Source organism: Hesperophylax consimilis, chromosome 7, assembly GCF_061612785.1.
Source record: "Hesperophylax consimilis isolate HC1 chromosome 7, BYU_Hcon_1.0, whole genome shotgun sequence".
Classification (NCBI taxonomy): domain Eukaryota; kingdom Metazoa; phylum Arthropoda; class Insecta; order Trichoptera; family Limnephilidae; genus Hesperophylax; species Hesperophylax consimilis.
This window is the reverse complement of record NC_142842.1, coordinates 9,320,297-9,578,566: the sequence shown is the minus strand read 5'-3', so window position 1 is coordinate 9,578,566 and position 258,270 is coordinate 9,320,297. Positions and strand designations below refer to the sequence as shown.

The following is a 258,270-nucleotide window of genomic DNA, read 5'->3' as shown; positions in this document are numbered from 1 at the left end:
AGGTACCGTCTAAAATTATCTCCATAAATCCATTAAGCTCCATAACTCAATATTTCCACTATCCAGAATAAGTTTTTTTTTTCTGCAAATGGCCGAGACACAAAACTTTTTTGCATTAATGATTCAATTATACAACCATACAATTCACTATTATCATTTAGAACACGTTGGCGAAGTATCTATTTCATTTTTATTTATTTAAATTATGATTAAAAAGTAAATCGCAGGTTAATAATATTCAATAAGAATTCGACTTCAGTATTCAAGCTCAAAGTAAACTGTCAAAGCAGCGCGCGCATACAATCCAATGGATTAGTAATAGAGTATACGATTCTGTGCATTATAAATATGAGCATTAAAGACGGTTTTTGTACGTTGGATGCTGTCATTAATATCGTATAAAGTTGACGAAGATATTGGCTTGCGGATCTCAGTGCGCATGCGCGGAAAGAACATACGTTCTAGCATTCTTGGATACGGTTTACAGATCATTTCCACACCACATTTGTTTTACGCGTTTCACAGTATTTGAGAATGTATGTGTATTTAGACTCGCCTGCGCTGTTTGTATCGTGTCGTTCGATGTGCGTACTACACAGGATGATAACATGCATGATGTCTTATAATAATAATATTTTTATGATTTTTTACAGTGTTGTTTTTGTAAAAAAAATCACATTATGGTTGCTGTAGAAATATTAACACATTTAAAGTGCAGTATTGCTGTTTACGGCTAGAAGTCCAAATCTTTTTACTCTAAAATGCAAGGGATGCGGAGTATCCACAGCATGTATGGACGGACCACGCCTGCTGCACGGCCTCCTTCTTACAAAACTTAAATTTGGATATGAGGTTTGATTTTTGAATGAAAGAAGCCGCGCTACCGTTCCCCTTAAATTCAAAACAAATCTGAGTTCATTGAGCCAGAGTTGCAATCACTCATTGAGTGACAGACCCATAGCCGGAATTAGTATGTTAAACGGTCAGTGGCCGAGTTGACAAATGTCTTATTACATTTGTCCTCTATCATAAGATATCATTATAATGACGGTAGTAGGAGATTTTCAAATATTTTCAGATTATTTGTAACCAGAAAATGTTCTTAAAAAAAAAAATAATAATATTATAACAGGTACTCTTCAGTAGATTATAGAAGTGAATAAGTTCCGTTGATTCCGAGTTCAACCAGGACTCGATTCCTCGGACTAGTTTCATTCGTTCTGCTGAATTTGCCGAATCCGGTGGAATGAAACTCATTATGTGTGTTTCGCCAGACTCACCGATCTCCTGGAATGAAACTCATGTGCGTTTCACCGGACTCGTCAAACCCAACAGGGTTCGGGAACGATAGGAGTCGTAAGAGTCAACAAATTTACTTAAGACGTGGAATCGAAATCAGTTCATCAATCGGTGTCGTGTCAAGTAATGATTGTAAATTATCAAACTCTCAAATAGTGACTTATTCTTGACCTAAAAACAAATTCTGTCCTTTATAATTCGTATGTTGTTATAATATGGGAGTTAAAAACAATAATAAACCAATATGTTTCAATTTTAAGATCCAATTCAGATATTACTGGTCAATGGTTGAATGTATGTTCAGAACCAGTGCGAGTGGACCCAGAATCGTTCCATTATATTTTAAGAACTCGGAGTGAGTCAAAACACTTTCGGAATCAGATTCATTGAAATTGTTCCGGCCGTAACAACTCACCTCTAGTAGAGTAGCCTACAGAATCACATGAGCATTGTTGACTGTCACACGACCTGATGGTTGGCATCGTAGAGTAAAATATTGACAACAATTCTTACTAGTCTGTACAAGAATATGGTCGGTAGTGTGAAGAACTGTTAAAGAACAAAATAAACAAAGATTTACAAATAAGTTATTTTTATTCAATATCAAATACAAAATGACTAGGTTTACATAACGCAATGCACCCATACAGATAAAATCATAAAGCACATATTGCAAATGATACAGAAAGCGCTAAGAACTTTTTAGATAAATTATTAGTACATACAATGTATGGGACTTTTAGAACAATACTGGAGATTATTTAAATCTATTAAGTTTGGCTAGAAACTCGGTCTTCTGTCTTCATTGATTAAGTTACGGTTGAAATTCGCTGGTTGTGGAAGCATTAATCATTTTTGCTTACATAATTATAAACCGTGACTTACAAATAGCATCACTTTGATAATTTTGTAAATGAAAATGATGTTTTCAATCAGTATGATCGATTTCTGAGAACTTTGGCAACTTGGATAGATGATAATTCACATACAAAAAGACAAATTATTATTATTTATTGGTAGTAAGGCGGCCTCCGTTGTCGATGGGTAAGACTATCGACTAACAATCGGGGAGACGCGGGTTCAAATACCGGCTTTCGCAAAAGTAAATAATATAATAATAGTATTATTTGCGGCAGATATATATACAAGTAGTGTATATACATATATATATATTTATATATATCAGTATCATTCTGGTGAAAGGCCACCATTCAGAATTATTGAAACAGTGCGTGAAATGGCTTTAGCAGTGTATGGTGACCAGATCTGAATAGCCAGGTACTTTCTCTTCCCATTTCCATCCCCATCCTGCTACCTTCAGCCTCACAATATACCATAATTGGGGATGTCATAGTCCCACTGGCTTCAGATAGTTGGGACTTTGGCGCTCTTAAAATTTATAGACTTTTGGTTTTTTGGACAGAGTTGACACACAGAGTTATATTTCAAGGATTTGTGGTTATGTGAGTTTCTGCACACTTTTATGCCGATTATGATTACATATTTGTATGTACGTACACCATCTTAAAAATACGCACAGTAGAAAAATTAGGTGAATAGATACATTTATTGAAAACCAAATTCAGTTATTACCCTGAGAGATACTTAAAATAAAATAAATTGAATAAGTATAATTAGATTAACTGTCAACTAAATAAAATTATATTAACATTGTATAATATTTTTCAATTCACTAAAGAAAATCATTCTAAGGACATGACAGATGTGTGCTAACATGACTCTTTAAGAAAGCAATCTAATATGATTTTGTTCATAATCCGTAAAATCTTTCTAATCAATGTTTCTCATTTTTACACACGAGTTTGTACTCTAGCTGGAAATAATCCACTAATAATTCTTTACCTGAAAATTGCATACAGAATCAAATCATTTAAAAAAAATCTTTCCTCTGTATATCAGGGACCCATTCAGGAAAAGATTATGGAAAATGAAGTGCGCTAATAAGTACAACCCGTTTTAAGAACCTAGGCATTGATAAATTTAATTTAGGTAGAATCTAAAAAAACATGCTTGTGAAATACATCAAATGAGAATTAAGGTCTATTCACATCTACTGGCACCGTTTGCGGCAGACACGGCACATATGAAAGTAAAATGATGCCGCATCAACAGCTGATTATGACACTGTGGGCGAAGTCCTTTCAATTCCTTCGAAATTCAAATTAAAACTAATTGAATTCGCCCACACATTCTCATAATTTTACTCACTTCTGTGCCGTGCCTGCCACTCACAGTGCCGGTAAATGTAAATAGACTTTTAGGCTTGAATAACACAATTTGTTTATTGCAGCCTCGCCATAGATCCTAAATGGCACACAATTACTTCACAATGTCACAATACACCAGAACCCTCAACTATGGAATGAAATCTATTTTATATAATATCAGTATATGTCATATAAATAAATGCTTGTTTCTACACTAAGCCTAAGCGGCTTGTGCCGTGAAAATGAAAGGTCCGTTATAGATGCTGATGTGCAGTTCAGGGTTTTAACCCTTACCAATGAAGACAGGCAGAGGTACATCTGTTCAACCACCAGAACAGTCAATGCTTTATGACTTTGAAGTAAACATTGATCAGAGGTTTCTGTTATCACGCTAGTTTTTTTGGGAAACTCCTTTATAAGAGGGCTTGTCATGGCATGTGATCTTTCTTCCTGCTTATTATTTCAACATCTACCTCCTGTTTTATTAGATAATCACCCGTTATCTAAGGAGTCAGGGAAAACCTAAAATATTAAAGTTGTTACGTTTCAAATGAACACTATTGAAAATAAGTGAACCAAACACAAATATTAAATCTCAACTACTCCTTACCTTTTGATTGCATTTCGAAAATCCAAATCGGTGGGATGGATCGGATACAGATATTTATTTTGTATTTCTTATTCTTTTTTCTTGTGATCACCATCTGGAATTTTTAAACACTTATCAGTTTCCTTTTACGTTTATTAAATAATATAATTCAGCAGTGGCGGTTGGTTTCTTTTAGCATTGAAACCACTGCTTGTCTACTGGCAGTGATAAAACACATTCTTTTAGGCTTAATACATATTAGAATCGTAAACCATTAGAAATATCATAGATTAGTTATGAACTTTGGAGGTTTTAGTATTATTAAATTAAGCTTTGTTAAAACTTGCACCTGCAGCTACACCTCTCTGCAATCTTCCTCGAATCAATTCTCTATGACTGGAATTCACAGAAGCAAACAAGCAAGCAAGACATTGGTGCTTCTGAAGCACTTATATGGCCAGCGGAGAATGAAAAGAAGAAATCAGTGGAAGCCACAACCGAATACGTAAGATTCCTGCTGCTGTGGAATTGGCCGTTTTCAAAAGTATCTTGCCTAGCTCGGAGGCTCACTAACCGCCCCTGTAATATAGAATGCGTTTGAATTTAAACTGACCGTCAGTTTCTTCTTCTTCCGCATCTAAGATATCCGTGCAGCAAACTGAGTAGAAGATCAGAGAAAGAAATCCTAGAGGAAGTCCGAATATGAGTGTAGTTAGAACTGGATTTCCTAGCCACATGTATTCCAGGGAGGTCTTCGCCTGGAAATACATCCTGTAAAAGCGGACCATGATGTTGTCACCGCCGTAAACCTGAAAATTAACAAAACAAAATAAGAAAAGCACGTCTAAAGGTCTTCGCCATTCTGAAAGGTTTATATGTACATATTATCGTAATATCACGGAGAACCCTAATTTAAGATAAATGGCTTTAGCCTTCCTCTCCCATCTTTTTTCCTTCCCCACTCTCTTCAGCCTTACAACATACTTCAATTATGAATGCCATAGTCCCACTGACTCCAGTTGCTCCAGGAGCAGTTGGGACCAGAGGCGTTCCCTGCCTTAGTGCATTTGTGCAATGCACTGCCGCACATTCATGGTAACATTAGATAAGTAAGAACAGTAATACAAAATGTACAATAGTACAGTAATAACGAGAGAATATGTGCGCCAAACATATACAAACTTACGCTCGATATATGAACTTATGCTCCGCTCATGAAGGATTCCTGCCATATCATTTAAACCTTAGCAACTCTACTAGATTACTATGCATATCTATCACTATGGGCACTCTCTCGAGTGTCTGAAACCGTGAAATGAGAGAGACAGACTACTCTCATAACGGTAATTCATTTGTATTTAGAGATTACATTAGAGCAGTGATTACAATTTTCGGAGAGGATGTATCTTGGAGTGACAGATATTGCTCACTGAAAAACCATTTTTTCAGTGAGCAACATCCGTATGCAGCTCATTTAAATTACCTATATTACATGTTACCATTTTTTCAGTGAAATGGACTGATATCAAATTCAGTCACGGGCCTCCTCTGGTTGGGACTCCTGTACTAAGTATTCACATAAAAAATATCATGTTGGTTCTAAAATATCTATTCAATTTTTAAATTTCCCTTTTCAAGGGAGTGATAAAATAGAAACAAAAAAACATGCATATGTACTTAATTTTGAATTTGAACCAAACTGAATAATTATTTTTTATTAATTTATGAGTACTTTAGTAAGTAAGCATGAAAACTTCTCATGTCAAACTATGAGGTTTTTACATTAAAAAAGGTACAATTACCGGTGCAGTCTGGTTGTATATAGTTTCCAAGAAAGAGTGCAAAGCCTCCGGAGTGAGCTGGCTAGGATCGTCCTCGGGGATGTGGTGATGCTTGGTGGTGGAGTTGATGACTATGAGGTGCGGCACGGACACCACCGACATCACTATGGAGTTAGCCAGCTCGGGGGAGCCCACCCAACCAAACTGAAAGTGCTTGTGGAGAGTGTCGCGCTTTTGTCTGAAACGTTATGATTTCATCAATACTAAATGTTAACAATTGATATATCGTGGGGTTACTGCCAAAAGATATCGTCTCCCACCCGGCATGCCGCTTGAAGTCCCGAAAGCCCTTCTGGGCGGAAGGAGAGAGGCTCCTCCGATTACCTCTCACCCCAGAAGATAGGTGGAAACTTGAGTGGCAAACAGCCAACGTGGGAAATGCCTATTTCATACAGGACCCCACCGAGAGACAGCCTGGGTTCTCATTGCCTCGCAAAACCTGGTCCGCCATCAATAGCCGCTGTGCTCACATGAAGCACAGATGGGGCCTTAAAGAGTCAGCGATGTGTGAATGTGGTACGATGCAGACTACCGAACATGTTGTCAACGAATGCCCGCTCCATTCATTCCCCGGCGGGATTGATGAGGTTCACATGGCGACGCCTGAGGTCCTAGAATGGCTCGCAGACCTAGATGTCCCCCTCTGATCCCCCCACCATATGAAAGAAGAAGAAGACTGCCAAGTTGGTAACTACATTTTTTGGTTTTTTTATTTAGCAATGATTTTAATGTTTATGTATTATAATCTATGTCCGGAATGAATTTGGGTCCCCTTTTACGTCATTAAGTAGGTTTAAAAGTAGTAGCTTTTTTTATAAAACTTTGTAACTTTATTTTTTTATAATTAACACACTTCGGCGGGGAAAGGTAGTTTTACCCGTTCGGTCGATTGATGCTTAACGCCGGGAAGGGTAACACTACCTATTGCGCCGGCCTCATTTCAATGGCAGAAAAGACGGAATTATTCAATGTTTTTATATTAATATTATACATCAATCTCTTTGTAAAGGTCCCAACTATATAATTAACGAATCGTAATGCAAGTCTTCATTTTATATTTATATTCATGCCTTTCGTTTACATCGGTGTTTCAACTAAAGGATAGTATATTATTTGTTATTGTAATAATTCAATTCCTGGAATGAGGGTTTTTATGACCGTGAAACCCGATTCGAATCTCTATCCCTGTTCCGCCCCACTCAACTCTTACGTGCAAGCGAGCGAGAGATGTCGGGCGTATTTAAAGAAAGCAGGTATGGGCAAATACCGATAGGCGGACTGTAATAAACATATTACGAGGTTAATTGAGTTGCATTTCAAATAATATTCGATTTTTATTTAGTACTTTATTTTCGTCCGAAGACAGCGTAGAGCCAGCGCAAAAAATACCCGCCAGAAAAGTGTTCATAGACAAGAAAAATATAAAATATAAACAACGTTATCTTCAAAAAAACATACCAATAACTAGTGGACCCACAATGCTTCACTATTGCTAAGGTCTTTCTCAGGCGTCTCCAACTTCTTCCACCATACAATGTTACTGTCAAAAAACTACATTACATCGGCTTTAATTCGACTTCGTATCTCATTACGGTACAGAGATATTTATCGTTAAGTATTCGTCTACCATTCAAACCACTCTCTAAACAATCCCGGCACTAATAAGAACAAACTTTGAAATTTTCATTGATATCAGTTGACTACTTTTTGAGTTCTGCGAGCGCAAACATAAGCAAGCTGAATTTTTATATAGTAAGAAGATTTGAGGGTTTAAAGTCAAATAACCTTATCGATTATATGTACTAATTATTATTATTATTGGTAAGTTTTTTTTGTAGATAACTTTGTTTGACATTAAGGGGGTATTTCACTATGTCGGGCTAAATATCTGACTAGCTATCCGTTGGCTGGCTTTAAAGATCAGAATAACTTCGTTATTCAACGGCGACCGTTTCTCCATTGTTTCGAGCTTCCGGATAGATAACACTCGAAATAGTCTGGCAACATTTCTCACGGTGACACTGTTATTGAACGCGAAACCGATATGGGGTGTCCTCAAGGCTCCGCACTAGGTCCTAAATTTTGGAACATAACCTTCGATGACTCCTCTAGGTTACCCTTACCTGAAGGATGTATCATGATCGACTATGCGGATGATAAAATGTATCTTGTCTCTGGGGACAGTAGAAGAGAAGTCGAACGTAAGGCTGGTGAAGGTTTGGACACCCTCCTTAAATGGGGGGAGAGGAATAAAATGACCTTCGCTCCCCAGAAGACTATGGGCCTCCTGATGAAGGGTTCTTTCAATAAGACAAGAAACCCTACCATCCGTATGGGAGACACTAATATCAAATTTGTGGATAACGTTAAATATTTAGGTGTCACTCTAGATCGATCGTCCTCCTTTCTGGCTCATGTCAAAGATGTATCCTGCAGGGCTCAGTCGCTGTTTCTGAAGCTTCGAAGAATCTCCACGGCAGAGTGGGGACTTCGCAGACCGGCTTTGCACGCTCTCTACAAGGGGGTATATGTTGCGCAAGTCGCATATGCCGCCTCTGTTTGGGAGCATCGCCTGGATAACTGCTTAATACTTCTTGCTCTCACTGGGGGTCAGCGCACTCCCCTGCTGGCACTATCTGGGGCATATCGAACCGTTGCTTCGGACGCTTTGCCAATTTTGGCTGGTATATTACCAATCGATCTAGAAATTAGGGAGGTGTTAGCGAAGCAGCGATTAATCCGTGGATCCCCGGCCAACCACCTTGGTGTCGTCCTGACACCGGGTGGACCAGGAACTCTCCCAGGACTGCTCCGAACGATGAGGGACCTGTCGCTCAAAGAGTGGCAGGTCCGTTGGGATAGGTCGAGCAAGGGAAGATGGACCTTCTCCTTCTTCCCTTCAGTTAAACTCAGAATGGAAGGGGCCTTCCTCAAACTGGACCATCACGTTACGCAGCTCCTTTCAGGACATGGGGAATTCAGGGGAAGGCTTCACAGCTTTGCCCTGTCCACCCACCCCAATTGCGCTTGTGGCAATAATTACCAGTCGGCCGAGCACATTCTGTGGCACTGTGAGATTTTGAAGGATGCCAGAGACGAAATGATAGAAGGTCTGAATGTCCCCATTAGACCGGTGTGGAACACCGATCTTGTTTCTAACAGTGTGAATTTCGAATGTTTGAGGAAGTTTACTAGGATCTGGGTTGAGAGATGGCCTGTGCTTAGAGTCGTTGACTAGTGTAATAATTGGGAACTCCCGGTGTACTGCTCCTGCGCCATGACTTATTCTTTTGCAACTCTTTCATTATTGTATATGCTATTCTGTTTTTCTTATTTTATTATTCTTATCTTATTTCTTTTTCTTACTGTACCAGCTGTTGCAGATGATTTCCATTCGTTTATATTTTGTTTTTTTAATTAACTTGTCTTGTACTTTTTAATTCTTATTTTCTGTTTTCTCTTCATATGTTTCTTTTTCCCTGTCAAGGTTAACACACTGTTTTTCTTTTTACAGACACTGTAAGCACTCTTATATATTTGTGTTTACTAATTATCTCTCTTACTTTACTTTGTTATCTTATTCAATACTTACTGTCCTCTTTACAGACCATGCAGATCTTATTTTTACACTTTTACTTTTGTTTTTACTTATTTACCGTTGCCCTTATGTGGCACTTTTTGGATTGATTATTGTTTTTCATTTTTCCTCTTATTTTCTCTTCTTTTTACATGTATTTTTTCCGGTTTTCTTTTCTTTTTTTTTTAGTAACAGCAACGAGTTTACAGGCGAGAACTGAACTCCGTTGTCTGTTTTGTCTTGTTTATTTTCCCCATTAGGGGTTGGATAACGGGCCTCGTCCCCGCATGCACGACTGGAGCTTCTTATTATTCTTTCTTACCGGGGGACTCCGCCAGTCACCTGCGCCACCCCTGATGAGCGTTGGTGGTCAGAGGGGTGACTGTGCGGGCTGGGGTAACCTCCACCCTGCCTCCGACCTCCTGACGCTTCTTTCCCCTAGGTTCTTTAGGGTTTTATCCCTCTTTTTCCAATACTTACCTTCAGGGCACCACCGGGTGGTCGGCTAAGGGGTGTGGAAGTCCTGACCTGCACCAGTCGCCCCAACCACCACCAATTTCTCAACAGGACTGCCAGTCGTGGTTCGGCGAAACTCCCCCGTCACTCTATTGTTTACTTTACTTTTATGTGTTTACAGGTACTGGAGTGTGGGTCCCCTCCACCAACTATCTGCCTGACTCTTGAACTTGATTGTTTTGTTGTTTATTTTTCTGTGTTGTCCTTAGTTTAGTACTTGTAAGCGCTTGCATACCGTTTCATAACACCGTATGCGGGGACTTTGAAGGCCTAGCTTCATTTATATAAATTGTAGAGCCGTTTATTCAAAAAAATTAGATTCATGCGAGAGCTCCGAAGGGGTGACCATAAGTCACCTATACCGGGGTGGGACAGGGTGGGTGTACCTTCAAAGTCTGGCAACATCGCAAAATGTTTGCAGTTACTCCATCTACTGCCACGGCTGTCATGCGTCACAGTCCGCACACCGCGAAGTGTGCATTTTTTGGTTATGTTATGTTGATTATCAGGTCATTTTAGATAGATTTGTGTCGAATTAATACATTGTTTCTTATTTTGAACACAATCAAATAATTCAGGATGGATCATACAAGCATTCAAATTCATTCAACAAAATTCGACTCACTTCTCAGCTGTCAAACTCGGAATGTTTTGACGCCATCTTTGATTCGAGGAATAGCGCCTAACGTGAGGTTCCAGCACTGATTAGTCAAATCGAACTTTAACCCGAGCGTTAGCGTTATTCAGATATAGTGAAAACGAAAAAATGACTAATCAATTAGTGCTTAGTCAGAACATAATCAGAGATAGTGAAATACCCCCTACGTTCGGTTGACAACAAATATGGTAGAATTTTCAGAAGTGTATGTATGAGACGATATATGAATGGAAATGAAGCAAGGTGTGTATGCCGAGACAGAGTTGTATGGTGGTATATCTTCTCTGTATCAGCCAGAGTTGAGTCAATAACAGAACTCACACAAATGCATTGCTTGCATACAACATGTTTCAAAGATGTTATTTGACTTCAGAAAAGAAAATCTCAGTAAAATATTACATTCAAATTTGATGATTGTATACACTTGTTGTCCCTTTCTTTGATTGGCTGAAAATATGGTAAGAATGCAATATGTGAATGCGTGAAAGAAAGATTGGAGTAGCCAATTGAAAATATTTGTGAAAGAGGCCAAATCCCACCCAGAATGGTTGGTAAGGTCTTCTCCCATCTGAGAATAGAGAATATTAAAAAATATATCTACCTTATAACTGACTCTACCATGTTTTTGAATTCAGTTTCTTCAGTTGAAATCTCATTGAGTTTGTTTTCTTCGACAACAGCCAATACAAGGAATTTTTCCAAAGCCAGCAATTCGTTTATGTTGGCCCTAGATATTTTGGGGAAAGTTCCAAACCTTTCTGCATCAATCCATTTGTGCATGGTGGTATTGAGAAGCGTTTGGTCTTCTAAGATTCTTTGGTCCTCTGAAATGGAAATAATAAAAGAATTTTAACTATGCATATGAAACATATCAATCAATCTGTAACGGACGTACTGCTCCGGGCTCGGCCGCAGTCACCCACGTTAAAATTATAAAATAAAATCCTAAATTAAGAAATATGTAAATGTATAAAATTAAACTGTTATGAATCTCTATGTATGAAATTATGTAAAAATGAAAATGTAATATAAAAACAATAAATGAAACGTCGGAGCTTGGCTAGGGGACACGGGCAGAGAAGTATACTGGGAGAGCTGGTGGATATCATAATAGCATTTAATTCGGGCACGGTTATGAGAATCGTGCTTATACGAGAGGGAACGTTCGGCCACGGCCTGAAGCGAAGGGCCGTGCGCCGTCATGGCGTGCGAGGTGATTTGCCGTCAGAACGTTCCACAGGCGCGATTCTGAGGATCGTGCCTGAACAAAGAAAGGCCGTGGTCGCGTTCGACCACGGGCCCGAAATTACCGGCCGAGAGGCGGTAACCAGACCGGCGGCGCCGCGATCGCGTCACAAACACGGCCCTCGATTTCAGGAATCAAAGAGAAAGCGGGCCCGTGCGAGTGTCGCGCGGCCGCCGGCGGCCTATAAAACGGGCAACAGTCCCTTGGAAAGGCAGATAGCCAGCAACCTCCACCAGCTCTACAACTCTCTCTGCTCTGCCTTCTACCTCGCTCCGACTTCTGCCTCTACTCGCCTTCTCTTCTTCTGCCCCTCGCCTCACCCCGGACCTCTCTGCCTCTACGACCAGACCCGGACTCTACGACAAGGACGAGAACCAGCATCGGACCAGCTAACACGGCTATAGAGACGCCCCGCTCTACCCCCCGACGCCACTGAAGGACGACGCCTTCCGCCTCCACGGATTGGGATCACCGGCCCCATTTATAGTCTTGTGTGTCACACACTTCTGTCTGATACACAATCAGAGACAATAGATGGCACACATAATGCTGCTTATACATTTGCGAACCGTAACGTGAGCTGAACTAATTATGGGAAAGGAATGAAGCAACCGCAAGCCATTGTTTTGCGCTATTCGCTGCTGCTTTTTTCCTTTCCCATAATTCGAGGCTCGCCACGCATTTCGATTCGCAAATGTATACGCAACTTAACAGCGTCCACAGCAAGGCTTTACCACAGTAGTTGTTCAAAATTCAATTGAACTTGGCACAATATATACACATCAGAGTTTTTTTTTAAGATTAACTCCTCTTGTCCTGTCGGGTCTTGAAGAGATCCATGTTGTAGGAGGGAGGAAATACAGAGGCAGGCAAATTGTTTCACAGCCGGCGCTGTTGAATTCAAGAATGAGTCATAGAAATGACTTATTCTCATGTAACAAATGTAAAAATGTTTGGTGCGTATTTTCCTGACTGCATCGGTGTCGAGGGGATCTAGGTCCTAGAAGCATTTTCCATTGAAATGCCGGTAGAACAAGGACAGCATTCTCACCTGACGCCTCTGCTCTAAAGATTGCAATCATTTCGATTCTGTTAAGATAGGGAAATCTATCAAACGGACTGCTCTTTTCTGCACATAGTTAACCCTTTCAGTCCCAGTGTTAATTCAAATTAACATGAACTTTGTGAATTTTTTTAACGTCAAGGTAGCGATTTAGAAAAGCCATTTTTTCTTTTTCTTATAGCTTGTAGTCTTTTCTGTGGCGTCTATTTTTTCTGCTCGGTCGAAATTCTTATTCCCTCTAAAACAACGATAAATATTTTGACATCTGCTGATTGTGAGTTTCATCGAATTTCTGCCGTCATTGATTACTTAATTTAAGGTGAGATATCAATATTTTATACTCGAATTACAAATATTTTTAAGATGTGTTCTATAATAATAACATCAGTTCAATTCACTGATCACAGTCATTTGCCAGAATATTGTAAATGAATTTCAATGTTCATTCAAATTAACACTGGTAGTGACGGACATGTTTTCGACTAGTACGGTGAATTTTTAAAGATTTATTATCCTGGATTATTTCTTTATTTCTGAATCAATTTTAGTTAAAATGTTATTGTACCTTAGAGATTATTACTTTTGTGTTATGTTTATTTTACGTTATTATTTAAAAAATACCCTCTGACGCCCAATGTTAAACCAAATTAACATAAAAAATTTCTAAAAAAAAAAAAAAAATTAAATACCAAAAATTTTCAAATAATTTTCTGAGGTATTATCAAGCATTACATATTTTATATATGTGGAAACAATAATGTGGGTGTGAAAGGGTTAAGAGTTTTTGTCAAATATTTTGGGGCTCTAGACCAGAGATACTGCCGAACAGTGCGATTTGCACAGGGTCAGTAGTCATGTATTATTAACGTATCTGCAGGCCCTGTACAGTACGCCCAGCTTCTGAGATGCTAACTTAACTCTGTCTTCAATGAAGCCCTGATGCTTGAGCCGGTCACTTTCGATCCCTTTTAGACGTAATCAGACATGACTGGGTCTTTGAAACATTGAAGTTAAAATCCGATCGAATATCTATTTAACATATTTATTACAATCAAACCTGGGAAGTAATATGGAGAACTATCTTTGTATACAAAAACGACCGGGAGATTATCCAAGGGCACATGTTTACTGGCCACCTCTTCTGAAGTTGCGTAGAATGAGGCCAGAGGTTGGTATTTCTCAGCGATGTAAAAGAACATATCCTGAAAAATTAAAACAACAGTCTTGAGTTATACAACACAAATTATTCTAAGACAATCACTAACAACAAGAATGAAGCCATATTATGAGAGATATACATATACCATATAATAAGTTACGCATAATGAGCGGAGGTTACATAATATGACTTGAAAGTTGAAGGTTGTTTTGAGTTCAAATTGATACTTTTGTAACGGCCTAGATTTGCACAAATTACAGATAAGTTTAATGATTTAAAATTTTTAACAAGCTTGTCCAGGCATACCGCTGACAGTTCCCTTGCAACCAGACCAGCGGCAGAACTATAAACCATGGATTGTGTAGATTTTTAAAGGGAGAATAAAAAAATATGCAAGGAAAAATGAACCAAATCTCAGAACAGTAATCGTTTCAGTAATCCACAGCTCGATTATCCAACAACTACTATAATCTGCCGTTATTTCTAGATTGCTCTCGCTGACCATTTTACCACTGTTAAAAATTATTATTGTTGTTTTAGGACAATTCAGTTTGGCCTTTGTGCATTCTAGCAACTGTGGCAAGTGTTTCAATTCCTTTCGTTCTGTCACGTTTTTTGTTTGAATAAGTTTACAAAATGGAGTCTTTTTGTAAGCATAAAAATTATATCTCAAATTTTAAACCAAAAAAATAGAAATTTTATAAAAGATTTTTGTAACATATTTTGTATGCATGCACTATAATCTGCCGCTTTCGCTAATTGGAAACTTGCTTTGTTTTTGGGGTGGCAGATAGCGAGAGAGTTTGCATTAAACTGTATAGTGCAAGTGTAGTAATTTTCTTTAACCCTTAGAAGATGGCTAATATTTTGTAAATATAATATGGAAAATAATATTTGAAATAATTGACAGGCATCTACAATGTCAACATTTTACTTGGGAATTTTCATGGACAATATTGAATAATAATAATAATAATAATTGGATGACTTGTATAGCGCCGTTTTTGTGCAAAATCACCTCAAGGGCGCTGTACAAACTTATAATACATTTCTACAGTGATCTATGTTATTACTTAACTATTTATGGAGAAAATATACAGTACAATACTTACCTGGTAGGTCACTTGAGATTAATACTTAATTAACATTATCTAATTGTTTATTGGCAAAATTTAGATACAGGATATAGGACTTAATTGAAAAATTGAATATAACTGGACTTTCTCTTAGGAATGGTATATTTAATTTAAGGGTACGACAGCTTAAAAAGGTAAGTTTTTAGTTTAGACGTTAATGCGTTAAAAACTTCTAAAACCTAGCTCTATAAACTACACATTGCAGTGCACCTGAAGGTAATCATGATTTCACTGAACTGCTATTGTAGTTGGTCGTATCCTAAGGGACTATGAGTGGCAGTTAATAGTTGGGGGATTAAAATAATGGGTAACTTACCCATAAAGGTCCTGACTGTTGACCAACATATGTGAAGAAAATTGGGTTTTTTTCTTTGATGATATCGACAGTATCAGGTTTAGTTACTACAGAGACGGGAGGACCGGCCATACGCAGGGCGTAGTTAACCAACTCTTCCTTTGTTTGTTCCCCAGCAAACTCATGTTTTAATGATCCTTTCAAACTAAAAAGAAAAAAATATCAATGGTAACTAGATACATGATAGAATGCGTAAAGAAGTTACTGCAACTGAAAATATGTTTAATACTTAAAAAGAAAATATGTATGTCTGCCACAATAATTAATATTAACTTTAATATGGATGTATCAGCACTGGAAAGAATAAATTACTACCAAAGTGCCATACTGATCAAAGGCACATTAGCCATTTATCAATTCAATTGTCTTGTCTGTACTTAAATTATTTTAATATTTAGAAATATATTGCCAAATGTCGATCTGTGTGTATTTGTCTTTGTAGGTTATCAGCACACAATAGTGTGAGCTAAATCAAGATTAATACATAATAATCTTAAAACAAACAAGATGTGAAACAAATATGAGATTTATACTACCGACATAAGCAAAAAGCTTATGGTGGGAATTTGCAAAAGTCACATTCTGATACACAAAACCTTTCACTTATTATAATATAAAGTACTTCAGACTTCTGCAAATTACTAGCTGCCTTTTTGCTTATGACGACATAGTAGTTCTTTTACTAAGAGTAACTTCTTGTCAAAAGGGAGCAAGTCGGTTACTGGCTGTGTGTATTGGACTCGATTCGTCTGAGTGCTAATAGAGTGTAAACATATATTAATGTGGTAGGAATCAAGTACTGACCATATCATCTTTGTAACTAAAATAACTTTAGCCATCGCTTAAAAGTAAATACACTGTACTCTAAATATCAACGATAAAAATAAATAGATAATTACAACGCATCAAAAGCAAACCTTCCATTAACTCTTATGAGCCTGGTGAAATTTCTTAAATATCTGAAAACCAAATTTAATACTGAAAAATACATTTGAAATAATAGACACGCTTCTGCAAAATTAGACTTTTTACTTTCAATTTTCAAGGACAGTAATGAAATGCATTAAAAACTGCTAAAACCCCGCACACTGCAGTGCACTTCAAGGTAATCATAATTTCACCAAACTGCAAATAAAGTCAGCCAGACAGTAGGTGTTTAACATTTTCGCACAATCATCGACAACCATTCAATGTAGACTGCTGATAGTGTTACACATTTTAATGTATAACACTATCAGCGCACTTTAATGTTGAGTGTATGGCAGGCCTCTTTCGATTTTTAGTTAACAAAATTGTTTACATATTGTAATGTTTACTTACAACATGATAGTTGGAAAGGCTCGAATCTTGTAATGGGTTGCAACGGTAGTAAATCTGGTGCAGTCCAGCCGGGCGACTTTAACACTTGAGGTGTGCAATGCCTGTGCCACATGAGACCAGACGGGCACCAGGCGGTGGCAGTAGGCGCACCATGGAGCATAGAACATCACCAGCCAGTGTCCGTCATTGTGGATCTCCAAAAAACGGTCACTCAACTCCAAAACTCTAGATGCATCATTGCAAGACACATAGGCCACTGGAAATATTGATAAATGATAGTCGATTTATTTATATGTATGTTTCGTACATCTATCACACCAACATGAACTAGTAATTTAACATTCGAAATAATTAATTGAAATGGATACCTATGGAAATTATGTGAAATATATAAAAAGCCTTCATGTTGTGGTTTCAATTTCACCACATAAACGGAAAGCTTTATGTCAAATACAATTCAACTAATATCATGAATATGTATGACAGAAAAACTGACATAGATTGACGTTTCGCGGTTCCGCGTACGGCTGCGACTGTGATGGGATGCCCAAAATTTTTATTTCCCTAAATTTCACTGCGAAATTTTCCTACAATTTCCCTAAATTTCAATTTTCTAAATTTTCAATTTCAAGAATAATTTGCAACAAAATTTTCTAAATAGAATTCCGAAGTATGATTCCCCACAATAATTTTCAAAATCCTTGGGGGGGGGCTAGAGAATATCAGGAAAGTAATTCCCCACAATATTTGAAAATCCATACAATAAAATACTCGCTTTCTCTCTTTGACATTCAAAATTCCCCAGATCTAGGGACTTCTCCCAAGACATACTGGCTACAGCCTGCATACGCCATACAGTGATAATATTTTTTTAGATTATTTTTGTCTATGATCTTAGTGTTGCCACATAACCAAAATATTAAAAACGATAAACTGTGGTTTTAAACGTCAAATGATAGAGACGGTCGATTTATGAAATGACCAGTTACTGGATAAGTTGAAAGCATGAAACCTGAAACATTAACAAAAAAGCCCTAGACAGAGCATTAGTGCGATTTTGTATGAGCGGCATTGAAGCCAAATCTAGGGCGAGGGAAAATTGCCTGGCAGCCATCTTGTATGACAAACTTTTGTAATGATTTGTATGCACAGTGGGGTATAATGAACTATTTTAATTTTATTTTTGTATCGTTAATGCTATTTTGTGCACCACTTTGCGTACAAATTTAGAAAATTGTAGGTTCATGGTTGAAAGAGAAGTGCTTAGCTATTGCCCATTAGTTGGCTGATACAACGTTTTGATTCAGGATGGCGGTCTTAGAATAACTTGCAAAATACTCTATATAAGAATTTAGACTGACGTCAAAAGATTTTTAATTTCATCAATCACCTACTGAAGATGTGGTGCGACACTTTTCTTTATATAGCCAAACAAATTAAGGCAATTTATAGCAAATTACAAATTACAAATTATTCATAGCAAATTAGCTATTAGTACCTTGAATAATATTTGCCCAAACTCTAACATCGGCCTTTTTTCGGACTCACCGACCACATATTTATAAAGAGTATCATGGCAATGATATAAACTGTTCAATGGTCATTCATATAGTTTGACTTATATACTACCACTTCTGACACCTACAAACAAACTCACACATACACACACTCTTTACACTACATCCGGTAATTACTCAACTCAAAACGAATGTTTACAAATTCGTAAAATAATTCATAAATAACCAAATAACCACTTATTTGTGAAAGTGTTAATTTGTTCTTCGATTTTTTTAATGTAAAATATTCAGAATCTAATGTAGATAGTGACTTTCCTCTCGTTAAAAAGAAAAACAAGCCACGCCGCCCGCAACACCATCCGTCTGCCCGCCTGACCGCCCCCCGCAGAAACTCTTCCTTAATCCTGTGACAGACCACGCTATATTTTCGTTGCTTGGCCTATTTTCAGCATTTCGCTCGCCATACATTCACATTGGTAGTGTATGGTAATCGATATGCTGAAATAGGCTAAACCATGATGCATATAGCGTGATGTGTCGCCTACCTTATACAGGGTATAAAAGGACGGAACTATCTTACTAGTGATTCCTGACATTATTATGAGTAAAAAAATAGAATGAAATTTTGGCCCCCGGTTTTTATGTTTTTTTTTCAATTAAAAACATTTTTAAATCAGTAGGTATTGAACAGTTAGGGTCGGGGTGAGGGATTGAGCTGTTAATCAGCTGAGTGACCACAAACGACAGATAAAAAAACTTTTTTTGTTTGTTTTAAAAAAAAATTGTCACGGGAAATCAAACTTTCATTATTTTTTTAAACTCTAAATGATATAGGAAATCACTGGTTAAAGTAAGTCAATACGTTCTTTAACACTCAGCATTATAGTTTTTCGAAAAATAATTGATACAGTAGTAGACAGGGACGTTCATCTTGTTTTGAAGGTCAATTGTGAAAAATTACATCAGTATCTGAATAAAACTGTAGATTTCTAAACAAATCAAATCCACGCCGACCACCCGGTGTCCATCCGGTGTCCGCCTGTAACTTACAGACATCTTTAAATAAATATAAGATAGATTTGAGTGCAAACTCAAGCACGTGATTAGAACCATCTTATTGGACACGTGGAAGGTGTAGAAGTTCAACCACATGGCTTACGACTATTATTCTAGTCTGTCAGTACTAGTAAGTACAAACAAAGCCCAACACGGAGTAGGTACATATTAACACTTACTAGTTTGCATATTTCCACCCCTCCCTGTATCGGCGCAGTGTCTTTACTGTGTCCATTAGGGTGGCGTAAAATAACCTTATTACTTTTTACTTTGTACGGCAAAAGGTTATATAAATAGTTATATATAGAGTTAAATTAGAAAACTACGAAATTGTAATGAAATTTTAAAAACTGCAAGTGGCAAACACCGTCTCAGTTTGTATTACGGTGAAAAATTTGATTTAAATAGTGTTGAAATACTTTCAAAAACAGCGAATTTATCTGAAATCAAGCGCAATGTGAACATATTTTCCGCGCAATCTCCATTCTTACAGTGCTCATATGATAGGAACATTGCAAAACGTCATAAACTTTAGGGATTAAAAAGTTAGGTAGGTGTTTTCACTCCACCCTAATGTCCGTGTATCGTCGTGTGTGTCCTGGAGGGACGTTACCGAGGCAACCAGCCAACGTCGACCCCCCATCATAATATTGTTAACCCACAACTAACGGCAGACAACACAGACAATATAGAATACATTATTAGCATTCCGTAGTCAATAGTGAGCAGTCGGCAGTCAGCAGTCAGCTCTCGCTTAGATAAGCACGAAACTCTCCTAGATCCTCTTTCCTCGGTTATTTTCAAACTTTTCCGAAGACAAGTTAAAAGCAAATAAAGTGATTTGTTAAATATCATCGAATTATTTAAGTACCTACCGTCGTGCCTATTTAAACTTTTGCGAAGCATTTAGTATAAAACATTATTGCCAGTAATAAAAAATAGAAAAGGAACTCTCTTTTGATTTAGGTACTTCAAAATTTATCATTTTATGTTTATTTTACCTTCCTATATCTTTATTCGGATGTTGTACTAATGATGTTTTAGTGTTATTTAATAATAATTGTTATTATGAAACTAGGGCGACTTTAATGATGGTAATTAAAAATGGGGCAGTGTCTATGTTCTAATAGTGTCGAGCCAGAAGATACTAATGAGAAACAAAAGGTATGCGTTTTGTTATTAGATTAATTTAACATTGTCTACTGTGAAGAAACCAACATATCTGAAATTATTAGGGACCTACCTACATGTATTTATTTTTAGTACGTAATTAGAATTTATCTGGATAAGTACCTAAATTACTGTTGAATCGAAGTGTGTCAAGTTATAATCAATTAATAATTAAAATCGGAAACCAATAATTCCTATCGTAAAAATACAGTTTGCAATGACTGTAAAAATGTCAAATCATATTTATTACACAATAATATTATACATAATACCGTATTACTCATATAATACAAGGTAATAAATACAAGAGAAATAAACAAAATGAGTGTTTGACGCGCGAATGATCTAGTGGAAAAACAAGTCGGAGATGACCCAGGAAGACATGATTATGAATAAAGCAAGATAGAGTTTTTTAGGCAAACTATCATCTTCTCTACCTACTCCACGCTGTCTAGCTCGTTCGATTGATACAGGTTTTATCGATAATGTTGGTAACTTATCATCGATCCCGATCAACAGTTCAAACTGACTAAATGTAATTTTTTCGAAGCTCATTAACGATGAGATGTTATCGACATTATCGACTGTGCTAGAGCTGATTTTTATAATAATTTACCCATAGAAGTTTTTGAGATATTACTTTATAATTCCTTTTCAGTATGTTTCGAGAAACGGCAACAATTGCACCGACACTAACGAAGTCCTGGAAGCGAAGGATCGGTCCTGTACCGATATCATAGCCCTGGTGATCTTAATCGTCTTCATTGTTGGACTGGTAAGTTTTTGTTTTTACATCAAATCCCCACAGGAGGTCCTGAGGAAAATTATTTCCCTCGGGGCCCACGTCATCTCTGGGGATGTTGTGTAGAGGGTCTTTTTGGAGAGAGTAAGGAGTGACCACTGGTCTTCAAGAGACCTATGTTTTAGGAGAGAGGAAAAACAGAGGCCAGCAATTCGTTCCACAGTTGAGCTGATGAACTCAAGAACGATTCGTAGAAGCAACCCATTCTCATGTGACAAATGTCCACCGCGTTTGGCGTGTTTCCCGATTATGAACGGTTACCGAAAGGATCGATGTCGCTAGTTCGTCGGAGCATCTTCCATTGTAATACCAGTAGAACAAGGACAACATACCTACCTGACGCCTGTGCTCTAAACATTGCAATCCGCTTGTTAATATAAGGGAATCTATCAAATGGACAAATGTGTTTTCAGGTATGTTGGGGCTCCAGACCAGAGGTGGCTGCCAAATTCAACAGTAGGGCGCACTTGCGATTTGTACAGGGTCAATAGTTGTGTACTATTAACAAATTAAACACAAATGATTGTTAAAAGTCCCATTAACAAATCATTTGTGTCATGTTTTGCATCAATATTAATTTTTTTAAACTGTTTTTGTGTTAGTTTAACCACGTGAAATTAAACGATTCCGTGCAGAAACGGGCGATCCGTTTGATAGATTTCCATTACAATCGTCAAATGCGAATGTTGTCCTTGTTCTGCCGATATTTCAATAGATGATGCTAGCATCATTGATCCCTTTGGCATCAGTGCATAGTCGGTAAACATACCAAACATACAAATTGTATGTACACAGTTGATATTTGTCACATTTCTACAACTGATACATGAGTTATCTGTGGAACAATTGACCGCCATCTGGGGTCTCTTCAAGATCGATATACACCTCTTTCTCTCTTCAAAAAGACCCTCCACACAGCATCTCAAAGATGACGTAGGCCCTAAAAGAAATTATTTTCCGCCCTGTGGAATTAGTGTAAAAAAATAATAAGAATAACACTAAATAAGTACCGTGTTATCTAAGTTTGATGAAGAAAGATGGAATTATGCAAAACGGAAAGCAATGAAAAACATATTTTATTTCAAAAACAATTACGTATTTGATAAATTCCACAAAATAACAAAAAATTTTGAAAATGATATGAACGTAAATAATGTTCTGTACATAATAATAATATTGTTTGTGTTGAACGTGAATCATGGTTTCATGTTACGAATTTTGCCTAGGCGTAGGAGCCCTCAAATAAATCATTTTTATTATATTATATACAGATTTCTAGTTAGGAAGTTGGTTAATTTAATTGCAACTGTTAATAAAGTTAATGATGTAAAAAACCAAAATTGTTAATAAAACGAACGTACTTATATTCAAATACTCTTTTTTTCTTCTTTAAATTTTAATCTGTGAATTAATGTTTTCTGCTATTATAGTTGTGGATTATAATAAATTATAAACGAATTATTTTTTTATAAAAAATCGTAGTCTATATTTTTACAAATATACGTTTGAATACAGTGAAATAATAATGACCTGTTATCGCATGACTTTTGCTCAGTACAAACAAACTGCAAAATTCTCGAAAAAAAAACTATGTTCATGTTTACGAATAATATTTAAAATGTGCCATTTTCGATTTAATGCCAAAACGACACGTTTGTTTTTATTCGTGAAAGCGGGTAGCTTTGGTCTTAATAGACATTTATTTAGACGTTTTTATGACGTTGTGGCCAGTAGGAACCGTTTCCGAATGAAGGTTTAGATCGTTTTCTAAATCAATAATTATGAATGAAAATGACGTGTTTTTGTGCGATAATTATAATCACCAAAATAAACTTTAAATCTTGGACAAATTTAACTGTATTCGTGGTTTGTGAAAATATCCCATTGTTAGATAAGAAACAAAAAACATCTTCAACGTAGGATATTTTAATCCTTAGACCTATAGTAACACTACATGTGACAACTTATGGACCTTGGGGCTACCGTAAAATGCATTTAAATACAACCTTCACATATTTATTACCAAATAACTTCCCTTGGCTAGTATAAATATGTTGATGTTTCCGTTTTGACGCTTTGTCGGTTTGCTACAAGGTACGCTGTTTGTAATTTAAAAATTTCAAGAGTAGACATTGTCATGACGAATGTAGAATGTAGGTGATAAATATACACAAACTAGGTGGCAATATAGGGGTGGCCATGAACGGAACAACGGTTAATGTCACACGTTGCATGTGTTTTTATCAATTTGTTTCCGGCTAATCCCAGCCTCAAGGTAGGGTTATACTTATTAGTAAAGTCTCTCAATATTATAAGTATAAAACGTAAAAACTGTGTCTGACTTTATCTGTGCGAGAAAAGTGAGCTCTGTCGTCACAATTTTTTTTACTTTCGAAAATACATAACTATCTTCAACAGCATTTTCATGATGAACTTAAAATACTTTATACTAAACACATACATACTTAGGTAGGGACGTCGCCAGTTTCCAAACTAGGGGGGCAGATTAATTTTTTATAGAGTTTACAGGGAAGAAACAAAGAAGTAGCCAGAAAACTAGAAATATTTATATACAAGCTGACTTGTACCCGGCGTTGCTCCGGGTTATGAAAAGGGCCGTTTTAAGCCGTGAACATAATCTTTTACATTTGGAAAGGACAAATAAAAATTAAATGTACATTTTTTTAAATTTTAATGTAACCTAGAAAGAATAGCGAAAACCGCACATTAGTTGTAATTTCCCAATAATCTCAAAGCCTATGGAACTATGACACCCCCAATTAGAGTAAGTGACAAGAGCGAAATGAGTAGAAAATTAGTCGGAACATGCGCAAAGACACAGAGAAGCACCACAGGCGATTTTTTTTCAAGAGTAACCCCTCTGTTTAATTATGTGGTGATTGGTGAAGGGAGTGGATTATGAATGATTATAAACATAAACGCGTGGAAAAAGCGCCGTAGGTGAAATTTTTCGATGGTATTCCCAATTGGGGTAGATAAGTAAGTGGTGAAGATGAAGGGAGTGAAATATTAATTATTACATTCACAAATACACAGGAAAAAGCTGCAGACGAAAAAATTTCTAGGTCAAAGCGCGAACCAAAAAATAAAAGCTTTCGATTTTTATTTTTCGGAGAGTCTGTATCCCAACAATATTTAGACGAAATTTCTTTAGTATTTTCTTAAACTGAAATATTTTAGTATTTCTTAAAACAGAAACCTTTAAAATTTATCAGCTTAACCAGCTAGTAGCCGAGTGGACAAATGCGTCGGATTCCCACCCAGTCGTCGCAACTACAAATCACTGCAGTCCTCCATCAATGCACAAGTAATTTTTCATTTAAACTAAAATCGAGTCCTGAAATTTTTATTTATTATTTTCTGAGTCCTGTATCCTTAATGCTAACATTTTCACAGCATTCCCAAAGATGACATATTATGCGTTAAGGAACTTATTTACCATCCTGTGTGGAGTTAATATTTAAAAAAAATATCTGTATCCGGCACTAAAATTGTCACATTTATTTTAAAAAAAAAAATTTTAATGATTTTAATTTTAGCGCCAATAACATACGTCTTTTTTGCTTTAATTTTTGTTATCGTTTACCAACTTCGTTAATATTGAATATTATTTTTTCTGCATTTTCAAATATTTTTTTTTATTACTAGAAGTCCATACGAAGTAACATTTAGAAATAAAATAAAAACGTTTAAAAAAGATCTCGACTTTCAAATGCAATATTTTTTAATGGCGAGATTTGCGTAAGTAAATATTATTATGACATTGGTACAAATACTTTATTTAATAATAATAATAATATATTCCGCATAAAAGTATAAAATAAAACATGCGGAAACTTTGACTAGCCAACTAGGAATGGATCCTGTTTTAGGCCAGTCAAATTGACAAATTTTGTTCATATCATAATTTCATATAACATAGTTTAATTATAGAACATATTATTTTATAGAAGTAAAAAAGTGTTAAGATTGAATTCCTGTTAGAAGCTTTAGTTAAATATACAATTTATAGCCCAGTCAATGAAGGTTTTGTGTCGGAACTAATTCCCCGGAAGCTGAATTTTTCACAGATGTTAGAAGACCTTTAGACATGTATTTTTACAAAAGTCCCCGACTTTCCCCCTTGTGCTTCCTTCCCCACCCCCCCTTGAATATATTTTTCAAAGCCTTTCGGAATACGCTAATATCTCCTTAATGGTTTTATAAAATCAGATTATTTTTTTTTTTACTTTCTTATTAGTTATTCTAAAAAATTGTATTCCTTCATTTTTGCAAGAAAAGCTATACAATCTCTACAATTTATTAGTAAAGGAAAAATATCAGTTTTTAAAATAGTATTTCAGAATATATTTGCACATAACTTTTTCTGAGCCTGTTAACGAAAAAAAATAAATCAACAAAACTTGTAGACAATATTTCTAGCTATAAAATGATGTATATAATGATGGGTTTGAATTTATAATAAGGCACCTAGGTTGTTAATAAGGAGCACGGCGCGCGGCGGCTCGAACGCGCAGCGGTTCGCGGCGCAGCGAGAAATTACAAAAACCTTAGGAAAGTAATGATTAATTCATGTGTTTGCTTTTTTTATAACAAATTCATCTAACGTTGAAGAGTTTTATTGTTATTTACCAGTTTTAGTTCGGAGGGGAGGGGGGGAATATAAATATTTTCCCCTGCCCAATGAAGCGCTTTCATTATCCACCAACCGCCGTGCCCCGGTCTGGCTAAACAGTCATATTATGTTGTATGATTGTTTGTAACTTATTATTTAAATAAGCCAAAAATACCTACAACAGCGTAGGACTACCCTTTCACAACATTAAAATATTGCAGACCTTATGTTATGGCGAAGTTCTGAAAAATCTTTTGTGGAAATTCTCACTTGTTTTATTATGTGCACCTATCAACAATAAAATACCGAAACAACAAATCACTTAAAATAGTGCATAGATCTAAAATGGTTTACTTTCAAACAAGCTTCTTAAAATATACCTCAAAAAATATTATAATGAAAAAACGGTTTGTAAATTATATTATATACTTATGAATATTATCTGTGAAAAAATTAGGCAAATATTTAAATAATTTTCTAGTCAAGAGAGTCTTCCATTTATTCGTCATACTGGGGTGTGTTCAGACATGATAATCCGTTACGGTTATAGCACATGGCAGAGCAGGTAAATCCAGATTTTCTGCAGCCACAATAATTTCCACATCCAGACTTGCAGTAACAGTACACCATAGAAACAAGGTCATCAGTAGCAAATGATTTCAAAAATTTCTTCTTTCCACCATTTTCATTTAAATTTTCATACCTCCATCCCCAGTTTATAGGGTTTAGTTTGTTTCCTAACCAAAACTGTACTTGCAAATAAACTCTCAACAAATGTTGATAACACGATTCTGAAGTCGGTGGTAGTTTTGCCAAGTCAAATTTAGTTTTAAAAGCTGATTTTGTCGTTAGTCTGGTAAACTTATAGTATCGAGCTTCGTTTCAATTAGAGTAGCTACCAAGACCATACATGGCGAGAGCGAATTTTTCTCCATTTTGCCACAAGTTCTCTTCAGTTGTATCTTTTTCCAGAAATGCCTCAGCTGCGTGTTTTGCTTCGGGATTTTTTTTCATCATGTCAACAACTTTTATCTTTCCTAACCCATATAAAGATAGGGTCGTATCACAGCCCGTAATGGCATGGGTAAATAGCATGTGTTTTTGAATATTTTTACGTAACATTATAGGTTTCTCTATGATGTAGAAAGTTCTTGAAGGGGGCTTTCCACCAACATCTTTACAGAAAAAGATAGATTTTCCTTCAGGAGCAAGACTTACAAGTAATACCAAAAGATCACTATCCGTGCCAACAACAATCACTTTTGAGAAGATGTTGAGTTGTTCGATGCCGGTTAGTACAATGTCAATATCGGCATCACCTGCGGCCGTGACTGTTTACAAACCAGATTCACTAAATTCATGACACAGTACTTCAATCATTATTTTTGTTGTTTTTCTTATTAGATAAGAAAGCTTCCTTCTTAGTGAAACAACGTGTAGTGCAGTTTAATTCAATATCGCACGATGAGTTGTTAGCCGACCTTCATCTTTGCTCTTCATATTTTACAGTTGGTTCTTCAGGGTATCCATCGAAAACGACAATAGAATGTTTGCCAAATTTAGTATGGACGAAACGTGAGTATGATTTAATGATGTCTAGTTTAAGTAGTTTAAGTTTGCCAAACAACAGAGTGTAGGAGGTATCCCCCATCGATGACTATTGCAGCATTTTCCAAATCAACTTCGTCATGAATACTTTCGATAAATACTTTCGCCATACATGATTTTGTTCCTTTACGAAGGGAGACTTCATCAAAAATAGAAGGGGTCTTGAAGCCAATTCATTTCCTAAGTAGGTCTAAAGCTTGCTAGGACTATAACTAATGCACAGTATTCTGTTAAATAGCTGCTGGGGGTTTACTGCAGCTTGTCTCGTCCTAACAGTTGCGGATTTGAATCTTGCTGGGTAGTCACCATGTCTTTCCTTTTCAGTCATATATCTCCAAAATTACATCCTTTCATTTTTTGCATAGCTGCCAGGCCCACCTCATAGCGTTATCACGATTGACACTATTATCCGAAATAAACTCTGAAGATAAAGACACCAGCTCCCCCAAGAGCTTGGTGAACGGGCTGTGCTGTCTTAGCCATGATATATATTTTCCTATATCTAGCTAATCCCTTTTCTTCCGTGATTAGCGCAGCTCAACATGCTGTTCAGTAAAATTACATTCTATACCGATGAATTCTTCAATGCTCTGTTGCACTTTCACGCAGTAAGTGGTTCCAAGTTTCCACTTTGACAAAGCGCTGTCAGTGATTCCGCGTCCAAGTGTCAAACCTCCTACTGACTTCATTGGTCGCATGAGACACTGCTCGATGATCATGTCCGTCCACGTACCGGACCAATATCTGTCGCTTCTTCTTATTGTAAAGTACCCATTTTCAGTGAATAGTTTATATTCTTCTTTAGTTATTCTTGATTCGAGTTACATACTTTGAACGTACATATGTGCTGATTTTGCGTATGGTAAATGTCCTGCCGGGTGGAAAAATGGAAGCATATCAACAATAGTATTTAGGTGCATTTTCCGATTCTCGGACTCCTCTGCAAATATAAATCTAAGCATGAGGTCGATGCAATGTAGAAGGTAAAGCCACAACTTGGCAGTCCTACTTGATGATTCCTTAATCCTGTCTTCACTTGCTTCAGTATATGAAATCGTCTCTTTTAGATTGTCATCATTATTAACCTCCTCCATATTTTTTTTTCCACGTAACATCTTGATACATATTTTCTATTTGTCTTAATTTCCCATCAATATCTCGGTATTCTTCTCTGATTACGTGAACAAGAGACGCTGCTGTTAAAGTGTAGGCTCTGTTTGCCCGAGAATATTCATGTCCCTGGAGCATCTGGGTTACTGTTGAGGACGCGTAAACTGATTCCCATAAATTTCCCACATACCTTTATTTAAATAATAAGTTACAAACAATCATACAACATAATATGACTGTTTAGCCAGACCGGGGCACGGCGGTTGGTGGATAATGAAAGCGCTTCATTGGGCAGGGGAAAATATTTATATTCCCCCCCTCCCCTCCGAACTAAAACTGGTAAATAACAATAAAACTCTTCAACGTTAGATGAATTTGTTATAAAAAAAGCAAACACATGAATTAATCATTACTTTCCTAAGGTTTTTGTAATTTCTCGCTGCGCCGCGAACCGCTGCGCGTTCGAGCCGCCGCGCGCCGTGCTCCTTATTAACAACCTAGGTGCCTTATTATAAATTCAAACCCATCATTATATACATCATTTTATAGCTAGAAATATTGTCTACAAGTTTTGTTGATTTATTTTTTTTCGTTAACAGGCTCAGAAAAAAGTTATGTGCAAATATATTCTGAAATACTATTTTAAAAACTGATATTTTTCCTTTACTAATAAATTGTAGAGATTGTATAGCTTTTCTTGCAAAAATGAAGGAATACAATTTTTTAGAATAACTTATAAGAAAGTAAACAAAAAATAAATAATCTGATTTTATAAAACCATTAAGGAGATATTAGCGTATTCCGAAAGGCTTTGAAAAATATATTCAAGGGGGGGTGGGGAAGGAATCACAAGGGGGAAAGTCGGGGACTTTTGTAAAAATACATTTCTAAAGGTCTTCTAACATCTGTGAAAAATTCAGCTTCCGGGGAATTAGTTCCGACATTGGGTCTTTTTTTCCCTTCATTGACTGGGCTATTAGTACTTACAAGGATAAGCGAAAAGAAAAAATTAATATCTTAAAATACAAAAATTAGTATCGAATGCTTATGTTTAACAATAGATGTATGTTTGGTTACTTAAATCGCTTGCAAAAATCGAAAAACAAAACATTATTCAAGCGTGATTACAAAAAAGTAAACTTAGAGTGAATGACGTGTCCCCCAGCTTTAGGAGCTGGCTTATTTATATCAGCTTTTCGCAAATTGTTTTTAATTGCATTTAATTCGTAAAGCGAGTCAAAACAAATGGTTGTTTAATTTAGTTGCATTGAATTCATAAAGCGTGAGGATATTGTGTATTTATGAATTTTCGTATCTGTCTAAAATATCTATATGAGTGTGTATTACTCACTCCTATAATTATTAATGACGACACTATAATATTATTAACTGGGTGATGCATGAATAAATTCAACAAAATAATCGATTGGGTACCTATCCATCGTCCGTCAGTTATGTTAAGTATCGCGGGAATAGCCCACAACCAACCTCCAACTTCAGACCCTCCACTAACAATATGGACATAGCAGTGCCAGTGGCGTGCTTTTTTTATGTTTATAAAATAAGTTATAAACCACTTCTCAATCGTTAAGGCGATGCACTACGTCGTGTAATATTTTAAATTGAGCCGCTATCAATAACAACCCTTTTGGAGATGGCGATAAGGTTTAAATTCCCGCTTAACACCATCCGCCTGTTTTGATTTATGCAAGAAAAAAACATGGCCAAAAAGTGCCTTTTATTTTATTTTGTGGATGTTCAGGCATAAATATTTAATTTTTTTTCGATCATTTTATAAATAACTTAATTTTCCACATTATACAATAAAATCATAACCGAAAATGGGTTCGTAAGTAGGAGATTTTGAACTTTAAAGCAGTTTTCATAGGCCTTTACATTATTTTTTTCGGGGTTTATAAAAAGACTTATCTAAAAAATACTCCATTATTTCAAAGGCCAAGATGTATTCTACTCGCAGTATTTAATTAGCATCTGAAACATTTCTAGGCGACCAAATTTTCAAACCAAAAACACATGATTTTGCATTACTACGTATGGCATCGCCTTAATCTTATAAATCATGAGCTCAAGAAAACCGCAATGTTAGTTCGAACCACGGTGACACTATTAACCATTTTTCAAAAGGTTTGCCTCCCTTATTTGAATGAGAATTGGACAGCTTGGTAGGAGGATTGCTTCGTTCTCCTTTCTAAAATGCATTGGTCTAAAAGTGGGTTTAGTTCACATATTTTTGGTTGTCCATCTCTAAGTAATAATCCTATTCTCTCCTCTCCTTTCTCTCCTTTCAATATTTCGTCCGAACTCAACTTAAATTTTCTATGTTATTCTATGAAATTTACAATGTTGTTGCAATAAGGAATTCCGCTATTTTTTTTCCCTTTTTATGAATTTTCTTCTTAACCTTCTAAGTTTATTTATTTATTTTATACGCTATACCTTCTAAATTAAATATTTATTTATTTTTTTAACAAATTAATTTCGTAAATTTGTCGATTTTGTAGCTAAAATAATTTTCAATTTTCGTATTTTTAAAGCCTGCCAAAACACATGAATTCCAAAAAACAAGAATTCTTTTGAACTATTTGTATCAGCGCGTATTGAATATGCAGCGCAATTTGGCATAAAATTTTCCGCATTCTTAAGACGAGACAATACCCTAAAATAAGTCGGAATCTTAACGGAAGTCGTGCACAAAAATAGGAGAAGCGCGTCTCTGGTGTATTGGAAAAATCTGGGCTGAATTTGTCCTGGCAAATTTCTAAAAAAAAGTGGGAATCTTAACGACATAAGTGATGAAGTCGTGTAAAAGCAACATTCGGCGCGCGGCCCAGCGCAATCGACAGACCTACGGTCGAATTTGTCCTAGCAGGCCTATAAAATCGATCTTTCCGTTGGGTTTCTTTTAATTATTTCTGACGAGCTTTCTGATGAATGTATTACTAAAATTTTACATGTTTCTAGAGGAATCTCTCGAAAAGTTACTTTTCATCGTCTAGAAAAATTAAATTTGATGCTTACCGCTAATTTTATAGTTAATAATGTTTTATAAAATTTTCAAACAGTTTTACATAAAATATATTTTAACAGTAAGGTAGTGTTTTAATCTTAAATATAAAAAAATACAGTGTGTGGCAAGCCTACGCACGACGGAAGTGAAACTTTTAGTATTCTTCTCTCTCTCTTTTAATTTTTTGTATTAAAAAACGGGACAAGCTTCACAAAAATTTACTCAATAATCCAGACATTCAAGCAAAAATATTTTATAAAAAGTACAGAAATATATGTAATAATATCATTAAAACCACAAAAGAAAACTACTACAGAGAAAAACTGTCCAGAGTCGGTAATAATAACAAACAAATTTGGAATATCGTCAAAGAAATATCTAACACTGATCACCCAGTACAACCAATCAATAAATTAAACATCAACGGCCAAGACACCTCCCTAAATGACCATCCAGACACTGTGACCAATCACATAAATGAATACTTTTGCAATATCGGTAAAAATCTAGCATCAAAGATTTTAAATAAGACATCAACCGATGAAAATGCCCTTGCCGACATTATCAATCAATGTGCCAGTGAAACAGATAATATACTCACCTTAAACCCGACCAACTACGATGAAATTTCTCAAACTATTAGACAATTAAAGCCCTCTCATTCGTGCAATCATGACAAAATTTCCTCAACTATACTAAAAACAGTTGAACCTTTTATAATCCATCCATTAGTACATATCATTAACCTCAGTCTCACTAAAGGTGAATTCCCAAACAAACTCAAACTTGCCCTAGTTCAACCAATTTTTAAATCCGGAAATCCTACTGACATAACAAACTACAGACCAATTTCTATATTATCATCACTATCAAAAATTATTGAAAAAATAGTAAAAAAAAGACTTATCGACCATCTTACAAAATATAACATACTCTCCTCAAACCAGTATGGCTTTAGAGAAGGACTAAATAAAGATTCAGCTATTTTAGAACTAACATCACATATAACACAAGCCTTAGACAAAGGTGATAAATGTCTGGCAATATTTCTGGATTTAGCTAAGGCATTTGATACAGTATCTCATCCAATCCTTCTAGCCAAGCTCAAAAAAATCGGAATAAAGAATAAGGCATTTGATTGGTTCAAATCGTACCTCACAGACAGAAAGCATGTGTTAAGCTACCATCGCATAAACCATCCCATTCAACTAGCATTAACTTTGGTGTGCCACAGGGCAGTGTACTCGGTCCCACACTTTTTCTCATTTATATCAATGACTTATGTAAACTATCTATTATTGATGGCAATATAATCACTTTCGCCGATGACACTGCCCTAGTACTAAAAAGTAAGACATGGGAAGAAACATTTCATAGAGCGGATCTAACATTGCAAATTATTAAACAGTGGTTGGATGATAATCTACTCACCCTAAACATAACTAAAACGAAATATATAACGTTTAGTCTTAATATTCCGAGTCAGCCTTCAATCAATCGTACACTAAAAATACATTCTTGTAGAGATAACTCTAGTTGTCTGTGCAATCCACTAGAACGAGTAGATTCCATTAAATATTTGGGTGTAATAATTGACAATAAACTACGATGGGAAGATCACGTAATAAATGTTACAAACCGTACACGGAAACTGGCATATATCTTCAGGTCATTACGAAATATTCTAAATAAAAATACACTAAAAACGGTATACTTTTCTTTATGCCAATCAATTATATCTTACGGTATAGTAGTCTGGGGAGGATGCTCTAACACGATATTAGATCCATTAATTAAAGCTCAAAAATTGATAATGCGGACTATTTACAAAGTACACTATATTCACCCCACGAAGGACTTATTTAACGACTTCAAAGTACTCAACATAAAATCCTTATACGTCAAAAACATATCCTCCGACTATAAATTCAAACATACGAAAAAAAATATTTTTGAATCGACCCATAATACAAGATATTCCAACAAATCCAATTATACTATTCTCCCAATAAAAACCTCAATGGCACAAAGACAATTTAACTTTCTTGCTCCAAAAATATTCAATAATTTAACGTTAGAAATAAAATCAATAGCCAAATACGACAGTTTCAGGAAAGCGCTCGGGGATTTTTTGATGTGTGATTGTTATAGTGTTAGTAGCCTATTCCAAGTACTCAGATAGAGGTGTATATATTGTTTATATTCGTGAGGATGCGTCATATGGGTGTATGTATACTTGTGTTGTTATATGTATATAGGTATGTCTGCTGCTATATACACATGTGTGCTTGCATGCACACATATTAAAAATTATATATATAATTATGTACATTTTTACAATCTAATGCTAATTTACTTCTTTCTCCTTTCTAATTTCTATCTTCTACTTTTTATTACAATTTTTCTAAAATTTTAGCTTCATCTATAGTTACTAATTTCATATGTTTATACTAGATTTCATATTTCATACAAAGTAATTACACTCAATTGGTCACCATGAAACAGGCAGCCGCCTAGTATGGTGATTCATTATATCTACTTTATGTAAATTTCAAAACAATGTAAGTATTAAATAAATAAAAAAATAAAAAAATTTCATTCTCTCTTTTTTTCTGTCTATTGACATATTTATAAGTAGCATGTGATAAAAAAAATTAAAAGTTATAAAAATATGGGATTCGAACCCGGGTCCTGCATAACGAATGTCGAACGCTCTGCCTCTAGACCGCGAGGAGAGGTATCTCGCGCGACGAGCACCGCGTATTAAACGTGTACTCCTCAATTGACTTGTCCCGCGTAAATTTTAGTTTTCAAACACGGAAAATGAATAATATCACATAACGTCTCGTTAACGCTTTATATAGGGTCGAATCGAAGATATATCGGCAGTGTGAAGTTATATCTGTCGTTTTTTAAAATATTTCTGTATATTTGTCCGTTTTGGAAAAGATCTATCGTGTTTTAACAGTCTCATACCCGTATCGAGTCTGAATTTGAAAAACATTTATAAATTTTGAAAAACTCACTTACGGCTGTGTTTTTTACTAAAAAAAACTTGTCACGCACGTCTGCGAGGGTAATTAGTCGCGTTATCGGCCTTGATTAGTAATTTTAATGATTCAAAATAAAAATAATTAATCAAAATACCGAGCGACTCTACCGGCTCGATTTGTAAGCTATATTTCGACCAAAATATCATATAGTAAAAATATCTAAAAGTCGCAGCACGAGAGCATTTTATCACTTTTCCTCGTATTAAAAAAATCACAAAAAGAAAAAAAAATAGTTAAAGCGGGGATCGAACCTCGGTTCTACACGACGACAGTCGGGCGCTCTGCCACTAGACCGCGAAGCTTTGTAGAGTGACCTAAAGTAGGTATATAATATTAGCTAGGTTCCTATAGCGAAATGATCACGGTTTTTCGTGACGGTCATGAGTCGGTTTTACTCCGGTCCTCGAAATTCACTTCAATAACTTACAACCGTAAGGATCGCTCTAAAAATATATATGTATTATCGTTATGAATTCGTCGGAATTAATTAAAATGTGAACCTCGAGAAAACCCACATTAGTCTTACGTCGCCTTTACACGCGGCCGGCCGACCCGCGAGATAGCGGTGTAAGTTATGTCAGTACCCACCGACCAATTATAGAGCGTTTAAGTCTGTTATGGTTTAATCGTTTTTAAATTACTATTTATTAATCCTGCGTTTAATTATATTTAATAAAACTTATATATTCAGAATCAGCATTTGTTGATCTGTATAAATTTAATACGTTTTTTAAGCCATAATACTTTCCACTCAAGTTCTTTATTTAATAATATAATATTTAAATTCGCTTTTCCTTTCTCCACCATGAAAAAAAAACACAGATTTTTTTTTCAATTGTAAATAAGAATGATAATGTGCAGGTGTATGGATTCATAAATTGATCGGAATTGTTTTATGCTAGGTTTTTTGCCTTTGTCGACTGCGCGCCACTGGCTCATAAGTAAATGAAATTGACATTGACGAAAAGAACGTATAAAATATTTAAGCGAAACGATTTTTGTAAAGGGCGTAGATACCTAGCTGCCATCTGGATAGTCGTGCTGTTTTACAAGCTATTGAACTACTTTAAAGTACCTATCTTTCTTTATTCGTTCATACCGTGCAATAGTCCCACCGCCCCAACTGCCAACTGAAGGAAGTAGGGAAGGTGAGGAGATGGGGATACCTGTTATTCAGATCAATTCTATGATTTGATACCGCACAAGAACTCCAATTTACCAGAGCCAGTGGGACATCCAGGCGTTCCCTAAAGATACCTTTTCCAATGATCAAGCTGCTTAGAAAATTCCCGTTTAGGAAATTTCTGCTGGTTATGATACATTCACATAAAATTACTTTCTGAAATCATTGTAAGATCTAATGCAACATATTTTAGAGTTGTTTTTATTTTTTAGCGTTTTCTTATGCTTGTGTTTAACCCTTTCAATACCAGTGTTCCTCCTAATATCAGCTAAAAATACTGTAAATATAATGACAAATCCAGTTGTACTGGGATTAATTATTATGTTTATGTTATCTTTATATTTATGCATGTAAATCAATATATTTTTAAAAATTAAACACTAGTTTGTGCGATAGGTTTTTTTCCTGACTGATAAAAATAACCTATTGAGACCTAAAGATAATAAAAATCAAATTAGAAAAAATCTAAATTAGTTAACCAAAAAAAATTTATCCACTGAAAATTTTCAAATAATTATATAAGGTATTATCGAGCTTAAAATATGTTCTATATGTAGAAATAAAATTGCGGTGCTGAAAGGGTTAACTGTGACAAGCAATGATTTTTTATTATATATTTATTTTGTTGGTATTAAATAAATATTTTTCCAAATATCAAAAGAATAATGTATAGCTATGTTGAAACTAGTTGACGTGTACCCGGCGTTACTCGGGGTCATGAATGGTTTGGAGAAAAGTGTTGAGATTTTGAATGGTTCCATGATAACTCAACACAGTGACAATTCAACACACTTTTAAAAAGTGATATAAAGTCATTAGAAACGAAAAAAAATTTAACCTAACCTACTTAACCCAGTTAATAAAGTTTTTGTTACATCACTTTCCATGACTTCATATAACTTGATTTATCCGGTCATTATTTTACACCTGAAAACTGGGTGCATTTTTAAGATGGAAATAATATTATCGTAAAGAATTGAAAATGGTTATTTTTTTAAGTATTTGTTTCACTTGAACTGCCAAATCTTCCTCTGTCATACCTTCTCCTTATACGCCTTATTTCTTCGTTCATTACGTACGCCTAAAATTTTCATAAAAAAATAATTTGATTCATGTCTCATGTTACTCATGTGTTCCCGAGTTTTTCTACCGTTCACTTTATGTAGTAGGTATCATGAAATCCACGTTGTTACTATTAAAACACTACATTATATCAACTTTAATTCGACTTCGTGTCTCATTTCAGTGCAGAGATAATGCGTTAAGTCTTCCTCGGGCGTTCCTGACTTTTTCTACCATCCAAACCACTCTGAACACTCCTGACACTAAGAAGAAAAAACTTTGAAATTTTCAGCAAAATCGGTCTGGTAGTTTTTGAGTACATAAGGCAACATTTGTCAAAGAAACATTAATTTATATATGAGTTGGCATCGTGTCGAGACCTACCCAGGCGGAGTGTGTTCAATTCCTCGGCTGGCTAAGTATAACACAAGCAATATTTTCCGCTAACTGTGGTGGTAGTAGGAGATTTTCAAATATTGTCAGGTTATTTGTAACCCGGGAATGTTTGTCTTTCTTTAAAAAAATATATTTACAGATCGATTAAGCATAAAATGTAATTATGTTTATATACAAAGGTGTTCCAAACAGTTTTTTGTGACTATCTCCAGATTTGCGATAAAATCCAGAGTGAGTTTGCAACTCCATGACTTATATCGTAACAATGGAAGTTCTTCAAAAAGCGCTTCTTCAAAAAAACATGAATCATAAATGAAACGGTTAGATAGGTGTGTGGATATTGAGAATAGATCATAATGTAAATACATTTTTTATATAATGTAGCCCTATGAAAGAAAACGATTTATCATAACTCAACTTAGCTTAAATATTACGTATAAATAGGGGCAAGAGCTTTAACTTACTTTTCCTTTATTTCCGTATTCCATTATATTAATTTATAGTTCATTTCTGTAAACACATAAAACCATTCGATAAAATGCTGATTTACCATTAGTTGGCGTGCCAATATAGATAGCAAATAGCAATATCTATTATCTAATGATTTTTTTCGTAGAATAATATATGATGACATGTTGTGGATGACATTATTAACCCTATTATTTTTTTTTTATGATAAACTAACGTTTATAAGACAAGGTTTTTATGCATAGCATAAAGGATAACAAATAATTATAAGCAATAATTAGTTATCCGAAATACAAATACAAATTGAAAACGTCAAAAAATATTTCACCAATAAATGAAGATATAATATGTCTCGACGCCATCTAGTGAGAAATTCAGCACTAACAAAGCCTTTCCTACAAAAATAAAGTTGGTTGTTTACATGTGAAAAAATATAATAAGCAGTAATTGTTGATTGAGGTACTACTAAATATTGATTCATTTGGCGGGTTGGAAATACCGACAAAGCTCAGTGGATACAGAGCACCTGACCGGACATCAGGAGGCACGGGTTCAATTCCCGTTGGCGGCATTTATTTTTACTCGGGAGATGTTTTCAATTTGTATTTGTATTTCGGATGACTAATTATTGCTTATAATTATTTATTATTAACCCTGTTTATACTTTACCAACTACACTTCTTAACAGTCAGTACTTATCGAAGCCAGCGGGACTATGGTATCTCAATAATTGGGGCACGTGTGAGGCTGAATGAAGCAGGAGGGGAAGGAGATGGGAGGAGGAAGTTAGAGAAGCACCTGACTAAAAAGACCTGGTTACCAAACACAGCTCATGCCATTTAAAGCACACCTTCTACAATTCTGAACGGTGGTCTTCTACTAGGGCGACACTGATAGTAAGCTATCTACCACTCTCAGTTTCATCGATTTTTCAAAAACAATGAAAATTATTTTGTCATTTTACTGGCATTTAAAAACTGCAAATCTGGTGGTTGAATCCACGTTGCGGTCTGAAAATAGTTGTACTCACCTAGAAATTTAATTTCCTTTTGAGTTGCTTCTCAAAGAAAACTTTGTTTGCCCATCAAACTTCTCCTTTACAACTATGAAAGGTATTTAAATTTGATATAATATCTAAGTAGGTACTATGAATCTATTTAGGTAACTACCTACCCATATTTTCCAAGTAATCGTGAATGTGCAATAATGTGCATGTTCCGGTTTAAAAGTTTTTCATGCCCACCAACACTATGCATTGAAATTCCATTAACATGGCGAAATGGCTTCGATTAAAGTTTTATGAATAAGACTATATTTATTTTTTTATCGATACATTAGAATAATTTTTTTATAAAATATGATTTGGTGATGTGAGCCTTACTGGGTGCTTTACTCGTGCTGAGGCCCCCATTTTACAATTTAATGTGATAAATTATGAAGGTAAATAAAATGTTCTGTATTGAAGTTAATATGTTCATTAAACGAATTTAAATTAAATATTGTCAATTTAAATTAAATAAAGTAACGAATAATAATAATAATAGGTTATATTATATTGTATTAATTATGTTATATAATGCTATATTATATTATATTATTATTATCATAGACATATGAATATTAGGTAGACCTGCCCTAAGTGATTAAAAGCGTATTATCCCCACTCCCCATACCGGTTCCATTGAGCCGGCTGGGCTCGCGTACGGCCTCAAGTGATATTTGAAAACGTGACGTCATCATTCTTGTGCGAACTATGGTCGAGGCATCATCGGTTCATTTTACGAAATAACACGGCAAAATGTTTACTTGTACTATGAAAACTGGTAAAAATAGATGCGAAAAAAGAGAATAAACCCAACTGTCGTATTACATTCCATATATAAGCATTATTTTATTTTATTTTAAGCATATTCACATCGTATAATATGAATCAGTTGTTACTATCACATCGAGAAACGTCTGGACGCGAAACACAAAGCTGGTTGGTTGCTGGGAAGTAAATTATGAACATTTATAAAAGTGTCTTAACTAAATACTCTGAAACTAACTACGACTCTGAATAGAGAAGCTGCCTTACTTTGCCGAATTTGGACTTCGCAAATTTGTTCATAACGTGGCGAGTAATTTGCGCTCCCATGTAAAAATGTCTATTCATTCAAAGCAGATTTTACTTTTAAGAAGTAAATGGTGATATTATAATGCGAGATGCCTATTTACTGTCAGATTGATTTATTGACGAATCACAGTCATCTTCACTCCCTTCGTTCTTCAACAGTTGATTTTACCCCTCGCCTTTATCTTCTCGTCTATTAATTCCTATGTCTGTGATTATTATATTATACGACGAGAATGCCAACATTTTTATAAATCCCAACCAGGAATTATTAGATTCCTGGTCAAATAAAATTTTACACGCAAAACATTTCAATTACCTCAACCAAACGTATGTTGACAAATTTTCGTCAAACAAATGGTTGAGTATTGGAGAGTTGAGCGCAGAAATAGAAGGATTTATGCTTGCCATTCAGGATAGAGTCATTAATATTAAAAAATATAGGAAGCATATAATCAAAGATACGAATCAAATTGATGATTTGTGTAGAAAATGTTTGGCTTTTCCGGAAACTATAGAACATATTATATCGGGATGTTCTATATTAGCACCGTCCGAGTATACATTTAGGCATAATCAAGTTTTAAAAATAATTCACCAAGGTTTGGTAACTAAACATAACTTGATTGACTGCCGTAATATAATACCATATTATGAATACGAACCAAATTCATTTTTAGAAAACGAATTAAAAAAAATATAATATGATAAAACTATACTAACAAACCGAACGATTAGTCATAATAGACCCGATATAGTTTTACATGACAAAATTAAAAAAATAACTTATATCATTGATGTCGCTATTCTAAATTCCTGTAATATTCAAAAATCTGTTAATGAAAAAATAAGAAAATACACAGATTTAGGAAATGAAATAAAAAAAATTTGGCATTCTCAGACTATAAAAATATTACCATTCGTTATTTCGGCTACTTGCTTTATACCTAGCTCTCTCATTCAAAATTTAGGCGTATTAGATCTATCAAAAAATTTATATATAAAGATGCAAAAGTCGGTCATTTTGAATACATGTAGGATAACGAAAGATTTTTTAAATATTTATGTTGAGGGATCAGTAGGATTTATAGACCCTGTTAGAAGTTCTACCGAGCCGAACCCTCTGATATGAAAATATCTGGAGTCGGTGAATTATTTTCCCATTTGATCTCTGGAAAGTTGACGTGTTGTTCTTGTATTGTTTTATATTTATTTTGCTTATATAATGCACTTGCATAATGTTGATTGACTAGATGATCATTTGTGGAAAAGTGTGTGTAAGGGTTTAGTTTTTCCTATGGAGAAGATTTAACCCGGACATAAAATCGGAAGTTTTTATGTGGGTACATTTTTTATTCTTTTTATGATAAATTTTGTAGTTGGGCCTTTTTGTTCTTAAATCCATTTCTTAATTTTGTTTGTGTAATGTTTTTTTGTTTCCCTAATTTTTTGTTTCAAGTATAGTATTTGTAGTATCTTTGTCCAACGCTTCTGTTTATCGACGGAGTTTTTATGTTTCGAATGTACGCTCGTCTAACTGGTCTATTATTGTACTATACCATTCTACTGCTTCCGTCCAATTTACGTTTTTAAAATACAGGCACTTATAAATTACCGCTGTCATTTATATTATCTTATAAAGGAAGGTTATTCCTAAATAGGGGTAGTTATTTTGAATATCATTAGGGTCAGTTGTTTCACAAAATTTGAACAATTCATCGAATTTCATAGTTAAATTTCAGGTTTTGTATAGGTTCTATTCAACTTGTTATTACCTATATCATTATTTGCCAGTTGTAACAGAACTTGAATAGAACATTCACTGAACTTAAATTGTAACTTTTAAATTTGATGAATTGTTAAAATTCTGTGAAACATCCCGTCCTTGTGTTCAATTTTAGGATTCTGGTATTGTGCAGATATATTCTATTATTATTATTATTATATTATATTTTGAATTTGAAGAATTTATGTAACTTTTGCATCTTTTAAAAATCAGCCTTACCATAAAAAAAACACTTCATATTCGTTAAACGGTGTTTTTCTTACACATTATATAAGACTGTAAAGATTTAGATTCAAGTCGTACTAATAAAAAATATCTTTAACAGGGCTAAAATTTCTGAAATTCTGGTCTTGAAAAAGTAAACTTATTTCGGACACATTATTCTTCAATTGACTGTGAATTTCATAAGAATTCTATGAAAGTGTAATCAACGTTTATATTGCGCTAACAATGAATTCAAAATCTCATTTTTTGTTATTGTTAGTAACATTTTTTGTATAAACGAGATTAAAAGTCAGGTGACAGTTTTACTACAGGTTCCCTAAACAAAAGGAATGTGTTTTCAAAATTTGGTATTGTCTCAATTTTTCGACGTTTGGAGTAAAAATATGGTTGTTTTTTTTTCTTAAAGTTTCAAATAAAAATATTCCCATTTATAAATATAAAAGTATATTTAAAATACAAAAATCTAAAAGGTAATTTTATCCAGTTTCTTAAAATGCTATTTGTTTTTACAACATCTTTTAAAATATGGCACATTTAATTCAATTAAATTTTTTGGAAATATTACAACCCTCTTTGACTGTTTAAACAATGTGTATATCTTTCAATGAACTCTTTTATGTCAGTTTCTACATTAGTATTGTTTTCACATACACGGTCGCTTAACGATTGAATAAAATTTTCACCACGTGTTTTAGTAAGACCGTTTGTTGATTGTTGGTTTCAGTAAAAAGTGTTTTTTTTTAAATATGTTTTTTTAAATGGCCTTATTCAATTTTTTTAAATAATTCCAAGATGTGAAACATCTTTTGGCGCGCCTAGGGGGCGGTAATACCGACTCTTGCATAGCAATCGTGGCAAGACGGGACGACGCTCTTGCGTGTAACTATGCTTCATTTGGTCAGCCTTCTGATACGTCAGCTCTTTCCGACCGGCCGCCAAAACTCTGCGCGATACATTTGTTTATATTCCCACTATAATTGGCAATGGATCTATTATGAATATTTATTTGTGTATATTTTAATAACAATAAAATGATTGTTTTTTTAACCAAAATATTTAAAAAAAACTTGTTTACTTTCATTTTCACTTCCTTCAATAAAAATCAATGTCGATGTTTCACATCTGCCAAGCGTTCCGTGAGAGCTACATGTATTTTTTAATATGATCAAAAGTTGAAGATTAAGGTAATATGAAAATGTCGCTGATTGTCAATAATCATCGAATGAAGAAACTGCATTCGCATTGTAAATAGATACATAAAATTGCATCTCCCAAATTGTTAATTATTTTCCGCCCTGAATGAGGTCAGGTCAGGTGTGATTCAGAGCCCCGAAGTACGTCCTACGATGTATCGACTGTACTTACGTGTGCACACGTGCGTGTCAATACCGTCATGAATGTAATGTCGTGTGTCATGTTTTGCCCTCAGGTAGGACTGATAGGGTACTGCATCTACTATGGCGACATCTACCGGATAGTGAACGGGTATGACGATTGCGCCAATGTGTGCGGTCGGGCTAATGTGGAGAAAATCGACCCCAGGAGTAGTTGTAAGCGGGAAGACATGACAACAAAAAAGTAAGTTAGTAATTAATAGTACTTCTCATTTCATAAGATCATATTTTAAATACGCTCCCCGACCTGGGACCTGGAGAGAAGTCCCCTGTCTTAGGTGAGCTCATTTTTAAATGGCCCATACGTCGCGTGAAGTCGGGTTTCAGATGTTTCGGTCACAGTAGTTCACGGTGACGATTGTAATGGAGTAACTTTTAATTATGCAAAATCATTTACAAAGCCTATACTATTTCAGTAACAGAGTAGCTTTGGATTGTGTGAAATCATTTACAAAGCCTATACCATTCCACTCATGGCGACGACTGTACTATACAGTTTTTGTTTGTGAAAAATCATTTACAAAGCCTAAAACATTCCAGTCACGGTGACCTCTGTAATAGTGTAGCTTTTGTTTGTGCGAATTCATTCACAAAACCTATACGATTTCATTTCAGTGTCATGGTGACGACTGTAATAGAGTGGCTTTTGTTCATGCAAATTAATTTACAAAGCCTATACCATATCATGACGACCCATTAAACTATTTTATGCAATTATTATATAATTTACAAATGCCAATGGTGAATTTCATGAAGTTGTTTATTATTTATTAGGTTAAATAGTATAAATAATTTCATGACCTTGCAGTACCTACCTATCTAACAGAAAATTGATTAATTTTCTAATATGAAATGTATATTGACATGACTAATGGAATAAACTAATGAACTAAATGAATAATACAATATCTGTTACATTAATGTATTTTGATTATAGATTGCTTGTAATAAATGCAGCTGGACAAGCTACCATAGAACCGAACACCCTCCACAGGGCCTGCGTGGAGTCCTGTAACAGTGTTGGATTGTAAGTGAGAATTGATAATATCGACGGTTGCATGCATGTACATCCGATATACCTACAACGTCACAGTAAACCTAACAAATGCATTAGAATATTATTTATGACCCAATAACACCGTTAGCTACTATAAACGGTGTCCGGAAACTCGTAGTACAACCGGAAAATTGCACGGAACTGCACAAAATGACTACTGCTAATTTAGTAAGAATTTCTTCAAATTATTGGTAATTCCGGTCAAAAACGGGTTGCAGACATTACAAATAAATGGACAGATTTCCTGATAAACTTTTAGTAAATTACAATTTATTATTATTAGTTTCTTAGAACAGGCACTGCCTAGTTAGAAATAAATATTAACAAGGCCATAATGTATTCACGCCTGTATTGCAGCGTATCCTTGACGTACGTTGTACTCTATTACGTGTCTTGTGCAAACATCCAATATCCTATCGTATTGACCTAATATGTTACTCATTAGTTTTTCTGTATCAAATGTTCAGTAATATTAAAAATAAATGTCATGTTTCACGATGAACGCATGACATGAAAAGAAAATCTGAGTATTTTTGCATTACGACGAAAATTCTTTGTATTGTCATGACATGACGTCAAGGTAAATCGATAAAACATCCTTAAATCGATGTTTTATTATTAAGGCCTGTTAATTTATCGTAAGGGCAAAAACCGATTTTTCTCCGTATGGTAATCTGAACATTTCGATTATTTTTTTTGGAAACTAAAGTGTTAAGTGATATTAAACCCCCTGGCTAAGTGCTGTTTTTTTAACGAGAAATTCCAACTTCGTACCCGATTTACTCGAAAACGAAAGCTCAAATCAAAAAAGTTTTATCACGAAATCGACACAAATTGATATATATAATTTTTTTTATTGAATAAATAGTTAATACATATCAACAAACAAGTCCTGCTAAACCAATTGAATTGGCTTGTCAACAGGTGCTTAAAGTTTTGTTACATATACATTTTTATAAGTTATAATTTACATCTTATAACTACAGAATCAACAATTTTTTCATATAATTTTTCATACATATTAAAGTAAATATTTTTTTCCGATAGCCAATTTTTCACCATGTATTTAACCTTATTCATAGACTTACATTGCTTTATAGTGTCAGGTAATAAATTAAATATCTTCGGTATGTTGTATTCAAACGTTCTCTGTCCGTATTTATTATTAAATTTCGGAACTATTAACCCGTCATTGCGCGTGAATCTAGTACTGTATTTATGTTCTAATTTTTCTTTAAATAAATACTGAATTATGATTTTTTGCCATAGAAAAGCCTATAAATAAATACGAAGTAGATTCACCGGTTTCCCTCTTGTACTACCAGTTTCGGGACACCATGTATTTCAAGCGAGTCTAGCAGTTCACAATGGAGTGTTGATACAAATTCCGATGTATGATAATAAGTGTGATATGGATCTGGTAGAGGAAGAATCAAAATAGAAATGAGATCCCTGAGGCAGACGTATGTATTTTAAATATCATCTTCATCATCATCAAATATCATCTTCAATCATCTTTTATACTGCTCCATTAAAAATAGTGAAATATTTGCTAAAAAACAGATTTATGCGACATAAAACGCTATTAACAGTGACAGTGCAAAGCTGTAGTAAGCTGAAGTAAGGAATGTGTACAAAATCCATGCAAGTGGCCTATTAAATGCTCTTACGATAATCAACCGAAAGTGTGTAAAAAAAGTGAATTCGAACATACAAATTTGAAAATAAGTGCAGTTTTGTGCGGGCTATAACGGTGTTCTTTTATCCTCTCGGTATTCCATCGGAAAATATTACAAGTGCAATATTTACAAGTGATATTCTAGCGAATAACAATAATATTGTTAAAACCGGGTAGTTTAAGTAGCTGCATGACGATTGGTTGAAAGTGAGCTCACTTTGTTTACCTTTTACCAGTGCTAGCCGATTTGCGGAAAACAGGCGTATCTCTGCCAATTCCCATTATACAAATAAAGTGCTAGTCCGATTGCAGACAAATAGGCGTTATCTATTCCAAAAGCGAAAAACACATATTAAAGTAATTTTAAATAAATTCTTAAAAATCCCAAGTGCTGACACTATTATTATAATAATTTATTATTTGACGGTATAACAACAGTGGAATTTGGACTAGAGGCGAACGCGTTAGCGCCGAGTTTCGAAGAACGACAGTTCGAACCCCATTTATTCCAAATAAATAATTACCGTTTTATATCTATTTTTTTTTCCATAAATATTAGTAAATATAAAAATAAATATACAAGTGAAAAAAAAAAACAGGACATTACAATAAATACAATACAACTCTTAGTGACATGTAAACATTAAAATAAACTTTAAATGGCAGATCCCCCGTGTACCCCCCCAGGGGCTAAAGATCCATTTAAAAAATCGGGAACCACGCCGAGGTCACCGATAATCCGGAGCATTAGCAGTCCAGAACTAGTTAAGTCCCCAAGACAAACCCGAGCCGAAAGCAGAAAAGTTATGGACAAACGACAAAAGAAGGAAATTAAGACTAATAAACAAGCGTCAATCCCCACTAACACCAACTCTGCTCTTTCTACCACCACCGCAACAACATTCTCCTCTACTACAAGATCCTCACCAATAACACACGAGTCCAGTCCAGCGCTTCCATCTATCAACGAAGACAAAATTCCTCCTCTCAAAACCAAACCGATTCTGCCTTCTGTTAAAATCCCCCAATATATTTCTCTCCAGAAAACGAAACTGCCCTAAAAAGTCAGATGCACAGAAGATCCTAACAGCAATTCCAGGGCTGACCAATGGTAACTTGGTTGCTCATGAGGGCAAACGTCTTAGACCTAATGTTATCTTGAAGGGGATCGAAAAAGAAACACAAGATTCCGAAATATTAGACATGATTGTGCAACAAAATGATACTATCTACGAAGCCACTGGAAATGATAAGGAAGCTATTAAAATTCTAAGATTCACAAACAACAGGAAAAATGATAGGCTACGAAACGTTATTCTGATCGTCAAAAAAGAAGTACACTCAGCTATGTTAAAACAAGAAAGAATAAATATAGGTTTCCAACGAGTCCGAGTCGAAGACAGCTGCCCAATCATGCAGTGCTATAAATGCATGGGATACGGTCACTCCGCCGCGAGATGTACTGAATCAAAAGATCGTTGTCTACACTGTGCTGGTGAACACAAATCATCTGAATGCTCAAAAAAGGAACAAAAAGAAGAATTCCGTTGCTGGAACTGCTTTAAAATGGCCAAAGGCAAAATTGAGGCACCAAAACACAGATCAAACGATAGGGACTGCCCCTACCGTGCCATAATGATGTCACGCACAATGGAGAGAGTTTGACTATGGCTAACTCAACTGTAACTACAGCATCCGGGACCCAGGGCAGTATAAATGAATACAAATATGAGAAAATTGAAGACTATAAGCCAATAAAAAATAGCCTTCGAATAATGTATCTTAACGCGAGAAGTATCAGAAATAAAATTGACGAGATTGAAGAAACTTTAAAGAGCATCAAACCCACTGTACACGTACTTGCAATATCCGAAACCTGGTTGGAAGATGGTGAGGAGTGCTTCTTCAACATCGACGGCTACCAAAGTACATTCGCGTCTCGCACCAATGAAAGAGGAGGAGGGGTGATTCTCTACACACACCATTCACTAAATGCTACAACTATCGAAAAACATTGTAGTGAAAATTCTTTCTTAGGAATTAATATCCGTAATAGAAATTTTAAACCGTTAAATATTTATGTTATATACAGAAAGCCTACCTCAAACATTAACGAATTCTTAATGTATCTTGAATCTATTTTAAATAACTGTAGAAATGATACCCTTATCTTTGGTGACTTCAACATTGACATTCTTCAAAAAAATAATACATCTCTTAAGTACATCAACACGCTAGACTCATACAACTGTTTCATATGTAACACATCCTATCCTACACGAGTAACAGATACCTCTACTTCTCTAATAGACCATATCATCTCAAACAGACAAAATATTTCCTCAACTACTGCAAATATAGATGCCTACCTAAGTGATCATAACATTTTGATATTAGATTACCAAAACAGCTTGAAACATCACACTAATAATAGAATACACTCTTTTTCAAACAACACCAAAACCGATAAAAACATGTTAAAAACATATTTAGAATCCCACAACTTTCCACACGAAACCACCAGTAATGCCAATGAAAACTATAATAATTTTAATGAATACATCAAAACAGCAATAAAATCATCCCAACATAAATCTGAGTTACGCATAGGAGACCAACGGAGGGGTAATACTCCATGGTTTGATGCAAAATTAAATGCACTTATCAAACAGCGCAACAATGCGTTTAAACTCTGGAAAAAAAATCAGCAAAGTGATATATTCACAGCACTGAGAAATAAAACAAGAAATCAAGTTACCAACTATAGAAGATATGCTAAAACCAAATACTACACGACTATATTTAAAGAAAACCTGCGTAATCCGCGACAGACATGGAAAATAATAAATGCAATTCTAACAAATAGCTCGACACCCCAGAAAGATGAAATTGAATGTCTTCTCATTAAGAATGAAGAAATAACATGCCCAACACAGATAGCTTCAACTTTTAACAACTTCTTTATATCAGTTGGGGAAAACTTAGCAGCCACAATTGCATCATATCCAGATGATTCTATCACTATAAACACGGATCAAAAAGCAATCCAGTCCTTATACATGGCCAAAACAAATAAAACAGAAGTTCTCAGTATCATCTCTCAACTAAAGTCTAATGCATCTCCAGGTTTAGATGGAATTACACCAGTGTACCTGAACTTTTGTAAAGATATATTAGCTGACCACCTTGTTTTTCTTATTAATCAATCCCTGGATAGTGGAATCTTCCCAGATCAACTAAAGATAGCAAAAATAATTCCGATTTACAAAGATGATTGCAAAAAAAATCCTTCTAATTATCGTCCTATATCCATCCTATCTGTCGTCTCTAAAGTTTTTGAAAAGGTTATTAAGCTTAGGCTCACTAAATATCTCTTATCAAACAATTTACTCGCATCCCAACAGTATGGATTCAGAAACCAATCTAACACAAAATGTGCTGCCTTCGATTTTGTATACGCCCTCCAAAAGCATATAGACCAGGGTAAGCATGCTGCAGGCTTATTTATAGATTTAAAAAAGGCATTCGATACGGTTGACCATGGGATACTACTAAAGAAGCTAGAACACCTAGGCATAGTAGGCACTCCCCTGAAGTTACTGTGTAGCTACCTCTCTAATCGACACTGTCAGACCTTTGTTGGAAAAGGGACAAGCAACATGGGAACGATAAAATGTGGCGTGCCTCAGGGCTCCGTACTTGGACCATTGCTATTTTTAATATACATTAATGATATTGCTAAATGGGGACTTAAGGGTACAATACAACTCTATGCAGATGACACAGTGATTCTTTATCACAATAATGATTTAAACGAACTTGAAAAGGAAATGGAAAGGGATATAGCTTGCCTGGCAAACTGGCTGCGATTAAACAAACTTAGCCTAAACATAAAAAAAACACATTACATACTGTTTGCAAATAAAAAAAATGTAAGTCTTAATATAAGTCTTGATAATAACCGCCTTGAAAGGGTTGATGTTACAAAATATCTTGGCCTTTTCATTGATTCACAACTCACATGGAATCACCAATTTAAACATGTTCTATCCAAAATTACTCCTATAACTGGTGTTTTATATAGACTTCGCGGGTTACTTCCTCCCTCTCTATTAAAATCGATTTACCATGCTATGATTCACTCACATCTAATATATCTCGCCGGAATCTGGGGATTTGCTACAAAAAAAATGATTTCAGAAATCCAAGTCGTCCAAAATAGAGCCCTGCGAAATATTTTCAGTCTACCTTGGGACACACATGTCAAAGACATCTACAGAAACACCCAAATACTTCCTTTTAATACCATTCCCACTTTTGAAATAACGAAAACTATATTACAAGTAATTCAACACTCGGCACATTCCAACACTACACTCTATTACAATTGCGACGTACACCAACACAACACAAGAAATCACAACAAACTTCATATACCAAAAATCAAATCAACAAAATATGGACTAAGATCCCTAGAATACATAGCTCACACAAAATATAATCAACTACCCAACGAGATCAAATGTGCAAGTCAATGTAAAAAGATCCAAACTAACATGCTCAAACTTCAACTTATTAATGACTATCTGAAATAATAATGTTGTGTATGTCCCATCATATGTCCATTTAATACATACAACTATATGTTTCATGTAATGCGTATCATTCCCGCAATGAGTTTATTAACTCCTGGGAGTACGATGCTTTATATAATATACTATATTCTGTATTGTATACTTTTAATAAATAAAAAAAAAAAAATAAAAATAAAAAAAAAAACCATTTTTTACCGTTTTTGTCTGTTGTGGTTCAGAAAAAAATGCTTTGTTGGTGAAAGCGCTGTGCACAGGATTATGAAAGGGATGCTTAAATAGTTTGAATGAGTGGAGCGAATGAACGAAGACAGGGGTGCCAGAAGAATAAATGATACGAAATTGAATGGTGGAAGAAAATCAAGACGCCCGAGAAAGACATGGCACGACCAAGTGAATCAAAAATCTACATGAGGCGTGTCATTTCCAGAGATGTGCAAAATGGGTACCCAAAACCATTTGAAATGCAAAATGGAAATGGGTCAAAACTTTTCCATTTGAAAATGCAAAATGCAAAATGGTTTTTAGAAAAGCATTTCAAATGCAAAATGCAAAATACCTATTTTCAAAATGCATTGAAAATGCAAAATGGTTTCTCAGGTCAAACAATTAAAATAATTATAGAATTTTTTCATTTAATAATGGACATCAATGTAGAACAAACATATTACATGATGGTAAATCCAAAAACACCACGACTACAGATTATGAAACCACAAAAAATTTGCGCGGGTCTAATGTTGCCAACGTAAAAACATAGAAACTGCTATCTAACATTTAATATTACAGCTTCATGGCCCCATGTTCAGTATTTGAATCAGTATTTAATTTGGTTGTTTAATAGTATTATATATATAATAGTATTTAATTTGGTGTTTAATTTGGTAGGCGGGAATGGGTACCGCCGCCCTGGGAACCATTTATTGGATGACCAACACCTCTGCCACAGGTCACCCCAAGTGGTTCGCTACGTTTGGTGACTTAGCAGGGGTGCCCGGGTTCATGGGTTAAGGTTTGCCCAGGTCTTGGTGGCGGGTGCGTCGGCCCACCTTCTGCGTGGCGGGCCGGTTGGGAGATGCTGGTTGAGGGAGACCCTTTACAACCGGTTACCGCTGTCCGGGCCGCTCGATAGTACAGGGGCCCGACCCTCAGGCTCACGACTAAGGGTGGGCTGCCCCATCAGCGAGTGAAAAAACCCCGCCACTGCTGTTGTGCCGGTTCGTGACCGGAGGGGACCCAGCAGCAGCGTTTGGGGCGCATTGGATGCCCTCTCCAGCCGGACTCTCCCAGCCTATCGCCTAGCACCGCAGTGGGTGGGCTGGAACCAAACGCTCATCACTCCTGGACAGCCTGAACCCCATATTCCTACCCACCCCTCATACCTTTCCATTCCAGACCTTCCTTTCACTTCATACCCTTAAAAACAAAAAAAAAAACAAAAAAAAAATAAAAATAAAAATAAATAAATAAATAAATTAAAATCATGAATATACATAAAAACAAACTTAACATCTTTACAGCGGCGAGTAGCAGGCGTCCCCGGTGCGGGCCAAAACTGTTGGTAAATTTTGCCAACATTCGCGGCCTGCACACAAATTTAAATTCCGTCCATCACCATCTTTTGTCCCAACGTCCCAACCTTCTTTTCCTATCCGGAACTCAGATAGCCGAGCCGCCAGACTCCTCTTATCTGGACTGCCCGGGCTTTACCCTCGCAAGCAAATTCCGACTGAAAGGAGGAGTCTGCCTCTATAGTCGAGCTGACGTCAACTGTGTGCGACTATTGAGTCTGGAAAACTCCAGATTCGACGTAATGTGGGTGCGCGTCAATCTTGCCAGTACGGCAAGATTCTACGCATGTCTATACCGCTCACCGAACCATAGCGAATCAGACACTTCCGAGCTCTTCAAACATTTGAGCGATACTATTGATGATCTCTTGCCCCGCTACCCTTCGGCCGAGTTTGATGTTCTGGGGGACTTCAACGTTCATAACGAACCATGGTTGAAGTTCTCAGGCCCAACGGACTCGGCTGGCCGACAGGCGGAATCCTTTGCCATTTGCTACGGATTAGAGCAATTGGTTCAGGAGCCTACAAGGGTTCCTGATGTCCAGACTCACCGCTCCAATCTGTTAGACCTATTCTTAACTACTGTGCCACACGGTTATAAGATTGACGTCACAGCGCCTCTGGGATCATCTGACCACTGCCTAGTGACGACATCAATCCCCGTTAGCCTCAGACCAACCAATGAGAGGCTGAGGAGAAAAGTGTGGCACTATAGGTCAGCAGATTGGTTCGGTATGCGGGCCCATTTCAATGCTTTTCCGTGGTCAGCTGTTTGTTTTCGGACTTCGGACCCTTCAAGATGTGCCCAGGAGATTGGTGAAGTCATCAATTCGGCGATGGATGGCTTCATACAATCGACTACTAAAGAAACTGGTGTGGGCTCAAAGCCGTGGTTCAGTCGACAATGCTCCGAAGCAGTTCGACGAAAAAACGCGGCTTACCGAGCCTACAACACATCTCGAACGCCCGAAAGCAGATCAGCATACAACAAATCGGCAAAGGAATGCAAGAGAATCATCAATAGGTCAAAATTCGAACACGACCTGCAGATCAGCAAAAAGCTGGCTGCCTGCCCGCATGGCAGCAGAGCATTCTGGTCGCTTGCGGGCTCAATAGGTCGAAAAATTTTTGCAAACCCAGTTTGCCACCTCTTACCAGACCTGACGGCTCACTAGCAAACACCGCCACCGAAAAGGCAAACCTTTTAGGGAAAATGTTTGCGGAAAACTCGACCCTCGACGACGGGGGTGCTGTTCCGCCGTCGGTTCCTCACTGCGGCTTCTATATGAAAAAGCTGAGGATCCGGCATCGGGATGTACTCCACGTCATACGGGGGCTCGATGTTAACAAAGCTAGTGGACCTGATGGAATACCTGCCCTGGTATTGCAGAGGTGTGCTGCGGAAATAGTTCCAGTTTTGACAAAGCTCTTCAAAATGTCCCTGAAGTGTGGCACTGTGCCCTCTGGTTGGAAAAAAGCGGTAATTCACCCTATTCCCAAGAAAGGTGACCGCTCCAACCCGGCCAACTACCGCCCCATAGCGATCACATCAGTTCTGTCCAAAGTGATGGAACGTGTGATCAACGACAAACTGCTCACATACCTCGAGAAGAACAAAATTATCAACGACCGTCAATACGGATTCCGGCGGAACCGCTCGTGCGGTGATCTTCTCGCGTATGTGACGCATGTTTGGGGGCGGTGCCTGGAACGTCACGGTGAGACCCAAACGGTCGCACTAGACATATCCAAGGCCTTTGACCGGGTCTGGCACCGAGGACTTGTCAACAAATTGCATTCTTACGGACTTCCCGCATCCCTGTGTACGTGGATTGCTGACTTTTTAAGGGATAGGTCGATTCAGGCGGTTGCTGACGGTTTCACCTCTTCCTCGCACTCCATAAATGCTGGCGTCCCACAGGGATCGGTTCTGTCTCCAACTTTGTTTTTGTTGCACATCAATGACCTTTTGACATGTGCACCGATTCATTGTTACGCGGATGACAGTACAGTTCATGATAGCTTTTTGTTTGACAAGCCCCCAAAGGGCACACAAACTCCAACGGCTCGGAGGGCTTTGAAGCAGAGAATGGACGGTTATCTCGAGAGTATTTCCTCCTGGGGTAAAAATAATCTCGTCGAATTTAATGTTTCAAAGACCCAATCCTGTCTGATTACGTCTAAAAGGGATCCAAATGATAATCTAGTCTCCTTCAACGGAAGCAATCTTCCGAACAGGCCTTCCATTGATATGCTTGGTGTAACTATAAGTCACCAGCTCAGGTACGGGGGCTCCATCGAAGCTAGAGTAAAGTTGGCCTCTCAGAAGCTGGGCGTACTGTACAGGGCCCGCAGATACTTTAATAGTACACAACTGCTCACCCTGTACAAATCGCAAGTGCGCCCTACTGTCGAATTTGGCAGCCATCTCTGGTCTGAAGCCCCAAAATACCTGAAAAAAACCCTTGACTCTGTGCAGAAACGGGCGGTCCGTTTGATAGATTCCCCAATCTTAACAAACGGACTGCAATCTTTAGAGCACAGGCGTCAGGTAGGTATGCTGTCCTTGTTCTATCGGTATTACAATGGAAGATGCTCTGAAGAACTAGCGTCATTGATCCCTTCGGCACCGGTGCGTAGTCGGGATACACGCCAAACGCGCGCCCAACATTTGTACACAGTTGACACTTGTCACATGAGAACGGGTCGCTTCTACGATTCGTTCTTAAGTTCAACAGCTCGGCTGTGGAACGAACTGCCGGCCTCTGTGTTTCCTCCCTCCTACAACATGGGACTCTTCAAGACCCATGTTCACTCCTTCCTCTCCACAAAAAGACCCTCCACACAGCATCCCCAAAGATGACATAGGCCCTGAGGGAAATTATTTTCTTCAGGGCCTCCTGTGTGGAGTAAATATTAAAAAAAAAAAAAAAAAAAGTATTTTTTGTAATGATATCACTCAATTACCAGGGCTCCTACCAGGGAGCAACTTGACAAATGTAAATTATCTCTCATAGTGAGGTTGAGGACCGACTGAGATTTGGGGCTTATGAAAAAAATATGAGTGGAGATAGTAGGAAGAATGTTGCAAAAAAGCATTTAAAATGGAAAATGCATTGAGAAAAGCATTTAAAATGCAAAATGCAAAATGGTTTTTAGAAAAGCATTTAAAATGCAAAATGGAAAATACCCATTTTGCATTTTGCATTTCCATTTGAAATGGATTTATTTGAAATAAAGCACATCTCTGGTCATTTCAAGAGTCTGAATAAAAGAACATGTATGAATGTGAAATAATATGCCTTAACTTTTATGACATTATGTAAAAAAAAATGTTACCTTTCAGCCGAGAATTTTTCAACCGATGCATTCCAGAGAAGAGTGAGAAAATTGTCAATACGTTTTTTTCTAAAACTGGATTATCCAACTTTTTCGAAGAAGTCACTGAAGATTTAAACCTTTGCTGGAGAGAAATAGTTTACTTGTGTCTTATTGCTTTCGGTAAGTAACATATATTACATATATTACATAAAATGATTGTGTTTAAATATTTATTATAACAACGCATGTTACAATATTTAAAACACACAAGTATGCACAACTTACTGAGTGTATTTAGGCCTTCCCATCAATAAGTATTTCTTAAATTATTATAAGCAATAATTAGTCGCCTGAATTATCCATACAAATTGAAAATATCTCCCGAGTAAAAATAAATGCCGCCTGATGTCAGGTCAAGTGCTCTGGACCACTGATATACGTCGACTTATTTCCAACACGCCAAATAATTCAATAATTCAATCAAAAATTACTGCTCGTTATATTTTTTCACCTGTAAACAACCAACATTATTTTGTAGGAAAGGCTTTGTTAATGCTAAATTTTCCCACTAGATGGCGTCGAGACATATTATATCTACATTTGTTGGTGAAATATTTTGACTTGTCCAATATTATTATTTTTATTTTTTTTATTTTTTTTTATTATTTATTGAGTTAGTTTATACATTTCAATATAAACTAATATAAACAAGATCATATTTCATTTTGTAATTTTACATGTTTTTACATAAAATATAACATTTCTTTTTTGATAAACTAATGTTTATAAAACAAGGTTTCTTATGCATAGCACAAAGGCTTAAAATTGTTTATAATAATTTCGTATCCTTTGAAACCTTGTCTTATAAACAGTTTCAGTTATTATTAGTTTATCATTGAAAAATAAAGAATTTATTAACTTACTTGCAAGTTAGGAGTTGCTCATAACGTTGTGCGAGCGTCGTGCTGGCGCAAACAGAATTTATTAACTTACTTGCAAGTTAGGAGTTGCTCATAACGTTGTGCGAGCGTCGTGCTGGCGCAAACAGAATTTATTAACTTACTTGCAAGTTAGGAGTTGCTCATAACGTTGTGCGAGCGTCGTGCTGGCGCAAACAGAATTTATTAACTTACTTGCAAGTTAGGAGTTGCTCATAACGTTGTGCGAGCGTCGTGCTGGCGCAAACAGAATTTATTAACTTACTTGCAAGTTAGGAGTTGCTCATAACGTTGTGCGAGCGTCGTGCTGGCGCAAACAGAATTTATTAACTTACTTGCAAGTTAGGAGTTGCTCATAACGTTGTGCGAGCGTCGTGCTGGCGCAAACAGAATTTATTAACTTACTTGCAAGTTAGGAGTTGCTCATAACGTTGTACGAGCGTCGTGCTGGCGCAAACAATATTTGTACACCGTACAGTCCAACACAGGTTGTCCTATTTATGAAACAACGAATTGTTTCAATAAAATCAATTACACGCCGCAGCTATTAAACTTAGGTTTCAAGTATTATACGTCTATCTATAAAAATATACATTAAATGGTTATGTTACAAAGTATCTACTTAATCATTTTCGCCATAACTTAACATAGATTATAGATATTACTTTATATTAACATATATATTTTTTTTTAATATTGAAGACAATATTAGTGATTTCTAAACGAAAATCTGAAACAGAAAATCAGAAAAAATCGTTTAGAAATCACTAATATTGTCTTCAATATTTAAATATTACAATTTGAGGTTTTACTCAATAAAGTTATTCCGAAAAATAAATATTCATTCTAGACTTGCAGAAAAGTCAACAGATGTCGCACATTAAAAATAAAAAAATAAGATAGGTTTATCTAAAAAGACGCTGTCTGGATTGCATTAGTTCGGGTTGAATTTTGCGATCATACATAAAGATAGTTGCCAATGAAAATGTGCGGTGAAAAAATGAAGACAATGTTAGTAGTTCTTATTCGAAGTATGATACAGTTAAAAGTGACCGAGGGGAATAGGGTCCCATTAGCTCAGTCGGTAGAGCACTGTCCCGGAAAGACAAGGGTCCTGGGTTCGAGTCCCAGATGTGACCGTTTCCTTTTCTGATTTTTCTGTTTCAGATTTTCGTTTAGAAATCACTAATATTGTCTTCAATATTTAAATATTACAATTTGAGGTTTTACTCAATAAAGTTATTCCGAAAAATATATATTTTTTTTAAATTAATTACTTCAGCAATGAAACAGTTTTTCTGAAATTTTTAATTTGGCAGTTTCCAATAATGTTTCGACGGCCTAGTGTTAAAATGTTGTATCTCCATGTTTGCTCTAAAATGTTTAAAGCTCACTTTAAGGATATTATGCCGAGTTGCGCTACCTTATTCTTTTGCCAACGTTTCGGATAGTATTATAGTGTCCATCTTCAGGGTAGATATGTAATATGATGATGAACACTAATATAATTCTGTCCGAAACGTTGGCTAAAGAAGGAGGCAGAGTATGTCCCAAAAATAAATCACTGGCCGTGAAAATCTCAAATCGTATCGAAATAGAGCTTATATTTTTTGGTTAAAATATTGCAAATCCTAAACCATCTGTCCCAAATATATACAAATATAAATTATCAAATCATTAAAGAAGAAGATAATACTAATAAATCTAGGAGAAACGTGAAACAGAACAAGACGCAGAAAATAAAAAGGTCGCAACTGGGAACCGAAGCCAGGACCTCTTACATACCGTTTTCTTCCTATTAAAATATATTTTTAATCTTCCCAGCAATGTTTTTATGCGCACAGATATTGTATATCTTTGACAATATAATTTATGCTAAGCGAAGTCCATGCGAAAATATTGTATTTACTTCAGAAACAGATACTATAATACGGAAGTAAAAACTTATTTTTATATTACAACAGAATCGTTAGATACAATATTTTAACTCTAATCTATCGATTTAGAAACTCGTCAAATGATAGCAGTGCATACACCCTTAAATTGCTGACAAGCACTTACTCCAATTTTCAATAGGTCTTCAGAATGTCATGTTTAATTAATCACTCCAAAGAGGGAAAAACCCCGACCTAAATTTATCGTTTTTTCTTTTGTTAAATTATTGACCTGCCACGTTCCTACCAAAAACCACCACTTATCATAGTAGAAAAAAAATCGATTATCCGACCAGGAAAAAAAGAACCATGTCAATAAATTATCCATTTCCACTAACCACTTAAATTAATAACGCTGCTAATGATATCTTGTAATTTATTTTCAGTTTTTTCCATCGGTATTCTGATTTTGTTCCGTTTCGTGGTGGGATTTGTAATATGGCTGGTTCTAATAGGAGTTGCTCTAACTACTCTCATTGGAACTATCTTCCTGTGGTAAGTTGACACTTTTTTTAATAATTCTTCAAACACGACGAACTTACCTAATTATAAAACCATCAGTTATTTTTTTACACTAACTACCGTGTAAACAAGCAATGGTCTAGATATGTCGACCAATGTTATTGCCGCAAGATACAAAAAATATATTGATTTCTTGTTTTTTTTTCTTATACATCTGCATATTTTAATTTCGATTTTGTTTTCGAGAATGAATTACTGCAAATATTGGAAGTGGAAATTAACCCACTTCCCGACATCAAAAGGAACTTAAACTCGGCAAAAAGACTCGTTGTCAATGACAATGCACTCTATCTACTTTTGGTGGCAATCACGCATACACACGCGGGTATATACGCATTTCTCTGAAATTAGATGACATTACAGCAGTTAATATATGAAATAAATGTCGGTCCTACCCATTCAGGATTTGGCTCAGTTATTAACATGGTTGACTCCTGTCCCTGTCCTGGGGAGGAAGGTTCAATCCTCAGTAAATCTAAAAAAAGTATTTTTTGTTACAAATTATTGTAAGCAACAATTATTAGCCTGAAACGCCCATACAAATTGAAAAAAACTCTTGAGATAAAATAAATGCCGCCGCATGGAATCGAACCCGCAACCCTCCGCAAGCTGTCGATTAGAGCAGCCGACTGGCATCTGTGCTATTAATAAAAACCTTGTCTTATAAATATTAGTTTATCATTAAAAATTATTATTTGAGTTGCGCGTAGAGCATGCTAACTGACATTTTTGTAAAAATCCTTTTTTTCTGTAAACAGTATTTTTTAATGTCTTCTTTCGCTGGAGATCACTCTCGTAGTGATAGCACTGTTTTAACGGATGATTTGAGATATGTAATCTATGGTATCCGATATACTGGTTCAAGTAAATAATGGTAAGTGATGCAACATGGCGGATGACCAACACATACCATGTTGTCATCACAATTAATGTATGAAGTGATTGCAAACATTGTTAATTCTCTGGATTATTTTAACATTGATGACAGTGTTGCAGATCTCACGTTGTATGCCGAAAACAATAACCCAAACTCATCTGGTAGTGAAGATATGACCACGATAAGATTTTGATGCATTTCTAACCTGTTTCATGTAAAGTGTTTTCATTTAACATGTTTTACACGCCACAACTTTAATTAATTATTAAAATGCGTTTAACGGTATATACATGCACATGCCATTGTTTACCTGAAAATGTTGTTATTTCATAGCACATCGTGTTATCAATCGATTACATCTTCTGTGATTCTCGAGGATCCAGATCGTGGATGAAAAATTATACCATTTTTGAATTAACATTAACTTCACTTACCGTCTATTTTACACCGGTAATATTTTCCTTTTTTCGCTTATTAAATGTTGAACATATAAATATGTTATATACCATAAATTAGTTCGTGTGTTCATGCAAAGGATGGTAACCAAATTTTTTTTCTCGTTTCTCAAGTTTAATTACTATTTTGTTTCAAATCATATTACTGCAATGAACATAACTTAGTATTGTCATTTAATAAAAGTTTAAAATAAATAAAACGACTCTTAATTTTTTACAAATTATTTTATTTCTATGCATACACACAGTTTTGTCAGTTAAAATGGTCTACACCCGAGCAGCTCATTTAATATTTTTTATTCCAAGGAGGTACAGGCAAATCATTTTAAAGATCATTTTGAATGTATTTGTATTTAAACGTTTTTCAAACTAGTTTAGAATACCCGTTTGCAGTCCCCTCTAACCCAGCAAATGTCCCAAGATACCGGGTGCATAACGACGTTTTTTTATACGTTTAGCAATCACTTAAATGTAGACTCGCGATTCAATACCACAACCTCTTCATCTTCATTCAGCATCATTCTTCAGCTTCCTATTACTAATAAATTTCATCCTAACGAAAAAACCATCAGTTTCGAAACATGATGATTATTATTGGCAAATTTTTTTTATCCATCCAGTACTGAAGCTACAAGGGTCTCTGTAAAATGATAACGTAGATAAAAAATTACATGAATTCACAATATTTAAGTTTTATAGTGTATGTACCTATGTCTATAGAGTTAATAAATCACTTTTGAAAATTATTAAAAAGCCAATAAATCTAAACACTCTGGACAAGTTCTGACGTCATATGTACCATCCGGAAATCAGATTTGACAACTGATTTGAGTACATGTGACGCCATACACCCCCATGAGCTAAACACCAAAATCGGGCCAATTTGGTAGGTTTCCAAAAAAAATATTCAACTATGAAAGCATACTTACAAAGTGCTAGTTTTTAAGTTGGACTATCACTACAATAATCTTCAAGGAAAATATGAGATTGATAAAAATATACCCCCGAACTCTTTTAATTTTTTTTTCTGTTTCATTTTATTTTCAGCAAATAATCATTTTAAACCTATTATTTCAACAGGGTAACGTGGGTAGGTGAAAGAAACGCTCTGAAGGAAATCGCAGAAAAATCCCAGGACGAAATCAGCAAGAGGAAGGTCCACAGTTATTTAGCCTACGCCATTATAGCCACAGTAGTGACGGCGGTGGTCCTCCTCGTTCTGTTTGTGATGAGGAAGCGGATCGCTCTGGTTATTCAATTGTTCAAGGAAGCTGGAAAAGCCATTGCCAGTATGCCTGTGCTACTCTTTGAGCCCATTGTGGTAAGTGGTAATGTTACTAGACTACTCAAATTTTTATGGGGTTCCATGACAAAACAGAACAAAAAAATTGAAAAGGGTGAAATAAACCAAAAATATAATCTAATCTAACCTATTCTTGACTAGTTGTTCTGTGAACAATAGTCAAGATTGGGTTATATTAGAAAAACATAATCTAATCTAACCTAATCTTGACTAGTAGTTCTGTAAACTGTGGTCAAGATTAGGTTAGATTAGAAAAACATAATCTAATCTAACCTAATCTTGACTAGTAGTTCTGTGAACAATAGTCAAGATTAGGTTATATTAGAAAAACATAATCTAATCTAACCTAATCTTGACTAGTAGTTCTGTAAACTGTGGTCAAGATTAGGTTAGATTAGAAAAACATAATCTAATCTAACCTAATCTTGACTAGTAGTTCTGTGAACAATAGTCAAGATTAGTTTATATTAGAAAAACATAATCTAATCTAACCTAATCTTGACTAGTAGTTCTGTAAACTGTGGTCAAGATTAGGTTAGATTAGAAAAATATAATCTAATCTAACGTAATTTTGACCAGTAGTTCTGTGAACTGTTCACTCCCAAAAAAGTATGTTTCTAATTTTCTCTTATTTAATAAATCAAAACCAAAATTTCCTCCGAAATTGTAAGTTGGTTCTCAAACTACCTAATATAAAAAAAATATATATATTTTATGTACGGTAGGTGGCCGAGTTGACATCGCGTTTGGGTCCCACCCAGGCGTAGTGTGTTCAATTCCTCGGCTGGCTAAGTCCCCCATCACAACACAAGCAACATTTTCAGCTTACTGTGGTGGTAGTAGGAGATTTTCAAATATTGTCAGGTTATTCGTAACCCGGGAATGTTTGTCTTTCTTTTTAAAAAAAAAATTCTTTCAAACAAGGAATTATACATTGCCCAAAGAAACTTTACTATCTCAATGACAATTCTTTTATGAAACTTTCTTCTGGCAGGTATACATACCCATAATAGAGGAGAGGAGTATTTATCGTTCCAGTAAAAGTACCGGGTATTTTCATTCGGTACTTTGTACTTGTGACAAATCTCCAAAATACTAACAAGTATTTTATACTGGGACTGAGTATTTATTACTTTCTGTACCCAGTCCCCAGATAGGTATAAAATACTTGTGAATATTTTGTAACTGGTATTTTTAACAAGTATTTTTTGTTTTTTTACTATTTGTTTTTGGGGTGTTATGCCGTGTTGCGCTAACTCCTTCTTTAGCCTACGTTTCGGACAGCATTGCCAGTATAATAACACATCTGCCCTGATGATGGACACTGCAATGCTGTCCGAAACGTTGGCTAAAGAAGGAGTTAGCGCAACACGGCATAACACCCCAAAAACAAATAGCAAAAATACTTTTGGCCGTGAAAATCTTAAATCACAAGTATTTTTTGTACCTGTACTCACTGCACCCAGTAACGAAAAATACTCACAGGACCCACCTATAACCCATAATATTTAAAAATTCGAATGAAAATGTCCAAATAAACACAACGATTTCACTTTTAAAAAAATAATTTTTATGAATTTGTTTTAAATTTAAACTCGTGATTTGATTCGAAGAAGTTCTTTTTATGTTTTTTATATAATTCTTCAGATACCTGAAGCCGGGTTTCTGGTGTCAATATGACCAAAACACTGAACTAAATGTTTGTGCAAACATGAAACATTGGGGCATGGCCACAATTTTTTTGTTTCTGTGGCCGACGGAAAACAAAAAAACGGCCCCGACACAATGTTTTTGTTTTTGTCCGATGTTTTGAAAACATTTGGTCGCTGGAGATCCCACCCCAAATTAGTTTTTGATCCATCCAGTCAGTAGGTAACACACTTCACAAGCTAGGGTATCTTTAAAATGATTTACTTGTACATCCCCTGAAATTTTGCTGTAATAGTGCGAATCAGTGTAATGTTTTATAAAAGTTTCTTAAGATTTTTGGAAAAACCTTCAGATATAATATATTATTATCTTTTCATAATGTAAGACGTTTGCTGCCCTGGCCCTGACGGTTGGTTTGTGGATTTATCTAAGCCTCTGGGTGGAAAGTGCGGGAATGCTAACACTGGAAACAAACCAGAGTTTTCACTACAGGAAAGATACCACAATGAAAGTAAGAATAATAACATCACTTTTGTATGCTCTTAAAGACAATCTCCATACATTTTCCGAGCTGAAAAGTAATTACATTTCCTCTACAGAAAAAATCTTAATATGCTCCGAAACTTATAAAAAACAGTGTTTCTTTAAATGCTACTTATGACATTTGTCGAGAGATTTTTGCTCTAATTTAAACAAGTCATGCTCTATGAAATATTTTCGCTTCCGCTTATTAATTATGATTGTTTAAAAAATCTTAGCACGCTCCCTTTAAGATTTGTATTTACTCATCTCCCTTTCAAATCAGCTGACTACGGAGCCTTAATTATTTGTATCACTTCCAAAGTTATAGATACTCTCAGTATCGCCCCGGTGAAATACCACCTTTCAAAATATAAATAGCTGTGTTTGGTGACCAGATCTATATAGCCAGGTACTTCCAAATATCCTTTACATCATTTCCTTGCCTTCCCCACCCTTCAGCCTAACTACATGCCCCAAATGGGAATGTTATAGTCCCACTGGCTGCACATAGTTGGGACTCACATAGGAAAAATAAAAATAAAACGCACATTAAAGAAATAGGCTTAGAACTGGGAACTAGTCGGTGACCGTGATACCAATTTCACTGTGAAAACTCCTTTCAATGTATTAATTTTCATCAATGTTTCCATTTTCAATGAGAAACTTTTCCCGCTCCTTACAATATTTATATTGTAAGCCAAGATTCAAACCCTAACTAAACCATTTATGAGGAAACATTAATGGATACATTTGAGGTATTTATGGTGTCGACGAAATATTGACTTTTAGGGAAAATCTTGACCTTGTCTGTAATGTATTGTAATTCAATTTTTTTATGTAAAGCTACATATTATATTTAATAATTATTGTTGGCAGGTTTGTAGGTGGTATAATCTGTTTGCATTATTTTGGATAACTCAATTCATAATAGGATGTCAGCACATGCTGATAGCCGGGGCTGTCGCTTCCTGGTTTTTCACAAGGTAATAAATAAAACTTAGATATATTACAAATTTTGTGACATTTATTGCCATTTTTCAGTACAATGCCTTTCATTGTTTGTAGTTACATTTTAATATGGGTATCTATTTATTGATTTTCAGAAATAAGAAAAACATGTGTTCACCTATAGTCCGAAGTTCTTGGAATCTAGTGAGATTCCACCTTGGCACTGTAGCTCTTGGCTCATTATTAATTGCCATCGTCCAAATGATGAGAGCAGTCCTGACTATCATCCAGAAACAACTGAAGGGATCATCAAACAGATTGGCGGAATGCATATTTAAATGCTGCCAGTGCTGTCTCTACTGTTTTGAAAAGTTCCTTCAGTACCTGTCAAGAAATGCTTACATTGAAACAGGTGACAAAACTCAAACAGTTATAAATTGACGCACTTAACTTTGCTTGAAAAAACCCTCAACTCTCTGCAGAAATGGGTAGTCTGTTTGATAGATTCCCCTGTCTTAACAAACGGATTGAAATCTTTAGAGCACAGGCGTCCTGTGGGAATTCTGTCCTTGTTCTACAAGTTGATTACATTTCAATGTAAGATTTTCTGAGGAACTTGCGTTATTGATCCCTTCGGCATCAGTGCATAGTCGGGAAATACGCCAAACATACACCCACCATTTATTGTAAATAGTTGAAATTTGTTGAGAGTGGGTCGTTTCTACGACTCGTTCTTCATCAGTTCAACATCTCGGCTGTGGGGCAATTTGCAGGCTTCTGTGTTTCCTCTCTCCTATAGCATGGGTCTCTTCAAGACACGAAATTCTCTCCTTTCTCTCCTCAAAAATTCAACATGCAGAAAAATACAATAAAAATGTTTTAAAAAGTTATGGTTTAGCAATCTTTTCTAAGCCAAATAAAAAATGATTAATTTTCACTCAAGTGACCCATACATACTTTACTGTTTAGGGGAGCAAAAATAATGTGCATATGAACCAATGTATCACAAAAAACCAGAGCTTATAAACAGGCGTGAGAAGCTAACAAGCTTTATATTGTGTCACACTAGTTTTGGCATTGCATATTTTATTTACCGGCCCACTAAAATAATGATCTAAATTAAAAGCCCTTAAAGCCTGGCCCTCTGATAATTTATGTTGTTGACACACCCCAGGGCTTACACTGGGAGTGGCAATTATTGTGAATATAAGTAAGTACCTTTAAAGTAGAAAATACTAGTGGGTGTGTTTTACTTACATAATTAACTAGCAGGGCTATACTTAGGGTAGGGCTAACTTCCTACCCCTTGAGAATAGTAGATATTTATTCATCAACATAGCAATTAATACCATTTATGTATTATTCCTGTCAGGGCATATGATTGTTTGTCGTTTCTAGGTAAAAAAAGGTGATTAAGGGTCACTTGGGGTAAATACCTCCAAATTTTATTATTTTTCACATAACAATTGAGGTTAATGCAATAAAAACTTAAAGCTAATAAACTGTTTTTTGCTGCCATCACCTTTTTGGTATCTCCAATCCCTTCTTTATCTGCTGTTTAAATATTAATATTAATGTAGGTTTTACAAAGAAGGAGCTACACGCAAAATTTTGAACATCAGTTACTATTGCATATTACACATTTCAAAAAGCCTTCAACGCGTTTTACTAAAAACTACAATTTTCATCAAAAGTAAAGTTATTATTGCATTCAGCACTTCAACTGATAATAGTAACTCATAAATGGAGCGAATAATTGTGTTGATTGACGCTATAAAGTCCACGTTATGTATGAAAGATGGAACTTTTTACATTGTTTTTCTTATTGAAGCAACATCTCCGTATGTGTTTTTGTCCCAACAGACCAAATTGGATTTTTAATTTGCAGCAATATTTGGGTACAGTTTCTGTAGAGCTGGCCAAAAGGCATTTGGTCTCTTAGCCAACAACGCTCTCAGAGTGGCGGCCATCAACTCTGTTGGAGACTTCATTCTTTTTCTGGGAAAGGCGCTAGTTGTCATGATTACTGTTCTCATTGGAATTGAGCTTATTCAGGTAAAACTATGCAATATTTAATTAGAAAGCACTTTCATGTGAGGTCACATGTTGCGTGACAAAAACACAGTGTCTTCCTTGAGAGTCACAAGGAAGATACTGTGTTTTTAGTTACTGCAGCAGCATAGTGGTTTAACCCTCACCTGAGTTATTGATCTACACCTATGTATTTGTGACATATGAGTGTGTATTATATGAGAAAAAAATTATTACTCCCCATTTCCGTAAGGAAAAACAGATGGCGCCATAAATACATAACCGTCAAAAACTTATTTGACATTATAAAAATATAAGGCACATTATTTTCACGCTAATCAAACTAAAAATGTAGCACCACTTATGAAAAGGATAGTCATTCAAAGAATACATGTGAACAAATGAAATAGCTACATGAACGGCCCGTCAAAGTACGTCCACTGGACTCAGTTCAGTAGAACTGCGCGCGTTGTTACATCAACTGTTTACCGTCTTTAAAATGGGTTCTCTATGTGATGTGGATTCACCAGCTTCCTGTTTTTTGATAGTGAAAAAAATGGGATATTTTCAATCTAATTATTTCCATCCTGGGAATTTGGGGTTAGACCAGTCTTGCGCTAGTGGCCTCGTATAACAATATAGCTTTTAATCGGTGGCATAAAAAAGTATTATACTAGATGAATTTTTTGGTAATGTTTGTGAATAATTTATTACAGAAAAAAGAAGGTGTGCAACACGTGTGGGTGCCCCTGGCTATAGCGGGAGTGGTGGCTTATCTCACTTCACACTGTTTCATGACTGTTTATGAGGTGAGTGCCGCAATCATTAAGGTTTATGTATGTAATGCATGCAACAATTAACTGCTTTTCACTAACGATGGTTGACAGCAGTGAACATCCCTTTACAGAAACATCATATTGAAACCATTTTTTTTTGTGAATATGGCACAAGAGACCCAACTGCTCCTGACTGTGGGAATATGACATAACCAATTGGGGTATTTTGTGAGGCTGAAGGGAATGTAGAAGGGAAATAGGAAAGTTGGGAAGCACCTGGCAATTCAGAACTGATCTTCAAACATGGCTAAAGCCATTTCCAGCAATGTTTCTAATCTGAATGGTGGTATTCAGGGTGTACCACATATATGGTCATAAAGGTTTTTGGTGACCAGATCTGTGTAGCCAGGTGCTTCCCAACCCTCCTCTTCCCCTCCGCACTCCCTTCAGCCTCCCAATCTATCGATGATCACGCCTTTGGGGAGAATGACCACACTCTTAAACCACCTTTCTTCTGAGGTAGATATTTTTGAAGTGAAACTTCTTTAGGCGCGTAATGGATTTTCGGGGACGGAGTAAAACCGAGTCAGGATCGACACGAAAATGCGGGTACCCCCACCACCGCTCACCGTTCACTGTCCCTCTCTCACCATATGCGCTTGTTGAGGTGGGGGAGCCGCTCACGAACGTTCTCTCTCTTCTCTTCTTTCCTCTCTCTCAGACACCAGCGAACTGCGCCACGCCAAGCATCAGCTGCTTGGTTAGTATACTGCGTCGTGAGTGTAATACGAGTGAAATACGTAATTGATTGTGGTTCATACGGTTTGGTACAGAATTTCAGTGTTAAAAATGAGTAGTGACGAGATAGAGGTGATGAACACATCATTGTCATTGTAATTTCTTTGTAATTTTTAATTGTAATATTGTTATTTATGTAATATTGTATACTTGTGAATAAATTGAAAATTTTTGGAACTATACATTAATCGAACGTCATTCATCTATAAGAAAATATTAGAAAAAGCAAATCCATGCTTCGTCGTTGAATTATTTAACCTCTAATTTTCAAACTAACCTAAGAGAGAAAATAGAGATGATGAAATGAAAATAGAGAGAGAGGAATACTAGAAGTTTCACTTCTGTCTTGCGTAGGCTTGACACACCCACTTTTCAGTTAAACTTCAGTACAATAAATATTTTTTTAACCCTATGGTGTGACTCAACGATTCTCAATAAACAAATAATTAGTGGTGCTATAGTCCCACTGACTTCAGATAGTAGTTCTCAGTACTGAAAACGATAAACACCTACTAAAAGCAATGAAAGAGAAGTTCAGTGTAAAAATAACACAATGATGAAACTATCTTCTTAATTAATTATAAATTTTAATTTTTGTTCATTACATATATTATTTAATATTCAAATTTTCTTGAATCTTATTTATAAACATTAAATATTCTTCATCCTGATGCTGAACACTCTTTTAAACACAAGCACCAGCTTCTATAGAAGAGAAACATTAAAAAACAAACAAAAGCAGTGAAAACTAGTTTTATGGATTATCTTAATTAACATACATTATTGTACTCTGTAAATTGATTAATTATTTAGTAAAGAAAAAAAAAGATTGAAGATACCAGAAAGGCGACAGCAGACAACGACTTGTGTTCATATATGTTGTTATTGCAAAAACAAACTTTGTAATACACCACTTTTATTGAATTAAAACACGACAACCGACCAAGTTTCGCTTACCTCAAGCTTCGTCAGGGCTTATATATATATTACAAATTGTGTTTTCATTTAATATATAATGTCACACCCCTAAGTCTTTGCTTCCTTCGAAAAAAATTATAATAATTAATTGTTTACTTGTCGGTCTGCAGATGGCCATAGACACAATATTCCTTTGTTTCTGTGAGGACTGTGAGAGGAACGACGGCATCTCCCGGCCGTACTACATGAGCAGAGGCCTGATGGAGTTTGTCCAGAACAGCAAGAAGGCCCTGGAGGTATTACAAGACTCTGACCCTAAAGAAGCCTGGACTGCACCAAAAACCATTTCGAAAGGTGTTGATGTTGATAGATAAATATTTTTAGTCATTTCCGAGTTTAAACATTGTTTTATTTTTATTTTAACTGATGATAGTGGCTGTGGTAGACTAAATCATTATTCTTCATGTACCTGAGAAAACATATTGAAACTAAAAATGTAACTAATAATTATTGTTTTCCACAGAAGGTCAGGTGCTATTTTAATATATTATCTAGCGTGTTTATTTACTAAAGTTTTCAATAAGTACTACTTCTTCACATTCTGAAACATATTATTGTGAATCGTCTCTTTAAAGTGGAATACTGCACAAGAGTCCCAACTCCTCTCAAATAAGAGTATGGCATCCCCAATCGGAGTATGTTATGAGGCTGAAGGAAGTGGGGAAATTAAGGAAACAGGGAAGAGAAAGGCTGGGAAGCATCTGGCTATTCAGATCTGGTCACTAAACAGGGCTAAAGCCGTTTCAAACAACATTTCGATTCACCTTTGACAAGGGCAATACTGAGATTATCAACCACTCTATACAGGGTGTTAAGGGGCGTACTTGAGTTACTTTAACCAGTGGCGGCCGGTGGTCAAAATATGTGGGGGTTCACCGGATTACAACATTAAGTCATAAAATAAATTAAATAAAGGTACATACCTATTTATAAAGAAGTTCTATTCTCTGTTCATTTTGTTTAGCAAAGACCTCTATCAATGCTTAACACTGATAGTACGTTCAGTCTGTCCTGGCTCAACGTGTTAAAATTTTTATTCTTTTTAACGTTGAGAAACATCTTTAGCTTTCAACTGAGGTCATTCCAAAGGTCATGAATGGTGCACAAAAGTTTTAGTAATTTCACAGTCTCGGGAAAGTCTTCTAATAAACAAGTACTATAAAAAAGTTGCAAAATTGATAAAGCGCCGTTAGCTTTTGAAAAATCGTCGCGGGCGTAAATTGCACAGAGTTTACCTTTTAGGTACTGAACTTTATTTAGGAAGTCATACGTTTTAAGCGTCACATTGAAATCATGTTCTGGGAAATTTGACCTGTATCGATTTTTATTAAATAGCTCATTATGGTGTTTACCTTAGGCACGGTAGCCTGAATCCAATTGCATTCTGATGTCAACTTTTCCTAAAACCTTTAAGCTCAAAACTTTTTGTAAATGTAAATGATAAGAATTATGTTTTTTGATTTTTTCAGAAAGGTGAGTTACATCAGTAACACCGCTGATTGTCCAAACTGAATCAACATCGTAAATTAAACACGTAAAACAAAATAAACTATTCAATTGATCACATGCACAGAGCTACAAGCTTTGTTATACATTGTTTTGTTAAATGATCGAGTAAACTTCTTCGATCCAGATTTGCACTCTTGTTTTATTATCAGTTCAGGTTTTAGGTGGACCGGCATTTTTTATTATCACTTTGTTTTCAAAACTCGACCTATTATTCTTAATGTATTCCACATTCAAACTCATTCTTAATTTATACGTTGAACAAACACAAAAGTAATCATAAATTAGTATAACATGCAATTGATATGCCTTATTAATAATTGATATACAAGATCGATATAACCTGCAATTAAACTTCAAAACTTTCTCAGAGTAAGAAAAGTTTTAAATTCAAGAGACAATGCCTGGCAACGGCGAGTACTGACTGAACTGATAATAAGTAATCTGACCATCACTCATCTCTTAATGACAAGTTTTATCCTGTATGCTTGTATCGAAGAAGCGTAACATTCGCTGAAAAATAGCAGATGGTAAATTGAAACAACGATATCGACAATAATATCAAACATACGCGTTTTAGTTTAACTTTCTACTGAATAAACCGTTCCTTCTGATGTGGTGGTAAAACTCCGAACGCCGTTCTTGATATGGTATTATTTGCAAAGAATAGTAGGTAATGGTATGGACCCACGCTTTCGACTGTTCCACAGAATATGCGACAAAGCAGTTAAATTTTGGATCGCAATCGAAAACGAACTGCTACGAACATAGGCACAAGTCAAAGTCGGTCTGCAAGTTAAGCGCGCTTAATAAGTAGGTACCTTTTGAATGAGATATTATAACCGAGCCGAGTTTCGTATTGTGATTAGCCATGTCGGAAATCTTGTTGGTTGTTCGGCGCTCGGGAGCACATATTAGCTGGCCGCCACTGACTTTAACCAGTGATTCCTGATATTATTTGGAGTAAAAAAGGTTCATAGAATTTTGGCCTCGGGTGACTATTTCAATTTTTGTTATTCAAAAGCAAAAAAAAAAAAAAAAAATACCGGTCACTCAGCCGAGTGAATTCCCAACCTCTCACCCTGACCCTAGTTGTCCAATACCAACTGATTTTTTAATGTTTTTAGATGAACAAAAAAACACTGATATCCGAGACCAAAATATAATTAACATTTTTTACTCCAAATAATGCCAGGAATACTGGTTAAAGTAAGTCAACTACGTCCCTTAACACCCTGTATAGTATAGTGTCTCATAAAAAATTATTAACTTTGGCAATTGGTGAGTATATTTTTATGAAAACACGGGATCATGTGTATATAAAAAGTGAAAAGGCGAACACAATATGCTCCATACATTTTCTGTATTTGAGTTAAGATTATAAATTCAACAATACACCAAACATAATAAGCATATTATGTATGTTACAGTTTGTGAGATAATATCTGCAAGACCAGCTCGCTGCTTATTCATACACATTTACCTATTTACAAATATTGTGTTTTAATTTAATACTATTAAAGTAATTACACCGAGAGAAAACACTCAAATATTAATATACATTCATGTTACACATTTATCAAACTAAGAATATAAATAATAACATCGGGTGGTATTCACTGTTACCAAATTACATGTTACCTAATGGTAATGTGGTAATGAGTGGAGTGGTCACGGATCTACGAGATTATTGCACTGCAACATCTACACCTAGAGAACTTAGCTTTACCACACATACAAAGGAGTGAAAACCATCTTAAAAATTTCTGAACGACATCAAAACATTATATTGTACAAAAATCATTTAAAAGAAACAGTGTAAAACATCTAATCTTATATTAATAAATGTATAAATTACACAAACAGTGGTCCAAGTAACATAATTTATAGTTATCTCACTTTAGGGCTCAATGGCTGCCCAAGTCAACGTTCACTTCTGTGTAAATTAGTTAAGCCCTCGATTTGGGGAAGGAACCATCCATTTATTTATTGCTCATAGTTCAATTTATATGAAATGTCGCTAAAAAAACAACTTCCCCTTAGAGAAAAAGTAACAAGAATGCTCTCAATTTATTAAATACCTACATAATATTGTGTTAAATAAATAATTACTCCTACACTCTTAAAAATACATTGGACAGTTTTTAGTTTAAGATTAACTCTGAACATGTGAATATGTGTTATATTTAATATGTCTATCTTTATGTAGTTCTTTGTTATATTGTTGTTATTCAAGATGTCTTTTATTCCAATGGAAAAGCTAGAAAAATATTTATTGTAGATCAAATTTTAAATAAATATGCAGCATGAAAAGTTACGTAACAAGTATTTTCTATTATCTAAGCCGATTAGTTTTTTAATCTGCTTTAAGTAAATCAAAAACGTAACATTTTAAACCAGTTTTTTTTTACCAAATAAATACATTATTTTATTAAAACTTCCATAAAAAAGGTACAAAAACAATCAATGACGATTCTTTGTTGCTATCATTACAGATTAAATTGTGTCTCACAAATCCACTATTATATTATGAAATGAATGTTTAAAACAGCCAACCTCTTTCTTTCATTTCATGGATTCTCATAATCTAACTTATTATTGTTTCTATAGGTACTTTCCATTAGTACTTATATATACCATTCAGCGATGGTAGCTATGATTTAAGTGTAGGTATACTTATTGTATAAAAGAATTCATAATCTGCTCTTTCATAGACGGCGCTAATTTAATTATCTAACAAAAACACACTTTTTGCAAGTTATGCTTTAAAATATTAAGATGAATTATTTGTTTGCACCCGTAAATACGCAATTTGAATAAATAGTTTCGTCGGTGTACAAACTCAATTCCTTCAAGGCATACAAATACAATATTGGATTGAATCACAGAAACATTATTGTATTTGTGTGCCTTTCTTGAAAGAATTGAGTTTGTATATGGACAAAACTATTTATTCATAAAACTATTGCGTATGTATTGGCGCAAACAAATAATTTGTCTTTATATTTTAAAGCATAACTTGCAAAAGTGTTTGTTTCTTAAAATAATTAAATTAGCGCCATCTGTGAAAGAGCAGATTATGAATTTTTTTAAGTTCCTCAAGTGCAATGAACGTTGTGTGATTTCTTGTGATATCTGGTGATGTTGATGTTGACAAAAGAAAATTTAAAACATCAAGTATATAAGTTTTGTAAAGTGATTTGAGCCTTAGAACAGTACTAAAATGAGCAGTGTAGTAAGCAAGTAGAAGTTTGAAAAACGATTTTGGAATATTCAAATGCAATAATAAATTTTCAGCATTACATGATAATTTCATGATAGCACCAAATAATACATTTAAGATATATTTATAGCCGGTATAAAAATAAATAGGTACTTGGTCTGAAGCAAGGAGTTAAAAATAAGAACTTATTCCATTTCACCTTTCAGTATAACACTATGTATATTATAAAATAGCACTTAAACATCACAAACTTTATAATGACAGAATCTGTTTACCATTGAAATGGAACTGCGAAACCGAGTTGCAAATAAGGGAGGACACATTATTTGAAAACAAATAGAAAATCTCCAGTTAGAAGGTATTACAAACTCCGCATGTTGTAGTTCACAACATTGTTGTAACAGTTAGATACCCAAAATATAAATGAAAAAGGTTTGAATATTAAAAACTAGAACTGATTAGGAGGTGTAAATAAAAATGTCTCACTCAGAATTAGAAAGCGGCAGATATCTTAATAAATCCCCATACATCATGCATGCAAACTAGAAGTGAGTCATTCCACATATTTTACGAACTTAAGTCCGATTCCGAGTTCAGCCGAATGGACTCGTTCCTTTCGGTCCTATAATTCCGCCGGACTCATCCGGTGGAATCAAACTCATTGTGTAGTTCGATTCATTCTGCTGGACTCGCCGAACCCTGTGGAACGCTACTGAGTTTGGTAACGATAGAAGTTATAGGAGTTACAAGAGCAAACTAACTTATCAGATTTACTTACGATTTGACAGGGGAGTGGGCAAAATGATTCAGAATCAGATTCGTTGGATTCGTTCCGTCCGGAACGACACACTTCTAAGACTATTATAAAAATGTCTGTGTTAGAATATGTAGGTAACTTTCATCATTATGTATGTATATAAATTATGAATAAACATTAGTAGGAATCCCAATTTTCGAGCGAATCAAAAAATTTATACCAAATATACAAGAAATTTCTAATTTCAAAATTTATTCTATTGTACAATGCGGCATGTTCTGCAAAATTGAGGATTTTTCGTGATAACAAGAAAGGAAATTTACAGGACTAATCTAGGCAGAATATTTATTTTTAATATACAGGAACGTTACAAGTAACAAGGCTGTCACCAATTATATAATAGCACAATCAGTTACCATATAGAAATACAACTGAATCAGGTGATGCATGAGCAAGAAAGTTACAAAACGTGAGCGACACTTTATTTACCATTTGAAAGCCTTAAGAACAAGTCTTTTACAAAGCTGCGGATTAGGCAGCCTATTTATTTTGAATACACAGGAGCATAGCAAAAGGCTGTCTCATAATTAGCAAGAGTATTTGAATAATAAAGAATAGCAGATCATGAAAAAACTTTGGTAGAACTTTGTTATGAAATATGTTCTAATACATAATTTTTATAAGTCAATATGTGAAAGATTTTTCTACTGATTTCTTCTGCAAATTTTTAGGATTTAAAAAATAATTAATTTAAACATCATGAGATAATATAACGCACACTCTTTCATTATAAATATTATTACGTACTTAAATGCTTTATTCTACTGATGACATTTTGTCTGTAATGTACCATAAACCGCATACAAAGATTGAACTCTCATTTATGTAATTATGCAAATTGTTTTATTGAATACATAGATAAATAATAAACAAGGTTGTTTTATTAAATTAATACTGAATTTTGTACTCCGAAACTGCGTTGAGACTTTCTTTAATAATATGATGAAAGTCGCAATAATTTCAGATTTATAGTCAAATATAAGTGTGTTGTGCTTGTTTCTCACCTTCGGCAGTGATCAGCTCTTTGTACTTCAAACACTTTACAAAGTCACTAAAAAAATACTATTCGTAATACTAGATTTGTCAGAGGAGCCCGCACAGTAAAACGTCCACATACCAACATTATACAAGCTTTTAGCCAATCGAGCGATAGCTACCCAAATTTAGGTGGGTGATGTTTAAATACATCTATTTGAATTTCACTTTTGTTTTCAGGAACTAATTGAATGCGGAAATTAACCCACTTCTCGGCAACCGATCGAGCTGAAACTCAGCAGATAGACTCATTGTCGATGACAATGCACTCTATCAACTTTAGGTGGCATTCACGTACACAAACGCGGACATATATACGCATTTCTCCAAAATCGGAAATAAATGTCAGTCTTACCCGACCGGAATTTGGCGAGATTGTTAGCGTGGTTAACTCTAAAGCCTTGGAAGGAAGGTACAATCCTCAGTCAAACCAAAAAAAACAGGTAGAAATTAGTAAATATCTCAAAGCCAAATATAATATTGAAAATTATAATTGAAATAATCGACACATTTCTATGGGACCTAACTTTTTACTTTGGAATTTTCATTGACAGTAACGAAATAATTCAAAACATGTAAAACTTAGCTCTACATACTGCAGTGTACCTGAAGGTAGTCATAATTTCACTGGACTGCAAATATATGGATAGGGGTTAAAAGTTCACAGCAGTTTAAGGGGAGGAAGGTTTAATCCACAGTCAAACAAAAACGAACAACAACAAAAATCTTTGAAATTGGCTACTAGCTGGCCCACTAGTCGGCAACTAGGTCGAAAATTAATGAATGAATTATAGTAAAAAAAAAAAATTTTTCATGGGGTTAATGTTTTAATATAAATTACAATGAATTATAAATTTAGATAATTTGAAAAAAAAATTTTGTTTTTAACCCCTAAAAATTGGCTATATTCATTGGCTTTAAACCGTGACATCTAGGTGGATTCATTGGCTTTAAACCATGAAATCTAGGTGGATTCATTGGCTTTAAACCATGACTTCTACGTGGATTCATTGGCTTTAAACCATTAAATCTAGGTGGATTCATTGGCTTTAAACCATGAAATCTAGGTGGATTCATTGGCTTTAAACCGTGACATCTAGGTGGATTCATTGGCTTTAAACCATGAAATCTAGGTGGATTCATTGGCTTTAAACCGTGACATCTAGTTGGATTCATTTGCTTTAAACCACAGAAAGCAGAAGTTTCCTTATACATATTTGGAGGTAGGTTATTAATTAAATCGAATGGCCGAATCGAAAACCAAACACCCGGAAATTTCCATCGCTCGAGTGGTTATTAACAAGACATTGCATAATATCTAACCATAATTGTTATTAACATACAAACGGAAAAGATTCAAATGTAGTAAAAGTAGTTTATTTCATCACATCGCTGTTACTAACAAAGTATTGGATAAACTGATATAAATATGTACCTAGTATTTATTTTTGCTTTCATTAAATCTTTATTTAATAGTCCAACAGTAACAATTTTACCCAAAAACCAAGCTGGAGTGATAAAAATAAATATGTAACTAGAACCAAAAGTAAAGATCACAAATAATGGGCCTCACACACCACTCAATTTGGTTGGTTCAACCGTTGTGTCAACCGTTGAGTGTTAACTTTATTGCATACAACGGTTCAACTTTACATTTAACTCAACCAGATTCATAATAACCAATCAACGAAATTGAGTGGTCTGTAAGGCCCAAAAATTATGCAAAAATCTTTACTGCTTGCGAAAGCCCAGTTTCAATAAATTAACATATTACACACATATTTTTTTCTATTCAAAATACTTTTGCGTATTATCTTTTTCCATTTACAAATGTGGTGTTTTTCCATAAAAAATAGTTATAATATATTTTAGAGTCTTAATTTTTGTTGATAATTAAAATAATAATAAATTGAAAGTAATTTTAAAGGATATGATAATAAAATTTCTCCATTTAAAATGAAAACCATTGACGGGCCCTTAAGGGTAAAAGGAACAAACCAAGTTGGCAACTCGCATCATAATAATCACTATTTAGTCCTCGAAAATAAAATCTGCTTACAAATTACTATGTAGTCCTTTTTAGAATGGGGCGCAAACTGCTAGCAAAAAAGATAAATAGCAAAAATTCTGGCTTATTTCCACATATTTAGACAATATGTGTTGTAATTTACTCACCTCACACAATTTGTATCGCTACGCAACCCAATTTGATAGTACATATTAGGGTGTGTATAAACAGGACAAAATTTGCGCGAGTCGAACCTCAAATTACGGGAAAAGAACGAAGCAACCGCATGCTGCGTTTCACGCCATTTGCGGTTGCTCGTTCTTTTCTCATATTTCGTGGTTCGGCTCGAGTAAATTTTGTCCTGTTTACACGGAGCCTTAGACGGTTCAGTCAAAAACGAACATTTAGACCCTGCACAGAAAAACCCCACAATGAACTTAGCTACAAACCGTTTCCTTTCTTTAACAAACTTTACTTTTTATTCGATGAGTTCTTGACGGCAATCAGAATACAACTGATGTCGTGGTATTTCAAGAAATGCTGGAACCCTCCTGGTGCTAAAATTATTGTCACATGATTTGCCCCCTGCTTGTCGAAATGCTACCCAGATTTTGCATTATGACATGTCTATATATTTGTTGGTCTGTGGTATGTAATGTTTTCTTGTCAACTTATTTGGGTTTGCTCGTCAAATGATATGGTAAAATAAAATGATAGTATTTTAATAAAATAAAAAAAGCATTTTATTATGTGCTGGTTTTGATTATATAATTTTTAATAGAGTTCTGAGTACGCTTAAATTCTATTGGAACATTATACTACATATTCCAAACGAACCTTCAATTTATGTTCAAATACAGCATTTTTACTTTTAGTTCACTGTTTGCAAATAAAACACAGTACTCTCTCAGTAATCTGCCCTCGATTATTTGACAACTAGGTGCTATAATCTGCAGATATTTTTACTAGTTGAAACCACCAAATCAAGTTCCATAATTTGCCAGTATTCATATATCAAATTCAGTAGTCGGGCGGAAGCCAAGCTATAACACGTACACTGTTGTGTTATTTTACTCTTACTTACTCATACTATACCGTCGTCTAGCTTGTTGACGCTGACTATTCTACCTATCACCAGGATTCGTTATTGTTTTTTTATGACATTTCGGTTAGGTTAGATTTGTTTTAATTTTTAGCATATTTTGAATACATGCACTATAATCCGCCGCTTTCATGGCAGATTTGTGAGAGGGTACTGTATTAAAATAAGATTTTTAAATTATGTATAATTCAATGATTTAATTTGAGCATCTAAATCATTTAAAAAAACAGTTGTGTTTTATTTTTCAAATTCATATTTCATATATTCATTTAATTTTGTTATCTAGTTCCCTAAATGTATTGAGATTTTTCTACCCATAACATACAAAAGCACAACAAAATTTACACAGTAAGTTGTTTTATTCAAATTGGAGGGATGATTTAAGACATCTCGATTAAACCAAGCGATGCTGTCAATATGTCAATATGGACATTTAACACAACGTCAAAGGCTGACATTAATTTTTCTACAGTTATACCCCTCGGTCCAGTGACGTATGAGGTGCATCTCGGCCTGCTTTCTTTTCATCTTCATCAAGTCGATCTTTAGTTAAAAACAACTTTATTTCAGTCGCACAAAAAGGAGCCCCTCTCTTTTCTGCACTTTAGTATGATCGATGTACTATTATTTTTTTACGAAATATACGAAAATAATTTATTTAGTTTATAAATTAAATTTAGTAAAAAAAAAAATATTTAAAAAAAATTGGTTAAAAGGATTTCAAACAAATCATACTCTAATGTCGAAGAAATACCTTTAGAAAAACATAATTGTATCATAACAAATACTTACTTTTGTTTGACATACAGACATACATAATGATACATGTAATAACCGCTCACGTATAAATCTTAAATGTAAAGGACATTTCCAACATCAGGTTAGCAAGTATGTACTGTTACAAATATAAATTCTATTCTTGCGGGAAATTGAACCGTACATAAAAAATATAGTAAGAAATTAAAACTTCACATAAAAAGTTATTTGAATTATACTATGTACACGTTTAGGAGAAATTTTTCTAAGACTGTACATCTTTTGTTAAGAGACAAAAATAAATTAAAAAATCAATTGTCTAAAATTTTCACAAAACTAAACAACATTTTCGACACTAAAAACATCAGAACAATAGGTTGAAATAAATATTACACTTGTGTATATAAAATTAACATACTTACCTAAATTGTAAAAATACTAATGATCACCAAGAGAACACTTCAACCCAACACTATTACACAAACCCACTACCAAAAGCTTTCTCACTTCTTAGCGGAATATAATGAGAGATGATTGAAGAGAATAATAAGTGATGTATAAAGGTTAGGTAGTTGGTACCAATATAAAATTACAAGCGTAATAAGAGCGTATAAAGCTTCTATAGGATGAAGAAGTCTTCCATCTCAATATGTACATGATATAGTAAATTGTTATATTAAGTTTTGTGTTATTGGTAATACATGGTGTATTGCTATTGGATAGTGGGGAAACAAACCTTACTTAAACCAAACACATTAACGCCTAATCAGTCGAAATCGTCTGAACGTAACATGTAATCAAATAATGGGAAAGGTTTGTTGGCTTTTGATTACCTAGACAGATAGGGATATTTAGAGATTGCCACAATAATAATTAATACAATTTGGCACCATCTAAAAATTATTTACAAAAAAACATAAAAATCACCACAAAACCCAAGAATTCATCTACGTTACAATGCACTATTTTACGACTAATCATAATAAATAATAAATATTCTTACATATATAGTAACACACAACGCAGTATAAATATTTGACAATAATTTAACACATCCATAAAATTGATCTATAAAATGACTCTGCTTCTATCTGCATACTAGGCAGAATTTGGGATATATTTATGTAATCAATTTGAGGTAAACCTGTAACACTGTTGGTCAACATAGACCGCAACACTTTGAGGCATCACCTAAATGTACTTGGCATATACTGAACTGCTGGGCGGGAGTCATGTCGGCTATGAGCTTGATGCGCGCCCGGTGCGAGTCCATCACCAGCGGCTTGTCTCTGCACAGTTCGTTGACCAGCAGCAAGCTGGAGGCGCCGGCTGAGGTGATCTTGTCTCGCACGATGCTCCCGCAGGACTGTGCCTTGTACAGACGCCCGCTGCGACCCAGCAGTCCCGGTATTCCAGGTAGCCGAGGCAAGCATAGTTTCTTGTGCACCTGGAAATACCTACTTAACAATCTCACTTTTTTAAAACTATGTTTTTCTGACACTGTTACCAGCTTGTGGCAGTTTTCCTTTTCTTCCATCCGCACTTGCGGACGTAAAGGCGAACTTAAAAAATGCAATGCGGAAACTTTTTCAGGGGTTGGGGATTTGGCAGGTTCTTTTCTAACATCCGGAGTGAGTTGAACGGGACGCCTGCTGAAGAAGCGAGCGGGATGGAAGAATCCTTTGGGGCGTTGAGCCGGCTGGAGTGCAGCGGGCTGAGTGTCTTGAGCTTCCTGCACTTCGGTGATCCGGTTGAGGGACTGACTCTCCCGGAGACGAGTCTCCCCGGCGCGTCGGCCCCCGCGGTGCCGTCGACTCAGACTGCCCCCTCCACCTGGCCCCCCTCCCCCGCCACCCCCTCCTCCGCCACTCTCTCTCCGCCCCTCCCCACCACCACTTCCCCCCCCGGTCACTTGGCCTGAGGAGCCTCCTCCCCCTCGGCCCCCGGTGGCCCCCTGCTCTTGAGAATCACTTGAATCATCGTGAGAGTCCCTCCGCTGTGAGATAGGTTTATGCGTTGGAGTGTTGAGGTGTTTTGGTGGCCGCTTTTTCCGTCCTTCGGAATCTTCATCAGATGCGTCTGAGGAACTACAACTGGCTGTTCTGTGACTTTTGTGATATTTGGTTCTTCTTTGCTGATACAAACTAGCTTTAGCGAGATCGTCCACCTCCTTAGTATGCTTAGTGGGTATTAGGCTATCATTAATGGAGTGCTTCAGGGGTCTGATGGGCGAGGGCATGGTTTTATATATTGGTGGAATACTTTCTACGACATGAACGCTACTTCTAATAGGGATGGATATAGTGGAGGCCTCCTTTATGGAGGTTGTCAACGGGGTGTCGTCTTCGGAAAGAAGTGGAAGGGAGCTTTTAAGCGTATCTGCTCTCACCAAAGCGGGAGTTTTAACGATTCTTGGAATGGAGTAAGTAGGCGCAGCAATGTTTGTGTTGAGGGTGAGTCCGGACTCTACAGCGGACTTGGGTCTTCCCATCTCTCCGTAGCAGTTATTTTTCTTCCCAAAGGAGGACATCCATCCGGCAGTGGTTCCCATTCCAGCATTACCCAAACGCAGGCGGGTGTTCTCATCCTCCAAATTAACCTAAATAACAAATATAGATAACCATTAATGAACCTGCTTTTTTGTTTGCAAATTGTACAAACTATGAGGTGGTCCCAGCATGAAAATTCTCAGGCGTTAGGAACAGAGATTTTTGCTCAGAGCCCAATGGTTTGCAAGCATTGAATTTTTACTAGGAGCACATGGAAAAAATATTTTCAAGTTAAGGGTGAAGCTAGTAGTTCTGTAAACAGTAGACCACGCATCCAAATAGTATGTTTATATCACAGACATATGAATATATAGACTAGAAATTAAAGATGAGGGGTAAAATCAACTGTTGAAGAACGAAGGGGGTAAAGCTGACTGTGATTCGTCAATAAATCAATCTGAGAGTATATAGGCATCTCGCATTATAATATCACCATTTAGTTCTTAAAAGTAAAATCTGCTTTTGAATGAATAGACATTTTTACATGGGAGCGCAAATTACTCGCTACGTTATGAACAAAATTTGCGAAGTCCAAATTCGGCAAAATAAATTTCTTCTATTTTCAGAGTCGAATATTTCGTTTACGTATTTAGTTAAGACACTTTTATAAATGTTCATAATTTACTTCCCAGCAACCAACCAGCTTTGTGTTCAGACGTATCTCGATGTGATAGTATATGTTTCTACAACTGATCCATATTATACGATGTGAATATGCTTAAAATAAAGTAAAATCATAGACATATGAATATTAGTAGACCTGCCCTAAGTGATTAAAAGCGTATTATCCCCACTCCCCATACCGGTTCCATTGGAGCCGGCTGTGCTCGCGTATGGCCTCAAGTGAAATTTGAAAACGTGACGTCATCATTCTTGTGCGAACTATGGTCGAGGCATCATCGGTTCATTTTACGAAATAACACGGCAAAATGTTGACTTGTACTATGAAAACTTGTAAAAATAGATGTGAAAAAGAGAATAAACCCAATTGTCGTATTACATTCCATATATAAGCATTATTTTACTTTATTTTGAGCATATTCACATCGTATAATATGAATCAGTTGTTACTATCACATCGAGAAACGTTTGGACGCGAAACACAAAGCTGGTTGGTTGCTGGGAAGTAAATTATGAACATTTATAAAAGTGTCTTAACTAAATACTTAAACGAAATATTCGACTCTGAAAATAGAAGAAATTTATTTTGCCGAATTTGGACTTCGCAAATTTGTTCATAACGTAGCGAGTAATTTGCGCTCCCATGTAAAAATGTCTATTCATTCAAAAGCAGATTTTACTTTTAAGAACTAAATGGTGATATTATAATGCGAGATGCCTATATACTCTCAGATTGATTTATTGACGAATCACAGTCAGCTTTACCCCCTTCGTTCTTCAACAGTTGATTTTACCCCTCGCCATTATCTTCTCGTCTATTAATTCCTATGTCTGTGAGTAAAATAATGCTTATATATGGAATGTAATACGACAATTGGGTTTATTCTCTTTTTCACATCTATTTTTACAAAAGTTTTCATACCACAAGCCAGCATTTTGCCGTGTTATTTCGTAAAATGAACCGATGATGCCTCGACCATAGTTAGCACAAGAATGATGACGTCACGTTTTCTAAATTCACTTGAGGCCATAAGCAAGCACAGCTGGCTCCAATGGAACCGGTATGGGGAGTGGGGAATAATACGCTTTTAATCACTTAGGGCAGGTCTACTAATATTCATATGTCTATGGTTTATATTATATATTTTAAATCAACAACAAAGTTTGATCTTTTGTAAGTAGGAACTTAAATACCTACCTACTTAATTATATATTTTTTTAAAATTTCAAATAAACAATTCAATTTGTCCAAAGAAACGTCACTATCTCAAAGTCAATTCTTTTTTCAAACTTTCTTCAGGCATGTAGGTACCATAGTAATGAAAAAATGCGAATAAGAAAGTCCAGACGATTTCACATTTCAAAAAAGAAACTTTACTAAACCATTAAAATGGCCACCATCTTGAAACAGAACGTACAAACAAATTTACAGACAGACGAAATGCTAAACGGTTTGGTTAAAACATCAGTAAAAACTTGACTTGGCTCAGTGTTCAAATTCCTGCATAATCCGGAAGGTTCAATGCTCGGCAGATAGACTGAGTTTAAATCCAACAGCAGTTTCTCCGACTAGATTATGCTATATGAGAAGGCCTGTAATTAATTTACAAAGTATTAGTTAATAAATACCTTGGTGATGGCGGTGACCAGTTTGGCTGTATCACATTCGGCGGGGCGCTCGGTGGGCGGGGGGCGGGCCAGCAAGTGCAGGCGCCCCTCCGAGCGGGAGCCCCGACGCCCCGTGCTGTCTCCCCCCTCGTCGTCTTCCTCCTCCCGCACTATGCTGCACTTGCGCGCACGCTAGACCATAAATGAAACGCAGAATGGAATGAGATTATAACAAATAAAAAAGGTACCTACTAATAAATAAAGTAAAATTTTAAAAAGAAGTAATATCTAATCTCAACAGATAATTGACTCTATGAATGTATGTACAAATAACTTTGTGCCTTTACAACCGACTTCATACGAGAGTGCATTAGATTTTGAAAAAATCTTGACAGAAAATAAATCTGTTTTTGGGGTCAGAAACGGTGTCAATTGAATGTGCGGGAGCTGCTTACATAGGGTTACCTTCACAAGCATGTATTTCACCCAGCTCTATGAACATGCGGGAGCTGCTTACATAGGGTTACCTTCACAAGCATGTATTTCGCCCAGCTCTATGAACGTGCGGGAGCTGCTTACATAGGGTTACGTTCACAAGCATGTATTTCACCCAGCTCTATGAACGTGCGGGAGCTGCTTACATAGGGTTACCTTCACAAGCATGTATTTCACACAGCTCTATGAACGTGCGGGAGAAGCTTACATAGGGTTACCTTCACAAGCATGTATTTCACCCAGCTCTATGAACGTGCGGGAGCTGCTTATATAGGGTTACGTTCACAAGCATGTATTTCACCCAGCTCTATGAACGTGCGGGAGCTGCTTACATAGGGTTACCTTCACAAGCATGTATTTCACACAGCTCTATGAACGTGCGGGAGAAGCTTACATAGGGTTACCTTCACAAGCATGTATTTCACCCAGCTCTATGAACGTGCGGGAGCTGCTTATATAGGGTTACGTTCACAAGCATGTATTTCACCCAGCTCTATGAACGTGCGGGAGCTGCTTACATAGGGTTACCTTCACAAGCATGTATTTCACCAAGCTTTGTGGGATCATAAATATGAGCTTTACTCGTGTGGCCCATCACTATTCGAAAAATTTTCCCCGGTTGCAAAGTGTGAAGTATTCGTTTTGATGGATTCTTACCAGGAATATTAAATAATGAAAGATTATTACCTATCAAATCACATGTCTGAAAAAGGTTACATATTGCCGGGACATGCATTTGAACTTTGGGATCTTCTAATAACTAAACAACTGATCTAACCACTTAGCTATCGCGGAAAGCTTTTTATGGGGGTTTGATTTTTTCAATTATAATTTAACGGTCGTTGAGGACGGGTTGTTTCAAAGAATTTCAACAATTCATCAAATTGATTTTCACGATATGTGAAGGTTCTATTCAATTTCTGTTCTTATATCATTATTGGCGAGTTGTTTCACAAAACTGAAATAATAACAGAACTTGAATAGAACCTTTATAGAACTTAAAAATCAACTTGGAAATATGATGAATTGTTCAAATTCTGTGAAACAAAGCGTCCTAACTGTTTTGTACAAATTGTTTTTGAAGCGCTGTTTCTCCCATTGAACAACTGATGATATTTACAATAAATGCAATATTAAAAAAATTACATTATTTGAGTTAACATTAATTTATTCAATCATAATTTTTTAAGATTCAGCCAAGTCTTTCTTAATATAAATACCTGAGGAGCATCGGTTGGTGTTCTTGGTACCGACAGCAGCAAGCCCTGAGACGGAGGCGCCAGGAGCTTGGGGCCCCCGGAGCGGGCGTCTCCCCGCGCCGTCAGAGTCCCTGAGTGCCCCTTGGGGCCCCCCGCGGGACTCGACAGGCCGCTCAGCGCCTCTGGCCGGCATGGAGCATTATCGCCTAATCTGCATGTGGATAATAATTTTATGTATTTATTATGTAATAGTATATTTAATAAAAGGTCAAACTTTTAGAATTGCTGGACAAGCTCAATGTGAATGTGTACATCAAACAAGAAAAAAAAATACAACCGAACTGTCAAAACGCATGAAATTTTGAAACTTTATATTTTTAAAAGAAGAGTTATTTAAAAAAAAAGAAAACTGATTCTGGGACAACTAAACACACCTTTGAAAAGTAATTTAATAAGTGATGAAATTTTTTTTGTTTCCTATGAACCTAACTTCCTGTAAAATCACTTTTCATGACGTCATATTAATTTCCTGTGTTGAATTGTCACTGTCGTGAGTTGTCTGGTTACCATTAAAACAATTCAATAAGTTCATCTTTTTAATAATTGATTGCTAGGTAACATTTTAGATGGCTCATGGTATTTAGCAATTAATTTTATGATTATTTTGACACCGCCAAAGTGAGGTTATAAACACAAGATGTGACACAAACAGGTTAGTGTGTTTTAATGTAGTGAAGGTATCAATGAAATGTCACAATAAATTAAACATACCAATCTTGGTTGTTGGTGCATGGGTAATGTGAAATATTCATGCGTAAAAGCGTAACATTATTCGAGTTCAATGAACTTTAAAAATTTTAACTACTTATCATAAACAAGCGATAAAGTAGGTACCAGAAATATTTTATTGCAATTAATAATCTTTATTTGAAATGTGTATTTCTTTTATTTAAATGCTTGACATATGATGACATTCGAAAGGTAAATTTCTTGTTTTGAAAGGCTGAAGAGTTCTGAAGCAAATATTTTTTTTTACATACTTTCAGCTTCACAAATCCTACAATTATAATCGTGATTTTTCACAGGTTTGTACCAGGATAAATAAAATCAAAACAAACCTATGAGCTCTCAGTTTTCTCTCAGCCAGCAAGTAATAAGTAGCGGTAATATGATTGTATTCATCGCTTTCCAGGGCTTCCAAAATCTGCTCTTTGCTGGCAATCTGTCCATTGACCATTTTCTGCACCACAAAGGTGTGGTCCTCCTCGCTGAGCTGTTGCCGAGAGACGAGGGGGAGGGAGTCCTCCAAGGCTACGGCAGCTTCCACGGCAGACTGATCTCCGGCGGAAGCCAGTTTCACCCACGGATCAGCGGAGATTTGGGTTAGAGTGGCACGCTTTTCAGGCTGACGGAGAAGCATTCTGCCTATCAATCTAAAACAAAAACATATATTGTTCAGTATTAAAACAACGTCTTATAGTTCAACCATAAACACCATTCCCTAGCGACGTCCAGAATGGAACATGGTACGGAAAGAGTGCTGCATGGAAGGCCACAACAAACACTAGTGAACTACTAGTAAATCACATCCTTTCTGCATATGGCAAGAGACGTGCGTCTGTGCACCTTCTTTTTTGCTTGCAATCGATCTACGGTCAAACAAAATTTACTGTTGCAGTTTTTACGGATTCTGAATTCATTGATAATTTCTACAAAATATATTCAGTCAATTTCATGAGGTTCAGCGGGTTTCACATTGTAATAGTGATTTGGCCTAATGCAATTTTTAATGCATCTATTTGAATTCCGATTTTGTTATTGTGAATGAATGAATGAATGCAAATTTGGAAGTGGAAATTAACCCACTTCCCGACATCCAATCAAGCTGAAACTCGGCTGAAAGACTCGTTGTCGATGACAATGCAATCTATCGATTTTTGGTGGCACTCACACACACGCATGAGATGGCCGAAAATTGAAAATAGATGAATGATAAAACGGTTTTTATTCTGGAATGATTTTTTATCCAAATTCATTTTCCTAATACACAAATCAGTTGCAAGCCACACACCACTAATGGACAAACTTTCCTATAATAACTAATGACCAAGTAAGATCAACAAAGGACATGCTATGCATTAAAAACTTAATTCTTAAAATATAATATAGTATCTAATTAAAAATAAAAGGTGACTCACGCTTTGCACTCAGCCGAAACGTGTTGAGGTATTGTATACTTGCAGTCCATAATCATAGTCAGAGTTTCACTGTCGTTGGCTTCGTGGAAGGGTGCGTGTCCGCACACCAGCATATACAGGATGACCCCGAGCGACCACACATCCACGGCGGGGGCGTCATAGCTATCACCCAGCAGGATCTCGGGGGCGGAGTATGCGAGGCTGCCGCAGGATGTCTCCAGCTTCTGGCCGGGACAGAACTTGTTGCTGAATCCAAAGTCGGTGAGCTTGACAATTCCAAGCTTCTCAAAGAAAACCACATTCTCGGGTTTAAGGTCTCTGTGTACTACGTGTAATCTGTAAATCATTATTTATATTAATTATCGTGGTAGGAAAATTAAATATCTTCTTTTTATTGCAATACAGTAAAACCAGTTACAGTTATAATTTTACTGCAATACAGTAAAACCAGTTACAGTTATAATTTTATTGCAATACAGTAAAACCAGTTACAGTTATAATTTTATTGCAATACAGTAAAACCAATTACAATTATAATTTTCACGCTTAAAAACTTTAAAGTTTTCAACACTTTGAAATCTGCAATTTTAAGATGTCTTAATTTTGGACCCATATATTTATAAGGCCTATTTGTTTGAACCACTGTCATATTTGACGTAGTAATCAAATTGACATTGAGCACCATTTTGAATATTTGACGTTTGAACGGTCCCGATCAACGTCAAACTGATTCTTGGCCTGTGGTGTGTGTACAAATTCTGATGACTGTTATGCTTGACGGCTTAATTGACAGCTGATCAAATAATCCAACCTAAAATTTGACAACCTGTGGGTAAGGTAACGAGGCACAATTGTCAAAAAAATTCTAAATGGCGCTATGTCAATTTGGGAGACTGTAGGCAAGAGCATGGTGTTTTCCCACATATCAAGGGCTTAATGTCAAACGATATCTACAAAAAACATACAAATACAACATTATGTACACAAAACGTAATTCGAGGGCTTAAAGTCAAACAACGTTATCTAGAAAAAACCTAACAATAATCATGATTTGAATTTTTTTTTTTAGATAAGAATTTTTGACTATTTTGATTATTTATATGATTTTGTAGACAACAATGTTAATTGACTTTAAGCCCTCGAATTGTTTGTATGTTTTTGTAGACAACGTTTTTTGATTTTAAGCCCTCGAAATGAAGTACTCAATTCCTAAATCTAAACTTAAATATGGAGACAAAATAATTTTATTGTATTCATGGTACATAAAACATTCTACATTATCTCATTGGCAAAAATAAAAATAAAATAATTATTAACTTTATGACGCAGAATGAAACGAGACCATGATCTCATTTGATATATTCTCGTCAAACATAACTAAATGTGTAAATAAACAGAATCAACAAGCGTAAATTATCACCTGTGGCAGTAGGATATGGCTCTGACAATTTGTATGAAGTATTCCCTGGCCAGGTGCTCCGATAGGCCCGACTCGTGGCGCATGATGTAGTCGTAGAGATCGCCGCCATCGCCCAGCTCCAGGATCAGGTACAGTTTGGTTTGCGTGTCGATCACCTCGTACAGGCGCACCACATTAGGGTGCTGGACTAATTTCATGCAACGCACCTGCAATTTAAATTATTTCATATTACAATATAATACATCAGCAAATCAGAATGATGAATGAGAGAATACGCACCAGAATTCAAGTTACTGAAAGGAGTGGCAGGAGTGGCAAATTGGAACGAATAAGAAGCCTGACGATCTGAGATGAGCTAAACATCAAACCTCTTCATAAGAATATTGCAATGAAGTGGCTTGGTCACGCATTAACTCCTGCGGCCTTTTGAGATTTACTTTAACCCCACAGGCTAATTTGCTCACTTTTGGGAACAACGCATAGAAATCGTAGTGACTCCCTCTTACTGTCATGGTTAGAAATATGATCTAAACAGTGTTAAAAAGAGAAAACACCATAATTCAAATTCAAATCTAGAAGTTAACCACAGAAGAGTCAAACGTTTATGAAACCAAAGGATCTGATTAAAAATTATGAGCCTTTGTGATTTTTGTTTTATTTATCTAATATCTTAGCTGCCTAACCAATTTCAATGAAATTTTGTGAATATGTGTATGGCTGGTTCCAGATTGAAATATAGGATAGTTTTGGACCCGATAGGTCGCGCTGTTCTCTTTTTAATTAAAAAATTTTCAATACTTTTTTTTTTATCTAAAAATAAATAAATTTTAACTTCCCTACATAGAAGGCGGTCTGTGGCAGGACAACGTCTGCCCGGGACCACTAGTATATTGAAAAAAGAAACCTGTGTTTCCCTACCCGCCTAATTTTCTTCACAACCACCCACTGTCACCCACCGGTGGTTTTGGTGGTAGATTGGAGTGGTGACACCCTCGGTGTCACATCGAAAGTAAGAGAGTTTGGTGGGGGTGGCTAAGTGTGGGTGGGAGTGGGTGACGAAAATGTGCTATGGTTCAGCGGGAAGGTTCCACAAAGTTCAAGAGAATTTTCTCGAATGTTCTAGAAGGTTCTGGAAGGAGAAAGTTCAAGAAGGTTCTATAAGGTTCCAAACTGAGTGGCGGAGTTTGTCGGTGAGTCTAGAAAGTTCCAGAAAGTTCGAGAATGCTCTTGAAAGTTCTGGATATATTATCAGTATTTTATCACCTTTCAAAAACAGTTACCGGATACGTTCAGAAATGTTCCATTTATTTGGATTTTATTGCAAAGTGGAAATACTCCAACCTTCTGACAGAATATACCAGAGGCCTGAGGGGTTAAGAACGAAGATGTATGTATGCACAATACACACAATATCTGTAATATTTATTGTTATGCCAAGAACAACAGTTTCAACTGCTTGTACCCGGGGTTGCTCGACTTTTCTCTACTTTCTATAAATATAATATGCATGTTTTATACACCCAAACATTCCGGAAGAAATTCTCTAAATGATGGTGAAAACCCTTCAGAATCAAAATCCGTTGCATGGTTAGAAGAAATAAGTGCACAAACAGACATATGCGTAGCGTAGACAGATAGCGACTTTGTTTATAAAGAAAAGATAATACTAATTATCACCATTTGACGATTATTATGAGTTGAAGCAAGTGACAGGGGGAAGACGAAAGTACCTGACTATTCAGATCTGGTTACTAAACACGGCTAATGACATTTTGAGCAGTATTTCGATTCTGAATGGAGGTCTTTCAACGGGGTGATACTGAGAATATTTATGTATTATTTTATTTACATTATTTGAAATAAGAAATAAATAAATATAATCTGGTTTATAACTCACAACCTTTGGATCCAGAGCCAATAAGGTTACTGCTCTACCTTGATGCAGTGAAACATCATCCCTATTTGCGGAATGTTGTTAGACTAAAGTAAGTGGGAGAGGGAAAGGAGAAGAAGAATATGAAGGTTGGGAAGTAACTGGCTATTCAGTTCTGGTCACTAAACTTTGCTAAACCTGTTCCAAGCAGCGTTTCAGGATTTGAATCAATGTGCGAAAAAAACTTTTGTAGCTGAACAATATTCAAATAATGTGATGTTGGCTGAACTTTAAATTGATAACATATTTTTTTTTAATTTTAATTTTACTAGATTCAAGAAAATGGTAAATAATTCCATACTGACTGAGAGTGGTGATTTTGGATTGCCCATGTCGTAGCTTCTGTCATGAATCACCTTAGGAGCCCCATATTCAATGTGATTCATCTCTATATGTGTTATGTGATTTATTTATTTGATTGCATATAATTGTAAAGCTGCTCATCTCGACAAAGGAATTCCCTAGGGAGATGATCAGTGGAGAAAAATTAAAAAAATTTTTTTTTAATTAAATGTAAAAAAAAAAAAATTATTATTTATTTACAATGCTAAATTTAAAAGCATGAAATAGAAAGGTATGCAATAAAAAACTTTGACATATTCATGGCATGTAATCAATGGGTAATAACAATGCATTAACTCTCTCCATGTACACATTAATTTACATAAAGAGTGGACCCGTTCAGCAAACAGCAATAATACATGTTCCAAGAAAAAGATCACAAAAAAGGTAAATGTGTTGATGTAAATAGTGATTGTTGTATCGGGTCTATATTACAAGCATAGAAAGTGTGATGCCTATGCCTATTTATTTATTTGTAGAGCAGAGACGGTTTGCATGTAGTTCCCGTGAGCACTTAGGCCATAGGCCCATTGTGATATCTCCCATTTTACCTCATTCCTTTAACAGTCACCCGGTCCCTTTTATAAGTTCACCAGGGTTGTCATTGGATATGTGGCTATGTCTTCTGGTTCCACAATGTGTCTTCCCAGGTTTCACCTCTCCTCTCCAATCCCCCTTGGTTCCCTCAAGGTCCCACGAGGGAAGGGGGTCTCATCTCCCCTCTCCACTCATCCTTGGTACCCGTGATGGTACCAGTACATAAGTGTTTTTAAACCCCCTGTTGGTGGTGGGGCAGCTTCTTCAACTAAGTCTTCTATCATTCCATTCCTTTGGATTATCAGTTAGGTAATGGGCGCTTTTACAATTACTATGGCAACGGCACGGCAACAGCAAGGCATGACGGCATAACAGGGAATAAAAATGTCCACGGCTTACCGTTAATGCGGATGGATTGTAAATTCAAAGCATTTTCAGACAAACCTGGGAAATTATTTTCTTCAGGGCCTCCTGTGTGGAGTAAATATTAAAAAAAAAAACCCATATTTTATGCCGTCACCCCTTGTCGCTGCCATAGTAATTGTAAAAGCACCCAATGTCTGGGCTCTTTTTTCTGCCCCACCTGTCAAATTACGTTAATAAAATCGAGTTCTTTCTAATATGAATTCAATCAATAACATTATAAAAACACAAGACACGTTATATTTATATTAATCTAACAAAAAAATGTAGCACGGCGTTTGAAAAGGAGAGCCATTCAGAGAGATGAAATAACTATATGAACCGCCTACTAAAGTATGTCCACTGGAATCAGTTCATCTAAGGTTTTAACCAACCACTATCACAGGGTTTAAGATTGTAAAAATAAATCAAATAATAAAAGATTTATTAATTTGTTAAGTCATCTAAAATCATCATGTCATATAAACGATACGGTGCGGCTACATAAAAAAAATTGTGTTGAGTTTAAAATATATGCAATAATAAAGAGCATGAGAATATTGTTTTCGTATACTGACAAAACAAGCTTAAAACAATTGTTTTTTTACTTCATTATATTTTGTAAAACTTCTGTATTCTCAGTAGAAAAAATTATTCACATTTTGTAAACCAATTAAAAATGTATGCAAGTGGATCATTGTCACTCGTGATATACATATTACGATCAAGGCATTTGAATTTTTATTTTTATTTGTAGTACCTACATACAATTTCGCAATTTTTTTCCAATCATTAAATTCGTTCAGACTACGAGACACGTGCGACGCATGAGCTAAAGACATGTGCAAACAAAATAAGCTGTTAAAAGTGTATGAAATCATTTGTTAGTCTAATAATAATATATTAGGACATAGAACATGATCAAATACCATATGTTAGGTTAGTATCCAGGTAGTTAGTTTAGTTATATGTTAGGTTAGTATCCAGTTAGTTAGTTTAGTTATATTTTAGGTTAGTATCCAGGTGGTTAGTTTAGTGATATGTTAGGTTAGTATCCAGGTGGTTAGTTTAGTTATATGTTAGGTTAGTATGACGTGTATATCCATATTAATAGCAATCATAAAAAATAAGAATAGTGTAACCTCTTGGAAGAGATGCGCACGGGACACCTCGTCCAGCTTGGTCTTGTCGATGACCTTGACAGCCACCTTCTCGCCGGTGAAGACGTGTCGCGCCAGCTTCACCACAGCGAAGTGGCCGCTGCCGAGCGTCTCCTCCAGGTCGTAGAGGCCGGCGATCTTGCCGCCCCCGCCCCCGCCGCCCCCGCCCCCGCCCCCGCCGGCCAGCGCCAGGGCGGCGCTAACCCCGCGGTGCATACCAGCTGCTGACTACCTGTACAAATAACAAAAAGAACCCATGTTAAATTCTTCCATAATTCTTCTCCCTCACAGAGAAAACTTGCTGATATAAAATATCGCTAATTTATTAATAATCTGGTCTATTTATTCGTATTCCTGTTAAAAACGAGAATGCAGGCCTTTAACAAATTAATTGAAAGATTTTTTAATAAAATATCAGTAAAACACGAATGTGTATGAGGATGTAGGAACACGTGTTCATAAGAAATATTTATATTTTCCCATTTCTTTATTATATAATAACAGGATAAGCTCAGCTGCATGAACATATATTATGAAACAATTAATAGTGTCTTAGGAAATGGAATGCTTTCACGCTTTTAACGGGATTTTAATAAATCAGCCATACTCATTTTGTGTTCTCATGAATAAATTTAGTGTCAACAACGTCAAGTGAACAGCTTAAGGGCGATGATAGCCAACCTCTGATAACATAGAAAATCGAACCAAAATAAGAAAACTTTCGTTTCCCACATTCAGAAAAAAAGAAAGAAAAAACTAAAGTTCTAATACTAAAGTCTTGAAGAATTTTTAAATTTATTTTATCACCATAGAATCCACTGCTCTGATATATCGCGGAATCTGGTCATTCTAAACTACTTAGTAAACATAGTTAAAGCTATTTCAAGCAATGTTTCATTCCTGAATAGTGGTTTGACACCAGAGTCATACTGACAGCATATTCCACTCTGGAAAGAAGTGATCATATTTTCAACCTTTGAAATGTACACGAGAAAGCATTCGAATTAATTCATTAAATTTAGTATTTTTGTACTTCGCCGATTTCGAACCCGTGACCTGTGAACACAGAGAACAAAACCACTCTGTCAAAGAGTCACCCGTTTGACAGGTAGCAGCGTGTCGTGAACTTCGCACCGTTTCTCAACATTTCCTCGGAATAAAAACATAAGGATTGTTTATTTCAACTTTTTGCATAGACAAAAAAAAAATGAAATTACTTTTCCAAAGCCCTCAACCTTGAATCAGCTGCCGGTACGCCGATAACAATGGCTGAACATCAAGGTTTCCGTTATTGCGAGAAAACAAGGGTTTCATTTTTTATTCACAACTCCGTCAGCAAGTGTATATAATAACTTGCGTCATATTTTCTCAACTTCGCAAATCGCAATTTCTGGTAAATAATATCGCGAGTAGGAAAATAATTATTAGAAAACATTTTGCTGCATTATTCCGTTAATTAATTCGATTAAGTCGGTGTAAAACAATTACGATGGTTTACGCAAATTACGAAGGCTCTGTACGGTATTCCCAAACCGGTAAGACTCAAAGACAGCCCGCGGAAAACTTTCAACATCGCCCAGTAGACTTTTGATAATCTTCAACAAAAACACGTTAAATAATCAAACCTACGTAAATAATTAATTATATGAGGGCACTAGAAGCAAAGGTAGAAATGTCAATCTGTCATGTTTTGCTTCTATTACGCTCATTTCTTTCTTGTTACTATGGAGAAATGCACATTTCTTTCTTATAACTATGAGGAAATGCATATTTAAGGGCACTGAAGCAAAGGTAGAAATGTCCATCATTTGACAGATACACATTTCTACCTTTGCTTCTAGTACCCTCATATAGGAGCTGTTCTTGTTAAATATTAAAGACTAGCATTAATGTTAGCATGCATATACGGGCACGATGAGGCGACACGTGGAAATTCAATTAAATTGTTTTGTACGATTCCTCCTTAACGAAGAGCAAATTGATAAGGAAAATTTGCTGTGCCCTTGGGAAGATTCAAACCACGATTTACGTATTTACACAATACGTATTTTTATTTCATTAGATATATATATAAGGCATGCATAATACGGGATATACAAAAAGGTCGTCGTGCAAAGCTGCTTGTCTGCAGGTTCTACCTTAATACACACTTTGTTTTAATTAACCTGTTAACCGGGGAGTTCAGTTTTGAATTACGCAGCGTATAACGGGCCCGAACTCCTTCACTAGTACGTATCAATACGTCACGCCCGGTGGACGTTAATTTATTTTTTATTTATGCATCAAAAAAAGTGAAAACATCGAATTAAAAAAATAGAATATTTACAAACAATTATAAAGATTACAAAAAATATAAAAAAGGTTATAATTACAGAACAATAAATAAAAGCACACAGATAAAAGAGAAACATTGAGTTTAAAAAATTAAAATGTGTAAAAATTAAAAACTCAATTTCCGTGTGTTATGTTCGGAAATATACGTCCCGCTCGTTCCAGGGCGCAACATATATTTCAAGGACGTATTTATACGTCCTACCCGTACCCGATACTGTTTACGTATGACGTATTTATACGTCCCGCCCGGTCAACAGGTTAATAAGTAATAAGGAGCATAGACAAGTGAACCAATATACATATCTACATAGTTCTTGATATTTAGTATATGACGAGAATACAAAGGACTGTAGGAGTATAATTGTCTGTTCAGGAGCTAGTGTGTGAAAATCTGAATCATGCAATCATGCAAAATGACAATCGGTAGATTTGAGTAAAACATAAATAAAAATAAACTGGTACAGGACCAACATTTTCGAATCCATGGGGGGCGGGGTTGCTAGAGAATTTCGGGAGTCGAATTTGGAATCCGTGGAGGGTGGCTAGAGATTTCGGAGAAGAATAATTCCCCACAATATTTTCAAAACCATCCATGGGGGGATATACATGGTTAGAGAAATTCGTAGAAGTTTAATTCCTACAATATTTTTCGGAGAGGAATAATTCCCCACGACATCTTCAAATTCGTGGGGGGGTTGGCAAGAGAATTTTGGAGATTTCAAAAATTTTGATCCCGGAATTCAAAAACACCGGTAAATTGTCTGTGGATATTAACTGAATTCAGCAGATTTTTAAAAATTTCGGTAGATTTTCTAATAATATCGGTAGATTTTTGCCGAAATCGGTAGATCTACAGAAATTCTTATAGGTATGGCATCGCTGGAGTGAAGTGAAGAGTACTGATGAGTGAAGCTCTTTGGTCATACAGACTGTGTTTAGGTGGGGGGAATGAGAAGGGACGTAATCGCCACAGTATCATTAATGTTATTAATGATACATTAAAATATTAATTAATTTTACAAATCACAAAATGTATACGGAGATGGAACAAAGAGGCGTGAAATCCGTGATTTTTTTAACGCATTACCTGAAGATTATTATTATTTAACTTCAACAATGTTTACGTGAGCGTGGAAATATTAAAATATTCAGCAACAATGCAAATACATATTATGTTGATCAAAGCAACACAATTCATAATATGGACATTTATCTTATCTGGGTGAAACCAGCAATGACAATTTCACATAAAACGTTTGAGATGTATTGCGTTCAAACTTTAAAATTTTATATTTAAACATAACATTATTTGAAACATTGGTCCATAGAACAAAAACGATATACTTGAACCAGGGATATCCTTCGTTCGATTACGCACGGCTGGTCTCTAACGAGCTGTCGTGAATGTCGTGAATCGGCCGCCAGTACCATTTCGACTTTTGAACTGGACGCATCGGAGCATTTCGACAATATGAGGCCGCATTCAGACGGTTGTAAGAAAGCAATCCTGAAAGAGAACTTTTATAACCACCAAATAGGGCGCATTTTTTTACAAAAAAATAACGAAATTGATAAGAATATACCTAAGAAACACTTAGGACGGGTTGTTTCGGAGAATTTGAACAATTCATCAAATTTCAACGTTCATTTTCAAGTTTTGTGAAAGATTTTTTAAAGTTCTGTTTTAATTTCAGTTTTGTCAAGCACCTAGCCTATAATGATATAATAACAGAACTTGAATAGGACTTTCACAGAACCCGGAAATGAACGTTGAAATTTGATGAATTGTTCAAATTCTCCGAAACAACCCGTCCTTAGCAAGGGGGTTTTCGATGGCCATAGTGTCGAACTGGGTAGCTCATGCATGCAGAATATAGATGCAAAAAATGTGATTTTTTATCTGAAATCTTAGAAGAATGATAAATATTATACATCTGAAATGTATCTAATCAAAATATTCACCTGCGGCTCGCGCTCAGGCTTGGAGTTGCCTGATTTAGACAAATCGTTTCAAAAATCTGCTGCTTATTACACGGAAAGAAGCAAAAAATATTGCGTTGTACACTCCGGGAATATCATAATTTGTTTTTTAATCTTTATTTATTAAAAGACAATTTAGTTTCGAATGTTTTTACATAACATTTCGGACGTGATATTCGAAAATCGTAAAATTGTAAAAATTAAATTTCTTATCTATCTATCTTCTATACAAATGAAAATGTAAGGACGGGTTGTTTCGGAGAATTTGAACAATTCATCAAATTTCAACGTTCACTATTCAAGTTGTTATTATATCATTATAGGCTAGTTGCTTGACAGAACTAAAATAAAAACAGAACTTGAAAAATATTTCACAGAACTTTAAACAGAAAATTAACTTTGAATTTTTAAAACAACAATTCTTAAAAGTTCGTTTTTTCAAAGTCTTTAATCTCCGAAAGTTCATCACTGATTGCTTTGAAATTTTGACACAACGTTGAATTTCGTTACGTGTTTTTATATACCTATATTATATAGATGTCACCTGTGACCGGTAAAAACATGCTTTTTGAAAAACAGCGTAATCTGTTGTTTCTCTGGCTGCACAGACAGACTGAGCCAAAGCAACACGGGACAGGGTACAACTAGTATTTAATAATAAATTTATGCAGTCGTTACTAAAATAGTTGGTGATGTTATGGTCAGTACCGAGCAGTCGGTTGATCTAGGTTAGATTCTGAACTACTATTGATTTTTTTTATGTACGTTTAATTATTAAATATTACATGAATATTTTTTTAAATACATTTTGCTCTTCATTTTATATCCCGTGATGTTCACGGTTCTCCGTTAACCTTGACATAAACATGATGCGATTTGGAAACATTTTTTTAAAGGCGCTCGAAACTTTAAATTTTCGCCCACAGCGCAAAACGGATTTTTATTCAACGAATGCAAAAAATCACATTGACTTTATATATTTACGTTCTGAGAAGATTACAAATTTGAGGTACATGAAAGTAAAAAAAAAAGTTCATGGGGGAAGTTTTACTACTTTATGACATACGTCATAGTCTGTCTGTAAGTAACGTTATACATATACAGGGTGTATCGGCACGTACCCGACAAACTTTAACCAGCATTTCCTTAGCATATTTGGAGTAAAAAATCTTATGTGCACTTTGCTGTCCGGTAAGGGCCCGTTCCCACTTCCGTTTTCAAATCGGGGGCGGGTCCCGTTTTAAAATCGGATGCCCTAGTGGCTGTAGTGGATGTATGGAGCTGTTCACACTTGTCCGACACGATTTGAAAACGGATCCGACATTTTTTGTCGGATGGCTCGCCTACGCAGCGCGTCCGTTTTCAAATCGTGTCGGAACACGCTCGCTCATAGTGTTGTATGGAGCTGTTCACACTTGTCGTCCAGTCGTTCCGGCAGAGTCCCCGCCAAACCCCGACCCCTCCCCGCCCGCTCCCTGTCGCAAGGAAGCAGGCACGCTGCGTGCTTGTATTTGGTTATTTTGTTAAGTAAATAAATCAAAACTACAATAATGGATAAGGAAATAAATCCCGAAAATTTAATACCACTGGTCGAAGAAAGAGTGTGGTAATATTTTATCTTTAACTAAATAAAAACAAAACACTTGGTGTACACAACTTTTGTACATCAAAATTTTTATTTTTATTTTTTTAAGTTTACTTTTTTAAAATTTTAAAGCTTTAATGAGATGCACGGAAGAGCTTATTATTTTAATAAACACATAATAAAAAATATTTGAGTTGTTATTGTTTTCTTACTTTAAAATATCGATAGCCTTTCTTCAGGACAAATGCACTTTCTCAATTTTGTATTTTGATATGTTAAGTTCCCTGAAACTCATTCCAGTAGATGGTTAAAGGAAGTGATAGACATTCTCTTAAGCCATTAAGCGCCCTTGAGGTGATTTTTCATGGTGAAAACGGCGCTATATAAATAATCCAATCATTATTATTCTAAAATAATTAAAGAACTTTAGTTCATCACTTCTCAGCTCACCAATTAACACTTGGAAAATTCCTACAGAAAATCATTCGGCTATGATTGGGTGTACCCAAAATTTTCTTTTCACTTTTTTCCTTCTTTTTAATAAGTACAACATGACAACAAGAGCTTCATCGTCGTTCATTGCGCACCATTACTGAAAAATGAGCAAATAACATGTTTTTGTTGAATCGACAATTATTTTTTTTCGTAGAGTATGGTCCGTTTTTAAAACGGTAGTGTGAACAGGGCCATTGGCCATCCGTTTTTAAAACGGGACACGCCTCCGATTTGAAAACGGAAGTGGGAACGGGCCCTAACTTTTTTTTTAATAAAAAAATTATTATTCATATTTTCACCACATGTCACCACTGTTTTATCCTTTGTCAAAGTTTGAAAACCCATCTGGCAATATTTTATTCGAATTCCGTTGAATAATGTACGTGTGTACCTATATTGGCGCGCTTTTACAATCACAACGAAATGGCACGGCACCATTCGTCTCATTTTTAACTATTATTATTTAGTGTGTGCGAAAGAGAGAAGACGCTTTTCGACATACTTGCTTATAACACCTGTTGAACACGAAAAGCAATGCCAATGACAGTGATGGAGTGTGGAAATTTTTAATTTTGTTTTTAATTGAAAAAAAAATGCTACCGGACAGCAAAGTGCCCATAACATTTTTTACTCCAAATGTGCTAAGGAATAGCTGGTTAAAGTTTGTCGGGTTAGTGCCGATACACCCTGTATACACTAATATGCTTATATATAAATAAGTTGGTTGAGTAGTTACTATCCTTAAATCCGTATTTCGGAAAAATGTGTTTTTTTACGGGTCTGGGCTAGTAATTAATAAAGCCCACTATATATAAGTACCTACGCATAACATATTCGCAGGTATATCAGAAAGACAGGTTACACCGGAGCTCTCCTCGGCAGGATCGTGCCTTTATTCGAACACTTTTGAAGAACAGTAACAATCTTCAATTTTTTTTTCAACACCTGTATTTTTACATCAATATTCTAATGAGTGTGGCTATTGGCCACAAGGGATTTTGCATCACATGTCGTCACATAGCTGTCAATCTCGTCCGCGGTAGCGCCCCTGGCGGTTATACAGGGTGTATCGGCAAGTACCCGACAAACTTTAACCAGCTATTCCTCAGCACATTTGGAGTAAAAAATGTTATGGGCACTTTGCTGTCCGGTAACATTTTTTTTTCATTAAAAACAAAAAATAAATAAAAAAATCCACACTCCGTCACTGTCATTTGCATTGAATCTCGTGTTCAACAGCTGTTATTAGCAAGTGTGTCAAAAAGTGTCCTCGCTCTTTCGTACACACTAAATAATAATAGTTAAAAATGAGACGAATGGTGAGGTGCCATTTCGTTGTGATTGTAAAAGCGCGCCAACGTAGGTACGTACGTACATTATTCAACGAAACTCGAACAAAATATTGCCAGATGGGTTTTCAAACTTTGACAAAGGATAAAACATTGGTGACATGTAGTGAAAATATGAATAGTAAATTTTTTATTAAAAAAAAAATGTTACCGGACAGCAAAGTGCCCATAACATTTTTTACTCCAAATGTGCTAAGGAATAGCTGGTTAAAGTTTGTCGGGTACGTGCCATTTCACCCTGTATATGACGTCAGAGACGAGCCGGAGCGTTCATTGCTAATTATTTATGTACTTTTCAAGGTAGTTTTATTAATTGTACGCATAACTTGCGTAACCAAATTATTATATACCTGAATTTCTGAGACCACAACAATTCATCAAATTTACAAGTTTTATTATGTAATCATGGGTTGGTTGTTACATACATAGTACTTGGATAGTAACAGAACTTGAACAGAACTTTCACAGAACTTAAATATTAACTTTGAAATTTGATTTATTGTTTATTTTCTGTGAAAAAAACCCGTCGTCCTAAGTTTTCACAGTAAAAATGCTCGAAATGAAAACGTTAAAAAAGAAAAATCCACAAAAAAAAAAAAATCATTACGTCCGTAGGTAGGTACTCCACTTATCCGACATGAAGATTCGCGTCTTCCAGAGAGAAAACAGACACAACTCATCAGTTTTTCCATCGGACTGTGTACATTCTGAAAATATGTCTTACTGCTTATCAAATATGCAAAGCGTTTTGTGTTTTTTGCTTTGTCCGTCGGCTTGTTAGTACAGTCTGCTAAGAACACACCGTTGCGTCAATACACCTGAAGGATCGTACGCCGACACACTACTAGAAATGTGATTAAACGTGTATTCATCGCGATACTTACGGTACGTCGTACTATTTGCCTACATTAACCATCGTGTGAGCAGATACAAATAAAACTTATCATGATATTAAAAGTATATAGATTTTATCACAATAAAAATAAACAAATATACATAATAAAGTGTGCACCTGTTGAGTGTATCGTTCAGGTTTAAAATACCATAAAGTATCGAAAAGTGACATAAAATGCTTTATCTATAATTAGTAACTTAGATTAGAAAAGTCAACATTCAGTTTTCCCCTCTCCATCCCTTCCCACAGAACGTCCCTAAATAATTGTTATAATATCAATGGTTCCGGGCAGTTGGAACTCTAGGGCGCATTTATTCACTATACATTAGGGTATTTTACCTTAGTCTCTGACCAGATTATGACTTTTACCTTAGTCTCTGACTACATTATGACTTTTACCGTAGTCTCTGACCACATTATGGCTTTTACCTTAGTCTCTGACCACATTATAACTTTTACCGTAGTCTCTAACCACATTATGACTTTTACCTTAGTCTCTGACTACAATATGACTTTTACCGTAGTCTCTGACCGCATTGTGTATTTACCTTAGTCTCTGACCACATTATAACTTTTACCTTAGTCTCTGACCACATTATAACTTTTACCGTAGTCTCTAACCACATAATGACTTTTACCTTAGTCTCTGACAACAATATGACTTTTACCGTAGTCTCTGACCACATTGTGTATTTACCTTAGTCTCTGACCACATTATAACTTTTACCTTAGTCTCTGACCACATAATAACTTTTACCGTAGTCTCTGACAACATTATGACTTTTACCGTAATCTCTGACCAAATTATGACTTTTAAAGAAGATTTCTACCAATTGGGGCACGTTTTCACTCATGTATTTTAAAATTAAAATGACCATTGAATAGCATATAAAATTATTCGACCTGTGCCGAAGCACTACGTAGTAATGAAAAATCATGTGTTTTTTTTCAAAATTTGGTCGCTTAAAATATTTCAGATGCTTTAATTAATTACTGCGAGTAGAACACATCTCGGCCTTAGAAAAAAACCAAGTCTTTTTATAAACCAAGAAAAATCAATGAGGCCCATAAAAACTGCTTTAAAGTTAATCTCCCACTTGCGAACCCCTTTTCGATTATGGTTTTATTGTATACTGTGGCAAATTAAGCTCTTCAGAAAATGATTGAAAAACATTTAAATATTTGCGCCTGAATGATGTTTTTTTTTCCTGCATAAATCAAAACAGGTGGCTGGCGTTAAGCGGGAATTTAAACCTTATAGCCATCGACAAAAGGAGTGTTATAGTTAGCGGCCCGATTACAAATGTTATACGAAGTGGTGCATCGCCTTACACGTCGTTGGACCGGTAATTAAAAGGTCCTTCAAATTTCCACTGCTAAGATCGCAAAAAACGGTAGTAACATAATAACAATATGTATTAAAAAAAGCGTATTCATTGAGTGATACGTATATTCAGACTTTAGCGTGTGTTGGAGCAGGTTCAAATCAAATAGATATTAATGGACTGTGATGAAAGGCATGCAAACAATTGGTCACAGTTTAATCAAGATTTAATCATAGGTTTATTTAACCGCGGATTAACGAATCGATCAGGGAATGCGGCGCTACGGCTGAATATCAAAATGCGAATAAACAATTTTAATGAATTATAAACAACGCTCTTGGGTTATACAAGAGAAACCGTGAATACTATTTTCATATTTTTCCATAAACTTGAGATTTTTCACTATCTATACTTTCTTTTTAAATAAATCTATTTGAATTTCACTTCTTTTTCGGGAATGAACAATATTTTAAAATATATGTGTTATAATTAAAAAAAACTGTTCTTTGCGTTGATTTTTAATTAAACAAAAATGTAAGGAAAATAAAATAAAAAATCATTTTAATACAATAAGTAAGTAGGTATATACTGTACAAATATTTACATTCACTTTTTCTTCGATGAAAATAAATATTATAAGCTTTCAGCCAATGACCTGATATTTTTGTAGGTATACAATAAATTATCTATGCAGCTCTAAAATGATGTTTGCAAGTTATTATTCAATAAATTGTAATTATAATTTTACTGTACAATAACTCCAGAAGTAGACAGGTATTCAACGAGTGTAATCAAAGGTAAACAATAACAGTTTATACCCAGAAAAAAATCAGCCATTATTTCAGTTAGTACCGAAATTCTAGCAAATAATACAGTTTAACCACTCGAGCGATTGGTGTCATATATATACATTTACCATATTATTTAATTAATACCATTCCTCAAAATATAAATATGGAAACTGCTTACTGCTACTTAAAGCCAATGAATCCACCTAGATTTTACAGTATATCCCATATTTTTAGGTTCTGTAAATTTGGCACATTATGGCAAACGATTGCTCAAAGTTTTGAGCAAACTTGGCATAATATGTCAAAAATCGCTGAAGTGGTTAAAGCAGTTCTGTAAAATTTCAAAGACATCGGGCATTTAACGAAATTCAGTTCGTCAACTTGGGTAATATCGAAACTTAATGATAATAATATAACAATATCGTGATTATTTCTGAGATGGGATTTGGGGTTATCTGGCAGGGCAAAAGGAATGAAGATGGGAATAACCAATCTCTCGACAAAGCAACTTTAAAAACCTACATAGCAGTCCCAGAGAGGGGAAGTACGTTCGTCATAGACATTTCAGAAGAAATTCTGCATTCTAGGTTTCTTCTCTTTGCTGATGACTTGAAACTTTTCTTAGAAATACTAAATTTAGAAGACTGCAATCAACTCCAGTCAGACATTAATAGAATTGTTGAATGGAGTAAAATAAATCGGATTGAGTTTAATGTTTCTAAATGTTTAATTTTGTCATTCACTAGGGCGAGTCATACCTGGTATTACCGGTATACAATGGACGCCCGAAGTTTAAAACGTGTCTCGACAATGAAGGATCTTGGAATCATGTTTGATAGTAGACTGACATTTCATGCTTATATTGAGGCGGCATGTAGCACTTCACTTAGAATTCTGGGCTTTGTTCTACGCACTGCAAGGAATTTCAGAGATAACCGGATGCTTATAGTTTTATTTAATTCCTTAGTAAGGAGTAGACTTGAATGTGGGTCGGTGATTTGGAGTCCACACCAGGTAAAGTATTCTCTCATGTTGGAGAGAGTTCAGAAGAAATTCTTGAGATTTCTCTACATGAGGGAGTATGGCTACTACCCGTGGCTCTATCCCACTGACTTTCTTTTGGGTATGCTCGGAATGAACTATCTACGGGTCAGGAGAGATGTGCGCATTGCTACACATTTCTTTAGACTGATTCGTGGATGGTTTGAAAACTCGGTCATCATGGAGAGCATTCATTTCTATGTTCCCGATGGTTATCTACGTCACCGACAACATAGACTATTTTATCTCCCGGCCTGCAGAACTTACTTGCCAATGGTCATGCCTGTGGGGAGAGCAATCTTGCTGTTGAACAGAATCAATTCGGATATCGACATGTTTGCCATCAATGAAGCTTCCTTTAAAAGGCAAGCTTTATTATCACTGGTATAGTTGTTATACACACTGTAAATATTAATCTTTTAATTCTTATTATAAAATTTATTTAAAAAACGCTTTGAAATGAACAATTTTGCAATGTTTTTGAAATTAATAAACAAATTGAATTGAATTGAATTGAATAGACGATCGTCCTCTTCCTTCGCACAAGTCTTGTATGAAAATACAGAAGATACTAGACCACTCCCTGGGACTACTATACCTAATATTGACAGGTCTTCTAGCGGAAGATTCATGAGACTCTTGTTTGAATAAAGCAAATATTCGGATTTCATGTTTTATTTTTGATCAATCTTCTGAATTTTCATATTTGACTGTCATGTTTTTAGTTACTAAATTACAAAGAGATCTTAAAGGGAAATAAATAAACATCCAATATAATTATTGATAATATATTAATGAGTTTAAAAAAACTCATTTCGGGAAAGGCAACAGTAGATATACAATAAAAAGTAAATTATTATTATAGTGATCGGCGGCCATTTTGGCTATTATCAGTGCCTCAGCATTTATATATTTAAAGGTTTTCAAGAAACTGGTACAAAACAAAATAGGTCATTGTCATTTCTGATTATCTCACACTGTACTCACAATCCGCATTATAATTTATAAATTCATCAATTGAGCCAAATAGTATAATACAGTAAAGGTGTGTACCTAAAGCGAAGTATAATTCAAGCTGCAGGTTTAAAGTTTGTTGAAAGGAAGAAGAAAGGTGGTGGGCAATTAGAAACGGGGGATGAGCTGGAGGAATGGCGCCACCGAGCGGACCAATCTGCCACAACTCTTGAAGAATGGTGGTGGGCAATTGGAAACGGGGGATGAGCTGGAGGAATGGCGCCACCGAGCGGACCAATCTGCCACAACTCTTGAAGAATGGTGGTGGGCAATTGGAAACGGGGGATGAGCTGGAGGAATGGCGCCACCGAGCGGACCAATCTGCCACAACTCTTGAAGAAAGGTGGTGGACAATTGGAAACGGGGGATGAGCTGGAGGAATGGCGCCACCGAGCGGACCAATCTGCCACAACTCTTGAAGAAAGGTGGTGGACAATTGGAAACGGGGGATGAGCTGGAGGAATGGCGCCACCGAGCGGACCAATCTGCCACAACTCTTGAAGAAAGGTGGTGGGCAATTGGAAACGGGGGATGAGCTGGAGGAATGGCGCCACCGAGCGGACCAATCTGCCACAACTCTTGAAGAAAGGTGGTGGGCAATTGGAAACGGGGGATGAGCTGGAGGAATGGCGCCACCGAGCGGACCAATCTGCCACAACTCTTGAAGAAAGGTGGTGGGCAATTGGAAACGGGGGATGAGCTGGAGGAATGGCGCCACCGAGCGGACCAATCTGCCACAACTCTTGAAGAAAGGTGGTGGGCAATTGGAAACGGGTGATGAGCTGGAGGAATGGCACCACCGAGCGGACCAATCTGTCACAACTCTTGAAGTCACTGATTGAAGAAAAACTGGTTCCAGATAAACAAGACAAAAGCGAAAGATAATCGAAACGGTAGTAGATATTTAATAACTCATAATCTGTGGTGAGTAGTAAAAAGACATTAAAAACCTCTCATCTGACCCTGAAAAGATGTCTGGATTCCTAGAATCTAAGTCTGGGCAGCTGTTTAATGTAATGCGAGGTCTTTCAAAACCGTATCTCGATAATATTATGCTATCTATACATACGCGAGCCGAACTGCCGAACTGAACTTCAACTTAAAGTTTCAACTAAATGTGTATATTCTTGGTATACCTTACATTGTAGGTAATAGGCATTAAAATCGCTTGACAAACGGAGTCTAAAAACGTTCGATTTCAAGCAAAAAACTGATTTTTACTTATTTTGTAAATAATTTTATAAACAAGCAAAAAAGTTAATCAAGTGAAACTGTCACAGATAATCTTAGCTATAATACTGTAATTTTTTAAAGTTGTTTCCTTTATGCGTTCATACATTTCTAATGAAAAATTTTTTTTTTAGTTGTTTACATTTATATTTTTTTTGAGTAATTTATTTTTTTGTGTATTCTACTTAAGCGAAACGATAGGAAAACCTTCAATTTATCTACAGCATATTTTTGGTATTCATAATGTACACCAATTCGTTATAAAGATTAATCAAAATAGTGATGCATTAAGCTTCGCCTTAAGGGAAAACTTGCAGTTGCTTCGTTCCCGTAATTCGTGGCTCGGTTCGCAAATGTATACGCAACATTATACATTTCTGGATTCTTTTAGCGTATTTATAACTAGCTACTTTGTTTATTTCTACGCATTGTAAATGAAAATATATAACAAATAAACTCTTATATTTTATACGACCCGTTTACGGATGAAATTTTACTTTGCCAAAGTTCCAAGTTACAAACAGGGAACATGCGGTGTTTAAATTTCGAGTAAACTTATCAAGAAAAAAATTAGGACGATGCCCTTCCAGAATACATAAAAGAAGTTGGTGTCAGTTTCAACTTTTAGTTTACAGGAGAGCAAATACTAACTTTGACAAGTTATGAAAAATCTTCACGTAGGTATCAAGTTTATTTACTATCGCAGTTATAACTTTGCAGTCAGTGGCGGAACCGCTGTAGTTATTGGGGATATCAGTAATAACTTAAGATTAATCTCTAAATAGTGTAAAATAAAGTCGCTATTCGCATCTCTCTGTTTGTGCGCTTAGTTCTTCTAAACTACGGAACGGAATTTGATAGGGTTTTCACTACCATTTAGAAAATTTCTTCCGGAAGGCTTACATGTATAATTCATGCATATTATATTTATTGAAATTAGAGAAAAGTCGATGTTTTATAATCAAGTCGTAAAAATACTTTTTTGGGCACTGCATTGTTAATGCTGGCTAAACCTTATGAGATACATCAAAATTATGTACTACGCATAGACATATGAATATTAGTAGACCTGCCCTAAGTGATTAAAAGCGTATTATCCCCATTCCCCATACCGGTTCCATTGGAGCCGGCTGTGCTCGCGTATGGCCTCAAGTGAAATTTGAAAACGTGACGTCATCATTCTTGTGCGAACTATGGTCGAGGCATCATCGGTTCATTTTACGAAATAACACGGCAAAATGTTGACTTGTACTATGAAAACTTGTAAAAATAGATGTGAAAAAGAGAATAAACCCAATTGTCGTATTACATTCCATATATAAGCATTATTTTACTTTATTTTAAGCATATTCACATCGTATAATATAGATCAGTTTTAGAAACATATACTATCACATCGAGAAACGTCTGGACGCGAAACACAAAGCTGGTTGGTTGCTGGGAAGTAAATTATGAACATTTATAAAAGTGTCTTAACTAAATACTTAAACGAAATATTCGACTCTGAAAATAGAACCGAATTTTTTTGCCGAATTTGGACTTCGCAAATTTGTTCATAACGTGTCGAGTAATTTGCGCTCCCATGTAAAAATGTCTATTCATTCAAAAGCAGATTTTGCTTTTAAGAAGTAAATGGTGATATTATAATGCAAGATGCCTATTTACTGTCAGATTGATTTATTGACGAATCACAGTCAGTCTTACGCCCTTCGTTCTTCAACAGTTGATTTTACCCCTCGCCATTATCTTCTCGTCTATTAATTCCTATGTCTGTGGTACTACGGAATTATATTCCTTAAAAAGGCCTGTAGAAAAGTCGTATTTGTCTATCTCTTTAGGATAACCCCCAGCAACACCGGGTACATGTCAGCTAGTAAATGAGTAAGTACTCATAAATCCCTAGGCGTAGGCTTTGTGTAATATTTAATATCTGACTTCTTATTTAATTTATAGTTTTTAAATACATCTGTTTGAATTTATCTTTTGTTTTCGGTAATGAATTAATGTAAAATCTTTATTTCTGGAAACTAAACCACTTTCCTACATCCGAAACTAAAACTCGGCAGACACAAACGTGGACGAATTTGTAAATGATTTGAGATTTTCACGGCCAAAAGGATTATAGTTTTGGGGTATTATTAAATTTCTTTTAAAAATATTATATTGTAGGTAGGTAATCCATACAAACACTTTTGTAAATGAAAATTAAATCCAAAGCAAAAAGTTTTGTTGATTGAACCGGAGTTACAGACACCGTCACAACCGAAATTAGTATTTTTAATAATTAACTCCACATCGGAGGTCCTGAGGTTTCCTTTCGGTCCTGAGGGAATTTTTAAGAAAATGAAGGAGGGAGCGGGGTATTGAAGACGCTTATATTGAAGTTGCTAAATATGTAAATACTCGTATATATGTCGTTAAGATAGTAGTTATAGGCCTTAGTCGTAAGTCACTAGATATAAGTCTTAGAAGTTCTAGTATTAACTATTTAAGAAATATATTTGTACAGCGCCCTTGAGGTGATTTCTCACGAAAACGGCGCTATATAAATTAGCCAAATATTATTATTATTATTGTAGGAAGGAGGAAACACGAAACCCCAAAAATTGTTCCACAGTACCTACAGCTATAGAGCACGACCCGTTATTATACAATCAATATAATATTAACCGTGTACAAATGATTAGCACGCGTTTGGCATATCTCCCTGATGTACATCTGCTGTGCATAAGGGATCAATAAGGGACATTCAGAGCACCTTCCATTGAAATGCCTAGAGAACAACACTACAATCTATCCGAAACAACGTGTATAATGCAATATACAATAATGCTAACTATAACGTGTATAAATAAAACTCATTTGTATGGCTACAAATCGTAGGATATCTACGTGGCACGCAGGTACCTACCTTTTAAATGAATTTCATTGAAAATGTGTTTAAAAGAATGTAAATGCGATGAAAGGAGAACTAAATAATTACTAACATTGTTACCGAAAATTTCTTAGCATATTATGTGAATAATTTCACCGGCCTGAAAAGATTTCAACGAACCCGATTTTTCGTGCCATTCTGTAATTATTATTATTGTGGTATAACGATATTTAATATCCCGCAGCCAAGTGGGGGAATGGGTAGTACCCAAAATTACTATCCTCCTTATATTAGCTTAAATACTTGACATATCATTTTAGTGATGACCGGATAAATCATCAAAATGATAATTCATCACATCTTTAAAAAGTTATATAAAATCATGGAAAGTGATGAAATAAAGAATTTATTAACTGGGTTATGTAGGAGAGGTCAGGTTAGGTTTAAAAAAAATTCATCGTTTCTAACGACTTTATATCACTTTTTAAAGGTGTGTTAAATTGTCACTGTGTTGAGTTAACATGGAACCCATTTTAGTATTTTACGTATTCCTGCGCAAATAGATAAGTTACCATGAATAATTGGGGGATTTCTATAGTTTAAAAGCCCATAAGACAGAAAATGCATGACCCACTTGGTTACAGACGTTTTGTTTGGCATCTTGGTCTGTCAAGATTTAAGTTCGTCGTGAGGGCAAGAAACACGAGCGACACAACATCTCAAAGGTCAATGGCTAAATAAGTTATTGTAGGCTATTCATTTAACCGAGCTTTCAATAACTACTAGTGTATTTTTGTTATTTGTTTTTGGGGTGTTATGCCGTGTTGCGCTAACTCCTTCTTTAGCCAACGTTTCTAAAGAAGGAGTTAGCGCAACACGGCATAACACCCCAAAAACAAATAACAAAAATACTTTTGGCTGTGAAAATCTTAAATCATACTAGTGTATTGATTGAGACGGTACCCTGGTATTATAAAAGCGCTGTAGGTACTGCCATCAATCTAGTTTATTTCCCCATCAGAGATAACTTTCATATTACACGGATATTACAGGTATTATATTACACAGTAAGTCATATAAAAATAAATTAAAATAATATGAATCTATAATATTTAATCATTGGAGTCATACCATAGAAGTCGCTGAATAACTTATCCAAAACCTAGTCCCCCTCAGCACAGGATCTCCTAGTGAGGAGGACTATGAATATAATCAACATCTATTTTTTATATATATATTCTTATCAAAAAAGGAAAAAAAATGTATTATATAGCTACTAAATAAAAAAATAAAAAAATAAAAGTTAGCGATTCTCAAACGAAAAGTTCAGAAAAAGATATGGTATGGTATTTTGTTTCAAAATTTCGTTTGAGAATCGGTAATATGTTTTCAATGATTAAATATTACAATTTGAGGTTTTACTCATTAAGTTGTTCCAAAAATACTAATATTAATACTATGTTTTCTATCGTGGAAAATATATTTACATCATGGCCAGCGAAAGTTAGTCCATGTGTCTTTATGCAAAAAAAATAAGTTTAAAAGAACTGCACGGACAAAAACTTGTCAAACAAAGGAAAAACCTAATTATAGTGATTTGTTTTTGGGGTATTATGCCGTGTTGCGCTACCTCCTTCTTTAGCCAACGTTTGATAGATAACATATTTAACCCTAGACTCTGTGCAAAACGGGCGGTCCGTTTGATAGATTCCCCAATCTTAACAAACGGACTGCAATCTTTAGAGCACAGGCGTCAGGTAGGTATGCTGTCCTTGTTCTATCGGTATTACCACAGACATAGGAATTAATAGACGAGAAGATAATGGCGAGGGGTAAAATCAACTGTTGAAGAACGAAGGGAGTGAAGCTGACTGTGATTCGTCAATAAATCAATCTGACAGTAAATAGGCATCTCGCATTATAATATCACCATTTACTTCTTAAAAGTAAAATCTGCTTTTGAATGAATAGACATTTTTACATGGGAGCGCAAATCACTCGCCACGTTATGAACAAATTTGCGAAGTCCAAATTCGGCAAAAAAATTCGGTTCTATGTTCAGAGTCGAATATTTCGTTTAAGTATTTAGTTGAGACACTTTTATAAATGTTCATAATTTAATTCCCAGCAACCAACCAGCTTTGTGTTTCGCGTCCAGACGTTTCTCGATGTGATAGTAACAACTGATTCATATTATACGATGTGAATATGCTTAAAATAAAGTAAAATAATGCTTATATATGGAATGTAATACGACAATTGGGTTTATTCTCTTTTTCACATCTATTTTTACAAGTTTTCATAGTACAAGTCAACATTTTGCCGTGTTATTTCGTAAAATGAACCGATGATGCCTCGACCATAGTTCGCACAAGAATGATGACGTCACGTTTTCAAATTTCACTTGAGGCCATACGCGAGCACAGCCGGCTCCAATGGAACCGGTATGGGGAGTGGGGATAATACGCTTTTAATCACTTAGGGCAGGTCTACTAATATTCATATGTCTATGGGTATTACAATGGAAGATACTCTGAGGAACTAGCGTCATTGATCCCTTCGGCACCGGTGCGTAGTCGGGATACACGCCAAACGCGCGCCCAACATTTGTACACAGTTGACACTTGTCACATGAGAACGGGTCGCTTCTACGATTCGTTCTTAAGTTCAACAGCTCGGCTGTGGAACGAACTGCCGGCCTCTGTGTTTCCTCCCTCCTACAACATGGGACTCTTCAAGACCCATGTTCACTCCTTCCTCTCCACAAAAAGACCCTCCACACAGCATCCCCAAAGATGACATAGGCCCTGAGGGAAATTATTTTCTTCAGGGCCTCCTGTGTGGAGTTTATATAAAAAAATAAAAAAATAAGCCGTATTAAAAGTACGAAGAAAAACAAAAAGAATCACAAAAGTCACAGAAAACCTTGAATTATTTCCCGGGTGGAAGAAAGATGTTTGCAAACAAATTTCCAACTCCGTGCATTTTTAATATATAGTTTTGTTCTACAAACCACCAGGTGTAACTAATAATTTAAGAGACATTCATACTTAGATGGTGTTAAGAGACGCACCTGACTTACTTTAAAGTGATTCCCGAGATTATTTGGAGTAAAAAAAAGTGATAATGAAATGTTTTTCTCCGGTGGACATTGTTGTTGTTTCTTTAAAAAATAAAATAATACATGTTGTCACTTTTCACTCAGCCGAGTAACCGCCCAATCCCACACCCCGACTCAATACCTACAGATTTTTAATTTCCGTATGAAAAAAAAAGTCACCGGAGACCAAAATTTGATAAATTTTTTTTTCAATTCTACATTTTTTACTCCAAATTAGGAATCACTGGTTAGTAAATCAGGTACGTCTCTTAACACCCTGTACAATTGAGTCTCGAGAATGTAATTTTAATGTAATGCGTGGATCCCTCCCGCCTTCTGGCGGACATTTTAGGAATGTGTTGAACTATTTTGGAAATCGCCCCCGAACAAAATGCCAAAGCGAATGAATGATGGAAATTATAAGCAGATCCAAAGAAATCCGGTTTGCATTGCTGAATAATGACAATAATAATAAAATTGTTTTATTTGGAACCTCGTATGACACAAAAACATTTATAGATTATATTAATATTGCTAGCATTGATGTTTTGTTCATTGATAGAAGTAATCAGAATATTCATTCGTTGGAAACATTTTATCTTCAGAAGCTGCTCATATTATTATCATTCATTCGAAAATATTATAATCGTTGTCATGACAAAACAGAACATTGAAGAAAAATTAAGAAAAGAACAAACAACAAACCTAACCTATTATTTTGTTTTTTATTGTATTCCAGCAAATTTGTTGAAGTAGCGTCGGAAGACATATCTATTTGCCTTGATCATGACGAAATGCAAACATATTCGTATTTTCATGAATGTTCGGACCTCATGGTAATACATTCGTAATTTACCACGCGTTTATCAGGAAACCTGTCAATTTATTCGTAAGGCCTGCAGTCCCATTTTTAACCGGAATTACCAACAACTTGAAGAGATTCTTAATAAATTAGCAATAGCCATTTTTCTCCATTTAATATTAATTATGCATGATGTACAATTACTTTTCATATGTAAAAGCCCCTAAAAATAGAGTTAATAAATAAATAATGTTCTAATATGATTTAAGATTTTCACGGCCAAAAGTATTTTTGTTATTTGTTTTTGGGGTGTTATGCCGTGTTGCGCTAACTCCTTCTCTAGCCAACGTTTCGGACAGCATTGCAGTGTCCAATAACAAAAAAAAAAATGTTCTGTTTCGACGCTGTTCTATTTTATCCGGTTACCATAGTTTAGGAAGCACTGCTCCCTAGATATTTTCATAGAACATATTTTTTAAACAGCAGCCGATATAAAATTAACATATTTATGTCCGGTTGAGTTACCAAAACATTGATACATATCAGGAATACGTGTACATATATCCATACATAGATTCTTAATTATAATTAGTAACGTAATAATCGCCTACCAATGATGGCGAGAGGATACCATAATAATAAAAGTCGTGGATTGTACCTAGGTATATCTACAGTCTTGCATACTCGTGTAGTAAGCCCCTACAAGTAATATACCTATTCACCTTTTCAAACATAATATCCGCTTGTTTTTTCCGCAATGCTACATTAGTTGCATATTCATAAGGTTCAGACATACTTAAAGCATGAAAAAAGGCAGATTTGATATGCTCACAATATTTTACCGAACAAATTAACTTTTTTGTTTGTTTATACAGGGTTTTTCAATAAGAGGTGTTATTTTGATATTCAATCGTAAAAGATCAATGGTTTCGTTGCTTGTGTGGCACGTAGCGCCCGCGCCGTCTTGTTGAAAGTAAACGTTGTCCAGATCAATACCATCCAATTCCGCCCATAAAAAATCATTAATCATCTCTCGATAGCGCAATCCATTCACCGTAACTGTTGCTCCAGCCTCATTTTCGAAAAAGTAAGGTCCAATGACTCCGCCGGACCATAAACCGCACCAAAAAGTCACACGTTGAGGATAGAGAGGCTTTTCAACAATAACTCTTGGGTTTTCCTAGCCCCAGATGCGACAATTTTGCTTGTTGACGATGCCACCGAGGTGGAAATGGGCCTCATCACTCAAGATGATTTGCATTTGTTTCACTCAAGTGAATTTTAATCATTTCAATGCGTTGTTGAAGGGTGCATCGTTCCATTTTTATTAATGGCGTAGTTTCTACTTGTCAAATATCAAAAAATGACAGCTTCAAAAGTAACATCTACCGAAATAGCGGGCTATTCAAAATAACACCTCTTATTGGAAAACCCTATTGTATATTCATATTGGAAGGCAGGGGTGTGCCGTACATATAGGCACATAAGCACAGCTTACCCTAACTTACTTACATTAAAAAAATAAACTTTTTTGAAATGCAATTGTGCGGTCGACAAAATATTGTAACTTTATATACACTTTATCCATCAATTGACTTGTAATATGCATAAAATGAAGCGTTTATTTGGATAGGTAATCCCAACAAACACAGGCTAAAAAACTCCGGCAACTTAGCCATTCATAGCACTTCTGTGGTAAGTTTTTTTTTAAATATCAATTGCTAGCTGACGTGTACCTGGTGTTGCTTGGGGTTATCCTTAGAAGATAGACATACATATACCACAATGGTACACTCTGTAGACCTTTTTAAGATATACTTTTTCCGCAGTAAATTATTTTAAGGTATCTCATAAGGTTTAGCCAGCTTTAGCAATGTAAGCGTCCGAAAAAAAAATTTACGACTTGAATACAAAACATCGACTTTTCTGTACTTTCTATAAATATATTATGCACGGATTATAATATATGTATAATCCTTCCGGGAGAAAATCTCTGAATGATAGTGAAAACCCTATCAAAATACTTTGCGTGGTTTAGAAAAACTAAACGCACTTTTTTATACTATTTAGAGATTAGCTGTTTTCTCACTGACTACCCTGATTCAAGACTCTGTGCACGCCACTGTTGGGACCAAAGATATTAGAAGAACGAGATATGCTATGTTGGCCGCCGGACCGTAGCCGGAGTACTACCTAATTAGGGTACTTTGAACGGTATCGGGACGTGAACGTACAGAAATCTGTTCTATGTATTAGTGCGGATACCTTAGCGTAAGCGAAGGTTTGCAGTAGTATTGGTGAACAAAACCGGCGACACTCGGCAAAACAATTCCACACAGTATGAACTGCTCATAGCACATCTCGTTCTTCTAATATCTTTGGTTGGGACGTAAAGTAATCCTAGAGAGAGGTCGTACTTACGCCATCCGCGAAAAATCTTCCTTCTCACACGTCTTGTATGAAAACGAAAAATACGAAGATACTGGAACAATCACATCACGTACGACCTCTCTCTGGGTCTACTATTATACAACTTGATTGCATGCAAATTTAGTTACCTTATAACATTTTTAAAACGAAAATAAATTTGAAATGCAAATTTAAAATAAGTGGTAGTAATTTTATTTATGTTATTACAATGTGAACAATGCAAAAACATATGTTAAAATTTTGTCATGGTAACAGGAGTTATACAATTACGTAACACAAGCTAGTCATGGTGATTGAAAATATTAAATGTTTGAATGGTAATGAACGCTGGCAATGGTAACTCGAGTAATTTAATTATGTGACAAGACTTGACAATGGTAAATGCAGTAATTTAATGATTTAACTCAAGGTGGCTTAGATAACCGGAGATATTAAATCATGTAACAGAAGCTGATCACGGTAATTGTAGTTATTTAAGCAACACAAGTTGGCCACGGTTAACTGAAGACATTAAATTATGTGACACATTTTAACAATGGTAACCGATGTAATTAAATGATATATCACAAGCTTAAGCTGGTGACTGGAGTTATTCAATTAATAAGAAGCAGAGATTGTTCATGGTATATGAAGTTATTTAATCAAGTAACACAAGTTGGTCATGGCAACTGAAGTTATAAAATTACAAATATTAAGGTGAAGTTTAATTCTAAATCACTATTTTGATTAATCTTTAAAACGAATTGGTGTACATTATGAATACCAAAAAATATGCTTTAGATAAATTGAAGGTTTTCCTATCGTTTCGCTTGAGTAGAAACAAAAAAAAATTACTCGATAAAATATATAAATGTAAACTAATAAAAATATTTTTTTCAATAGAAATGTATGAACGCGTAAAGGAAACAACTTTAAAAGAATACAGTATTATAGCTAAGATTATCTGTGACAGTTTCACTTGATTAACTTTTTTGCTTTCGTATAAAATTATTTACAAAATAAATAAAAATCAGTTTTGTGCTTGAAATCGAACGTTTCTAGAATCCGTTTGTCAAGCGATTTCAATGCCTATTACCTACAATATAAGGAATACCAAGAATATACACATTTTTGGCTTGTAGCTTCCTCTTTACACCAACTGGCAAATGTTAACTTAATTAATTAAGGCAAAGCAATGCGAAATAATGAAAAAACATGTGTTTTTGATTTTAAATTTTGACCGCCAGAAATATTATAGATGCATTCATTAAATAAGGTGCGTAAAAAACATATTGACATTTTTTTTAAATATTTTCATAAGCCTAAAAAAAATTAAGTATAAGGCCTATAAAAATTCCCTTATTAGGTACGATATTATTATAATGTGGCAAATTGTTTTCTTTAGGTTATGATCGGGAAAAAAATTGAAATTTGTGACTGAACTTCACAGAGTAAAATAAAACATTCATTTTGGGGATGTTTTTTGTATAAATCAAAATAGACGGCGGATGTTTCAACCATATCACCATCTGAGAAAGGAGTGCGTGATTTCGCCCGATTCCAAATGTTACACGTCGAGGTGGATCGCCAAAAGTTTATTATTTTATTTTAGCGACAATATAAAACACTAGTGGACCCCGCAATTCTTCGCTATTGCTATTTTATTTTTTTCAATTCGCCACTGCATCTAATTCCGGTGCAGAGATATTGAGTTAAGTACTCCTCGGGCGTCCCCGACTTCTTCCACCATTTAAACCACTCTCTAAATACTCCTGGAACTAATAAGAATAATCTTAGAAATTTTCTGCGATATCGGTCGACTACTTTTCGAGTTTTGCGAGCACAAACATAATCCGGCTTTTTATACACAGGGTTTTCCAATAAGAGGTGTTATTTTGAATAGCCCGCTATTTCGGTAGATGTTACTTTTGAAGCTGTTATTTTTTGACATTTGACAAGTAGAAACTACGCCATTAATACAAATGGAACGATACACGCTTCAACAACGCATTGAAATTTTTAAAATTCACTTGAGTGAATCAAATGCAAATCATCTTGAGTGATGAGGCCCATTTCCACCTCGGTGGCTTCGTCAACAAGCAAAATTGTCGCATCTGGGGCTCGGAAAACCCAAGAGTTATTATTGAAAAGCCTCTCTATCCTCAACGTGTGACTGTTTGGTGCGGTTTATGATCCGGCGGAGTCATTGGACCTTACTTTTTCAAAAATGAGGCTGGAGCAACAGTTACGGTGAATGGATTGCGCTATCGAGAGATGGTTAATGATTTTTTATGGCCGGAATTGGATGGTATTGATCTGGACAACGTTTACTTTCAACAATACGGCGTCACGTGCCACACAAGCAACGAAACCATTGATCTTTCACGATTGAATATCAAAATAACACCTCTTATTGGAAAACCCGTATAAAGAAGATTGTAGGTACATACAAAATATTATGGTGAATTTAAGTTTAGTAATGGTATTTAAATTCCTCCTCACTTCTAGGGTGTCCTGTGCCAAGACGGACTGAAGTAAATTCATTCATTTTATTTGTATTTTATGACATTTTTAATTAACTCTATCTAATGTACTCATTAAACTTTTCTATTCGTTTTACATCCGGGGGACGAATGTTGTGGAGTTTTGTTATAAAATAAATGTAGCTTTTTGTCCGAATGTGGTTTTATAACTTTGAATGTTTTTAATGTCATTTTGATTCGATCTAGTATGATAGAAACTATGGTTAATTATGTAAAACGGGGGAATCAAAACCTTTAAAATGTTCAAGGAAGGAGATTTGACTAATCGTACGAAGAATTTGATTACGAGAAATCTATAAAATATACCTACACATTTTATGTGGTCATGAATAATCTCGCAAGGTCAATTTAGTGGCGTGCCGTGGCTTTTCTTCCGATTTATACAGGATGTCCGGGGGTAATGTGCGCTAACTTCGGGAGAAGATTCTACATGATTTTAGAAGTAAAAAAGATTCATGACTTTTTTCGAAAGACTAATGTTTTAAGGTAAAAAAAGATTAATTTTTTGTAAGGGAAATTATATATATATATATATATATATTTTTTTTTTTTTTTTTTGTGTGGGAAAATGGACATTGGAATATCGAAATTCAGAATGTACTGAAAGTTTATTAAGAAACGGCCTGCGGTCCCGTTTCTAACAGGATTTTAATAAATCAACAATACTCATTTGTATTGAAGCCACCCACACGCACCTGCGTTTGCCCTGTTAATACAGGGTGTATCGGCACGTACCCGACAAACTTTAACCAGCTATTCCTTAGCATATTTGGAGTAAAAAATCTTATATGCACTTTGCTGTCCGGTAACGTTTTTTTTTAATAAAAAAAATATTATTCATATTTTCACCACATGTCACCACTGTTTTACCCTTTGACAAAGTTTGAAAACCCATCTGGCAAATATTTTATTCGAATTCCGTTGAATAATGCACGTGTGTACCTATATTGGCGCACGTTTACAGTCACAACGAAATAGCACGGCACCATTCGTTTCATTTTTAACTATTATTATTTTGTGTGTGCGAAAGAGCGAATACGCTTTTTGACATACTTGCTTATAACAGCTGTTGAACACAAAACGCAATGCCAATGACAGTGATGTAGTGTGGAAAATTTAAATTTTTTTGTTTTTAATTGAAAAAAAAATGCTACCGGACAGCAAAGTGCCCGTAACATTTTTTACTCCAAATGTGCTAAGGAATAGCTGGTTAAAGTTTGTCGGGTTAGTGCCGATACACCCTGTATAATGACGAAATGTGATAATATAATGATTTTTATGAACACGTGTTGCGACGTCGCTTTAATACATTCCTTTTTTTACTAAAAGTTTAACATGAAACCTATCAATTCATTCGTTAGGGCCGGCAGCCCAGCTTTTAATTAGATTACGAATAATTTAGAAGATTTAAAAAAAAATTACAACATTTTATATCAGTAAGTTTTCTCCGTACACTGCAAAGTGAAATGTTTCAATCTGAAGTAGATTTTTAGGTCAAAATAACATGTGAGAAGTTCGTGAGCGGGAATTCGTAAAATCGTATAAGTAATTCTATGAACCCGGATCTGTGTAAATAAACGCTCAGTCACTATGTGAGAGAATACATCAGTATACAGTACACAACGCGTCCCTGAAATACCGAATTTTCTTTCAGGAATGTAGAATTTCATTCAGCTGAAATGGCGACGCTGCAACGGTATAGCGTGACGTCTCTGTGACCGGATACCATCTTCATTCTATGCCGGGCACATAAAGAGTCTTTATTTCAATTGAATTCACCTACATACATAGTTATTATGCATTATATTTGGAGGTGATGCGAGCTCCTTGACTACGGGATAGAATATCGCAGGTCCTAAAGCCGGCGAAGGCTAATTATTTATTTAACAGATATTTTTGTTTTTATTAATAAAACAAATAGAGTATATTTTTATATGTTTCTAAAAGGGTACTTGGTACCGCCCTGCTGAAAACCACCAGTTTCAATAGAAGCTGAATTTAAGTGACTATTTCTTTATTGTCGGGTTTGCTAATTCCTGGTATCGCTCTACTAAGAGAATCTATAATCGCTTGAAATAGCTTTAGCTGATGTGAATAGCCAAATACTTTCCAACTACCCTCTTCTCTTATATTCTCAACCCTTCCCCCTCACATCAGTCGGTACTCATATCCGGCATCCCATAAAAATAAAAACATCAATAATTATTTAATTTTTAACTTCGCAAATTAATGAGTATCATATTATACATATACTCTTTCAAAAAATGGCATTGCAATGAACAGTCTTATACATATATTATTATTATATTTTCCATTACGCTTAATAAGAATGCTGAATTACATACATCGATCGACTACTTATAACTGATTGTGTCCATAGCATTATTTTAATTAAACAATACCTTTAAAGTCTCGCCTTATTATCGAGTGACGATATAACATAAAAAAGGAACCTGTTACATAACTTTATTCGCGTAACATGTTGTTTTTTTTTCCGCGTAACGTGTAAACGTTTTTCCGCGTAACATGTCACCACGTCCAACAATGACAATGAGTAAGTGACAATCCGGGAACGCGGTCAATAATAATAATAGTCCAGACAAAACACAAGTGGAATCTGAGAACGGGCCAGGATCTACAGCAGTGGCGGCTTGCCATCATAATCTCATATGGACATTGACCCTCCAAAAACAGAGGACGAATTTTTTTTTGAAACCAGCGTAACAACAAATGATTATAACGCACAACACAATAACAATAATCAATAATAAAATAAATAAAGCGCGTTTCTCTGACAGTTCACCTCAAGTGTACGTTGAACTTTTACTTCTGGACCCCTAGAGCCACCCATGATCAAGAGTATGCGGAGGCAAGTAAGAGGAACGACTGAACGGTCTTTTTCATACAACATTTAAATTTGGATTTGCGGCCAAATAACTTAATACAAAAACTGAATAATTATTTTTCTATTCGAAATGTATATCAAATCTCCAGTACGCATATGTGCTACTATATGTATTTGTGTTTTAAATTATAAAATATAGGCCATTAAAGAATTCATTTTTATGATTTTTTAGGGAACTTTCACAATTTTTGGTAGTTATTAAAAAAATGATCTTGCACAGCCTATTATGTAAATATAATGAAATATAAAATACAATATAAAAAAAAAAAAAATTTCAAATTTCAAATTAAAATACCACTTATCTATAATATAATTTGTGCTCTATCAGAAATAGGTCATTCGTATTTTAAATTTAACGGCATCGAAATAATTTTTTTAAATAATGAACATTTTTATTTTATTGTTAATTTCTTTTGCATAGCAGGTATCAGTTTTTTTAAAAATAATTATCACTAACTGACAAATAATTTCCAAATTTTCTTCTAAAAACATGAAAAATCAATTTCTTTATTGGCCTATATTTTATAATTTGAAAGACAAATAAAACAGAGTAGCACGTATCCGTACTAGACATTTGTTACACATTTTGATTCAAAAACCATTATTCAGTTTGGTTACGTATTTTGGCCTCAAATCAGAATGTAAGTTTTGTATGCCTCTCAAGTGCCTTCGCATACAGTAGGAGATGATTTATATAATAGCTTTTCACACAAATAGAAGATAAATGTCTACTAAACATGTACCAACTTCAAACAATGTTCGTGAATTCTACGTTCTATTGCATATTGACAAGAATTCAATTTAATATACAAACAACTTAATATAATAATAATCATCTAAAAGCACGTTACTAACAGAACTCGCAGTACTAAATTATAAAAAAAGCATACCTAACTGCGTATTTTAAATTTGCATAAAACCTGTTTGTATGAAGTAATAAAAACTCTCAAACGACGTCATGAAATTTATACAGCTTTTTCTGTCTGGAATTTCCAGTCAACTTAACTATTTTCAGATCGCTTGGCGAAAACAGTTGTAACTAAGAACGGGCTGTTTCAAAGAATTTGAACAATTCATCAACTTCTGTGCAACCGGCCCATAATAATATAATAACACAACTTGAAAATTAACATTGAAATTATAAATTGTTGAAATTCTGAGAAACAACGCGTCCATTTATAAGTACACCTATTCCTTAGACGAAGAAGGTAACGAGGATCGCGTAATTAATATTATTATTAAAGCGAAATCGACACAGAATGATTGAGATTATACAAAAACATTGCATTACGCGGTAAATTTTGCTCTCATATCCGTTCTCGTTCACTCAAAATCAATTGAGAAAATAAGGAGAATAATATCTTTCCAAAAAGCGGCGATTGAGCTCTTCCCTTTCATCCGGCGGCCCCGCATTCCATGTCCCAGTTTCATCTCAACACCGCGATATGTAGCATTATAAATATCATCAGTCTGTCATTAGTGATGGCTCGAGACGACCTTCCTAATGACGCGGCGCTCGGTGCAGACGACCTAGTCACCGTCACCGTCACCCTCACTCCTCACTCTTGGTGCTGGTGTGGCCGTCTATTTAAACGCGGCACCGCAACGTGAATCACCCGGTCGGCGGGTACTATTTCCAGTGCTACAGATAATTCCCCACGCGGTGATTCCGCACAGGAAAAGCTCCGAACACAAATTATTCGGTAAAGTAAAATATTTTTAGATCTCTAACAATATGAAGAAACAAGCTCCAACTGAAAATATACAGATAATAGGGACACACTCAATACGCATACTTTATTTTTTTTTAAATTGTACGAGGTAGACAATAATAGTAATGGGTTCAAAGTGTATGTGTTTTAGTGCGTATTAAGCGTGTCCCATAGACATTAAACAGGATGTCTATGGCGTGTCCCTATTTTCAGTAACTTTACCAAATATACAAGGCTTCCTAGCATACGTACATACCCAACCTTACAGCAGAGAGAAAATGTTATATACTATCTAACCTGATTATGAACACTATGTTAGAAACTAAACAAAAATCTCTTGAATGTTGTTAAAAAATTAAACAATGAAGGTAGTAGAAGGTATTACATAGGAAGCACTCGCATACAATGGCGTGAAATCAGTATTCAATACATCGGTAGTGTTTAATACAAAAGTTGGTTCAGCCCAAAATATATTGAAAATTCAACTTTTTTTTCTGTTCAATGTGCGGAAAAAAATATGTCCGCGAAATTATCTGTGTTTCGAGTTTTCAATTTCGCAATAATTTTTGTGCGGAATGATCTGTGTTCGGAATTTTTCTATTTGCTGAACCATCATGTGGAGAATAATTCGTTCGCAATATTCGTGTTCGGAAACGCAGTGGTCGGAATAATCACCGGACCCTGTTTTCATATAGCGCGGCTTTTCTATCCAGCCAAACAAAGAGGCGGCAATTTGAGATTGCGGACACAATTCAGAGACTAATTATCGCGGTGACTCCAATCGAGAATTGGTAATAGATTCGACCTGGCGCTGTCGGAAGACTCAAGTGGTCATTGATCTACTTAGAATACGCTAGATCGGTGATTCCCAACTAAGTGCGGTATCACCCGCCTGGGGGCGCTGGGGAGAATAGGGGGGCGGAGGTCGCCTCAGACAGTAATACAGGGAAGAGGGAATTCATAATATTTTCACATGTTTTTTTTTTTCAGGGAAATGCATATAAAACCATATCGAATTTACAAGGTAGCAAATAGTCTAACAGGTAACAAATGCACTGCGATAAATAATATAATGTTTTCAATAAATAGGTTCAATAACATATAAATATCGTATGTAAGTAGTGATCAAGTTTTATTCGAGGGCTAGGGGGCGATAAAGAAAGCTATGTTTTAATCTCTGCATTAGTCGAATCCTTTACCAATAAATTAAGCGAATAAAATTGGGGAAACGCACTAAAAGAGTTCTTCTTTGGGGAAACCCAGTGAATCTGTTGTGTTGTTTGAATTGTTTTTAATGCTAAACCGTGTTGTGCTACCTTCTACTTCTTGAGTCAATGTTTCGGTCAGTCTTGTAGTTTCTACATCATTGTAGTAAGTTTAATAGTATATCAGTATAATAATCAGTAAATTCTCGTAAATGTGTCCAGTATGACCAAAACCTCAAAGACAACAAGGCCGGTACACTGAATCAAATCATCCTAAAGAACCTAAAAATAATGTATTTTTATTTATTTTTTAAATTAACTAAAATATTCTACGATGTTTTAATACATGAGAATAAAAAATAAATAAATAACACGAAACTTTTTGTAAAATCCCCTATAAGTTAGGAGGCTGCTTTGAATGAGTGTCTCGGCCTTGTGATCTAGGAGGTTTTGGTATAACCCGATGTTTCTGTTAGTGTTTATTTTGCACCCCAAAATGAACCAGCGTAATAATAATATTGACCTTGAGAATCAAATCGTATCCTTTCAACAATAATAATAATAATTGGATAATTTGTAGAGCGCCGTTTTTGTGAAAAATCACCTCAAGGGCGTTCAACATTGTATTACAGCTTTCATGGGCTTATTGCACTTAGGTAATATTTACCAAATAAATTATGTATAAATTCTTTTTTATTAATATATTTACCATGAGGAAAATCCGCACAAGAACAACGAAATTAACAAATATTCCGTTATTATCGACGACAAAATAATACAATAGTTATTGCCGAGTGTCGGATGATGCTGCAGTCTAGTTTACAGACACCTCACAAGAGCGTCCCTGTCTGTAGTGTAAAGACAGGGGAACTATGTCGCCACCCGGTTGGGCAGCGTTGTGAGGCGGGTTTATTAATGTGGACCATGAAGGGGCCACATTCGAGACGACTTACACAAAAACGAGTCAAAGAAACGACCCGTTCTCATGAAGCCAATATCAACTGTGAACGGGTGTTCCGCTCGTGTCCGTCGAGTTTCACGCACATGCACCGGTGCACCGGGGATCAACGCTGTTACGTCGTTAGAGGAGGCTCCATTAAAATACCATTAGAGATGACAATCGGTCTGTTAACAATGGATTGTCAATTGGACGGACAGATTTATTTTTATTATTTTTTTTTATTTATTTAAAGAAAGCAAGACAAAAATATATATTACAGTAAATAATAAAATAAAGTACAGAAAAAACAGAAAAGTTCCAATAAACTACTTTTCAGTAGTTTGTCGATTGCAAATTTTCACATAAAAAATATTTAAAAAAGATAAAAACTTATTTTACTTAATGACAACAGTGATAACAATAAAAAATAACAATTTGTTTTAAAAATATAAAAACATATACACAATAGTTATAGTATCTACCTATAGTTTGTATTAGACTTTAATACAAACTATTTCTTTCAGCGAGCCAATTTTTCAACATAATATTTGTTTTTACATTTGTACATTTTTTTATTTCAGCAGGTAACATATTTAAGCAACTAGGTATCATGTAGTCCAGTGTTCTTTGTCCATATTTGTTTAAATGCTTAGGTACAATTAGTCCTTCATTTAACGTAAAACGAGTATTGTAAGTGTGGTCCAGTCTATTTATGTATATAGGGCTATTCATATGCTGAAATATAATTTTATACCACAGAATTGATCTTACTGAGAAAATTTTAAGATTCTGATAAAGGTATGGAACATTATGCCTTTGTTCGTATAAACTTTCAAAGTAGATTTATCAAGTATTGTGGGGCATAAAATTCAAGTAGATTTATCAAGTATTGTGGAGCTCCAGCCCAGAGGTGGCTCCCAAATTCAATTTTTGGGCTTTATTAAGATTTGAACAGGGTTAGCGGCTGGTCACTATTGAAGAATCAGAATCTGCTATCCCTATACAAGACGCCCAGTTTCTTAGAAGCCAGATTTCGTGGGCTTCTACGAAGCCCCGATACTTGAGTCGGTCTGACATACTTACTCCAAACATTTTAATGGAGTCTTTATTGGGGAGGTTGCTTCCGTCATATTGCAGCAGACAGTCTTTGATATCCCTATTTGCCTAAATCAGACACGGTTGGGTTTTTTAGCAGGTTGGTTTACCCCAGGCACGAACCTACTCGAGGTAGTGATCAACTTTTACAAGCAATCTCCCATTTGTATCAACAATTGGTATCATTTTGTAAAGTAACACAAATGTCAATCAATCTTTCATAATTTTGCACACAAGCCGAAGGCATGAATATATTTTTTCTTTGTGCACGCTTTGGGTGATATTTTAAAAGAGTTTTATAAGGGTACGCGGAAAAATTACGTTTTTGAAAACATGTAATTAAAAGATGGAGTTTTTAGGGAGGAAGAAATGTTTTACGTTTTCATAATCTGTATTTCAAAAATAAAGACGAAAGGTTTTCGCTTCAACTTTTGTCTTTCTATTTTGAATCAGCCGCCCAAACATGAAAGTATTTTTTATGTTATTGAATATTGCACAATGACAAAAATTAACAGCGCTTTGTTTTTGCTGATGGTTTTATTAAAAATTATGGTGTAAGCAAATATAAAAGGTTTGAGACACCACTGACTGCAAGCTGTAGGTTCCCTACCCTCCTGCGTAAATTAAAAACAGATAAATTGGCCCTCCAGTTACAAAGGTTGATCATCACAGATCTACATAATGTTCTGAATAAATGGCTCCATGTGAGGGCACGATGATCAGGGGATCCCCAGTTCATGGAAACGCCATATTTGTACGACTGCAACTCTGGACAAGTTCCTACGCCCATATTTGTAGGACTACACTATGGACAAGCTCCTACGTATTAATCTAAATTTAATATTTCAACAGATAAACGACGATGAACACAACGCAAAGAAGTTACAAGAGATTTTTAAATAGGGAAAGTATGGCGGAAAAACGGAAACGCAACTAAATCTCAACTATAAATAAAGCTTTAAGAAATAATTCCTGTTTCCCAATCGAATATCGATTCTCGGTAACTCTTTTTATTTGAAATAAAAAAAGTCGATTGAGTAAAAGAAAGAAAGTTAGGCATCTTGTTCATAGCGTGTCAAGAATTACACAGAATTTTCTCACCTACATAAAAAAATCGAATTTTTTGCAAACTTTATCAATTCTGAATGGGCGTTCCCCGTTTCTAGAGGTTAAGCCATAACGATTAATGTGGAATATTGCCACAATTATTGTGTTAAGATAACTTCATATACTTCAGCGTAAATACATATATATTTTATTATTTATTTATTGTTTATTGTTTATTTGTGAAAAACAGTGATTCCAATATCAATTATCTTACGTCTATAATGAATAAAAAAAAAACTACAATATCAAATAATTCCAGTATTTTTCAATAAGGGTAAACGTAACGTACTTTATAATCTACGGGTTCATAGATGGCGTTAATTTAATGATTTGATTAAAATACACCTTACCTTTTGAAAGTAACGCTTTAACGTATTAAGACGAATTATTTATTTGCGCCCGTACATACGTAATATGAATATAAATAAATAGTTTCGTCCGCATGAAAACTAAATTCTTTCAAAAAAGGCATACAAATACAATATTGGTCTGAATCATCGATACAATATAACTTTTTTAATTTGTCTTTAATGCTTGTAAACAAAATAGTAACTGAAAGGTTTCATTGCAACTCTAGTGCGGAAATTAATTGCTAATTACTAATTACTGTACGAAACAAAAATAATATCAGATATGGAGTCTAATAACATATATTGGGTAGCCGGTGGCATTTCGTGTTAATCCGTGCAACTCCAAGAATAGCAACGTTGACGTAATTTGTCTGGTAATGCGAAAAATTTAAGGAATTATGAAATCTATTTCGATTTTCTTTACGTCATATTCACGTTCCAAGCTGTAGAATCGAAGTCATGTAGCGCGTGATATTCGATTATATGTTGGTGATTGGCTAACTATTCATCATAATACAGATTAACATAATTTATAAGAAATAAAGATTTTATATCTTAAAATAAGATTGGCATACACTACACAACAATGAACGAGGTCAAAACATGAAAATTAATCGTTAACCTCGTGTACATCACCTTATTTACGAACATGCCAACCGGTTTCATCATAACCGTGCTCTAATCAAAAACGAAGAGATGATGAAGACCTTTTGATTTCACGGATGTACGGAAACCAATTATCATGTGCATTGAGACACAATGTAAGAGTGTACCTTAGTGTGTATCTAAAAAGTTAAAAACATAGGTGTGTAAAAATTAAACTAAAAATATAATCATTTGAGAGTTCAAAAAAAACATAGCGATTGAAAAGCGACCTTCATGATTAGTTGTAAGTAACCACGCATTCTGTTTGCGTTAATTTACTGAACTTTTAGTGGGTAAGTACTGAAAACCGTTTATCTTTCTCGCCGCACCTTGCAATGAATCAAACTTATTTTTATTAGGTACAATATCTGAGAAAAGGTACGTAGGTCTCAATTCTGCGTATGTATCTATTTTCCAAAAAAAGAGATTAAAAAACACCAAGACCTAAATATTGTGGATACCGAGGACAATGAAAAGATAATGATAAATCAATGTCAGACAATTGAGCTGATAAGATTGGATTTACTTACATCGATATAAAACAAAACATGACAGTTGGCTAAGTGGAGAGAGTCCTTTTCTTGTGTTGCTCAGTGTGCTGAACCAGCACACACCTAAATTGTATTAATTCTAATGCCTTTTTGAGTAGATACCCTATACAGAGAAAAATGGGTATTGCAAATTTATTAAAAATCTCTCCAAACTATAGTAAATCGGTCAAAAAAGGGATTGCAGGCCATTTTTTTGATAAACGTTTAGTAAATTCTCAATATATCGGTACACGCGTTCATGCAACTGCATGATGACTTGATAATATACAATGCTGAAATGCGGAAATATTAGGATTTTTATGAAAACGTGTTCCGGCATTGTGATAGGTAATACAAGGTTTTCCAATAAGAGGTGTTATTTTGATATTCAATCGTAAAAGATCAATGGTTTCGTTGCTTGTTTGGCACGTAGCGCCGTCTTGTTGAAATTAAACGTTGTCCAGATCGATACTATCCAATTCCGGCCATAAAAAAATCATTAATAATCTGTCGATAGCGCAATCCATTCACCGTAACTGTTGCTCCAGCCTCATTTTCGAAAAAGTAAGGTCCAATGACTCCGCCGGATCATAAACCGTACCAAACAGTCACACGTTGAGGATAGAGAGGCTTTTCAACAATAACTCTTGAGTTTTCCGAACCCCAGATGCGACAATTTTGCTTGTTGACGAAGCCACCGAGGTGGAAATGGGCCTCATCACTCAAGATGATTTGCATTTGATTCACTCAAGTGAATTTTAATAATTTCAATGCGTTGTTGAAGCGTGTATCGTTCCATTTTTATTGATGGCGTAGTTTCTACTTGTCAAAAAATGATAGCTTCAAAAGTAACATCTACCGAAATACATTCGTATTTTACTAAAAGTTTATAAGGAAACATAACAATGCTTTAGTTAAGGGCCTGCAATCCCGTTTTTAACAGGATTATGAAAAGAAGATTCTTAATGAATTAGCAATATTCAATATTAGCATTTTTTCGTGTACATTAAAAATGAATTTCAATAATTACAATAGAAACATTTAATAATTATTACAAATCAAAAATAAAAATCTGGCTGAAAGAGATCAATGAAAAAAAAACTACGACATAGAAAACAAATAAACACTTTAGTCCGCCTCAGCACAGATCACCCTAGTGAGGAGGATTAAGAAATACAATTACTATACGTATATTCACTATCATGTTTTGTATGTTTAAATAGTCACTGTAATAATGAAATTAAAAGCGGCGGGCGATTAGAGACGTGGAAAGTGTGAGGTAAACTATTGTTTGTCACCCTCGAGTCAATAAACAGTTGCAACGTAAATATTAGGGTACGTATACATTTGCGAACCGTACCACGAATTACGGGAAAGGAACGAATCAACTGCAAGCGGCGTTTCGCGTCATTTGCGGTTGCTTCGTTTCATTCGCATAAGTTGAGGTTCAGTTCGGCAGTTCGGCTCGCGGATGTATACGTGGCATTATGAATACCTACTTAACATTATTTGTTATCAATTCATAAATTTTTGCAATATCAATATAATTACTGTCCCAAATTAAAGCCGCGGAACAGGTCCAAAAATACTTTAGGTTAGAATTTAATTAGTACATTACAATCAATTTAATCTTAATTAATTTATATTTTATTTTACTTATTCATCTGATGTTTTTATTTTATTTTATCACTAAGCAACTTCCTATAAGTGTTTATATTTTTTTTATCTCTCAAAATATATCTAAACCTTCCGGAAGAAATTCTCCAAATGATAGTGAAAATCCTACCAAAATCCGTTCCGTAGTTTAGAAGAACTAAGACTTTATTCTTTACTATTAAGAGATTACCAGGTGATGTGTACCCGGTCTCGATCGTGATTATGAATAGTTTGAAATAAAGTTTTGAGGTTGTGAACTGAGTGTAATCAATATAGATTATAAAAGTAATGTACAATGTGCGTGCCGCTAAATCTCAGAAACGAGTCACGGTCCGATGGTGTGGTAGCCATCTATCTACCATCCATGAAGAAGGTTCCCGTTTATACCTGAAGGGCGTGCTTTTGAAGATATAAGGGCTGGAAGTTTTGCCATCTAAAAATTTCTAGAGCAGTCCAGAACATTTGAGAACATTCCAGAACCTCCCGGAACATTCTGGAAGGTTCGGGAATAATCTGGAACGTTCGGGAACATCTTAATATAAAAAAATTCAGTCTAATTATGTTTGTGCTTGCAAAACTCGAAAAGTAGTCGACCGACATCGATGAAAATTTAAAAATTTGTTGTTATTAGTGCCAGGAGTGTTTAGAGATATTTAAATGGTAGAAGAAGTTGGGGATGCCCGAGGAATTCTTCATGCAATATCTCTGCACCGTAATGAGATATGGAGTCGAATTAACCCTAGATTCATAACCTTATCTAAGAGGAACATTATTCATAAACATTCATCTCACAGACGACTAAATTTAAGTGACGAGTTTTGGGGTACTTGTAAATAAAATAAATAAATTAAGTATGGCACTCTTTAATGTGTTTAATTAGGTAACAAAAAAAATAATAAACGAGTTAAAATTAAATTTCATCGGTACATTCTACACACATGAGGCCGCGATGGTCCATGTACATATACTTTTTACATTGCTTGCATTGGAACCTTGTCATATGCCGTTTTTTACAATCACAATAACCACAAACCTTTTTTTGAGTACCACTTGGACCAGGTGTGGCAATGGTAGGCATTTTATCTAAAACTTCGGCGATTTTCCTTTTTAGGCATCTCTTCAAAGTTGGCATTTCGTGTCTTTTACGTAACCATGTCGTTATCACTGTCGGAATCTGTCGGGACCATTTAATCTAATTCCACATAATCTTCGACATCACTGATTTCTACATCCTTTTGCTGACTGGTAAAATCATCATGACCAGAATCAGATAAACGATTCAAATAGTCATCAATTTGCCGATCATCCATTCTAAAATTAAAAAAAAGATTTGATGTAAAATACACACAATAATACATTTTGAACGATAAAATAAGATGTAACTATAAATAATAACTCATATAGAATAATATCATATACTTACTTTTACTCTGTATAACAAGAACTCATCAAAAACAATGTTTTCAAAATAACTTGCAGTCTCGTCAAAAGTTACACTATTCATAAACATTCGTCTCTCAGACGTTCAAAGGTCTATAACTTGTCCACAAGACTTCACTGCAAGGCAAACGCACCCGCGTTACTAATGAACAAGCGATCTAGGAAGGTACTTGAGAGGTCACTATTCTATCTCTTTCACTCGAGACACTAGAAACAAATTTACGTTTTGCGCGGTCTGTGGGACGAATGGTTATGAATCTAGGGTTAAAGTCGATGTAATGTAGTTTTTTAACAGTAACATATTGGTATACAGAAGTGAATGGTGGAAGAAGTCAGAGGCGCCCGAGAAATACATTAGTAATAGCCAAGCATTGCGGGGGATCCACAAGTTTATTTATGTAAAGAAGAGTGTCTGTGGCGGGCGGGGTGGAATTGAATTTTAAACATATCTACAGTTTTATATCAAGACTGATGAAATTTTGCACACTTTACATTCAAAAGAAGAGGAAGTTTACTGTCTATAGCTGAGTTTGAAAAAACTCAATCGTGGGCAACGCCAGGGACTTAGTAGCTTGCTTAAGAGCTAGTTTATAAAAATAATAGTATTGTCACGAAAAAAAAGTAAGTTTTTTTTCTAGAAAACACAAAAGAGTGGATGTGACCATCGCGGAGGTCCGTTTCGTCGCAGGGGTAGACACAGAGGATAGACCGAAACTCAACTCTACCTTGGCACACACTCCTTCCTTCATTTACATGCATACATCATATTACCAGACATGCTCATTTGTTATTGTGATTTCTGTTTCATGAGCCGACTCAAATACCTATGATTAGATTAGTCATACACAACTTTTGAGCCCCTGCAAATAGTACACTTAACAATAATATTATGATATTCATAATAATATAGTCATAACATAGATACATGGGCGAAAAGGGTCGAAAGAATTGATTGTATCAGTTCAGTCGTGGGACGCATATGAATCATTTCCAAATACTGAATTAATTAATCGCGTCCCTAAAACCAAAACCTGTCACAAACACGATTTAGAGCGTGAGATCGAATAATCAGGTTACATACTTCGGACGATTTAATTTAAACATAATATAATTTTCTCTCTTCAATGTTGATTTTCTATCATTTGAGAACCAACCCTATTCACTAAGAATAAATAATCGGCCACCTCCATAAAATGATTTTCAACATAAAAAGGGAATCCAGATAGTCATTTTTAATCGGCTTTTATTATTATACAGGGTGTATCGGCACGTACCCAACAAACTTTAACCAGCTATTCCTTAGCACATTTGGAGTAAAAAATATTATGGGCACTTTGCTGTCCGGTAACATTTTTTTTTTAATAAAAAATTTATTATTCATATTTTCACCACATGTCACCAATGTTTTATCCTTTGTCAAAGTTTTAAAACCCATCTGGAAATATTTTGTTCGAGTTTCGTTGAATAATGTACGTACGTACCTACGTTGGCGCGCTTTTACAATCACAACGAAATGGCACGGCACCATTCGTCTCATTTTTAACTATTATTATTTAGTGTGTACGAAAGAGCGAGGACACTTTTTGACACACTTGCTAATAACAGCTGCTGAACACGAGATACAATGCAAATGACAGTGACGGAGTGTGAATTTTTTATTTATTTTTTGTTTTTAATGGAAAAAAAATGTTACCGGACAGCAAAGCGCCCATAACATTTTTTACTCCAAATGTGCTGAGGAATAACTGGTTTAAGTTTGTCGGGTACTTGCCGATACACCCTGTATAGAGGCATTTTAGTCTCCGGTGACTATATTTGTCTATTTCCTTTGCCTATCCACAACATCCGCAGAAAAAATTACAGAATTATTTCAAAACAGGTTCGAGCATTCAAATCATTCATGAGAAATTCTAATTTCGTAGCCTATAACTACAATAACCGTTAGAATTAATTTGATTATGTACTTATATTTCATAATATTGATGACATTGGTACTGATAACTTGCGATAACCCTTGAACCTCTTTAGCGCTACTAAATATGTCCTTCAACGGCTGATGCCTGGTTAGTATAAAACTAGACTATGTACTTAATTGCCTTAAAGTAATTCTAAAAAAACACAAGCTAGTGCATTATTATTCGTGTAAAAACTATTGCATAGGGGGTCTCAAAACTCAACGATATCCTTTGGGGGTCTGATAGGCTGATTTTAGTATAATTAATTATTGAATTAATTCCAGGACCTCTATTTGCATTCAAATAGCAATATCTTTTTGTCAAGTAAAATAGTTTCATGACAACTCAACACAATGACAATTCGACTTTTAAACAATAGGCGTGTTATCCGTTTGACCTCCAAAGGATAACGTTTAGTTTTGGTACACCTGTTTGTATTAATAAGTGAATCAACGCATAATAGATTAGCCGAGTTAAATTCTAATGTTTATTATTTTCTAAACTATTTGTCGGAATGATTGTCATAATGATCATAAGAAAATATTCATAAACAAATGATTATAAATAACCATTTTTATTACCCGGATTCGACCGCGATATAAATTCTCTTGTGGTATCGTACATTCATTTTACATCTCACTGAAAATCGCTGAAACAAACCCACGCTTGCGCGATGTAAATAAGACGATACAAATCAAGTCATCAACATTATTATTTAATAATTTTCTGGTTAATATGGAACAAACAGAATAGAAATCTTGTCTTATTTTTTCTGACAGATAAGTTAATGGATATTTCAAAGATTGAGAGCTAGAAACGGGTGAGTAAAATCTGTGTAAATTTCATGACTCCAGAAATCAGCAATCAAGAGAACCAGATTGTAAGAATTTGGAGGTTAACGATGTGGCATGTCAGAATTTGGTCATTGGAATTAGTTATCAGAAACTAGTAGTTCTGTGAGCAGTTACTGTCTACTGTAGACCTCGCGTCCAAAAAGATATGTTTCTATTTATTTCTTATTTAAATCAATTTATTTTTTATTTCAAGTAAGGAATTATAAAATTTGTCCAATGCAACATGACTACCTTAATGAAAATTATTTTTTCCAAACATTCGATAGGTAATGGAACGAACAAACAAATTTACAGACCAACGAAATGCAAAACAATCGAATTAAAACAGAACAGGACTGCAAGCGTTCAGTCAATAAAATATCCCTTGCTGCTTTGATGAAATTTTGGCTTGTGTAAGGTGACCATTCGTACTGTTTTTACCAGTACAGTAATGATTTTTGGTTCTCTGTCTTGGTTCATCATTATTCCAAACCAGTACCTACACAAAATGTTATGGTTTGGGATCATAAAAAATATTCACAGATCGATTAATTATAAATCGATTTTTGAAAAATCATTCTTCAATCGATTCCAAAAAATAAGGCACCACACTTTCAGATAGTGGGCCACGAGCAAAATCCAAATGAGAGACCGTCAACTATCGATCAATTCACATAAAATTATATAGGCACTTGCAGCATTAGTTTACAGAAATAATCTCTCAACCAGACGAAAATCTGAAGTACGTGCCTACAAGTTTGGGTACTAGATATGAATTGTTTCAGACTGTATACCATTGCCTAATTATAACATAACGTAATATATGACTGAATCTGATAAGAAGTGTCTACAATAATAAATTATTCTTGATATAGAAATATTATTATGTTGTAGTTGGCCGAGGTCGAACAAAACCGTTTGTAGGTTTATGTTAGTGTTTTGTGTGTAAATCAAAACATCATTTATCCTGCGGTTTCGAGTTGCAAATTACAATCAGTAAATCATCAAACACGAGTGGGATGCTATTCGCAGGATAACAGGTGGCCCTAAAACAAACAAGTGTCAAGGAAACAAGGTGGAATATCAAAAAAATCGAGACGAAATAAATTAATCATCAAGAGTTCCATGATTTTTATTTAAATATGTGTTTTTTGATTGTTTAAATAATCCAACTAGTAACTTCTATCCTATTTCGTGCACATAATATGGATTTCGACTTTTTTGCAAAATATGACATCTTGTCAATTTGTTTTAGTCAAACGGATATTTCAATAGTTCAAGTGATTGAACTAGAAAATGACAAAAGATCAATGAAAATTTCGTAACGCCAGAGCCCATAGTTTGAGAGTTTTTAGTGGAACACAAAAAAAGTATTATAATTCAGCTTTATATGCCGATGAATTATAATGTAGTAAAGATACATCGGACAAATACAATATAATATACCCTACATTGTACATAGGTGGTAGACTTAATTTGAAATGATGATATTTATACATAAAATAATAAACAACCTGTTACCAAAATACTTTTCAAACAAAATTAAATACAAGGATATTCACAGACGTAACACAAGGACGTGCCATGAAATCAGGCTACCAAAAAAAGGACACAGCGAATACGAAAAATAGTTTTCTATACAAAGGGATGAAGTATTACAATGCGCTACTGAAAACTTTGGTGTCTGCACCAATTGATAGATTTAAGATGTATTATCGGACTTACATCAAGCAAGACAAAATATAGCATATAAGTTATAATTAATAGAAATAAAGTGTACAAATTATTAAAATCTATGTAAATGTTCGTTTGTTCAAAATCTTAAATCTCTGAAAGTTCTTCCACCGATTGCTTTGAAATTTTGACACAACACTGCATTTGAATACGAGTGTGTTTTTATATATCTATATTATAAAGATGTCACCTGTGACTGGTAAAAATGTTTTTTTTTTTTAAACATCGTCATCTGTTGGACATAAATGCAACACGCACTATTGTTTACATATCTGCAGACAGACTGACCCACAGTAACGCGTGGCGGGGTACAGCTAGTCAAATTAAAAATAAATTACAGCACATAGCTAATATGTGTCACGTGCCCTTTTCAGGCAGCAAGTGATCCCTGCTACAAAATCTACGTGGGTTTCTCTTCCAGGAAAATATATCATACAAATAGATTTTCTGCTATAGGGTGCAAATCTAATATTCAAACAATGTATATAAAGAGACAACTTTTATATTCAGAGAAATAATTTAATGACAAGATGATACACACGGAGAAAACTTACTGATTTAACGTTTTGCTAATTTAATAAAAATCAGGTCAAATTGTTTGTACTCCTGTTAAAAACGGGACTGCAGGCCTTTAACGAATGAATTGTCAGGTTTCCTAACAAACTGTCGGTAAAACACGAATATTTTATTAGGATGTAGGAACACGTGTTCATAAAAATTCTAATTTTGTGGCATTTCGTCATTATATTTATGAGGAAAAGCACAGCTGCATGAACACGTGTTCCGATACTTTCTGAATGGACTAATATTTTACTAGGCGATGGATTCTTCCTACATCAAAGGTTGCATAGATTAAAGACTATGATAGGTAGTATATAACTAAAATCTAAAACTCAATCTGTCTATCAATTGATATTTTTAAACTCTGCGAGAGAATTTTTAATAGAGTTCAAAAATAGAAGCCCATAATTTAAAACTCCTATCCGGTAGACACCAGATTGCTGGATGATCCATTTTCCTTTCATAACGGGTCATGCTCTAATATTTATCTCGCATCAATGTTCTCATCAGACGATATGATACGTGCATGATAGGGGCCGCGTGGGCAGGTGAGTCCGCTGGGCACACCGACCAACTGAGCAATGAATAGTTAATGTGGTCGCTGGTTCACTGGGTGTTTACCTCTATTCATTAACCTGGTAATTAATAGGTGCCGCGAGGGGGCGATAATATAGACATAATATTCCACGGCAAGAATGGGATCATTCAAAATAATACGACGTGATTAAAATGGACGCTGTGTTGTGTCCCATTTATTATGGATTATACACAAATTAAAATATTTTACAGATCTCTGTCCGAAACTTTGGCTAAAGAAGGAGGTAGCGCAACACGGCATAATACCCCAAAAATAAATCGCTATAGTACTTTTAATCGTGAAAATCTCAAATCATATCCAAATTAAAGTCTATTTTTGCAAAAAATAAATAACCACTGATTGCTGGATTACATACAGCTATAAAATGCAATCGAAAAAAAACAAACCCAGTTTGTTGGCGAGGATGTATCGATATAAGTATGATCGGATTTCTTATGCCCTTCCCTAATCCTGCCTAACAGCGTTTCTCTTTTAAGGCGATGCACTACGTCGTGTAATATTTTAAATTGAGCCGCTATCAATAACAACCCTTACGTAGATGGCGATAAGGTTTAAATTCCCGCTTAACACCATACGCCTGTTTTGATTTATGCAAGAAAAAAAACATGCAAACAAAAAAAAGTGCCTTTTATTTTATTTTGTGGATGTTCAGGCATAAATATTTATTTTTTTCCCGATCATTTTATAAATAACTTAATTTGCCACATTATACAATAAAATTTTACCCAGAAAAAGAGTAAGTAGGAGATTTTGAACCTTAAAGCAATTTTCATAGGCCTTATACATTATTTTTTTCTGGTCTTGTAAAAAGACTCTAAAAAATACTCGATTATTTCAAAGGCCAAGATGTATTCTACTCGCAGTATTTAATTAAAGCATCTGAAACATTTCTAGGCGCCCAAATTTTCAAACCAAAAACACATGATTTTGCATTACTACGTATGGCATCGCCTTAATTCCCCGTTTGATTAGGTCAGGGATCGACAGACCACGGCTCACGAGCCGCATGCGGCTCTTTGTACAGGCGTTTGTGGCTCTTTAGACATCAGGAGCCGCCGAACGAACTTTGGCTTAGCCAGATTTTTTTCTAGATTCTGGCTCTTTGTTTTAGCAATTGTATTTTACTGTCTTATAAAAGTGAGTAATGTTTAGTGTGATAATCAGGCAAAATGAAAAAAGGTATTTGCCAAAGGAACCGGTTATTTGTGTATTGAAATTTAACACAGAATTAACCACCACCACAGGATACGATTTTTTTTTTCAAAAATTCACCCCCCCCTAATATTGTATCATTATATGGCTCACTGATCCATTTGTTATCCTGTTTCCTTAACAACTTGGCTCTTCTCACATGAAAGTCTGCCGACCACTGGGTTAGGTTACGCTTTATCTTTTAGGTTAGATTATTTGCACAATGCGATCAGCAAGAGCGTGACATACAGTCACAAAAACATGCAGTTTATTTATTGATTGTATTGCGCACATATATATTTCCGTGTGCGTTATTTGTATAGGTAGAAAATAACAAAAGTTTAATTACCATAAAAGTACTTGAAGAATTTTTTCATTATTCTTTTGCGCATTATTATACTATAATGTTTTAATTCCAACAAGTAGTGTGTGGTATGTGCAATTGTGCATGTGCAATGGTGCATGTGCAATGTCAATGCACAACACGTCATATTAATTATAATAACGCCCATTCTCAAATTTAAATCGTTGGACTCTACCTCCCAGGACAGCTACAGACTGATCTCAATTGCCACCACCATCGCACGATTATTAGAACGTCTATTACTAAACATGATCAGACCCAGCTTGGAAACTTATGACAACCAAATGGGATTCAAAAAGCAAACTGCTACCGATACTGCTATATTTACGGCAAAAAAAAACCTGGAATACTACAGGAATAAAAAGACCACCTCATATGCATGTTTCTTAGACCTGAGCAAGGCCTTCGACGGGGTTTCTCACCCTCTGCTATGGGCTAAACTCAGAGGAAGAAGCATATCATCGGAGGTCATAGATATCCTCGACTAGTGGCACAGACAGCAGGAAAACCTAGTAAGATGGAAGGATGGTTTTTCCGAACCTTTCCTCCTAAAGAGTGGCGTCAGACAGGGAGGTTGCATATCGCCGATACTGTTCAATCTGTACATGGACGAACTCACCGAAAGGCTAAACAATGCAGGAGTAGACTGCCAGATCGGAGACAGTGAATAACGTCAGTTATGCGAATATGGTCCTGATGGCACCATCTGTAAGGGAACTGCGCATTCTTCTGAAAATCTGTGAAGAGCATGCTGAAAAAAACAAATAATATGTTGTATAACCCCGCTAAAACGGCTCTATTGGTCATAAGACATGGGCAAGGCCCGAAAAATATTCCTCCAGCTACCCTGAATGGTGTTAACTTGAAGGTGACCGAAGGAACTAAATACCTTAGATACATAATCACCAGTAATCTGATGGACGATGATGATATCGATAGACAAAGACCAACTCTCAGTGTTAAAGCAAACATGCTCAGTAGAAGATTTCGCCATTGCAGTACCGCTGTAAAAAGGACGCTCTTCCTTTCCTTCTGCGCAATGTTGTACACGTACGAACTATGGGCAAACTACAAAAAGAGTAGTATAGAAAGACTACGGGTCTAATAATTTTCCGCACAATGTTTTGTCTCCCCAGATACTGCAGCGCTTACCGTATGTTCACGGAGGGGCGAGTTTCCGGATATGCAGCCCTTATTAGATCCAGGGTGGCAGGAATGAGGGAAAGGATAAGAAGCTCTGGAAATATCCTCACTATGGAAGCCCGCCTCTCTCCATCCTCCAGCATTGACGCACACTGGAGAAAAATACTAGCGCCTAATATAGTCACGGCTCCATAAAGGCTTCAACTTTCTATTATTTTTATCATTTTATTCTGTTTTGTGTTCTATTTCTCTTTTTTTTGTTATTTCTGTTCTATTTTTTGTTTTTGATCATATTTTTTGTATCTCTATATGGAATGTGTGGGACCGCACTAACCTCCCCACATACCGGAATAAACACTTATTATTATTATATTAAAGAAATACAATACACTCACAATTTATTGCATCAATGAAAACATAATTTTCTTGAATTTTAGAAAACACAAACAGGTGTTAGAAAATATTAAGGTTATAAACCTGTAAACGAGGTGAAAATCACATACGATCACAATGGTGCGCCAATTTTATTTTCAAAATTAAATTAACATTATTTGAAAGTAATGTAAATTATAAATGTTGAAATTACTATTGTTTTTGCTTTTTGTATGTTCACCCTCGCATATATTCCTGACAGTATAGGTGTAATAGTTCCATTCAAAATTCAAATTGGGTATCCGATAAGCGTGTTTAATGATATTACAAAATATTATCAATCAGTTGAATCATCTCTTCAACCCCAATATTACTACTCTACTAAATGAGGTAGGCATTAATATTCGTACAAAATATTTTTCATAGATTGTATTTTACATATTTATTTTTAATAGTTTTACTCTCGACATAGTATAGGTTTTCTTCTTTATTTTATGTCTCTCGGTGACTACGTAAAAACGCATGCTGAACAATATGCTTTTATCTGATAAATAGAGACTTAAACAAAAAACGCGACAGGTTTAACTATTTTTGAAATATCGGTTTCGAGATTTACAAGTGATCTGAAAGCCGATTCGTTTATTTTTCTATCATTTTGAAGACATATAAGGACTTAGACACATTACGCGTACATAAATTGGACGTGGCTTGTACGTATTATATGTTGGGCTGACAATCTTCCTCAGGAGAGGGGGTCAGATCAATTGGGGGACTGCCGCGGAATATCATTTCTGTGTATGGGATCTGTCACTTTGACAGATGACAGCCGCGTAATTACGGCGCTCCGTAAATTGTTCTAATTTTTCAAATATAGCCTGGTTAGCAGATCACAGCGCATATCGTCGCCACGCCCACACTTATAACACATCATCTTTTTAGGTGTGACAGGTCTGTATGGGATTGTATGGCGAGAAATATGGAGTTATATAAAACCCTTTGAACTTATAGCGTAGTCTGTCACCCCCTTAAAACATTTAAAATAAGGTATTCCTTATAAACTGAAAGCGTTTGGTTATAAATTGTAACATAAACATAATAAAGAACATGGCCAAAATCAAAGAAAATTTATATCACAAAAGTGTCTGTTATACTCTCAAGGGTATGCCGGTCTTTGAAAGGCGGGTAACGTATTGTTATCTTAACAAAGACAAGCGATACCTATAGCTACAAGTATCCACCGGATAAACGAAGATTGCTAAAGGAAACGTGAAAAATGCCCGGGGCAATAAATTCAACCGGCTCGGGGCAGATACGCGAGGCTTCGTTACCGAAACTTTCAATTGGGTCAACAACTCCCAGAGTTCATCGTCAACTGCCAAACTGCCTATTCTGCTACTTCATCAATAATAATAATATAGTGAAGTTTGTTTGTACCGAAGGCATTGATTTACTGAACACTATACAAGTAAAGAGGGGCCCTCCGTTTGACAGCAAGAAAAATAAATTGAATCATCTTCCTAATATATAAAAATTTTGCCTGCGTATATTTACGGTCGCAAAACTCGAAAAGTAGTTGAATTAAAGTCAATGTAATGTAGTTTTTAACATTGTGGTATAGTGTAGTGAATGGTGGAAGAAGTCGGAGACGCCTGAGAAAGACATTAGCAATACCGAAACATTGCCGGGTCCACTAGTTTTTTTAATAAAAATAATACCCAGAAATAATCTAAACGTAGTGATACAAACAAAATATTACGAGTTGGACACATCTCGAGTCTAAATTTATTCTGATCAAGCAAGTTTTTTTTTCGTTATTGCAAAAAAGCATTAACTTTGTGGCTCTCCATAGTTTAGTTATAAACACATACATTTGTTTTAGACCACTTTAATTTGATTAAATACTAACCGGTTTCGGAAGAACCCCTCCTCCATTACAAGAATATGCAAATGTAAAAAAAATATATACTGTACGTTTTGTGTTGTATTTTATTTTCATAAGCTTAGAAAAAAACAGGTATTTACTTTACTTTACGAGTGGCTTGATTGTTTTATTTATAATATTATGATAAATTTTGTTCTTAAAATACTGATATGAAAAATTTTTAACACCCCCAAAAAATAACACAATATTAGTGACTTGTTGTCGACGCGACGAAGGAGTTTCAAAATGCAGCGAAGCATTTTCGACATTATCGTGACAAGCACAATGAACATGTGGCCATTCCTTTATCGAATTTATGCATCGTTTTTTACCAGTGAGTTAGATCAAAACCTCCTAGATCACAAGGCCGGGACACTCATTCAAAGCAGCCTCCTAACTTTTAAGGGATCTTACAAAAATTTTCGTTTTCATTTTTTTTCAATTTATTCTTATTTATTTAAACATCTCAAAAAAATAGTTAATTTTTAAAAAATAAATAAAAATACGTTTTTGGATTTTACGCCATACAAGTTAGGAGGCTGATTTGATTCAGTGTCAAGGCCTTGCGATCTAGGAGGTTTTGGTTAGATTCATGTGACATTATTTATTTATACAAAATGTTATTCTTAAAACTGGGTAGCATTAGGTAGTGTTTCAATTTTTTTAGGTCACCATTGCCGGAAAATCGGGACGGAAAATGTCGCTAGCTTCGTTGATAGAGATTAACGACTGATAAATTGAACGTGCAAATTGCCAGTCGGAATATCATACGGCGGAACATTAAGCGAGTTGAGGATATCAGTTGCTTCCCAGACTGCTCTTGCCACATACAGAACCACGTCTGCATAACTGCACTTCTATTAGTTAGGTAGAGATGTTTGATGTCTAGTGACCTCTGCATCTTCGGTAGACGGAGTTTATCTGTTAGATTTACATGTTAGACGGATTGCACGTGGCCGAACACGTGGATAAGACAGATGTTGCGGTTAAATTCTGCGAGAATTGACAAACAAAACAATTGGAAAATATTAATTTTATGTTCGATAAAAAAAAATTACATGCAAAAATTCTCAAGACAGCTTTAGACAGATAGAAGTTGCGGCTGACAAACATCTTTATTTGTTTTTTTTTCAGCCATTTGCACGTCCGGCTAAAAAATCGGGGACGGTGAGTTCTCGCATTATAAAACTTTCAAAACGTTTAATTAACTGGGTTAATGCATCTACATTTTCAGCTTGAAGCATAATTTCCACCATGAGCTATTGAGCTTTTAAACTTCCATCTTTCTAATACTAAATAAGTCGCCATATTTTGCTAACTTTATTTTTCAATATTATTATTCATATTAAAAATATTCATAGTATATGATATCGGTTAGAGCAGTTAGATAATAAGTATGAAAACGTGATTTCCGCATCACCATTCTATTTGCCACCAACCGAAAAATGTCGCCGTCAGGCTTCGTATGAGGTCGCACACATTCTGTAGACAGGTGGCCTCAATTTCATTTGAATTCGAACTAGCTTTCGGTCTGCTTTTATTGATCTGTGTAGTGAATTCCTTATCACAGCTATCGAATCCAATTAGACCTCCGACCATAGACTATGTCTGTGCCTCCGACGAATTATTAAAAAGGCGTTATTATTTCAGCAATCGCACATAATGTTTTTGATTTATTGATTTGTCCACGTTTTCGGCTCATTCGGGTATGCACAGTCCGGTGTCCGGAAGATAGTCGGCCAATTATAATTCGAGTCACGAAGGGTTGTTTCATTACGTGTCCTAGCTACGTCGGGACTCGGGACATCCAAACTGATGTCCGGCTTGTCTCGGCGGTCTGCATTAGAGATGTGATTAGTATAACGGTATTGATAATATAATATCTTCAAGTATTAGTTACACCTTCTTATTATTACGATGCTGCTAGATAAGATATTATTATGAAATAATATGGTGTTATTTTCGGAATGGATTTCCGAACTTTGGGGTGTATATCCAAATTCCGAATACGCCCAAAACATTGCTTGACAATATGCTATTCGCAGATATTCTGTTATATATATTTATTCGTTCTCACTATTATGTTATCACACTGTTATTTACTCTGTTCTTTAAAAATTTCGTTTACGTTGTTTTAATTTAGGTTATGATTATATCAAATTCGATTATTTAACATTATTTATTATTTGTACTTATTGCTTTCTATTTACTACAGGGTGTGTTTTATGTTCTAGGTCGATGTTTTCTTTTTAATAACTTTTAAATACAATACAATTTTATTAAATGAAATGTTACGGTCTTTAACATTATGTGTGGAATATGATATAGGTCATGTGGCCGCCTCTGGCCGTGGAGCAAAGGCGAGCTCTTTTAAGCACATTTTTCATAATATTTTCGCAGACTTCTGGCGTTATTTCAGCTGTCTTCAATGTTGTCTTTAAGCATCGAGGTTGTGGTTGGTTTATTGGTGTACACCGTTTCCTTCAAGTGCCCCCATAGGAAATCAGGAGGAGTCAAATCAGGGGATCGTGTGGAGCAGTCGATATCACTACTTTTTGACATTATTTGGTTAGTCACGTAATTTTCCCGACGTTCACAAACGAAGAATAATTTAAATAAAATATTTTAATAATTTCAACGGCGGTATATGCTCCGTGATAAATTGTGATTAGATGTCTCTCAGATGTGTTTCCTCCGCTAATTGTTCCAATTGACGTTCAAAAGAAATCCGTTAATCAATGATACCACATGAGCTGTTCCGAAAAGCGAACAAATTAGCCTGAGGAGTTAAAGATTCTAGAAAAATAATTATTTTAATACGCACTAACTTTATTAAATTAACACTTTCACGGTGTAAAATAAGGCCTACCTAAACCCCTACATGAAAGCAGTAGGTATTTGTTGTGCCGTCCAAATTCAAACAAAAAACGTAATGCCGAGTTTTCAGAAGTAAACAAAATTTAATGAATTGAAGTTCTGAGATTCGTCACATTAGCAATTGATGATCAAAGTAATTTTATTAGCTAGAAATTACTTATGTTCATTTTCATAGACGATACAAAATGCGGCACACCTACTCGAACGCCCATACGAAACCAATATAATATTTTGTTGTACATTGTAAATTCAAAGAGAAAATATTATGTCTCCCGAGTTCAATGGAACTAAACAGTAATATGTAATGAAATGTCTTATTTTCGCACATTCGTCAACATTGACATCAAACTAGCAACTGATGTACAACTTAAATTAGTAGATACCGAGAAAGTTCTTATCTCGATTTACGAGTGTATATTACAACTTAAGGCGATGCCATACGTAGTAATGCAAAATCATGTGTTTTTGGTTTGTAAATTTGGTCGCCTAGAAATGTTTCAGACGCTTTAATTAAATACTGCGAGTAGAATACATCTTGATCTTTGAAATAATCGAGTCTTTTTATAAGCCCAGAAAAAAATAATGTGTAGGCCTATGAAAACTGCTTTAAAGTTCAAAATCTCGTACTTACGAACCCATTTTAGGTTATGATTTTATTGTATAATGTGGCAAATTAAGTTATTTATAAAATGATCGTGAAAAAATTAAATATTTATGCCTGAACATCCACAAAATAAAATAAAAGGCACTTTTTGGCCATGTTTTTTTCTTGCATAAATCAAAACAGGCGGATGGTGTTAAGCGGGAATTTAAACCTTATCGCTATCTACGTAAGGGTTGTTATTGATAGCGGCTCAATTTAAAATATTACACGACGTAGAGCATCGCCTTAATAGGCTACGTTTTGCTAAAATGGGAGATGTTCCATGTAAGATTTAATATTTTAAATTTTATGAACAGTAATCATTAAATACGTCACTGACAACTGGTGTACAATGCAACATTATTTTTATTTATTTATTTCTATCCTCATACAAACAGTTTACAGGCAAATAAATGATGATTGCAAAGTAATCAGTAACTCTATGTAAATGGTTAAGCAGTAATGTCACTAGGAGAACCTGTGTTCGCAAGTTTTATATAAAATAACTAGCTGTACCTCACCACGCGTTGCTGTGGTTCAGTCTGTCTGTACAGATATAGTAACAATAGTGCGTGATCATAGACATATGAATATTAGTAGACCTGCCCTAAGTGATTAAAAGCGTATTATCCCCACTCCCCATACCGGTTCCATTGGAGCCGGTTGTGCTCGCGTATGGCCTCAAGTGAAATTTGAAAACGTGACGTCATCATTCTTGTGCGAACTATGGTCGAGGCATCATCGGTTCATTTTACGAAATAACACGGCAAAATGTTGACTTGTACTATGAAAACTTGTAAAAATAGATGTGAAAAAGAGAATAAACCCAATTGTCGTATTACATTCCATATATTATAAGCATTATTTTACTTTATTTTAAGCATATTCACATCGTATAATATGAATCAGTTGTTACTATCACATCGAGAAACGTCTGGACGCGAAACACAAAGCTGGTTGGTTGCTGGGAAGTAAATTATGAACATTTATAAAAGTGTCTTAACTAAATACTTAAACGAAATATTCGACTCTGAAAAGAGAACCGAATTTTTTGCCGAATTTGGACTTCGCAAATTTGTTCATAACGTGGCGAGTAATTTGCGCTCCCATGTAAAAATGTCTATTCATTCAAAAGCAGATTTTACTTTTAAGAAGTAAATGGTGATATTATAATGCGAGATGCCTATTTACTGTCAGATTGATTTATTGACGAATCACAGTCAGCTTCACTCCCTTCGTTCTTCAACAGTTGATTTTACCCCTCGCCATTATCTTCTCGTCTATTAATTCCTATGTCTGTGTGCGTGATGCTTTTACGACCGACAGATGGCGATATTTTTTTTTCAAAAAAGCATTTTTGTCCAACAGATAACGCTGTTTTAAAAAAAATATGTTTTTACCTCGGAGATTTAAGATTTTGAATAAACGAACATTTACATTTTTATTTATATAGATTACAATTAGGTATCGAGATTCTAGAAGACTGCTTATCTGAAGTCGCGAATCAGAATCATAGCGTTTGCCTGGTCGATGGTAGTTTCGCTATGGTTCCAACGTTCCTGGGGCCTACTACTGCCTACCCGGCATCGGTAGATGTATTTACGTTAGTCTTGTAAAGCGGCCGCGTTTCGCCTCATCCGGACGGACTACCGAAATAGAATAGGTACCTCGTCTCTATTGCGAATCCATTCATTCATGCAAATTATAAACGGTCGGGAGCCGCCGCGCCGAACAGATCAGCAGATTCTTGTTCCGTACACCGTACAGTTTGTCCAAATAAAGTAGACAAAAATGGAGGGCGCTGCAATCATTTAAATGACAATACCAAGATGGTTGAAGGGAAAAATTATGCACTTTTAAAAAGCTCTATGGTTCAAGTGAACATTTTTCCTATCAAACGGCGGTGTTCAGAATATTATATTTTTTAAGTGGAAATTCCACCATTAATTGACTGTTTCAAAATTACAAATAACAAAAACTTTTAAATACCTACTAAAAGAATATTAAAAGCATTCACGCAATGAAAGAGAAAAAACATACAAAGGAAGTAAACATATACAGGGTGTATCGGCACGTACCCGACAAACTTAAACAAACTTAAACTTAAATGTTACCGGACAGCAAAGCGCCCATAACATTTTTTACTCCAAATGTGCTAAGGAATAGCTGGTTAAAGTTTGTCGGGTACTTTCCGATACACCCTGTATATTATATATGTACTTAATCGATGCGCACCGGAATATCGATTATTGGCTCTTACACACGTTCCAGCACAGTTCGAAACCTTTTTTACGCTGCATGAAATAATATTCGATAGGTATTTAGCTTCATAATATGTGCGTTCTGGGATTTGCACATAAGGACCGTCGCTTTGTGTTGTTCCTGGTCGTGGCGCACTGCACAATCGCTCATTAAAGTAAACCGCCACTGTTACATAATATCAAATTAGCCGTACATTACATTACTGAAAAAAGAAAAACATATGGAAGAAGCGCAAACTTAAAACGTTAAGAAAAATTGAGTTAATTATATCTGTTTCGGAAGTCAAACTTTAAAATGTTTTTTGTTCTAAAAACGGCACATAAAAACATCAATGAAAACATTGTAGTTTCATTTACTTAATTTTTTACATTTTATTGACACACTGTACACATTGCGCATCACGCATAGAGCCGGCTATTTGGGTACCTATCTGCCTACCTCGGTGCAGCCAGCATATCAAGACAAAACCGTTTCGACTGTTCATTCAGAAAACTTAGTTTTGCAAACATGCGGAAACTTCGCACTGATCCACACTATATTATATATTAATAAGTGTTTTTTTGTGCATAGCTGTTATACCGAACCAAAATACAATGCGATAATTAAACTGCTAGTTTTTGCGTGGCTGTATCGGCATGCTAACGGTCGCGTTGTGCATGCCCAACCTAACCTAACCCAACAATGAAAGGAAAGACGAACGCTGTTTACGTTGAGAAGGGCATGCACAATGCGTTCGTTAGCATATCGACCCCTCCGCGCAAAAACCTACATTTTATTTTAGGCTGAATATGTATTTTACACTGTTCTGGGTATGTAAGTTGACTTGCCAAGATGAAAACTGAAAAATCATTTCTACAGAATCAAAAAATGTTTCACATTTAAAATTTTATTTTCTACAGAATAACAATAATCACCTTGTAAAATATATCATTGGAAAGAACTTTATTGAATGTTTGAATTTCAAAGATTCTTCAATATTCCGAATATTCTTATAAGTAGGTACCATATTATTATAGGTAGGAACTTTGTCAACAATTTGAATAAATATTATTTCCCGTTTAATTTTGTATTTGGCGAATGTATGATGAGTCAAGAACCGTTTGAAAAATAGACCATTGTCCGTTGCTTGGTAATGCGCTGCGTTACTGAGCGGGGGGGGGGGGTCAAATAAGAGCCTTGAAATTCACTCTGTTGCGACCAAAGAATCACTTAAAACATCGCAATGGAAAGGGTTACACGAAATATATTGTGCATCGTCGTGTAAATCTTGGGGTGCTCTAAAAAGTAAGGTGAGCAGAAAAATATTGAAGTTGCGGAGTGAAAAACTGTGCTGGTTAACGTTATTAAATTACATGTTTCAGAAAACATGAATTATATTTCACTACACTTAATTTAATGTCATTGTAAGATTCGCAAAATAAAATAAATACATTGATGGAGGGACTCTGTTCATACAAAAAATAACGATAGTGTAGATACTACCCACCCCAATTTTTTTTCAACAGGACACCTTTTCGAAATGTGTTGCCACGATAACTCTCCCGGGGAATATTGTTTGTACGTAAGTACTTCGCTTAAAATCACGCAAAATAATGTTTCAACAATGTGGAATTATTAAATCATGCTCCGGCCCGTTGTCAATATTATTTTAATCACCGATTTTATAGGAACGATAATTATTTTTAAGATTAAAATTAATTAAATTTATGATAAAAAAATAAACAAACATGAATAGATAGATACAGAATTTAGAAATTACTGAAATCGTGAGCAAAGAAAACGTGATGTTTACCGACAATTTAAAGAGATGTCGCTAAATAATAAAGTTAATATCATCTTCACGTCCACGGATCCGTGTTTTAGTACTTTAGGAAGGCTCCTAACTCGTGATAGGCGTTATAATTAATGGCTCGTGTTTATTTGACTCGTATACTTCTGTTGCTACTGCTCACACATTCTTGACGATTACATCTAATTTATTTTTTTGAAGTGTGCTATTCTAATTCCGTCTGCCGAAAGTTAGAGACGAGGGTTTAAAAATAACTATAAACATCCGCCTGCCATAGCGAGTAGCTTTACGGAATTATAATTAGTGGAGGCAAAACTCAGGTAGGTAGACCTACCTACTCTCGATGCACGCGGATTTGCCGGAGTTTCTTTAGCTAGATACCGCGCACAGTGGCGAACCAAACAAAACCTGCCTTCAGAACACTACTCTAAAGATTGTCTGATAGATGGCGGCCGATCTTGTTCAAAAAGTTCTTATGTGGTGGATGTTTGTATATTTACTAAATTTAACCCACAAAAAATGCCCGCCAAAAATTTTAATTCAGAAAAAGGATTCACAAGATGGCCGCCGAGCTTGTTCAAATGGCTCACGTATACAGTATGCGAGCCGAACTGTCGAACTGAACCTCAACTTATGGGAAAGGAACGAAGCAACCGCAAATGGCGCGAAATGCCGCTTGCAATTGCTTCGTTCCTTTCCCGTAATTCGCGGCTCGGTTCGCAAATGTATTCGTACCATAACACGTTGGATGTTTACTATTTAAGTTCTTATCCTTCAACTAATAGGTTATTAACATGTATAATATGAAAAATCAGAAATATATCACAAGATGGCCACAGATTTAATTCAAATGGCTAATTATTTATTTACCAAAGCTTTTATCCGTAATAACTAATCACACAAAAAATACAACCTCGTATCTTTTGAGTTTTTGAGATACAAACTTGGAGCCCAGGATGAGTTGTAAGTTGTAACATACACACATATATACACTATCGACACATGCAGGCAGACTGATGGAACCTAAGCGCAAGCCAAATATTATGTTTGGTGATCGCGTTTTCGGAGTATCTGGGCCGAAGGCTTGGAATAAACTCCCTCCGGGACTAAGATCCATAACAATTCCAACATAATTCAGGTCTAAACTAAAAACTTGCCTTTTTAAGCTATCGTACCCTTAAATAAAATATACCATTCCTAAGAGAAAGTCGAATTATATCCAATTTGTCCTAAATACTGAATCTAAATTTCGCTAATAAACAATTAGTTAATGTTAATATCAAGTGACCTACCAGGTAAGTTGGTCCTGTATATTATCTTCATATATAGTTAGTAGATCATTGAAGAAGTGTATTGTATATTTGTACAACGCCCTTGAGGTGATTTAACACAAAAACGGCGCTAAATAAATCATCCAAATATTATTATTATGTATATCTACGGTATAACACATTTTACACACCTCTTCAAAATACTTGGTTCACTCGAATTAGATAATTAGTCTCCGCGATATGATCCCGTTTATGGACATGTGTCAACGAAAGTCGAAAATCGTGGGTTCACTTACGTGTCCGCAGTTGCGTGTGCGGAGTTGCGTGTGCGGAGTTGCGTGTGCGCAGTATTGACATAAAATTTCATCCTTCTTCTTTAAAATGAGACTAAGATGGCGGCGTTGTCCATTTTTAGCCGAGTCCCCGACAGAAAGTGTCATCATTTGTCAATCTGATTTGAGCGGGATTGCCTACATCCGGCATCGATTTACCGGCAGACGTTTTCACGACAAAAGGAAGAGACCAATTCCCCAAGTTCCTCGGAATCGCTTTGCGAATCTCCGCAAAAGCAAAGGTATTTGGCTGTCGTGTTAGTGTCAAGTCGAGATTCACTGCTATTCTTCGACGAGAGACGCCTAGAAATTTAATCTGGAGACAGTCAATAAATGAATGTAATAAATAATAACCTAACGACATCTATGAATTCATTATCGACTTATCAAACCTTACGATCTAAATAACTGAAAAAAACTTGGCATGTACAAATTGCTCAGGTCACTGTCGATAGTGTCGATGTACAGCGATAGTCGAACATGCTATAATATTCGGTTCCGAGACACGATGGCTAACCAATACATAACGGAGATAGTCGGTACGCACAATAGTACGGTCTACAAAACACGCAATGATACTACTCGTAAAGTTATCGGTACTCTTTCACTTCATGTCTACCAAATACGAAGCATGTGTTACAATACGACATTGAAAAACAGCTGATCGAGGTTTCGACGCCGATAAGCAGGCAGTCAACAAAGCCCAACCTCAACAAAACAAAAAGTCTACTTTGTGTTATCAAAAAAATATATCTAAATGAATATAAGATAGCTAAATAATTTTTAAACAAACCCAACTATTAAAAAACTTACGGATGGCATCATAGATATATAAAAAAACTTACGGATGGCATCATTGATTATATAAAAAAAACTTACGGATGTCATCATTGATATATAAAAAACTTACGGATGGCATCATTGATATATAAAAAACTTACGGATGTCATCATTGATATATAAAAAACTTACGGATGTCATCATTGATATATAAAAAACTTACGGATGTCATCATTGATATATAAAAAACTTACGGATGGCATCATTGATATATAAAAACGTTTCCTGAAACTGAACGTGGGGACGCCTCCTAATTATTATATTTTTTGTTTTTGATAAAAATGTATTATATTATTACTTAAAAATTTTAACGACAGTGAAATTAGTTTTTTTGATATCTCCAAAATGACGAAGTTATGAGCTTTCAAAACGAACTTGGATAGTGCATGTGACAGACCACGCTATATTATTGTGGCTTGGCCTATTTCAGCATATTGGTCGCGTTACATTCCCATTGGTAATGTATAGCGAGCGATATGCTAAATTAGGCCAAGCCATGATGCGTGAAGCATAATGGTACTTATACATTTGCGAACCGAATCGCGAACCGAGCCACGAATTACGGAAAAGTAACGAAGCAACTGCAAGCGGCGTTTCGTGCCATTTGCGGTTTCTTAGTTTCTTTCCCATAAGTTGAGGTTCGGCTCGGCAGTTCGGCTCGCGTATTTATACGTAGCATAATGTGTCGCCTATCTAAAACCTATTCAATGGCGTCTCGTGACTTCACAAGCAGTACAATTCATAATTCGGTTGACAGTGCAGCACTACCGCCGCGCATATACTATGTCACAAGCTTTTCGGCCGGCAGCAAATGTCAACATTTAGACGGATTATATCTTCGGTACTACATTGATTTTCCGAAAATTCTAAATAAATCTTCAGCATGCTCTAATTAATATGATACATTCTTAAAAAAGGTGTGATTTTGATGCACAGTTTGCATAAGTGAAAGAGAAACATTGTTAATTTTAGGAATAAGTGTATGGAGAATCAAAAACTACCACACGGTGATCTCTCATGATCTCAATATATAGTTATAAGTTATGAGCAATGGCGCTTTGAAATTTCAACTCTATAAAAACAACAAAAACGGCTTGTTGAGCTATTTTCGACCTCACCAAGCGTTACCTATCTTGGGGTAGGCCAGTGTCGATAAATGAAAGCACGCAGACTCGAAACTTTAGACACACGCAGGCCAAAAATAATAAGTGGGTAGAACTTATAATACCACTCTGGCCGTGAACCATGCGTGTGCTACTGAATCATCGTCTAAGACAAATCCACTATGCGACCCGCTGAGAGATCCGTTGGTCGTAACCTATTCCTTTTCATCTGTCTCCCCCCACACTACCAACCAAAGAAATAAAAACTTTTTTGGCTTCCTATGATTTGTGTATCTTCCTGTACGATGTATACTTTGTGAAAGAAGCTGTTTCTAACAACAAAAATATCAACCCGAAAAAAAGCGTTACTTTAATTCAGAGGTTCCCAAAGTAGTCTATATGGACCCCCAGGGGTCGATATAGGCTTGCTGGGGGTCTATGTCAGCGAGAAAAAAATTTGAGGGTCCAAGAGATTCAAATGGGGGTGCATACGAGCGGACCCGCATTTACCTCAACTCAATATTTAGGAGTTCCATAAATGACAAACTACACCTAACACAAATATCACAGTTTACGTAATACATACTAATAATAGACTGAGAAATTACTTATTTGATATTTGTATGTTTATATACCGTAAAGTTGTTTATTGAGGTATATAAATAGAGTCTACGTTCCTTTTCTCGTCAGAATTAATATATTGAACCAAAACATTGCACATTGGAAGCCGCGAATTTTCCTAGTTCCCCAACTAAGTTTGAGGACATTTTGACTAAGGAAATGGAATTTTGAAGAATCGGATATAGTATGACAAGAAGAACTGATCGGAATAAGCGCTAAAACAAAGAAGTTAACGGCCCTCGCTACTAAATGTTTCTAGCGCGAATTCGAATATCTAACTCGCTGCACCTGGCAGCTGGCCGGTGCGTTCCATTCAATACAAGACACGCACAGAGCAAAACAAATTATTATTAATTAAAGATATTGTGATTATGAAAATTATGTTAAAATATATTTTAGAATGTAATGCAATATTACAATAGCTTGATTCATGGAGGAGGTTCTCAGTAACAACATTTAATATAACTTTTTATTTGGATTTTTTTTTTGATAAATACAATTATAAAGAGTTACAAAAGGCTTCCCTTTGTTCCAGCCTGGTTTCGCAGTGCGGCGGGGCACTGTTAATACTAAATTGTATAGTTTAATTTGAGGTCACGGGTTCAAAAGCCGGCGAGGACAAAACAAATTTAATTTAATTTATATAAGTATGTCATATTATAGAATTAAAATAAATTTTATATAGTTACATATAATGAATCTGTACCTCGTTCAAAAGTGGAAGATACGTTCAGTATCACCCTGGTGAGAGACCATAATTCAGGATTGAAAGTTGCTTGAGAACGGCGTAGATATGTTTAGTGACTAGATCTGAATAGCCTGGAACTTTCCAACCCCCCATCTTCCCTATCTCTAAAAATGTAGACCACATACATAAGGAATATAAATGAAATTTCTTTTCAGGACACTTCAATGAAAATGTTATTGATCTTCTTAAAAATTCTTACATGTTTTGGTTTTAACTGAAACCAATTTTACTTTACTTCTTTTCGGTATTATGCACTTTGAATTACTCAGGATTTATAATAGGCATGCAGCGATTATGTCCAGGATCAATTAATTCGGGTAGCATGCAAAAATTGTAAAAGCGATTCAGCTGTTCAACCATATTAGTCTGCCGAAATTCGTCATCCCGTAAAATTTTTTCGATTTTTATCCGAGTTCAGTCCATACAACAAACATACAAATAGCTTTTTTTGTTACATGTAATTGGCCCTAAACCTGGTAAAACCAATCGTGAGATGTATTTACCAGAATTTCTCCATTTTTGCTAACATAATTTTTTTGGATTTTACTGCTTCTTATATGAGCATGCTGCGTGCTGCGAAAGGACATTTAATTTCAATCAAGGTGTATTCAGAAGAAATTCCATCTGGTGTCGCACCCATATACGGATACTCTTCATGTATGAAAAGACCACACTTTTCTATGGTAATGCTTTCTAGTTCTGCAAGCTCCTTCAGGACATTGTATTCATGTTTGACTTTGACTTTGGACAATACCCTCAACACTACATCACTTGTTCCTGTATTCTCTCTGAAACCAAACTGATTGCTAGAGAGTATATTATATGTTTCTAAGAATGATACCAATCTCGACATAGCTAATCTCTCTATTACTTTTGAAAGAGTATTGAGTAAGAATATAGGTCTGTAATTATTAACATCTAGACGATCTCCATATTTAAAAAGGGGAATTACTTTAGCTTTCTTACAATGAGAAGGGAACATCCCACTCTCGAAGCTAATACAGTGTTTTCCAATAAGAGGTGTTATTTTGAATAGCCCGCTATTTCGGTAGATGTTACTTTTGAAGCTGTCATTTTTTTACATTTGACAAGTAGAAACAACGCCATTAATAAAATGGAACGATACACGCTTCAACAACGCATTGAGTGAATCAAATGCAAATCATTTTGAGTGATGAGGCCCATTTCCACCTCGGTGGCTTCGTCAACACGCAAAATCGTCGCATCTGAGGCTCGAAAAACCCAATAGTTATTGTTAAAAAGCCTCTTTACACTCAACGTGTGACTGTTTGGTGCGGTTTATGGTCCGGCGGAGTCATTGGACCTTACTTTTTTGAAAATGAGGCTGGAGCAACAGAATGGACAACAGTGAATGGACTGCGCTACTGAAAAAAAATTAATGATGTTTTATGGCCGGAATCGGATGGTATTAATCTGGACAACGTTTACTTTCAACAAGACGGCGCTACGTGCCACACAAGCAACGAAACCATTGATATTTTACGATTAAATATCAAAATTACACCTCTTATTGGAAAACTCCTGTATTTACAAGGTGAGATATGAGACAAGCTAATTCGGATACATGCATTTTATACACCATAACACTTAAAGAATCAATACCGCACGAGAAAGACATTTTTAAATCATTTATCACATTTGTGACTTCAGAAATGCTAGTTGGTTTAAAATAAAAATTGTCCCCTGTAACGTGAAGTTCAGATTTAAAATCATTCACCAGACACATCTCAATAGTTTTATTAGCACTGCACAAATTATTAGCGAAGCTTGGACCAATGTCACTGAAGAAGTAATTTATATGATTAGTAATTATATTTGGACTCTCTTCTATTGAAGTAATAATACTATTAATTTTCAATTTTTTAAGGTAGTTTGTTTCTTTAGTTGTTTAGTGACTTGATCTGAATAGCCAGGAACTTTCCAACCCTCCTTTTCCCTATTTCTAAAAATGTGGACTACATACATTAGGAATATAAATGAAATTTCTTCTGAAGACACTTCAATGAAATAAAATGTTATTGATTTCTTCGAAACAATTCCTTTTTACATGTTTTGGTTTTAGCTGAAACCAATTTTACTTTGTTTCTTTTCGCTATTATGCACTTTTCTAAATACTCAGGATTTCTAATAGGCATGCAGCGATTGTGTCGAGGATCAATTAATTCGGGTAGCATGCAAAAATTGTAAAAGCGTTTCTTGACATTATCAAGCTCGAAGTCATATTGGGTACGTAATTAGTGTCGCCAGTATCCCGTTTGCAAAAGTATGCCCGTTCCTTGCATAGTGAGTGGTCTCCAAATACATGTTTTGGACCATTCAATATATCCAAATAAAACTGTTTTATTTTTCCTAATTCAAAGTCTTCCGGTACGTTATTGCACAACGTACAGCCGTTCTCAGGCGTAAAATACGGCTTGACACAATCTTCCTCAATGCTAAGGGATACTTCTAACAGTGATTTAAGTTTTTTGCAATAATTTCGAAGTAAGTGATTTCGGCATTCGATCTTTTCGACTGAAACATTTTTATACGATGTGCTTCTTTTATTTTATTGTAAGTGCTGGAATATTTTAAATACTTTTATATTTTAAAAACATCAAATTGTTTATTACTATATTTATTAGAAACCCGAAAAAAAGTTAACAATAAATTAATTCTTAATAATATGAAATTGTTTATTACCTAGAAACCCGAAAAAATGTTAACAATATATTAATTCTTAATAATATTAAATTGTTTATTACCTAGAAACCCAAAAAAATGTTAACAATAAATTGATTCTTAATAATACTATTTGACACTACACAGCTTCGACGGAAACGCACAGATGAAACATAAAAAAAGGCGACACACTATTATAGTCCCTACGCGCAACGCATATAGTGGAATATTGTTGAAACGTCTCATGGAAGTGTAATAATTACGCGGAATTTCGAACTTTGAAAAAATATTGACACGACGGACCGTAGAAAGCGTGCATTCACGGCCACCTCATAGAGCCGAATGAGTAGGAGAATTCTTCGATGTTCATTATATAGTATTTAACGAAAATAAATTGTTAGTAAAAACATATATCTCGACAGAAAAATGTATTTATGATAGCCTAGCGTAGCTACATTATCGATATTTTGACGATTAATAACTTAGATTGTCGTTTGAATCTGACAATTCATGATTCTTCATACAACGATTGAGATCGCTAGTAAGGAAGGCCCTTAAGGGACAGTTCTGTAGGGCCAGCTACAGAAAGAAATTCCCGTTGCTTATCCTGCTCCATTTTCATTTGATGTAATACCCCACAAGGGCGCCCCTGTCTGCACAATGCAAAAACAGAGGAACTATATCGCCACCCGGTTGTAGGGCAGGCAAGGGAAGGGAATCTTTTTACGAAAAAAAATAAATGATTATCACATGTCACGTTAACAGTTTTAGGAAAATTCAATATACGGCAGGCAGGGGGTCTACGGAAAAAAAATATTTGGCTAGTGGTGTACAGGGCAAAAAAGTTTGGGAACCTCTACTTTAATTGATATTTAAAAAATAGGTTTGACTGAGGATTAAAACTTCCTACCCAGTAACTGGAGTCGACAACTCTACCTACCTCGCCAAATGCCGATCGGGTAGGACCGACATTTATTTCGTAACTGCTGCAATGTCATATCATAATGGTAAAGTTAAGCAAATGGATTTATATTACTGTTGAAGAGAGTTACGTATTCGAACAATTTTAAATCTACAGATTACATCTTGAATTGAATCTTAGAATTTATAATACTTCTCCAACTGGTCTCACGACCCATCACCTTACGCCGCATTGGGAGGGATATGTTCATATGTCCGTCACACTCATACTTTTTACCTGCCCAGAACTTCCTCTACCTCCTTTCCTTAAAAAAAAGACTGTCCACACAGCATCCCAAAAGATGACATATGCCCTGCTCTTGTATATGTTAATGTTAAAATATTTACATATTAAATTGATTGTTAATGTGGAGGGTCGTTAATGCCACATGTAACCAAGAGGAAGGGCAGGGCAGGCCCTACGCGGGCGCAATTGGAGCAGTCCGCTCCGGGCGCCGAATTGCCAATGTGCCAAATCGCTGATAACACCCCACCTGACATAAAAAACGGCGCTACACGGAAAACACAAATCATCAAATTAGTATTTATAACAGTGATCTTCTACCTAGGCGTCTGTCTACTGCTTTTGACAAGGAGCGCCAAAATATTATTGATAACAGTGATCTCCTACCTAGGCGTCTGTCTACTGCAAGGCTGCCCAACCTTTTTAACAGTTGGGCGAAATTGACGATTTTGAATCACTGGCGGGCCACTGAATACCTGACGGTTCCTATTTCCATGGGGGGGGGGTTGTTAGAGAATTTCTATAAAACATAATTCCCCACAAAAAAAATTCAAAATGAGTGCTCCCCACAAAATATTTGAAATCCGTGGGAGGGGGGGTTGTTAAGGAACTTCGCTGAGAAAAAATTCCGCGCACCCAAAAACATCATATGTGATTCCCCACAAAAAAATTTCGAATTCCATGGGGGGGGGGGGGGTGGCTACAAGATTCCATTTCGGACGCAAAAAATATTATATCAAAAACCGGTGTATTTTTGTTTAAAAACTAAGTTCAACAGGTTAGATTTTTTCGTCACTGATTCTCGTTCTGAGTAGCCTGAATAGCGATAAATCGCCTTCGTTGGCAACACTGGTGACGGCGCGCTAGCTGCATTGTGTGTTTTACCGCGGGCCCGCGACACTTTTTCAAATTGGCGGATTGGCGGGTTTTTTGAAAATGGTTCACGCGGGCCACTTTGTGGCCCGCGTGAACCACATTGTGGCCCGCGGGCCTGGGGTTGGGCAGCCTTGGTCTACTGCGTTTGACAAGGAGCGCCAAAATATTATTGATAACAGTGATCTCCTACTTAGGCGTCTGTCTACTGCTTTTGACAAGGAGCGCCAAAATAGTATTGATAACAGTGATCTCCTACCTAGGCGTCTGTCTACTGCTTTTGACATGGAGCGCCAAAATATTATTGATAACAGTGATCTCCTACCTAGGCGTCTGTCTACTGCTTTTGACAGGGAGCGCCAAAATATTATTGATAACAGTGATCTCCTACCTAGGCGTCTGTCTACTGCTTTTGACAGGGAGCGCCAAAATATTATTGATAACAGTGATCTCCTACCTAGGCGTCTGTCTACTGCTTTTGACAAGGAGCGCCAAAATAGTATTGATAACAGTGATCTCCTACCTAGGCGTCTGTCTACTGCTTTTGACAAGGAGCGCCAAAATAGTATTGATAACAGTGATCTTCTACCTAGGCGTCTGTCTACTGCTTTTGACAAGGAGCGCCAAAATATTATTGATAACAGTGATCTCCTACCTAGGCGTCTGTCTACTGCTTTTGACAAGGAGCGCCAAAACAGTATTGATAACAGTGATCTCCTACTTAGGCGTCTGTCTACTGCTTTTGACAGGGAGCGCCAAAATATTATTGATAACAGTGATCTCCTACCTAGGCGTCTGTCTACTGCTTTTGACAAGGAGCGCCAAAATAGTATTGATAACAGTGATCTCCTACATAGGCGTCTGTCTACTGCTTTTGACAAGGAGCGCCAAAATATTATTGATAACAGTGATCTCCTACCTAGGCGTCTGTCTACTGCTTTTGACAAGGAGCGCCAAAATAGTATTGATAACAGTGATCTCCTACCTAGGCGTCTGTCTACTGCTTTTGACAAGGAGCGCCAAAATAGTATTGATAACAGTGATCTTCTACCTAGGCGTCTGTCTACTGTTTTTGACAAGGGGCGCCAAAATTTTGCTTGCGCCAGGCGGCATTTGGCTCAGGGCCGGCCCTGAGGAGGGGGGTCATCGGAGCTCTCAGCGGTAGGACGACAAACATCATTTGCATTTCACCCTAATGTCTTTAAGTTATTTCTGGGCACGCTTCAACTACACTTACGTTGATAAACGTTTTTTGTTGTTGTTTTTATCCTTCAGTTCCGGTAGGCAACATCTGTGCCCCCTGCAACTTCCATCTATACTACGACATCTAATAATACCATCGTAACCAACAAATACAGGGTTTTCCAATAAGAGGTGTTATTTTGAATAGCCCGCTATTTCGGTAGATGTTACTTTTGAAGCAGTCATTTTTGACATTTGACAAGTAGAAACTACGTCATTAATAAAAATTGAACGATACACGCTTCAACAACGCATTGAAATTATTAAAATTCAATTGAGTGAATCAAATGGAAATCATTTTGAGTGATAGGCCCATTTCCACCTCGGTGGCTTCGTCAACAAGAAAAATTGTCGCATCTGGGGTTCCGAAAACCCAAGAGTTATTGTTGAAATGCCTCTATCCTCAACGTGTGACTGTTTGGTGCGGTTTATGGTCCGGCGGAGTCATTGGACCTTACTTTTTCGAAAATGAGGCTGGAGCAACAGTTACGGTGAATGGATTGCGCTATCGAGAGATGATTAATGATTTTTTATGGGCGGAATCGGATGGTATTGATCTGGACAACGTTTACTTTCAACAAGACGGCGCTACATGCCACACAAGCAACGAAACCATTGATCTTTTACGATTGAATATCAAAATAACACCTCTTATTGGAACACCCTGTATTTAAGACCTCGCATTCCCAATTTCTATCGATTTATAAAATATTTCTCTTTAACTCTTTAAGTTACAAACGATGTTATTTTTTTAAGATAATAGAAACCGATTTAAGATAATATGCCGAAACGGTAATTATACAAAATTCAGCCGATACAAAAAAAAAATCGCAAAGTAAACAAAGAAAATTATTAAAATCACGTTTTATTCTGTTATTTAATATTTTATGGGTATACAACTAAAGTATTTGTCGAGAGATTTTTGCTGTATTTGAAACGAGTCGTGTTTTATTAAGTATTTTCACCATTTTTGCTTAAGGCGATGCACTACGTCGTGTAATATTTTAAATTGAGCCGCTTTCAATAACAACCCTTACGTAGAAGGCGATAAGGTTTAAATTCCCGCTTAACACCATCGGCCTGTTTTGATTTATGCAAGAAAAAACATGGCCAAAAAGGGCCTTTTATTTTATTTTGTTAATGTCCGGGCATAAATTTTTATTTTCGATCATTTTATAAATAACTTAATTTGCCACATTATACAATAAAATCATTAACCGAAAATGGGTTCGTAAGTAGGAGATTTTGAACTTTAAAGCAGTTTTCATAGGCCTTTATGCTATTTTTTTCTGGGCTTATAAAAAGACTTATCTAAAAAATACTCGATTATTTCAAAGGCCAAGATGTATTCTACTCGCAGTATTTAATTAAAGCACCTGAAACATTTCTAGGCGACCAAATTTTCAAACCAAAAACACATGATTTTGCAATACTACGTATGGCATCGCCTTAATTAATATCGTTTTTTTAACATTGGCGTGCTCCTTCTATGAAGGCCTTAACAGTGGTTACAAGTTTTACTACCCGGTTTCGTCCGTGATTTTAAGTCTTATATATTTATTTATGTTCGTTTTATATTCTCTCATTCAGTGACAAGAAAAACACTGAATGAAAAACCGAAACAAAAAACACAGTCCATACCATAACTTCACAGAGGAGGCCCTGGCGGAAATAATTTCCCGAGGCTTAATATGTAATCTTTGGGGGTGCTGTGTGGTGTGGTGTTTTGCGGAAAGTAAGATCTGAATCAGAGAAAAACTAGAAACAAACAAAGGCTTCTTGTTATTTTAGCCAGTTTCTACTTATTTCTAGCGAGTTAAATGGACATTTCGAATAGCTGACAGTGCAATTGACCTTAAACGCCGAAAATAGTTCCGTTGGCCTATAAATTCCAGACAAAAATATCTGTGCAAATTTCATGTCGCCGGAGTTCACCGTTTAATAATTTGCTTCATATAAATAGTTATCGATGGCCTAGTGGGTAGGATGGTTGACTGGCAGTCGTACGGGCCGAGGTAGATACTCAAAGCGGGTAGTTCTACATACGAAAGATTCAGATATAAACTATCGGCCAAAAATAAAATTAAAAGAGATAAGAATAATAAATCTAGATTATTTCCGTAGAATGTATTCAAGTAGGATTCTTATGGAAGTAGCGACCCAGACATAATTAAAAAGGCTATATAAATTATTTTTTTAAATAAAGACGTCATATTATTTTTTATCTCCTCTCGTGTAAATATTAATGAATATGAATATACTAAAATCTTGTTTATGATAAATAAAACATGATTGTTACTAGATAATAAATAAACATAATTTATGAAGATAGTAATTAATACGTAGGTACTTAAATTATTGGTAATAGTCATTTATTTACTTCGATATTTTATCGCCTTGGGAAATATTCACGTGAATATATTTTCCTAATACAAATACAGTCAAACTATTATAACGAGCACGAGGGAGACCGACTAAATTTGCTCCTTATAGCCGTTAATTGTTATTTCAAAACTACGTTTTTTAAAAGTCGAATATACCACCTACCTACCTACCTCTACTATCAATATATTCGCAAAAGTACGGTATATTTTCAAAATACGAGTAGGTATTACTTATTAAAAAAATTATTAGAAAAATACAATTGTTTTACTCAAATTTATTATCAATGATTGTTTTATAGATTTCGCTTTCATGCTTCTCAATTTCTTCTTCAAAACAATCAACGCATTAAAACTATCATCACCTGGTTCAAGGTAAGGTACAATTTAAAAAAAAATAATCTCAGGGATAAGAAAATGAATAGATCTTTTTATAGCTGACATCACGGATTTGTCCTTATATTGACAATACATAATATTCTTGCCATTAAGGCGTTTCGAGGAAGGCAGAAAGGATAGAACGCCAAACAACTATGTATAAGAACAATCGACTCCTTTGTTCATTCGCATCATGTGTCGTCTCATTCATACAATTTTGTCATTCTATTGAAATGACCCGACACAAGTATTAGATTAATCTTATTAACCTATTTAATGGTTCACCTTACATATTTACTGAACTAAAATACTAACAACAACAAAAAACACGTTCTATTATAAAAAAATATTATTAACATTATTGTCATCTCACTTTATTGCAATTTCATATAAAAATAATGATTTTTTTTTTTCAAATTGCATCGAACCTTTGGTTTCATAGATGATAGAGGTGTATATTTTAATTATTCTGTGGTTAACTTCTAGATTTGAATATAAAGCAGGGTGTTTTCTCTTTCTAACGCCGTTTATAGGTTTATACAGTATTTCTCACCCTGACAACGATTTCTATGAGACCATAATGAGCTGTTCCCAAAAGCGAACAAATTAAACTGATGGGTTAAAAGTCATATATTAATATGAATGATAAAATTAGCAATTTTAGTCGCGCAATGTCAGTGGGCTCATTTGAGTAGGTTACCTGTAAGATAAGTTCTTATTGTATCGAGTCATTGACCGATAAAATGAGGGGAAATTTGCAAAAACGGTTGCGATCACCAAATTTTTGTCTTTTTGCAGATAAATTGTTAAAATTCAAAGTTTCATATCTCACCACAGGAGCTAACTGCGAAATAAAAATTGAGTTGAACAAGAAGTTTTAGACAGAAAAAAAAAACACGGAGCTCACAGTTCAAGAGCTTGTTTTCGTGGAACACTAAAAGATTTTTCAGCGGATAAACCGTTAATAGTAGTATTAGTCAAAATAATTTCTTCGGACAGATATGTGACGTACGCGTTTCAGGCAGGAAGCATTAATATCTACGAGCGTAAGTTTTCCTCTGGGAAAATACATTTAGTTTCATTGCTTATTTAGAGTACGTAAAGCTGAAAAAAATCATTTTAAATTGTTAGTTAATGACAAATAAAATTTAAACACTCGGGTGTAGACCATGTTAACTGACATTTTTGCGAAAATCGTTCTTTTCGTGTAAAAGGTGTTTTTTAATGTCTTCTTCCTCGTAGTGGTAGAACTGCTTTAACAGACGATTTGAGATATGTAATCTATGGTATCCAACATACTCTTCAAGTAAAGAATGTTAAGTGATGCAAGATGGCGGATAGCCAACACATACCATGTTCTGTGGATTATTTTGACAGTGATGACATTTTATTACGGCAGATCTCACGTTTTCTGCCGAAAACAAAACCCAAACTCTCAAGTAGTAAAGATATGACCAGGATAAGATTTTGATGCATTTCTAACCTATTTAATGTAAAGCATGTTAAGTGTTTTCATTTAACATGTTTTCAAGCTACAATTTTAATTGATTTGTGAAAGGCTTTTAGTGGTATCTACACGCACGTGCCATTGTTTACCTGAATGTTATTATTTCATGGCATGTCATGTTATCAATCTATTAAATCTTCTGTGATTCACGAGGATCCAGATAATCGTGGAGAAAAAGTTATATCATTTATCCCACCGTCTATTTTTCACTGGAAATGTTTTCCTTTTTTGCACTCATTAGATTTGGAATATATAAATATGTTATATACCATAAATTGGTTCATGTGTTCAAGTAAAGGATGGTAATCAATATTTTTTTAAGTATTATTATTTTGTTTCAAACCATATTACTGTAATATACATAACTTTGTATTGTCATATTATAAAAAATAATAAGACTCTTAATTTTTTACGAATTGTTTTCATGCATCCAAACAATCAAAATACTATATCTCAAAACTTGTTTTGTCAGTTAACATGGTCTACACTCGAGCAGCTCAATTAACAAAAATGAAATCCTCTATTTTTTGTCGAATGCGGATAGCAAATGAAAAATGGCAAGATCACTTTTTTTTTTGAGCTGTCCAATCAAAAGCTATAGATATGTCCTCTTTCCTTCGAGATTTGTATAAACTTGCTACCATGTCCACTAGAGGCGTACATTCCAAAAAGACTAAAAGCAGTGCCTATCCTAAGAAAAACGAACCATTATAGAAAAAAAATTCTCAGACTGGCTCAAGTATCGGGGCTCCATAGAAGTCCGAGTAAATCTGGCCTAGAAGAAAATGCACATCTTGTATAGGACTAGCAGATTCTTAATGACAATAATGACCTGCTGCTAACTCTGTACAAATATCATTTGAATTTGTGAGACACCTCTGGGGCTGTAGCCCCAAAATATCTGATAAACCTACTTGATTCTGTGCAAAGGAGGGTGGTCCGTCTGATTGACAATCCGTTGTTGACAGACCGATTGCCGTCTCTAATGCAAAGGTGCAATGTAGGCACGAAGAGTTCGTTCTACAGGTAGGTATTTCATTTTTTCAATTTTCAATGGAGCCTGCTAGAAGGAGTTAGCAGCACTGATCCCCTGTATTTGATGTTGTCTTCATAAGAATGGGTCTTCTCCGACTTGTTTTTGTGTATAGTATGCTTCTGACATATTTTTTTCCTCCTTCATATAATCCGGGCATCTTCAAGACCCGCATTAATAAATCCTTCCTTAATTGGCCTCACAGCACTCCCCAAAGATCAGACAACAATTACACTACTGACCATGAGAAATCTTATCATCCCAAATTCAGAACTGCTTGGTACTTCAGCATTTGAGGATAACGAGCAGGCTGACCAACTAACGAGTAAACGGGTGGAAGCACCACTTGCGGAATACGAGTCGGCCGTAGAAGTGGCAGCTTTCCACACCAAACTACATATTGAGGGGAGGATCCAATCCCAGCACTTGAAGGAATGGGAGATGGCACCCAGAATTAGACAATCCAAAGTAGTCACAAACAGACCAGTTCCTAGATGAACAGGCAACTACTCAACATGGTCAGAAACTCACTGAGGGAACTGGGAGTACTACTAATGAGACACTACCATCTCAAGAGATGCAGGAAATGTGAAGAGGATTAAGAGACTCAAATGCACCTTTAGTGCCAATGTCACGTCTTCATGGAAATAAGGCTCAAATATCTGAGTCTTATTTGAATATCCAATGACAACCCTGGTGAACTTTATCAAATGGGAAAGAAATTAGGAGAGACGGAAACTAACTACTTTAATAAATAAATAAAAGTAGTTTGGCATGATCCATAGTAAAACATTATTTATAGTTAAAAGTTGTTGATAACCGTGATAATAACACAGTGAACAGAACAAAAAAACTTATATCATATTCGGATGTTAAAATCGTACAGAGAAAGGGTTGAGATTTACTTTCAAAATAATTTTAAAATATTGATACGAGACCCCCTGTCATAATTCACTAACCAAATTAAAAAAAAAATTATCAATCAATAACTGACAAAATAAAATCCACAAGTTTTAAATAAGCATGAATTTTATTAATTTGAATGAGTTATGTGGAACTGTTTGGCACAGCTATAAGTAACATTATGGCTGTTATTAATTATTAGCGACCCAATACCCCCATAGCACATATTGTTGTGCTTTTGGGGTATTGGGTCTAAGCGCTTCTTCCTTTTTGAGCCAACGATTCGGACAGCCTTTCGGTGTCCAGCATCAGGGCAGAAAGTGTAGTGAAAAAACAAGGATGTTTATTTGTATAGTAATGATACCGTGTCACTGAAACTACTAGAAATAACATGGCTTAGTACCCCAGAAGTCAAACAAAATGTCTTTTCATTACTCATTTCAATTGTCTGAAGATAAGGATTAAAACATCTTTGGGAAACTAACAGTAGAATTTTACCATTTTTTATAAATTATAATTTTATAACAATTGAAAAGGCTGAGCAGTTTTGTTGATTTGCTTAGAGTTGGATCAGAAGAATCTCTGTTATTTTTTAATTGTATATTTAGTTAGTTCACATGACATTTATGAAAATGTTACTGATGTGAAAACTAAAGAATACGTTTTATAACCAAATATAAACTTAGGAGTCACTGATATTATTTCTAGAAAAACTGTATAATAGAAAACCGGAGAGGTATTAATAATTTTTGACAGGTGGATTAGATGTCAATAATGTGGATACATACCTGAAATCAATATAATCGGTTTTTACGTTTGCTTAAATATTTTCAAGGTGCGAAAACGATACGCTCGGATTAGAAAAAACTGCATAACGATACACGTAGTATGGTATTATTTATAGTTCATTCGTCGCGACTTCTTGACAGTTGCCACCCATTCTCGCGGATAAATAATAACCAGCAATTAAAAGAAATTACTAAAAGGAAGGCACACGTATAAAAAGCAAATAAAGATATACATTTAATTTTATTAAAAAAATATTCTTATTATGAAACCTGAAATGAAATAATAGATTTATGGTTAAAATAGGGTTTAATTTGTAAACGAAGCCATTTTTAATGGCTACTTATTTCAATTACTTACGTTAATATGAATGTTTGGTTCCAGTAAAAGAAATGCGAAATTCTCAAATAACTTCACTTGCACATTTATCACACTGTAATACTTGGATTGAATATCACTAAATTGAATTGTTTATAACTCACAACACAGAAACAACATATTCCGCAACACACAACACGGCAAACTTTATAACGAGTGTTGCCATTAAGTCTAAAACATATTGCCCATATTCCCTACAGAGAAAAGTGCATTCCTTATTTATATATTTTTCCCGTATCTGGATTATATTTATTATTATGTAAAATAATCAGTACCTACTTTCGCAAGTAAAAGAAATCTTTTTTTTCTTATGAAAGAAGGCGCCGATTATTTCATCGCTAATCGATGAACCAATAATAATTTTTCTTCAAAAATTTTTCGGAAAAATTACCTTTTAGAACCTTTTTGTAATATTCGTAATATATTCGATGTTCGTCATGTTTATGCCAAAAAGATTAAAATAGATAAATTAAAAAAATGACAAAAACGTTTACAGACATACACATAGAGGCAACCGAAAGAGGACGAACAAACAGGATAAAATATTTTTGTTTACACAAAATGACTTATGTGTTGGGTCGCCATATGTCCTAGTATATCGGGATTATCACCATTATCGAGCACTCGGTCTAGAGCATTGTCCTGATTTAAACCTGCACATTGCAGCAACTCTATTTACTGAAGAACATTTTCTGCGACCGTGCTCACTACGAGCAAGTAGAGGTGACATGCGACCAGGGTGACCAAGGCGACGGAAACTCAGTTAGTGTGAATGACATTGTTTCACATACCCCCCCCCCCCTCCCCCCTGTCCCAACTAGCCACCCATAGCCACCTATAGCAACCCTGTCGGGTCGCCTGATGTTTCTCCATGAGGGAATTAGAATTACTATGGAACTAATGAATTTCTATTGAACTACTAAAATATAAAACCTTTTAAGTAGTGGAATGACTCCAATGATCACTGCATGAAAAGGATTCATTAGGTAGGAAATAATAATGAAAGATAAATCATTTTGATTTATTTTTTTTATGTTAGTATACTTATAATAGTCTGCAACAGCCTACATACTGAAGTATTTAACTGGAGCTTGTGAATGAGAAATCATTATGAATTATAGGGCTTAAATTCAAACAACATTATGTACAAAAGAACATACCAATAATATATTTTTTAAATTGAGTAGGTACGCTCATATCAGGGAAAAAATTCCAGAGTATTGAAATGTTTATAATAATTCAAGCTAAAGGGGAATAATGATAATATGAAATATCAAAGTTATGCTGCCCTAGTCTTCTACTAATCTGCCCATTATAATCTCTCCATTACATGCATAGTTTACGAGAAAATGGGACAGGTTGCAATGGAGCTGTCAGCGGTATTCCTTTACAGCGCAATTCAGTGATATTTCAGAAGTGCCGCTCATAATACTGACCAATATCAGTAACGGTAACCGAGCAATTGAAGAGGACAGTGGCAATTCAACACACTCTTGAAAATTGTAACTGTCCTGAGTTGCCATGGAACCATCAGCAACGTTAGGAGAGGAACAGCAATAGTGAATTATTTTCCATAACTTTTCTTCAATGCAATGCATGCTTCTCTGTGATTTCATAAACTGAGTTGTTTTTATATAGGTACCTTAATTTCGTAAAATATTATATTTTCTTGTAAACAAACAAATTCTTTAAATTAAAAGCTTAAAAAGCAATCAAAATCAAAAATAATACTAATTTCGGTTGTGTGTCCGTAACTCCGGTTTGATGAACCAAATACAGTAAGATAGTTATAAAAACTAACAAACTATGAATAAAATTTTAGATCTAATGTACATACATACATTACTTTCTCATGTTAACCCCATTAAAATTATATTTTGTACACAATTAAACTCACTCTCTTTAAAGGTTCTCTTTTATACACATATGCTTAAAAATTTTATTATTACAAACATAATAATGTATTATATATTGTTAAAATTTTGAATGTGAACAAAAAAAAAATAAGAGTTCCAGAATGTATGCAGGAATAGTGCAATGCAATACATTCTATATTGATATATAAAATGGCTCACCTTATATTTTTCGTAACTTAAAAACTGATAATGAAAAAAAAATAAAAACACTTAAATTTTTTTAGACAAATGTATTATGAACGTTATTGTCACCTCAATTTTTAATCATTTCATGTAAAAATTAATTATGTTAAAATTCACAAGGTTTCATAATTTTTTTTCAAATTGCGGTCGGAACCTTTGGTTTCATAAAGGTGAACATTTTAATTCTTCTGCGGCTAACGTCTAGATTTGAATATAAAGCATTCTTTATTAGCATCTTTCTAACACTATTTAGATCATATTTCTCACCATGGCAGTGAGGGAGACAACGATTTCTAATATATCTAATATTAATATTATATAATAATATAATAATCTAATATTATGAATTGTTCCCAAAAGCGAACAGATATTAGCTTAAGGAGTTAAGTTAATACAATATAATATTTTGTATCTATTATCATAATACCAACACCAATCTATTTTAGGTATATTTCTCAAATATTTATAAGGGGATTAATTCTTGTCCTAACATTTAGGCCTTTATCCCATGGGTCGGTGAGGAATCAAGATAAACTGAGTGCAGTAAAACCCTGCGCAGTTCAGCCCCACAATGGACTGTGCTGCAGACCATCACCTTACTTTGGCCAACGTTACTTTTCTGTGGCGGGTCTTACAGCACTTGCTTTATATATTTATTTTGTAAAAGCAGTATGAAAACTAATACATTGTAAAAGTGACAAACAATGTTACATAAACCATAGTTAACATAATAAATATATAATGTAGGTAGATGTAGTTAAAAGTTAAATACGTAACACTTTGTGCTTAAAATTTATGGCGATTCCTTAACGACCCTTAGGACGATGGCAATAGTTGCTGATCTGTGCTATGTTCTTGATACGAATTCTATTTTCACTCTGTGCTGTGCTTTTTCCTGTTCTTTACAGACCATTTAGGAAGTCAATTATGAGAAGAAAAATATAAAATTAATAGTCAGTGGGCAATCATTACTTTATTGACACATTGATGACAAAATAACCACTTGATAAATTATATTTCACTTGGTGATGGAATGAATTTTCAGTGCGCTGCATCTTCGGTTCCTCCTGAAAACAAAAAGAAATAAGGCAATGATTTTAAGCAATGTTTACAAAAACATACAACACAAGTCGCTGAAGATTATTATTATCCTTTTTTATGTTCCTTTGACAGTGGCCCAGCAATAACATAATTAAAAAAATAAAAAAAAAGATTATTATTATTAATAATTATTATTTTTGCAATGATTATTTTAATTGATTAGCGTTGCTGTGGGTCAGTCTGTCTGTGCAGATGGAGAAACAATAGCTTCTGTTGCTTTTACGTCCAACAGATGGCGCTGTTTAAAAAAGCATGTTTGTCCAACATACGGCGCAGTTTTACCTGTCACGGGTGACATCTATATAATATAGGCATATAAAATCACACACATATTCAAATGCAACATTGTGTCAAAATTTCAAAGCAATCAGTGAAGAACTTTCAAAGGTTTAAGATTTTGAAAATTAACATTTTTATTTATTTAGATAGATTAGACTTTTGCATAGTTTCAAATAATGAAGCCAGAGGCCTTTGTGCTATGTTCTCCCATGTTTTATTTATTAATCTTTGAGAAATTAAGAGTTCAATTTTAAATTTTTTTTAGATTACACCAAAAATACAACCAATGATAGATTTCCTCCTTGTGGTAAGAAATGAACAGAATTATAATCATAAGAAACAATCAAAATACTAATTCGGGCTGTCTGTGCATCCTGCGTAACTCTGGTTCAATTAATTCAAATTTGCTTTGAATTTATGTGCAATTTTCAAAGTTTTAACTGATTGTGTGAAGAAGTCAGACAAGCGATAAATACCTACAAAATAACAGAAAATTATTTTAACTGTCATTTTGAAAGTTGGGACTGATTTGTTACGAATTCGACTATCCCCTGATTTCGGTAGGTTTGTCAAAAACAATGCTTGGCTTTAAGCCCTAGAATTGCTTGCATGTTTTTTGTAGATAAATTTGTTTGACATTCAGCCCTCGATATATTGTTGTCATGCATGGGCTGTACTTTACGTCTGTCGTACCAGAGACGGACGTAACGCCTCCCGCGCCGCCACACACGCCATGGGTCTTGAGGCGGGCTCTAGTCGGCACTGCCAACACATATTGGTGTTTCCAATCCCCAGCAGCCGCATGTGTCTCCCGGGGTGGACGAACTAGCTCCCTTAGTGAATTTCTATGGATATTATGCATTAGCCAAAAGCAATCATTACCAGAATTTGAACAGCCTGATGCGAATAAGGATCCCACGTCACTATTTCATTAAATTCTGGTGGCACAATAGGTCCTGTGCTGATGTTATTCTTCTTGTCCTCGTCTAATTCCCACTCCAGCCACATTGCAAAACCATTGTATGTCCCCTCACTATAATTAAATATGTAATACTTTAAATATACACAACAAACTGGGATTATGGTAGAACCTCCATATTATATACCAAGAGCTCTGAAAGATCTACGATACGAAGATAGACTCAAAGAACTAAGATTACCAACCTTACAAGAAAGAAGAGAAAGGGGTCACTTGATCGAGACTTTCTAAATTTTATCTGGACATTACAGTTGCCCTAGCATCCAAGAAATCTTCACTACTAATAAAAATATAAATCTCCGTGGACACTCAAAAAAAATTACCAAAACGCCTTTTGCATCTAATCCTAGAAAACACTTCCTTGCAAATAGAGTAATGCTTGGAACAAACTCCCACAACATGTCATCGATGCAACAAATATAAATCAATTCAAAGCTCTATTGGATTCACATTTGGAGAAAAGAAAGGACTTAGTTCAAACTTAAAACAACTAAATTACTGTCAAACTTGTTGTGAAATCAGATATGAGCGCATCAGCAGAATGCTGCCTGCTCATTACATAATAATAATAATATTAAACCTGATGGTATAACAGGAAAGTAATAAAGTTTTTCAAGCTTTTAATTTCAATTTTGTATATGTATTGAAGAAATAGTTAAGGTTAAGAAAGGGACGCTTAGATGATTTAGGCGTGTAGAGGGGATGAACGAAGAAAAGAGAATATATAACACAGAAGTTAATGGTAGAAGGCGGGGACGCTTGAGGAAGATATGGCCCTATCAAGTGAATCAAATACTCAAGTCAGGTCATGTCAAGAAGCAGAATAACAGAAGAATGAGACGATGTATGAATGTGAATGAATCAAGCAGTGTGTGTGCCAAGATCAAGTTGTTTGGGGGTCCATATTTTCTTCCTACCCCTGGTGATTTTTTTTTTTTTTTTGAGAAAGACAAACATTTCCGGGTTACGAATAACCTGACAAAATTTTAAAATCTCCTACTACCACCACAGTAAGAGGAAAATGTTGCTTGTGTTGTAATGATGGCCAGCTGAAGAATTGAACACACTATGCCTGGGTGGGGGCAAACGCGATGCCAACACTGCCACTGGCCAATGAGTTACGTTGTGATAATGATATTACACATTCACATAGCTTTGTTATATTATTTATAAATTACCTAAAAATTTAATATTCTTAAATAGATGATAAAACTCACAATTCACATGGAACTGAGCCCGATACTACTTGAGTTATTTCTTGCGTTTTGGTCATGTCAACCTCCACGAATTTAACAGGCTTCGAACGGCATATAGCCGGATATTCCCACAGAGGTTGAGGCTCGATCTCCATATCAGTGATGTCTCTAGAGTTCTAAAACAACAAAATCAACGCTTTTATTTTATTGTCATTATTATCACTATAATAACGAGACACTTTCAATTTTCAGTAGCAATAATAAATTATTAAAGGTAGGGTGTACCTTGACAAGTTTGTCGAATATCGTCAAATTGATATTTTCACAAATACCCAAAGGAGCTTTAATTTTGTGTAGATCCAAAAACTCTACTGTCATTCCCCAAACACTGCAAACACCGGGCAGTATTTTAATGTCTTTTCTGAGCCTAGATTTGTTTGTTTCAATAATATGCCCCAAGTGGAGGTTATCCCAGGGATATATGGCAGTGTTGTAATTGGGGTCTCCAAGGATCAAGGATATAGTGTCGCCAGGGCACAACTGGAATGCCGATTCCACGTCCGGTAAAACAACAACATTGTCCCACAGGTTGTTGAATGAAATGTAGGATTGTAATATCCTCTTGGTGATCATGCCAGACTCAATATAAATTACTTTCTGAGCACCCATTTTAGCCACAGCCATGCCCATCAGAGAAGCACCATTCAGACAAAGACAAACGGTATTTTCGTTGACATTCTTTTTCAAAGCTCGTAGCAGTTTTTTGTTTCGGGTTCCGTCATTCATGCAAGCGATATGGGTTCTGGAAAATTTCATGTGAGCGCCACAATCGCAAACAGGGCGCTTTGCGTCTTCCATAGAAACTTCACTCTTTTCTTTCTTTAGACTGAACCAAAGAGAGTATTCATCGTGGGAAGCGACCAAAACTACGTTCTCATCTTTTGTAACTGGTATCTCTTTGGGAAAGTAATAAACTGCTTGCATCCAATGGTCCCTCCAAGGAATAGTATCCTGAGGCCGCTTGCTCTCTAGATCAACATCGGGGTGGCTCCACCACGGAGCACAACTCAGAAGGACTTTCCCTAAAACCAAAGGACATCAAAAACTTAATAAAACAACAAATGTATTATATGTTTTGTACAATTGAAATCCATTTACATATTACCTTCTGTGTCCATCTTCAAATCCCACCACATAAAAACCATCTGGGCATTGCCTGTGATCAAAGACCGCGACGGCTTCATGAAAGTTTTTTGTTTCCTCAGTCGAGTTCTCCCTGAAAAGTCATACTGTAGAACGGCAAACGGCGGTAATACTTCTTTGAATGAAGTCAAAGGGTGCTGGCTCAACTGAATGTCGTGGACAGCCGCAGAACCATTACATTCTTTCATCTGATGACAAACAGATAGACAATATTTAAATCTATCCATAAAAAGGACATTATAACAGCTCAAGTCAAACAACACAATACATACTAATAAACATCATAATTTAAAAATGAAATCTTGCATAAGTTAACTTATTTTATGTTACTTATTGAGTGAAATACAGTGTATCCAATAACATTACACAAAAATATAAGAGCATCTTATTACATGAATAATATTGGTTAGGGCCGCAGCCTTGTGTTAAACCAAAATATTAATAGCTACCTAATAAAATACAATATCTATTCAATTACCTCCCGCGGAGTGTGAATGAGAATATTTCCATCTTCATCCGCAACATCCACAAGCTTGTTCCATTTCTGCATCATAGGACATTCTACAACCTGAGCAAATATAGTAGCAGAATCTGGTACCACAATGCAATCTTTCTCCAACAAGTCATCATGGGCATGGGTAAAGGTAAATAGAGCGCCTTCTCCGATCAATTCGGTATCAAAGACCTCAGTTACTAAGATGTTTGCCCTCTGTTTCATTTCACTATCTTCGCCAACTTTTATGTCTGTCGACCTTTTAGCAATCACTGTGATTTTGTCTGCAAATCCATTGTCCTCAATGATTTTTATAGCACAACTTGCCATTGCCGGAAAGCCTTCGCACGCTATAATACTATCAGCACCGCACTGCGCTGCCATTATAGAAAGGAGACCCGTTCCTGTACCTAAAATTTCAAAAAGATTATACATATTTTGCAATACAGTGTGGCAAAGAAGGAAAAACTACAATGGTAAGTATGATACTATGTACCAGTTGGTTAATAAGGCAGAACATGACTTTTGACGACATAGCAATTTTCACGACTGGGTGCAGGCAGACACAATCATTAGTATTGTTTGTATTAACAACACTATTGAGCGTGTGACCCATAGACATCCAAATTGATAAGACTTCGACGAGCTGGAACAAACCAAGTGACCATATTTTTGGCACCAGGAATATTCGAGGACGCTTTGAATAAACAACGACATCAGTCGTATATTGACCGCCGAAGAGTGCATATTGAAATAAGGAGATCCTATGCAGAAATGAAAAGTTCGCCAAAGTAAGCCAAAAGTTTGCAGCGCAGTCCATTGTGGGACTTTTCTATGCAGGATCTGAATGTTCGTTTTTAAATTAACCGCCTGGCGTAGCCATGCTAAAAGTGAGTGAGGGGGGGAAATTATAATATTAACACATTTGTAACAGTGTCTAACTAAACATTCAATTTTGGAAAGAAGCCTGAACTTTTGTTTACCCGATTTGAGAATCAAGTAAAATTTTGCACAGCCAGCAATTTGCACGCCAATGTAAGAAGAACAAGTATTTCATAAGAAGATTATATTTTTTTCTGGATTCTACAGTGGTATTACAATGTGAGTTGCCTGTATACTGTCAGATTCATTTACTGTCAAATCAAAGAAAGGGAGACGATTATGGTGCAACTTGGTTTGTTCCCCTTTCTCTGATTGGCTATGATGTGAGTGCTCTAATATAGATGGATTGACAGGTACCTCTACCCAATCAATATTTCCAGGGGATATTTCACCATCCTCTTGATAGCTTATCATAGGATAATGTATATTTTCGATTTACAATTACTTAATTTATTAATAAAGTTCAAGTTTACTACGTCACTAGAATCTATGAAATGTGGCTATATATCAGATAAGTTAGCCGAGTTTTCTACCTTTTGTGAGTATCTATTTGTCAATTTATTAATATACATTATCCTAACTAACTAACTAACTAACTAACCATCACGCCGTTTCCCCGCAGGGGTAGGCAGAGAGGACGGACCGCCAAACAACTCGGTCTTGGCACACACTTCTTGCCTCATTCACATTCATACATCGTCTCATACATACTCTTCTATTATTCTGACTCTTGACATGGCCCGACTCTAGTATCTGATTCACTTGATCGTGCCATGTCTTCCTCGGGCGTCCCCGACTTCTGCTACCATTCGCATTTGCATCATATATCCTCCTTACACTCCTATCTTCGCTCATTCGCTCTACATGCCCAAACCATCTAAGCGTCCCTTTCTTAATCTTACTCATTACGCTTACATCAGCCTTGCACTCTTTGCGGATCTCCACATTCCTCACACGATCAAACATGGTTTTACCACACATACGCCTCAGAGATCTCATTTCAACAGCATTCAATCTACTTTCATCCTTTCTTTGCCAGTTCCATGCCTCACTTCCATACATCAAGGTAGGTACCAGCACTCCGTTGTGGACTGCTAACTTCGCTTCTTTGGACAGTTTTTTGTTAGCGCCAACGGCGTTCAGTCCTCCATTAACGGAATTACCTGCATTTACCCTTCTTTCAATATCTCTGTCAGCCTTCCCATCTCTATGGATATATAATATGCTATCAAGAGGATGGTGTAACACCCCCTCAATCTCTTAATACTATTGTGTTTGCCATCATGATCACGGCGTTACATTCCAAGGTGCAATTTGGCGTCCTCCACAAATGCTCCGTTTCTAATAGCCCCCTGAAGGTATGGAAGCATCCGCTTCCGGCAAGTAAGCGGATTTTTACCTCTTTTGTAGTTCTGCTTAGTGAATTTTAGTTAGTGCCCAGAGAGGTAAAATTTTCTACCTTTTCATATACCTGCCTGTCTACCCTTACATTCCGATGTGTTTCTGTCGCATGCGGGCTGACCATAAACTGTTTCGGACGCATTGACTTGCGGTTTAATGTATGCACCTAATACTGATGGATTGACAGAAATATTGTTGAATTTTTAACATTTGAAATTGACAATAATATATTATTGATTGTTTTCAAACGACCTTTGAAATCCATCAATAATAATGTCAATACTTATACTGATAGTGTGCGGCCGAAAGTTTCATTCAACTGACTAGATGTTATCCTGTTGTCAAGGGTCATTACGTCTCATACGAGTTAATTAAACTGTTTTGAACCCAGTTCTGAGACTTAGTTAAAAACATGTAAACCTACCAAAAAAGCTTACATTATCATTGTAAACAAAATTTTAACTTCATTATTTATATTCTAGCATCGATCTATCGACGCATGCGCACGTGGATAGTGCGTTGCATGTGCGTTCTAACTAAACTTCATCCCCTGTCCCGTAAGAACTTTTTTTAATATTCATAACAAATTTTTGATTATGAAAATATCTTACCGATATCCAAAACGTTAGCAGGTTTTCCAGCTTCGTGCATTTTGTCGATAGCAGCTTTGAGGGCTATAAAGTATTTTTGATTGCGCTCTGTATCATGAAGCATATCGGCAAAACCCGATCTTGCAATTTCCTGATGATAGTCATAATCATCTTCGTGAACATGCCATTCAGAACACCCGATAACACCGTTGATTTCTTGAGTAAAAACAACCATTATAGCTGTTAGTTCTCACTGTAAAAGAAAACACGACGCAATTTTTAGGTTAAATGATAAATTGGTTTTATTTTGACAGCGCCAGACACAATTCAACAAGCAAGTCAAGATGATCAACATGAAGTGAGGCATAGAACCATAAGGCAATCACATGGGCAAGCCATATCCCAAAAATGAAAAACCATGTTTCAGGGGTAAAAAAAGGTTATGAAAATCATATAAAAAACATTTTTTCGTAAGCTCTTTAAGTGTGAAAATAACGGTACCAAGTAAGTTAATTTCTACAATGATGAAACAACGGTAAGCAAGTTAATTTGTACAATGATATAATGCAAGCAATCATTTTGTAATTTTTCTTTAATTAAAAGAAAAAAAAAAGAAAGAACACCATTCAAATAATTTTTTTAGTCGTTTTATGCGGAAACGATCCATAAGAGTGAGAAGAAGTTCTTACATAACTCTATTTTTCTGTTCATTTTACAGTTATCATTAAAGTTACACGTTATTTTAATAATTTACTATCCCTACATTTTTTTATGACAAAGATAAAAAAAACACTGTGGACCTCTGCTAAAAAGTTCAAGAGTTTGTGTTAACTATCTATTTATGGATATTAGTTATTATTTTAACTGTTTTTATTATTATTTTACCTTGATTAAATTAACAGTATTACTTAAACAGACAATAACCTTTTTTGTAGATTATTTATAGTAATAAAACTTGTGGCGGGAATTACAATGATTAGATTTAAGCATTATCAACGTGAAATGGTTTAATTTAATAGATACTACGATATATGCATGAAATAACTTTGTAAAAATAGATAAGGTAGTGTGAAAATAACATAAAATAATAGGTGAAATAAAAAAAATACTCGTATTTCACTCAAAAGTGCATAATTTGGTGACCGGTAAAAATACCATGTCTTGGAGACATGTTTTTTTCAAACATCCCAGAGGTTTAAATAATAGCCCAAAAAACAAGAAAACAATGCATCTAGTAACACTGAATATTAGTCAATTCTCAGGCTAGGAATCTCAATAAACTCAATCGACACGAGCGTTGCAAATCAATCCAACCGGCGGAGACACTAAATACCAACTTAACGCCACACGTATTTCATTTTAAGCATAGAGCAAATAAACCTCTCAAGCATAGAGCATTTTTCTTGAATTCATGTACCTAAAAAGCCCCGGACAGAGCATTAGTGTGATTTTGTATGAATGGCATTGAAGCAAAATCTAGGGTGAGGGGAAATTACCTTTCAGCCATCTTGTATGACTAACTTTTGAACTGATTTGTTTGCAAAGTGGTGCATAATGAACTATTTCTTGTTGTTGTTAATGCAGTTATAACGGCTTTGATTTTTTGGGGGTGTTTGATGAGACAAACAATGGGATAAGTCATTAAAAAATGAAGTAGGTTTTGGAATTTTTCATACATCTTCCCCCTCACCCCGCGGCTTCAAATTATTCTTGATTTGCTCCGTCCAAGGCTTTTTAGGTCCATGCTTGAATGACCAATAATGTTACGATACTTGTAATTTTATTTGAAATGACAAAAAAAATGTTTTACAAGAAGTAATAATCTTTGAAAAAATATATATATTTTGAAGAAAGTGTTCAAATATTTTCTAATCCGCTTTAAAGATTCTCTCACTAAGAAAATAAGTTATTTGTTACAAAACCTACCATTAGTATGCCTTTAGTTAACCACCACCATCAGTAGTTATTTATAGTTATCAGTTTTATTTTACTGATAATAATGTTATGACACCGGGGGGTTTATTTATGCCGAGGCGACTTTTCATGTTTTGTAAGTGATTTTATTTTGAGTTATAAATTTTTTTTCTTATCTTAAATTTATAACAGTTATTATTAATGTTGTATCTTAAAATATTATGATTAAACTTCATTGTAGCAGTTGACTGGTGATTGGTTTATTTATGGTTGACTGTAAGCCTTGGAAGCCTCGTTTCTTCGATGAAAAATCTATCGTTTTTGAATGTTTCAATCTGACTTCATTATTCTTAATCGATTTTTTTTTTGCAAATTTATAAAAGAAAGTTGAATGTTTACAATTTGAATAATGAGTAGAAAACGCTAGTGATATTTCTGTTTACAAATCAATACCGGGGTAAATAGGTTCGACAACAATTTTTTTTCGTACGCTGGTATACATTGCGAAGAAACTTCGCTTTAATAGAAGGTCGAAAAAGGTAGATAGCCGCACATTTTATAACTTTTTATTGTGATTTTTATATAAAATTCCTGCAATAAAAGTGTCCAGTTTAAGATATTTCATAGTTTAAATCAATAATCTATCTATTTCCTTAAACATATCTCGTTTTTTCCGCAGATTTTGCGATATCATGGCGTTGCCGTCATCAGGCGTTGGTAAGCAATATTACTTCGTCTTAATTTCATTAGTCTTTCATTTTCTTGAGGAAATACCTCGATACATTTACATATAACATTTCAATAATAGTATTGAGAATGTATACATCTCGAGTTAGGAGTATTTTCCGTATAACCCCACCCTTACTATTGTGACATGTTTCATTCCATAATGCATTGAACGCCGGAGCTTCGCATTAATTTGTGGATATTAATTTGTAATGTTCATTTCACAGTCGTTCCTCGCAATTTCCGTTTGCTGGAAGAGTTAGAGCAAGGTCAAAAGGGTGTTGGAGATGGAACCATTTCTTGGGGACTGGAAAACGATGATGACATGACCCTAACACACTGGACTGGGATGATTATTGGCCCCCCAAGGGTAAATTATTATTTTTTTGTTTCTTGATAAACAACAACTGTTATTATACATACGAAATACATTGAACACATGAGATTAATTGATAAACAGCAGAAGCCTTACAAGAGAACTGATGTTTATTTTGAGGTGTATGATAGCTATGGGAGCCTGGGGTTCATGAGCCTTCATCTGCCCTACTATCGGAGAAATCTTCTTTGTAAAATTATTTCTACTTTTAACTTTATATTTGCTATTTAAGAATCTTTATTTCTACTGATTATGAGAATTCTAAACAATATTATTGTGTAACGATGTCTCTCCCCATTAACAGTACGATTAATTTGATAAATTCATAACCCGCAGAGTTTTTCTTTATTGGAAAAGATAATTATATAACACTTTTATAATGCAGGTTTGTGCTATTTCACGTGCGGAAAACATACAGTTGAATTAACATTTACACGCACGGAATGTTTTCATGGTTACATCAACCAGTAAAATTTCCGCTAGTAAAATATTTTTTTTAAATATGGAAACAAAATAATTAAATGGGAAGTGAAATTGAAAAAGAAATTAAGGACCTTACTAATAAAACATATTTTAAATTTTACCCAACTGACAAAACAATCTTTAATGTAGGGTAAATGGTTGTTTATCATTGTGTAAAATTTAAAACACGTTTATTAGTAAGGGGCTAGTTTTTATGTTATAGATAGATAAAGTTAAATAAATATAAAAATAACACAACTGGCCAGCGGCTGAATTGGCATCGCAGTACAATTCCTCTGCTGGTCAAGTCCTCCATCACGACACGGGCTTTTGAAAAACGAATATCGTGTGTAGTTAGTTTTTTAATGTGGGATAATGGATAGTAGAAATTAATGTTTTCTAGAAAGTATTCATTGTTGATGATTTTGAATAGGAATTTTTAGTTATTTCTTCTATGTTTTAGTGATGATAACTTAAGGAATGCTAGTGAGTTTTTTTGTTATTCATGTGTTTTGTAGGGTTGTTTCACAGAACTTGAACAATTCATCAAGTTTAAAAGTTAATTTTCAAGTTCTGTTTGGTAGTCAGCTAGGTTTGTTTTTAATATTTTTCCATTTCTTATGATATTTTAATTTCTCTTTTATAATTTTGATAAGTGGTGAAACATACCAGGGAGAACCGTTCTAAATTATCAACGATTATCAGCTCATTCACAAATAGACTGCTACAAATTGAACCATACTTAACCTGGTTAGCTCAACTTGAAGTCCCATTGTGTTTTATTACTCAACTTCTGTCAACTCATGAATTTTATAATAATGTTACTTTCACATTTTATGCATAATGTAATTTTATCATTTCAGACTCCTTATGAAAATAGGATGTATTCATTGAAAATTGAGTGTGGCCCGAGATACCCTGATGATGCTCCGGTAGTCAAATTTATGTCTAGGATTAATATGAATTGTATCAACACTTCTAATGGCGTGGTTCGTATATAATTTCACTTATTTGTAGAATAATCAGCTAAATATGATGCCATTAATGAAATAACGACAAATGGATACCTTACCCATGTGCAGGTGGACCACAGGCAAGTGCCGATCCTGTCCAGTTGGCAGCGCGGTTACACCATCAAGATCGTGTTGCACGAACTGCGCCGCATCATGACCCTGAAAGAGAACATGAAGCTGTCCCAACCCCCAGAAGGGAGCACATTCTAGCGGGATTACCTGACCTCACATTTTCTCTTATCTGTTAAGAATGTATAATCCTAACCCGTCGCTGATTTAATTCCTCAATCAATTCTGATTGTTTCATTATTTTTGTTCATTGTACATTATGTTTAGCAATACACCTCAGGTATAAGTTTTTATTTTCTATATACTAATATATATTATTCCTTATTCAATGAGAATGAATAGTTTGTGATTCTTGCATTTTATACTAATATTTAATGTAATATAAATGTCACCAAATTTAACTCTTATCAAAATTGCAAAAAAAAAAAATGTTTTCAATTTGAATGAATAAATTGTTAATTAATTTAGTTTTTTTGGTAATAGGAATAAATGAACGGTGAGGGAAAACAATAGAAATATATATGGCTGGACAATGCAATCAAAAATAATGGCACTCTTCATGTTAATTTGCATAATACAACATTAAATCTTAGTTTTACCACAACGCTTCATTATCAAAATATTAAAAGCCTTATGTAAACTATGAATGTATTGATTATTCAATATGCGTTATGCTGTGGCTAATTAGGTTATAATTTAACTTTAAATATATACACTTGTAAAATGGTTTGGTTTATTATTTCATTTTAACTATGATTCATAATTACCTTCTACTGGCATTGAAAGAAAGAAGATTCTCATACAATGTTTTGTCAACCAGACAACACAATTAATAGGTGAACATTTCTTCCCAACTTGAAATACTGGGAAGGTCCAAAACTTCTATCGAGCTTGTCTAGTAACAAAAACATTTGAGATCTATAAGCACCTGGAAATGATTGCAGTTCTACTTAAGGATAAGGAATTAACCTTAAATTTAACTACTTTTTTGCTGTCAATCGAGAGAACCGGAATCGCAGTTAACGAAAAAGTTGTTAATTTTAAGTTTAACCGTTGAGTGCCAAAAAATTCATACATTTGCTTGTAAAATGCCACCAAAAAAACATTATTTTTTATGAAACTATATATTTTTTTAAAACCCCATAAATTCTTTGAATTTTCAAGGATTTCGATAAATCAAAATATGATATTGGTTTAGAATCACGCGGAGGAGGATCCCGAAGTCCAGGCGTTTCGAAAAAATGAGAATTTTCGGTAGAAAAATTGGTTCCGGGAGGTACATTTGAAAATGAGTAATTTCCGGTGTTACTCTCCATTTCTTGGTCATGATCCGAAGAATTACTGGAAATTCGCTTCCTGCGGTTGGGAAACACAGGTATGACATCACTCTCATCAGAGCTACTCTTACTCGAACTTGAATTAGAGGAGTGGAAATCGTCGCTCCCGCTGTCAGACATTTCAGAGGACGCCCTCGACGTTATATTTTTTCAATTAACTAAAATAAAAAAGATAATAAATGAATCTGAAATTTAAACGGTTTACTACGATCGTGCAACTATTAAGATAATATTTGAATAATATTTACCAACGCCGCAGCACCACACCCGACGTACGCGCGAATCAGAACACGACTGACGCAATCGACGGAAATCGACGATCGGCAATCTTCGTTAAAACACAAATCGACGATTGGCAATCAAACGGTTAGGACAATTCTGAGAAAACTGGAGGATTCCCGTGCTTTATCCTTGGTTAGAGGTATGTCCTTAGCGTACCTGACCCCTCATTTTGACTTTGGCACAAAGTGAAATAATCACTACGCAGCTGTCTCACTCGCTCCAGTCTATGCCAAAGTCAAACCGAGGAGGATAGGTATACTGAGGACATGCCCCTAGTAATGTTTCCTCTAAGGTGTGCAGGTGATAATAAAGCACAGTTATCAAAAAAGTTGTTAAGGACAGTTCCTCATCCTTAAGTAGAGGTGGAATCGCCCCTCAGATAAGCATTTATAAGGACGATGGATAAAAACCCAGCTTTGCCTGCAAGGAAATGCTATAACCTACACAAAGTATACTACACATGAGCCCTGATGATGAACACTGCAAAACTGTCCGAAACACCTAGTTGGAAGTCAGCATGGTTCAACCTCCCAACAGTGGAATAAATAAATCCAGCAGATGTAGGCAACTAGTATTTGTGCATACCAGCCAAGGGCTAAAAAAATCACATTTGTATCAAATGTGTGCCATTGACAGAGATATACAATTAGAGGTATTACTGCATAGCTGGATTGCGGAGATTCTCAAAGGAAGAACAATTCAAACCGTAGTTAACGGCTCTTCTTTCTCTCGGCATCAAATCAATGCGGGGGTGGCACAAGGATCTGTGCTGTCGTCAACGCTGTTTTTGTTGCATTCATTGCTGCACTGATGACAACATCGTTGATGAGGGTTATCTTTTTAACAAGCCCCCTTCCACTTATGATGTCCGAACAGCTTGGGAACTTTTAAGACAAAAAGTTGACCACCACCTCGAAAAGGTTCGTGCCTAGGGTAAGGCCAACCTGGTCAGTTTCAACATCTCAAAAACTCAGACGTGTCTGATTTTGGCAAAGCGGGAGATCAATCAATCTGGTGCAATTGTCTGGAAGCACCCTCCCCAATAAAGACTCCATTGAAATGCTATGAGTAAGCATATCAGACCCAGAGGTGGATCTAACAGTCAGAATTTCAGCAAATGCTGATTGAAATCTTCTATAGGGTCCTAACCTTGGAGGGGGCCCTGACTAGATGCCAAAATGATATTCATTGAGGACACAGGACTAATGTAGAAATGTGAAAAAAATATTTCACATTTCTAGATAAGCGGAAAATGTTGCTTATGTAATTCCCCATCAGGGGGACTTAGCTAGTATTGGATTGAACTCGCTACGGCTGGGAGGGAATCCGAAGCATTTGTCTACTCGGCTACTAGCCATACATACAGATACATTTTAAAGGTTTCTGTTTTTAACAATACTAAAAGATTTCCATTTAATAAAATACTAAAAGGTTTCCATCTAAATATTGTTGGGATTCTGACTTAAAAAACTAAATCGAAAGAATTGGTTTGCCCTTCTACATATGTACATACTTAGAAAATTTTTCACCACCTGTGCTTTTCCGTGCCCTTTGAAGGTAATAATTCTTATTCCGCTCCCTTCCCCTTCACCAAAAAGGTGCCCAAACTGGGGATACCACGTAAAAAAATTGTCTGCGGCGCTATACGTGTCTTTGTGAGAGTTATAATAAATTTTCCATTCTGTTTGGCCAAACCATAAAGATACCCCAATTGGCAGCCTGCAGCGCTTTTCCGTGTCTTTGTAAGAGTTATAACAAATTTTTCACTCCCTGTGCATCACGCATCGCGCACAAAAAAATAGAAAAATCATGCAGCTGTTAACAGGGCCCCATGGATATGTTTGCTGACTGTCTTTTGAGTCTTAGATCTGCCTCCGATCAGACGTACTCAAGTATCGGGGCTCTATAGAGAAGCCCGAGTAAATCTGGCTTCCAAGAAACTGGGAGTCTTACATAACCCTATACAAATCTCAAGTAACCCCAATAATTGAATTTGGGAGCCACCTGGGGCTGGAACCCCACAATACTTGATAAACCTACTTGATTCTGTGCAAAGGAGGGAAGTCTGCCTGATTGACAATCCATTGTTAACCTATTCCCTCCGAGCCGCCACAATTAAAGTTGGCTATCTCCGAAGGCCTTCCCTCCGGGCCACCATAATTTATACTGCTCAACAAAATATTTATTTTTACACTGTAGTGTGCATTGTCATCATACGGTTTTTTTTAAATTATTAAAAAAAATCATCTGTTAAAATAAATTTGTATTAAATAAATACAAAAACAAAAAAAATGTGTCACATTTAGTACATAACTAAATTCAGAACGAATTTGCAAAAAAATTAATTCAGTTACTGTGAGTTTCAGTAAAAATAACTTTTGATGAGTTAACAGACCGATTGCTATCTCTAATGCTCATTATATCTATATGCAATCGTTAATAAATCCCTCAAGCTACTTGGTTTCATCACTAGAATCACTTTGGACTTCAAAAACGTAAATACCCTTAGAACTCTTTACTGCTCCTTGGTTCGCCCCCATCTTGAATATGCTTGTGTTATTTGGTCTCCTTTTTATTCTGTCCACATTCGACGCATTGAATCTGTTCAACATCGTTGCTAGGAGGCTAGGTTTAGAAAAAGGCAAATACTCATATGATGAAATTGAACTAACTCTAAACCTCTCTCCTTTGGAAGTCCGTCGGGAAAGAAATGACCTCATTTGCTTCTTCAAAATTATAAATGGTATTATTGATTCACCTACGCTACTGCAACTCATTCCCTTCAATATCCTCTCGCAAAGACTCAGAAATAATGAACTGCTCTTCCTCAACCATCATTCGACAAATTATGGATATTATTCACCATTGTCCAGAATGTGTAGACTGGTCAACTCAAGTCAAAACCATAACTTTTTTGGGATAAGTCTAAATGATTTTTGCCAGTCGCTAAACAAGTGACGGAATATTATAAGTGTCCTGTGGTCCTGACCCACGGCGTATTCTTGACTTGATTCGACTTGTCACTTTATTTTCTTATATTTATTTATTTATTTATTTAAACGCCCATAGGGCTTTTACCTATAATAATGTACATCTTTATTTTTTAGTTATACAGATTACATATAAAAAATTATAAAAAAAAAAAAATCAGTCTTAACAAAATACAGGTTACATAAAAAAATATCAGAGTTGACAAAATATGTTACATAAAATATAAGAATTTTAAAAATATAGGTATGGATAGAGTAAGTGAGACGAAAAATATAAAATCTGCCAAAATCCACAAAATCAACCATAATGATAATAAGAAAATATAACAATAGTTTACAAATTAGGTAAAAATAGTTCGCACATACTCCGTTTAAAGTTGGCCAAGTTCAAATTATTGTCAAATACATTTATATTATTTAAGTATTTGTTACCAAGACTGTGTAAACGTTGTATTGGAGAGTGAAAACTATAGTTGGAATGAGATGTATGTATGTAAAATGTTGATATTTGCCTAGTTGTTCGTGTAGGTATGTGTAGATTTATTAAATGCAGGAGTTCACAACAATCGAATTTAGAGTTCAATAATTTTAATAAAAAGGTTAGGTCGTTTATTTTTCTTCTGTTTTCTAATGTCGGAATATTTAAATGATTCAATAATGACTGGTAATTTATGTGTTCTAAAGGGATGTTAAGTTTAAAATTGACGAAGCGTAGAAATTTTCTTTGAATTCTTTCAACATTATGAATATGTACATTGTAGAAGGGCGACCAAACTATGGAGTTATGTTCTATCAGGCTTCTAACAAGGGATATGTACAATAGTTTTATGATTTGTAAAGATTCAAAGTTTTTAATTGTTCTTAATATAAAACCTAATGCTTTATATCTACCATATGTCTTTGCTTTCATGTACCTTTGTCTACTCCTATATTTTTCATTTTACTTTATTCGTGTTATTATTTTGTAATTTGGACGATGTCCATTAATAAATAAATAAATATCTCAATGTGGGCATACTCAGTCTGTTCTACAGGTATTGGAACCTGCTCTAAGGAGCTAACAGCATCGATCCCAGGTGCGCCGGTTGAACACTCGTTGATGTTGGCTTCATGAGACTTCTTTAAACCGTTTTTGTGTAAGACGGCTAAAACCGTATGTGGAAAGAGCTACTGGCATCTGTTTTTCCTACTTCATATAATTCGAGCCTCTTAAAGACCCCCATTGATAAATCCTTATATAGCTCCCCTACCTTTACACTGTACAGACAGGGGAAATCTTGTGAGGTGTCATATAAAAAAAAATTGCACACTAATTAATATGTTGAAACATGTTCCGCTATTATCATGCAATAAATGGTGAGCGTGGACCGGATATGGTTGTTTCTGCTCGTTCATTGTTAGAGCATTGGAGCGCAAGAAGTGGAACCAATTTTTTCACTTTGTGTCTTATCTAAATAAAATACATCAATGGCCATTGATAGCTAACCAAGCTACCACAAGGATTCTGAAAGAAGGTCTCAATGGGTTGAGCTGGCAGCAAACAAGGAGGTATTGAGTTTTCTCAGTAAATCAGATGTACATATTATAATTTGTGTGTATGTTTATTCTTTAAGAGTGAGATTTTTTACCTCAAAATTTTTAAAATTGTATTCATAGTATGCACCCATTATAAACATCAAAATTATTAATTAATATAATATCAAAATAGCCAGAATTATTCAGATATTAATAATAATAAAGTATTTAATAAATTTACATGAGGAGAATTCTACAAGTACTGCAGTTACGGTATGGTGTATGCACATTTATTTATGCACGTACACAGTAGTCACTCTCCTAAAGATTAATTTTCAAATTTGGATAGCTAGGTGCATGGCGAAATTCCCCTCCCCGCTCCCTTCATCCTCACAAAGTACCCCAATGTAGTGCCATAGTACCACAGTCCTCATATTTTTGTATGACATACATAATATAAAAACTTACCTAAGCAAAATAACCGTGAATAGTACCTCTCATGGCATATTATGAATCTATTCAAATCATCAAATTTACACACAGGAGGTAGCCTACTTACAGAATATGAAGATGCTGGTACCTTTCTTATGTAACGGATCCTCAGATCTTTTTTAAGGGAATTTTGGGATCTCTACTTACCACAACTTATTATTTACATCAAATTGATAAAAGATATGGTGCATAAAATATTGTTGTATTTTTCAGGAATGTGATTACATAATAATGTTAATTACATAGAATAATGCTTGTAGATTGCCGGCACTGAAACTGAAAGATTTACAAGCATTATTCTCTTTTTTCCTAGGCAATAGTGAGGCAGATTTGAACCCCGTATATTTGCCCTTGTTAACCCTAAATGTATCCAGCAACAGATAATCCCCAGAAGTGTGATCTTGAACCCAACACCATTAAATATTAATAATACCTTCTGATATTTCCCATACATTCTGATGGCAACTTGCTACACTAGCGCCTCCTATCGGCATGAGTTTTGCCCCTTGGTTTTCTTTCATACATTTTAATGGATTTTATGTGAAACTAGTAGACTCCAAAACGCTTCGCTTTTGCTAATGTTTTTCTCGGGCGTCTCCGACTCTGCCACCATCCACTATACTGTGTTCCACAATGTTACAGTTTAAAAACTACATTACATTGACTTTAATCCGACTCTATCTCATTCTGGTGCACAGATATTGCGTCAAGTATTCCCCAGGCGCCCATGACATATTCTACCATTCAAACCACTCTCTAAGCACTCCTAGCACTAATAAGAACAAAATTAGATATTTTCAGCGATATCGTTGAAACTTTTTGAGTTTTGCGAGCGCAAACATACACAGGCTGAATTTTTATATATTATTTCTTTATTTTACGTTAATAAATTATAGAAAACGAAAAAAATTAGGTAACCTACATAACAACCTCACTGCTGTTTTTGCTCATACATCAAAAAAATATTAAAGCAACTACATATTTACTCTGTCTTTGATGGTTTAGAAAGGTAATAAAATATGACAATTATTAGCAAAATTCTATTTATGTAAACTTTAATGCGGGCTAATTAATATTAAAGGGTATACAGAGTGTCTGGCGGTAAAGTGCACTAACTTCGGGAGGTGATTCTATGTGAAGTACAAGTAAAAAAGATAAATGACTTTTCGAAATTCATACTTTTAGTAGTACAAATGTAAAATTCGTCCGCATTGTGGTTCTTGCATTATCATTGCGCTGTTGCTAAATCTACTGTTCCGCGCCCAAGAGCTGTCATTCCGCCTTTAACTTTTATTTTTTTCGCAGAGGATCTGATAATTAAATGTATCTATACGTGTTTAACTTTAAAAATTTGATTGTTTTAATCCAAACTTGTTAACTCTTTGCACGCGGCCGTATCAACTGTTGTTACGGCAAAAAGTCCATACTCATACGCGGCTGTATCAACAGTTGATACGGAAACTTTGAATGCCGATATTCCAGCGGTCTTTCGACATAAATTTATTTCCCGCTCGCTTGAACATTCGTAGAATTATCACGATGCTGACATCTACAAGAATTTCTCTAAAATAAAATTGTATTTCATTAAAAAACATCGATAATCAAGTGAGCCTCTTTGCGCCTTCGAGTGCTATAGTTTACAATTTTGTCAACGGATGGCGTTAGTCCAATTTTGTTATTATATTATGTGACATAAAATTTAAGTGTTCAGTTTTAGAAAAAGTTTTCGTAACTAAAAATGATAAGTGCTCATGGTGTCCCACTTGTGTCTATCACCTAAGTACACACACGCCGAGTGAATGGCGGGACCACATTCAAAAGATACGGTACGTCTTTGTATGAAATTTTATATTTTTGTTTTTATAAACATCTAAGAGTGTTGACAGGATTTGTTATCATATTTTGGAGAATAATCTGTTCTGTCTATATAGTCCAATAAATCATGCCAGAATGCTATAATTTGACATTTAATTGCTATTTTAAAATATGTACCGCGTACGGGTATAGATAAAACGGAGCAAATTAACGCGGTTAAAAGGTTAATGTAGTGTGTCTTTATTTTAGTGTGCATTTAAAGACTCACTTGAAAGAACATCTTTATTCAGTGCGTGTTTTCTCCAAAGACTTAACACTGTGACAATGTTTGGCTTCACCCACGAAGAATGAGCAGACATTCATTAGGTTTACAGACTACATGATGTAAATTACACATGGAAAGTGGACATTTTTAAAATTCGTTTAATTAGTCAAAAGCAATGACATTATTAAGGACGGGTTGTTTCGGAGAATTTGAACAATTCATCAAATTTCAACGTTCATTTTCAAGTTCTGTGAAAGATTTTTTAAAGTTCTGTTTTAATTTCAGTTTTGTCAAGCAACTAGCCTATAATGATATAATAACAGAACTTTAATAGGACTTTCACAGAACCCGGAAATGAACGTTGAAATTTGATGAATTGTTCAAATTCTCCGAAACAACCCGTCCTAAGTGATTAATAGTTAAATAATTTTATCATTCAAAGTGTTACTACATTTTGTTAATTTTAGTACAGTTCTTTTTGAATTTGGTTTAAAACATACAAATTGTAGCATAATTGTAAACGTCAAACACTAGGCGTAATGTTATTGTTTACTTGCGTTTCAATGGATACGGGCTATTTACAACGTTGCCACCCCGTTCTCGCAACTTCACAGCGAATTATCAGGTAAGTTTGTTCTCACACTAAAGATTTTTAGTAGGTATTTTTTTTGTATGGGAAAAAAAAGTTTGAATTTCGGAAAAATATTTTTTTACTCCTACCATCATGTAGAATCACCTCTGGAAGTTAGTGCACTTTACCCCCGGACATCCTGTATATTTTTTATTTATTTATAAGTACATGTTACATGAATTAATACATTTATTTAGAGAAAATACATTAGAGCACCATACTAGGCAGCTGCCTGTTTCATGGTGACCAATGGAGGATAGTTAGTTTGAATTTAAGTCTAGTTTAAACATATTTTTGGTAGAATTAAAATTAAATCATTGAATAAGGAATAAATTTTCTTTAGTAATCGGTATATTGAATCCCTTAAGTCTAAACTTAAACTTTATTGCGCACAGTTATATTATGTGTTGCAAATAAATAAATAATTATTAATTCAATTGAATTCCCACAATTATAACTATGTAACCTGTTAACGTTTTTTTGGCATCCTAAAAAACGATTTGGAGTGTTTTTGTAATCATTACATCCCTAAACTGCACACACAGAACCTACTTTTGGGACATTTTTATCAAGTACTAAATAAATTAAATTTGCCGTCATTAAAAGGAATGTCAAAGTCAATATGCTACACTAGCACCTCTAGCGGCCAGAGTTGTTGATATTGCTAATATTTTACTGAAGTTGGAAGTATTATTAATATTATAGAGTTTTCACTTTGAACTGATTTGAAACAAATCTGATGGTTAATTTGAAATTTTCACAAGATCATTCGACTCCCAGGATAATAAAATTGTTGACTGAGTGTGGCGAAGTCCTGTTTCAACTCGACCATTTTGGATTTGGTTGGTGGCCGTTTTAATGGTTTAGTAAAGATCCCTTTTAAATGGGAAATCGTCGGTGTTTATTAGGACTTTCTTATTCGCCTTGTTTCAACATTAAGGTACCTACCTGCCTGAAGATAGTTTGAAAAAAGAACTCTCAATGAGTGATGTTTCTTTGGACAAAGTGTATTCGAAATTCCTCATTCAATTTACATAAGATATACGAGTCGTCGACTTGCAAAACCCGCTCTGGAAATTTCTGCTGGTTCTGATACATTCACAAAAGGTACTTAAAGTAAATTGAAAATAAATAAAAAATGTTTGTTTGTTCAAAATCTTAAATCTCTGAAAGCTCTTCACAGATTGCTTTGAAATTTTGGCATAATGTTGCATCCGAATACGTGTTTTTTATATACCTATATTATATAGATGTCACCTGTGACAGGTAAAAATATGCTTTTTTTAGAAAAACAACGCAATCTGTTGGACAAACATGCTGTCTTTGAAAACAGCACCATCTGTTGGACTTAAAAGCAACACGCACTATTGTTTCTCTCTCTGCACAGCTAGTTATTAATATTTTTTGACAAATATCAAAAGAATAATGTTGATATTTAGTATAAAAGGTATGTTATTCCTAAGTTTTCTAAACAGTTTTTCATGACATCTACAGATTTCTGAAAAATTCCAGAGAGGGTTTTGCAAGTCGACCACTCGTAGAGTTTATAATAATTAAGTATCTACTTATAAATCTCATGATTTCAGAGGAAATCTTGATCAGAGAAGATTGTGTAAAACATTTCCCTTGAAGCCTATGTAATTTGCGAGCATGATCACCGATCGTCCATCCTCTGGCCGTTATAGAAAACGTAAAAATATTTAGTTTTGTTAGCATTAAATATTTAAGTGAGGTTCTAAGACACTTCCTTGCGGTACACCCATATTTGATTGGAGGTTTACTTTTTCACTTGTAATTTTAAAATTAGAAACATGCTTTTTTGGATGCGAGGTTTGTTTGCAGAGCTACTAATTTATCTGCTCGGTAAAGAATTTCCACATTTGAAAATGTGAACAATTTAAGAGTAAGGAAAAATTGAGCTTACTTCAGGACACAGACACGGCCACAACCCACTTGGATTAACTCATCAGTGGACACACAACCCGCTTGGATTAACATTTTTTTTGGATTTTACTAAAATAATGAACAATAATTATTTTTTAATTTTATTTTTCGTTTTATTCAACATCAGTAATTGAATACAATAAATAACAGTGTCGAGTATAGGGTGTCCGGTGGTAAAAGAGATGACTCTGGGTATTGTGTTATGGAGTGAAGAATATCTTATAAACATAATACTCATTTATTTAATGGTCCTTAGATGGTGTCCAACAATATTTACAATCCAAATTAAATAAAAAAAATCATTAATGTACTTATCACATTTTAAATACTATACTAATTAAATACAGATGTTACATTGAGACTTGACAGATGTTATAATTAGACTTTTATACAAACTTCTCTCTAGTGTCGGTTAGCGAGAAACATTATTTTACAAAAAATAATTTGACAATTTAACCAGTTGTATGGTACACAGATTAAGAATGTGTTAAGTCCTGAGTTCTTTAATCTTAAAAGAAATAGATCAATCTATAGTCGATGGCATATGCATTAATAGATTCTTTCAAAATTCTCTTCTCGTGATTAAGGACCGGGTATTATACTACAACAGAATTGATTTAAGGTTACACATAATGTGTATCGGTAGCATATTATGATCGCGGCTTGAATGCGATCTTTCTTGACTTCATGGATGTCCACTTGTGGCGGTAGAGGTAATAGAGGGATAGCCCCACGACAGTGGATATTCCAAACAGCTTGACGATGGCGCGCTTCCTGTCGTCGTGCTCCGGTTCTGAAGCCCACTTCAGGAATGTGGTGACGTCTTTAGCAAGCTGACTGGCCGTCGGGGGTGTTCCGTCAGAGTATTCAATGGCCTAAAAATATTCATAAATGATAAGTTAAAATAAATTAATATTATCAGATAAAGATGAATCATGAACTGTAAACCTTATAGGTCATGAGACCATTGTAAGGTTCTGTAGGTCTAGTCATGAGGAAAGAATGCCAGATGATAGGCCAGTTATACCCCCAAAGTTATTATAAAGAGAGTGCCTCGGTGGAAGCGGCCCAGAGGCAGGCCGAGGAAGAGGCGGGTAGACTGCGTGGAAGAGAATTGGAGGACAGAGGACATTTGCGGGGTAGGACTAATTCCACCCTGGGATGTAGCGCCGTGATGATGATGAATTGTTATTAGATAAAAAAGCTTCATTGGCATAAAAAGACAACATTTTGTAAGATGTCAATATTTAGAGGCAGTATAATTTATTTACTGTGGAATTTATCACCCTTTAGTGGGAAAACCAAAAAAACTTACGGATCTTTTATAAGGCTAGGTTTACACTTGTAAGTAAAATTTACGACTTTCGTAAATTTTTGATAAGTTACTCACGGGAGCGATTACATATGCATCCAACTTATCGTAAATAATGCTCACGGAAGTTGTTTGGAAGTTTAACTTACGAGCTTCTCACAGAGACCGCTACACCAATAATTCTATTTTTGGTAAGATGGCTTCCTGACAACAACGCGTTGCCGCCGACTTTGACAGCTGTCAGTTAGTAATATTTGATAAGGGATTTGTTTATTTACGGTTAGATCATGGATCCCCATATAGTACCCATTTCCGCACACAACGGATTGCCGCTGCGATAATATGCACAATTTTGTCAAACAAAAACGTAAGGGCCCGCAGAGTATTGAACTAGGAGTTGGCTTCAAAGAAAAAGTACTGATGGGGATTTCGTTCGTTTAACGGCAGAATTAAGAATTGAGGATCAACGAAAATTACTTAATTTTATCCAAATTAGAGAAACTGACTTCTAATACATATTGGAAATGGTTGGACCGCTAATTAAAAAGAATGATACTCGTTTTCGGAATGCTATTTCACCAGCTGAAAAATTAATGAGATTCCTGAGGCGTATGTGTGTAACACCATGTACGATCGTGTGAGAAATGCGGAGATCCGCAAAGAGTACAAGGCTGATGTAAGCGTAATGAGTAAGATCAAGAAAGGGACGCTTAGATGGTTTGGGCATGTAGAGCGAATGAGCAAAGAAAGGAGTGTAAGGAGAATATACGATGCAAATGTGAATGGTAGCAGAAGTCGGGGACGCCCAAGGAAGACATGGCACGACCAAGTGAATCAGATACTTGAATCGGGCCATGTCAACAGTCATAATAATAGAAGAGTATGTATTAGACGATGTATGAATGTGAATGAGGCAATAAGTGTGTGCCAAGACCGAGTTGTTTGGCTGTCCGTCCTCTCAGCCTACCCCTGCGGGGAAACGGCGTGATGGTTAGTTAGTTAGTTAAAAAAAATAATGGTGACTCTTCGATTTTTTGCGTCAGGTAATGTATTCTGTGTATTCATATTGCATTTGTGTATGTATTCATTGGAAATATTAATTTGTTGTGAAGTTTGATAGCTGATCCATCAGTTCGTGAAGTCGAATACTAGAATCATTATCACACATTTACACAGGCATTTAAACATGACATTGTGTTAATGATAAATAATGTTATGTTAGTCTCCATAGATTATTGCAGTGTATTATTTCATAAAGCTGTTCATGGCGACAAATAAACAAGTCCCGAGGAGCATCGGCAGAAAGACCTGTCAGATTTCTGTTTTACCATCCAGACAGTGACGTCAAAACTTACTGTAAGCGTCTCAACTTATCAATCTGTTTTGATAAGCTGTGAGAGAGCCGTAAATTCCCGCGTGAGCGATTAGACCTGTCAAAAACTTACGTAAAAAAAACTTCCGTAACTTGGTAAAAATTACGGTAAGTGACTTATGGTGTCGTTTACATTGGTAAATTTGTCGTAAGTCGCTTACGTGAGCAACTTACAGGAAAAAATTTCCAAGTGTAAAGGTAGCCTAATCCATAGAACACAGGACGTTGCAAAGAACTGTCATCGCTGAAGAGGTGAAATATAATATAGTACGTCTCCTATCCTCATCTATATCGGAATAATCATATTCTACAACAATTTCACCACATTCCCGATGCGTACACGTACAGGCAAATCATTTTAAAGAGCACACATTTGAATGAATTTGTACACAATGATAGTGGTTCAAATTGATTCTAAATAGTTTTGTAACACCTGCAGTCCCGAATAGTCCGACGATACAGTACACCACTACACAACCAAGAGTCTCTTTAAAATGATTCTCCTGTATGCACGTAGTGTTGCAGACACAAATAATTTGCACACAGCGACCCATAGGTTATTATAAATAATATGCAGCATGCGCACTGCGTACCTCATCGTAGAGTGCCTTGGCCATGGAGATAGCTCCACCGGCGAAGTAGGGATTGTAATACTGTCCCTCCTTCAGGTCAACGCCAGCCGGGGCGTCGTAGTAACCGGTCAGGAGCGCGAAGATATAGTCCTCTCCTCCCTTCCTGGCACCAACAATGTATGACAGGTCTGGTGGGTAGGAACCTGAAACAATACATTTTATATCATAATACATATTTAATAAAGCGAAACTAAATTTTTTCATTACTTTGGCAACACCGACTTTGTTAAAATTATAGTACATTCAGGTGAGGTTATGTTGACTTCTGAATTTTACAGTAAAAGCGATGTAACATTTTATTTTATGTTTTAAATTATCATTTGCTTACAGTTATGCGGAACTTGCAGTCTTCAACAATTAATATAAAGAGTAATAAATGGCTTCTCTGATACATACTCTTCAAAACTACATTTTTTTTCTGGCTATCATTTTTTTAGCGGGCGTACATACCGTTGTTAGATTTTTGTAAAAACAGCTGTAGTGAATAAAGCAGGAGTACATACCATTGGAAGATTTTTTATAAGAACAGCTATAATGAATAAAGAGGGCATACTAACCATTGTTAGATGTTTATAAGAACAACTCTAATTAATAAAGAGGGAGTACTAACCGTTGTCAGATGTTTATAAGAATTGCTCTAGTGAATAATTCATCATAATAATCATCCCCCTGAATACTGCACAAGTGTAATTTTTCTGAGTAATAAAGCACAAGTCAAAAGAATGGAAATAATTCAGAACAGAGGCATGAAGTCTGTATTGTGCTGCAGCAGATATACTAAGATAAAAAAAATGTATCGCCAATGTAACTCAATATTCGAATGGTAAGCGCTTCTGTAGTATAGTAGCAAAGCTAAAAATGAGTGAGCTGGGTAAATTACAACACATTTGTAAAAGTCAATACAGTAGAACCTCGTTAATTCGAAATCCACGGGACATCAAAAATCAAATTTCGAATTAACGAATTCCCACGTAATTCGAAATTTTATGAAAAAAAAAAATAAATACGCCAAAAATCGATTTTCTCGGCCGCCTCTTCAAATCCGGGTGGTATTTTAGGAGTAAATTCGTATTAATACCAATTTTTTCTTTATTTTCGCGGCCGATTACCGTAGTGGCCGGCCCTTTAAATTTAGATTTTCGCAATAAATTCGTAAAAATGCTAAATATTTACGCGTCGCGGCCTACCCTTTAAATTGAGATATTCGCAAAAATACGATATATTTCCGCGTAAATCGAGATTTCGCGGTAGATTTCCGTAGCGGCCGGCCCTTTATTGCGAACATCTGAATTTAAATTCGTAAAAATACGATGTATTTCCGCGTAAATCGAGAATTCGCGGCCGTATTCCGTCGCGGCCGGCTCTTTAAATTCAGATATTCGAAATAAATTCGCAAAAATACGATATATTTCCGCGTAAATCGAGAATTTGCGGCCGTATTCCGTCGCGGCCGGCTCTTTAAATTCAGATATTCGAAATAAATTCGCAAAAATACGATATGTTTCCGCGTAAATCGAGAATTCGCGGCAGTATTCCGTCGCGGCCGGCTTTTTAAATTCAGATATTCGAAATAAATTCGCAAAAATACGATATATTTCCGTGTAAATCGAGAATTCGCGGCCGGCTCTTTAAATTCAGATATTCGAAATAAATTCGCAAAAATACGATATATTTCCGTGTAAATCGAGAATTCGCGGCCGTATTCCGTCGCGGCCAGCTCTTTAAATTCAGATATTCGAAATAAATTCGCAAAAATACGATATATTTCCGTGTAAATCGAGTAAGCGCGGCCGATTTCCGTCGCGGCCGACCCTTTAAATTCAGATATTTGATGTAAATTCGTAAAAATATGCAATATTTCCGCGTTAATCGAATATTATCGGCAGTTTTTAAGTTCAGATATTTGAAGTAAATTCGTAAAATTATGTCATATTTCGGCGTGAATCGAAATTTTTCGACCGATTTTCGTCGCGCCGTATTTTTTAACTCGGATATTCGAAGTAAAGTTACAGTAAAGTTAATACGATATATTTCCGCGTAAATTGAAATTGAATTTCGCGTCCGATTTCCGTTGCGGCGGGCCCTTTAAAATTCAGATATTCGAAATAAATTCGTAAAAATACGATATATTTACGCGTAAATTGAGATTTCGTGGCAGATTTACGTCGCGGTGGGCCATTTGAAATTCAAATATTCGAAATAAATTCGTACATATACGATACATTTACGCGTAAATCGAAATTTCGCGGTCGAGTTTCGTCGCGGCCGACCCTTTAAATTCAGATATTTGGTGTAAAGTCGTAAAACTACGATATATATCTGCGTAAAACGTATTTTCTCGGCCCTTCAAACTTGGATATTGGAAATAAATTTGAAAAAATACGACATTCCAGTGTAAATCGATTCAGATTTACAAAATAATAATACTAATTAGGACGATGTATAACCACGTAAAAATAAATTTTTCGGCGTTTTACTGCCACGGCTGACTTTTAGATTCAGATTTAAGAAATATTATGATTTATTTTCGCAAAAATAAAATTATTTCGAATTACACAAACAAATTTTCGTGCGCGGACAAAAATAAATTTCGAATTACGAATTAACGAATTTCGAATTAAAAACCATTTTGTATGAAAAAAATTTTCTGCGGAAATTTTTTTGGCGAAAATTTCGAATTACGCGTTTTTTCGAATTATCGGGGTTCGAATTAACGGGGTTCTACTGTAACTAAATAGTGTAACAAAACATTCAGTCTTGGAAATATGCCCAAATATTTTGTTATGTTAGATTTGTAGTTTTTTACGCAGCAAGCAATTTGCATGCCATTGTAAAAAGGACAGATTAAATGGTGATATTAAAATGCGAGTTGCCTCTATAGAGTCAGATTCATTTATAACAAATTACAGAAAGGGAGACGTTCATGCCTCCTCCGTGCACCATTCCCCGATGAGCTAGTCTATCAATTTGGATGTCTACGGCAGAGTACTAAGCATTGATAGATGTTTATAAGAACAGCTTTAATGAATAAAGCGGGAGCACATACTGTTGTTAGATTTTCATAAGAACAGCTCTAACAAATAAAGTAGAAGAACATACCGTTGTTGGCTGTTCTGGCAGCCTCCTCATTGGCGTAGGGAGACGGGAAGTAATCAGCCAGCTTTCCAGGCCTCTGGTAGTAATCTCCTACATCATTGGGACCATCTTGGATCATAGCCTATTACAAAACAGAAAAACATGATATGATTTGAGATTTTCACGCTCAGAAGTTTTAACGTGATTGATTTTTTGAGTATGCCGTGTTGCTCTTCCTCCTCCTTTAGTCAATATTTCGGACAGCGTTAAATCTGCCCTGATGATGGACCCCGTAATGCTACCTGAAGCTTTGACCACAGGGGGAGGAAGCGCAACATGACATAAACAACGTAATGTTTATTCAATAAAATGGCAAAAAGTAAATTGCTGAATGGAAAATTAATCTCAACTTATCGAATTGAATCACATAGGCCCGGAATATCGGTTGATTTAAATCTAGGCTTAGTTGGAATGTCGAGCTTAGCGCAGCTTGGAACATAATCTGTATATAGGTCGGAAACCTAAATATCAACAATATTACACATATTGTCTATGATTTTATTAGAGTACTTGATTTTCTATGCAGCATGAGCGGTACATCTATGCTCTTACGCATCGGGAGATCGGGAGCTTTCAAAATGTCAAATATTTTAGGCGGGCTAATTTACGAGTTGATTATTTGGTGAAGTTCCCCACTTCAATCAGCAAGGATACTAATTTTAAATAGTATTTATTTTATTTTTGGAATAACTTTACGAGTAAAACCTCAAATTGTAATATTTAATTATTGAAGACAAGGCAAGGCAAGGGTTCAAGTCCTAGATGTGACCGTATCTTTTTCTGTTTTGAATTTTCGTTTAGGAATCGTTAATATTGTCTTCAATAATCAGTATATATTTGCTAGTCAATGCAAATATGACGAACAAACTGCTGAAAACACTGTCAGAACGTTGAAAAATCCCTCTTATAATAAAGTTACCAGACTATTTGTCTATTTTAGATTGATTATCCCTAATCGCTCGGTGAATATAATAATTCATACTGATAAAATCAGGCAATTACCTGTATTTCGGAGAGAGGAAATCCATAATTAAAAATGTAAACATCTAATAATGTCATATTTGACATTTGTTGCTGCTAGCACCTCGACGTCTAAAATAGGAACTATTCTCACCAGTGGCCGATTTAGCCCGCTTAAATTTGAATGAGGAATGTGGCACATAGCGAGGACATGGACTGACGGATAATGTTTTATCTGTAACTGTAACCTTCCTTAGTAACACTTTTGATTTTAATTGATTTTTTTTTTCTCCAGTATGTTGGATGTTTATCAATCGGGTCTGAAACACATAAGTTTCAGGCCCAAATAAACGAGTTCAAGCAATTGGGCAAATGTTTCATTCAATGATACCGTTTTGCAAAGACTTTAAAGTCATAATTTTTGTACAATTTTATTGGTTCTAAACACAGGAAAAGTTTGAACGCTTTTTATTTTATCCGCAACTCTAGATTTTGCTCCAACATTACGTTTTGCCAAACAATTAATTACTCTATAAAAAGAATTTCAGATTAGTAAGGGTTAGCTTTTGACAAATATTATGATGCGGAAGTTAATGATAGAAGAAGTCACGCTGCAAACAAATAAATCATGACAAGACAGGGTCATGACAAGAGTCAAAATAGCAGAAGATTATGCATGAGACAATTTATGAATGTGAATGAAGCAAGGAGTGTGCGCCGAGACAGAATTGTGTGACAGTCCCCTGCGGTGAAAACGGCGTGATTATTAGTTAGAGATTGTCCATGGGAAAGGTTTTGCTATTTTTTTCACCATAGTTTTTTAACCTAAAATTGTAACTACATAATAGAGGGGAGGTCTTGAATATAATGAGGCTAAATGATTGGTTTAGTCACCTCTGCTGCTTCAGCCTTGGCCTCCTCTTCGGTGTGGGAAACTCCAACCAAGTTACGGTAGGCAATGTATTTCAGGGAGTGACACGCTGCGCACACTTGCTTGTAGACCTCATATCCACGGCGAATACTACAAACAAACGTATCACAAATATAGGTGAGTGAACATGGTTGAGAACAAAAGTGTTACATGATGACAGTTACTTTATAGAGATGAATTATAAATGTTTTCAATCGTCGTAAATCTCCAGACCAATTTGAGATTCACTGATCACGAATGATGTTGGAAAAAATGAAAACTGAAATTGCAAAAAGGGCAAGCTCTAAAATACAATTTTTTGCACATATTTTTTTATGTCATCACAATTCAAAAACCTCAACTATATGGAGCTAGTGGAACTATGGCATCCCCAATCTGTGGAATGTTATGGGGTTGAAGGTAGTGGCTATTATCTGGTCACTAATTTGAGTGTTGTAATCGTCGACAAACGCATAGTCATAATTTTAAAATTAACCCTGCATAGCCCCCCATAAAACTCAAGAAAAGTGGAGACCAAGGCTTCAATGGTCCGAGGCCACGGAAGCTGGGCAAATTAGGGACATATTATTCTCTTACCCATCGTGATCATAAGACTTCAGTACTCCATCGTGGGTCCATGGATTAGCTGGAGGGTGAACCTCGGTTCCAGAGGCCTTCACCGATTGCTCGAGAGCAAACCACAAGGTGCCCACCCCACCTCCCACCACTCCGAGGGTCGTCAGCATCTGCAAAAACAACAAAATACAGGTTGATCAAAAGGTTACTCTTGAATTTATATTTACATAATTAATATAATTAGGACATCTAAATCATTCGAGGTGGCAGGTGACATACACACTTCCGAACTAAATAATACACTAGGTAAAGTGGTCAAACGCAGAGCTAAACTTTAAAATGTATCTTGGCCATAATTATTTTATGTAATACCACATAATAACAGCCCCAACTGTCTTGTGAGACTGAAGAAAGGGAAATTCCTGAAGCTTCTCAAATCTGATCACTAAACATACCTAATTTTCTTTCGAGATCTCCCATGCTGAGGATTTCATTTACATATGATTAAAATTCAGTTGTATGGATAATATTTTTTTTTTTTTTTTTTTTTTTTATAGTGAATACCTCACAAGAGTCCCAACTGCTCCCGTCTGGAGCCAGTGAGACTATGGCATCCCCAATTGGGGGATGTTGTGAGGCTGAAGGTAAGTGGGGAAGGGAAAGAGGAAGGTGGGGAAGTACCTGGCTATTCAGATCTAGTCACTAAACACGGCTAAAGCCATTTGGAGCAACGTTTCAATTCTGAATGGTGGTCTTACACCAGGGCGATACTGGTAGTATCTTCCACTCTGGTGTAAATATAAAATAATTATAAATATACTAGCTGATGTGTACCCGGTGTTCCTCAACTTTTCTCTACTTTCAATAAATATAATATCCATCTATTATATATATATAAACCTTCCGGAAGAAATTCTCTAAATGACAGTAAAATCCTATCAAACTCCGTTGCATAGTTTAGAAGAACTAAGCGCACAAACAGACAGACGGGGATAGTGACTTTATCATTATAATATTGCCGTTCCACAGAAGGTTATTCGTTTGACGTAGCGCAGCAGCAGCTGTACCTCCAATTATACAGAACCAATCAATTAACACCAGGAATCGCATTTGATCTTCGAATTAGTTATACCCATTCATTTAGGTTTGCATTTGCCTAGCTCAAAATTTTATTTCATTAGCTATTTGCAAATTGCCGAATGTGTTATGTATCAAAATTACTTAATAATATAAACAAGCAGCAGTCAAGTGAATCTCCTACCAAAATGTTGTTGTTTCATTCTTGTCAAATTGGAGGATTTAACAAATGCACCAGCAAATATTAGCAATGTAGTAATACATCAAATTATTTTAAAATACAAAAATACATACATGGCATCAATTTAATATTTTGATAAGTCTGGAACACTCGGAATTCAGAGAAGCAACTATTATGTACAACATGATATCACTAATTAATTTTAATACGACAGTCTGATACACAATGTCCTTATCTAATCAATTTCATAACTGATTGATGAATGTGATTAAATGATTTGATAAAAGGAACTGATTGTTCTTATTATTTATTCCGTGGCTCATCTATCAACACAAATATTTACTGTTAATAATTATTGTTTAAGGACGGGTTGTTTCAGAGAATTTGAACAATTCTTCAAATTTCAAAGTTAATTTTCAAGTTTTGTTATTATTTCAGTTCTGTCAAGTAACTGGCCTATAATGATATAATAACAGAACTTGAATAGGACATTCACAGAACTCGCAAATGAACGTTGAAATTTGATGAATTGTTCAAATTCTATGAAACAACCCATCCTAAGTCAGTAAATGCATTGTTTAAATAAATATTTTTTACAAATTCATTTGTATCTCTTTCTTAACGATTTGAGAAATGCATAATCAAAAATGAGCACAGATGAACCAAAATATATTTTTATTTGCATTGCACGGTCAGTAAGCAAGCACAACTCAGCATGCTTAACTTTGCAGTTGGTGGTGATGCTAGTGTAGATTATAAAGAAAAAAATAGTTTTAAAAAAACAATTCTTTCGTTTGTTAATTCCTTTTCCTATAAACATTTGAGTTGCCAATGCATGCATTCTAAAATACCCACAAGAGAAGAAGAGAATTTCAAATTCTCCACAAGGTCCTTTATCTCCAAAATGAAACAAAATTCTATTGAAATTAGCACTTGTTTTTTTTATTGTATAGTCATTTTCGCTTTCGTTGAAGCTCTAACCGGTTGTGTGCCTTAAGCGCGTGTACACGCTCTAAGTAGCCGTGCTCACAAGACTGGCCTTACAAAATTAACGCGTTAACACGTTGTTCTGTGAGACGATTCGATTTTGCGGCCTACCGGAACATCCACACCAAATACCTTCCGGCAGAGAAAGGGTTAAAAATAGATTTTTTTTTTAAATTTGCTGCAAACAAAAACGAAATATAGTGTGTTATCACAATTATTGTAAATATTATTTTTGAAAATGATTGAATAATCAAGAAATGCCTAGAATCCCTGCATTTTCCCCACAAAATGTTCTCCCCGCAAAAAAACTCAATTCTTGAAAATCTTAGAAATTCCCGGCAATTTGGGGGAATTCTCCACTAATTAGCAATTGATGTGGATTTTACAGGCCATAGATATATTACTCACTTAGACTGGTTGTGATCAATCAGCAGTTCAGACGTATCAACCAAACGGTGTGATTTAATGAGGTGTTTTTTTCTTTTAAAAGACAATTTATAAATTCTACATATAATAAATAATACATAATAAAACTTAGATATTCAGAAACAGCGTTCGTTGATCGGTATTTTTTTTTTAAGCCGTAATATTTTTCACTGCAGTTCCTTATTAAGTGCAAAATTAACCTAGGCGTATAATATCATGAGTTAATTATTAAAACTATATAACTCGAAAATGGGTTTTTTCCACGTCAAACACAAACACATGCCTATTCCCTTCCAATGTATTCCAAAAACACATACGAGGGAACGTTTTTAAGTTCGCGGAAAGGAGTGGATATAAAAATTCAAATTTATTTTTCCTTTTCAATATATTCACCAGCTACCCTAATACATTTTCGGATCTTTCAATTAACTTATGTATACCCTCAAAAAAAAAAGATTTGTCTTTGTCTAAAATATACGCCGAAACTGCATCCTTCAATGCATGAGAATACTCCACGCACTGTTGTTTTGGAGGCGGCGTGAGCATTCTGGGCACCCATCTTGCGCTGACTTTAGTCATGCCAAGATGGTCCTGAATAATTTTGAAAATAGTTATATCTGATACTCCAACCATTTCTGCGAGCTGTTTCTTCTTTAGTCAGGCATCTTGTATTATTAATATTTCGACTTTTTGAATAATTTCCGGAGTGGTCACATCGATAGGCCTTCCTGGCCGTGGGTCGTCTTCAAGCGACTCCCTGACTTGTTTAAAGAGGGTATGCCACTTGTAAACCATAGTTTTACTTGGGCAAGAGTCCCCGTAAACGGATGACATCTCTTCCAGTATGATCTGAACTGATTTTCCTTGCTTGGCAGTGCGGAACTCGATTTTCTCCATATTCACGATTTTCTCAATATTCACAATAAGGAAGTTGAGTCCATTTTTTTTATTTTTTTTTATCAATGTTCGCATTCAAACTTAAATACTGGTATTTTTTTTTTTTTTTTTAAAGTTTGTTTTCATAGTTAAATTAATTCTCAAAGTTTAAATTTTATTAAGCCCGCCAAAACGAGCGGAATCCGAGCGGTAACAGGCGGGGTGTAGTGTGACGTCATTAGAACTGTGAAAACCACGTCGCTTAAGCATTATGTATGGAAAAAATTTTAATTCTTCAACAAGGAATTCCAGTAATTTTTTTACCAATGTTAACCGTCTATTATAATTGATGTTATTAAAAAAAAAGAAAATTGATTAAGATTTGATAGTTAAATTAATATTTTAAGTTAGAATATTTGCTTTTCACGCCCGGTACGGTATTGCCGTCGCTACTTGTTGACGTTCCCCGCGCGAATTCAGGACCACCGCGCAGAAAAGTAGAGACCAAAAGTAAAATAACGGTTTACAGCCCAGTTCACTGTGAGACTTTTCTGAGCGGCCGGCGGCCTGAAGTGTATCATATGCTATGTGACCTGTATAATAATAAAAACATCTAAGTTATGCAATAAACAACATATTATTATAAAGCACTATACGAATATGTATCTTTAGAAATCCATTTCATATAATAATAATAACAAATACGTACATATATTTGACAAACTCAAATAAACCTTTGGCCTATACACCTCTCTCATCTAAACTGACCATCTCTCATGTAATAGAAAGAGATGCACCATAGGTGTTCCGTTGTACGTACGAGTCACGACACATGTGACGACAGAATTCTTTCGACCAATCGTGGAGCGTATACAGTCTATTGCTATTGAATGCTTTTTCAAGAACGTTTAACTAATTCTAAGAATAATAATATAGAAATATATTTATATATTTAGAATCGATATTTTTTGATCTACATGAACATATTTTTTATAAGTCAAAATATTTTTCACTCAACTTCCTTATTCTACCCTTGATCGACTTGTTCGGTTGACGATAGCTAAGACTAATGACCTAATTATGATAAAACCCAGTATTTATACTAATAATGAGTTGCTCAATTAGTACCTAATTTAGCGACACCCCCACTAATCACCTACCTACCCATTCCGCGAACTTAATTACCCCCCCTCGAATTTAAGTTTGTGGCATACATGGCCAGAAAAAACGGTATGGTTTTTTGGGGTTACGTGATAAAACTGATTTCGGAGTTACCTAGTTGGAGTAATTACCCCGCGATATTATAGCAAATATTATTATTAGTGGAAACATTCAACGATGTGGATAATAATTTACAAATCTGTACACATGATCAAAAGAGGAACTATATATCGTCCCTTAGCTAACAACACCGCATAAGTCATTTTTACCAACTTTACAGGAGACGAAAAAAACTGTTTATTTTAAAAACTCGGTGGATTTTTTCTGTTATTACTTAATAAATACCCTAGTTAGAGGTTAAAAAATAATTATTTATACTTACTTTGACAATTTACTTTATTTTAACTTTTATTTTATGACTTGAGCTGTGTTGACTGATATTTTATTAGATTTAGGCGGTGTTGCTTGCGGAAATGTTAGGGAATAAGGTATTAAAGATGATTTACAAAGAAAAGTTTTTATCAAGAAATATTTCAAAAATAATTAACAATCGTTATAAATAGGTATTTATAACCTAAATCTTAAGAATAACATTGTTGAGATCAATTGCTTAAAGTTATTTGGTGACATACGAACCTTTAGAGCGTACCTAAGTGCAATTATTATTATTATTTTTTTTATTTTACCATGAAAATATTTAAAACATAGTCTTTAATAAACTCCAACTAAACAAGATAAAATAGTAATAAAATTATAAAAATAAAAAAATATACTCGAAATCTCTAGTCTAATAGTTAGTTGCAGTCTTTAGCGATTGCTGTGCGGAAGGTCATCATAAAAAGAGTGGCAACTAGATGGTAATACACTTTTTAGGTCTTACAAATCTTTATACTTCCGATTTGTAATTGGTATTCTAGCTGCATACAATTTCTGCAGGTGATTTATTTGTTTAATGCTGTTAATTGGCGTGGGACGATGTGGTAACGGCTGAAGCTCGTCATCAAAACCAATTTTTTACCAAATTGTGCTATTTGGTCTGTATTCTAGCATACGTACATCTGTGACGACTGGGTCACCTGCTTTTTTACAAGGCCGTATATATTTATAAATTAATTCTTTCGAAAAGTCGGTAAAAAAGGTATAGTCCAAATAACGAGCTTCGTAAGTCATAGGATCACTCCTAGCGGTTTTAGTAATAGCCATGTATTGTTGTGGAAGGTAAATTTATGACTTTATTTATTATACTGTTATACTTGGTGGAATTATATATTATTAAAATAGAAAATAAAACATTTTTTAACTTATTTCCACTTTTTTATTTTACCACTACCGGTTTCATCCTATTATGGACATCTTCAGGCTGGCAATTGAAATTCTTTTGTTACAGAATTTATACAAAATTAGTTACACAATGTCAAGTTAGGTACATATTATTGGGTTATTAAATTACAATTACAACAATATGTACCTACCTTGACATTGTGTACCTAATTTTGTATAAATTCTGTAACAAAAGAATTTCAATTGCCAGCCTGAAGATGTCCATAATAGGATGAAACCGGTAGTGGTAAAATAAAAAAGTGGAAATAAGTTAAAAAATGTTTTATTTTCTATTTTAAGAAGGTAAATTTCTTTACCTTTTAATTTACACTCTATTGCACTGTGTACGGAATCACATTCCATGTGGGTATGGCCTTTTACCAGGTACTTTTGAGTAATTACAATTTTTTTTTCAATCGCTAAACGTAATAAAGCATTGCTTAAGGTATCATAGCAATTTTGAGCACAACAGCCATCGGAATATAAAATCACAGGCAATAATTTCTGGCTCAAAACTTTCTCTAGATAGTCTACTAAGCATGAAGCAAAAACAAAGGCTTCAAGTGTGCTATTTGACTCATCGAACCAATAACACATTACTTCTTTAGTTGCTAAATTGTATAATGTAAAATTATGGATGCATAATTTAGTTTTATAATAAATTGCTTTAGCTTGAAGATACGGAGCCAATTTTACCGATTCAACATCCTGTGTGAATACATGACAAGCTCCGGACTTTGCAATATCTTTGTCAGTATCTTTCTCTCTCCTGGCTCGATCTTTCTTCAAAACATGTTGTGCGTATTCTTCATCCGTAATGTTTCCAGTGTTATGACTGCAACAATCGTTACATTGATCTTTCTTCGGGTAGAATAGGCTCAGATTGAGTTTCAAAAATAATTTGTCGAATAATTTACGACCAAGGCATTCTCTACCCTCTAACTCACAATTCTCTTGATATGTGTGGTAGAGCTGTGTCATGTTCGAGAAAATTGGTTCTAAGTATTCTCGTGATGTTTTAGCACGACAGTAATGCTACGGAATATTTGGAAGACCTGCTAAAAACTTTTCAACATATTTGTGGTCTTCAATTTTCTCTGGATTTCTGCGGTTACTGGTTGAAGTGGACAAATCTGTATTACCATCTGTCAAGACAAGTCTGTTTTTGTCAGCCAATATCTTATAAATGAATCTTTAATGCCAAGAGTGGCCAAGAACATTTTTTTAAAGACTTGGTGACGTACATTATCAATCTTGAAAACGTAAGTTCGACTATCAGTTCTTTTGGATGATTTCTGGATTTTTTGTAATTTTCTTTGGTACTTTATTAACATGAGAAGTTATAAATGATCTTTGCTGCTCCCAGTTCATGTTCTTCCAGAAATTTTCAAATAAATATTGCCGCTTTTGTTCGTTATGTTGTCACATGATCTGAGTTTAGATTTCTTGCAAAACACCATCATCACCTGAACTCCATGAATCAATTTCTTCTCCATCCATAGTGTATTTCAATTATTGAGCTTCCTCAAAGAAATAAAATACATTTTGAAACACCGCCCAAGTTAAAAAAGCTGGTTAGTAAACACCGCTTAAGTAAATGAAGATATTCAATAATGATTTCTTTCTATATGAATATTATGTGATAATCAATAAACATTACTGTATTATATAGCTTACCTCTTAATCTTCTATTAAAACATCTTGCAAAGACCTTTCAGCGATAAAACTCACATAAAAATATAATAATCACGGAGCGCGAAGTACTCTTACGAGAAATGTATGACAGACTAACGACTTGTGCGGTGTTGAGAGGCTATCCGACTTGCGCGCTGTTACTACTTTTTGAATGAAGGCTTCTAATTGACTGAAATCTATATCATGTGACCAATGGTTAGACGCGCAATGAGCAGCTCTATCTATCGGCATTAAAATGTGAAAACCGCCAATTTTCGACTTGAGCGGTGTTGTAAGCTATGGGACGATATGTGCACTGTTAAACACTGAGCCAACATTTCAGACAGCAAGACAGTGTCCATCATCAGGGAAGATGTACACACTGTAATGATGATGGAAAAGTTGGCTAAAGAACGAGGTAATGCAACATAATACCCCAAAAATAAATCACTATAATAATTTTGGCAATTTTTTTTTTTTTTTTTTTTATAGTGAATACCTCACAAGAGTCCCAACTGCTCCAGTCTGGAGCCAGTGAGACTATGGCATCCCCAATTGGGGGATGTTGTGAGGCTGAAGGTAAGTGGGGAAGGGAAAGAGGAAGGTTGGGAAGTACCTGGCTATTCAGATCTAGTCACTAAACACGGCTAAAGCCATTTGGAGCAACGTTTCAATTCTGAATGGTGGTCTTACACCAGGGCGATACTGGTAGTATCTTCCACTCTGGAACGTGCCGCAAATATACTATATATTATTTTAATTAATTAATTGTGAAATAACACAAATTAATCAAATAAAATTTATTTGCGCACGCCGGGTTCGAACCCGCGACCTTCGGAATGGCAGTCCAATGCTTTACCACTGGACTATGCTGGCCGTCAAATTGCAATGGAATGAAAATCTCAAATCATATCTAGTTTCAATGTACTTATAAGTAGAATTAAAGTAAGCTAAGTTAAAATACAAAATTACTTATATACTTTTCAAATAAAATACAACAATCAAGTATACAATATAAATTGTAGTGAAAAAGTGAAACATAAAAGTTTCATTATTTATTTTTTAAAGACAATAACAAACAAGCATATAATGTAAATTTTGAAGTTATGGTCATGTAATGTTTTACTGTAGTGAAAAGTAAAGGTTTACAAAGAATTTATAGTTATAGTGTACTAGCCATTATTTTACACTAGCTGAAGTGTACCTGCCGTTGTTCCCAGACTTTTCTGTACTTTCTATAAATATAAGGTGCATGTATGATTATATATATAAACATAATAAAATTATCTAAATGAGTGAAAACCCAATCAACATTTGTTGCGTAGTTTAGAAGAACTAAGAGCACAACAGACAGAAGAGGATAGCGACATTGTTTTATACTATTTAGAGATAGTGATATTTTACTAGTCATTTGAATTTGTTTTGGTAGAAGATTCAATGTACAAGGACCAATAATTCTGTCATGTGTTTGCATTAATTTGGTATTGATTTGGGAGTGTAAAATACATTATTAGCCCTTTTGCTTATTCTATTTTCATTTCTTTTCGAAATGTTTGCTTTTAAATACATATTTCATAGTTTGCAGAATAAAGAATTTACAGATATTAAACATTTTAGTTTTTTTGAATAAGTTAGTCGAGAATGTTCTATTTCTATTATGTATTTAACTTTAATAATGTGGTTTTGAGTTATTTGTAAAAATTAATCAATGTATCAAACGCACCACCCTATCTTATAATGCCATAAATGATTGAAGTTTGTACCAGAGAAAAATAGATCATTTTCAGTTGGTCAATATTGAGTACTCTCTTAAGTCTATAAAATATGTTCGACCTTTAGCAAAAACAGCAATATTTTCACATCTGGTATGTCTTTCTTTCGATAGAAAGCAAAAAGATTTACTGAATTTATTTACGTTTAATTTTTTCACAATAATTTCCCCAAAAATAATCAATATTAAATCTGTTTTGGGCTAAATATGCTTAACCAGCTAATTATCCACTCGAGTGATTTTCGGCATATTATGTCAAGTTTTGCAAAAGGTCTATAGTGATCGCACGTCATATTTTACCATTTTTCTTTACATTTTGTAAAACATTTATTTGAATTTTATATTGCATTATCATTGGTAGAAAGCTGATATAATGCTTTCCTATTTTATCAATAGATGTCTAAATTCGCCGTTTAAATCCTGAAGTGGAATCTGTTCTAGAATTTATGATTAGACAAGTACGGCAATTTTAAATGAACTCGCATATTTATAAAGTTTATGATTTTATAATAATCCTAAAAATATGGAATAAACAGCAAACTGGGGAGATAAAAGTTGCATTAGTTCCGTGCTCGACATGGAAATCGGCAACTTTAACAAAAATAAAATTTGATACTGTAAAATAAGTGTTATTCCTGCTGTAGTCAATAAAAATGACAGTGGTTTGTTTTAATAAATATGTCTAATCTAATGTTATTTGTACTTAACGCCACTTAAAGCTTCTTAATAAATAAATTAAACACAGTAATAAATTGTCGTCAAATTCTTACTTGGCTTATATGTTTTTTTTTTTAAATTTAATTGTTTTAGAAACAAAAATATATATTAATCTTGTCGAATTCGGCTGCACGATTAATATGCAAAAAAATTATAAACAGTACTTGGTTTCAACTTAATTACTACAAGAAGTAACTATTTATGTGTTGGGAGATGGTAAATGCATTAAATTTTCATTTTTTCTCAATCAAAGTTAGGTTAGGAAATACGCACACATTATAGTAACCTAAACTAAGCCCAAAATACCTATTTTGTGAATGTTATCTTAAACCCCCAATTCAAATAGTTGTCTCCATTCGATATTTAAGTTGAGATCAAGTGTTGTTTTTTCAAAGAGCCTTTGAATGCAGCGGAATTCGACAAGTTTACCAAATATTTTAACACAACAATAAGGGATGTTCGTGTTCGTAAGAGACTCAGTTTTCATCTGTCAAAAGTCTGGAGCAAAAATGAAAATAAACATCAAAGGAATATAATATTCCTCCTATATAAAAAATGAAAGCATAAAAAATAAAAATAATACGTACGAATTTGTGCCCCTTGGTCCATCCTCCGGTAGCAGTTGACAGCTTACCGATCTGCAAGTAAAGTTGCGGTTGGTTAGAATTAGGTAAGGAGCTTGTTACATAATAAAGAGGTTAGAAGAAAAACAAACTTGAATGAAAATCTACCATCCTTCGATGGAATCATAATGATAGCACGGTATATTATGTAAATTTAAGTCTATTTCTTCGCGGATTGTAGATTATTGCGTATAAATAAGAAATTACAGCAATATGTAGATACACGTCCAATCGTAATTTTAAATGGCGAGATGGCAATTCGAGAGAATGGTTGCTTTCATTTATTGGAGCGTTTTAAAATGTTTTTTTTAACCAAATGACAGGCTTACTTGTTTAATCGAGGAGCTATTACTTTTCAGAAGTCCAGCTCCGCAAATCCTACCGACCGCGGCCGCCATGATGGGCAGAGGATGTGGAAGTGGTCTAAAGTGTAAACGAAATAATTATATCAACTAAAAAGTTTTCACCACAGTAAAGTTCAATATTTTGTACACTAAATATACGAACTTCTTAAAAATTGACACAAAAGTCTACAAATCGAATCACTTTTCAAATTCCAATGGACATTACCTTAGAAATGAACTCTACAATGTTGGTAACATTGATTTTTAATGTTACGTGGTTGTTCACTTGCAAATGAAGAAGTTTTCCGTCAAATACAAATAATGTAAGCAGGTGCCTACCTATCTTCCAATACTTGAAATGACTGAATATGCACTGCACTTCTCTCTATTGCTTTATTTATGTTACACTCCACAAGAGCGCCCTGTCTGTACAGATTATGTACACTGTCTGTACACTTCATACAATCGACTACTAAAGAAACTGGTGTGGGCTCAAAGCCGTGGTTCAGTCGAAAATGCTCCGAAGCAGTTAGACGAAAAAACGCGGCTTACCGAGCCTACAACACATCTCGAACGCCCGAAAGCAGATCAGCATACAACAAATCGGCAAAGGAATGCAAGAGAATCATTAATAGGTCAAAATTCGAACACGACCTGCAGATCAGCAAAAAGCTGGCTGCCTGCCCGCATGGCAGCAGAGCATTCTGGTCGCTTGCGGGCTCAATAGGTCGGAATTTTTGCAAACCCAGTTTGCCACCTCTTACTAGACCTGACGGCTCACTAGCAAACACCGCCACCGAAAAGGCTAACTTATTAGGGAAAATGTTTGCGGAAAACTCGACCCTCGATGACGGAGGTGCATCGGGATGTACTCCACGTTATACGGGGCTCGATGTTAACAAAGCTAGTGGACCTGATGGAATACCTGCCCTGGTATTGCAGAGGTGTGCTGCGGAAATAGTTCCAGTTTTGACAAAGCTCTTCAAAATGTCCCTGAAGTGTGGCACTGTGCCCTCTGGTTGGAAAAAAGCGGTCATTCACCCTATTCCCAAGAAAGGTGACCGCTCCAACCCGGCCAACTACCGCCCCATAGCGATCACATCAGTTCTGTCCAAAGTGATGGAACGTGTGATCAACGACAAACTGCTCACATACCTCGAGAAGAACAAAATTATCAACGACCGTCAATACGGATTCCGGCGGAACCGCTCGTGCAGTGATCTTCTCGCGTATGCGACGCATGTTTGGGGGCGGTGCCTGGAACGTCACGGTGAGACCCAAACGGTCGCACTAGACATATCCAAGGCCTTTGACCGGGTCTGGCACCGAGGACTTGTCAACAAATTGCCTTCTTACGGACTTCCCGCATCCCTGTGTACGTGGATTGCTGACTTTTTAAGGGATAGGTCGATTCAGGCAGTTGCTGACGGTTTCACCTCTTCCTCACACTCTATAAATGCTGGCGTCCCACAGGGATCGGTTCTGTCTCCGACTTTGTTTTTGTTGCACATCAATGACCTTTTGACATGTGCATCGATTCATTGTCACGCGGATGACAGTACAGTTCATGATAGCTTTTTGTTTGACAAGCCCCCAAAGGGCACACAAACTCCAACGGCTCGGAGGGCTTTGAAGCAGAGAATGGACGGTTATCTCGAGAGTATTTCCTCCTGGGGTAAAAATAATCTCGTCGAATTTAATGTTTCAAAGACCCAATCCTTTCTGATTACGTCTAAAAGGGATCTAAATGATAATCTAGTCTCCTTAAACGGAAGCAATCTTCCGAACAGGCCTTCCATTGATATGCTTGGTGTAACTATAAGTGAGCAGCTCAGGTACGGGGGCTCCATCGAAGCCAGAGTAAAGCTGGCCTCTCAGAAGCTGGGCGTACTGTACAGGGCCCGCAGATACTTTAATAGCACACAACTGCTGACCCTGTACAAATCGCAAGTGCGCCCTACTGTCGAATTTGGCAGCCACCTCTGGTCCGGAGCCCCTAAATACCTGAAAAAAACCCTCGACTCTGTGCAAAAACGGGCGGTCCGTTTGATAGATTCCCCAATCTTAACAAACGGACTGCAATCTTTAGAGCACAGGCGTCAGGTAGGTATGCTGTCCTTGTTCTATCGGTATTACAATGGAAGATGCTCTGAGGAACTAGCGTCATTGATCCCTTTTGCACCGGTGCGTAGTCGGGATACACGCCAAACGCGCGCCCAACATTTGTACACAGTTGACACTTGTCACATGAGAACGGGTCGCTTCTACGATTCGTTCTTAAGTTCAACAGCTCGGCTGTGGAACGAACTGCCGGCCTCTGTGTTTCCTCCCTCCTACAACATGGGACTCTTCAAGACCCATGTTCACTCCTTCCTCTCCACAAAAAGACCCTCCACACAGCATCCCCAAAGATGACATAGGCCCTGAGGGAAATTATTTTCTTCAGGGCCTCCTGTGTGGAGTTAATTATAAAAAAAGATTAAATAATGTAAAGGCAGGAGAAGCATTTCAGTTGGGTAGCGTTGTTGTGAGGAGGGTTAAGGTAGGCGCTGTAGGTTCTTCAATAGGCTCGGACTATATGAAGAAGGAAAAACAGATGTGAATAATGAAGGAAAGCAGAAATAAACAAATTTAGATTTTTTTAAACTTTATTTTACTTTTCATATTTAGTATATTTACGTTAATTAATACAAGTATGTAGAGTCGACTTTATTATAATAGCACTGCCGGTGGTTTATTTTGTTATTTAAAAGCTGTAAATGGCTTTATTTCACGTGAGTATTTAATAATGTTTGTAAATTATTATATATTTTTGACGTATTTCCTAAAAAATTATTTTGATTTTAGATTATTCACTTAAATCAAATTAATTGTAAGTCTGGGTACACACAAAGTAAACGCGCTGTTAGGTTGTGTGTACGGAATCGGTCGTTACCATTCACACATAATGACCAAGAGACTTCACACGACTTACTCCAAACTGAATAGGTGGTGTGAAGGTTGGCAAATAACTGGTCATTGTCACTATAGTCCAAGCGATGACCGTAAAAATCCCATCCCATAGGCCACATGAACCAAATTAGTACTGGGCTTTAACCCCAAATAAGATTAGTTAAAAAACGCATTAATAATAAAAAATAATAATAATAATACTTGGATGACTTGTATAGCGCCGTTTTTGTGCAAAAACACCTCAACACATCCAGATTTCTGTTTATCTGGAGAATACCTACAATGTCATTTGTTAGGTACTTCTCCCCACACAAAAGTTGGCCGAACGATTTTTTTTTCATAACAAATTTGCAATCAACTTTTGCCGTTAGTTTTGGTAATGTGGCACGTCGGATATTTTCATCCCATAAATGACACCGGAAGTCGTCGCTTTCCAGGACTCCTCCCGGGCCGAAATCTGGATGAATGCGTTTTTTTAACTAATCTTATTTGGGGTTAAAGTCCAGTACTAATTTGGTTCATGTGGTCTATGGGGTGGGAATTTTACGGTCATCGCTTGGACTACTAGGTGTACATATGTAACTAAAACCTATCGTATAAACAGCATAATCTCACGTCATTGTACGCAGATGAGTATTTCAACCCCAACATTATTAAAATCTGTGTAGTGCTTTCCAGGGCCGTCGAACGGCGCATGGCGAGAGTAAAATTTTGGCACCCCAAAACCAGTGGGCACTTAGGTAGGTGATCACTTTAACTGTTAGGGATTATCAGCACCTTGGTAATTTGGGGCCCGGAGCGGACTGCTCCAATTATGCCCGCATAGGGCCGGCCCTGGTGCTTTCCCATTATCAAATCTCAAAGGTCAAACCACACTAGAGGCGCGACGCGGCACTTCCTAAACGCACTGTACTGCAACGGCGCGAAGGCATGCGGCATTGGTTATCTGAAGAGATCTACGAATTAAATGAAGAAGTGATCGTGGTGGCTTCACTGTGCGAAGAGGCGGAAAATTTTGAAAGAAATAAAAAGCGTTATATATGGGTGCACGATATTCCAAATTCTCGTAATGAAGAGGGAGAGTACCACAAACATTTTTACCAACTCTCTTAACCTCTCTCAAAGACTCTTTAAGGACCCTGTTCGATTTCACACTAATTAGAGAATTTCAAACGAGAAGTTCTATATTTTTTTGCAAATTTTAAAGCCTCATATTGAACTGAACAAAATATTGTTCGGCGCCAACTCGGCCACGTCCTTGTAATTAATTGAAATAATATTTGCCGTGCCGTGCCGCCCCGCCGCCGCGCCGCGCCGCGCCGCTGAGGTGCGGTTTGACTAGTACTTATCTGCTTACTCATTTTCATAGACATTATGGATTATTTTTCTTCTCTTTGGTTAAATTGTTTCATATGACATCACTAAACTCAGCTGTTTGTGTACGCCGTTCAATTCTGGTTCAATTCGTCTTTCGATGCTGAAAATTATCTTGCAAAATCTCATCAATCCGAGGAGCTTCGTCATCATTTCATTATGAGTTCGGGAATGCCGGAGCTGGGCTCCAAAATAAGCCTTATATCAAAGGCCGATATCCGATACGAGGGCCGACTTTTTACGGTTGATCCTCAAGAATGTACCATCGCTTTGGCTAGCGGTAAGTTTACAATGGATTCCGGTATATCTATATATTTTTTCCGATTTCCGTTAGTGCTCATTGGATTGTAATTACAAGATGTTTTCTTTATTTTTTTTTAATCAAAATTGCACAAAACCGTTCTCACTTAGATTATTTATTTAAATAAGATTGTTTATTGTCGCTTTTGGTAGGGTAATTATAAAAATACGTTTGGCGGGTTTTCCTTCCGAAACTGCATCTGTATCATATTCACTACGTATGTATTATCTTTGTTGGAGTGAAATCAGAATCAGTTTACATACGTGTTGATGCCAACTTTCGATTTACTTACCTTTACGATTTTTGTTTTTGTGGAAACAATACTTTTCGTATCGGAACAATATTATTTACCCGGTTTTGATAAATAACACTGTATGGATGTACTGTATACTTATATTGTTATTACTTATCCTTTGCCGGCTTCAGCAGGATCTCTTATCATTGCTATACTCGCGCTAGATGCATTCTAATATCGTAATGTCATTGTCGCAATAGTGAATATATTTGCCAAACAAAGCTACTTACGGTTCTCATTTCGGCTGTAATTTGGGCCAGTGAAACAATTTATTATTGTTACATTCATGATAATAGTTTGTCTTTTGCAGCTGTGTACCTTGGGTATGTAATTTGGGCGAATGTATCTGTGATGCAAGTCGACATTTCGGTGTATGCAATTTTTTTTGCATATTTGGCAAAATTTTATCTTAGTTCATGAATGAAGAATGCCACAAATGCATATTTATACTTGAAGCATTCAATATTCTTATGGGACATTGTCATTATAAATGACCTAATATGTTTAAAAGTTTTTCCTACCTTAATCTCAAATATGCAGTGAATAAGTGTACAGTTTCAAATGACACATGCAATTTAAATAAGCAAGCAGAAAGTGTTTTAAATAACATTACAATTCTTGAGTTCAATGAACTTAACTTCAAGTGAAGAGTGCAAACAGGCACACTGTTTACTGGGACAGTTCTGCATAAACTGGATAACCCACGCACTATAATACTTTATTAGTCATACGGAGAAATAAATGTATGATAATAATATGCTTAGTCATAAATATTAGCTTGACCCCCGCTTATAAATCCAACATGCAATACTTGAAGCTGCTAAACATTACATTAGTTGTAATAATACCTCCTAGTAGTGTGCATAACAAACCTTTTCTGGGTAGTGTATGACTAGAAAAAACTTTTAATTTCAGTTGCCAATTAAGTTTCACGAAATATTAAACACTCGTATTTCTTTCATCAAAAGATTTTTTAAATATATATATTTTTTGTGTATTCAATCAAAACATATATTTTTATTATTTTATGAATAAGAAGTGAGATTTGATAAACAAATCAAAATGATTTAAAACCAACCCCTTATATATGAATTTCGATTTACTGGTTGCATTTATTTCTGGTGTCTAAATCACAGTTTTCATTTATGCCTGTGACAGACCACGCTATAAGTGCCTAAATTTTCGTGGCTTGGTACATTCAGCATATCGCTCGCCATACATTCCCATTGGCAGTGTATAGCGAGTAATATGCTGAAATAGGCCAAGCCGTGATGGGTATAGCGTAATGTGTTGCCTACCTTGTACATTTGTGTTAACACATTGTAATCGGATCACGTATTAATACGTTTTTAGCAAATTAATGCTAGAGAGCGGGTCACGTATTTATACGTTTTTGATAGATTGTTAGTGGAGCGCGGGTCACGTTAAAATACGGGTTCCAATTTACTTGAGTTTTCGCTATATAGCGTCTGTAGGGTTGTAGCCATGCAATAATAATTTTTATTTACATTTAGAAATAATTTTTGTGTGTAATTTGTAAAATAAAGGATGTTATGTAAAAAAAATTTTTTTTTTTTCCAAACTTTCCCACTTTATGTGAAATTCTGCACTAGTTTAACGATGAAGAATACATTTCTAAATATAATAAAATAAAATGAAATAAAATAAATAATTTGCAAACAGAATTATTGAAATCAAACAAATATTTTTGAAGTTATCGCAATTTTTCTAGAGGTCTACGTTAGCGCGAAATTACGCGAAAAATCACCCGTTACCAGCACTAGTACGCGGCCGAAAACTGCCCGATCAAAATGTGTTAATATTAAATTTCGATAAATAATAACCAAAACCTTCCAAATATTGTTGATTTGAATGGTAAAATTATTATTAAAACACTACTTGAATGGTAAAAATTCATAATTAGTTGGTTAATATTGAATAACAATGTAATTAATTATTTTTGGAAGGACGACAAGAAATTAATAAATAGAGTCATCTTATGTCACTCGCAATTTCATTTTTTGCCACCTTTCAAAGAGTAACCTTAGAAATTATCAAACAAGTGACAAAATATCCCTTTGTCTTCCTAGTTTAAATTGCCCATTCTAATTTATTAAATTTAATTTCAGTACGTTCGTTTGGTACGGAGGACAGGGAAACGCAGTACCCTGTGGCTCCACAGAACCAGGTGTATGACTACATTCTGTTCAGAGGATCCGACATCAAGGATATCCGCGTGGTCAACAATGTCCCCTCGCTGCCCAATGACCCCGCCATCATGCAGCTGTCGGTCCCACCCTCCCTGGGACCAGGTAAATACATTTATCCTGCATACAATCTAATTCAATTATTCTTTTATTTATTATTTGCATAGGAAGCTGTACTCAGCAGTAGACCTGCTCTACTCATTCAAACAGAGTTTCAAATGTAAATACGATGTAACAATACATTTTTGTTTTTTTTTCATTTGCCCATTATACAAACCATTAATTATTACAATAATTATTATTTGATGTTTATATAAAGTGGTTTTTGTGAAGTAATAAGACCTATATGTCTTATTATGCTACCTTTTTAAATATTAAACCTTTATAATTATGCTTTCTTATACCGATTTGCTATATTATTCTTCTACCTTTATAATTTGTTAGGTTATTTTGTATATGTGTGTTTGTATGGCATCTGCTGTCTAAGCTATGTTGTGTGATGTACCTGTTGATAAACTAATGCAGAAGATTTCTATTAACATGAACCAATTCTGGTTGTATGCCAATATGACCATCTTGCTCCAAATATTCTCCCTTTGCATTCTCAAAGAGATATATTTAAAAAATCTATTTTGGACAGGGTTCGAATGATATATATGTGTTAGGGTGTCCCAGGACATAAGGAAGAATTTTTTTTTCATGAATTTAAATATGCATACCCTCTTATTTTATTCCATTTGATTCCAATAACTCATATAATAAATATTATTTTGATTAAACACCGGCAACCTGTGCCGACTTGATGCCAAACATATGGTACAGAGTTAATATGGAAGGATTTTCAACTTTCATTTTTGTCGGATAAATAAAATTTAAAAATGCACTAATGTTCAATTATGTAGTATTTTATATTTAAAATGGTTTATTGATTAAATTTTTTCTTCATACTTTGTTTTTTACAGTCAGGATAAATCTTCCGGTGTTCCTGAACGCATCGTAACAAAAATAATTTTTGTTCCTCTTTGACCGTGATATTAAGCCATGAAAATCTTGCATTAACTTAACAGTTCTTTCAGCTGTATCATTCACTACCCTCAGCGGCGACACCTTCTTTCTGACTTCTTGATACGAAGCATTATTTGACCACATCGTAGGGAATTCGTTAAGAAAACTGGCATCTGTGTACAGACGATCAAACAAATACTTGCTCTTAACTGAAATGAAGTCGTAAATATTTTTCTCTGAAACAAAAGTCACTAAATTATGATATGAACAAAAACCTCAATACAAAACATAATTTAAACTACTTTATAAAAGATCTTCCTTCGATGGGATGTAAAGTTTGTCATGGGTTGATAATTTTTTTTTTTTTGATATTTTGAGCATTTTTATTTTAGTTGTTTGATCCACAGCGTCGTCAAACAGCTATAAAATAGATCCTTCATCGGTCAAATACCATAACTGCTTACTGAACAGAAATAAAGCTGCCATTGAGATGTTTTCATCAATTTTTTCTTAAGCCTTCGTCGATTTCAAAAAGCACAAGTCCTGGTTAGGAGCTTTAACTGCTATAATACACTGTAACCATGGCTTGACATAGGATGTTACTATGAACAGGCAAACGTCTAAAAGTGCCGCCTTATCCTTACCGGTAATTTTAAATTGCGCACAAATTAATGATATTTTCAAGGAATAAAGCGCCTTTGCCATCCATCGAGCACCTGGAGGCCGAATCTTAAATTTTCTAAAATATCACACAGAGCTCTAAAAACTCTCAATAGTCATCTAAAAGTATTTTTGTTGTCAGTGCAGTACGGTAAAAGTCAAGCAAATCATTGATTTCGGAAGCGGTTAGGTGCAATGTGAGATTTTCTCTGTAGCATTGAATTTTATCGGGATCAACATTTTTACAGTTATCTTGAACCTTTTTGAAGAGTGGTATGTCAGGGCTTGTAGTCATTTGACTGATTTTTTACTTCAAACAGAGCTTTAAAAAACCAACTATGGCTATATTTGGTATATATTGACAGTTAAATTCACTTTCCAGATATTGTAGAACAAAACTTCAAGAACTTGTCCATTAGATGGCATTTTAGAACCCGATATTTGGTGTTTTACGACTCCTATTAAAAATATACTCTTTTTAGAAATGCGTAAATCTAACAACATCTTGCCTGAACGAGTGATTTTCGTTTACTACAACTTTCGTTAACAAAATAGCAAGTTACTACAAGCTCATCAACACGTTTGCTCGCTGGCGTCTTAATGTACAAGTACTGACATCTTTCGATGCAAGTCGGCACGGGTGGCAGTTGTCCAAAGTAAACAAATTTTTTGTATAAGTGTTTTGTCATTATTAACAAAATTAGAGGGTATGCGTTCAAAAATAACAACTTTAATTTTTTTGGGACACCCTAATATGTGTCAATGATATTTATAATTTAGTAGGAATCTTTTTTTCCAGGATATTCCCGCATTTCTCCGTGTTTAACTTTACTAGAATTCCCTGGGCACTGTCAAGTAGCATTCTTGTATGTTTGAAACTCATTTTCTAAATACGTTGCCCTTGGTAAGGTGAAAATTCACCCCATTGAAGAAAAAAAAAATTGCAGTTGCACACAAAATTTTATTTTGTATGCAACTGTTCATACAGTAACTCTAGAGAGATACATATAAACTGTATTTTTACCACTGATTTCCCTTTAGAAAATAAATATCTCTTTTTGATTTTATAACGGATATGTTCTGATTTTGGAATGAATTGTTTATAAATGCTATATTCATATAATAATTTGTGTATATTCCAGGTGGAGGAGGTGTGGTGGGCCCCTACCAGCAGCCGCAGTTCAGCCACCCCGTGGTGGGCCCCGCCCAATACCCCGTGTACCACCCCATGGGGGCCATGCGCCCCGCCCCCATGGCCAAGCAGCCCAGTGAGTTAAGCGGGCCCCCGCCCGGCCTGCCCGCTCAATTGCCCCCGCAGCAAGTCAAAGACCAAGGTTCAGAAGAGAACAGCTCCTTCAATGCCGCTTTGCATCATTTTATTGCTTTATAAATTTTGTTTGCGATTTGTTGAAATTCCTTTCGATTTGTGTTTTTTGAGCTCTGTTGTGACCCTTCTAAAGACAAAAACAAATTCTTTGTTTTTGTGGTACAAAATTAAATTCTTGACCTACGATGAACAAGGCAAATAAATTATCTCACCGGTGGATATTTTGAAAATCATTACAACATTCAATAACTTGAATGAAATAAACTTATTTATTCTGATGTGTTTCCCTCAAAACTGTACAAATTACAGAGTTCAAGACACACCCAATTGAGTTGCATGCTTCCTTTGACTTTGCACTTTGTTTGTTTTGCTTATATTTTATTACTGGTATGATTGTATGTGTATTTTTACAGGCTGGCTTTATCAGCTTCGTTAAGGCATATCTCATTTGCATGACTCACACGCAATTAATTTTAATCATATTTTGATAAATTTTAACAGTAGGTATACAATTGCATATTATAATTTTATGTATGTGTAAGATGTAAATATGTTCTCTTACAAGCTTGTGTATTTTTTTACTAGAATATTTTAATAATACATCTAGTAGTTACATCAATGTTTACTAACCTTATTTTCCATTTGTATTTTATTTATTGTTTCTTTACATTGTATCTTTTTTTACGTTAGAATTTTTAACCTCACTAGGACAAGCCTGTGTATTACTTGAGTACGCAAATAATTCTACATATATCAGGGAAGTACCTGATAATCTGAATCCCTGAATCTCTTATCATAATCCTTTTTATATTTTATTGCTGCCTTATTCATGTTAATTAGATTTGATTATGTTGTACATATTTGCTTACATTTGGCATTATTATTAATTTAGTTAAAAATTGTGTTTATTGAATTTAAAATGCATGTTTCTCCTCAGATTCACAGTATGTAATTAATTGACAACTACATATTTGGAAGACTGGGAGATGTTTCACCCCTTTTGTCTGGTGTCATTATGGTTTTGGGTTATGGTTATTCATCTGTTCTAGTTTAGGGTGCCATTTTGTAAATGTACAATTTATTCATCATATTTCTTTCAAGTCATGCGATATCAAATCTTTCATTTGATGTTGGTTCTTTATGCTGTTAACACATTGTAGTCGGGCGCTTCAAACAATAGACTCTAGCCTATAGCGGGTGTTTTTCGCGATTAGCGCAAAAATATATCGCTTTCTTAAAATTGATACAATTTCTAAACCAAATAATATTTTCGATTGAAATTTTCAAAGAAATCATATATGACATTTGATCATCAAAAATAAATTATAATTGCTTTGATTAAATCATAATTACACTACATTTCAAAGCTGAATATAAAAACCTGATATTAATTCAGTAAATAGCATTCAATATTTGAAAATTCCATGTAAAAGATAACATGTTTATTTATATCATATAGTTATATAATAAATAATAATATACATTTGCCATGCCCGCAATTTTACAATCGCTGGATGTGTGAAATCTGATCGCGTAAATATTGAATAGTGTCGCCTAAGGCCGAAGGCGAACACTCAATAACTCATAAGTTTTAATTGCTTCTTGTCAAAAAAGAGTCTTTTGCGGTTGCCCCGCCTAATGAAGAATTGAAGAGCCCATTCCATCTATGAATGATAGTATTTATTCTTTCAAGGAATCAGTACACTTCATATGTTGATAATCCATCACACACCATAAGTGCATGTATCATTGGCTGATTTATTTGAATGAAAATATATTCAAATAATAAAATACCAAACAGTAAACAAAACAGTGCGAGCGGTATGAAAAATAGTCCAATACGTGAAATGACTCAAACTAAACTGGAGATTGAGATCGCATAAAAGCTCTAGATTTATGGCGACGCCTTTAAAAGCGGCACACTAGCCAATCCGGACAAGGCATCTCAAATAACGTGGACAGAGTGTCGCCTAGCAGCCAGGTAGCAAATTACCCTTCAAGACGTTTTATTTCACGCTGATAACAAACCCGTATAGTGCCGTTTCCCGCCAAAAACCGACAGTCGACAAAAACGGCATTTGCCGTGTCCCGCAGTTGACCGACAGTCCGTGAAAAACGGCAAATGCCGTGTTCCGACGACAATGTGTTAAGAATTTAAACACTGAAGCTAGTCTTGCATGAGCCCTACACCCATAATATATGTGGAAATGGCTTATTTTACCATATCACTCAAAAAACAAGCCAATACCATTTATGGAAGCAATGTTTAACAGCCGTATAGAGTTCACGGAAAGTTACACATTGCCTGCACAACGGAAGACAAATGACTTTCAAATAATTTTTGTGATCAATGTATTGTGATTGGTGCTTATTAAAATTTACTCAATCTTGAAAAAAGATGATATCAGAACTTAATGTATCTACATATTTCTAGTATTTTGTCAATTCACAAACTGAATGCCTTTTGACCAAACAGATTTTTGCCATAAAATACAAAAAAAAAAATTATAATTTCAAATAATATTTCAGAAAGTGGGCGATTTTTTCAATATTATAGTCGTTAATAATATAATGGAATTGACTCTGAAATATGTAAAAAATCCCTAAATGCATTCGATCTCCGCGATGCGTATTTTAACAAATAAGTATATCATCCTTTCGTTAATTGACGCACAACCAAACGCACATGCATTTATTACAATCAGAACTTGCACAGTTCTAATGGTTGGATAGTGTTAAAAAAAATATTTATATATTAAAAAGGCTACTAGTGTTTTGTCTCCTGTCCTGTAAAGTAGAAGCCCACTATTTATTTTCCCATTTTTTCCATAAGTGCCGTCCATGTTGTGTTTTTACTTTCAAAAACCAATCGCAAATAATAATAAATTATACATTCACTACCTGGTCTCTTGCTTGCTTCGGCTGGTTATGAATAATCTTCTCATTGGACACGATTGGAGATTTTCACAGCCTAAAATATTATAATGATTAATTTTGGATTTACTATGCCGTGTTGCGCTTCCTCCTTTTTAGCCAACATTTCAGACAGCGTTACAGTGTCCGTTTATATATGTAGAAGTGATACAGAGTTGCGCGTGTTTATCCTCTTAGGGCTGGTATTTTAGTATAATTATTAGTGAAATTAATGTGGTTTTCGGCATTTGGTTTTGGTGTAACCGTCAAGTACTGGATTCCACAAACTATTAAGCTTTCACCACAATCTACACATCTACCATGATGATGGACAATGTAACACAGTACGAAACATTGGCTAAAGAAGGAGGAAGCGTAACACAGTATACTAATCCAAAATTAATGATGATCAATCTTTTCATTGCTTTATGTTTATAAACTATATAAATGGCTTATTTATCATTATTGAAAGAATCTGCTCGAGATTTTTTCATAGACATTTAAATTATCATAATTATCCATCAAATTGAATTTGACACATGTTAAAGGTGCTTGGGTACAATGCCTGAATTATCTCGATATAAATAATATTGCTGCATAATTGATTATGTAATATATTACTAGTACTTTGAAGGCAATTGGAACCTTCTTTATTTATTTGCTTCTCTAATGTTTAAGCATCCTTGGAAAAATGTCTTTTTCATGTCATTGTTCTAGAATCTTGTCTTTTACGTTTTCATAAAAGACTAGTGAGAAGGAAAAGGACGATCATAGATGACAAGCGTACAAGCTCTCTCTGGGACTGGTATAAGGGTGCTTTAGTACTGTTCTATGAATGTGATTTGAGGATGTGTGTGTTATAAAATGTTTGGCAACCGATGTATAAATGTATTATTGAATGTGTAACCCCACGCTTGGCTTGCAGTCAAAAGTCACCTACTTCAATACTGTCATTTTTGTTATCTGCCATTTTATTGCCATCTAAAACAAAATGATCAGATCAGATTTTATCTGAATATATTTGTGATAGTGCTGGTGACCATGCCACCCATGATTGTTTCTTCTATCTTATTAGATTCTTACATGCCGGATCAGTGTTGGTATAGTTAAACCGGTCTTAAGTCTGGTTTAACCATATCTATACCGTGGTAATAAGCCAAATTTCACATGGCGATTATAAGTAAAGGGGCTTATGTATAGTTATTATTTGAAGGTTCGATGCTGGAGATGATAAGCGGCGCCTCCCGCTCGGAGACGCCCCTGGGCCTGCAACGCAAGAGCCCCACGGTGGAGCAGGGCACGCAGGTGGGTGGCCCCAACCAGCAGCAGATGCAACAGCAGATGCAGCAGCAGCAGCAAGCGGGGGGCAAGGGGCCACAGCCGCAGCAGAGCAAGGGCCAGCACAACAGGAACAACCAGCAGCCCCAGCAACAGAGACCCCGCTCTCAGAACAGGGTGAGCAGTCTCTTACTAAGAAAGTGAATACAGAAAGCCGCCGTTATGCTTAGTGTTTGACGTGGATGTCCTTTCTAATTGTCATTATTGGTATAAATAGAGGTCACTTTTTTAGTCATGGGAGATACTAACGATTTGAAAAAAAAAAATGTACAATAGTAAATGTAATACGTACATATTTTGTTTGTTTTTAAATAACATTTCTAAAGTATGACTGAAAACAGCTGTCTGTGTACTAGCCTAACGTAACTAAGCAAATAACCATTGTTGCACCTAGATTTTCTTGCATTGCTTTCTAGCATTCTAGTCTGGCATAGGAAGAGTACACAATGATTTTCCTGAACTTCTTTTTAATTATCAACAATCTTAACGACCATGTCATTAATAAGTGTTATTTAAAGTCTGTATTCCAGAACCTGAACCAAAACATGAATCAGCAAAATCAGCAGCAGCACCATCAGCAGCCCAACCAGCAGCAGCAGCACCATCAGAACCACCAGAATCAAAACCAGCAGCACCAGCCGCAGCATAACAACCAGATGCAGCATAACAACCAGCAGATGCAGCTTACTAACCAGCAGATGCAGCACAACAACCAGATGCAGCACAGCAACCAGCAACTCCACAGCAATCAGGGGCCCAATGGACCCAACGGCATGAGGCAGAACAACCAGAACAACAACCAGGGCTGGATTCGGGGCGGCAGGGGTGGCCGGGGCGGGCGCGGCAACCCGAGAGGAGGAAACTTCGGTGGCAGGGGAGGCAACAGAACCAAGAACACCCTGAAGTTTGACAATGATTACGATTTCGAGCAGGCCAACACAGAGTTCGAAGAGTTGAGGAGTCAACTGGCCAAAGTGAAGATTCTGGACGGCAGCGAACCGGCTCCAAAACCAGAGGTAATTTGCATTACATATTTTTTTTAAATTCATTTATGAAAGTAATTATGTTGTTTCAATCAAAAATAAGAAATTATTAATCAAATCCAATATTTTAAATGTGACAATCCCAGTGTCAGTGTTAACATTTAATCTGCTTTTAGATTAAAACAAACTTTGTAAAATAGTTTTTACTTAAGACTACCGTTGTTAGCTATATTTTAAAATTATGCATCCCCTATTCACCTACGGCGGAAGAAAGGGTCAGAACAATTTACGGAGTGCCGTAATTACGCGGCTGTCATCTGTCAAAGTGACAGATCCCATGCAAAGAAATTATATTCCGCGGCAGTACCCCAATTGATCTGACCCCCCTCTCCTGAGGAAGATTGTGAAGTGTGTCACCCCAACATATAATAGGTATATGCCATGCCCAAATTATGCGCGCATAATATAGCATGTGTCTTTATGGAAAATAGTGCTATTTTATTCAATTCAAAATTAATATTTTACAGCTTTAGTACTTTTAAGGCCTATCTTTTTTAATTATCCAATCAAAGAATCTATTTTACAAAATAGGTTTTTATGTTGCCAGTTTGGTGTTATTAAAAAGAAATATTGTTTTTTGTAATTATGCATTTAATGTGCGGTAGTCTCCATTAAATGTTTACTCAAAAGACAAAAAAAATGGGGTGACAGAAATAGTGATATATTTGTCTATTAAAATGTGTATGTTTTTTTTTTTTTTAATTTTTTGTTATCAGTAATTTTATTTACAAAAACAAGCGTGCCATTTTTATTTATTTTTTATGTTTGCATTCCAAATAACAACATTTCAAAAAATATATGTTTATTTCTAATAATATTCGAAAGTGTAATTTCATCACCTCTCAAAAACAGTTTTTAGTTTTAGATATGTTCAGAAAAACTTCATTTATTTGGATTTTATTATAATCGAAAATACTCAGACCTTATGTCTCCTTTTCTTTTGAATATTCAACAAAATAATACAATGGTAGACGATTTTGACTCTTCATATATATTATTAGATGTTTGGGGGAGATTAAAATATGATTCAAATGTTTAAAAAAAAATAGTTTTGAAAGAATGCACTAAAAATATTTCCACATATTTTTTTTTTATAAAACCCCATGTTTATTGGTCTTATTTATTTAATCCTGTGTAATCTAATGTGTAATAGCCAATCCTGGTGGTACAGGTGGAGGCGGAGAAGAAGGAGGATTCAGGGAACGAGACGGGCGCCGGGGAGCCTGAACCCGAGGATGATGACTCGGCCAACTGCTATGACAAGACCAAGAGCTTCTTCGATAACATCTCCTGCGAGGCTGTGGAGAGGTAAAGCAAACAAACATCTATTCATTGGTACAGGTGGAGGCAGAGAGGGGGATTCGGGGAGCCCGAACCTAAGAATGATGTCTCAGCCGACCGCTACAACAAGACCAAGAGCTTCTTCGATAACATCTCCTGCGAGGCTGTGGAGAGGTAAAGCAAACAAACATCTATTCATTGGTACAGGTGGAGGTAGAGAGGGGGATTCGGGGAGCCCGAACCTAAGAATGATGTCTCAGCCGACTGCTACAACAAGACCAAGAGCTTCTTCGATAACATCTCCTGCGAGGCTGTGGAGAGGTAAAGCAAATAAGTATTTATTCATTGATCAAGTGGAGGCGGAGAAGAGAACTCGGGGAACAAGACGAGCGCTGTGGAGTCTGATCCTGAGGATGATGACTCAGCCAAGTGCCAAGAGATGTTATCGAAGATCAATAAGACCAAGAGCTTCTTCGATAATATCTCCTGCGAGGCTGTGGAGAGGTAAAGCAAACAACCAAACGTACATCTAATTAACTCTTTGCACTCTGCCGTATCAACTGTTGTTACGGCAAAAAGTCTATACTCACACGCGGCTGTATCAACAGTTGATACGGAAACTTTGACGGCCGATATTCTAGCGCTCTTTCGTCATAAATGTATTTCTTGCTCACTTGGACATTCGTAGAACTATCACGATGCTGACATTTACAAGAATTTCTCAAAAATAAAATTGTATTTCATAAAAAAAAGATGGATAATCAAGTGCGCCTCTTCGCGCCTTTTAGTCCTTTAGTTTACATTTTTGTCAACGGATGGCGTTAGTACTAGTATGCCATTCACAACTTTTCATAACTAAAAACGATAAGTGATCATGGTGTCCCACTTGTGTCTATCACCTAAGTACACACACGCCGAGTGAATGGTGGTACCAGTGGCGGCCAGCTAATATGTGCTCCCGAGCGCCGAACAACCAACAAATGTTCCGACATAGCTAATCACAATACGAAAATCGGTTCGGTTATAATATCTCATATAAAAGGTACCTACTTATTAAGCGCGCTTAACTTGCAGACCGACTGTGACTTGTGCCTATGTTTGTAGCAGTTCGTTTTCGATTGCGATCCAAAATTTGACTGCTTTGATCGCATATTCTGTGAAACATTCGGAAGCGTGGGTAAATACAATTCTTTGCAAATATTACCATATCAAGGACGGCGTCCGGAGCCACCACATCATAAGGAACGGTTTGTTCAGTAGAAAGTTAAACTAAAATTGTGTGATATTCTTGTCGATATCGTGTCTTCAATTTACCATCTGCTCTTTTTCAGCGAATATTCCGCTTACAGCTTCCTTCGATATAAGCATACAAGATAATACCATGTCATTAAGAGATGAATGATGTTCAGATTAGCTGTTATCAGTTTATTCAGTTGTCGCCGTTTCCGGGCACTGTCTGTTGAATTTAAAACCTTTCTTGCTCTGCGAAAGTTTTGAAGTTTAATTGCAAGTTATATCGATCGTATATATCAATTGTTAATTAGGTATGTCAATTGCAGATTATACCGACATCTGATTACTTTTGTGTTTGTTCATCGTATAAATTAAAAATGTGTTTGAATGTGGAATATATTAAGAACAATAGGTCGAGTAGAGAGACTTCCTAAATAAAGTTAAGTTAAAAGGTGAACTCTGTGAAATTTTCGCCCTGCATAAATTTTTCAAAAGCTGACGGCGCTTTGTCAAATTTACAACTTTTTATAGTACTTGTTTATTAGAAGACTTTTCCGAGACTGCCAAATTACTAAGACTTGTTTGCACCATTCCAATGAACTCAGTTGAAATTGAAAGAGGTTTCTCAACGTTAAAAAGAATTAAATATAATAAAAGGAGCGGAAAATAGAACTTTTTTTATTAATAGCTAAGTACCTTTATTTCTTTTATTTTATGACTTAATGTTGTACTCCGGTGAACCCCCACATATTTTGACCACCGGCCGCCACTGGGTGGGACCACATTCAAAAGATACGGTACGTCTTTGTATGAAATTTGATGTTTTTGTTTTTATAAACATCTAAGAGTGTTGACACACGAGGATTTGTTTTCATACTGTGGAGAATATTCTGTTCTGTCTATATAGTCCAATAAATCATGCCAGAATGCTATAATTTGACATTTAATTGCGTGCATAGGTATTTGAAAATATGTACTGCATACGGTTATAGATAAAACGGAGCAAATTAACGCTTTCAAAAGTAATAATAAAAATTATCAACATGTTTCAAAAACAATGGTTTCTTTATCAGGATACTATGTATAAATACTTAAAAATTGCCATTATTGAAGAAAAAAAAAAATCTATTTCATTATTGTTACTGGTGGTCTTTATTTCTTAACCTAGAGCCTCAACTAAATCACAATTTATGTGGGTTAATTAATACTTTGTACAATCTGTTGTATGTGAAAATTGTCTAATATTTCCTGATTTTTAAAACAATTTCTCCCTTTTTCTACATAAAGATACTGTAGTTAATGGTTTACATGAATTTAAGACTAGTCAGTTACTTTTCCTACATTTTTCCGTATGAAATTTATGTATAATGTTTGTAGAATATAAAATATGATTTCTAAGACAATATTTTATTGATTGCAGATCAAAGGGCAGGTCCCAGCGTACAGACTGGCGCACGGAGCGCAAGCTGAACTCTGAGACGTTTGGAGTGGCCATGGCGCGGCGCGGAGGCTACCGCGGGAGAGGCTACTGGGGTGGCGGCGGGGGCCAGGGTGGCGGCTGGGGGGGCGGCCAGGGCGGGGGCTGGGGCCGAGGAGGCTGGCGCGGACCCTCCAACCGGGGTTCGCAGCATCGCCCCCAGCAGCACCGTAACAACAACCGGCAGCAGCAGCCGCAACCCGTTGTTGCCGGTGTCTAATCAATCCAACAGACCCACAAGCTTTCCGTTAGCTCTAAAGATTCTAAAACCCTAAATAAAACAACACTTTGTTTTAAACCTGCATTTCGGTGGATCAGGTTGATTAATTTCAAAATTCAATTTGTCATTCTCGCTGCGATCCTTTTTAGAATTTCCGAAATGTATTGTTTTAATAATAAATGTTGTGTGGTTACAAAAATGAACATTGGTGTATATAGAGTGTGTTGAAAGCACTCCCGGGCCCGGACTACACGAGTGAGTGCTGTGCTAAGGAAGCGCAGGATTTGTGCGGGCGGTCAGTTCAATTGATTGGGTATTTAATTTCAGGTAACTAGAGATCTGAGTAAGTGAATAGTGAATCATGGGCTACACAGACAGACATACCGTGTCGTGTCGTGTTAGCTTGTTATGTGGTGTATGAATATTAGTTAAATCCTCTATGTAAAGTATAAATGATTCTTGGACCCGCTGGGTCATCAATGGGGTGCTTCGGATCGAGACAAAATGTTGTAACTAAATTATACATATTATTTGTTGGCGTAACATTAGATGGATAATGTGAACATTTCATTTCATTGAGTTCTGACTATAATTATTGTAAGTTTAACCTAATTACATTTTTAATAAACTTATAGGTGTAGAAATATAATTAAGCTAAGCGAGTATAATATTAGTACTTTGCAGTCTTCTATCCAGTGTTGGTTGGGGTAAAGAAAGCGATCAAGTAATGTCATGACGTCCAATGTATTGATAGTGTGTCTGGAATCACTCTGTGTTTGCTTCCCATAGGTGCGGGTGGTTGAGTGTTAAGAGTACCAGTGATAATTATCGGTTTTGAAATAATATGCTGTGAAATTTTCCATGTAAGCATCTCGACATTTTTTCTATTATTTTATTTGTAAGTCTTTCACATTCGTCAAATTTTGAAGAGTTGACATATTTTAGTATGTAAGGATGTTTTGTTAAATATGGTGTATGATTTTTCCTGTAACATTATGTATGGTATTTGTTTGAATGAAACTTGTACCGGAACACAATTAGAGATTCTAATATAAAGTTAAGTTGAGTACAGTTTGTTTGCTTGTTGTACTCTAGGAGCCACGTGGAAGTTATCAGGGTCTGTGAGGATGGGAAAGGGCAAGGGCAGGGCATTGTACATAAGGGGAACATCTCCCGGCCACGCAGCAGCTGCTCTAACAGTACTCTCCCACTGCTCGGGGAAATCACTATATTTATGTAACACTATTTAAATTATTTTTATTTCTAAAGCTAACAGCTTATATATAACATAAACAAATGAAGGTGCAGTGAATCCCCACTGAGATATAATATATCATGTATGTATTGGTGTGGGCTTGTGGAGTATCTCTGTTAGAAGTGGTGATACCTGTATAGCTTATAGCTAGCAGCTAGCTCCTGTCATTGGCCTGATAATAATTGACAATAAAACATCATGGAGATTTGCTATCACTGAATTAACATTATATAAATCGTATGCTGAAAGAATTCCCTTTATTCCACCACCAATCTAGACGTTAGAAGCTTTGGACAACCATGTTTGTGTTAACTAACTGCTTGTATTTTGTTGTTTTATAAAATACCAAACACCAGATGATGTACGTTTAGTACATATATATGAGGAAAATGTATTTTTCTGCATAGTGAACATTGTTTTATAAAAAGATAATGTCAAGTACTATAACGTTATAATTATTTTGCGTCGCATCGATGTCCTCAGTTCACCCGCACTTTATTGATTTTCTTTGTGAGCTTGCTGCCTTACATTGGTACACATGTTTGAAATTATTTTCTATTCATAATTTATGATGCGGTAAAGTGCATGGAGTATGATGTGATAAATAAGTTATAAAATGTGATCTATAGCACTTCTGTCAGGAACGCTGCAGAAATACAAAATCAATTAAATAAAGGACTTTTATTAAACACATTGCATAGCTTTGATGTCACCCCCTCCTAGAGAATCATTATATTATAGTGCCAAAGATGTTCTGTGTGTTGTTACCAGTTCAAAGGGTGGGTCTACAAGAATAGGGTTAAAATACAATACAATTATGTACATAATACGTATTTAAATATTTTTTAATTTCATTTTATTTTGTTCATCAATGCAAATGCCTTTAGAAGGTACAGTTATTCTCGTAATTTGTCCAATACAAACTTGCGTATAATAATATATTATTATTCATTAATTTACACTTAACTAATAACAAAACAAGCGTCCAATTATAAAATTCATATTGAGCGTTTATGTTATGGTTTTTTTTAAATTGCCATTTGACAATTCATTATAATATAAAAGCTAGGGCCACTAAAAGTCTATGTACAGTAAACGACTCCAATCTATGAATGATGTTCTCTGGGTGGCTGGCCATTTTCTACAATCCATACAGATCCACTTTTGGCTTTGGAAAGAATTTCTGACAGCGATTTTCCAACATGAGCAGGGCTGAAATTGAATAAAATGACAGGTGAAATAACTCTCTACATATAGACATGTTATGCTACATATACATACGCGAGCCGAACTGCCGAACTGAACCTCAACTTATTGGAAACAAACTGCAAAACGCCGCTTGCAGTTGCTTCGTTCCTTTCCTGTAATTCGTGGCTCGGTTCGCGTTTCGGTTTCTAACTGTAAACGTACCATTAAGTGTTTCTCCCTGGACTTAGGACTTTCAGGAGAGGGAGATTAGAACAACATAAACCATTTTTTACAAGGGTACAAATCAAAATTCTGAGTTATCGGTTTGAAACTCACGTCTTTGAATTTATGGGATTCTTTAGACTTGACACTCCAGGAGTCTCAACTGCTAGGGGCCAGTGGGTCTATGGCATCCTCCTTTCAAAGAAATGTTGTGAGGTTGAAGAAAGTGGCGGAAAGAGTAGTATTTGGTCAATAAACATAACTAGTCATTTGTAATAATGCATATTGATATAACGTAATATCGTGTCAACATGCATTATGGTTGCTAGTCAGGCAAAGGTCACCGACTGATGGTTTTTAATTATTTTCTATTATGCGTAGATAAAACTTTGAAATTTTCCTTTGCATAAACTTTTAAACTATTTTAATGTTTATTTATGTATTTTTTACAATAAATATTCAAATTATTACATGTTACACTGTGATAAATAAAAATAGTTTTTACTTATAAAATTCATGCTCAAAAATTAAAATGTTACATTTTTGCGCTCAAATTTGTCGTATCCCAAAAAAAATTGTTGTGGCTTGATGACTTTTGCCTGTTATGTTTTATCGGTTATGTGATATTCATTAATAGGTAACTTATTAGAATAAATTAATTACGTTTGCAACTTGCAGTTGGCGTTATCTCTCTGCCATGCTGTTTCAAATTCCGAAGACATGAGTTGTTTCCTTATATCCTTCACCAGGCTTGTGTCTGTCACAGAGGGGCACAGGGCGATGGTGCGCACACCAGTCAGCCCTACATGGTACGAATCCTTAAACAAAATATTTTATTAGATACATATCTTCATGAAAAACTTATTGGTTATTGTTGCAAAACTTATTGCCGCATATAAACAGGACACAATTTCCGCCAGCCGAGCTTAAAATTATGGGAAAGGAACGAAGGTGAGAAATGCCGCTTGCGGTTGCTTTGTTCCTTTCGTGGGTCGGCTAGTGGGACTTTTGTCCTAATTTACCAGTGTAATGGCCATTTCAGTGCTTCGTAGCTCGTGATGGAATGAAATTGCAAGTTAAAAATAGTTGTTTTTGCCTATAAATTGGGACTAAAATCAAAAAAGGAACGCTACAAATTTCATAATGCTAGATTTAAACCAACAGAGCAGATAAAAAACATGCGTTTTTTGTTCATACATTATTATGAATAAAATTCGTAATTCAGTTTATGTATCTACTTAGATATCTCAGAAATTGCATGTGCAGTCAGCGGTTTTAACTTGGAAGTCACTACAAGAAATCTATAGCAATAATAATTTTCTACAACACAGTTTCGTGTTATTCTAAAAAAGTGACGCATTCGCTTAGTTAGTTATGAAATTTTTCACAAATATTTGCTTTATTCACATACGTCCGATTCTTGACGTGACCTGACTAGAATATTTGATTCACTCGATTGTGCAATGTTTTCCCCCTTCTCGTATACACACTCTTCTATAATTTAGTTGGATAATATTTTTTTGTACGTTTATGTGTTCTTTTGCGATCAAATTGTGTGTTTTTATGCCTTTCTCTAAAACCTGAGCTTTGTAGGTAGAAAAAAACAATTTTACAGATTAATATATCTTATGTACGAGCGCAAATCAATAATTCATCTCAATATTCAAAAGAACAACAATATTGAAAATAACACCATCTATCGGTGTGAAGTTTCTAAATATGTTTTGAGAAAACACCCTTAAGGATATTATTGAGTTTAAAATTAGACTTGCAGAAATCAATACATGGTTTGTGTGAAAGCACTAAGCAACAATACACGTGAGTAGGTAGTTGAGTTGTAAAACCTGCTCTGGATGTTTCGGAAATCGGGAGATATTAAAACTGTTTGGAATACCTTCAAAATAAAATGAATTTACATTTTATGCCAAATATCCGAGTAAAAATAATATTCTTTTAGTATTTACCGACAAACATAATATTTACTATCAATGTATTTCAAACACTTTATCAACTCGATTATTACCCCGTAAGATCTGGTGAGTCCAACAATGGCGTATTGTGTGGCTGTGTAGATAGGGGTGGCCACTTGGGGGCGCGCATAGGCTGTGCCTGCCACGTTGACAACGGTACCTCCGCGGCCCCCTCTGTCCCGCCCCATGAAGCGGTAGGCTAGTAGGGTGCCCCGGATTACCCCATTCTGCAAAATAATAACAATTGATTTTTAATCAATATTGATAAATTGAAAGATACTCTCAGCATCGCATGCGACACCCCACAAGAGGGTCCCTGACTGTACAGTGTAAAGGCAGGGGAGGTATGTCGCCACCCGGTTGGGCAGCGTTGTGAGGCGGGTTAAGATGGGGGCTGCAGGGAGGGATTTATTAATGCGGGTCTTAGGGAACCAATGGGGAGTGGACTCTTCCGTCATGGGGCCTTCAGGGAACCAATGAGGAGTGGACTCTTTCCTTGCGGGGCCTACGGGGAACCAAGGAGAGACAAAGTCCCCTTCCACTGTGGGGCCTTTAGGGAACCAAGGAGGAGTGGACAGGAGAGATGAGACCTGGGAAGACACATTGTGGAACCAGAAGACATAGCCACATACCGAATGACAACCCTGGTGAACTTTGTAAAAGGAACCGTGTGACTGGTAAAGGATTGAGGTAAAATGGGAGATAGCACAATGGGCCTATGGCCTAAGTGCTCACGGGAACTACGTAAACTGTCTTCGCGTTATTTAAAAAAAAAAAAATTGTTTTGAACAGGCCCGGATCATATGAAAGAGGAAAAACAGATGCCGGTAACCAAAAAATAGGAGCTGTCTTACATGAAAAGTGGCCCGTTATCCAACATCAACTGTGAATAGGTGTACGTTGATTTTCACACACTTGTACTGGTGCACCAGGGATTAATGCTGCTAGCTCCTTAGAGCAAGCTCTATTAAAATACTTGTAGAACAGACCTAGCATGCCCACTTTGCATCTGTGCATTAGAGATGGCAATAGGTCTGTTAACAATTGATTGTCAATCAACGGGACTGCCCTCCTTTGTACAGAATCAAGTATTGTGGGGCTCCAGCCCAGAGGTGGCTCCCTAATTCAATTGTTTAGATTTGTATGGGGGTAGCAGCAGGTTACTATTGAAGAATCTGATAGCGCTGTTTCTTGGGAGCCAGATTTACTAGGGCTTCTCTATAGAGCCTCGATACTTGAGCTGGTCTGATATACTTACTCCAAGCATTTCAACATAGTCTTTATAGGGGAGGGTGCTTCCATCAAATTGCACCAGACAGTCAATGATCTCCGTCTTTGCCGAAATCAGACACGCTTGGTTAAAAACCACCAACCCAAACGAGAATCAAAATGTTGCCTTAACTATGTTTTTGTGACCGGTTACGAGTCAGCCCATCACTCTCGTGCTCATCTCCTCCCCCTCCATTACCTTCAGCCTCACAATATATCCCAATTGGAGATGCCATAGTCCTACTAACTCCATACGGTTGGGAGCAGTTGGGACTCTTGTGCCATATTGACATAAAGTGTTTAATCGTATCAGGACAATGGAATCAACAAGTGCGGAAGATATAAGGTAATCTTTTCTGTAAAGTGATTTTTTAAATCATAAATACTAATATTTATTTCATTGTTTTTGGATGATTATATTTGTTATTCATGAGTCACCTCTGGGCTGGGGTCCCAAAATAACTGATGAAGCTACTTGATTCGGAAGGAGGGCGGTCTGTTTGACTGACAATCCGTTGTTAAAAGACCAATTATAGCTATCTGTAATGCACATACGCAGTGTAGGCATGCTCTACAGGTATTTCATTGGAGCCTACTCGAAGGAGCTAGCAGCATTGATACCCTGTACATATGTGTACGTACGCAAAAGTCAACAGACAAATTGAACACCCGTTAACACTTGATGTTGGCTTCATGAGAATGGTTTGTTTCTTCAACTCATTTTTGTGTAAGTCGGGTCGCAGGTGGAACAAGCTACCGACTTCTGTTTTTCTTCCTTCATATCTATCTCTTCAAGACCCGCATTAATAAATCGCTTTCTAGAGCCCCACATAGTGCTGCCTATGTATTTGCGTGCTGTAGCGATATAGTTCTCCTGTCTTTACACTGTACAGACAGGGACGCTCTTGTGAAGGGTGTAACATTAAAAAAGTTTAAATATTTGGCTAATTTATATAGCACCGCTTACGCGAAAAGGGCTTAAGGGCGCTATAATATAAACTTCTAAAAAGGAAGGAAATACAAAACTTAACCTTACCAGTCTACCTCTGCAGTCGGGGAGTTGCTTGTACAGATTTTGTGAATGCAATAATACTATGGATTCAAAAATTAAATCTTGACAAATTTATCTTTGCAGGCAGTTATATTCTGTAAAATATATACAATTTTAAATTGCCAACTAGACGGGTAAGATAAAAAATAATATTTACCAAGTTAACATCGACTTCTAGTTCCCAGAATCTGTCATTCATTACTCCTGCATTGTTTATGACTATATCTAGTCCTCCGAAAACTTTCATAGTCATCACAAATGATTCTGGAAAATTAAACAGTGCATCTTCGTCATTTCATTAAGGGCTAGTTGTTTCACAGATCTTGGAACAATTCATCGAGTTCTGTCATTATTAAGTTTTTTATCGAATTAAAATTTTCGTCCAGTCATAAAATTTAATAATGAAGCTAACTAAAGCAACCCTAAAATATATTTTTTTATAGAATTTAAAATCTATCCTACTTTTCAACCCTAATTCCTCGAACTGTACTAAAATACATAGTTGTGTAATTTTTCAAAATGGCAAAAAATATTGTCAAGTACCTACACACTTATCATGGGGACAAGAACATGATTCAATAAATTTTATTTTAAATATTTACTTTTTTTTAATACAAAAAGCTAAAAATATTAAGCATATTATTTGCACTTATTTCCAGAGTGGAAGATACTCTCAATAACGCGTTGTTTGAAATGACTTTATTTAAGTTCGGTAACTAACTTTTAAGAATAAGCAGGAACTTCTCTCTTCTTCTTCCGGTTCAAAAACCTAAAGTTCCGCTGATTTCGTCCATTGGGAATAGTGGGACAACGCAAAAATACGAAGAAAATGCGTAGCACTTTTACGCCACGTAAACAAACTTCCATCCTATTTTTATATAAGTTGGGTCTTTTAAAATGCTAAGGCCATGGGCGCAAAAATACGTACTTATTATTTTACGAGAACGTATTTACATCTAACTGAAATAGGCTATGAAAAATAAATTAATTAATGAAAATTTCTGGTTTACCTTCAAATTGTGGATAATCAGTGACATCACATTGACAGAAAAGAACACTTTTCTTCCCGTACTTTGCAGCTAACTCATCTGCAACCTGCTCTCCTACCTCTGAATCAATATCGCAAATGGACACCTAAAAATTATACTGAATATTAAAAAAAAAACTACCTGCCATTTATTTCAGCGTTATAAAATCATTGAGCAGAAGAAATTGGAGTTTCCTAATTAAAAATACAATAGCACCTACTCTGAGTTCATGGAGATAAATTTGGGTTAAAGGTGTGAAAATATTATAAAGGAGAACAATTGTTTTCACAAAAGTCTGCCTCTGTATGTTAACTTCACATGCGTAACAAATTGATGATTTGCTTAAAATTATTATTTTTACTAATTATTATTGTAAACAATCATAATTACTATATTCAATATAAATATCTAATTAGACAATAGTTTCGCACCGCGTTGGAGTAAAAGTGCATATTTTTAAGAAGAGTTTAATTGAATAAAATGATTCATTTATGCAAATAGAAAGAGTGTTGACGCACCTTGACACCATGCTTCAGTAATTCTTCACAGCAACTGAGGCCGATACCCGCCGCTCCTCCCGTCACGAGAGCCACTTTCCCTTTCATGTCCATTTTCCGGAACGCTCGCAGCTCAGTCTGTCAGATTAATTCCGAAACACAACGGAGGAGAGTGTTGATTCAATGGATGAATGTAGCATTCAAGAGACGAGGTGTGCCGACGTGAAGTTAGGGGTTCTCGCCTAGAGACTTCTCGCCTACAGGCTGAGGGTAGCGCGGAGGTGCGGGTGTGTTTTGGTGCCGGCAGACTCACACCCGACGGCCGCGCCCTGCGCACAAGGGGGTGGATTGGGTTTCACAGACCCCGATTGCCTCGCTTTTCCCCACTTCCCCCCTTTTCCCGAACTTCGCTTAACCGGTGTGAAATTACTTGTTTATGTTGTGTTGTACCTACTGACTTCAGTTATTTTTGTCGATGACGCACTTTTTGTTTGAATTTTATTTATCATCTATAAAGGTTCAGACACATTACGCTATACGCATATGCTGAAATAGGCCAAGCCGCGAGAATATAGCGTGGTATGTCACAGGCTTAAATCAGAATACTTACTCTATGCGTGGGTCCCACTTAAATTTCTCGAATGGAAGCTGACGTCATGAAATTTGTACGGAAAACGAAATTATTTTTAGCTAGAAAAGTTATACCCTTCATAAACCAAGACGCCATAATATTGTTCTTTTCACAGTTCATTACGAAAATAGTTTTGAAACTTGGGCAAAGCAAATTTGCATTGAGAATTAATATAGGTACAGGGTGTATCGGCAAGTACACGACAAACTTTAACCAGCTATTCCTCAGCACATTTGGAGTAAAAAATGTTATGGTCACTTTGCTGTCCGGTAACATTTTTTTTCCATTAAAAACAAAAAATAAATAAAAAATCCACACTCCGTCACTGTCATTTGCATTGTTTCTCGTGTCCAACAGCTGTTATTAGCAAGTGTGTCAAAAAGTGTCCTCGCTCTTTCGTACACACTAAATAATAATAGTTAAAAATGAGACGAATGGTGCCGTGCCATTTTGTTGTGATTGTAAAAGCGCGCCAACGTAGGTACGTACGTGTACATTATTCGAAGAAACTCGAACGAAATATTGCCAGACGGGTTTTCAAACTTTGACAAAGGATAAAACAATGGTGACATGTGGTGAAAATATGAATAATAATTTTTTTATTAAAAAAAAATGTTACCGGACAGCAAAGTGCCCATAACATTTTTTACTCCAAGTTTGTGCTAAGGAATAGCTGGTTAAAGTTTGTCGGGTACGTGCCGATACACCCTGTATATATTTTTTTTATTTATTCATACTCCAAACTAGGCAAATGCCCGTATTATGGTGGTAACATAAATAAGAAAATATAAAAACAATAATACAATGTTGTTTATATATCGTTATACAAATGGTAAAACAAAAACCAAAATAATAAATATATATACGATAATAGGGATAAAGTTTGAATGAATTCACTTACCTAATGGTATTTCTTCAGTCAGACAATAATTTCTTTCAGGAAGCTTTCCGATTTCGTTCTGCCACTTTCTATGAGCCATACGGTAATTTGCTTTTGAAGAGGGCCTGTTTTAACCTCACTGCATTGCTGCTTGAACCAATCAAACACCTTAGGAGCCAGGAATACATGGAAACGTATTGATATAAGTGATAACCTCTGTCCCTCAATAGAAGTGCAGGATACTATTAAGCTTATTCGTTTCAAGCTCACTTGCGGGTGTAAGAAAAATGCATAGTAAATTAAATCACTCGCAACTGCTCACGATATATAAAAGCATTATTTAGTTTAGATAGATGACTAATTTTACTTCATAAGCCGTTTTATGCAGTCCGTAGACCCAGACCAAAAAATGGAAGGCAATCTATTTAAGTGTGCATAATATCTATACTTATTATTTAGCAGTGCTACCCAGGGCCGGCTCTGAACCAAACGGCGCCTGGCGCTAGTAAAAACCTCGAGGGCGCTGTGTTAGGTATACCAGCGTCTTGGCTCCTTGGCAAGTCGGCGCCCGCAGTGGACTGCTCCAATTGCGCCAGCACAGGACCGGCCCTGAGTGCACTAAAACTTTTTGTCTGCTGGAAATCAGTGCCTTCTATCATAATATAACCACACTTCCAAGCGTCCGAGCATAATATGTCTTTCCTGGGTTCTGGGTTCCCACCTCATATTTTCCATGATCTAATTCTCCAAATCTGTAAAATAGAACACTGAGAACATGCTTTCTACGCGATAGAATGCCCGATAGAAATCGACTTCAGTTTTCATTCTATGGAATAGATGAGGTGAGAATCCGGCCTGTAGGTACAAGCAAATCATTTTGAAGAGCGTACGTTTGAATGAATTTGTGCACACCGATACCTAATTTAAATGGTTGAAGTTTGGAATGCCCGCCCGCAGTCCCCTCTTACCGCGCAGTAGTCCTACACTACACAAGAAAGAATCCTAAAAATAATTCTGTCGTACTTAAGGTGTTTGTACCGGACGTACCTCCACTGACTTGAATTAATTTGCATAAATCTGAATTTACGCAGAGGCAGTTCATTTACAAACTCACCTCTGCGCATATTCGAATTTATGCAACAAATTTCTCTATACAAAATCTGTACCTAATCTTATCTGTGTAAAACTTGTAGAACTATAAATCTTATCTGCTGATTAATAAATAAAACCACGGGGTCAAGCAGTCATCATTATAGACAAAAAACAAAGGCTTGACCCCCCGACACCGTCTTATAAATTAAATACCTATCATCTGTACAAAACATGGAAGATTTGCATGAAGATTTGAAATTGTGCAAACGCGGTTTCCTTTACAAAACTCGCCGTTTGCACAAAATTGAATATTGTGCAAATCTTCCCCTTTAAATAAATGTTTTCTCTCTAATATGTAAATTTGCACAAGGTTTGAAATTGTGCAAACGCAGTTTCCTTTACAAAACTCGCCGTTTGCACAAAATTGAATATTGTGCAAAACTCAATTCCCCTTTTAATATGTATGATGTCAATTCCCCTTTTTTAATATGTAATTTGTGCAAACTCACAAAAATGTATTTAAATAAAAATGACCGGGCAAAGTGGTTTGAAGAACAGTCAGGGGCCAAGTCAAATTCGTCCCCTTCCAAGTTACGCAACAACGGCGCTCATTCCTGTGACAAATTCCGGGAACCCAAAAATAATTCTCGGAATTTGTCGCTAACAAAGGGAGAGCTAGGCCCGTTGGTCCTTTAAAAGGCGGACAACTTGTGCAATTCGGCAGAGAGCCAGCAACGATCGGACCATCAACACCTCTCCTGGACTGCCCTGACTGCCTTCAAGCCTCTTCTGCCCTGGACCTTCACTTCAACCTGGCCTTCTTCTTTCTTCCGGCTCCCTGGTGTTCATCAAGAAGAAACTTTCACAATAGTCGAAGCGTCCCTAGTCAGGGCGCAGGTTCCCCCCTACCTTCCTCCCCCCTGCCTTATACCTTTCTCCCACATTTTCCCCATTTCTCCCTTTTCCCTAAATTTTTCCCCATTTCCCCCCACATTTTCCCCATTTTTCCCTTTCGTAATTTTTCCCCATTTTTTACCACATTTTCCCCCATTTTTGCATTTTCCCCATATTTTTCCCCATTTTTTCCATTTTTTCAACATTCTCCCTACCTTTTCCCGACCTTCCCTTCCAAGGCGTCGAAGCGGCCAGCCGGCCACTCCCGCTATATCGTCTGTGCGGCCGGCGACTACAGTGCCGTCCCGTACATGGTCCTTCGAGCCGCGATCGCCTCTTCACGCCTTCACTACTTCGCGCCTTCCAGTGACGTCCCGAGATGCCGTCCCTGCGGAGCGGCCGCGAGGCCTCCACCCCAGATTCACAACCCGACGTGGAGCTGGTGACAGGCCCTCACCCCGCCGGCCCTGCCGGCCCTCACCCCGCCGGCCCTGCCGGCCCTCACCCTGCCCCCCCTGCCGGCCCTGACCCTGCCGGACCTGCCGCCCCACGCGCTGCCAGCCCTGCCGACACTCACTTTGCCGGCCCTGACAGCGCACCATCCTCCGATGCAGAGGAGGATTCAACCACAACAGAAGACACGGTCAGGCAGCTCCGGAAGGCGAACCGGACAATGAGCAGGCAGCTCGCTCAGCTGCTCGCAGCCCTCTCCACCGCGACGCAGTACCTGCCAGGGGCGGACCCCCCTGGCACCCACCTGGCCGCCTACCCTGGTGCAGCCCCTGGTGCGCACCCTGCCGCCTACCCTGGTGCGGCCCCTGGTGCGCACCCTGCCGCCTACCCTGGTGCGGCCCCTGGTGCGCACCCAGCCGCGTACCCTGGTGCGGCCCCTGGTGCGCATCCTGCCGCCTACCCTGGTGCGGCCCCTGGTGCGCACCCTGCCGCCTACCCTGGTGCGGCCCCTGGTGCGCACCCAGCCGCGTACCCTGGTGCGGCCCCTGGTGCGCACCCTGCCGCCTACCCTGGTGCGGCCCCTGGTGCGCACCCTGCCGCCTACCCTGGTGCGGCCCCTGGTGCGCACCCTTCCGCCTACCCTGGTGCGGCCCCTGGTGCGCACCCGGCCGCCTACCCTGGTGCGGCCCCTGGTGCGCATCCTGCCGCCTACCCTGGTGCGGCCCCTGGTGCGCACCCTGCCGCCTACCCTGGTGCGGCCCCTGGTGCGCACCCTGCCGCCTACCCTGGTGCGGCCCCTGGTGCGCACCCTGCCGCCTACCCTGGTGAGGCCCCTGGTGCGCACCCTGCCGCCTACCCTGGTGCGGCCCCTGGTGCGCATCCTGCCGCCTACCCTGGTGCGGCCCCTGGTGCGCACCCTGCCGCCTACCCTGGTGCGGCCCCTGGTGCGCACCCTGCCGCCTACCCTGGTGCGGCCCCTGGTGCGCACCCTGCCGCCTACCCTGGCGCGGCCCCTGGTGCGCACCCTGCCGCCTACCCTGGCGGGCCCGCTGCTGCGCATCCTGGCGCCTGCCCTGGCGAGCACCCTGGCGGGCCCCCTGCTGCGCCCCCTGCTGCGCCCGCTGCTGCGCATCCTGGCGCCTGCCCTGGCGAGCACCCTGGCGCGCCCCCCGGTGCGCATCCCGCCGCCTACCCTGCTGAGCACCCTGGCGGGCCCCCTGCTGCGCCCGCTGTTGCGCATCCTGGCGCCTACCCTGGGGGCGGGTCCCCTGCTGCGCCCGCTGCAGCGCATCCTGGTGCCTACCCTGGCGAGCACCCTGGCGCACCTCCTGCCGGTTACCCGGGTGCCTCATCTCAGAGCTTCTCGCCGCTGTTCCCCCCGCAGCCGACCGCCGATGAGACTGCCCATCACACCAGCGAGTGGGTCCGACAAGGCGCCGACCCGTTCCTGGCACAGCTGGGCACCCTGCTGGCTGACGCCATCCGCTCCACGCGCGCCCAGGACAGCCCTCGTCCCTCAGTAGAGGAGGACCTCCGGATGACCGCCCTCATTGCCCGACAGTCCACCGCCAAAGACCTCCCCATATTCTCAGGCGACCCCCTCGAATGGCCGGCCTGGATTGCGCAATACGAGCAGTCCACCTCGACCTGCAAGCTCACGCTGAGCGAGAACCTTATAAGGTTGCAGCGTGCGCTTAAGGGGAAGGCGAGGGAAAACGTGTACTCGCTCCTACTGAACCCGGACCGAGTGCCCGAAATTATTTCGACCCTGGAGGAGCGGTACGGCGGATCGGGCTCAATAGCCAACCTTATGCTGGATAAGGTGAGGAAGCTGCCCTTTCTGTCTGCCGAAGCCACCTTGGAGGAGATTGCGGACTTCTCCGGGACAATTCAGAACCTGGTGGCTTCCCTGCGGGACTTGAGGACGGGAGGCTACCTCACCAACCCCGCCCTGCTGGCCGACATCACTGCCAAGATGCCATGCACATTAAGGATGGCCTGGCTGCTGGAGCTGCGGATGCTGGGGCAAACAACCCAGTCCACCATCCTCCAGTTGGCAGCATTTTTGAGGGGCGTCGCCGGCGTGATCCCGGTCAGCGGGATGGTGGATCCCTTGAGATCCGGCAAAGGGCGCCGGGAGCACGTGCTGGCCAACGCTGTGGCCACACCGCCAGAGGGGAAGGCCAACCGCCCACCACCACCCGTAGTGAGAACAATAAACAAAAACAAAGTGAAAAGTGCGTGCGCTCAGTGCGGTGAGCCACACAGAACTCGGGAGTGCCGCGAGTTTATTGCCAAACCGCTCTCCCTCCGGTGGGAGACAGTCCGCACTAACAATCTGTGCCGCAAGTGCCTGGAGGCGCACCACTCCAGGGACTGCAAGGAGACAGTGTGGTGTGGTGTGGGTGAGTGCCGCTACCCGCATCATCGGCTGCTCCACCGGGAGACGGTCGCGGAGGTGAACCTGTGACGCCAGACAGTGGACAGCCGCGTGCTGCTAAAAATAGTGCCGGTTGTGTTGCGGGGCCCCACGGACGGGGAATTGTCAACGTTCGCTCTTCTGGATGAGGGATCCACCGTCACCCTCATCGACGCTGACACCGCAACGCAGATCGGCGCACGCGGCCCAGTCCACAGTCTGCGGCTGCACGGAGCGAAGGGGATGTGTACCTCCGACGCCCGCTCCCAACGCGTGAAGCTGACGATCCGGGGCGCTGGATTGGAGCCCACCTTCAACATCACCGCCCACACAGTAGCTGACCTGAGCCTGCCGGAGCAGCGCGTTCCTGGAAGACGCGTCACCCCAAAACTCTTGATCGGGCAGGATAATGCCCACCTTATCGTGTCAAGAGAGGTCCGTGAGAATAGCACTACTCGAATAGTGTCACGGACCGCTTTGGGGTGGATCGCCCACGGAGGCTCGAGCCTCAGCAATGACGGGCCAGCTACCACACTGGCCCTCCAGTCGGAGACCGCTGCAGATGCCCGCCTGAGGGAGTTGGTAACATCCAACTTTGCCGTCGACTCCCTCGGCGTCACGTCTGCGGCGAGAGTCAATGCCATGGACACAAAGGCCATGGCATTAATGGCAGAAACCACCCGCCCCCTACCTTCTGGGCGGTGGGAAACTGGCCTCCTGTGGAGACACCCTGACGCCACACTACCCGACAACCGGCAGTGTGCGCTGAAGCGGCTCCAGTCCCTCGAGAAAAAGCTCGCAGCGGACGCAACCCTGGCAGCGGCGTACAATGACAAAATGACGCAGCTTGTCACCAAAGGCTACGCCAGACGCCTCTCCCCCAATGAGGCGTCGCTCCCTGCCCCACGGAAGTGGTATCTTCCCCACTTCGCCGTCACCAACCCGAACAAGCCAGGGAAGATAAGGGTTGTGTTCGACGCCGCCAGCCGATGCCGAGGGACGTCACTTAACGACCAACTACTCACTGGCCCTGACCTGCTGTCCTCTCTCCTGGGGAACATCCTCCGATTCCGGGAAGGCGGTATAGCCATTGCCGCCGACATCCAGGAGATGTTCCTGAGGATCCAAATCAGGAAAGAGGACCAGTCTTCGCAACTTTACCTGTGGAGGTCGCCGGACCGGCAACAGCCGGACACCTACCAGCTGGCGTCCATGATGTTTGGGGCTACCTGCTCGCCCAGCAGTGCCCAGTACGTGCGGGACAGGGTGGCCGGTCAGTACGAGCACCAGTACCCGGCCGCCGCAGCAGCCATTCGTTCACGGTTTTACATGGACGATTACCTGGACGCAGTGGACAACCCTGACGAAGCTGCTGCCCTAGTCCGAGACGTAAGAGCCCTCCTTGCAAAGGGAGGGTTCCACCTTACGAACTGGGCCTCAAACAGCCTGGACGCCATCGCCGATGTGCCCCCTGAAGACCGCGCCACCTCCACGGTAGCTATCAGCAGCGGGAGCAGCGAGACCGAGAGGGTCCTGGGACTGGTGTGGGACCCATCTACCGACCGCTTCATCTACACTTTCCTGGAAGCGGCCAGTCTAGAGGAAGCCACACGGCCTACAAAGCGGCAGCTCCTCTCCATCGTCATGAAGATCTTCGACCCGGTGGGCTTCGTCTCCTGCCTCACCATACGGTCGAAGATCCTACTGCAAGCCGTGTGGCGTTCGAGCGTTGGATGGGACGACCACATCACCTCGGAGCACGCTGAACGCTGGAGGGACTGGATGAGCCTGCTCCAGGAAAGCAGCGTCTCCATCCCACGACGGTCGCTCCGACAGAGGTCAAGCAGCGTGACCCTGCACCTCTTCTGCGACGCCTCGGAGCAAGCTTGCTGTGCCGTCGCCTACTTCGTGGAGGAAGTGCAGGGCACCCTTAAAGCCACCTTCATCGCCAGCAAATGTAAGGTGGCACCTCTCAAGCCGCTATCCATACCCCGCCTTGAGCTGCAGTCCGCACTCATGGCGGCTAGATTGGCCAGAACCATCCGGTTGGAGAGCCAAGCGAAGATAGCGTCAACCATCTTCTGGACGGACTCGACCACAGTGCTGTGCTGGTTACGCACCGATCCACGCACATACTCTGCGTTCGTGTCCAACAGGTTGGGCGAGATAGATGAACTCACCTCCATAGCCAATTGGAGGTGGGTCCCCACCAAGCAGAACCCGGCCGACATCGGCACCCGGGACTTGGAGCTGCCCGACCTGTCTCTCCAAGGAAGATGGTTCAACGGCCCCGCCTTCCTCACCACACCGGAGAGCGACTGGCCAAAGGAGCGCACCCTCACGAAGCCAGACGACAAGACCCTCGAGACCCGGCCCCGACACTACGTCGGGCACATCGCCACAGCCGGAGAGGCCCTACCTCTGGTCGAGAGGTTCTCGTCATGGCACCGGCTGATCCGGGCTACAGCGTGGATGCTACGCTTCATCAGGCGCTGTCGGACGGGCCCAAACCGTCCCCCCGAAAACTCTTTACGAGCAGACGAGCTAACGGAGGCTGAGCGCAGATGGGTGAGAAGGTCCCAAGAAGACGCCTTCTCCACTGACCTGCACACCATTCGTCTCAGCCAGGCGCTACCTTCCGCCAGTCGTCTCGTCAGTTTGGCCCCCTCCCTCGGACCTGATGACGTTTTGCGGATGGGCTCACGGCTGAGGGAGTTCACCGGAAGCACGAGCGTGGCGAAGACTCCCGTGATCTTGGATGGCACCGATCCATACGCCCGACTGCTGATCCGCCACTACCACGAAAAGGCGGACCATCCAAGCACGGAGAAAACTGTGGCCGAGATCCGGTGCAGCTTCTTCATCCTGCGCCTCCGTACCATCAGCAGGAAGATCAGCCACGACTGCCCCACCTGCCGCTTACGACGGAGCAAGCCCTCTCCTCCACTGATGGGGGTTCTCCCGCCGACCCGCCTGGCGCACCACGTCCGCCCCTTTACACACTGCGGACTGGACTACTTCGGGCCGATGGAGGTCACCGTCGGCAGACATCGGGAGAAGCGCTATGGAGCCCTATTTACCTGCCTCTCCACCCGCGCCATCCATCTGGAGCTAGCGGTCTCGCTGTCTGCCGACTCGGCGATTATGGCCTTACAACGGATGACCGCCCGAAGAGGTCAGCCCAAGGTGTTGTACTCAGACAACGGGACGAACTTCCGTGGTGCGGACGCGGAAATTCGGGATGCCACGGCAGCCCTGCAGCAGGATGACAGGATGACGGACGCCATGGCTACCAAGGGCATCGAGTGGCGATTCATCACCCCCCTCAGTCCCCACATGGGGGGAGCCTGGGAAAGGTTGGTGCGCTCGGTGAAAAGAGCCCTGAGCGCCACCTTAAAAGAGAGGGCGCCAAGGGAGGAAACCCTGCGCACAGCATTGGCAGAGGCTGAGTTTGTGGTCAACAATCGGCCACTGACTCATGTCTCTGTCGACCCGCGGGACGAAGAGCCCCTCACCCCAAATCACTTTCTCATGGGGTCTGCCGGGAACCGCCCGCATCTGTCACTCTACGACAGCAAGGAGGAGGAGGTATGTCTCCGTCGCCAGTGGCGTATCAGCCAACAACTCGCCGATATGTTCTGGAGGCGGTGGCTCCGTGAGTACCTCCCCACCCTGGGCGCCCGACAGAAGTGGCACCACCCGACTGACCCCCTCAGAGCTGGTGACTTGGTGGTCATCTTGGACCCCGCGCTGCCACGCAACAGCTGGCCGCGCGGACGTATCGTCGAAGCCATCCCAGCTGCCGATGGCCAAGTGAGGACAGCCCGGGTCCAAACAGCCACAGGGACGTACACCCGCCCGGCTGTAAAACTCGCCCTCATCCTCCCCGCACCAGCACCAGCGCCCGCACCGGCACCAGCACCAGCGCCGCCCTCTACAGCACCCGGACCACGGATGCCGCATGGGAGCCACAACCCCCAGCGGCCCAGGGGAACCGGACGTCGAGGACGCCGCCGACCTACACGTCCGGACCGCTAGGCGCAGCCGTGACTGCACCGGGGGGAGAATTGTACCGGACGTACCTCCACTGACTTGAATTAATTTGCATAAATCTGAATTTACGCAGAGGCAGTTCAATTACAAACTCACCTCTGCGCATATTCGAATTTATGCAACAAATTTCTCTATACAAAATCTGTACCTAATCTTATCTGTGTAAAACTTGTAGAACTATAAATCTTATCTGCTGATTAATAAATAAAACCACGGGGTCAAGCAGTCATCATTATAGACAAAAAACAAAGGCTTGACCCCCCGACACCGTCTTATAAATTAAATACCTATCATCTGTACAAAACATGGAAGATTTGCATGAAGATTTGAAATTGTGCAAACGCGGTTTCCTTTACAAAACTCGCCGTTTGCACAAAATTGAATATTGTGCAAATCTTCCCCTTTAAATAAATGTTTTCTCTCTAATATGTAAATTTGCACAAGGTTTGAAATTGTGCAAACGCAGTTTCCTTTACAAAACTCGCCGTTTGCACAAAATTGAATATTGTGCAAAACTCAATTCCCCTTTTAATATGTATGATGTCAATTCCCCTTTTTTAATATGTAATTTGTGCAAACTCACAAAAATGTATTTAAATAAAAATGACCGGGCAAAGTGGTTTGAAGAACAGTCAGGGGCCAAGTCAAATTCGTCCCCTTCCAAGTTACGCAACAACGGCGCTCATTCCTGTGACAAATTCCGGGAACCCAAAAATAATTCTCGGAATTTGTCGCTAACAAAGGGAGAGCTAGGCCCGTTGGTCCTTTAAAAGGCGGACAACTTGTGCAATTCGGCAGAGAGCCAGCAACGATCGGACCATCAACACCTCTCCTGGACTGCCCTGACTGCCTTCAAGCCTCTTCTGCCCTGGACCTTCACTTCAACCTGGCCTTCTTCTTTCTTCCGGCTCCCTGGTGTTCATCAAGAAGAAACTTTCACAATAGTCGAAGCGTCCCTAGTCAGGGCGCAGGTTCCCCCCTACCTCCTCCCCCCTGCCTTATACCTTTCTCCCACATTTTCCCCATTTCTCCCTTTTCCCTAAATTTTTCCCCATTTTCCCCCACATTTTCCCCATTTTTCCCTTTCGTAATTTTTCCCCATTTTTTACCACATTTTTCCCCATTTTTGCATTTTCCCCATATTTTTCCCCATTTTTTCCATTTTTTCAACATTCTCCCTACCTTTTCCCGACCTTCCCTTCCAAGGCGTCGAAGCGGCCAGCCGGCCACTCCCGCTATATCGTCTGTGCGGCCGGCGACTACAGTGCCGTCCCGTACAGTGTTTATTTACTTATTAAAAGAAGGGGCTTTCCGTACTACGAATGTTTTTTTTTTGTAAAAGCGGAAATTCCATTTTTACCCCTTTTCCGTATATTCAATTAAACTTTATTTATAACGGTACTAAAACCCATTGCGAGCCTGTGCGATGTTTAGAGTGTGTTGCGCATGCGGGGTGCATTTTGGGCCAGCAGAGGGCAACCATAAATATACAACTCACTTACAACTTGAGGGCAACTACTTCTCAAATCCTGTGTCTTTTCCATTTCCCACCTCTTTTCCTAATAACAATAAAATGTTTCTTATTAACAACCCTCTCAGAAAAGTATTTGTTTTCGTTTGTGAGTGGTATGGTTTGTTCATATTATTTTCATGTATTACTTTATTCAAGCTTAGGTAGGTACCTACCTAACAAAATAAGCAGCTGTTTTGTTATTTTTATTGGAGGGAAAAACAGTGGGACTTGCCAGATTTGGAACTTAACCTTTGGAACGCCGAGGCCTCTCAACCCTAACTCTTTCATACACGAGACCCTATGGAGAGTATGGCAAATGTAATGCCGTTTCAGTAGGTAGTGGTCAAATTTGGGTATTTTATTTAGTCATTGGGTCAAATGGAGAGTTCCACATGCATATTTTATTGTCCTCTATGCTGAACTAGTTCCTCGGTAACCAAGAGATATACAGCACCCGGGAAAACTTGTAGTTCACTGTAGACTAATATTTATAGTAGTTGGTATTGGACTAAAAAATTGAGTGCTACTGCGTCGTGGTTTTGGTGTTTATTATTGTTATGTTTTGCATTGTTTCGGAGTAGGTACGCAGTATTTTTAAAATCAGAATTAGGTTGGGTACATTGAATAACTATAATTTTTTTTTGACAAAGTAGATAGTGTACTTTTAGGTAAATCAGAATATCTGCCCCGTACAGAGGACATCGTGTCTTGGAGATACAATGGGCAAGCTGCGCGTATTATTTTCTATTGACGATTTTGCTGAAAATCTACAATATTTTCGTCGTTGGAGATGTGTCCGACTTATTAGATATCGATGATGGAGATGATTGTGGACGAATATTGGAATACTGAAAACGGAGATGTCACCACGAATATCTGAGCGAAAAATTAACTTCTGTTGAACCCATGCGCTTTAACGGGCTTGATAAATAAACTTTATTTGATGACGTAATTATGGGCTGCAAGGCAAAAAAGTATGTTAAAAGCAGGAAGCACAACATACAATTTTGTAGAAAACGAAGTAACAATTCCATTTGGACATTTCATTTGAAATAATTCTAAACATTCTAACCTAAAAAATACTTTTTTTAATCATTGTAGTAATGTATGCGTTAATGTAAAAGAAAAGAATAAACCATTTTTGTATTTTTCTTTGAGGCCCTTGGAGCCACAATGCCCACTACAGAGGACAGTTGCTACCTGGGTAACCAGGTACAAGTAACCTACGTCAAATTAAAGGTCATGAAAAATCTGTAAAAAATCAAATAGTAAAACTTGTAAAAAAGGAAATTTTCAAACGATCCTTTCGTAATTCGTGTCTAAAACGTAAAATTGCGTGCAGCCCGCCGTGCATCGCCTGATTCTATTTTCATAATAACTTACTTTTTTTGCAAAATTATGTTTTTTGTAAATTTATCGTCTTACGAGATAATGTGTTTATATATTTATAAAAAATGTTAATATCTATCATAAGTAGTTTCCCCAGAAAATCATTCGGTGAAATGATTTTTATTTTCTCACTCATTTATGTACAAAATTTAAATAAACAAGCGGTTAATGTGTGAAACGGTGTTCTTAGATGGCAGTAAACAGAAGAGATTGAATCTTACGATAAACCACGTAGCACGTAGCTACTCTAGTAGGTACCGCGTAGCACTTCTTTTTGTGAATTTGTGATCTTAATTTGGTCCATTCCAAAGTGGAAATGTTAGATCTGTGGTTGTCTTTTTTGGTACTGTGTTATTCCACCCTCGTTTCATTTTCCTTTGGAATCGGTTCAAGTGAAA

General features: G+C 36.3%; 9 protein-coding genes across 11 annotated transcripts; 4 read left to right on the top strand and 5 right to left on the bottom strand.

The window, feature by feature from the left end:
* Window positions 1–3,523: 3,523 nt before the first annotated feature.
* Window positions 3,524–17,499, bottom strand: Tmx3 (Thioredoxin-related transmembrane protein 3). Its single transcript, XM_089633199.1, has 9 exons — window positions 17,356–17,499; window positions 16,988–17,243; window positions 15,629–15,812; window positions 14,075–14,219; window positions 11,310–11,532; window positions 5,919–6,135; window positions 4,730–4,925; window positions 4,138–4,231; window positions 3,524–4,049 (listed from the first exon to the last, which is right to left on the bottom strand). Exons 1-8 carry the CDS (start codon window positions 17,390–17,392, stop codon window positions 4,206–4,208), a joined length of 1,284 nt encoding a protein of 427 aa, XP_089489325.1. The 5' UTR covers window positions 17,393–17,499; the 3' UTR covers window positions 3,524–4,049; window positions 4,138–4,205.
* Window positions 17,500–43,525: 26,026 nt separating this feature from the next.
* On the top strand, window positions 43,526–70,560 carry LOC149422281 (choline transporter-like protein 1). The gene is made up of 11 exons (XM_089633697.1): window positions 43,526–43,778; window positions 44,532–44,621; window positions 55,839–55,993; window positions 59,072–59,180; window positions 61,620–61,860; window positions 63,878–64,003; window positions 64,891–64,997; window positions 65,118–65,374; window positions 66,851–67,017; window positions 67,710–67,802; window positions 69,656–70,560. The coding sequence occupies exons 1-11, from the start codon at window positions 43,594–43,596 to the stop codon at window positions 69,857–69,859; spliced, it is 1,734 nt and encodes a 577-aa protein (XP_089489823.1). The 5' UTR covers window positions 43,526–43,593; the 3' UTR covers window positions 69,860–70,560.
* A 1,719-nt stretch (window positions 70,561–72,279) lies between these two features.
* Snrk (SNF related kinase) lies at window positions 72,280–170,458 on the bottom strand. Its single transcript, XM_089633198.1, has 8 exons — window positions 170,317–170,458; window positions 94,439–94,688; window positions 90,083–90,288; window positions 88,663–88,998; window positions 87,583–87,897; window positions 86,486–86,675; window positions 84,792–84,962; window positions 72,280–82,591 (listed from the first exon to the last, which is right to left on the bottom strand). Exons 2-8 carry the CDS (start codon window positions 94,670–94,672, stop codon window positions 81,152–81,154), a joined length of 2,892 nt encoding a protein of 963 aa, XP_089489324.1. The 5' UTR covers window positions 94,673–94,688; window positions 170,317–170,458; the 3' UTR covers window positions 72,280–81,151.
* A 2,928-nt stretch (window positions 170,459–173,386) lies between these two features.
* On the bottom strand, window positions 173,387–180,916 carry Art7 (arginine methyltransferase 7). The gene is made up of 7 exons (XM_089633696.1): window positions 180,579–180,916; window positions 177,670–178,094; window positions 177,154–177,379; window positions 176,274–177,070; window positions 176,010–176,164; window positions 174,696–174,846; window positions 173,387–173,500 (listed from the first exon to the last, which is right to left on the bottom strand). The coding sequence occupies exons 1-7, from the start codon at window positions 180,790–180,792 to the stop codon at window positions 173,402–173,404; spliced, it is 2,067 nt and encodes a 688-aa protein (XP_089489822.1). The 5' UTR covers window positions 180,793–180,916; the 3' UTR covers window positions 173,387–173,401.
* A 2,010-nt stretch (window positions 180,917–182,926) lies between these two features.
* Uev1A (Ubiquitin-conjugating enzyme variant 1A) lies at window positions 182,927–185,844 on the top strand. Its single transcript, XM_089633695.1, has 5 exons — window positions 182,927–183,010; window positions 183,151–183,188; window positions 183,425–183,567; window positions 184,899–185,024; window positions 185,118–185,844. Exons 2-5 carry the CDS (start codon window positions 183,164–183,166, stop codon window positions 185,256–185,258), a joined length of 435 nt encoding a protein of 144 aa, XP_089489821.1. The 5' UTR covers window positions 182,927–183,010; window positions 183,151–183,163; the 3' UTR covers window positions 185,259–185,844.
* A 10,632-nt stretch (window positions 185,845–196,476) lies between these two features.
* On the bottom strand, window positions 196,477–216,702 carry Cyt-c1 (Cytochrome c1). 2 transcript variants are annotated; one of them, XM_089633694.1, is made up of 8 exons: window positions 216,669–216,702; window positions 216,428–216,521; window positions 216,063–216,113; window positions 205,307–205,455; window positions 204,694–204,820; window positions 202,804–202,921; window positions 199,666–199,847; window positions 196,477–197,263 (listed from the first exon to the last, which is right to left on the bottom strand). In XM_089633694.1, exons 2-8 carry the CDS (start codon window positions 216,494–216,496, stop codon window positions 197,039–197,041), a joined length of 921 nt encoding a protein of 306 aa, XP_089489820.1. In that variant the 5' UTR covers window positions 216,497–216,521; window positions 216,669–216,702; the 3' UTR covers window positions 196,477–197,038. The 2 variants fall into 2 exon arrangements, with proteins under 2 accessions (XP_089489820.1, XP_089489819.1); XM_089633693.1 differs by having other exon boundaries at window positions 216,606–216,700.
* Window positions 216,703–220,819: 4,117 nt separating this feature from the next.
* tral (LSM14 family protein trailer hitch) lies at window positions 220,820–238,049 on the top strand. Of its 2 annotated transcripts, none has more exons than XM_089633194.1 (7): window positions 220,820–221,048; window positions 223,494–223,676; window positions 226,379–226,570; window positions 230,690–230,931; window positions 231,333–231,830; window positions 233,029–233,165; window positions 235,792–238,049. In XM_089633194.1, exons 1-7 carry the CDS (start codon window positions 220,928–220,930, stop codon window positions 236,066–236,068), a joined length of 1,650 nt encoding a protein of 549 aa, XP_089489320.1. In that variant the 5' UTR covers window positions 220,820–220,927; the 3' UTR covers window positions 236,069–238,049. The 2 variants fall into 2 exon arrangements, with proteins under 2 accessions (XP_089489320.1, XP_089489318.1); XM_089633192.1 differs by having other exon boundaries at window positions 233,011–233,165.
* Window positions 238,050–238,146: 97 nt separating this feature from the next.
* Window positions 238,147–244,930, bottom strand: LOC149422275 (15-hydroxyprostaglandin dehydrogenase [NAD(+)]-like). The gene is made up of 6 exons (XM_089633195.1): window positions 244,570–244,930; window positions 244,034–244,157; window positions 243,181–243,287; window positions 240,757–240,930; window positions 239,397–239,551; window positions 238,147–238,535 (listed from the first exon to the last, which is right to left on the bottom strand). Exons 1-6 carry the CDS (start codon window positions 244,660–244,662, stop codon window positions 238,430–238,432), a joined length of 759 nt encoding a protein of 252 aa, XP_089489321.1. The 5' UTR covers window positions 244,663–244,930; the 3' UTR covers window positions 238,147–238,429.
* A 3,494-nt stretch (window positions 244,931–248,424) lies between these two features.
* LOC149422274 (uncharacterized) lies at window positions 248,425–254,955 on the top strand. Its single transcript, XM_089633556.1, has 3 exons — window positions 248,425–248,820; window positions 249,652–250,903; window positions 251,006–254,955. Exons 1-3 carry the CDS (start codon window positions 248,425–248,427, stop codon window positions 254,953–254,955), a joined length of 5,598 nt encoding a protein of 1,865 aa, XP_089489682.1.
* Window positions 254,956–258,270: the final 3,315 nt, after the last annotated feature.

What these genes read in the sequence shown, in the direction of transcription:
- Tmx3 (XM_089633199.1), bottom strand. Translation starts at nt 17,392, where the DNA reads ATGAAGGCTTTTTATATATTTCACATAATTTCCATAG. An exon ending in ATGGTAGAGTCAGTTATAAG is followed by an intron (nt 6,136 to 11,309) that starts GTAGATATATTT and finishes ATAACGTTTCAG; the next exon opens with ACAAAAGCGCGACACTCTCC. An exon ending in GGAAGAAGAAGAAACTGACG is followed by an intron (nt 4,232 to 4,729) that starts GTCAGTTTAAAT and finishes TAAAAATTCCAG; the next exon opens with ATGGTGATCACAAGAAAAAA.
- LOC149422281 (XM_089633697.1), top strand. Translation starts at nt 43,594, where the DNA reads ATGAATGTAATGTCGTGTGTCATGTTTTGCCCTCAGGTAGGACTGATA. An exon ending in TACTCTTTGAGCCCATTGTG is followed by an intron (nt 61,861 to 63,877) that starts GTAAGTGGTAAT and finishes TCATAATGTAAG; the next exon opens with ACGTTTGCTGCCCTGGCCCT. An exon ending in GCTTCCTGGTTTTTCACAAG is followed by an intron (nt 64,998 to 65,117) that starts GTAATAAATAAA and finishes ATTGATTTTCAG; the next exon opens with AAATAAGAAAAACATGTGTT.
- Snrk (XM_089633198.1), bottom strand. Translation starts at nt 94,672, where the DNA reads ATGCACCGCGGGGTTAGCGCCGCCCTGGCGCTGGCCGGCGGGGGCGGG. An exon ending in CACCAACCGATGCTCCTCAG is followed by an intron (nt 84,963 to 86,485) that starts GTATTTATATTA and finishes TTTATGGTCTAG; the next exon opens with CGTGCGCGCAAGTGCAGCAT. An exon ending in TGGTCACCGCCATCACCAAG is followed by an intron (nt 82,592 to 84,791) that starts GTATTTATTAAC and finishes TTTGTTATTTAG; the next exon opens with GTTAATTTGGAGGATGAGAA.
- Art7 (XM_089633696.1), bottom strand. Translation starts at nt 180,792, where the DNA reads ATGGTTGTTTTTACTCAAGAAATCAACGGTGTTATCGGGTGTTCTGAA. An exon ending in TCATTCACACTCCGCGGGAG is followed by an intron (nt 177,380 to 177,669) that starts GTAATTGAATAG and finishes GTTTGTCATCAG; the next exon opens with ATGAAAGAATGTAATGGTTC. An exon ending in ATCAGGCTGTTCAAATTCTG is followed by an intron (nt 173,501 to 174,695) that starts GTAATGATTGCT and finishes TTTTGTTTTCAG; the next exon opens with GAGGAACCGAAGATGCAGCG.
- Uev1A (XM_089633695.1), top strand. Translation starts at nt 183,164, where the DNA reads ATGGCGTTGCCGTCATCAGGCGTTG. An exon ending in GTTGCCGTCATCAGGCGTTG is followed by an intron (nt 183,189 to 183,424) that starts GTAAGCAATATT and finishes TTCATTTCACAG; the next exon opens with TCGTTCCTCGCAATTTCCGT. An exon ending in TGATTATTGGCCCCCCAAGG is followed by an intron (nt 183,568 to 184,898) that starts GTAAATTATTAT and finishes TTATCATTTCAG; the next exon opens with ACTCCTTATGAAAATAGGAT.
- Cyt-c1 (XM_089633694.1), bottom strand. Translation starts at nt 216,496, where the DNA reads ATGGCGGCCGCGGTCGGTAGGATTTGCGGAGCTGGACTTCTGAAAAGT. An exon ending in GGACCAAGGGGCACAAATTC is followed by an intron (nt 205,456 to 216,062) that starts GTACGTATTATT and finishes TTGTTTTTGCAG; the next exon opens with ATGCTGACGACCCTCGGAGT. An exon ending in TGCCAGAACAGCCAACAACG is followed by an intron (nt 199,848 to 202,803) that starts GTATGTTCTTCT and finishes GTATTGTTTCAG; the next exon opens with GTTCCTACCCACCAGACCTG.
- tral (XM_089633192.1), top strand. Translation starts at nt 220,928, where the DNA reads ATGAGTTCGGGAATGCCGGAGCTGGGCTCCAAAATAAGCCTTATATCA. An exon ending in TACCATCGCTTTGGCTAGCG is followed by an intron (nt 221,049 to 223,493) that starts GTAAGTTTACAA and finishes ATTTAATTTCAG; the next exon opens with TACGTTCGTTTGGTACGGAG. An exon ending in TCCTGCGAGGCTGTGGAGAG is followed by an intron (nt 233,166 to 235,791) that starts GTAAAGCAAACA and finishes TATTGATTGCAG; the next exon opens with ATCAAAGGGCAGGTCCCAGC.
- LOC149422275 (XM_089633195.1), bottom strand. Translation starts at nt 244,662, where the DNA reads ATGGACATGAAAGGGAAAGTGGCTCTCGTGACGGGAGGAGCGGCGGGT. An exon ending in TACTGAAGCATGGTGTCAAG is followed by an intron (nt 244,158 to 244,569) that starts GTGCGTCAACAC and finishes TATAATTTTTAG; the next exon opens with GTGTCCATTTGCGATATTGA. An exon ending in TGATTATCCACAATTTGAAG is followed by an intron (nt 243,288 to 244,033) that starts GTAAACCAGAAA and finishes TTAATTTTCCAG; the next exon opens with AATCATTTGTGATGACTATG.
- LOC149422274 (XM_089633556.1), top strand. Translation starts at nt 248,425, where the DNA reads ATGCCGTCCCTGCGGAGCGGCCGCGAGGCCTCCACCCCAGATTCACAA. An exon ending in ACCTGGCCGCCTACCCTGGT is followed by an intron (nt 248,821 to 249,651) that starts GCAGCCCCTGGT and finishes TGCCCTGGCGAG; the next exon opens with CACCCTGGCGCGCCCCCCGG. An exon ending in GACAGTGTGGTGTGGTGTGG is followed by an intron (nt 250,904 to 251,005) that starts GTGAGTGCCGCT and finishes TGCTAAAAATAG; the next exon opens with TGCCGGTTGTGTTGCGGGGC.